The 221,396-nt window shown below is 37.5% G+C and overlaps 13 protein-coding genes and 3 long non-coding RNA genes across 24 annotated transcripts; 10 read left to right on the forward strand and 6 right to left on the reverse strand.

The window, feature by feature from the left end:
- Window positions 1-698: 698 nt before the first annotated feature.
- On the forward strand, window positions 699-24,430 carry LOC106173469 (TNF receptor-associated factor 3-like). Its single transcript, XM_087004907.1, has 11 exons — window positions 699-890; window positions 8,636-8,772; window positions 13,331-13,613; window positions 13,963-14,067; window positions 14,225-14,383; window positions 14,703-14,783; window positions 15,099-15,173; window positions 15,538-15,657; window positions 15,957-16,070; window positions 17,834-18,029; window positions 21,928-24,430. Exons 3-11 carry the CDS (start codon window positions 13,341-13,343, stop codon window positions 22,497-22,499), a joined length of 1,695 nt encoding a protein of 564 aa, XP_086861033.1. The 5' UTR covers window positions 699-890; window positions 8,636-8,772; window positions 13,331-13,340; the 3' UTR covers window positions 22,500-24,430.
- Window positions 24,431-25,589: 1,159 nt separating this feature from the next.
- Window positions 25,590-28,596, forward strand: LOC106153614 (uncharacterized). Its single transcript, XM_013527609.2, has 4 exons — window positions 25,590-26,183; window positions 26,826-26,933; window positions 27,226-27,381; window positions 27,754-28,596. The coding sequence occupies exons 1-4, from the start codon at window positions 25,991-25,993 to the stop codon at window positions 28,014-28,016; spliced, it is 720 nt and encodes a 239-aa protein (XP_013383063.2). The 5' UTR covers window positions 25,590-25,990; the 3' UTR covers window positions 28,017-28,596.
- Window positions 28,597-28,765: 169 nt separating this feature from the next.
- On the forward strand, window positions 28,766-32,682 carry LOC106153615 (uncharacterized). The gene is made up of 4 exons (XM_013527610.3): window positions 28,766-30,312; window positions 31,241-31,342; window positions 31,510-31,665; window positions 32,076-32,682. Exons 1-4 carry the CDS (start codon window positions 30,075-30,077, stop codon window positions 32,351-32,353), a joined length of 774 nt encoding a protein of 257 aa, XP_013383064.1. The 5' UTR covers window positions 28,766-30,074; the 3' UTR covers window positions 32,354-32,682.
- A 4,072-nt stretch (window positions 32,683-36,754) lies between these two features.
- LOC106153619 (A disintegrin and metalloproteinase with thrombospondin motifs 3) lies at window positions 36,755-66,012 on the forward strand. Of its 2 annotated transcripts, XM_013527615.2 has the most exons (33): window positions 36,755-37,287; window positions 38,254-38,290; window positions 40,733-41,130; window positions 43,963-44,089; window positions 44,221-44,375; window positions 45,621-45,704; window positions 46,331-46,478; window positions 46,828-46,933; window positions 47,182-47,319; window positions 47,573-47,705; window positions 47,993-48,106; window positions 48,606-48,769; window positions 48,893-48,956; window positions 49,135-49,237; window positions 49,381-49,511; window positions 49,729-49,849; window positions 50,316-50,396; window positions 50,620-50,786; window positions 51,064-51,223; window positions 51,520-51,652; window positions 52,409-52,616; window positions 53,215-53,347; window positions 55,620-55,775; window positions 56,106-56,238; window positions 56,985-57,242; window positions 57,535-57,735; window positions 58,344-58,544; window positions 60,899-61,102; window positions 61,799-61,990; window positions 62,307-62,540; window positions 62,838-63,045; window positions 64,111-64,249; window positions 65,595-66,012. In XM_013527615.2, the coding sequence occupies exons 1-33, from the start codon at window positions 36,961-36,963 to the stop codon at window positions 65,744-65,746; spliced, it is 5,310 nt and encodes a 1,769-aa protein (XP_013383069.2). In that variant the 5' UTR covers window positions 36,755-36,960; the 3' UTR covers window positions 65,747-66,012. The 2 variants fall into 2 exon arrangements, with proteins under 2 accessions (XP_013383069.2, XP_013383070.2); XM_013527616.2 differs by lacking the exon at window positions 61,799-61,990 and having other exon boundaries at window positions 36,756-37,287.
- A 490-nt stretch (window positions 66,013-66,502) lies between these two features.
- LOC147763511 (uncharacterized) lies at window positions 66,503-70,175 on the reverse strand. Its single transcript, XM_087004898.1, has 2 exons — window positions 69,108-70,175; window positions 66,503-68,932 (listed from the first exon to the last, which is right to left on the reverse strand). The coding sequence occupies exons 1-2, from the start codon at window positions 69,211-69,213 to the stop codon at window positions 68,124-68,126; spliced, it is 915 nt and encodes a 304-aa protein (XP_086861024.1). The 5' UTR covers window positions 69,214-70,175; the 3' UTR covers window positions 66,503-68,123.
- Window positions 70,176-74,123: 3,948 nt separating this feature from the next.
- LOC106179614 (uncharacterized) lies at window positions 74,124-81,412 on the forward strand. The gene is made up of 5 exons (XR_001240058.3): window positions 74,124-74,275; window positions 75,798-75,906; window positions 76,203-76,318; window positions 77,555-77,897; window positions 79,992-81,412. It is a non-coding gene; the product is annotated as an uncharacterized LOC106179614 (long non-coding RNA).
- Window positions 81,413-83,505: 2,093 nt separating this feature from the next.
- On the reverse strand, window positions 83,506-109,311 carry LOC106179594 (uncharacterized). Of its 2 annotated transcripts, none has more exons than XR_015332825.1 (3): window positions 109,173-109,311; window positions 85,628-85,733; window positions 83,506-83,636 (listed from the first exon to the last, which is right to left on the reverse strand). It is a non-coding gene; the product is annotated as an uncharacterized LOC106179594 (long non-coding RNA). The 2 variants fall into 2 exon arrangements; XR_015332824.1 differs by having other exon boundaries at window positions 85,628-85,750; window positions 109,173-109,309.
- LOC147763512 (uncharacterized) lies at window positions 101,958-103,624 on the reverse strand. The gene is made up of 3 exons (XR_015332826.1): window positions 103,418-103,624; window positions 102,944-103,194; window positions 101,958-102,784 (listed from the first exon to the last, which is right to left on the reverse strand). It is a non-coding gene; the product is annotated as an uncharacterized LOC147763512 (long non-coding RNA).
- Window positions 109,312-109,914: 603 nt separating the features above from the next.
- Window positions 109,915-118,962, reverse strand: LOC106179605 (uncharacterized). Its single transcript, XM_013563318.3, has 5 exons — window positions 118,625-118,962; window positions 115,002-115,121; window positions 113,919-114,056; window positions 112,791-112,891; window positions 109,915-111,653 (listed from the first exon to the last, which is right to left on the reverse strand). Exons 1-5 carry the CDS (start codon window positions 118,854-118,856, stop codon window positions 111,363-111,365), a joined length of 882 nt encoding a protein of 293 aa, XP_013418772.1. The 5' UTR covers window positions 118,857-118,962; the 3' UTR covers window positions 109,915-111,362.
- Window positions 118,963-123,491: 4,529 nt separating this feature from the next.
- Window positions 123,492-142,957, forward strand: LOC106179609 (uncharacterized). Of its 4 annotated transcripts, none has more exons than XM_087004838.1 (4): window positions 123,492-124,992; window positions 137,922-139,610; window positions 139,889-141,535; window positions 141,757-142,957. In XM_087004838.1, exons 1-4 carry the CDS (start codon window positions 123,563-123,565, stop codon window positions 142,217-142,219), a joined length of 5,229 nt encoding a protein of 1,742 aa, XP_086860964.1. In that variant the 5' UTR covers window positions 123,492-123,562; the 3' UTR covers window positions 142,220-142,957. The 4 variants fall into 4 exon arrangements, with proteins under 4 accessions (XP_086860964.1, XP_086860963.1, XP_023931323.2 ...); XM_087004837.1 differs by lacking the exon at window positions 123,492-124,992 and adding an exon at window positions 126,362-127,939; XM_024075555.2 differs by lacking the exon at window positions 123,492-124,992 and adding an exon at window positions 129,907-131,534.
- A 218-nt stretch (window positions 142,958-143,175) lies between these two features.
- LOC106179597 (carboxylesterase 1C-like) lies at window positions 143,176-145,414 on the forward strand. Its single transcript, XM_013563311.2, has one exon. It carries the CDS (start codon window positions 144,002-144,004, stop codon window positions 145,412-145,414), a length of 1,413 nt encoding a protein of 470 aa, XP_013418765.2. The 5' UTR covers window positions 143,176-144,001.
- A 3,805-nt stretch (window positions 145,415-149,219) lies between these two features.
- On the forward strand, window positions 149,220-160,543 carry LOC106179598 (uncharacterized). Its single transcript, XM_087005734.1, has 4 exons — window positions 149,220-150,732; window positions 155,043-156,731; window positions 156,969-158,615; window positions 158,852-160,543. Exons 1-4 carry the CDS (start codon window positions 149,309-149,311, stop codon window positions 159,312-159,314), a joined length of 5,223 nt encoding a protein of 1,740 aa, XP_086861860.1. The 5' UTR covers window positions 149,220-149,308; the 3' UTR covers window positions 159,315-160,543.
- Window positions 160,544-161,649: 1,106 nt separating this feature from the next.
- Window positions 161,650-171,767, forward strand: LOC106156391 (voltage-dependent calcium channel gamma-5 subunit-like). Its single transcript, XM_024075557.2, has 4 exons — window positions 161,650-161,973; window positions 165,460-165,573; window positions 168,716-168,850; window positions 169,988-171,767. The coding sequence occupies exons 1-4, from the start codon at window positions 161,745-161,747 to the stop codon at window positions 170,338-170,340; spliced, it is 831 nt and encodes a 276-aa protein (XP_023931325.2). The 5' UTR covers window positions 161,650-161,744; the 3' UTR covers window positions 170,341-171,767.
- A 3,233-nt stretch (window positions 171,768-175,000) lies between these two features.
- On the forward strand, window positions 175,001-191,938 carry LOC106179600 (uncharacterized). 3 transcript variants are annotated; one of them, XM_087003926.1, is made up of 24 exons: window positions 175,004-175,533; window positions 179,639-179,919; window positions 180,563-180,757; window positions 181,056-181,223; window positions 181,539-181,598; window positions 181,948-182,082; window positions 182,384-182,428; window positions 182,662-182,787; window positions 183,090-183,134; window positions 183,992-184,054; window positions 184,242-184,298; window positions 184,704-184,722; window positions 184,960-185,009; window positions 185,216-185,269; window positions 185,602-185,670; window positions 186,028-186,124; window positions 186,463-186,576; window positions 187,164-187,292; window positions 188,028-188,222; window positions 188,518-188,715; window positions 189,048-189,194; window positions 189,584-189,755; window positions 190,625-190,739; window positions 191,130-191,938. In XM_087003926.1, the coding sequence occupies exons 1-24, from the start codon at window positions 175,470-175,472 to the stop codon at window positions 191,385-191,387; spliced, it is 2,856 nt and encodes a 951-aa protein (XP_086860052.1). In that variant the 5' UTR covers window positions 175,004-175,469; the 3' UTR covers window positions 191,388-191,938. The 3 variants fall into 3 exon arrangements, with proteins under 3 accessions (XP_086860053.1, XP_086860052.1, XP_013418768.2); XM_087003927.1 differs by lacking the exon at window positions 181,056-181,223 and having other exon boundaries at window positions 175,001-175,533; XM_013563314.3 differs by lacking the exons at window positions 180,563-180,757; window positions 181,056-181,223 and having other exon boundaries at window positions 175,005-175,533.
- Window positions 191,939-193,406: 1,468 nt separating this feature from the next.
- Window positions 193,407-199,599, reverse strand: LOC106179606 (uncharacterized). Of its 2 annotated transcripts, none has more exons than XM_013563319.3 (3): window positions 199,250-199,599; window positions 195,320-195,542; window positions 193,407-194,969 (listed from the first exon to the last, which is right to left on the reverse strand). In XM_013563319.3, exons 1-3 carry the CDS (start codon window positions 199,329-199,331, stop codon window positions 194,282-194,284), a joined length of 993 nt encoding a protein of 330 aa, XP_013418773.1. In that variant the 5' UTR covers window positions 199,332-199,599; the 3' UTR covers window positions 193,407-194,281. The 2 variants fall into 2 exon arrangements, with proteins under 2 accessions (XP_013418773.1, XP_086860055.1); XM_087003929.1 differs by lacking the exon at window positions 199,250-199,599 and adding an exon at window positions 199,000-199,184.
- A 1,253-nt stretch (window positions 199,600-200,852) lies between these two features.
- LOC106179603 (protein PALS2-like) lies at window positions 200,853-219,944 on the reverse strand. The gene is made up of 15 exons (XM_013563317.3): window positions 219,758-219,944; window positions 218,711-218,772; window positions 216,233-216,363; window positions 214,832-214,978; window positions 212,006-212,167; window positions 211,544-211,619; window positions 210,312-210,460; window positions 209,428-209,559; window positions 208,044-208,149; window positions 206,970-207,035; window positions 206,059-206,220; window positions 205,497-205,699; window positions 204,994-205,119; window positions 203,730-203,786; window positions 200,853-203,189 (listed from the first exon to the last, which is right to left on the reverse strand). Exons 2-15 carry the CDS (start codon window positions 218,745-218,747, stop codon window positions 203,010-203,012), a joined length of 1,734 nt encoding a protein of 577 aa, XP_013418771.1. The 5' UTR covers window positions 218,748-218,772; window positions 219,758-219,944; the 3' UTR covers window positions 200,853-203,009.
- Window positions 219,945-221,396: the final 1,452 nt, after the last annotated feature.

A 221,396-nucleotide genomic window follows, 5' to 3' on the forward strand; every position in this document is an offset into this window, starting at 1 on the left:
TCCGTTTTTCCTTCATGTATCTATCGGTAACGGGAGTATAGGGACGTGTAATATTTTGGGACTAAATTTTATCCGTACGTACCCCCATTGCCTCGCTTTCAAAAGTTAAAACAGGCGCTCCAAAATCGTAAGACGAAGTAAAAAAAATTTATATTGACCGAGTTCGCCCCCCAATAAGAATATCCTTACAGCATTATCTGCAATTAACCTTCTTACGATTTTTAATGTATTTTGCAATATAATTTTCAATCTGCCCGATGAAGAATTTTATTAATCAAGAGTGGGGGAGGGGTGGAAAATCCCCTTGAGGCCACATATAACACTATAAATGCGAAGGGAATCCCCCTTACAATGACGGCAAAATGAATGTTAATCAGGAAAGTCCAATGGATTTGCTTTTCAAAACATAAAATCAACAAAATATTTCTAATATGATTTCTCAAAACAACACCAGAAAGCAAATTAAATCAAATAAACCAGACGGTAAACACCGGCAGGCTTTGTCGATTTCACCATTTGTTTATTTCAAGAAGTTATAACTTCTTGTTTATTTCAAACAGCGTACATTTCGCGCATGCGCAGTAGTTTGAGACCTGTGCTGTTTTAATTGGCGCTTCGCGAAATAGAACAACTAACGCCACCTAGGGACGTCTGCGCTCGCTATGACCTGGACCAAGGAAAATCCCCGCGATATATATATATATATATGAGCAATGGGGAATTTCAAGGGTGTGCCAGAACACTTCGACCGTCCGTGAGAGATGTTCAAGGCGCAGTACTGTACGTACAGTATTTATTGGCCTTACACAAGATTCCCCCCTCCCATAGGTGAAGAGCAGATTCTAAACGAGACCTTAAGTAGAGGCACGCCAGGATATTACTCGTAACAGGTAAGCAAAGTCGATGTGAAATAACACAAACCTCTTATTTTTTACATATACATTTTAAAAGTATAAACAGTATATGAAAGATTTATTTCTTCACATTTTGGTATTAAAGGAAAAGTGAGAATACATATACCTGCATGATAAGAATCATAATGGGCGGAAATTAAACGCCGGTGTGGCGTGATAGACCCCTGCCTTGACGAAACCGTTCTGCACATGCGCATTGAGGGTAGATTGAAAGAAGTAACTTCCGGTATGACGATGTCGTCCTTAGTATAGCCGCTATGTTTGCACTGAACTATGAACTTTAAATTCATAATTCAGTGGTTTTCGTCATGAGAGAGTATGAATTTGATAATTGTACCACCAGCGTTAGCGCTGGCGGTACACATGGTTTCGGTCCCGTCCGGATCGTTCCGCCGGCTCCGCCGGACGGCTACCGTTACCGCTTCTCCTCCTAGACGGTAAGGGCCCCCGTACCCATCTCATGGATTTAGGTCACCTATAATCTCAACTCGTTCCACGTAAAATTTGGGCTTTGTCGGTATTGGGGTCTGGGTGTGGCACTCATTACAATACACCCTTGTCTAAAAATGGCAAAATTAAATGCTAATTATCTACCCTACGGAAGGAGTTATGGGAAAAATTTCTATAGACGGCTTTCCAAAAGTCATATGTGTAGATTTCAAATATACCCTTGGATTTGACCTTTGACCTTTACTTCAAGGTCAAATGGGCCAAAATTTTCAAAAAAATGAAATTTTTTACGAAAAAAATTTTTTTTGCCCTGTTATTCAGACACTACACAGACTTAACCAATAATATTATTGGAAAGTGTTACCCTTCAGGTCATCTTTCATCTCCATGAATTTGGGGTCAATCGGTGCATTTTCACGGGAGTAGCGGCCATAAGATACCGAAACTGAAAACTGTCTCTAATTCGGGAACCGTTAATGCTAGAGACCCATTCTTTTTTGCATTTTGTAGAGCATGTTAAGCCCAACACTGGAGGTGGCCTCGGTTTTTTTGTATTCCATACGGTTTTTGAGTTACGCTGTATCAAAAAGTACATATTGGTGGTAAAAGCAAAATGTGCAGTACGGTAATGGATAATAAATTTTGAACTCTGGAAAAATAAAACATAAGGCTTGGCAAAGCAGACAACTTGTGTTCAAAAATGACATTATTTCATCAAATTTGAACTTTTGAAACTTCAGAGCACCTCCTATTTCAAGAATTTTGACCAAAATGACATTTTCTTTATTTTAATTAATTTTTTCTGTACAAAATTTAAGGCACATTATGGTAACTCCAAAATTATAACATTTAGTCCCTTATATCTCCAAAACTGGCAGTGATAGGTCCATAGTTACTATTGAACTTGAATAGGAAGTCATATACTGGCTATCTTACTGTGACCTTGAAATTGACCTTTGACCTACTTTTCACCATGAACTGAACTTTGCAAATTTTGCTTCCCTTTTATCTCCAAAACTGGCAGAGATAGGTCCATAGTTACTATTGAACGTATAGGAAGTCATATACTGGCAATCTAAATGTGATCTTAAAATTGACCTTTGACCTACTTTTCACCATGAACTGAATTTTGCAAATTTTGCTTTTCTTTTAGCTCCAAAACTGGCTGAGATAGGTCCATAGTTACTCTTGAACTTGAATAGAAAGTCATATACTGGCAATCTAAATGTGACCTAGAAATTGACCTTTGACCTACTTTTCACCATGAATTGAACTTTGCAAATTTTGCTTTCCTTTTATCTCCAAAACTGGCTGAGATAGGTCCGTAGTTACTATTGAACTTGAATAGGAAGTCATATACTGGCAATCTATATGTGACCTTAAAATTGACCTTTGACCTACTTTTCACCATGAATTGAACTTTGCAAATTTTGCTTTCCTTTTATCTCCAAAACTGGCAGAGATAGGTCCATAGTTACTATTGAACTTGAATAGGAAGTCATATACTGGCAATCTAAATGTGATCTTAAAATTGACCTTTGACCTACTTTTCACCATGAACTGAACTTTGCAAATTTTTCTTCCCTTTTATCTCCAAAACTGGCAGAGATAGGTCCATAGTTACTATTGAACTTGAATAGGAAGTCATATACTGGCAATCTAAATGTGACCTTAAAATTGACCTTTGACCTTCTTTACACCATGAACTGAATTTTGCAAATTTTGCTTTTCTTTTATCTCCAAAACTGGCTGAGATAGGTCCGTAGTTACTATTGAACTTGAATAGAAAGTCATATACTGGCAATCTAAATGTGACCTTAAAATTGACCTTTGACCTACTTTTCACCATAAACTGAACTTTGCAAATTTTGCTTCCCTTTTATCTCCAAAACTGGCAGAGATAGGTCCATAGTTACTATTGAACTTGAATAGGATGTCATATACTGGCAATCTAAATGTGACCTTAAAATTGACCTTTGACCTACTTTTCACCATGAACTGAACTTTGCAAATTTTGCTTTCCTTTTGTCTCCAAAACTGGCAGAGATAGGTCCATAGTTACTCTTGAACTTGAATAGGAAGTCATATACTGGCAATTTACTGTGACCTTGAAATTGACCCTTGACCTATCTTACGAAGAACTTAAATTTGATTGTACCATATATATATTTTTTTGCAAAAGTTTAAAAATTCTTGTTGATTGCATTTTTACAGCTTGTCAAGCACAAAACTGGTGGCTGTGTCCCTTATTTTGTGTATGTGGGGGTCTATACGAATGCGCTTGCTCCAGCTGGTGGTACAATATTCGGAGGCGGTATCGCCTCTCTGATCCTCTAGTTTTATTACTACAGTATAAGGGGGAATGTTGGAAGTGAGCTTTTGATCGTGACTGAACTGTTTTGCTCCGTGTGAAAAACGTGGTAGATCTAAGACTCGTAGTATAAATGTTTTCACTCTGCAATGTTCTTTCAATTCAGAGTTCAGTCATTTTCATTAAAAAGAAACTGTGTGTTTGATAATACTACAACTTTCTCTACGGGGAAATGTTGGAATTGCATGTGCAGCTACGTACTGTAAGTCAACAGACTGCTACCCCCGCGTGAATAATCCGTCAGAACGGTTTATTCACGCGGACGGTTTCTTCACGTGACACCGGAATGAAAGTATGGGGAAATCCCTTTTTCAGTGAAAGAATGAGTTATATCTTCTGAATACTGCGTTATATCTTCTAAATACTGCTTAGAAGAAAGCAAGGAGAGTGCTTTATGAAATTAAGAACCACTTATCCAGCAGTGTCCCTGAATTGCGCAAGACAGCGCAATGCACTGGGAAAAAAAAAAAAAACGCCCATGCAGTTGCCAGGAAACAGTCATTGTCAACAAAACAGGGTGTTATAAAAGCAAAATATTTATTATTATTAGGTAATTAATATTGTTGATGTAACTTATTAGGTAATTAAAATTGTTGATGTAACTGAACAAATCGGCAAGACTTGTATATCATCGGGTTGGCAGCCATGTTGGCATGTGGGCTTGGGGTCCGCCATATAGATAAACGTCCCAATATAATATTCATCTTGATAGATACGTCTCTATACATATAAGTCTCAATAGATTTACGTCTCATTAAATTTACGTTCCGATAGATCCACCAACCGATTCCTATAAACCCACATTTCTTTAGATCCAGGTACAGCTAGATCCATCTATCTGACATTGTAATCGGCTAAAAGGCCAATATTCAACTTGAGATACAGGTTTGAGGCTTTCGAGTGATAGTCTGGCTGCGAATACTGATCCACTTAGAGATGTGACTTAATTACAACCTGATATTTATTAATTATTCATTTATTTATGTATTTATATACTCTATTTATTAGGTGTTCAAACAAGACAATACATGTACATTCGCGTCTACACGTCTACCACACTCTAAAGTTCGGGAACGCGACGTAAATTGAAACAGAACACATTTTAAGTGTGCAAATGTTACATTTTGAGAACGCTTTCAACAGTGTTCTGGTGCTAGAACACTGAGTGTTGTGAAATATAGAACACATTTTTATGTTCTTTTTATGTTCTTTCACTGAGTATTGTGTGAAAACGATCTAGTAGAATAATAAATTGCTGAAAGGATTAATATGTGTACTGTCATTTTAAAGAAGTGCATTTTATGTACTGAGTAGTATACCAACCATTTTGAGCAAAAGCATACCTGTAATGGATCTATCGGTATTTGGATCTCAAAATACGTGGATCTATAGGTATGCGAATTTAAAGGGCGTGGGTTTGTGAGGACGTCTTATATTTAGGAACGCAGATATATAGGACAGCAGTAAAAAAACGGATCTATCAGTATTTAAATCTAAAAAGATGTTTTTTCAGTTTTTCCTTTATGTACCTATCGGTAACGGGAGTATAGGGACGTGTAATATTTTGGGACTAAATTTTATCCGAACGTACCCGGCTCTTCTTGGCATCAACAGTGTTAATTACCTTGTAATATATTTCGCTTTTATGATAGATCTATAGTTGAGAGAGATACAATGTCATACAGACTGAGGACAGTGTAGATGAGTCTATGATTCTGAAGAACTAGTAAACACTGTGGACAAGGGTAGCTTTTTTCCAGAGGGAATGTCTCATCTTCTCGATAACGAGTCAGTGCAGTGACACATAGAAAAGTTAATACAACTGAAACCACCTATTAAAATGCTGTTCTTTTATCCATTTGTGCACAATATAAGACTGCGATAGTTTCTTATAAAACATCAGCTGTCAATTCACCATTTTTCATTTAAAATATTAAAAATAAAAGTATTTGTAATAAAAATATTGGAAGAAGAGTTGACATAAATGTGAGTCAAAACCACATGATTGAGGTTCGATTTTGCAAACCTTGATTAAAATCTGGTTTGCTTGTCAAAACTGCAAGGTAACTATCAAGTCAACATAGCATACTGTACGTCCAGTGCATTTGATTTAATAAAAAACCAAATACAACAAACAAACACTTACAAAGAATCATAAATGCAAAAATCCTTTAAAATGTGTGAAAATTGTGCAATGACACCAAACTTGTCTTATTTTTATTTGCCACCATATCTTACAAATTTTGACAAATTAATCACTCAAAAGTACTGCAGAAGTAATAGACTGTTTTTCAGTTAAGCATATCAATCTCACAATTTTCATAAAACCTTGTTAATTTCAAAAAATTTCATTTATTGTTTTAAGATGGTGACTTCATGTGTTTAGGTCAGTTATTTGTGATGGGACATTGCTCATCTCAAATAAATCATGTGGCCTTAACACACATGAAAAATCCAAATTCTAAAAATCCAAAAATCCATTGGCGGTATCTTGTGATCACGGTCTGTGCCCTGAATACCCCGCGGTGTAATTAAGCAAGTTACTTCCAAAGGTGCCTTAGAATTCCAGTACCTTTGTTATCTGATTATCAGCTCTCCCTTGATGAACACCAATGACATTGCTGGAAATCATCAACCATAAGCTATTCTGCTTATACTTCATGGTTTGATGTTGCAAGTTATGCATCTGGAGTGTGCCCCCCCTCCCTCCAGTGCTCACAGTCATAGATGGTTTCCATTACCTTGATATGTTCTTGAGATGTGTCTGTACATATTGCCATCACCTGCGTCTGTAGTCGCCGTCGTCGCCGGCGCCATGCACTTTCCTTGTAAACACGATAATTGGAAGGCAGTTTTACTTTTTTGCTTTATATTTACAGAGCTGATGAATATTCATAAAACGCAGGTCAAGTTCGAAAATCAGCATGATCGGGCCATTATTGTAGAAGTTAAGCTGTTTTTTCACTTTTCAGCATATATGCAACACTGTAAACATATTTCAAGGAAAACCGATAGCCCTGTTGTCATGAAACTCACAGGAGTAATCGAGCTTACTAAAACGCAGGTCAAGTTCGAAAATCGGCATGATCGGGCCACTATTTTAGTAGTTATACTTTCTTTTCACTTTTCAGCATATATGCAACACTGTAAACACAATATAAGAAAAACAAATAGGCCAGTTGTCATTAAATTCACAGGAGTGGTCAATCCTGCTAAAATGCAGGTTGAGTTAAAAAATTTGGGCCATTATTTTAGAAGTTATGCTGTTTTTTCACATTTCCTCAGATTCAATTCTTAGGCATGTTAACAGTTTCATTATTTAATTAATAAGACACGTAAAAGTGTTTGTTTGACATTTCCTGCATCTTTACAACATTGTTAGTTGATTCTGTGAAAATGATGGTAAACTTGTTATCGTGTATTGTGTAATAAAGTTTCAAAAATGGAAATAAACTCATCATTGCAGTTTGTCAGATTCAATCATTCACTATGTTCAGGATCTCAGAATGGAAGAAATTGGACATTTAACACTGCTCTATTGATATTTTTCCCATCTCATCAATTTTCTTAGTTGATCACATAAAAATGGCAGTAAACTGTTAATTTTGTTTTGTGTTAAAAATTGTTAAAAATGAAAAAAAAAAAACATTTCAGAACAGTGCTGTCTTGTTTACATTTTGGCATTTTCAAGTTGTGACTTTGAAGTTCCATGGGCCTGAAGACCTTTGCTAGTCACATTTTCTGAATATCCATGATACTAATATTTTATTATTAAAAATTGATGGTCATTATGCTGTTAACCATTATGTAATATTGCGTCAGAATAGAAGAAAACACAATTTTGGGTGCTGCTGCTATGATGACCATTATGGGAAAACCATGTTACTTATGATTGCCAAACTTTCAAAAAAGAAATACAGGACTAAAATGCAGCCTGAGTTGGAGGAACAGTCTAATTGGCTTCTTTTTCTGGAAGTTATACATTTTCAAAGTGTGAACTTGAACTCCCATGGGCCTGAAGCCTTATGCTTGTTACACAAATTACTTACATTGGTATTACCTGTTGAGCATAATTAAAATTTGATGTTGAATTTGCAGTTTAACATAATGTACTTTTGCATCAGAATTTACAGTAGCCTATTTTGTGCATAGTTATTTCCTGCTTTTTGTCTGTACATTTGACAGCTTTGCTGCCTTGTTTGATAAATACATCAAAATTTGCATCAATGTGACACATTTAGAAACAAAGCAACTGTGATGATTTAGAATACGTTGTTTCATAGATGAAGTACAATATAACATATAGTAGCAATGTTAAGACTGATTTATCCATTCTTGCACTAATTTGTTAGGCCTCATTGGAGGTTAAAATATGGCCGACCCACTTGAATACTTCCCCATGGGATATCTATTCAGTGTCTATTAGCAGATTAGATGGCAAGCTTTGTAGTGGGTTGCCATATTTGACCCTCAGACTTGTTGGTCTCCTATTCTGAATGGAGCCTTAGACTGCATTCACATCGAGTTGAGCCATGGATCTACAAAGTCACGAACTAAATATGGTGGACGCACATGAAAGAAAACCGCCTATTCTTTTTATAGTCTTTCCGCCTCTCTCACGCCTCCCCACGCATCGTCCCTGTGGGGGTACAGTCATTAAATTTCGACTCCATTGGGACGACCCATGGGGAGGCGTGTGAGCGGCGGGGAGACTTAAAAGATAAGGCGGTTTTCCTTTCATGTACATCCGCCATATTTAGATTGTGACTTTGTAGATCCATGGCTCAACTCAATGTGAATGCGGTCTTAGACTCTCTTATTGCCACATGTATATAACTTCAGTTGCACATTACAGCTCATGCTGTTATATTTTACAAGTTTCTTTTGCCTCGCTTTCCAGATCTTATGTGGAAGCTTGACATGTGTTTAGGAGACAAGAAAACAAGTTTTATGTAGATTCTTTCTAACTCCCTCTCCAGTGATCAGAAAAAGACATTTATTTGTTAATTATTAAATATCTTTTTCTGACCGCTAAAGGTAAGTTTGAATAATGTTAAATTGTAATCCTATGAATTTTGACCATTTAGCAGTCTGAATTGAATTGATAATATATTTTCAGTTCTTTGACAAAGGTTTTGATTGTCAGTCTGATTTAATAATGTTAAATTCACTATTTATTTGTAATTGTATGTTTAGGTGCCTGATAATGGGCCATTCCGTGGTGTGTGTGTCCTGGGCATAAAATTTTCAAATGTACAAAAAGCAGTCAAAAGTTGCATTTTCTGAAAGAAGAGACTTCAGGGGATAAGAATTTGTAAAAGATTTATCTGTATTTTTTGAATACATGATTTTATAGTGCGTGAAACTTGAAAAATGTGAAAATTAGCATTACGGACAGAATTTTTATGTACAGACACAGATGTGTCTGTACATGTGGCCGTCACCTGCGTCTGTCGTCGCCGTTGGCGTGCACTTTTACCGTAAACACGATAAGTGGAAAACAGTTTTACCTCTTGGCTTGAAACTTACAGAACTGATGAATATTCATAATACGCAGGTCAAGTTCGAAAATCAGCATGATCGGGCCATTTATATAGAAGTTATGCAGTTTTTTTTCCATTTTTTCAGCATATGTGCAACACCGTAAACACGATCAGTGGAAAACCATTTTTCCTTTTGGCTTGAAACTTACAGAACTGATGAATATTCATAATACGCAGGGCAAGTTTGAAAATCAGCATGATCGGACCATTTTTAGGGAAGTTATGCTGTTTTTTTTCCATTTTTTCAGCATTTATGCAACACCGATAACATGATAAGTGGAAAACCATTTTTCCTTTTGGATTGAAACTTACAGATCTGATGAATATCTATAATACTCAGGTCAAGTTCAAAAATTGCATGATTGGGCCATTTTTGTGGAAGTTATGCTGTTTTTTTTTCACCTTTTTCAGCATGTATACAACACCTATAACACATTTTAAGGAAAATTGATTGGCCAATTGTCTTGAAATTCACAGGAGTGATCAGTGTTACTAAAATACAGATTAAGTTTTGAAAATAAGCTTGATCAGTTAAGTTTTGGTGAAGTTATGCCTTTTTTGTATATAAGTGTTTTTTCTTTAAACTTAATTCTCAGGCATGTAAGTCTCATTTTTTAACTAATTTAGATATGTTAAGTTGTTTTTTTTTACATTTTCTGCATCTTAACAATATTGTTAGTTGATTATATAAAAATAACGGTAAACCTGTTATTGTCTATTGTGTAATAAAGTGTCAAAAATGGAAATAAACTCATTTCTTAACAGTTTGTCAGATTCAATTATATCATTCACTATGTTCAGAATCTCTCAATGGAGCAAATTGGACATTTAAAATTGTTCTATTGATATTTTTCCTATGTCAACAATTTTCCTAGTTGATCATTTAAAAATGAAAATAAATTGATTATTTTGCTTAATGTAAAAAAGGTGTTGTAAATGGAAATAATCCCATTTTAGTAATAGCTATCTCTTGTTTACATTTTGGCATTTTGAAAGTGTGACTCTGAACTTCCATGGTCTAGAAGACCTTCCCATATCACATTTTCTGAATATCCATGATACTTTTATTTTTTTATTAAAAAAATTGATGGTCATTGTGCTGTTAAGCATTATGTAATGTTGCATCTAAATTGAAGACAACCCTATTTTGCGCACTGCCTCCATAGTTACCATTTAAAGAAAAGCATGTCACTTACTCTTCTGAAACTTACAGAAAAGTTGCATAGGGCTAAAATGTAGCTTCAGTTGGAAAACCCGTTTTATCAAATAACCTTTCTGGGAATTATTTAGTTTTTTGTGAGAATTAAATTTTTCACATAATGACATTTTCGGGATGTGACTTTGAACTTCTATTGCCTTGAAGACCTTTGCAAATTATATTTTTTGAATATCCATGATACTGTTACTTAATTATTATAAATTGATGGTCATTATGCTGTTAAGCATTATGTTATATTGCATGAAAGTTGAAAAAAAACCTATTTTGGACACTGCTCCCAGGATAGCGATTAAGGGTAAACCATGTTACTTATGATACTCAAACTTACAAAAAAGTTTTATAGGTCTGAAGTGCAGCTTGTGTTGGAAAATCAGAGTGATTGTTTTCTGTTTTGGAAGCAATGCAGTTCTTTAGAGTACTATGCGGTGCAATAAATGTATATGGATAAAGGTTAGTATGAAATTCTCCCTTGGGTGATCTCTAATTAAATTAAGGTCTATAAAGTAATTTGCTTAATCAATTTTCAATTGGGCATTAAATGAGATTACATAAAACACTCGTTGAGATTTCCCTGTAAAGTCCCATAGGTTTAGCTCTGTTAACTGTGTCACATAATTAGGAGTCAATGATAATTATGCAGGTAAATGTTGTTTTATATTGAAAATAAGTTTACAGAAGAAAATTTTGTGTAAGGCTTACATTAATGCTAAAGATGAATAACAGGGACTTATAACTCCCAAGGGCATGTAACAGTTCACTTTTATTGATACTACCTGTTGTGCAATATTTGCAACTTGACTTTGCAGTTAAAGGGATAATAACTGTTTGTTTTGGCAAAAAAAAATTTTTTTGTTTTTCTAAAAAGTATTTTTTTGTTATAATCTCTTAAGAGATTATTATAGAATATAGTCATCTATGGAGGTCATATGGTCTGATGACAAGTTCAGATATCAGAATAATAGCTATAACGCCCTTTTTGTAGTAAAACAAAATATATTATATTTCTGTGAGTTGTTGACACTGTTTAAACTCAAGTTGGATGATTCATATCAAGGTAATACAGCTAGACTGATTGGCAGCTTTAGTGGAATATTTTTGTAATTTTTCCTTTTTTAATTTTTCATTTTTCAAAGTGGTATTTTATAGATGTGACTTATCACTACCATTTACCAGGAGCCCCGTACTGTTACTTTGTAACATTTTCTGTATTTTTTTAACTTACAAGAATGATTCTTAGGATTGACGTACAGCCCAAATTAAAAAAACAGCTCTATCAAATTATATATATATATATATATATATATATATATATATATATATAATTGTTATCATTATTTTTTATCGAGTTTAAGCAATTTTTTTGTGAAATTTTCACTTATTCTCATTCTGGCTTATCAGCCTGAAGCCTTAGGGACCATTTCCAGACCCTATCACACTAACTGTGGGTCCATCTATCTCCAAGGGAATTATCGCTAAATTGCAATCAATGTAAGTGGCTTAGCTGTCCTACTGAAACTGGCATGCCAGAATCCTAAGCCGCTTAAGCTGAAAGCAATTTAGTGAGAAACCCCTGCGAGTTGGATTGATCCTTGTAGATTGATCTAGGTATGGGAACTCAGTCTAATGCTTGTTACACATTTTACTTTCATCCCAATCAACTGTTGCGCAGAATTAAAATTTGATGTTGGCTATGCAGTTAAGCATAATACATAAGTGCATCAGAATTAACAGTATCCTATTTTCTGCTTTTGTACTTTCTGTTTTTTGTCTGTACATTTGACAGCTTTGCTGCCTTGTTTATTTTTTGCATATAACACTCAGAATAAATTTTAATCAATATCTTTCAATTGAGACATAAATTACAGCAATTCCTTGAGGTAAACACATAAAAAAACAAGTGAAATCTTTAAAAAATAGTTAATTAATCATTAATCCAAAGTCATTTTTTCCGTCCGTAATGATTTGGGCTCTATTTTTTAAGTTTTTTTTTTAAAGACTACTTGGCAAAAAAAAATTTCCTTTCATATTTTCCTCATCCTAGTCCTATGTTTACCAAATATCCAAAATTAAATTTTTTAACATATTTGATAACAAATTAATTTTATAATAAAAAATCATTACCAAGGGAAAATAAGGATTACGGACAGAAAGGCATAGCTACCTGGCTATAACATTTCTACTGAGTGGTTTCATCTGGCATACTCAAGTAATTGATTTATGAATTTTAAAACTAAAGAAGAACTGTTTCCCTTATAAAGATTATTCACAAATGCAGGATTTAAAGTCAAAAAGTGCTTTTTCTTATCTGGCAAGACTTGTCAACATCTGGGCAAATAGTTTTATCAAAACAGATGTTTATTACGATTTAGGCATGTTTTCCTTACTAGTACTTCTAATTCAGGAGATACACTGTAAATCTGCATTTTTAATTGATATAGTGTTGTATATGCTGCTTAAAGGGATAATAACTCTACGTTTTGGCCAAAAAATGAATTTTCCTGGAGTAAACAACAATTTTCCCATACTTACCAATGGTGAATGAATCCATTTTTACATTCAAAGTTAGTCCCTGGTTTTTTTCTAAAAAGTTTGGTTTTTTGTTAAAATCTCTTAAGAGATTATAACAGAGTATAGCCATCAATGGAGGTCACGTGGTCTGAAGACAAGCTGAGATATCAGAATAAGAGCTATAACTCTTGTTTTTGTCGTAAAACAGAATATATTATATTTCTATGAGTTATTCACAATGTTTTTATTGTGAATGTAGACCTCATACGAAGAGATATTATCCCTTAGTTTAATTGTTGATTGCTTCTATATTACAATTCCACAGAGGGCAAAAAATGGCATCTTCAGCCACCCATGAGAGTCTGACAGGAAGTTCATCAGTGGCCAGTATAGGGTCAGCAGAACAACGGCCAAACTTTGTCCACCTTGATGAGCGTTATAAGTGCGCCAAGTGTAAAGATGCCCTGTTAAATCCAATGCAAACTTCATGTGGACATCGCATTTGTGAACTCTGCCTTGATTCACTGTTCGGAGAAAATCAGGTCGAGGTCATGTGTCCAGGTGGTGAAGAAGATTGTGACAAACTGAATAAAAATGATGTCAACTCTGTGAGTATTAATGTCCATTAGCTGTAGAAAAATGTCATTGGTAAAAAATGTCCTCATTGATGATAAACACAAAACTTCTTTTTGAGTTTGGGTTATCTTTACTAATCTGAAAATATAAACTTTTCTTTTCATTTTCATATGTTTATCTGAAAACCTGGTGATTTTCCAAAATATTCTAATGGTATTTTACCATGACTAATTAATGTGAAACTGAGAGCTATTGAACTTTTAGTATCATTTGCAGTCATTCTATTATTATTATGAACCATCATTTACTGGAAGTGCTGCCTGTTTTAAAATCTGTATAAATTTATGTCCCTGTCTTGATAAATACTTTTTTATATACTAGGTTTTCAAGGACAAGAGCGCTCACAGAGAAATGCAAAGACTTGAAGTTTACTGCTCAAATAAAAACTATGGATGCCCTAAAAAGATGAAATGGAAAGAGTTGGATGTAAGTACTAATTAGAAGGTCCACATTATTTTAAACAAAAATTTAATGTAATCTTTCAAATGGCTGAAAATTTAATGAGTTATTGAAGTAAAACTACACTGAATGGCTGACTGTATGTTTTTACACCTAAGTTACATATTTCATGTGTGTATTTTAGAAACATTCAGCAGATTGTGAATATACCCCTGAGTGTTGTGTATTTTGTGGCAACCCTATTCCACGTATACAAACAAACCATCACCAGACTGAAGAATGTTCACAGCGACCAGTAGCATGTCGGTATTGCCTACAACAGGTGCCCTTTTCAGAGTATGAGGTAAGATTAATGTAATATTGTAAAATCATTTTTGATTTTAGCAAAAAATAATAGTGACCTTAACTGGCCAAACATCAAACTATATATTATTGTGTTAATGTTCAATATCTTTAAAGCAGTTGTACTTTTTGGGATGGAAATGATAATTATTAATGCTATTTAAAAAAAATTTTAAGCGATTCTTTTAAATTTGTCCATTGCGACAAAAGCATTTGGAGTTTTTACATTAGATAATTTTGTATTACCACAGAGGTATTAAAACTGTACAGTTTTTTTACATATTGTTTTTACATACTTAATTGTTTTGACTTGGTTGCAGACACACATAGATGAAACATGTCTTGAAGTCCAAGTGGATTGTCCACACAAATGTGGTGCAACTGGAATTAAAAGAGGGGAGGTACAATATCTTTTTACTAGTAGCATTTGTTAGGTCTGCTATCTAATATTTCTTCAAAATTTCTTAGAATTATTTCTCTGAATGACAATCTATAACTTTCTTAATAGACAATCTTAAAAGTTTTACTCAAATCACGCATGTACTCACAGACTATGTTTAGTATTGATTTATGATTTGTACTAGTACTTTACATTTTATATTCTGATATATTTTTATTATACTCTCATTTTAGTATATTGTAAATTTGTGATGCTGTATTTATTTACTTATGGCTTTTGACAAAATATGTTAACTCTGTGTCTTGTGTTTATCAAGCTTGAAGAGCATTTTAGAATATGCCAAGCAAAGCCAGCAGAATGTCCATACAGAGTTTACGGATGTGAATTTCAGGTAAGAATATAAACAGTACATTTTCATAGGAGTAGAGTTGGATTAAAATATGTATATATCAGGGGGAATTATGAAAAATACATAATGAGGTAATGGTTATGTAATTAGAAAAAGATTGTCACTTAAAGTATCAAGGACCCTCCAGTATAAATGTGTCAAAATTAAGCAACATTCACATTATAGTTTGTTCCATCCTTCTATGATCTGTCAGGTTAAACTTGGCTCACAAAATGTATAGCAAATGTAATCCCACTGTCAAGTTATTTTGGAAAAAAGGGGGAAAGTAAATTTTGAAGTTTTTTATATGTGTTTATTCTTTATTGTTTTGCGGACACTTTTATAGATTTGGTGGTTGTATTTTTAGGGAACACAACCAGAGGTTAAGACACATGAAGATGAAGATAAAGTGAACCACATACATTTATTAGCTGTACAGTTAGGTAGACTAGCACTTGACAAGATGGAGGTCACACGAAAAACTGAGGTAAGGAATACGTAGTAACAGCTCCAAACAGTGTTTAAATTTGTTAATAAAGTTTGCATGTGCAAATTGGTTTAAAAGATGTTAAAAGGTCTTGGATAATAGTGGATGAATTCTTTAGGATAAAAAGATGTATTGAACATTCTTCTGATTGATGGCAATTTTTGCAGTTTCATAGTACATATATAGATTAACTATCCTTACTGATGATAGACTTGGTTTTCATTTAAAATCTGATGATTATTGTTGTCTACAGTGATCAGATTGTAATTATTATAACATTATTCCCTGTCTCAATGTAGGAATGCCTAAATCAGTTAGATGCTTTAAAGAACCAGGTCCAAAGTTTCGAAGCAGACAACGAGCAACATAAGCAGACTGCAGAAAACTTTGAAAAGAAAATGAAAAGCTTACAGGTAGGTCTTGTGGCATGGTTTATTTAACCTACTTTCATGAATTCCGATCTGATGCATGCTATCTTTGTTAAATATATTTTGTGCTAAGCAGCTCTGACCTTAAATGGACCCTCCATGTGATAATGAAAGTTTACAAATTTTAAAGTTAAACAAGTATAAACCTGTTTGAATTGAAATTGAAAAATAAATGTTTACTTTCAAAAATGATATAGAAACTTAAGTCTGTGTGTGGTTTGATGACAATACTTGTTTTAGCCAATGCAGACAAAGTAAATTGTAGTATGAATATTCAATGAGGAGAAGTGCACGTCATCATCGTGAACCAAAAACATCCCCACCTTCCTTTATTCTTATTTTTACTGTTGTCAGTTTACTATTTCCAACTAGTTGCAAGGCTTAATTCACACAGTTCTCTTACATTTCCTTGTTCATTCTTCTGAAACTGCCACCTTTGCCTTTGAGAGTTTCTTTTGATTAAGTAGAACATGTTGCTTGAATATTTAAAGATGATGTCATATAAACTGGCATGGTCTCAAAGTCATAATAACTCTTCGTTTTGGCCAAAAATTGGATTTTCCTGGAGTAAACGGCAATTTTCCCGTACTTACCAATGGTCAACTACCCCATTCCTGCATTCAAAGTTAGTCCAGGGTTTTTTTCCTAAACGTTTGGTTTTTTGTTTAAATCTCTTAAGAGATTTTAACTGACAGAGCCCTCTCTGACATTGCATAGTCACGCTATATCGAGCGATAGTTTCTGGTGACCTACTTAAAACCACTATATAACAATAATATAAGATTTATAAGATATATTTGTCTTATTGCTCAAAATGCATTAATATCTACAATGTGTGCAATTCTGGGCTTTTCGTTATCCAACACACTATACAAAAACTCGCAACTTATATCTGAGGATTGCATCAACGCGTTTCCCGCCATGTTATTTTGGTCTCGAATGAATGCGAGAATCCGCGTGACACCTCAACGTCATAAACAAGGGATGCCTTGACGACTGTGAAGAAAGGCATCGAAAGCCCTATTGACAAGCACAGATTTTAGTTTTACTACAATGACAGTCGTTTTAGTGGTAAAATGCAATAGAATATATTTCCATGTGTTGTTTACAATGTATTTCTTGCGGAATTTTGAATCTCAAAGGAAGAGTTATTATTGCTTTAAGGAAACCTGCTAAATGTGTCACATTCCCTTTTATGGAAGCAAGGAGTCTGGATGATGAAAGGAGCAATATGAAATCAACGTGTAATCGACATGGTTAAATTAAATCAAGGTGAAAGTCACAGTGAGAAGTTCCTCATTGATATGGAGATTTGAAAATGTGGTAGCTGGTATTCATCAAGTCTGTTGTGTGTCAGACTACAAACAAAATTTGAAGAGAAACATTCAGGTTATTTATGTTTTGAAATGTGGCTATATTCTTTTTGGAAAGCCTGTGCAAAAAGGTACATTTATGCCTTTAAAAGCTCACAAACATCTTGGATCTTTTAAAAAAGATACTGAAACAAATGCCCCTACTCACAGAGGCATTTAACATTTGAAATAATGACATACTTGTTCAACACACACCTTGTTCAAACATAAGTATTTTACATGGAATGGGATAACAAGGAAAAGGTATAGCCATCCATGCACTTAATTTAATTGATCCCTTTTAAATAGCTTATTTGGATTGTTATTTTGGTATTTGCAAATGCACATGATATAGTATGTGGAGTACTTAGTACCAGGACTATGATTTTTCTTTAGAAAATGATGGCCAGTCATGGCGAAAAAGTCTATAAACTGGAAGACAAGGTCGAGGGAGTTGCAGAGAAAAAAGTTGTCGAAGACCATGGAAGACAAATAACTGCTATGAAAGAAACACAGAAGAATCACGAAGATAGGATCGTCAGAATCGAGCGTGGAGGTGGAGGAGGTACCGGTGGGAACGTGGGTGTCAGTGGTAAGGAAATGTTACAGTGGGGACAATGCCTCGTGAAAGGGAACAACAAAATTTTGATACTTTTATGCCCTGGAGTTAGATGGAGAAACTTGATTTAAAGATACTAATATGCATATTTTGTAAAGGGAGAGATTGCTTTTTACATTCACTGACAGTCTGTGAGAATGAAAGATGGATGGTTTTTCAGTTGGGAACCACAGTTGAAAGACTCAGTAGCTTTAGGGTGGTCATTAAGATTACATTAAATACTGCTTTTGGGTCTGTACTATTATTGTACCACCAGCGTTAGCGCTGGCGGTACACATGGTTTCGGTCCCGTCCGGATCGTTCCGCCGGCTCCGTTGGCTCCGCCGGCTCCGCCGGATGGCTACTGTTACCGCTTCTCCTCCTAGACGGTAAGGGCCCCCGTACCCATCTCATGGATTTAGGTCACCTATAATCTCAACTCGTTCCACGTAAAATTTGGGCTTTGTCGGTATTGGGGTCTGGGTGTGGCACTCATTGCAATGCACCCTTGTCTAAAAATGGCAAAATTAAATGCTAATTATCTACCCTACGGAAGGAGTTATGGGAAAAATTTCTATAGACGGCTTTCCAAAAGTCATATGTGTAGATTTCAAATATACCCTTGGATTTGACCTTTGACCTTTACTTCAAGGTCAAATGGGCCAAAATTTTCAAAAAAATGAAATTTTTTACGAAAAAAAATTTTTTTGCCCTGTTATTCAGACACCACACAGACTTAACCAATAATATTATTGGAAAGTGTTACCCTTCAGGTCATCTTTCATCTCCATGAATTTGGGGTCAATCGGTGCATTTTCACGGGAGTAGCGGCCATAAGATACCGAAACTGAAAACTGTCTCTAATTCGGGAACCGTTAATGCTAGAGACCCATTCTTTTTTGCATTTTGTAGAGCATGTAAAGCCCAACACTGGAGGTGGTCTCGGTTTTTTTGTATTCCATACGGTTTTCGAGTTACGCTGTATCAAAAAGTACATATTGGTGGTGAAAGCAAAATGTGCAGTACGGTAATGGATAATAAATTTTGAACTCTGGAAAAATAAAACATAAGGCTTGGCAAAGCAGACAACTTGTGTTCAAAAATGACATTATTTCATCAAATTTGAACTTCTGAAACTTCAGAGCACCTCCTATTTCAAGAATTTTGACCAAAATGACATTTTCTTTATTTTAATTAATTTTTTCTGTACGAAATTTAAGGCACATTATGGTAACTCCAAAATTATAACATTTAGTCCCTTATATCTCCAAAACTGGCAGAGATAGGTCCATAGTTACTATTGAAGTTGAATAGGAAGTCATATACTGGCAATCTTACTATGACCTTGAAATTGACCTTTGACCTACTTTTCACCATGAACTGAACTTTGCAAATTTTTCTTCCCTTTTATCTCCAAAACTGGCAGAGATAGGTCCATAGTTACTATTGAACTTGAATAGGAAGTCATATACTGGCAATCTAAATGTGACCTTAAAATTGACCTTTGACCTACTTTACACCATGAACTGAATTTTGCAAATTTTGCTTTCCTTTTATCTCCAAAACTGGCAGAGATAGGTCCGTAGTTACTATTGAACTTGAATAGGAAGTCATATACTGGCAATCTATATGTGACATTAAAATTGACCTTTGACCTACTTTTCACCATGAACTGAATTTTGCAAATTTTGCTTTCCTTTTATCTCAAAAACTAGCTGAGATAGGTCCATAGTTACTATTGAACTTGAATAGGAAGTCATATACTGGCAATCTAAATGTGACCTTAAAATTGACCTTTGACTTACTTTTCACCATAAACTGAACTTTGCAAAATTTGCTTCCCTTTTATCTCCAAAACTGGCTGAGATAGGTCCATAGTTACTATTGAACTTGAATAGGAAGTCTTATACTGGCAATCTAAATGTGACATTAAAATTGACCTTTGACCTACTTTTCTCCATGAACTGAACTTTGCAAATTTTTCTTCCCTTTTATCTCCAAAACTGGCAGAGATAGGTCCATAGTTACTATTGAAGTTGAATAGGAAGTCATATACTGGCAATCTAAATGTGACCTTAAAATTGACCTTTGACCTACTTTACACCATGAACTGAATTTTGCAAATTTTGCTTTCCTTTTATCTCCAAAACTGGCTGAGATAGGTCCGTAGTTACTATTGAACTTGAATAGGAAGTCATATACTGGCAATCTAAATGTGACCTTAAAATTGACCTTTGACCTACTTTTCACCATAAACTGAACTTTGCAAATTTTGCTTCCCTTTTATCTCAAAAACTGGCAGAGATAAGTCCATAGTTACTATTGAACTTGAATAGGAAGTCGTATACTGGCAATCTAAATGTGACCTTGAAATTGACCTTTGACCTACTTTTCACCATGAACTGAACTTTGCAAAATTTGCTTCCCTTTTATCTCCAAAACTGGCAGAGATAGGTCCATAGTTACTATTGAAGTTGAATAGGAAGTCATATACTGGCAATCTAAATGTGACCTTAAAATTGACCTTTGACCTACTTTACACCATGAACTGAATTTTGCAAATTTTGCTTTCCTTTTATCTCCAAAACTGGCTGAGATAGGTCCGTAGTTACTATTGAACTTGAATAGGAAGTCATATACTGGCAATCTAAATGTGACCTTAAAATTGACCTTTGACCTACTTTTCACCATAAACTGAAATTTGCAAATTTTGCTTCCCTTTTATCTCAAAAACTGGCAGAGATAGGTCCATAGTTACTATTGAACTTGAATAGGAAGTCATATACTGGCAATCTAAATGTGACCTTAAAATTGACCTTTGACCTACTTTTCACCATGAACTGAACTTTGCAAACTTTTCTTCCCTTTTATCTCCAAAACTGGCAGAGATAGGTCCATAGTTACTATTGAACTTGAAAAGGAAGTCATATACTGGCAATCTAAATGTGACCTTAAAATTGACCTTTGACCTACTTTTCACCATAAAATGAATTTTGCAAATTTTGCTTCCCTTTTATCTCCAAAACTGGCAGAGATAGGTTCATAGTTACTATTGAACTTGAATAGGAAGTCATATACTGGCAATCTAAATGTGACCTTGACATTGACCTTTGACCTACTTTTCACCATGAACTGAACTTTGCAAATTTTGCTTCCCTTTTATCTCCAAAACTGGCAGAGATAGGTCCATAGTTACTATTGAACTTGAATAGGAAGTCATATACTGGCAATCTAAATGTGACCTTGACATTGACCTTTGACCTACTTTTCACCATGAACTGAATTTTGCAAATTTTGCTTCCCTTTTATCTCCAAAACTGGCTGAGATAGGTCCATAGTTACTATTGAAGTTGAATAGGAAGTCCTATATTGGCAATCTAAGTGTGACCTTGAAATTGACCTTTGACCTACTTTTTATCATGAACTGAACTCTGCTAATTTCTTTCTCTTTTAACTTCAAACTTGACAGAGATAGGTCCATAGTTACTCTTGAACTTGAATAGGAAGTCATATACTGGCAATTTACTGTGACCTTGAAATTGACCCTTGACCTACCTTACGAAGAACTTAAATTTGATTGTGCCATATATATTTTTTGCAATAGTTTAAAAATTCTTGTTGATTGCATTTTTACAGCTTGTCAAGCACAAAACTGGTGGCTGTGTCCCTTATTTTGTGTATGTTGGGGTCTATACGAATGCGCTTGCTCCAGCTGGTGGTACAATATTCGGAGGCGGTATCGCCTCTCTGATCCTCTAGTTGGATATTAAATGATATAAATTTGACATGTACGTAATGCATTTCAATCAGTCATGAAAATTTTTTTTTCTAAAAAGGATAATTTAAAATGCCTATTTACCTATATTATACATGTATGATGTCATAATTTCAGAGGCCTTAATGAATCAATTAACTGCTCATGACCGCCAAGTAGGTATCCATGATGTGAGATTGGCAGAGATTGATCTTCGCTTTCAAGTTCTAGAGACTGCTTCCTACGATGGCATCCTCATCTGGAAAATCAGAGATTACACAAGGAGGAAGCATGAGGCCACCACTGGGAAGACATTGTCTTTGTACAGCCAGCCATTTTATACCAGCAGATTTGGATACAAAATGTGTGCCAGGGTGTACCTCAACGGTGACGGAATGGGCAAGGGAACCCACATGTCATTGTTCTTTGTTGTGATGAGAGGTGATTATGATGCCCTGCTTCAATGGCCTTTCAGACAGAAGGTCACTTTGATGCTCCTGGACCAAGACTCCGGTCGCCGCCATCTGTCAGACACCTTCAGGCCTGACCCGACCAGCAGCAGCTTCAAGAAGCCCACCTCCGAGATGAATGTTGCTTCGGGATGCCCTCTTTTTGTGTCCCAATCAGTACTTGAATCAAAAACCTATGTGAAGGACGATACAATTTTCATTAAAGTCATTGTAGATACAGCTGATTTGTATGGACCCTAAGTAACTCATCCCCAGTAAACACACCATGTTGGGCTGTCATGGACATTATTGCAATGTGACTGTGACCCCAACATGGTGTGTTTACTAAGATCATCCTGCCAGTGCCAATGTCTTGTGTGTATGTGTATTTGTAGCATGGGCGGATTTAGGCTGTCTTCTGGGTCTTCTAGAAGACGGTCAGATTTTCAAATTTACATTGACGGGTATCTATTTTTTTCTGTTGGAAGACGGTCAAAAATGTAGGATGGATCAACAAAGATAATTTAGAAGACTGTCGGAAAATATCTCTAGATCCGCACCTGTGTATATATACTGGTAAATACATATTCGTGTACCTATACAGCTGTGCAATCAGTGCATACTTGACATGGGCCCCAGCAGGTGTCTATTATAATAGTTACATAACTCCTTGTATGAAGCGCCTCCCAGAAGTCCAACCCCTCCGTCCAAGTCGTGGGAGGTGGTAAACAAAGTGATTGCGATATACTTGCCTGGGATTGAGGTGCTTGCATGCCTACAATCCTAAATCAAATGGCTAACAGGGGCACTGGCAAACTTTAATATTAGCTTGTATTACAGCCTCAATTTTTTTTTAGAATTGCAGATAGTCATGTATTATACTGCATAGAATGAAAAAGTAAAAAAAAAATTAAAAATTAAAAAAAAAATTTTTAATTAAATGAAGAATATTACAGTGATGTGTATATGCACTGCAATTGATAAATGAGGTAATTATATATATACAAATGGAAATTGGTTTTGTCATATCATTGTTTGAATCAGTAGTTTTTCCAGAAAACTTAGTGTTTTAATTGTGGGATGATGTTATTGCTGTGTTTGCTTACATTTTATATTCTCCGTAGATTCTGCTTATAAATATTTCTGCATACAAGGAGTTATTGTAATTACCTGTATTGCATCAATTACGCTCCTGAACATTATATGCAACCCTGTCAGTAATTAAGTAGCTTGCTAAGTGCATTGAGGAATGATAATGACCTTGAGCTAAGGTCTATATATAGAGCTCTTGTAATCAAGGGGTTGGACTACCAAAAATGAGGTATGTTGAGTACAGCAAAAATTGTGGTATTTTGTCTGTTTTACACACAGTGCACTTAAAATGATATGTGCACAAAGTGGAATTCCCAAGACGGAAGTAGTTTAAGTATATTGATAATTTTGGGATTTTTGTTTCTTTCACACCTAGTCCACTTGAAATAATATGTGCAAGGAGTAACCATACCCCCAGTACATATCATGGCTTTCTTCGTCCCAAATGTGGGCAAGAAATACAGCACAAGTGCCAACCTCATTAACGTCCAGTGTCAAAAAAAGACTGCATTCCCATAAACCCATCGTACTAGCTGGATCAATCTAACTCTGCAGGACTTCTCGCTAAAGAGCTTTCAGTGTAATCAGCTTGTCTGGCACACCCCCTAATTTAAGGTGCTGACGCTGAATGCAATTTAGCAAGAATCCCTGCAGAGTTAGATGGATCCAGCTTGTGCAGTGGGGTTATGGGAATGCCCCCCTTGGGCTCACCAAATTGGGACATAACGTAGGATCAGCACCAGTGCTCTATTCTATAGGCACATTTGGGACGAAGAAAGCCAAGATATGTAGTTACTCGTTGCGCATATTGTTTCAAGTGGACTACGTGTGGAAGACACAAAATGCCAAAATTATCTATATACTGAGAGTACTTCCGTCTTGGGAATTCCACTCCTTCGGTTACTATATACAACAAAATTATAATGAAATACGCGGTACTAAGTGCCTCACTGAGTATGCCCTGTTATTTTATGTACAGTCTTCCTTGAATTTATTCACGAGCAATTGGTGCAATACAGAAATGGGATGAGTGCTTTTGGTCCATGTCAGGAAAAATGACAATTAAAATGAGTTAGACAAATAAATTTTTCGTCAATGAAGAGTTTGTTACTGTTGGTGATATGAGGTGATGAGGCATAGGTGCAATACCCATTAGGATAGATTTAAAGATTTTTATTTGACTTTCAATTTTCCTAGTGGATCAAAGAATTTTGCCTCAGATTTGGCAATAATGATATATGAAAAAGTACAAAGTCTGGAAAATGAAAGAGTTGAGAGCGCAGTTTTTTTTTTTTTTTTTTTTTTTTTGTTTCAAATGGTGAAAGGCGAGACGAGTGTTTAAAGGAAATTCGTCTTACGCTCTCATCATGCACAATGTACCCGGTATAAAAGCTGATTTGGTTTTGTTACATTCTAGGATTTCGTGATCCTTTTTACTCGTCACTTGCAACCTCTTAGTTCACTTTTTATTTGAATGAAAACATAGTGATCATAATTTTTAAAGAGACCACTCATAGTTTACTCGTGCATCTGCTGTCTTCTATCGGTGCACGGCGCTTTTTACAATGGCAGACCCGGGGGTGACAACAGTGGGCCGCGTGCCACCTTGCGTTGGAGGAACCTCTCCCCCTCCCCCCCCCCCCCCCCCCCAATCTACTCTACACATTACACTTAAACTGACCTCGCCTATCATTTCTTTAAATTTCACACTTGTTGCCCATCCCCCTCCCTCTCTTAAGCAAAATCCTGGATCCTGTAGTGTCTAATAAAGACCGTGACAAGGGACAGGTGTGACAGGAATGGTCGTCCGCTAGGAACCGTAATCCGACCCCCATTACTTTGTACAGGTGACATTCGTCCAATATACTAACCCCAGTACTCCAACTAACCCTGTGTGTATCATATGAGGCTCCAGACTCCCGTTCGTAAGACTATCAGTCCTGTCACCACTGTGTCTGTGCATGGAAGTAGATATACTTCCATGATATGTGACAGATATAACTGCAACATTATCCCTGTCGCAACAAGTATTATAACAGGTACCATGCGCGACCACGCCCTCCACTGCTCTAGGTGTTGACATACAGCTAGGATCCAATATAACACTATTATATTGGATCTTAGAAAACGGGTATTTGTATAGGGTTAACACCTAGGGGGTTCGGGCATGGTGGTGACTTGAAAATTAGTGAATCATGGCCTTAAGTACACGCCCTGAAAATTACATGACCACAACAATACCCGGTGGATTGTGTTTGTTCAGCCATCCCGACTCTTAACTAGCCCCGGAATTCGAAATGATGCTAAGTCAACAGTTATGAAAAGATGTGTAATTCTACACCTTTCAGATCCGCACCTTTAAACCAGCGTTAGTCAGAAAAGAGCTAGCAATATTATTATTTGGGTCATTGATGACTACACTGCTTTAAATATCGCGAGAGGCAACATAGGTGGAGAGGTGACAGTCGTTTTTAAATTTTGGTCCCGTTTTTTCTGTTTAATGACCCCAGGCCCCCATGTGTCAAATATACATGTACAAGTATATATAAGCAAGGACGCGTGAAAACACAACACAAATCTTTTAACTACCAGCTTGGTTTAACAAGAGGAGGAGGAATAACTTGATACGACGTGGATCTACTCTGCTGTGAATTGAAAACATGAAGCCTAAACTGTACTCCGTTTCCATAGTGCCATGTATATTCATCGAAGTCGCCTTCATCCTCATCACCATTGGTCTTGGGACGGACAGCTGGTACTGGGTGACCAGTGGTGACCACCCGGTGGCCGAGCGACCGGAGCACAATATGAAGTACGGACTGTGGAGGACTTGCTTTACAGACTGGCCAACAGGTAGTGTACATGATGTATACGCGTCAATTTTATCAAATTAAAATTTTAACTTCCTGGGCGCAAGGAATAAACGGAAAAGATATCCATCTTACACTGAGCATCAAATTTATTGCTAATAAAGGCACATTCTGACACAGAACAACTTTAATACACATGCAATATGCATGCGGATATAAGTTCGTATAAATATGATGTTAGTAATTTAAAGTCATAAGTGAATATGGAGCGGGAAATGTTTTAGAGAGAAACTGAGTAGACTGACATACTCTTATGATGCTTATAAAACTGCGTTCAATGTAAACGAGAGAAGGCCGCTAGAGATTGAATAAGGTAGAGTTAGAAATGGAAAGAAAGCGGCGCTGCAAAGTAGTCAATAAATAATATGAAAGGCATGAAACAGAGTTGTATTTACTACCTCGTGCACGTGCAGCGGCAAAAGAGAAAGACAACAACTTCGTCACAGTAGTAGCTTTATTAATATTTAAAACTGTCTAAAATCATGTTGTAAGTAGGCCTATTCACTTTATTTGTGTACAATAAAACATGATGCAATCCATTGTTAGGCAAAGAAATAAGTAGGCCGTAAATGTGAGAGGAAAACTCAATATGGCACTATTATTCATCTCTTTTTTTTTCATTTAGGTCCCTTTGCAAGGTTGTCGCTCGCACCACCGTATGAAGTGTGCGTGAGCAGCCTGACGAAGAGAACGAACAGCAGTACCGATAGCAGCCTTAAAAACACGTTAGAAGGTGCGACGTGATCGGAATGATGGTTTTTGCTTAATTTACTGGAGTAAATGATCCTTTGCGAACCTGCTTGATAAAGGTTACGTGAGCGTCTCTCTTTAATAAGGTGCCCTACTTCTTCCGAATGCGAAAATAAGGTTAAAGCTATTGGCGAATACAATAGATCGTACTTGAGAGATATAGAGTTGAAAAAGACGTGTAAGAGGTCTAAAGTGAAGAAAAAAAGCCATTATATATACACACATCTTCTCTTTTACATTATTTCTTACACCGTTATCCGATTTTTTTACTTCAGAAATTAACTTATTCGTGTCCATAGCTGTCATTAGCTCTGCCGCCCTCTTGTTGTTAGCGGTTGTTGTATGTAGTATTGGGTTCTGGAAGGAGTTGGTATCAGAAACCAAAACAGTGGTAATAGCTGCTTCCACCGGGGGCCTAGCTGTTTTAGGAGGTAAGTGCCCAGGCCCTCTTATTACAATACTTTCGAATTATAAAAAGTTTAGGAAAAATTGAGTCAATTTGCTGTGGGTCAAAAGATAATAGAATTCCCAAGCAGTTCGTCACACTCCCCGGAGCGACGCAACCTCCCCGCCTTCAGTTTGAGACATAAATCTTGTCAACACTTTTCACTTTTTTTTTTTTTTGGCCTATTTCTAAATGTTTTGTTTATTGTAAACTGGATCGCCCTTTTGATGTTACGGGCAAATAATAATAATAATAATAATAATAATAATAATTGACATTGCTTAAAATGGAACAGTTGATATAAAAATTGATAAATCTCTGACTGAAATTAACGTTTTTTTGTATGAAATCATTTCAGGGTTACTGGAAGCAGCTGCTCTGATCTGTTTCATCGCACTACGCGACCTGGAGCGGCAGAACAGCCTGTTGCCCGCCACTGTGTATAGAGGCTGGGGATGGTCATTCATGGTCAGCTGGGCGGGGGTCGGGATGGCGCTCATTGGGGGATTTGCCTTCTTTTACATGGCATATCTGATGAAGCTTGAACGAAAGTACACCTATGTGTCAAAACAGATCGGGAAAAGTGACGACAAATACGGGCTTGCCATGCAGGGTTACTGATAGAGATTTCATAAGTGGTAAACTTACTATGCTACGGAAGATTCTTTTAAAGTGACTTGGTATGAAATGACTGCCAACGTGAAATTTGGTCTGTAAATGACCAGTTGAAGACGGTTTTAAGAGGAAAACTGAAAACTTTTAAAGGGTGTCAAGTCTAAGAATACATGGTCAGCCTATGAATTCAGTGTTGGGGATCCGAAGGAAATTGCAAGCGGTTACAGAAACGTCAATTATTTGTTTTCAACAGTTTTACCCTTGGTAAATTCTGATTTTATATATTTACTTGTAAATGTAGCTATTTTTATATTAGGTTTTGATAATGCTCTGTGAAATATATTTGGATACATATTTATGCTGGCGATAAGTTTCTCCGTTATTTAAGTATGTGACGTAGGATAATCAAATAGGATAGGTACAAATGACAGAGTGTTCGTGATTCGAATCAGTGATCTTTATATTAATCGCCATCATAGATTTCACCTGTGTATTATATTTCTGTACTCATTCTCAGTTTCATTTTTGATCTCTCATGCATAGCTGATGAGATAGTATCGCATGAATAAATGTCGCTATTATTGAATTGCTATTGCTCACACAATCATAGATATTTAAATTTGTATGCTGATCTGACAAAGTTTATGGTTTTCTGTCATTATTGATCCGTTTTTTTATATTTTAATGTTGCATTTCAACCCCCCCCCCCCCTTACTTTTTATTTTTTAGATAAAATATTTAGAACTATTTGGTTATCAGGCTATATAGTGTGATTTGAATTAAGAATTAATCATTTCTTCGGGTTGAAGCGCCTCTTGCTTGTTTATTTGTGATGACATCAACCAATTTGTAGAATTGGGCGCAATAATTTGGTTTCATATTTACATGGGAGGGGGAGGGATTAAAATTTTCCTTTGGTATTCATTAAATGTTTTTCATGCTGATATGTTGAATGAAACTGGGACGTCTAAACTATATTGTTTCTGAGAGAACAGTTTCATTAGCTCTGTATGTATCAATTCAAATTATTGTTTTTCTTTTTATCAAGAGCTTGTAAGATATGTGTATATGAGTATATTGTTTCTAACAATCCTGAACCCTTTGGTGCATCCCTTGAATACCTATGTATACCCTTTCAACTCTTCATCCGCTTTCGTTATTTCTTTACAAAATTGACATCCTAGCTGTGGACTTGTTTGTCTAAGTTTTAACTGATAAACAAAATGTCCAGTTTGGCTTTTTTTTTCAGCAATGAAAAAGTAATAACTCAAGTTTAAAGCATATCAGGCTAAACATATTTGTAAGCCCTCTTCCTCTCACGACAAGCATGTATATATGCTCTCAGCAACGTATTATACAAAAGCACATCCTCAAGTTCAAGTGTGTTTGAAATGTGAAACTACGAAAGAGTAAGTACAACATTTTTATTCACGCATTATTCAACACGAATTCTAGTTAATCTTAGTGAAAATAACAAAAATATTCCAATAGCAAGATGCGGGACTTCCCTTCTGCGGGATTTTCCAGTCTGTAACCTACATAGAGTCGCCCTCTACGTCATTTTACCTAGTAGGGTAACGCCCATGGTTGTCAATAACTAATACAATTATATTAAACGCTAACAATAACAGGTGCAGTGCATGCTGCGTGAGGCAAAGAATTGCAGGGTGTTAGAATTTGTGATTAACCGGTTTATAATCTGGGTATTACAATCGCCACCCCTGCTACACGTGCCTGGAGACCGGTAAATTGGTAAATTGTACTAGAAACCAAAGAAAAGGACGGAGATATTGCCATGCATATTCACAATGGCCAACAGAAAGCGACTAACGGAAAGCTCGACCCAAAGCTGGATTAACTGAGACCGAGGCCTTCTCGACTGTCACTCTCACCATCGAATACGGCATACCTGTATCAAGCTATATGGCGTGTATTGATCAGAAATAACAGTCCATACCGCGTCACAATAAGAACTCGGCCAGGTTAAAACAACTGAACCCGGGGTCCATCTTCGCCATAACACGGGCGTGGTCGCTGTCAAACTGTGTGGGACATCCCATTAAAATGACCCGGCGGAGCGACTCGGTTCCCGACCCCAAGGCTATGGGGCCCAACCCGGAACATTACCAGGCGGCATTCGCACCGTGTGTATTTGTAGCCGTGGCGTTAATACTGGTCACCATCGGTCTAGGGACGGACGCCTGGTATAGGTATGCCACAGAGGCCAACGCCGTTGACACCGACCCTTTACATAACCGAGAGTTTGGGCTATGGAGGACGTGCTTCTATAACTGGCCTACAGGTGAGTGCTAAGTGCTAAGAAATTGCCGGCCCCAGACACAGACCTACTAATTTCACCGAGGTCTGACTCACTACGTATGCTTCACCTGAGATATTTCACATAAAACTTGTACTAGAATCGGGTGCCGTAGAGGGGTCACCTCAATATTGTTAAGCATGAAAAAAGACTCGTAGCATTAGCTCAGAACACATGAAAAAGAACATGGTTACATGTGACTTTCTTTGTGTCTGGACAAAGAACTGGAACTCGTGATCAATGAGGTTTCGATAATGAGAATTTTCTTTCTCACTTTTTACCGTGGTGTTGCCCGTGAGGTTTGATGCGCCACACGCTAGAATCACGCCAGTATCTACTGCTTACCTACACAAACCATTCGCCTTAATGACATAAAATTCCCAAGGCTGCCGTTAAGTGTCCAATCTCCACACTTCACGAACTTCACCTTTGCACGCTAACATGTATTCAAAGGACAAATACATTCAACCTCTGCATTATCGAGCTATTTTCTTCAAATATTTAATCGTTATATTGCATAGGTAGGTTTTAACAATTGTAAGCGCCCCAGAGATCAGAATTAAAAAACAGGCTTGAAATTAAGGAGTTATATTAAAAACGTAGTATGTACGGGGCGTGGTGTTAACAAGGTAAGTGGTAAGTCTATTCCATCACTACCTTACTGGTATATTCGGAAGATTTAAAAAAAATTACAGGTTTTGCTACTGAGAGGCACCTTGCAAAATTTTCGCTTAGTCATCTCATAATAATATACAAGAAATATCGCTGCTTAACTCGTTTCCTCATTTTGTCCATATCACCCCATTTACTTTATGAAACAGTATTTTCATTGGCTGGGATACACATTCCAAACGTATATTGTTTCGATTGCGATAGTTGTTCGCCGGTAAAATGCGATCCCATTTACTTTCAGGTGCAATGTCCAGAGTCAAGCTTGTTCCACCATACTTAGTGTGTATAGACGAAGTTCCCGAGACTGCCAACAGTTCAAATGTTTTGTATAGCAGAATGAAAGGTAATGCCCTGTTGTAACTCCACTGATTGGTTGGACTTTTTTCTTAAAGATCGAATAAATTCCTGACTACGTTTTTTTATATATTAAGATTATAGATATTAGCATGTGAGATAGCTTCTTAGATTTAAGAAATTAATATATTTATTCTTTTACTTCTTAATTCTCAGGTATGGTTCGTGTAACCATGGCATGCGTGCTGGCATCTGCTGGAGTGCTCCTCTTGACACTTGTGGTCATAACTCTTGGTTACTGGCGACATCTGGTGCCACAGGTCAACGTCAGACAAATAACGTGGGCCGCCGGGGGTTTCTCTTTACTTGGAGGTAAAATTATGCGTTTCATCTTCAGTCTTTAGGCTACAGGCCCGTAGCCAGCAATTGCAGAAGGAAGGGGGGTCTTTTTCCTCAAAGTGTGGGCCTTTTTTCATGGAACCTTAGTTTATCTAGATCAAATTTACCCAGAGTGGACATTTTCCCAGCTAAAAGATGGGTTCGAAAGCACTAATAGGATATATGCAATGTCAGAGGGAAAGTGACAATCACCGAATTATACTGATAATAGGATGCGACACACTTTTTTTTTGTTTTTTGTTTTTCATTAAAATAGTCAGTTGAGCCTGTCATTTTACAATTAATTGTGTTTATTTTAATCACATACGGGGTTTCATTTTAACTAATTTGGTCAATTTTGAAGAGTATGCTGAATAGAAATAAATAGTTTCTATGATTTTCAGGTTGTTTAGAGATGGCTGGTCTGATATCTTTCATAGCATTACGAGACATGGAGCAAGAAGGAAAAGGCCTGGGCAATTCTTACTATACCAGCTACGGATGGTCGTTTATCATAAGTTGGGTTGGAGCAATTTTTGCCGTATTAGCTGGCTTTACATTTTTCTATGTTGCATATTTAATGCTGCTGGATTACAAGTATATCAAATCTATAACTTTCCCCGGTGGATTTACCGAGGAGACTTCTCAAAACGGGAGTAGCCTAGCTGGACCAAGGGTTTGACGGTGGATTTTAATTTTTTTTGTGATACTTACCGTGCTTTCATGTAGATTATGATTCTAATTTAATACACAAGATACCGTGGACAACATTACATTTTAATCATGACGGATGACAGATGGAAATCATGTTTTCTTTAAGACGGGAAACAGCCTCCTTGTACTCAGTGAACGAGGTGAATAAAGACTCGTTTTCTGGAAGGATGGATGAATATTCACATTATCTTTTACATTACAAAATAAGCTTGTCTAAGATCTGTCACACTGTGTCACTGAGCACTGTATACAAATACTGTAATTTGGTGTGAATAGAATAAAACTGCAAAAAAGCTACAGTTTGAGTTTCTACAATCTATCAATTGATGGAAGATTAAATCAACTTACTTAATGAAAAAACACGTAGTCAATTTTATTTTGAAGTCCGTCGACGTCGTCTAACATTAAATTTTTCTTATTTTTATCACACGAGTGCTTAATCTCCTACTCTTTCTTACACGTTTTGCCCGAAATTCGATATATACGTTTAACTATCGGTGATTATCAAACTGCATATCTGCAACGGGGGATCCTTAGCACAGCGTGTGAGTGCTCTGCGTTAGGTTCAGAGGAACCCCCTTCCTAAAATTTTGCAATACTGGCTCTCGGTTCTATGTTCTGGGTGACTGCGGACTTTTCCATTACATTCGAGTGCACCCACCTGGTTCACGACTCCTAATAAAAGCGGGTAAACCTTGAGATGTATCTATTTCAAATAAAAAGCGCTGGATATCAATGCCAATCATTAGTTGCATTAGCTCAATAAACCTGATGCCTGGAAGTGGTATGCTTCGTGTTTGAAGCCTACCTGTACATCGCTTGTTCATTATCATCCCAAGTAAACTTAGTACAGAAATCTTGAGATGATTTCGGATAGGATAGCCCGTTACAGTCACCGTTAAGTACTTTGTTGGACGATTTTCAAACTAAGGGCAGACCGAAAACGGAGATGGCATTGCTGTAATTTGTACCTAGTACCATTTTACCTTCTACTCCGAAAAGAAACGCGGAAGCCACTGCACCTGAATCTGTGATAGCTCCAAGAAAACAATGAAATCTTTACCTCATTTCTGTTTTTGTTTATTTTTAAGTTTGTATTGAACAGGTGTTTTGGGGTTGAGGCATTGTTTTTAAACTGGACATTTATCAAGCCCATCATTATTAAAAGTGCGGATTAATAGTGGTTGCTTTGATGTACAGTTGAATTTAATTGAATAGTATAGAAGTATTTTGGCTGGAAATGTGACGAACAAATAATATTTACCTTGAACGAAAAAAAAGTGTGATTATCTTATTTCCTTTTATGGGATGCAAAAGAACGCACAACATTTGAGGTACACGAAACACTTTCTCTCTTCCGACAAAAAGGGTAACCTCTTTGGTACCTATTCTTTCGCGTACATGCAAATATCTAGTATGATAAATAAAAAAGAAAGGGGCTCCTATATTTGTCAAAATATCTAATGTTTGAGAACAGATGCACTGACGGGGCCAGGCCTAGGGTTATTTGCCAAGAGATGGGGCGGGGCAGTTTGCGAGGCATAGAGAAAATATTAGGCGAGTTTCATACTATAATATGTAGCGTGCATGGAGGGGGGGGGGGGGGGGGGGGGGGGGGGGGCGCTTGGTTTTGTCTCATTTCGAAAAGGAAAAATATTATATTTTAAAATGAAGACCAACATTCCGCCCGAATTTTTGCGGAACTTGCACGAGCTACATTGTGAAATAGGAACAGCGAATAGCTGCAGCTTTGATGCCCATACTACGGCCATCGTTCAATTGTTTAAATATTATTTTATCAAATCGGCTAATCAGTGATTTGATTGTGGACTGCTGAATCTCCTCGGCATTATTGTGGATTTGTGCAAATCGTTCAATCTAAGCTCGTTTTATTGTTTAAAATAACCAGTACACGAACTTAAATGTTCTTTTTTTTTTTGGTGAAGCAACTTAAGACCTCATTTGACCTGTGATAAGAGGTAATTTCCATATAGCTTGATTTATGAGATGAATTATAATTCTTTTAACTGGAAGTTGATCCGTACTTTAATTGGCTTTACTCGCAAATAATTTTCTGTTGGAATTTCCATGAAAGAAAACAGTTCTGTCGCTACTGATTAAGAAATTAATATCCGTATACATATGCCCCGCCCTCTTTTTAACTAATTAAGGTTGCTGATGCAAAAGATACCCCCCTTAGTTTGTGCTAACTGTTTTAATCATTTGCCTAATTAGAGAGCTCTTGAGAGATTTCAAATTTCGGACGTGACGTAGGAATCGTAATACGAGCAGTTTTCTGTATATCAACATTATCTCTTCTGTGTGAGTACTTAATTGGAAACGTTTTGTGGTCATGTTTACACAAAGCACCGCCATAAACATTTCACTTCCCAGTGTAGCCCAAGCCTCAGTCATCCATCTTCTGGTGATTGTCAGCGTTAATGAGCTTACCTGTCGAGTTTACCCGGTAAAAAAGCTGAACAGGTAAGGACACGGTAAGAGCTCTCCCCGACAGGGTATCTGTCTAATTTCCCCTTGAATCAAATTAAACAAGATGCATCCTAACCACTCCTAAGGACAAGAAAGTTGGTGAAGCCATGTTTACGCCTTTAAGTGAAGCTCGTGTGGGACAATTAATCTTAATTTTAGGACATTTTATTCTTCCTTTTTGGACCCCGGCCTCGTTTGACTCAGATTTTTCGCCAGAACATTTTGCACGTCACAAAAGCATGAGCTGAACTCGAGAACAGGGCTGAGTTACGCCTTTTTTTTCATGCCTTGCTCCCAATTATTCAAAGCTTTTAGTATAAAAAGTTGGTAACTTTCCAGTGCACACATGTGGTGGCTATACACGGTCGTTGATGTCGAGACACACGGATTGATCTAAAATGCGTGCCGTTTTTATATCAGATGAATAACAAACACGATTGTAAGAATAAATAACGGCCGGGTGATCCCCGGGAGCCGAGTATGGTTATTGATAGGGGGAATCAAGTGCTTGGGTTAGATCTGAACTGGCAAGGTAGTCTACCATGAAACGTTGGCGCATCTTCGCTTCAGCTGAAATGACGTTTAATTCCTGGAGATTCAGCGGTGTGTGAAGAGCTGGAATGAGTTACAGTTGTGGAACCCCTTTTCCCCGATTCCAGGAGACCGCATTCCGATGCACCAATAGTATGATTAGATCTTTTGTTTTGAATTTAAAAGAACATTAGGAACACAAGGATGGAACAAGGATGGTCTTTGTTCTTCCTTGTTTACCGCAAGGCAGCAGTTGGCCATCTTTTAGATCTACAAAACTAAATAAAATTGCACTAAGCGTAAACTACAAATAATAAAACGCGGGAAAGGCCCTAGGAGGTTTCTGCATTGCGTCAAACTTGTCCTTCCCAAAGTGTTGAATGTAATAGTATTCAGGCAGATCGTCTTGGAGGATAATCATCTTTATACTTCTAATCATGTTTATTATACTTAAAACAATTCAAGTAAGCCACTGATGATGATTACTTAGGATATTAATTACTAAGAAGGGGAAGTCAAACATGGTTTTACGGACATCTGAACGTCGTGCATCTTGAAACTGATACTGTCAGACCCGCGGATAATGTGTTTTTTTACATCACGTTTTGGTGTGATTGCGGTTTGAGTTAAGGACAAGTTTCAGGGTTGAATAAGTGTTCAGTAAAGTGGTGAATATTACTAAATAGATATTTAAAGATAAAATGGCACGATGAATGAAGTTCAACAGTAGCGCACAAAGATCCAATGTTTTTTGCCATATATTTCAATACAAAAGTGAAGTGAAATTTCTCGCATAGGCAGTCCTCTATGCCTTAATGCATATCCATTAAAAGTACAGAGCAAATCTACGTGGATTATGCCTGACAACACCCAAGCATTAAAATAGAAGTGACATGAGACGAGTTTAGCTAATGTTACAGACCTGCGTATTTCCGCTGCTTAACAGTGTGCCATCTTTTGAAGGGACGGCACAATCAAGAAGGAGTAATCATTTTCAGGGGTTTGAAAGGTAGACCCTTAAATACAAATGTGAAAAGAATCGATGGCACACCATAGTCCGCATCGTGGGTAATATAAATGCATTAAAAAGGATTAGTTTAGTCAACAAAATAGTATGTGGTAGTCGCCTCCTATTTGTGTCACGTTGTATTCAACACTTGTTCTTGTGAATGGGAATTGGTTGCGTAAAAGAAAAAAAAACTTCTATGCACATGCTGCTACGGCGTCTGTGTTGTAGTTTTGCAATTTGAAAGTTGATCTGCTGCGCACGCTTCTAAGATTGCGACGGACAACAAAAGTTCACTGGTTGACCTTTGGCGGCTGGAGCTTCCAGTATAAATGACTGCAGTGCTACCACTGGCTTCGCAGACCTGACTGGTGTTTCTGCCGTTCTCACTGTGTGTGCGGGGAGAGAAGAGAGAGAGAGAGAGAGTGACAGGGTACAAACCCAGGGGATTCTAAACCTTTGGGCTCCAACCTGGGTCGGGGATCTTTAGATGACCGCCTATTGTCGTGACAGTGCATCATTTCCCCTCTTTTCGACTGTTCAGAACGATGACGACCAAAAACACTGGGAGTTTTTTTCACGAAACACCAACTCACTTCACGAGAAATGACAGCTGCAAGGCGGATTGTGCAAACTGTTCTAAGCGATACCACAGTGAGAACCGTGCGCTAGGGCGTCAAATGTGTGCACGGGGACATTTGCAGCAGACGACTGTCGATGGGATGTTTGAAACAAGCAAAGCCCCTGGCAGGCCAGCAAAACACTGTACAGACCGCAATAGCTCTGGAAACACGTTCCAGCTGGGACCTTCAAACTTTCGTTTACTGCATCTTTTTGTAGTTACCATCTGCCTCATAGATCAGGGTGTATGTAAGGTAAGTTACCCAATTAGTTGTATGACTCTGAACGCCACGATTTTTTTGTCAGTCAGTTTTTTTTCACTCAGTGAAGGCTTAACTTAAGAAGCTATAGTTTGCATGCTATTGTATTTTGATGCGTTTACCCGACTTGTCAATACAGTCATCAATGTCGAAATTGGAAGCCATAAAAATGCTTCTGCTTCATTCAAACCCCTATAATTAAGAGAACTGCCATCGGTTACGTTAAATTAGCAATCGCAGCCATAGACATTTAACAGGGAAAGCTCTTAGACAAACACTTTCGACTTTGGGAAACCCATACTATTTTGAATTATGTCTATAACCAAACGTCTCGACGTACGTAAAGTAAACACACACCGTCCTGCTGAGTTGTACCTTCAGCGATGAGCGGGGATTATTATTGAAGTAAAACGAGTGAGAAACAAAGGAAAATGAACCTGTGTGTTGACCTCTTCTCACTTATTTCATTGACCAGCCTTTTTAAAGCCTTTCTTATATATCGCTTCCGTGGAAAGGAAATATGCTTTAACCGTTATGCTATAAATTAATTGACGTTTCTCGGCTTAAAAGCTGTATTGGTGGGACTCAGTCGTAAAGAGTTAAACACTCCGCCGCAACTTATAAAACAGCTGTGATTTTTTTGTCAGGGCTTTTATTACTCCAAGAGTTTTTTTTTCGTTAAGTTTTAACACGTAAAACTTCTAACTCGTCTTTACTTTTAGAGAGATATCAATGAGATGAAATACTCGTTTGTTATGTAAACAGTGGGTATGTTGATACAAACTCCTCCTTATCTTCTAGGAGTCGTGGATTTTTGCATGTAGCATATACAAGATAATATTTGTTCTGTCGGCTAGTAAGAGGGAACCCAAACACTATCATTGATGATCGGCTGCTTGTAGAAGTTGTATTTTTATTATTTCCACGTGCTGAATAGCAACTGTTACAATTTCTTTTCAGGTTATCGGCAGTGCGTCAGAGTCAGCAGCAGTAAGAGGTGAGTAGGCCGTTTTGCCACAGGTAGAATCTTTGGCTGAGTCTGATGAATGTATCAAACTGGGTGCTCGAAAGACCTAGAGCTTGGAGGGGGGGGGGGGGGGGGGGAGGATGGGCCGCCCTTATTTTTGTCAAGCACAGCCAAATGGGGTTTTAAAAGCTTCTGCCCCTGTCCACCTACAAACTTCCCTAATTTTTGAATCTGTCCGACAGGCAACTGAAAAGTATACCACATCCAGGGCAAAACGTATTGGCGAACAAAATGTTCTTGCCATCTACGAGAAGAATATATTTCTGATTCCTTAGTTTAAGTGCCATAAGTGGCTTGTCGTGCACCTGCATGGAAATTGCGATGAACAGGACCGCCTTACTTTATGTAGGTAAATTGATGGTATATTTTGTTTAAAGAGTGCATGTTCGAGCGGTCTAGACTACTCTTGCACCTTTGGGGTATTTCCCTTAGCTTAGTCACTCTCCGGAAACAAGGTTTTGCTCCTTAGCACAATTCGCGTGATATTATCCAGTATTTTCGTTCAGTTAACCGACAACCTCATAATTTACGTTTTGCAATGTTTGCAAATCCGATACCAAGGCATATCGTTTAAAACGTGCGTATTTAATATGGTTCTGTAGATCAAAACAATGCTGTCTTCACCAGGGGCGTCTGAAACATGGATAAGAACTGCTGCCTTTCACTTAAACAGAAATCTGTCTGCAACGCACGTGCTTGTCTGGTTTACAATACTAGAAAAAAGTAAGCATTAAAAAATGAAAAAGAAATAATAAGCAACAAATTATTCTAAACAAAGATGCGTTTTTAAGGGAATTCAAAAGCTTTAGATTGCCCAAGTGTTTTCATTAAAAAATCGCCTAAAATGTTGTTGATTTCAATTTTTCACCCTTCAAATTTAGGTCACTCTGTAACCCCCCTCCCTCATTTCGTAACGTGCACTTAATGGAAAAAAGGTTTCCACTGAAATGGAAAAAAGGTTTTCATTGAACAAGTAGATTAACGGTTAACCAGTAAGCATGCATGCGTCTTCGGTTATTTTTTTAAAATTAGAGTACTACTACCATTTAGTTGTCCGTGAGAAAATAAACAAATAGTAATTTTAGTGTATACAACTGGCCAGTCGAAAATGAGTCATTTTATTTTGGGTGGAACTAAAAAGAAATGATGAAAGTTTTTGGAAATTGTATTTCGGTCGCCTGCGAACAATTTTGTTGCGGTAAAGCTTATTATTCCCAGTAACTGTGTCAATGAAAACAAAATTTTGAATGTCGACTCTTTGACCTTGAACGATTATGTATTTCCGGTTTTAACGCGACACCAAATGGGTTTGGCACTTTTTTGTCATAGAAACCCTGGGATTCTGAGTTAATGGGTGCTGTTTATGACGATAACTTCCGTTTTGTTTGCAAGTTGGGCTAAGTATTAAAAAATAAATAAAAAATAAGAGCAACGAAATAAACCCATAAAGTGTTAGGGGGTCAGGGCCGATATCAAGGCGGAAATTGGTTCTGTGGGCAATGGGCAGGGGTCAATAAAACCCAGGTGGTCTGACAGATGCACACATGTTCAGATAGACTCCCTACCACTATGACACCAGTCGGCCATGTAGAGACACAGAATGCCGTCTTTCATCTATGAAAATATATGGAATTGACATTTTATATCAGTGTTCGCAGTGCATGGCAAATTTATTGCCTTGGCCGCTGACCTTTCGATCTTGTTCTCAAGGAATCGAACATAAGATCAAAAAGGTCACACCCGCACCGCTGACGCGTAATTGAATTAGAGTCTTATTATTTTGATACTAATTGAAACATGCAATTGGGCCAAAATGCTATTGCTCGGCACCACATGAGCTAACAATCACAACAGAACGCCGCTACCCTGGGAGGGCCTCGAAAACAATGCTTCAAATCTTTTGCAGGCAAATACAGAAAATCTAATTACAATACAGGGTCAAACAGTGGCTTTGTTTTGCGGAAGGATTCGTAACATAATGCCTAGAAAATCGGCCGATTCCACTTCGTTTACAAAGGAATACCCATTAACCCCATTTAAAGAGCACACGCATCGAGGGAATGTCGAGTTGCATTCAGTTAACCGTTATGATGTTAACAAATTCTTATTGTTCTCTAGGAGTGTTAAATTGAGCTGAGCTCTGAAATAAACACCTCTTTTGGCAATGAACCATACACCGCCGTCTGCCAGATAACAACGAAATTTACTGTTGGGTTTGTTGGACCACGTTTATATCATACAATATTCAATGTGTGGGACAAGGAAAGTGATACAAGTAAATTGTTTTATATTTGTACTGACAACGTAGGCCCTTCCTAACGTAGTAACGCAATACTATTGTTTTATCTTTGTTTTGCATGCATAAGAGTTCTTATGTTGTCACTATTAATTTTGGACATTTTTCATTTCCAGAAGCAGAGAGTCAATACAGAAATATTCTGTCAAGGAAAGAAAACACGACTGACTTTAACATCATTCTTCCATACCTCAGTGACTTACAGGGGAGATTTCTCTCCAGTGATTTGCAAAACATTCCAAATTTGGTAAATCCGAACAAGGAAGGAGGCCATAATACCAAAAGGAAAAGAAGCATCCCTAACGAAGATGTCAATATTGCGTTTAATGTGAGAGGAGAAATAGTATTACTTTCACTCTTCAAAACGGACGATCTCATTGCGCCATCAGCCATATTGGAATCTAAGGAAGGCAATGTCACATTCGGTGGTGTCCTTCAGCAGGACTGTTATTATCAGGGACACGTGGAACACAGCTATGACTCCTATGTGGCTCTAAGTATTTGTGACGGCTTGGTAAGACATACTTTGTACCCGTACACTTGTCGTTTTTGTTTTGCATCCACAGTTGAAAGAAGTTCCTTGTCCCTTTCGGTACTTTCGTGTTAATTCTTTAGAGGGGGGACTCTTGTAGAACTCGGGGGTTGTTATTGTTTTGATCCCTTTTGCTTCGAAGAACTGTCACCGTGAATTATAGGGGGAAATATTGATCTTTTCCGCTCTTGAGGTACTCTACATCTGCTAAAATATATAGTTCCACAGGTGCCTCATGGTGCTCATTCCCGGGGTCACAGTACTAGTTGAGGATTCTTGCTTTGACCCGACAAGGACATAAATAATACGTAAATATACCTCCTACGTTCAACGATCACGATGAAGCACGCTTTAGCTCATGGGGAACCGATTACATGACCGTTAAACGGCCGTTTATTCCTTTGATCAACGTTTAAAATCCGCCCTTATTCCGAAGATTGCTTAGAGAGCGCCAGTTAGGTACAACGAATCCTGTTATGTTACGTCCAAAGTGACACCTGTTTTGACATCATTTAGCCTCTTTTTTGCAAGACCCTGAAACTCTGTTGAGGTCTTGTTTCCTTTCCTTTCAGTTGCCTCGTGAGTCTTAACTAGAGAATTCATGTCGCTGAAGCAAAAGTATATACTGCAAACTCTTCAAACCAACCGTTTTCAAAACGACCACAAAGTACAGGTTTTACCAATTTGCAACTCAATTTGAACGATTGTGTCAATGTCTTTTTTTCCTTCTTGTTTTTCGGACAGTTCTCGACAGGCTAACTGCGAAGCACATGTCAATGATAGATTTTTAACGTTTGCCCTTTTTATGTTTTGTTTTTTGTCTTTAGAAGTAATGTAACAGCGTTAAACAAGGCAGCAAAGCTGTTAAATGTACAGACAAAAAGTAGAAAATAACGATGCATACTGTCAAATCTGATGCACTAATACATGATTAATAGCAAAGTCGACACCAAATATCAATTATGCACAACAGGAAATACCGATGTAAGAAAAATGTGCAACTAACTAGCATAAGGCTTCAACCCCATGAGTGTTCAAGTCCACGCTTTGAAAATGCAGAATGAGAAAAATGAAAAAAATGCATCAATTGAAGAACAATCAAGTTGGTTTTCCAATTTGAGCTGTATGTCAATTCTAAGAATCATTCTTGTTACATTCAAGTTACAAAATAATAAGTAACACAGTTTTCATTTCGTAATGTTTGTGGTGGCAGTGCACAAAGACGTTTTTTCAGTTTTGATGCAGAAGATAATGATTAACAGCATAATCACTGCCAACGTAAGTGAATGCAATGAGACTGGTTTTCCAACTCCAACTCAAGCTGCATTTCAGTCCTTCGATCCTTTCCGTTAATTTTGAGAATCATATGCAACATGGTTATCCTTTAATGGTCATAAGTGCCCAAAATAGTTTCTTTTTCCAATTTTAATGCAATATTACATAATGTTTAACAGCGTAATGACCATCAATTTTTAATAATAAAATATAAGTATCATGGATATTCTGAAAATGTGACTAGCAAAGGTCTTTAAGCACATCTGCAATACATAATCTGTGTCTGTACATAAAAAACTACCGAAAAACCGAGAATTTTGTAAACGACCTTTGTTTCATTTTCATTTTTACACGTATTATGCACTAAAGATCATTGCCTGATTTGGCTTAATGCACAGTTGAATAACGTGCTTTCCAGTGCAACTCCATAGGCGTAACCTTATAGCGACGAAAGGTTTTCGTAGTTTAGATTTTAATCAAATTCTGTGCAGTTGTCGTGAGATATTTGTCGCGACCACCATGCATGCCTGTTGATTGATTGTCTTTGTTAACACCAAATGAAAACTTGGCTTGTTATATAACGAAATCAAATATTCCACATCCAAAAGTACACCAATTCTCATGAACTTGGACACTTTTTAAACAAGGTTTATTTAAAGTAGTAATAGATATCGTTAATTCTTAACACTGGACATCGTAATACGATTTTGGTTGTCAACAGCTGATTGTTTTAAAACGTCTTATAACACCAAAGGATGCAATTTGATCTTAAAGCTTAATCAGACACGAAGAACACGGCAGTGACTGTTCACAAATCGAGCAATTACAATCCAGCTGTAAAGATTAATCCAGTTAGTCTGGTACATTATTAGGGATGCTTATCAGATTTCGGGGTCACAGGAAAGTTGTTGACAATTTAAACAAACTCAAGTAGCTATGGTAAATTTTGTAACAAGGCTTTTGATGAAAAGGATGGACTTTCATTTAATTTTGATGGCAACAGAATCAAAGAAGGCTTAATGAGACTGAAAGGGAAAAAATAAACATCAATATTTTGATAAAATTAAAATATTAAAATAGCATGTCACAACAATGTAATAAACGGACAATCATTTTTACGTACACGTACGGAACCAGAAAATCAAGAAGAAATTGGTTATTGGCAACTCTACCAGAAATTAAAAAAGATAAAATAAGCTTCAAGCTTTCGGTTCCGGGGGGGAAATAGGGAATGGATGTCCCTCATGCCTCCTGGATCCGCCTATATGATATATCATAAGCCCCATTAAAAAATTCTCAGTGTTTTCGACACGTGAGAATTGGAATGGAATCATTGAACTAAAACATAAAACAATACAGTTGCTGTAGTGTTCTGAAAGCAAACCAAGTTAGAAAATTATTGTACTGTTTTTCTCTACAAACTGGATACCTATAAGGCAGTAAAGAACCGCTCGTAGCTTTGGTGTCGGCATTTTCAATAACTTTGTAAGTAGTTTTGTCTTCACAAAAATTGAATAAAGGATTTGCTTTTGATTCCAGCTTGGAATCATTCGGACAGATGAAGAAGAATACCTTGTCCAGCCATTGCCTTCAAGATCTAAAGAGGGGCGACCTCACGTCCTTAAGAAGCTGCCTCACCCAAAAGGCAAGGCCACTGGGCATAAAGGTAGCCATTATACTGGATATTTGACTGCCAAAGGTTAACTTTTAATTCGTTGCGAGTACATGTACATCATAATGTGCTAAGCTTTCTGTTTCTAATTTCCTGTTAGATTTACAAAGACGTTGGTTGTTTAGCTGTTTCAGATGAAGTCAGTGACAAGCACCGAAGAAAGAAGAGAGCATACGGTGACAAATATCTGGGAATTATGCTGGTTGCCGATCAAAGCGTCGTAGACTTCCATGGGAGTAAAAAGAAAGCGAAAACCTACCTACTAACGTTGATGAATATTGTAAGTTATTTGGAAATAATCACTTTCTTTAGACATTTTTAACTGAAAGTAATTGGCAAGGCGTCAGGGTTGTTGTACTGTAAGCAGAACAAGATCGTTTCCGGCGATATCAATATTAAAGTATTATGTTTTAAATAAAGGTTATGGTGTGCTTTTGTAAAAGATTACATTCGCACGTGCACGCACTCACTCATAGGAAGGAAACTCTGTGCTGAATTCTTCCGCTTTTTAGACGTACGATCTACTTTTTATATTGATTAAGTTGCAGTTGAGCGCAGTCAATTGACAGATCTAATATATTATGGAGTGGTGTCCTTTCACCCTGAAATGACAACTCCAATTGTTTCTGATCCATGTAGGGCTTTGATTCCACCCTGGTTAGGGGGTGAGGCTACTCTTACCTAACAGTCCTGCTTTGCACTGGCTGAGTGGTGTAATACAATTGCATACCGTCGGTCAAAACGGTATACTTTTCGTAACACGTCTGCAATCACTGAGCCCCAGTTGGCCTTGTTCACAAACGTTAGTGCATCAACCAGTGCACTGCAAATTATCTTAACAAGAAGCACAAATCTGCACTGAGATGCGTACAGACTTAACATTTATACAATTTACAAGTAATTTGTGAGGAATGCTCCTCATCTTCGTAAATCATATGCTTGTTTGGTTAGTGCAGGCTTCAGGGTAGTTGCCGTTTACTTGATAGATTTTTGGCAAAAGACCGAGACGTTTCTTGGATTTTTAAGTGCTGTTCAGTTTTTTATGTAATTCAAGGTTCCCCCAGAAAACACATTGTGCCTTGTAACTATGCTATATCCAGACGAAAGGCGAATAAGAAACAAAGCGAAGTTATAAGATCATGGAGGCCTTTGTAGGCAATGGCTCAGTTCAGAGAGACCTGAAACACGCCAAAGCCAAATTGTCCATCTCTAAGTTAAAAATCTCTTTTTTCATACTTATAACAGTATTCAAACTTGTAATTTTATATAAATTGTACAGGACCTTTCATTTATAGCTTTAAACCCAAGGTTTGCATTGCCATATGCCTCAGTTATCTTCAAAAGGAAAGTTGCAGTTCTGTATGAAGCATATCAAAATCCCAAACTGCTTTTTACATCCCTTTCTTTATCATATGCTTTTCCAAAGGCTGGCATTACCGATGTTACTCCAGGCATAAACACATTTAAAAGTATAAGTTCATCTCAGTTTAACTTATCTTGTAAACATTGTTTTATCTCTATTTAGATGAACTCGGTTTACCGCCACAATACTTTGGGTGTGCGCATCAACGTCGTGGTGGCCAGGGTAGTGTTTCTGGATTCTTATCAGGTATGTATTAGCATGGTGATCACTCTATCCCTCTGCTCTAGAGCCGTCTACAGAGTAACACAGCGTATAAAAGAATCAAAAGCGCTCTGTTCTTTGGAACAAAAGTCTCTAGTTACGACCCAGACAAAATATACGTGACGCTTGGCGCCTTCTGTAATATTGGTCAATGTGCAGTTTTTTTTGTTCGTTTACTGTTTTAACTGTCAATCGTTAAAGAAATTATGGTTGAAAAGATCATATTTGTGGTTGACCAAGCAAGAGACTTTACGGCTCTTGGTTCTTGCGGTTCTTGCACTTATATGATCTCGAGGCAGATGTTCGGCAAATTTGTTGCAGCCTTAAACCTGGTTACGCTTGTTCCAACCTATTAACTCCACACAGTACATGGAGCAGTGGGTAACTCTATTGTTTTGCATCGCGTTTCATAAAATTTAATAAAAAACTTAATCTTGAGAACACTTCATTTGGTATTCTTTCGTGCCCTGCCATTTAATTTTGTGTTTTCATAATTAAACGGAAAAGCAGTCAACACGAAATAATAACAGCGATTCTTATTACGCTGGTGTGTAAGATCAAACGCTTAAAAGATGAACAGACGTAATAAGTAGTATTCTTTGTAATTCTAGGCTAATGCAATTCTTTACCGTGGTAACGCTAGACATACCCTGGACAGGTTTTGTAAGTGGGTTCAATTAAATCGTCCTCGGAATCCAAATGACCCAACGAACCATGATCACGCCATCTACTTGACAAGGGACAATTTAGGACCAGCCGGTGAGTATAAGTTGACGTTTTTCAAAAAAAAAAAATGGACATCCATCAATCGATTATTGCTTGAAATTGTTACCTTTCTGTAGATAAAGACCAGGGAATGTTTTCTTCACAGAGTTGTGCTTAAACAATGAAAACTCTGCTTTCTGGAAATAGTCCAATGAAGGAATCGTATACTTATTGACACAAACCGATTGTTTTCATGTGAACACACTGAAATTCTACGAATTAATACAATTTGAAACGTTTAAAGGTTTGTTTAAATGTGTTTGCATGAGTTTGAACAGTGTAAGACCACAGGCATAGACTGTATGCATGGTAATTCAAGAGTTCTATTCACTTCCACATCCAGGGTACGCACCAGTAACAGGAATGTGCCAGCCAGACCGCAGTTGCGCAGTCACTAAAGATGATGGTCTGACGTCGGCTTTCGTCATGGCCCACGAGACGGGTCACGTGTGAGTAACCTTGTGCGACAGTGTGTGTCCTGCGATTGTTGCTATTATTGATTAAACTAATGTCGATTTATAATGAGATGGTCAACCGTGTTGTCTGAATTTACCTGGATTATTTTTACTTGTGGCAAAATCAAGCATTATCTATGAGATGTAGGTTTAATCTTCTTCTTCATCTCTTTTTTACTTTTTGCAAATAAGCAAATTGCAGGTTCTCTTACACAAGACCTCACGTTTGTTTTTACTTTTAGGTTTGGAATGCTGCACGATGGACAAGGAAACAACTGTGATGGCAGTGGAGAATCTATCATGGCACCCCTAGTGCAATCGACATTTTCAAGATACTACTGGTCCTCTTGCAGCGCGCACGAACTAAAACTTCGCTTTCAGTAAGTTATGAAACCGGCCTCTGATTCCTTTTTTCAATTTCACCGCTGTCTTCGTATGTTGTAATGAATGGATAAAACAGACTTTGAGGACTAAATGATCAGACCAAAATCAATATGTTTTAAATTTACACACCACAGGTTGCATATAATAGCGCACAATGATATCAACACTATCAGTGGGCCCTATACGTAGATTTTGCGTGTTGCAATCGATATTTCATGATTCCTGACCAGTATCTTTTCTATCCTATAGCGAGTATACCTGCCTTGATGATAACCCGTTTAGGCCCCCGACGGCCAGCGTTGCTGACCCAATGGGCCAGAACTGGGATATGGATGAACAATGCAGGCAGGAGTTTGGAGATGGATACGGCCTTTGCAAAGCAGTAACTACCATATTCTACTAATATATATATACACGTAGTTTCTGAGTAATTGTGGTTTAGAATATTCCAAAGCAACGACTTACAAATATTACTAAAAATTTTTAAAAAATTTACAGGTAATGGTATATCAGTAAACATGAATGCTCATAGATTAGTTGTATCTCTTTGGAAACTTTAAAAGTATTTAATGCCGGCAGTATTAAGATTTCAATAAACAGTAGCATTTTAACAACCTTATTACAGCGTTATATTTTGTGATCTGATTAGGGAATATTTTCCTCTTCCAGTTCCATCACGTCGATCCGTGCCAGTATCTGTGGTGTGCTACACACGACAACCCCTTACTCTGTAAAACCAAGAAAGGACCACCGCTTCCAGGGACCGAATGCAAACCTGGCTACGTGTGTATTGCTGTTTTGATGTTTTTCCATTAATAGTGTGTTAAGCATCAATCTCTGCCACAGAAAATCCTTAGTATTATTATTATTTTTTTTTTTTAGATTCACCCAATCCTATTCACCACGGGTATATACGTGCATATATTTACTACGTGTATTACACGTGTGTATGCGTTTCCAAAATTGGTGGAATTATCGACCCGAAGAATCCTCAAAGCTCAAATTTGTCACCAGAAATGGACTTTTTGACCCATTTTGCCTCAGAACACATTTGTCCCTCTAGAGGTTTCCAAAAAAGTTATTTACCCTGCCCTATTATTACAGAAGTTTTTTAGTCGTTTTAGAAATCTCAGATTAATACAAACATTTCTGAAGCGATCAAACTGGTAAATTTTGTATTTGCTTAATGATAAAGTCACTCAAGAATATAAACATTTTCTCTAGTTTTCTTTCTGAAATTGATATATCTTTTCTCTTTTTTCCCCATTTGCCATCAAAACAGTGGTGCATGAATGAACGTTGCGAGCCAAAAGGCACCAGCACGGTCAGTCGTATTGAGGATGTAGACATCCACGGCGCCTGGACCACGTGGGCGGAGTGGTCGTATTGCACACAGACCTGTGGCGGAGGGATACGTCTGAGGTCACGGTCATGTGACAATCCTGAGTAAGTACTGTTACTTTGACATGGAAATTGCCAAATTTTACTCATTTACTATGCTTCATTCTTTTTAAATTTACGTATTTTGTGAAATTGGATTTTAATTGGTATATCATTTGATTGTTTCAGACCGGACAGAAAGTCAAAGGAATGTGAAGGCTTTGACACAGAGCACGAAATATGCAATCAAAATGTAAGTGTGTCGATATGTTGTTATTAAAGAAACCTGTTTTCAATATAAATCGCACTCGAACCAATTAAAACGGGCTTGGTTCCAAAAAGATCAATTGAATTTATAGGAACAATTACTATATTTGAAACAATCTGGTTTTACTGGCCTTCTACAAATTGTTCTTTTATTTACTCTCCAGGAATGTGAAAAACTGGTAGACGTTCGTTCAGAGTTATGTAAGAAGAAAAGTCCGTGGCACAACAACAAACACCATGCATGGGCGACATTCCAAAGCAAATACAGTACGAATTGCTTTTTACTATACTTAAACAACACCTTTCTAAATGTTATTAAAGTAATACAGAAAGTATGTTATTCCAACGTCGCTAAACTATTTAAACGCGAACGAATAGTTATCATTTCTTTACTTTGTCTGTCATTTCAGAATCTAACCAGTGCAAACTGAATTGTGTATCTGTCGATTCTGGCGAGATCGTCGTCTCCGAAGATGTCCCAGATGGCACCCCATGTACCTATGAAACACCATACCACAGGTGTATTGATGGAGAGTGCAGGGTAGGGCCTTGCTTAACAACCTTTTTATTTAACGGCCTCTCTTCCTTTCAGTTGGCCATTCGTTGAATTTTATTAAAATTATTGACTTTTAAAAATCTCCAACCAACCCCAGAGCCCAAATGCCCTTCAAAAATAAGTATGGGCGCTTTTCCGCGAGTTTGATTGTGAAAAAGAGTTAAAGGCTCTTTTGGATAATTTATTTGTTTAATTTATTCAGGAATTTGGTTGTGACGGAATTCAAGGCTCCAAGAAAAAACCTGATAAGTGCGGTGTCTGCGAGGGTACGGGATCGGACTGCAGAGACGTGAAAGGCAAATACAAGGAAACACCAAAAGATGGTAAGTTGATCTCAGATCCCCAAACACTAGTGAGAAAGGACTAGTTTTTATATTTTTGTATTATTATTATTATTATTACTTTTGTAGCACGTGCAGGCCGTAGGTTGAGAGAAGTGCTTGGTGGGGGCGGGGGAGGGTGGAAGGTTATGTAAGTAGTACCTACATGTACTTGTGCAACCGGTATTACTCATCTGACTGAAGGGGAAGTAAGAGGCTTTTGGTTGACTGGAAGAAAGGAAAAATTTAATACTTTTTAAAGATACCAAAATATTTTCAAAAATCTTGAAACTTTTATGTGTGTGTGTGTGTGTGTGTGTGTGTGTGTGTGTGAGTGTGGGGGGCGGGGCGGGCGGGGGGAGCACTTGTCCTCTACTCCCTCACAGTACATGTATACGGTATGGATACGGTTACGGTATGTATACGGTTCTGAGATGTTTAATTTGAATATCATTTCATTGCCTTACAGGGTACAGGACTGTTGTAAAATTACCTAAAGGATCTAGGAACATCGAGATCAAACGAAGAGTATATTCGGCACACTTTCTTGGTAAGAAGTTAGCAGTCTATTCTTGAAATCGAGTTGCCATGGAGACAAAATAACAATACAAACCAGTGACAATCACACTGATGACATGGCTTCGGTATTATTTCAGTAATATTTGTACAGTCGATTGAAACAGTGCCAAATTGAAATTCTCAACATTGTTTTTTAAATTAACGACATCAGTAACTGAGAAGTTTTATTTAACGGACCATGTTTCTGATTTTAGCTCTAAAAGACGGTAAAACGGGTAAATATTTGCTCAACGGAAAGAAACGGCAGGAGTATTCTACCAAAGATATTATAGCCTATGGCTCTAGGCTTGTTTACACTAACGACGCACGTACCGAGAGCATTAAGGGCACCGGACCGCTTGGAGAAGAATTTTTTGTCATGGTGAGTTTTCTGCTTTGTAAACGTGTTAATTGTTTGAGCTTGATGCACGGATATCGTGCATGAATAATATGCATTTAACTACCAACAAAAGATATTTATTAGTGTTGCAGGAGTTTTTAAAAATAAAATTCTATCAGTTAATTCTACGCGACGTAGTAATGTAAAATGCTGAATGCCGAAAATTAAGTAAGTATTTAGTCGAACGATTGTTATATTTACAAATATAAAATCATGACTCACCTTTAATAAATAATCACAGTATTTAATCTCTAAATAGGTGTATCCTATGCACTCTAATACCCCCACCCCCGTGGACATAGATTATCAGTTTACGGTGTCCAAAGAGGAACAAACAAACAAAATATCGGGGACCGTGTCAAAACGATATCGTTGGAAGTTTGATCATTGGACGGAATGTTCCGAGGAATGCGGAGGAGGTAAGCATGGTGGGTCCCCAGTGGGTGAGATCCATATTGTGACAGTATTACAAGGAATATATTTGAAACGTACGCAGAGACAAGTAGATGAGGTTGCCATGTAATGGTATTCTAACAGAAGTCCTCGGCCCGGTTACAAAAATGCATATAAAGGAATATAACCACTCAGGATTATTTCAATAATTATTTTTATTCTTAAGAGAACCGTAGAAAATAAACACGTATTAAAGGGGTATCGGTGGGGGTCAAGAAGGGAGTGGGCGTGTCGCACCCTTTAAAAAATTACTTTTTTCTAGGGACTACCCACATTGAGTATCAGTGCAGAGACGTCTATGATAATTTGAAAGCCGATGCTGAAAAATGTGCCGGCGTTCAAAAACCTGATGATTACAGAAGGGAATGCAACAAATCGCCATGTGTGGATGCAAGGTGGGCCCCAATATTTTTATACTCTTTTTTTATCTTTTTTTTTATTCGGTAGAAGTATAGCATTTGCCCAGTGGAGGGCACAATAAGCACATTCCCTTTTCCTAGCATCTTAGGCACCACTTTCCCCCTTCTTCCTCTCCCCAAAAGCCGAAAGAGACAAAACCCAGTAATTTATTTACCCTTGTGGCATACGTATTGTAGTCATCGTCTACTGCTTTATATCTGCATAGCATACTTTATCCTTGCGTACTCCTAGCAGAAGCCTAATTCAGCTAGGGTAATAGGTCTTTTTACAGGTTCTTCTGTGCCATTTTGGTACTGATGTTCCGAAAGTGTGTTACTAAATTAGAAGCTTACTAGAATTGCTTTACTTCTACTCATCATTGGCATCGTCAGTCTCGAAAGACTATGGGTTTGCGCTTTGGGATGAATCCTGTGTCCTGATGTTGTACTTAAGCTGAAAAGTCCAGTGGCAGTCTTTGGCACCGTGTGGTCTTTTTAAGTTTGATATTGTACTCATACATTTATACTGTGCTTGGGAATGTAGCCTTCAATGTCAGTTTGCTTTCAAAGGCAGCCAGGTCTTTTGATTCAGATTACTTCCAAGCAGATCTGAAAGCACTGTCCTCCAATGACACCACGAATAATAAATACTTTTTAAAAAAATGGCACACATAAATTTCAGAAAAGCCCAATATGCGGTCGAAATATTTTTCATTGCAATTATACAATGACCTGAATATTGCTTTCTTACAGGTGGGAAGCGTCTCCGTGGGAGGGATGTTCCGCCACATGCGGCAACTCAGGAACGCAAGTCAGAATTGTTAGCTGCACGAAGAACGAAGGAGAAAAAGTAAAAGAAGTCAGCCCACATTTTTGCAAGAAATCGCGCAAACCAGAACGGGAGAAGCCCTGCAACAGGAGGGCTTGCCCAGGAGAATGGTCAACTGAAGAGTGGTCTAAGGTAGGTATGGTACATACACAGTTGGTTCAAGATCTTCTAGGTTGAAACAAACCCCCTCCAATATGTGTTAGAAATAGGGGTTTTGAGTTTAAGTGTAGGCGATGCCATATTTTAGTCACAACTTATAATGGGTGGGAGAACTGAGGAGGCCTGAACTTTAGATGTTGAAACATCTTGAAGGCTGTCAGTAATGATTCCGTGAATTTTACTTTTTCGTACTTCATGCTCATAGTATCGGCACAAACATGTTTCTAGGGATTCATAGCTTCACAATGAATCTTAAAGAAAAGTTGATTAATTGCCCTTCTGTAGACTTACTGCTTTCAGTCTCTCTTTTTTCCCTCTGGCGATACTGCCATTATGAAGAGACAGAGGGTGTTTTACCAACCCAGTGTTTTATCCCTTGGATATGCTTCGCTTGATCCAATGAAAAATGACAAAGGGAAACTTTGTCGGTCTTTACTTCACTCTTCAATGGCGATATTTGCGTTCACTCTCTAATTAAATTGCCGTCTTTTATATGTTGATCGGATTTTTTAGAATTGGGATGTAAATGGCGCATTCTGGTTTATCATTTTTTTTTCAATTAATACTCCAGTGCTCCTCAACCTGTGATACGGGTGTACAAACTCGACGAGTATACTGTGATACTAAAGACTCTAGAGGCGTTGAGAACTGTAACGGTAGGCGACCCCCGGACACCAAAATTTGCCACCGAAAACCATGTCCAGGTAAGCGTCAGGTGTGAGAGAAATCGTCCTGCAATAAAATATTTTTTCTTGAATTGTTCTATAAACATGCTCTGAAATTAATGTTTGGGTGTTAGAAATCACCTAATTACTTCAGATAATTTGAAAGTAACATTTTGTTGAGCTTGTTTTGTTTTGTTGTTTTTTTTTCTTCTTTTTATGGTAATCAGAATTGGTTAAAACAAATATGTAGTCTGTAAACGAGCAAGCGTTATCCACGATCCTCCCTTTCATGGGATATTACGTCACCAGACAGGCACATCTGTCTAATTGCTAGGGTCTTGCCTATTGATATTATGTTATATATGTTATATTTGTGCTTGCAAGGAATAAATATGGATTTACAAGTATATTCTCATGCTATAGTGATAAAACTTGGCGGTGTAAATGGCTTCTATATATTTATCATCTATTGTTTTCTTACATATTTGAATATTTAATAATTCATAACAAGGATTCATTGTGCTGAACATGTGTGGACACATAGGTGTCTTCCTCCGAAACTATAAAAAAGTGCTTTTAGCAAATATTAGACTTAGGCAACATGAAAAACTACCAACATAAATAATGAAACTGCATGTTTAACGAAACCCAATAGAAGCACCTGAGGAGAAAGCACCTGTTCTAAAGTACACATATAGAAGACAATAGATTTTTAACACTTCTCTTTCTCTATAGGCTGCACCGGGGATAAGTCTTCTTTCTGTGCCACAAAGCCCTTTAAAGCACGCTACTGCGCCCTTCCAGGCTTCAAGAGACTCTGCTGTAGAACGTGCAATAACCTGGCGAATGAAACAAGGAACTAATCATAGGAACACTTCTTCTGGGAACTAATCATCTTGTACATGTAGTTTTGCAACAGCTTGTAATGCACTCTACTTCTTCATATATAAATACATATATTTGTATACGTATATACCTTTAAAAATCTGGAACTGTGCCTTACAAACTAGTCTCTTCTCTTTGTGCTTAGCTAACAATGACTGCATAATAAACTGTCATGCACGCCTGGATCTGTGTCAATTGGAATATGCTCGGCGTTTCTCGAAAAAAAGGTCGAGGTGTTCCCATTGAATCTGTGTATTGTTTGTACTTGTATTGTACATGTACATTGTGATGTTATGACGATTGTGACTGAATAACAAGAAGAAACTGCCTTTGTCTTTCACAAAGCATCTGTGATTAGATTGAATGTATTTTTAAGTTGGGTTTGTGATAAATATTTAAAAAGGTGTGGATTTTGCTGGTGGTTTTTTAAAATAACTACTTAAGTTTTAACATGGGCCTGAAATGAAAGCAATGGGAAAGATATGCCCTGTATTAAACAGAACTGAATGAACTGAAATAAAAAAGAGAATTAAAACGGTCAAATAATGCAACGACCTAAATATTGGAGTATTCAATAGGGTCTTTACTCATCATTGGTGGCGGCAGAATACATTTCATTATAGAGATCAGATTCGAAGTTCTTATGCAGTACTCGATAGGCATAATTTAATAATTAGTGTTTTATGCTAGCAGTTATTAAGGAAAGCAGTTTTAAGATGCTAGTTTTCCCCTTCAAGTTAATCGTGCAATGCTGCATTTTTGTACACTTGGTTACTATGTGTATGACAATAACAACATTAGTTTGCTGAGGACTCTGAGGGCCGTGTAGGTATTACGTGAGTAGATGTTTATCTCTATCATATGTGATCTCACCCAAAGTATTGAGAGAAAAAGTGTTGCGTTAAGAAAAAATGCAACAGAATAGCTTACGTTTGTTCACGGTTTCAGGAAACAAATCTGTTTTTGAACTGTTATTTTAGTCAACGTTTTAGACACGTTTGATGTTTACGTTAAAATGTTTTACGTATATTGCCAATCTGTCAATAAATAACAATTTCAATAATTTTTGTGTTATTGCAATTATAACAAGCGACATTTCAGCGTAGGCAGGACAAGATCGGTATGTTTTTGACATTATACACTGGAAAAAATTGGTGGGCGTTAAATTGATTTGAACGACTCGGATGTTTTATCATATTTATCATAAAAATCATTCTGTAGATATTCCTGATGTTGTGGCTTAAGAAACACAAAACCCTTTGTTTTGCTTCCGCTTTGTGTGTGATTTGCTAGAAGCTAAATAAAAAACAATACCACTACTAGGATGTGCAAAGGCAATGAGTCATATTGTAAATTAGTATTCGATAGCATTAGAAACACCGTAAGAAACACAAGTAAGATGTAGTTTTGGACAATTTACATCTAGGCACGCTCATCCCGTCGACGAAGGAAGATAATTTGATTGGTGAGGACCATACGCCTGTCAACTTGCCCGACAGCAATGTCGTCAATAGTGTCCTTAATGACAGGTATACTTGGCGCTTCGACGAGTGGACCGAGTGCACCCGATCGTGTGGAACTGGTACGTGACCCATTGTATCTCTATAGTATCTTCTACAAATTTGCATTACCTTTAACGTGTATGTTGACACTGTTATTGAAATCCTACATGTGTTATCACATTTTTTTTATAATTTCTCAAAAATCATAAGGGATTGCGCTGGATATAAAAATTTATTTTCGTTTGTTAGATTATGATTTTGATGTCTGCTACAGGTGGGGTTTAATTCTGGAAGGCGTTGATTAAACAAATCATAGTGGTGTAATTCGCGGGAAAGGAGAATTGAAGTGGACGAATAGGCAATTCGATTGTATTGTGTTCACGTGCATGCGTTTTGCTTTTCATATTCAGGTACTCAACATATAGTTTACCTGTGTAAAGATAAGTACTACCAAAAGGCTGTGGTTGAATCGCACTGCTCTCATCTAGAAAAACCGGACCCAGATTTGCGGCCTTGCAACCAGTTTGGGTGTCCGGAGACACGGTAGGTACATGTATTCTCGAAAGGTGTAAAAAAATCAAGACGATTGCCTCAGTTACAGAACTGTACATATAAGTTTGCAAGTTTTCAAGTTATACCAGCAGCAGTAGTTGCTCGTCTAGCCAATGACCGCCAGCACTGAGGCAGTGTAATTGTAGGTCGCCTTCCATAGGATGCTTTATGCAATCAACATATACATGTAAGTTTTGTGAGGGACAAATACGGTATCTACTCTAAAATCACCCAAATTACCAGTAGCTGATATAGCTGCTGTCCGATTACCTTTTTTTTTTGAAAGTCAGAAGCAATCAGGGACTACTTACACATGCGAGCCGCACGACACATATAGTTAAATATTTTAAGATTAGTGCGTGGTAGACTAGAAAAATTCACTTACAATGATTATAATCACGTTTTCATGATTAGAAATACGATTAGGAATACGAGTTATTTGTATAAATATTTACATCTCACTTCATATGGGGGATTGATTAAACTGGGACTAGGGGCGCATCACTCCCTTGGATCCTTTAACAGTGAATAAATCTGGGGGAATTGTAAGTGCTCGTACTGCCTCACCTTAGTTTGGTAACCCTGCAATCTTGACAAACTCATATCACACGTATATTGCATATGTAAGTCCTGAGATATACATCGTAACGTTAAAACAGTGATATTTTTCGTTATAATTTTTTTTTTTTTCATATTAATGGCATTTCTTTATTTCTTTTGTTTTCTTTAACCATTAGGTGGATCGCGGGAAACTGGAGCGAGTGTACGAAAACTTGTGGTAGGGGATTGCAATCAAGACCTTTAGCCTGTCTCATCAGTCATGAGGGGGAGGATGTCGCTACCAGTCATGCTATGTGCATTGACATAGAACCGCCGGAGACAATTCGGGAATGCAATCGTGAGATTCCGTGTCCGACCCCGACGACGACCACCACCACCTTACCTCCACCCACCCACCCGCCCATGGTGACCAGCACAGAGTATTTCATCTACAGGTGCAACCTCGTTCCAGCCTCGCCTCGCATTCCTGTCTATAGGCCTATTTTTAATAATGATAATAATAATAATAAACTTTATTTAAAGACGGTAAAACATGTTAAGTGCACACACTTATCTTACACATGGGCCATTGCAAATAACTTCCTGTTTCTGCAACTTTTCTGTTTTTATTACATTTTCGTCAGTTAAAAAACATCATAACGTAAAAAATGAAAGAAAAAATGTTATTATTATTTTATTCGTGTCGATAGATTCTCTATGTAACAAATGCCCTACTTATTGTTTTAGATGGGTCAGTAGAGGCTGGAGCCCATGCAGCACCACGTGCGGAGAGGGCATAGAGACAAAGTTTGTCCTCTGTGTGAAGGTTTCTTCGCAAGAAGAGATAGAGGTTGACAGCGACCTGTGTGAACCAGGCGAAAAGCCGTCCGCGGAGGAGAGGCCATGCTCCATTGCTCCGTGTGTGGAACCAGTGAAGAATATCTATCTGTAAGTGTTGTGGTGACTGACAGATGTTGGTTAACATGGAAAATCAGCGGGCCTTGTTTTTGTCTTTAATGTAAGGGTTCTATTAAGAAGTATGTCTATTACATGTATGTGGAAGTACGTCTGTCAACAGATGGCTGAATTGCAGTGAGTTTTCCAGAACGTAATGTTATGGATCAAGTTGTATAAGGGCAGATATGATAATTATTTAATGAGAAAAACATGTCATATGCACAAGTAATGAAGAGATAAGGGGTGTTTTTTTCTTTTTCAATTATTGAGAGTACAGGTTCAGCACCAGCTTGTTCACCTTTTTGATTTTATGCACAAGCAACAAGTCGTCATGCATCTGTAATTCATACCAATCTTTGATTTGGTAAAAAATGAAATAACAATAAAGGGCACCAAGTAAACAACAAAGTCATAACTCATCATATATACAAATTCATGTACAAAAATATATAGCTTATTGCAGCTTATATACTACATTGCGTATATTTGATTAAAATGATGTTAATTATACAATGTTTAAACAATGGAGTTTAACACTTAATCATATAACAATTTTGGTTTAAGTTAAACGCAGCACGATTTTTTTATTTCATATGCAGTTGGAAGGTAGGGGAATGGGAGGCATGTTCTGTCACCTGCGGAGATGGAGGCGTGCAGGATAGGCAAGTCAACTGCTGGCAGATAGACGGGCGGAGTGGAACTGAGACGCAAACTAACCCCTTTAACTGCGACTCGGATGACGAGCCATCTTCACGCCAAGACTGCCACCTATCGCCTTGTCCGATCAACTACACTTATAGGTTTCTTTTCTTGTTTTTTAACTTGAATGAAACGGTCTCTACTTTAAATATGCTTTAATTAGGGAGGTCAGGTCACACCGCTCACGCGGTCGAAAACGGGAAAAAAATCTAACCTCGCTGTTTGTTTTCCATCATAACTTCCAAGATTTTGGTCCTATGATAAATATGAAAATATATTTTAAAAGTGCATTGAATGGGCTTTCTTACAATATGTGTAACAATGCATTATTTCTCTGTTGTAAGCCCCTAGCCACAAAAATGCTGTGAGGAATCGCTGGTGATTTCACTTCCTCGTTTGGTTCCCACTATTTACGAATTTTGCTCAACATGCGCGTTTCGCGCCATTTTTCTAAAAGCTCCGTACGGCGTCCCGGATGTTTTTTCCTCGTATTTGGACACATATTCATGAGGAGAATGAAACAAGCGTTCGAGTGTGGGGTTACAGAAGTTTACTCAACGGAAAACAGCAACCAAAACTAGCTTGTAAAGTTTTTAATTGTGTTTTAGAGTTAGAATAACGAATTTCTGAAATTTCTGTAACCCCTAGCTACCTAAATTTTTAAACTAATTCTCGGTTCAAATCAGTTTTTTATTTATCATTTTTTGGTAAGATAGAGCCGTAACAGCCGTTTGAAAATCAGTGACTTTGATCTTACCGCAAACAAAATGGCGAACGCACCAAGCTGCTCTGCTTATAAAACAGCAACTTCACTTTCAGTACCGAAAGAAGATCAAGATATTAGAATATCTAATCAGAAAATCTTTGAATTGTTCACGAAACCCAAGGATATTGATAAAACGTGTGCAATTCAAGAATATACAGTTTATTTTATTTTTCAAACAAATTACGTACGATGTTCAGGCCCGTAGCCAGGGGGGGGGGGTTCGAAAGAACTGCCCTTTTTGCTGGGAAAAGGTCCACTCTGGGTACAATTTGATCTATGTACTTGATGATTTTATGGTAAAAGGTCTACTTTTTCAGAAAAGGAACCCCCCTCTTAAATTGCTGGCTACAGGCCTGATGTTGATGGGCCTAATGATTGAACCTTCGGACTATTGCTACGGCCCCATTTCACCTTTGAACTCGTTAGTGATTATAAAAAGGGGAATCTTAATTAAAATCATGGAGATATGAAAAACTCTAGAATGGTAAATGACAGTCAAACAAAGTGAACAAAAGTAGTATCTATTTATTTTTGCTTAACAAAAATAAAAAAGGAAAATTCCTAAAACTGCCATTACGTTATGGCAGTCTGTCCAAATAATCTGGCTGGTTTTTGTATTACCTAGCTGCTATGATGTCGAATATCAATTAAATTTTTTTGGTAAAATGATAACTTTCCAAAATCGGATATTACTTATTTTCATCGTGCATTCTGGCAATTTTCACTAGTTAAACCTTAAAATTGTATATGCAGTTGTCATTGTAATATTGGTTGCCATGGCAACAGTGACATGGTATTTGTTTACTTTTTAACTTAAATTCATAAATTGAGTACAAATAGTGTTTCCCACTTCATAATCAGTTAAAAATTTGATTATAATGTTTAAAAAATAATTCAAACTGTTACCATAGCAACAGCTATCATAATGACTATTTCCATAGCAACAGATACATTACAAGCCATTATTTTTGTTTTTAGTGATGGCACATTTTTTAGAATCATTTTCATCCAAAAGTAGCCTTTGGGCAGTGATGCTGAAGCTTTAAGGTTGAAAAATAAAAAAAATAGTATTGATCGCTATTGATATTTAGCAACGGTTGCCATGGAAATAATGAATAAATTACAGAAAATGATATCTTGTCAGATTCTTCTTGGCAACTTTCCAGAAAATTTCAAATTGGATATTTTACTCCATTCAAAAGTTATGCCAATTTTGTTTAATTGATTAGGCAATTAGGTGACACTTTTGGCTTCTACTGTTACATATGCTTGCATATAAGACTTTTTCAAAATTCTGTGGCCGACTAGCATTCTTGAAAATTTAATAACTTTTGATTGGCTTGCTTGATTTTCAAAAATTAAAATGTTTTGGAAAGCTCATGAATTTCTCTATGAAATAAGATCACTTTGGCTGATATTTATGTTACTATCAAAGTTGACCTGACCTCCCTACTTTAATGAATATTCACTCTCAGATAGATTTAAAAGAAAAAAAGCAGTACTGTTCGAAGTAGTGGGATTTAAGGATTACGTTCTACGTTACCACTTTCCTACTAATTTCACCATTTTGCAAAAATATATAGGCCTACCTACCGGTACATATGCATTTATTCATATTCATTTGCATATACTCGCCTCATCTGAAACTAAACAATTCTTATCATTTCAATTTTTCTCGTTTTCTTGAAGTTGGGACATCGGCGATTGGCAATCTTGCTCCGCCTCGTGTGGAGACGATGGAATTCAAACAAGAAAAATACTCTGCAAACGAAGAGACATGGAAAGTGGCGAAGAAATACATATTGACGATGTGTCACGTTGTTCTGAAACAAGCAAACCAGACCAAGTTCAAGACTGCAATAGAAACCCTTGCCCGGTTAATTATGAATACAGGTGCGCATTACTGCTACTGTACAGTTGTCCATAAAAGCAGGTGTCTACATATTAAACATATATTTGCTGTTTTTCATAATGAACTGTGATCGAATCATTTTGAGATGTGATTTGGTGCAATATTCCAACATTATGTTATCTGCTAATTATGAATTATTGAACCGTATTATCATTAACAGTTAACGTTTTGCTAGAGCTTATTTGCTTAACACATTTAACAATATAGATTAATCAGTGAGCTAGGATTTCAACTTTCAACTCGCTACTGGGACACCATACTCACCTAAGAAATCCATGGAAAGCTGACTTAGTATCATTAAATCAAAGTCGCCTACATTTTATTAGATAAATACAATAGTCAACACTGTTATTATTCAAGAACCATGATAATCTCCGTATTATATTGGGCATTATATTGCATTTAGAAACGGCAATTTCCAACTTATTTACCAACGAACCAGGCCCGTAGCCAGCAAGGGAAGGGGAGTCTTTCTCTAAAAAAAATGGGAACCATGAAGCCTAGATCCAAATTTACACAGAGCAGCCCTTTTTTCTGACAAAAAGGGCGGATCGTTTGAACACCGGAAACCCCACCCCCACCCCCATCCCTCTCCCTGGCTACGCGCCTGCAAACATAGTGTACACAGCACAGCGTGTACCTGGCTCCCTTAATCTCAGCTTGTGCTTGTGCTTCAGTTGGGCCACGGAGTCGTGGTCCAGGTGTTCTCAGTCTTGCGGAGACAGCGGAGTTCAGAATCGCCACATTCATTGTCTACGTTTAAACACTGAAACCGGCCGAGAGTCGATCACAGACAACATATATTGCAATGGTAACGAGAAGCCAGACGCTACGCGAGCTTGTAATCGTAGGCGCTGCCCCTACGCCTTGTACGTCTAGCTTTTTTTTGTATTTTCTATAATATTCTACATGTATATACATTTATATGCTGCGATTAACTTTGTTGAATTTGACCAAAGATACGTTTTAATCGAACAGAATTAGGATTAAATGAATACGAATATCTCATGCAACACTGATAATGATTAAACTGCACTTTAAATGAACTAGAAGAGTGTAATATAAAAACAAAAAATAAGTGAATTAATGATTGATCTGTGATCATTTTATTACAACCTTGGTCCACCCTTTAAAATCATTAATCGATTATTAATTATGTCAATTACTGTGGCGTCACATTTGCAGATGGTCCTACGGAGACTGGTCTCGCTGCTCAGCGTCGTGTGGAGACACGGGCGTTTACGAAAGGCGCGTTTTCTGTGAGAGAGTGGATCCGAGCACTGGGAAACGAACTGAGGTGGACATTACGGACTGTAACGACCAAACCAAACCAGTGGCCAAACAGCCGTGTAATAGAATCAACTGCCCGAGGTCCACCACGCCATTAACCACAACAACAGAAATGCCCATCTCCTATAAGTAAGGTGTTTTGGGGGTTCAAATAACACTACATGTTTACGCTTAGAAGTATAGTTTCTTTAATTGTGTTTTAATCATGATCATGAAATATTGTCAAATATTATGCAGTTTGTCGGTTTTTTTGGCAAAAGTGTGAATGTAGGTTGGTATGGTAAGGAAAAGACGCAGAAAGGGATCAAGTACAGGTAGTAGCCCTCGAACAAGTAGGCCTGTTTAATTTATTTATACATATCAGCAACAGATTTAGATTAGTTATAACGAAATTAATAATAATAATGATAATAATATATCAATTAGATGGAAAACCAAAACCTGGAGTGACTGTTCTGCGACATGTGGCAACAACGGTTTACAAGAGCGTTTCGTGAACTGTGTTCAGGTTTACGGCGGACAGGAAGTCGTCACCAGGGCGGACTCGTGCGTAGCGGAGGAGAAACCTGAAGATAAACAGCCGTGCAACCGTGTGGCATGCCCGGCACCATGGAGAACCACCAAGTGGTCCCAGGTATGCCATTTTTTAACCCAGGGGTACCCGATAACGCTTACTGAAGCCCCCTTTACACTGGACGGCGTCCATTCTGCGTCCGTAGTACGGCTCCGTTTGAGATTTAAAAAATACTCTGTGCTGACAACTGGTCAATCATTTAGCATTCATTCTGCAACCAAAGCAATGCTTATGCCTCCCACCTACGACACAGCGATGCCAGTTTCGTATTTGTACAAAGGACGCAGAAAGGATACCGTCCATTGTAAAGTTTTTATTTATTTATTTATATTTATTTATTTATTTATTTTGTGCACGGACGGATTGCTATTTTGCACTGAATGAAATGTTGGGGAGGGGAGCCATGATATGATTCGGCAAGGTAGTTAGAGAATTTTCCTGTGCACCCTGGATGGACATATAATGTTACATATTACTGGTAGCGTATTAAAACCTGGTTCCACATCAAAACAGCTCGTATTCTGCAAAACATACAGGCAAATTACAGGAAAACCCTGGCAATGAACTCTGGCGACCAGTGTTTCTTAGCCAGGGACCTTGATGCTGTCGAGAAAAATACAGTTAACGACCTTTTCTGACGTATTTGGTTGTTTTCCAGTAATTTTCCAGGAATTTCCAATTTTCAAGTACATGTAGATACCAGATGTTATTGGTGACAAACATATAGCTTTTAACACTACCTATCGTGTTTTTTAAGTGCAATTATTGTCGATACAGTGGCAATAACAATTTTGAAGAAGGTCAATCAAAAAGACATCAAAATTCTTCATTCTCGAGTTTTTTAGACTATGGTATTCGTTGGCTATTGTGCCACAGAATACCATGTAGTAAAAGTACACTCAATGACATGTTTATAAGAGCCAAGCTCCCTGGGAAGCTTGTCTAACATTGATAATCTCATCCCACATAAATTCTTTAATTGTGCCCAATAAATTATATTTATGTATACACGTTTGTGTAAACTTGATGTCTAATTTTCTTTATATACATATAATTACAGTTAACCATTAGTGAAAGCACAGCCCCATATTTCAAATCCAAACTTATTTAATTTCATGCACACAGTGTTCGGTAACTTGTGGTACCGGGAAGCAAACACGAGACGTGTTCTGTAACATCCCTACACCAAATTATGGAATACCGTACTCCTGCTTTGGAAAGAAACCACCTATTTCCAAACAGTGCCAACTGGAGTCGTGTGACGGTGAGTGAAGATTTTGTCAAAATTGTAGTACAAATCACAGATTGTGTTCCAGTAGGCCCTACGTCTCACAAATGCCGATGTTTGTTACAATGTACCAGCAGAGCATACATGCATGTATGTTTATAAGACAAATATCACAGTTTAAAAATAAATAGATTATAAAAGAGTTTTTCTTGACTTGGAGACTTGATAACCGGAGTCATACACAACGTTTTGATACGCCATCTGTGAACGAGCACAGGTGTCAAACATCTGCGCATGAGCGTAAAGCGCGCTCTCTGAAATAAACAATTTAATTTAATTTTGGTTGATTTGATTTAATTTGTTTTCTGGTGTCGTTTGGAAGAGTATATTGGAAATTTTTGTTGAATGTGCCGGTGTAACGAAACTGAGGATCCGTGTAACACGAAATCCGCCCTCCATTTAGTTATAATGGTTAGGGTTAGCCTGACCTAAGTGGGTCAACATCCAGGGCGAGGCTTACCTGTACAAATAAAGAGGAAGCGGATTTTCTGTCATGTTACACCGGTATGAGTTAAAATCTAAATCCACCAGACTTTGTTAAAAATGACCTTTTTTTCTGTATTGTATCGGGATTCCCTTTGTATTTTTAGTGATGAATGTTATCCCACGGGAAATACCCCTTCCCTCACTCTAAATAAAGAAAATATTCTCTGTGCGGGGGTAGGGGGAGGGGTAGGTGATGAAAAATTTATTTCAAAATGCATTTAAATCGTAAGAAGGTTAAAATAAGGGTTATGCAAATGAGAAAACCTTACTGTTTGGGTGAAATTAACCGAAATACATGTAACATGTTGAACTTCCACTTCCTCGTTTTAATTGATAGTTGTAATTACTCGAAAGCGAGGCATAGCTGTCAACAATATGTAACCTCGTAAAAAATGGAATTTTGTTATGAAGCTCATAGCTTGCGGGGATAAAAAAACTCCTCGTTTGTTATTGGAATCTACAATAATAATAAATAAAATAACACACTATAAAAATTCTTCTGTTTGGCCCATTATTTAACTTAACTGATATTTTGTAGAAATTACAGGCTCAAACACGCCATAATCGTCTGCGCGATCTCGTTCACATATCAGCGCACGACATTTGGCTCCTGTGCTACATTCAAGGCCAACCGAGGTTCACAAATGGTGGATCAAAACTATAGACTCTCGTGATCTAGTCCCTAAGGCAAGAATGCATACAGTGTTACTTTTATCATAATATGTAGAGATAATGAGAATCCCTTTTCATATTTGTAGTGGATTAATTTCCCAGCAATAACAGTTTATGAACTGGTAAATTGCGCGATCTTTATACAGTGTTTGCTTTTTTTTAGCTGCTCCAACAACACCGAAGCCACCATGTAACGGGGACAAGTCTAAATTCTTCTGCAAGCTGGTAACGGCAAGAGCAAAGGAGCATTGTAGATTGCAGGCATATTATAATATGTGCTGTGCATCCTGTGACAAATTTGAAAGAACACACTGAATCATATGCCAGTAGCATAAGGCACTGAGCTTAACTAAGCTAATTTATAACACAGCATTGCCAGAAGCTTACGGCGTCAGTTATTTTCTATGTGGTCTTTTACTTTCAAGATATAGATGTTTATTTTTTACCATCGAGTTGGTTCATATATATACATGGTTGAGTAGGAATGATTAGTTGTTTAAAATATGCAAAAGGGAATTGTGTGGAATAAGAATTCCTTTCCGTCTATATGTGCTTTTCACAATAAAGGCATGCTAAAGGTATTTAATTGGTACGTTCAACAATATACTGGCATTCTGCTGTTAATTAAATGGCACATTATGTCCAAAATAGCTGCCATGGAAACCCAAGCCACTGTTTTGTAATGGACAGGGTTATACACATGTAAAAAGCATGCCTCTCAATTCCCTCCCTCGCGTTTGTTTTAATGCTGGAATGTTTAATTGGACATTGTTGCAAACCACAGACACAAAGACGGTATTTTACCAAAGTTTTATTTCTAAAACGAGCACAGATTAACATAAATGAATATTTATACGAAAAGATTTTAAAACTATAATACGGATATGAATAAACAGGTCTTACGTCATGGAGATGAACAAAGATTTGCTGATCATATTTACTTTTGAGACCCCATAAAGAATGGTTCTCTAAATGTACTGTCCTCTGCATTTGTCACTGATAACAGATTTCGAAAGATCTTTTCGGGTATAAAAAAACACGAAGCGATCTCTAATTACGACCTTATGCAAGATTTTACTTAGCGTCGGCTTATAATAGAAAATACAACATATGTTCTAGCGATATCAGATAAACTATGTGTACGCAACATGTAAAATCTAATCATCTGGCATTATCTACTTAGTGCATCTCAAACACTTGTTAAATATGTTGATGATCTACTTGATGGCATCCGTTTTACATGAGATGACAACGCAATTTCATATTACAACAAAGACACTATACTATTTGCCACATTTGTGCATTAAAACCAATTTGATAATTGCTTTAAAATAAGTAGTATGATATGAAAACTTACTATTCTTAGCTGTAAAAGACCGAACGGTTCCTGTTTTACAAAAGACCTATAGCCTGAAAGCATTTGGTCAAAAAGAAAAGGCCCAATTTCCAGAAAAAGAACCCCCTTGGCTACAGGGCTGAACATATTCGGGAGTATGAATTATTGCGCCTGATCTATAACACGAGCGCATTTTCTGGGTATGCCAAATTTTGGGCTATATATATATTTTTTTGTTTGTTTGTGTGTGTGTGTGAAATCGACCATTGGGTACATCGACTTAGTCAAAAGAACGCGTCACAAGAGGCCAGGAGAGAAGAAACAAGATCAGCCAATACAGGAAGTGACAATATAGCACAATTCAAAACCAATGGATAACGAGCTCTGCCTGCAACTAATCTGTTAGCAACAGACACTATTATACAATTTTTGAGCATTTATATCCATGCCAGCTAGTAATTACTCAAAAGGTTGCGACTGCTGCATTAAGATACATGCAATCAGTGCGTCAGCACCAGTACATCCAGAATGATCAATCAATATTTATCTGTTAGAGAGACCCATCCCAACAAATAAACGAGAGCTTGTGTTGCTTAATTTCCTCCATTCCTTACTTTACTCAATTTATGTGATTATTTATTAACCAGTAATGTTTATCTGGATTTGTGGAAAGGTTTTCCTGGACTCGTTTCAATCCTATGAAATGTGGCCGATTTTGTGCTGAAAGCAAACACTATCGTTTAAAAGGTAACAAGTGCATAAATGTATAATATTAAACTATTTGTAATTCTCAATTTATCATACTTCAGGCTTTTTTATTTGCGAAAATGGAATTATGGTCAAGACTATGGCCGGGAGCTTTTAATGCTGACAGGTGGCAAAGAATAAAATCATTCGGGACTATATATAATACGATAATAATGCTTTTAGGTATAGTGTTTTGAATGAAGGAATAGATAAGGAAGTCTATAGATTGGGAAATGTATCTAAAATAAGGCATTGGGTAATGTATCAAGAAGGGAAATGTATCTTAATCACAATTAAATTTTTGGGGAAGTTTGCACCAAAATTTCGGCCCTCATGCTTTATGTCTTTGTTATACTCATATATAAACTACAGGAGAGTGTAAAAATAAACTCCAGTTTAGAATGAGTCCCCTGCAAACCTGGTAAGATAAAAATCTGGATTAGACTTGCAAGATTGTTTTACTTGTTATATGTATCTTCACGTAATAGTTCTAGCCGCAATACTGAATGACCTAGAAAAAACGTTTGGGGTCTATAAAGCGATTATGCCTATTGTGTGTGTGTGTGTGTGTGTGTGTGTGTGTGTGCGCGCGTGTGTGTCCACCGGGTCTTACCACTGGTGACAAGGATAATCTCCCCAGTGATCTAAATCGTCACTGTGAGAACAGTAAACGTCGTACATGATCATGCATCGAGTACACCAGCATCTCTTAGGGCGATAATCCATGCCTACGATTTTACCCCTATCGTCTCTAGGGAGCTTGTCCCAAACCGAGATAATCGCTGGTTCCGGAGTAAGATTACCAACCCCAGAGCCGTTTTCGGCGACCTGCTCATCCAACATTTCTAACATTACCTTGAACTCGGATGACAACTCGCTTATCCGATCTATCTGTGACGTCTTTCGAGTTTTCTTCTCTTGACGTTTTTGTTGAAAGAAAGACGGTGGCAAACTGGTCTTTCGCAAATGCTTTTCAGTTTTCCGTGGAACCCGAACAGGGTAATTAAAAACATAATCAAAGTCCTGCTCCTCTGGGAGGAACGTGTCGGTATTCGAGGGCGGGCATTTCAAGGGTCCGATAATTGGTTGAAATGTTTTTGAAACGCCCTGTGACGGTAGAGAATCGAAGCCTGCGCTCCCTGTTTTTCGGATCCATCCTGGTGTTGTGGAAAGAGCTGAACCCTGAACCGGTGCAGATACCATGGGGTTCTGTTGCTGGTAACTAAGAACGGTGTTCGTCTTCCGTTCTCTCTTCGCCCAGGACGGCAAATCATTGAGACCGAATCGCTGCTGAGGTGTTTTCGTCGTTTCCGGTGATTCTTGTGGGGCGTATTCGTGTTTTTGTCGGATCGGAGGTAGACATACACCACCAAAAGTACTAGGTGTTATTTGACGCCCGCTGCTTTTTCGGCGTTTATCTAGACATTTAAAATGTAAGGAGTGTTTACTCAAACTGGACGTATGCTGTTATTCTAGTCTCTTTTTTCCATGCTTTTAATTTTCATGTACTTAATGTGAGCATGAAATAAAAAACGAAAACATCACGAAAAATACATATAGGCGACTAATAGACTGACTGAGGTTTTTATCTACCTTGTTTCTGCAATGGTGCCGGCAAGCGGTAGAGGTCCCCGGGGCTATTTTGCATTTCACTGCACGCGTGCTTGCTGCCTCGTTGTTGCTTCGGTGTGGGGTTCATGGATATCTCTAGGTAATGAACGATTTGGTTATATGCAGATTAGTTAAAAAAGGCGAAATTCATCTGCAATTGTAATTCCAATCAAGAGGGCAACGGTAGAAATATTAATTACGAAAAGGTTATTATAGAAGAAAAATGATCTTTTGAAGTTAATAACGCGATAGATATGTTATAAATCTATAGTCCCCATAGCATTTTGCTCATAGTCACCAAACACAAAAAGAGCTTCAATATATAACGAGTTCATACATAAGTAATATCCAATCATTAAGCAACGTACAACGTAAAGAAAGCAATTTTCTCAGTTAAACACGAGGCCTCGTTTTTGTTGAGTTATTACTATCATAAAGAAAAGATCTTCATACCTCCACTTTGGTCTGTTTAATCTGTCCTTTTCGCAGTCTGTTCAGATTTTGTTTGTATCTAGAACCGCTGTGACAAGAAAGGATGTAAGATTGCTCTCGCCATTCCCATTTCGAGTGATATGTAAAAATTACAGTGTAAGCTCCAGATGCTATTTTGTAATCCTTCTCGCGAAATAATTAACATATCTTGTTATTTCCTTTCTCGAATATCAAGTAAGAATTATTCCATACGGCTCACAGGAACTCTTTCATAATTCCTCTCGAGCGATAATTGACACAATTTGGTGATACGTTGCCAGACAGCATACACGCACGCACGCATCACAATAAGCACAATAGCAGTGTAATGTTGAAAGCTCATGCTATTCTAAATGCAGTTATTCCCTTAAATATATATATATTATTTATTTATTTATTTATTGGTATCATTTTAATTAAAATGTTACCATCCATGCCAATTTGTGAGTTAATACATAATTTCTGCTTTATACAGCAATTGTGCAACTTATTTAAGGGCAACAGGACATGCCCACTCGTTATCAAGCTAGCGTTCTAATAATATCAGAAGACGAAAACAGACTCACCCTCCCCTTCTCAACAGTCGTTGTCGGCAGTCTCTTAGAAGATAAGGATCCGGATTTGCAAACTATTTTTCGAAATTTTTACACATGTTCACTGTCTTATATTTAAAAGTTATCAAAAACCGAATAAAATCAGTCAAGCTGTTTGGTGCTGATGCGACCATTAAGCTGTGTGTTTTTTATGCAGCACCAAAATAAGCTGTATTACAACCGATTTTTAAAGATTCTCTAGTTCGATAGTTCTTTGACTTAACAAGGAAGGAAAATTAATTTTATATTTCAAGATATCATTTAGATTTTTAAAGCTCCGTCGAGTTGCTGTGTGTAAGAATGGCACTCGTGCACGATTTTGTTTTTGAAAAAAAAAAGTCCGTTAACTTTCTGGCCCAAAATTAAAATTTGCATGTTGCCAATTGTATTAGTTGCACTAATAAGAATCACAACCCGAAACTCAATCTGGACAATCCAATCTATGATTGTGTTAGCTGCGTTAGGCCTAGGGAATCTCACGACCTTCAATCCATGCTACATTAACAGCATTCTTTCGTTTCAAAAAATAACCTAAAATGTGCCTTCCCAAAAAATAGATCATCTCGAAATAAAGGTTCTCTTGATAGAACAGTGTTAAGTGAAGGCTCTCTTCCGGACCACGTCAAGTGCACTGCTAAGGGATAGAGAATCAGCTGCTAAGGCCCCTATTTCACACAGACCACGAATCCCACGAATCGCCAGGAATTGACAAATTTCAGGATTCGCGAGGATTCGTGAGATTTTGCCAATTTTCTAGTCTAATTCGACACACTCACGATTCAGTTACGATACAGGTGCGATAGTGTTACGAATATTCGTGGGATTCGGCTGGAGTCGTGAGATTTTGCCAATTTTCTGGTCTAAATCGACACGCTCTATGATTCAGTTACGATACAGGTGCGATAATGTTACGAATTTTCGCTGGAATCGCACGAATATTGTCCAGAAATTCACCACGATTTTTTGGAATGGGGAGTTCGTGGCCAAGACTTTGAACAGCTCAATTTTTTTTGCCACGAATTCCCGATTGATCAAGAATTGCAAGAACTGACTACGATTATATACGAATCTATTAATAACTTCACGAACTGATATACGATTCAACCACGAATCCTAAAATTTTCAATTCCTGGCGATTCGTGGGATTTGTGGTCTGTGTGAAATAGGGGCATCAAAGTTTTTGCCACCAATTCTTGTTAATCAAGAAGTGCAAGAACTGACTACGAATATATACGAATCTGTTAAGAACTTCGCGAACTGATTACGATTCAACCACGAATCGTAAAATTTGTCAATTCATGGCCATTCGTAAGATTCGTGGTCTGTGTGAAATAGGGGCATAAGATACTGAACTGGGTCTCCTCAGGTATGGTAGTTTAATATAGAAGCCTAGCATTAAGTCCCTGTGTGACCTGTAGGAACTCTTAGGAATGGAAGTCCGGGCTCCCATATGATTAGTACAGGTTAAGGTTAGTTGGAGTATTGGGGTTAGTATATGGGACGAATGTCACCTGTGCAAAGAAATGGGAAGCAGACTACGGTCCCTAGCGGATATCCATTCCTGTTATACCGGCTTGAGACCTTGGAAAAAAAGCAATAATGATTCAACAAGGTTGCGGCCTTTTTCATGGTTCGATTTCTTGTTGAGTGAGAAATTTTAAATCAAAATGCAAATGTGCGAGCCCCAAACATCACACGGTATAACAGTGTCATTTTATTGTAAACGTGCTGACCTGAAGTTTGGTGTGAACGTCTATATGGACTGGATGTCGGTTATAAGGCAGGGACGTAGGAACCACATTTTTAGTGGGGTACAACCATGAAACCAGAAACTGTCATCAATTAATCTGAACTATACTAAGAAAACTGAACAAAATGACGAAGCAAGAAGAAGAATTAGTTGAACAGAAAATCAAGCATGTTAACAATTTCATTCTCAGTTTAAGTAAGGTGTGCTGTACAACTTGACTTCGCCTAAGCGTCCTAGCCTTGGTTTCACCAGTGATGACGGACTATACCTTCAGAGTTTTTAAAAGTGCTTTCGGCTATGAAATATGTGAAAGAGATATATTGTATCTGTAAATCAAATTAGGCAGAAGGCATGTACACAACTTTACCCAGTGTGTGGACAGGTGCATGTCTAATGCAAGCGATATCATTTCAACTACTACATGTGTATCATGTGTACGTGTAGTATCAATTCTTAACGTTTTTAGATGTCTTATTTCAGGAATATCTTAAGAGATTTTTTGAAAAAATAGAATACAAAGATTTCCTGCATTACTGTTCTCGTACCTACCGTATATACAGGTGAAACGGACACGCAGACTGATTTGGTACCTGATAAGGCACAAGATGTTTCAATTTAAATTTCAATTTATTGAAAAAATTCTTAATTCCTACTGCTAATCAGAAAGACGACTAAAAAGAACTTCACAAATATAATAAGAAAAATACTGATAATAACATTATTAATAATAATAAGTTTTTCAATCGACACTAACGTTATTTCAGTGGCATATGTTATGTATTTTCCCAAATTATTCAGTTGCGAGACATTGTTAAATTATAACAGTTTGATGAGTTTAAAGACGCTAGGCTTTTTATAGTAGAATTTTTAACGTATTTTGCCCAAGCGTGCTGTGGAATATACATTTCAGAATAAAGTGAAATTCTTCCTCAATTTTATTTAAATGACATAATGTACAAGTTCTTAATTGTTTATTAGTGTCTGAGTACCTTCCCTTTTCTACAGGTATAGCGATATTACGTGTTGAATACCATACAGTTTAATCAGATCAACTGAAATGACGACCCTTTGCTTTCAGTGTAGTATATTCTAAATTTAGCAATATTTTCATTATATTTCTGTGGAATTAGCTTGTTTAAATAGAAATCAATTGAATGTTAGTACAATAGTCCTTTGCTAGAAGAGGATATTTCCCCGATCAGTTTTTGTCAAAAGTTATCTTTATATAATCATAATCTTTGCTCGGTCAAGGACGACGTCAAATCATTAGTGATTTTCATAAAATAAAAATTACAAGCCAATTCCTTCTTATTCACTCTGTGGACATCTTATTCAATTTTTCTCAAGAAGATCTGAATAGCAGGCTTTAATAATACAATTTTTTAAGGAGCGGATTAAATTTTCAACCAACATTTACAAATTCTTAGCCTGCGGGGAGGACTAGATGACCGCGGATCTGTCTCTACAGTGCACAGGTCGGGCCCTGGGTGTCTGGCCTTGGGTGAACTAAGTTTGTTTTTATTTACTTATAATAATAATGATAAACAGTTCTGGCTACTAAAGACTAATGGCACTTTTCTTACGTTACTAGCGGTTACTAAAAGTGATTAAATGAAACAACGGGCCGAACATTTTCTTTCAGAATTTTCAAAACAAGAGAAACTTGATATAATGCAAATAAAGTCCGATTCTTTAATTTTCTTTGCTCAGTTATTATACGTGTGTTTTATTCGTGCATAAACAGTTAAAATATTAATTCTTTAGGGTTTATTTATGGAAAATTACCTATGGAAGTAACATACAAGACAATTCAATAAACGTGTGAAACTTACACTTTTTCCTTCAAAAGTGTTAATCTATGTTGAGAAGTAGAAAGAAAGAAAGAAAGAAAGAAAGAAAGAAATATCAATAGCCTTCCAGTTACACTGTACCGTAAGATTGAATGTCCTTTCTATCACAATCCCCTCCCCAGTTCGTTCAATCCACATTTGAAAGCTAATTTATATACCCAGTTATGTAGTATCAAGTATGCTGACTTTGAAAATGCGTTTTAATTTTTATTTATTTTTGTTGTGTGTGTGTGTGTGTGTCATTATGATCCTCTTTTCGAGACTTATTGTGCCTTCTCATAAACCAGACAATAAATTCAAACCGAAACGTCCGCAAGGAAAGTAGGTGACCTCTTCTTCATTATGTAAATAAGGTGAGCGTTTTGGTGAGAGGTGCTCAGACAGTACCAAGGTCAGAAGAAGACGGAGAAGGATGTCCCGAGCCCTATTACTGCTACTGCCACATTTTGGTCGAAAAAATGGCACTGAAGCCGGCAGCAGTATCTGGTAAGTTCCTTACAGATGATAGAAAATGTATTCTAGCATTTTTTTTTTTAGTTTTGCATTGACGATATTTTCCCGAAATGGTGCACTCTATAGGCATAATCACCATGGGTACATCTAACTGACGTGAAGGAGACTTTCTCTTAGCTTTCCCTCAGTGCCTTTTGGGAACCCTTTTGTTTCTGATACCATAATAGGATTAAATAAGAATATATATATTTGTGTAATTTTAATGCTTGATTGCGATTTGTTAATTGTAAGGCAAAGGATACTGACACGAATTGCTGTAATGAACATGTAACTGTGCTGCTTTATCAGATCTTTAGACGTTGTTTCATGAATGTGAATCCACTCCTTTAATTCAAGTGACTCTAAGTACCGTTTACGAAGATACCAGAAGCGTCCTACTCGTTTTGTGTTGGACACATACAGCCTCACACCCATGCCAAGAATACCTCCTATGCCGACGTTTGTCTGTTCTTAAATTTGCAGGGACGACATTTAGTATGGAATGCTATGTTTGCTTTTGGTTGTAACATGCTGCTCCAAAACGTATATCAAATTAAAACTCGAATAAAATGAGCTTTTTATTTACGATAGTTCTCATAGAAATCAAATTCATACTAAGCGTCCACCCTGCATGATGCGGGTTTACTTCTTTTGGTAAATTTATGTCACTATGTCGTAGTACAGTGCTGTATCTGATCATGGTGTTATGAGGGTAATTTATACTTTTGGGTCGGGCTTGATACCCGTCCCTTTTCGAACCTAAAACGTTGAAGTTCTTATTTAAAGGAAACAATGTCTGTATAAAAATTATAAAGTGATTGCTTTAAAATTATCATATATTAATTTCCAAATTGAGAAATGTTTTACACGGTAAATATATGTGGGGATATCTACAACTTGACACCTCGTTGTGAAATTGAAGTTGTTCTCTTCAACACCTTGAACCCGGGCAGTGTGGTCCGATCTACCGGTGAATTCTGGATCATTCGGTGCCAAGTCTGGTATTTGGGTAGGCCTGTGAGTGTCACCGAGAACCAGAGTTAATTTTAATTGAATGTGAATATGAAAAGTCACTTCAAGTACACTGAGTTTTGCGTAACCTTTTCAGTTTTGTTTGTATATTATTCTGAATATGGTCAAGACTTTGAAAATCTTGTAAATAGCCCATGATTTTTATGTCGCTCCTGATACCCATGCTTTGCAAATGTAACTTTTCATCCACATTTACCCCAGGGGCGGATACAGGATTATTCGAAGGGGGGGGGGGGGGCAAAGTCGACCTCCCCTCCCCCCGTTGGCGTGGGGTTCCCAATTTTTTGTATTTTAAGGGCGAACGGTACTGTATATGTATGGTTAAATACTATAAATCAGCTAGTCAAAATTCTAATTCCAAGGGAATATTAGTGTGATTTTTTATCAGAAACCGAAGGGGGGGGGGCGTCATGACCTATCTGACTCCCCTCTAAATCCGCCACTGTTAACAAAATTGATTGAAGTACTATTATCTTCCTTTCAGCTCGCTTAAGATTTACTGCATCCCTCCCTTACTGAGGAGAAGAGGAAACACAAATTGAAGAGAGTTGTACAAAGTCCAAATTTCTATTTCATGGATGCAAAATGCCCAGGTACTATAACAATTCCCACTTGCACTCTGTGCACAACTACTGTGTGCTTTTCACACTGACATCAGGGCTCTGCCAATTTGTGTTTTTGGGTTGGGGTCTTTATCAATAATGCCACTTGTGAAATCATGTTTCATGGTAACAGTTGTTTCCTTTAAGGTTGTTAGTGTTTTCTATACAACAATCCACATGCAGCTTCCATAAATTTGTTTCTATTCTTAATAAATTCTAATGAAATTAATGGTGGCTGTTATATATCTCCTGTGTGATATTTATTCAAGATGTAATTGTTCTTCCAGGCTGTTATAAAATCACCACAGTTTTTAGCCATGCTCAGACAGTATAGTAGTGCTTTGTGTTGGGTATTCAACAGTGCTGTGTCAGCCAACTGGAGGAAAGGCCAGGTTAACAGAAGGTAGGCTGCCTTAGGCAAACACAACTTTATATCTTGCTAGGCTTCTGGGCTTTAGTTAAAAAAGTCTTATAAAGTCTTATTAATACTTTGTTCCTTTAATGAATTACCGAATCTGCCTGGGTTCACTGTACTCAGTTTGCTTTAATCAGCTCAGTACACCTGTTTAGTCCTTGGGAGTGTCTGTAATCGTAACCATAGAAAAAACTTAATAATATTGTGTGCATATGGCCATTAGAGTTCCTGGTCTTCCTCAAATTGATATAGAAAAAAAATGGACTGCCACAGCTTGTGTCACAAAGCAATACTTTATAATGAATGTTTAGCAGTTCAATCCCAAATATGTGAACATTTGGAGAAATTGCACTTGTCATACAACAAAATGAAACTGGAAAAGCACTCCGAGAGCGCAGACCTCCGCCAAGGCAGTGATTTTTGATTATTATTGATTATTGATTGATTATTGATCCGGATCACCACCAAAAACTAATCATCTCTTCCTTGGCCCACTTCTGACAGTTCCTGAAAATTTCATCAAAATCGGTCCATATCTTTTTGAGTTATGTTGATGACAGACAAACGAACAAATAAACAGACAAACAGGGATGAAAACATAACCTCCTTGGCGGAGGTAAAGATTAAACTGTCTGACAGCTAAAAGGGGACATTCACCTAAAAATACCTGGCAGGCAGTTACTGAAGTGCTAGATAATAATAATTTATTAAGATTCCAACCCAGTGGGTTGAAGTTGTACATAGAGTGTTAAGAAAATTATAATGAAAATAAAATGAATATATGCTTGAATAAAACTGAGTTAAAAGACTGCTAATTGAACTTTAAAATTATTGTACTTAGGATAAAAGACAACATAATACTATTGGAAATTTAAAATTGCATATGGAATAAAAGAGCATCGGAATCTGTCGGTCTTAAATTTTGGCACTTTGTATCTATTGTTTGATCTTAAAAGACGATTGGATTGCTCAATTAAGATGTGATTCAGTTTGTCAAAGGATTCAGTTATTTTGTAAAAGAAAGTTTTACACCTGTGTCATTTTGAGGAAGATCTTTCTGACCCCATAATGGTTGTTATCAATAAGAATCATTTTGTTTTCATTTTTCTTGTACATAGCTTTTATTAGCCTGCAAGTGTATACCAAATATTATAATAGTAGATTGGAATCAATTTGACTTCTGTTTGTAAATTTAATTAATAAGAAATTGTTTGTCCCTTTCAGGGTGTTCATTTGACAGTCGACTGGTGACAGCTATTTGTACCGATGAAAAGGTCTCAAATTTGATTTTATTTTAAATCTGTAAGACCATTCTTTGAGGATTCCTTCAACAACAACTTCCCAATCTTATCATGCCTGTTGTAATTTGCATGACAATAAGTCGACCAGCGCCACCTATCTTCTTGACTGATCACTTGACAGCTGACCACTGCGGGAGAAGGGCGTGGGACAGATGTGGTGAAGTTGCAGAACTGAACATTTCATTCAACCTTAAAACGTGAGGGCTTGAAAAGGCGGATAAAAAGTGAGAATCAGTTACGTCTGATGGGTATTATGTGATAATGCGGTATGTACGGCGACTGTCAGAGAAATTTTCATGCTTTTTCCTTGTCTGAATTCGAGTTTAAAAAGTGTTTGTTGTAGGCTTGAATTAAAATGCGAAAGGCCGTGGAATGGGTTGAAAAGCTTCTTTGTCGGTTATAATTAAGATGTTCTTTGCATTACTGACAACATTTCTGTTGTATTGACGAGTTAATATTAGCGGGCAATTACAGCCTTATAGTATTTTTGCGTGTTCTGAAATTTCAGTTTTTACTTGGGTAGTTAATTGAAAAGTTGCTCATCTCTATAATCTACACGTTTGCTGTCAATTGATTTATAAATAATTTGACAAAAGTAATATTATATCACTTATTGGTGTCCGGAAACCGTCACTTTAGTACCACTCGCTGTATGCAAATTGGCCTCTTGAACGGTTTTGTTTGAAAATGCTTCTTTCGTATTTGTATTTGATGTATCCTTGTTGGCCGTCCCAGATATCTACATTAGAAACTGGCATGACGATTTATTACGATTTATCTTCAGAAAAAAAAACTGTTTTTCATGTTGGGTAATGAAAGATATAAGTGAGAGAGCACTTTAAAAATGAGAGAAATCATGATGTTAGAAAATATACACGTGATAGCCTATTTTCAGGCATTTAAAGTAACAAGATTGTCTTTTTTTCAAATAGTTGAAACAGGCTGTTGTATAATTTGTCAAATGAAGTTTCCTTTTCATGGAAAAACTGAATTATTGATCCAATTATTAGCCTTCTTAACTTTAAAGATTGGCTTAATTTGTACAGTCATTGCCCATATCTTGGGGGAATTACTCCAACCGTTAAATTCTCTACTTTAAGAACATTTTCCATTAGAGTAGGTCGTTTTAATCTTTGTCTTTGTTCTCAGTGTGCTACAATTAATGAACAACATTCATTTAAAATTTCTTGTGAAACATCAAAGAGTGTTTAGTATTGAGTACTACATGCACATAACCTTTTTAATTCGATATTTTACAATTTCCATTCCCGTTAATTTAATCTTATCTAGCATTTTGTTCCATTGAAATATTGATTAATATCTATTTAATATCGTTGTAGGCTTGAATTAAAATGCGAAAGGCCGTGGAATGGGTTGAAAAGCTTCTTTGTCGGTTATAATTAAGATGTTCTTTGCATTACTGACAACATTTCTGTTGTATTGACGAGTTAATATTAGCGGGCAATTACAGCCTTATAGTATTTTTGCGTGTTCTGAAATTTCAGTTTTTACTTGGGTAGTTAATTGAAAAGTTGCTCATCTCTATAATCTACACGTTTGCTGTCAATTGATTTATAAATAATTTGACAAAAGTAATATTATATCACTTATTGGTGTCCGGAAACCGTCACTTTAGTACCACTCGCTGTATGCAAATTGGCCTCTTGAACGGTTTTGTTTGAAAATGCTTCTTTCGTATTTGTATTTGATGTATCCTTGTTGACCGTCCCAGATATCTACATTAGAAACTGGCATGACGATTTATTACGATTTATCTTCAGAAAAAAAACTGTTTTTCATGTTGGGTAATGAAAGATATAAGTGAGAGAGCACTTTAAAAATGAGAGAAATCATGATGTTAGAAAATATACACGTGATAGCCTATTTTCAGGCATTTAAAGTAACAAGATTGTCTTTTTTTCAAATAGTTGAAACAGGCTGTTGTATAATTTGTCAAATGAAGTTTCCTTTTCATGGAAAAACTGAATTATTGATCCAATTATTAGCCTTCTTAACTTTAAAGATTGGCTTAATTTGTACAGTCATTGCCCATATCTTGGGGGAATTACTCCAACCGTTAAATTCTCTACTTTAAGAACATTTTCCATTAGAGTAGGTCGTTTTAATCTTTGTCTTTGTTCTCAGTGTGCTACAATTAATGAACAACATTCATTTAAAATTTCTTGTGAAACATCAAAGAGTGTTTAGTATTGAGTACTACATGCACATAACCTTTTTAATTCGATATTTTACAATTTCCATTCCCTATAATTTAATCTTATCTAGCATTTTGTTCCATTGGAATATTGATTAATATCTATTTAATATCGTTATTGAAACGAATGTTTTTGACATTTCAGAATTGACTTCCTTGACGAGATCCTGTACTTAATTGCATCTGGAGGAATCTCCCCAAGTCTTCTGGGTGTGCTTCAGGACATGACTTCAGCAGATTTATGCACACGGACACACGCGATCTCTCTCTCTCTCTCTCTCTCTCTCTCTCTCACAAACACACACACACTGCATTTACAATATGGTTAAAAGCGTACGTTTTGTTCCTGTGATTTTCAAACATTTTAGGCCCATGTGTAAGATTTTAACATATAGAAATGCATTAGTAAGAGCCATTGGGTTTCGTTTTCAAATAATACCCAGAAAGCGATCTTTTAAAATTATATAAAGAAAATGATCACATTTGTTTTTAAATCATATCTTGAAATGGATCATATTATAATGTAAATTATATTCAGAAATGGATCTTTATTGTTTTTAAAATTATGCCCAGAAATCGATCTTTTTGTTTTTAAAATTATATCCAGTTATTGATTGCTTTTGCTTTTAAAGTTTACCCAGAAATGGATCAATTGACTTTTTTTAAACCATTTTTAAGTTATGTTTTCTGGCAGGCAATGTTTAAAAAATAAATGCGCTTCTTTTGATAGTTTTCGATTTTATTTAAAAAACACAGAAGTAAAAATAATATTAAAACCCACAGAATTTTCAGAAGCTGTAATCTAGCATTTTGAAGTGTGTATTTGCTTTTAAAATTTTAAGCAATTTCTTTTCACACTTTATATTTTTTCCAAAATTTTCAAAAGTTGCTTTTTAAAATATTTGTAAATTGAAATTAACAAATATAGAAATTGAATTTAGCTGGAAATAAAAATACATATGCATGCTTGTCTCCATGTTGAGATCACGACTAGAAAGATGGCGATGGATTTGCCAAATTTCAAATGTTTAATTTTTGTTCATGTCACCCCTCTGTCCATACTTTATACTGCCCTATATGTATACACTAGGTTTTAAGCTATTGGTTTCTGTAAGTAAAAAGTATGCATAGGAATGAAATTACAGCACAAAGATGTACTAAGTTCCTACGATTTTCACATGTCAAAAAATCCATTCTTTTTCTTTTATTTCTAACTTTTATTTTGCTACGCAAATCCTTCTCTTCCTCAATTTCTTTTACACCAGCTGGCGTCTGGTGCACCAACAATGATTTGTTAATACAATATTGCACTGATATTTAATTATCACTGTACATGTGTTACTACGCTGAATTTCAGACCGAAAACTATGATAAAAGAAAGTGAAATACTTTACAAAACTGTCCTTTATTCCACTGTATGTTTTGAATGTAAAATTTTAAACAATTTCCACATAATTTAAAGCAGAGCACATTTATTTAAATTTTATCATTTTAAATGTATTTTGTAGTAGTTTCAGTGTAATTTTACATTCTTTATTAAATGCAACTTATTTTGGGCAATGCCAATTTATAGTTAGCGTGTGAAAACTTTATTTCTCATACAACTATACCAAGAAAAATGCTATTTTTGTAATATGTACTCAATTATGTTTCCTTATACTACAAATTGACATAAGGTTGATTTTGACAGTCCTGCGTAAAACACGTTCATTACTGTATGTAAAAATTGCTGGATATCATTCACCATAATATTCTGTTGTTAAAGTTGCCATATATATATAAAAAAAATAATAATAAAAAAAAAGAACTCGTTCAAAATATCTACGTTCGTTTGTTTGGAATAAATGATTTTGTTCAGTTTGTTGTGGAACTTTTTCAATTTAAGGGGAGACGTAGAAATGGTTCATTAAGTGGTCACATGTTGGGGGGAGTTCATTCCATTTGAGGGGTGACAGGTGGGGTAAGTCCATTCAATTTAAGGGGTGAAAGGTGGGACGAGTTCATTTCAGTTTGAGGGGTTATAGGTGGGGCGAGTTCATTTCAAATTAAGGGGTAACAGGTGGGGAGAGTCTACTCTATTTTGAGGGGTGACAGGTGGGGCGAGTCCATTCCATTTAAGGGGTGACAGGTGGGGCGAGTCCATTCCAGATTCGAGGGGTGACAGGTGGGGCGAGTCCATTCCAAATTAAGGGGTGACAGGTGGGGCAAGTCCATTCCAGATTCGAGGGGTGACAGGTGGGGAGAGTCTACTCTATTTTGAGGGGTGACAGGTGGGGCGAGTCCATTCCATTTAAGGGGTGACAGGTGGGGCGAGTCCATTCCAGATTCGAGGGGTGACAGGTGGGGCGAGTCCATTCCAAATTAAGGGGTGACAGGTGGGTCAAGTCCATTCCAGATTCGAGGGGTGACAGGTGGGGAGAGTCCATTCCAAATTAAGGGGTGACAGGTGGGGCGAGTCCATTCCATTTAAGGGGTGACAGGTGAGGCGAGTCCATTCCAGATTCGAGGGGTGACAGGTGGGGCGAGTCCATTCCAGATTCGAGGGGTGACAGGTAGGACGAGTCCATTCCAGATTCGAGGGGTGACAGGTGGTGCGAGTTCATTCCATATTCTAGGGGTGACAGGTGGGAAGAGTCCATTCCAGAATCGAGGGTCCACAGGTGAGGCAAGTCCACTCTGTTTTGAGGGGTGACAGGTGCGGCAAGTTTATTATATTTTAGAGGCATATGCAAACAAAATCGTCTCAAATATGCATTTTATGGCAGAGAAATTTGTTACAATATTTTGAAAGAAAGAAATGGAAACAAGCATGCAAACAAAAAATAATGGAATCTGCAATAAAAGTGCAGGATAACACACCAAAGGGAACATGATTAAAATGAAAAACGATAATGTCAGCAAAGTTTTGAATAGAAGGCTGCATTAATTTTGACAGGCAGAGAAAGTGAATAATTGTATCTTAAAATTGGTCACGATTTCAGAAAAGTGGTACATTATTTACTGCACATTTTCAACTGTGTGATATTTCATATTGATCAAAAATTGCATGAAGGAATCCGGCAATGTTTCAAATATAGGCCAGGATTTTTGCAGAGAATAGGAGTAGAAAAATGACCAATCTTTTACGGCGAGGATATTAGGCTTATCGGTTGCCATTTGCTTGGTGAAAGGTTTCGTCAACTTATTTTCAGTTTCTCATTTTTCTTTTAAAATTATTAATTGAAATATTTATATGAAGTAATTTGCGGTAGCAGAAACCAGTACCCGTCAAAAATGGTATGATACCACATTTAATTATATTAAAGAGGACAGAACAAATTTTTTTCTAAAGGGTACAAAATCTCTTGCTATAATTTAAATATAGAATTCTTAAAAATGCTCAAAATGCAAGATTGTTAAAAATTTTAATTCAAATTATAAATGCCAGTTGATGAAAAATCTTATAAATACATATTGTCTTTGAGATTGAATTTTTAAAGTGCCTACAGATATTTAGATTTGAATGGTTTAAAATGTTTTAACTTGCTACACGGATGAGACGATGTTTGCAAACAGAAATGTAGTACATTGAATTTGAAACTGTTATCACATCTATATAATCCTTCTCGCCCACCCCCCTTACCATTACTTCTGTCTTTATCAATGAAAAACAAAACATGAAATGTCAAAAGTATTTATTCAGCTTTCATATAATAGGTGTATAATAATTGGTCGTAGGGTTCCTGGGGTACACCGAAGCCTATGTTGCTTGAAGGGGCATGGTGTGCTGTATCTCGGTGGGGTTAAGCATCTGAAAAGAGAAAATAATGTTTACAGTTTTTGAATAAATGGCAAGTGCATATACATGCTATTTTACAGAGGAAAGGGCACTTATAATTGTAATGTAAAGCGTGTAATGTAAAGCGTGAATGCTTTTTGGCTTGTCCGAAGTTAATACCGAAAAAACACAGGCTGAAAACGAGGCGTTATGATGTGTGATAAGTTTTTTAATAATAAAATTATTTGAATTATCTTGATAATAAAAGAAGTATTAAATACATGACTTCCTTCAATTGCATATATAGGGTTGTAAGCACAGTCGTTAAGATATTCCGTACTATCGAGCGTTATCACTCATTCTCAATATATAGATCCATTAAACTTTTTTTTATTTTATAAAAAGTAAGCAAGCGGTAGAATTGTTTGTTCAAGTGGAACTTAACTTATTTATATATCTCAGTCTATCAACTTAAAAATAATAATTATAATTACTAAATTATCTGTTCTTGATAAAAAAACAAACGGACTAAATTTTTAAACCTTCGTTACTGTCGTGCACTGCACCATCTCGGACTCTCGAATCGATCTAGTTAAGAAAAGCTGCAACTTGTTAGGAAGCTAGTATGATATCTAACGTCTCAGAAAATGTCTAGAAAGCTCATTTTAAATAGCTTAATAAATAGCTTGCGTCTACTTTTGCGGTATGCCAAGTTTTTAAAAATTGAGAAACCGCCGTCTTTTTGGCACAGGTCATCATTTTCGGTTGTTTTGTTTTTGTAAAATTTTAATCAATAATAAAATCTTCAATTCAGTGACATCCATGATTAGCTAGACGTAATGGTGACAGGACACAGTTAAATGTTTCTCACTAAACACGACAACACTGAATTCTCTTAGAAAGTAATCAGGCATTGTGAAAAAATATACTCGAGGTTAAGCACAAATTTGATCAGTAAAGTAAACGTTAATTTCGTAATACCAATTTAGCTCAGTCTAATGTAAGTATTAATAACGTGCAAATATTATCCAAAAGGGTGGTTATTTTAAAAACTTTCGTTGCTAAAACAGTTGAACCTTTCGTTACTAAATACGAAAATTCCCCATACTTGCTAGGCATGAATTAAAAAATTTCCATAATTTACACAAAAAGCTAGATTTATCACTTTCTGTCACCAGAGATTTCGAAAAAATATAATTCGCAAACATACATGTAACTTCATTTTCCACCTTCTGTTTTCTTCAAATGGACCTATATATTGAGAATAAATGTGTAATATCTATAATTGCTTTGAATCACGTATTTTAGGTGCAACCCTTTATTTTACAGCTGCGTATTGTTTGCGTATTGATAATTTTTGTTTTTCTTGGAGAAGTGCATGCGCATAATATCTTATACCCCCCTTTCTGCGACCATGAAATTTGGCATCGCTGTGGTCTTAATAAGGAGGCACAAGCATTGGTTTTGTATCAGAATGAATGCTCAATGATCGCCCAGTTGTCGGCACGTAAAGTATTATAATTTCTTAACTCTCAAATGGGGCCGTGCTGCTGGACGCAGAAAGGACGCCGTCCAGTGTAAAGGGGGGTTTATTAGCAAATTGACTTGGAACAACATATATTACATATGCTTTGGATGTAAGTTAATCAAGTTATCACACAGTGACAGCACAGTGACAAGCATTATCATCTAAATTTACCTGTGTTCTTTGCGGTTATGCTTACATTTACATAAAAAGCATTTTGAATCAAGTCACGAATACTCTCTTACATGACAATAAAAAGGAACCACAAGATTTCAAGCACCGTTTCTCCTGTACCTATAAAGTCCCAAACCGTTGTAAAACTTAATCAAAACCAACATTTTCTAATTCTATGACAGCATGCTACCCTGTAGTAACGATGGGCATGGCAGTGGAAAAAGTTTGACTTATGTGAAAGATGTTTGTCGTAAATTTCTTTTTATTCATCTGTTCCTTTAGTTTTTTTCATGACAGAGATTATCGAAAAAGTAGCGTTACTTACCAAACATGTATTTTGCTTCCATGTCTTATAAAAGCTCGACCTTGCGCCTGCATCACACATACTGTTGCGTCTCCGCTCTACTGTGTCCGCCTGTGGAGTGAGTATCCTGAAAGACAGCTCGCACTTCGGTGAGCAACACATTGTTATGCAAATTACAACAGGTACGGCTCATTTCAGACGAGGGGTTGTAGCTGAACTGTTCACGAATGTTCAGGGTCAAAATATATGAAGATATGACTAATGTCCGCCTCTTGTTGTAATGCAGTGCTTTATACTATCAAAATAACACGACCCTCTTCCATCAGGAAGTTTCATGTCTCCGTAATAGTTCACTTCCACAAAACTCAACACCAGGGTGGGTGTTGACAAATCTCTGTCCCGGGGGTGGGGGGGGGGTTGAAGGGGGATCCGCGGATGCAAAGCCGACCGTACCCCACCCATGCAAAATTTTGGCATTTTAGAGGGCGAACGGTGCCATTTGGTACTGTTTCGAACTTCGATTCAGCTAGTCAAAATTATGATTTCAACAGTACAATTGGCGTGATTTTTTTCCAGAAATCGAAGGGGGGGGGGGGGGGGTCAGGACCCCCTTGACCCTGTAGGTGACCGCCTTTTCTATTTATCAATTACCATAATTTGACAGATGAAAATTTGATTAACAATCTACTAAAGTGGTAATGCACAGGAAGCTTTTGTTTCCCGCATATTTTAAAATACATTAGATTACATTAGTAAAATAAAGCTTCTAACCCTTACACACCCCAAAGTAAAATGGCATTGTGTAGGTCAGTGGCTAACCTTATATGGTCTACTGCATGAGCAGTTTTTGCCAGGTTTGACAAACCAAAACGGTCTATAAATCCATCTGGAGGAGAACAGAAAAGATCTTCTCTGCTGCATTAGGCAGCTAATTAGATTGTTTTACTGTGTGTGTATGTGTATGTGTGTGTGTGTGTGCACGCTTGTGCGTGCTTAATCTTCAGCACCACAGGAATGGCGATAATAATGCAATTCGATCTGGCATATATACAAATTAAGTAAAAGTCATTTACGAGAATAACACCAACAGTACATGTTATCTACAAACTGTACGGGTACAGGTGTACCATGAAAATCCGACTCCCCTAAAATGTAACTGCCCCAGTCAAATTTTCACAATAAAAATGTGATCCCCACCCCCCATGAAATTTTGACACCCCTCATTCCACAAAACTTTATAAATCTTATTTCATTTGAGTAAATTATTTTTATTTTGTAGTATGCATAATGGAGGATACATTGGCATTTTTTGTTAGTTTGCAGGTGAAGAATTTCATGAGAAATAAAAAAATTAAAATGTGTATTTTACCACCCAACGACTCCCCTATGAAAAAGCTATTTATTTGATATTTGGTGATCAGTTCTACATATTTCCCTTTACTATACTTTATGAAGAATATATTGGAAATGTTTGAAAGTTTGATGGTAAAATATTGGGTGAAAAAATGAAAAAAAAACACGATAGAGCAGCTTAGACTGAACTGTGATCAAGCATGATGCTATTAAGCTGAGATGGCTTGTATCATTCACAATGGCGAGGTACCATTTATGAAAATTCACCAAACAAAGGCGAGACACCTTTGCTGGCCGATCCCCTTCTTCCCCCGTTTTTTTAAATTTTTTTCCTTCTGACTTGCAGCTGATGAAGGTCACTTTTTGACCGAAAAGCACTTTCTGCAACCAGTCCACCCTCCCCTTTCCCCCGACAGGCATTGCCACTACATTGCCATGTCTACCACGATCAGAGGCGAGACGCCTCAATCGTATCAATCACGGAATGTCCTTTTAGGAGCACCCTATATATCATTGCAGACATAGATCCCTGTAAATCTCATACTACATAGGCGAGACACCTACTTCTTTATCAAACACTATCTTTTCTCAAATTCATATCTAGGATTACTTTCAAATTACACGACAATTAAAGTCATAAAGAGAACGGGGCGTCGTTTTGGATTGGTATGCCATTGATATTGGGCATGGAGATATCTCCTTATTTACAATTATACGAAAGGTTGGCGGCGGCCAGCGATTATCGCCCGGAAAATTTCAGTGACATTCTGTGCAAAGCAGCACATACCAGGTTTTTTTTGTAGCAAAAAAAGGGTCAACAAGGGCGTCGAGGTATTTTGTGGGCTGAAGGTCGGACAGGCAACCCGACAGTTTGGCTGCTTCGTACGAGTCAAAGTAGACAAAATGGCATCGACCGAAATGTCCTCTAATAGATTTTGGTAATATGCAGCATATCTATTCATGACTTTTTTTTACCTTTCTACGAAGTATTCACAATGCTTGAATATTTTGAGAGCATGGATAAAGACATATTGTTAGTTTGATATGTGTTTCTGTGGTAAATTTGTGTTTCCAGCTGTGTACTGACAGCATTCCTTTACTTGAGCAGTATTATTATTATTTGTTTTTTGGACTGTTTTTTTTTTCGCCCTCTCGCACCGATTTCGGGGTCCCCAGAGGTTGTCATCCATAAAAATAAAAAAGTGTGGCCTAATAAAATAAAAGCGGATGGATATTCAGAAAATGTGACTAGGAAAGGTTTTCAAGCCACTGAAAGTTCAAAGTTCACACCTTGAAAATGCCATTATGTAAAAAAATAAAAAAATTCACAAATAATATATACCTCCAGAAAAATAAGCCAATGAGACTGATTTTCCAACTGAAGCTGTATTTTAGTCCTATGTCTCTTTTCTGTACGTTTGAGAATAGTAAGTGACACGCTTTTCCTTAAATGGTCACTATGGCGGCAGTGCCCAAATAGGGTTTTCTTCAATTTTGATGTAATATTACATAATGCTTAACAGCATAATCATCACCAATCTTAAATTTTACTATTCGGTGTCTGTGTAAGACTTTGTCCAAAACAATTCCAAAGCGAATCGGTCAACAGCTATTGACGTGCTTACTGAGGCATCTTATTACTTCCAAGCAGTAAAATTAATCTTATAGATGAAAATAACAATTAACGACAACATTATCCCCGTAAGCGATCTGGGTAACACCGCAGTTAGACTATGCGTCGTGCAGAGAGAACAAAGCATTATATCTTCGACCTTTCATTTCTTATCGATTCAGTGACGGAAACAACACTAGTACTACAAGATGTAGAGTAAAATGACATAAAAGAAAGACACCTACACAATAATGCTGATAAAGACACAAATAAATGAATCAATATCTAGGATGAAAAAAAGTCAGGTATCATACTGAGCTAATTTTCATTCAGCCTTGACTTTTTTAAAAGTTAAAACTGTTTTCTTATTGCATTTTTATACATACATATCTGTAGTTCGTATTATGTGTAACTGCAATGACAACGAAGTTTAATCAACAAACAGCAGTAGGCCATAGTTACCTGCAACAACAACAACAAAAAAAAAAAAAAAAAAAAAAAGATTTTTCAGTAATTCTGCTGTGAAAAGATATTAAATAGATTAGCACACGTGGGTCCATGGTATTACTTTATCAAGTAGTGCTAGGTTGTTCATGGCCGATGAAAAAGATTCGCTTAGATTTAAATAGAACAGGGTTAAAGATTTAAATATTTTGAATGGTACATCTCGGAGATACTGAAAACTCAAAGATGGCATTCAAGGCGTTACCTTGACAGTTTATTATTTTGTTTCTACTAAAGCTTGAACAATTCCCTACGACAAATTCTCAGATTTGAAAACAACTGTTAACGTTTTACTACACGACTTAACTTTGTCTCATTTAGATTTTGTTTAGAGAGGTTGGTAAAAAGAAAAAAACTCAATCATTTTTGTGTCAACAGATGCTCAGTTTTACCGGGAATAATAACGTGTTCGTGCCGTTGTTTGCCACATGGTGATATCCATGAAGTTTCAAATTCCAGGTAAGGCAGCAAAATGTTATCTACACTGCGTCTTATGCAATTTTTCCAAGTCATGGAAGAGTTCAAAATCAGAATCAATCCCAGCCTTCTAAATTACTATCTGGGCATAAAAGTGGACAAAAACGTGTGGAAAGAGGAGTTCACACAGTGCAGTGGCTGCGTTCGGTCACTGTAATGAATTCCCAAAGCCGAAACAAGCCGGCGAGGCTTTTGCTGTTTCTTCTATTCCTTCGAGGAGCGTTAGGTGCGGAGAAGAAAAGCAATCCACAGGTAGGGTTCAACGCGTCGGTCAACCATACCGTCGCCGATGGTGCCCTCACGCTAAGCTCTGTTTTGGATCGCCGTGATTCAACTGAAGATCCGTTCCATAATGGTGGCAACAGGAATTCAACGCCCCGTTTTCACCCTGCCTTAACAGAAGCCAGTTTCCCAACATCCTCTTCTGATTTAGAAAACAGCGATGGAGAAGACTCGGTAACAGTTGTCATCCGAGGCGAAGCATCAGTTGGCGAGAAGAATTTACCTTGGAACGCAACAACAGTTCCTTTTTCGTTTGACACCAGAAGAGAGGAAGAAGGGGGCACGACACCATCTGATGAATTCACAACGGCCCATTGGGACAACTCGGTCTTTCCTCTGAACTTGCCCCAACAGTTCTGCGTAGCTGGGAAAGTTGTAGAGAGATGGTGCTACTGCGACGCCTTTTGCCTTTTGTTCCAAGACTGTTGTTTTACTGCATCTGAATGCAAGGAGCGTTCACCATCGTCGGCAGTACGCTTGAACCGGAGAAACATTGAGTGCCTCTTACAGTCTGCGAAGCTTATTAAAGGAATTCAGGCCCAACACTTCTGGATGGTGACTTCATGCCCAGATGAATGGCTCCATGATACCGTTCGCACTAAATGTGAAGCTCCCCGAAATGGCAGTGAAGTTGACCTCCTCGTACCCGTGTCCGACTCAGTCACGAAACTGACATTTCGTAACAAACACTGTGCAGCATGCCACGGCATGTCGGGCGTCCAAGTGCAACCATGGGATTTCTACATAACATGTAGCTCAGGTACACCATATGGCATTGATAAGTTCTTCAACATTGCCGATCCAAACGATGCTGTTGACCAAGCTAGATCATCTAAAGGCTGTACCTTGTTCTTTCAACCGCCGACTAGCATCCCCGGCAGGCCTTGCATTCCTTCTCAACAAATGCCGATGATTTTAACATCGAACGGACGGATCAGTACTCGACAGTGTAGCAGAAACGCCGACCCAAAGGACAAAGAACTTTGTTCTTCAGGACCAATATCCATTACATATGTTCAGACTTGGGCATCTAGTTATTATGGAAGAAATATCTTTTGTTGGGTTTGTAGATTACCTAAGGGTTATGTTCCTGCTGTGACCGAATGTTCTAACCAAGGTAAGTGCTAGTTTTTTTTGGTGTTTATTTATTTTTTTCGCATAAGCAAATTGAAAATTAAAGAATGAGATAACGAAAGAACTGAAGAGTAACTAAACAAGGTTAGTAGTATGTTTTAAAAGATGAAAATTGATAATGGTGGACAATTTTCCTAAAAGCTATATATATATATATATATATATATATATATATATATATATAAACTAAATGTATTTGGACACACTGTGTTTAAACTGTCCTGTTATAAACTTATATTAATGTTGTGGGGGATGATGGTCATGTTATAAGGGCATTATTAGGGTCATTAAAATCATTAATCTTAAGTCTTTTCCTCATTACCACAAAAATTACACGCGCAGTTTGGCAATCAAATAATTTACAGCAGATTGTGGCAATGGCGGGTCAAGGAGGTGCAATGTACCACACAATCCTTCCCCTTAGCTTCGGGGGTGTTCTCCTACAAAAGCAAAAGACTAAATGTACAAAATGAGACAAAACATGGCAAATTTTCACTCTGCCTTCATAAAAAAACTCACATGCTGATATTTTCTTTTCTAAACCCTTGCAGTTGTGACTTTTTTTTTACTATTTTACATGAAATTCTATTTGCTCGGCAATTTTAAGCATTGTATCTTCATACCCCTTATACCTGCTTATCCTTATGCCACCTTATCAGAATCTTAGAACACCCAGGGTATCTTTCACCGTTTCAGAAACATCACGATCATTCGATCCACATGGTTATTCTGTCTTGTTGGACACGTCTGGGGTTCAGTACAGTAAGCCGTGTGAACAAAGCGAAAAACAAGTAAGTCGTTTATGTTACAGTGTATATTAACAAATGCAGTATTAATATACAGCTTTGTAGAGATGTAATTTGAAATTTTATTATAATGAAAAATTAAAATAAGAAACAGAGACACATAACAGGCCCAAATAAAACACAATTTGGAATTTGCAGTTTTTTTTTACTTTGAAATCATTGGACCATGTTTTCAGCATGTTAACAGGTCTGAGGCCTGAAATGTCCTTAATACAGCGCACACCTCCCGATTGTGATGTGGCGACTTAGAAATACAAAAATTTCAAGGTCATCCCATCTTTGTTTTACTCTCTGACCAGCAGACACGGGGAAAACATTGTAGATACTGAAGGTCTGGAAATCTGTAGGTTATTCCAAATCTGTGCTGGTTCAAACGAAGTATCTTATTTTTAGTGTATGTTTACATGTGGTTTATCATTTTGTATTGAATTTTCGCAGATATCTTGCCGTACAGAGGACCTGCATTATCAAAAGTCTTGCCTTCCTCTGGCTTTTCAGGCGGTCATGGCCTGTCCGACCGGCAGTTTCTCCATTTCTGGACTAGTTTTATCGTTGAATCATCTCTTGTTCAATTTTGTACATGGCTATACTGGAGGCCCCTGTGATCACAGAGTTATCGTTTTTAATCTTTGAAGGTGGACGTCGTCCCTCTCCTCTTATTTATTTTAATTAAGTGACATTCTCGTTCCAGGTGCTTTGCAATGAAGAAGAAGGTCAATGTTCCACACCGATACAGCACCTGTTCAACGCTTGTAAAGCCTCTCTTCTGGTCCTCAAATCAAGTTCGGTTCCTTGGTTCTAAACTGTTTACCATAGGCTCTGTTCTGGTCCTACACCTGTAAATGTCCATCATGACGTGTTCTAACGTGTTCCCCAAACGTGTCCTTGGCTGACTCTCTTTTGGGCCCCAATATTTGAGGTTTAAAACTTTGAGAGGCTACCAAAAAACGTACGTAAACTGAATGTTGGAAAGAAATGCATTTCAATTATTTAAATTGTATTATATTTGCTATAATATATTCTCAGATTTTTTAAAGAACACAAAAGTTTTGCTGCGTGACTACCTTTAGGATGCTTAATACTACTACAATATTTATGGCGTTCTCTGCTTCTTGTTTTCAAGACAGTTACATTCGTGGGTGATTGTGTGCATGTGGGGGGGTGGGGGGGGGTACTCACTCACTGTCATGATCGTGCGTTCTTTATTCCGTTTCAAGTAAGCATAAGCTCTTATTTTCATATGGACGCGTTTATTCCCGTGAATTTCCTAAATGTCCACTGGACTGTCAAGAACTATAGTGATTCAGAGCTTATATAGGCACAGTATAATGGATTTTTACTGCATACGTATTATAAATCTCTTAATACTGCAATTTATGTAAAGAGCTCCCTATGAAGGATAGTCTAGCTACTTTATTCATTTACGCATTTTGTTTCAGAATTTTTTTTTTCAATTTCAGGATTTAGGGTATATGTATGGTCACTATAAATATACCAAAATGTAGGCGTTTTGTGCAAGTAGTAGAAATGGATTATATTATTTTCGAATCAGCGGATCTAAAATAAACGCGCAATATATTCGTAATTATAACCTGTTTGACTGCATTTAAACTAAGACGCAAGTGAAGATAATGTGTGTTTGATTGACGGGGCTGGTTTAGAGATGAGCTGCATACCTTGTTGGTATTTATACCTAGGCTTTCACAAGCTATATATCCCATATCATTCGGATAATGTTCAAGTGATGTTTTGCTACTGGATGACAACTTACCTGTAGCATCCCAATTGTATTGCTTTAGGAGCGTACAGTGAAGGGAATATCATGAAATCCCAGTGATCTGACCAAAGACATTGTGGCGATTTGAGGGACTTATGGTAGAGGACAGATCCAGTATAACTACGTAGTATAAGTATGCATACCAATGCAATTTACTGTTACACAACGCCGTACTCCCTTGGGCAAAATAAAAGGCTAACATCCCCGTTTCAATTTACCATTTCAAGGGAAAGATTCAGAACAGCGCCAATACTAATTAGAGCTTTTAAGCAGATTGTTGGAAGATTGTGTTAATTCGTTACATCTAAGCTTTGTCAGGGATCTTTCTAGCCAAAATGAGGGTCAGTGACCACGAGTTAGAGATTGAAAGAGGCAGATATACCCACCCCAAAACAAAAATTGAGGACAGAAAGTGTCCTCACTGTAATGCAGTGGAAGATGAAGCTCACTTTTTTCTTGAGTGTACTACTTATAAACTAGACAGAGAAACATTATTTGCTGCCTTACCAGAGGTAAATGTGCAGGGTCTAGCAGACGATACACTATCCGCCCTATTAAATGTGTCAAATGAGAGAGGTGTGTCCGCACTTGTAAAGTTTATACACAGTGCTATGAGAAAACGGAAGCTATCTAAATTGAGATAACACCTGTAACTTTATTATTACTATGTACATGTATTTAAACTTAAGTATATTATAATTAGTAGTGTAGAGAGCCTATAAATGTACACTCATTTCATGTGCTCAATAAATTATTATAAAAATTATTATTATTAATTTTTGGTTGGGGTTATGGTTTATGTTTAGTTTAGTTTAGTTTAGTTTATTTCACTGTAACATATGCATCCACTTTTGTGGATGAAAATAACAATATGAATACAATTTATGTGTCGATTATAATTGGAATGCCTTTGATAATTTTATAACCAAGACTTATGGAATAAAATAATTTGCTAAGTTTTATAATTATGTGTGAGGACGTGGGCGAAAACAGGAGTCACCCTATTGAACGTAGGTTGGGAACTGATGAATGAAATTAAGTAAAATTAGTTAGATTTAATACAGATTAAGAATTTTAGACGCATTTCTGTTGCTGCCAAAGAACGCTTACGAATTATGCATTCTAAACTTGTGTGTTTGTGGGAAACTTTTAGTTCTAAGGTTATAGAGACGAGGCCTAAGAAGCATATACGCGTTAGTTCTCTTATGTAACTAAAATTTTCAAATAACGATTTTAAAATGAAAAAGCTGTTAAAATAAGCTTTTATTAATTAGCAACATGCTTTTTTAGAATATCACGTTCGGTTAAGAAGATACCGGTAGACATACGCCTCCACAGATCTGCTACCCCCCCTCCCTTTCTTAACCTGAAAAAGTGCTGTCCTTGAAAACAAGTCTGATTTTACGGACAAATTCTGAATGATCTTGGGTTATTTCTCCCACACAGAGCGTCAGCTGGTTATTTTGAAAAGGGTACAAAAATATTAATGAATGTGTGATGCAACAATAAATAATTGTGTAAATAATGTAGTCTAGTGAGCCTGCAAATGTATTCATATCATTTAGTGCTCCATAAACTTATTGTTTTTATTGTAAAAAGCTATGGTGCAAATTGCTTTGACGTAAAAGTAAAACTAATCCGAATCTCGTTATCCAGTTTGGATTTAACCAAATCGACATACAAATAGATGCAGTAGCTCTGTCAATTGTAATTTCTTGCACATGGACTGGAAATGGACTGGACATATGTGGCAAAACTCCAACAGTTGTCTGCCCCCCCCCCAACCCCCCCCCCCCCCTCGCTCTGTCTGCTGGCTGGAGTTATGATGCACAGTAGGACCCAATTAAACACTGACCAGACCATATACGATCTGATAGCGATTTGAATTATAACCAACGCAGCAAAAATTCTTCTGACGTGAGCCAGTCTTCAGAAAGAGTAACAGTGCAGGAAACGATAGACGGAGAAAGAGAAAGCTATCTGTTATCATAACGAATTGCATTGTAATTCAGACCTGGGACCAGACCAGTTTTATGTCAAGAATGTATAAGGTGAACATGAATACGCAAGAATATAAGAATTGCTACTAAAACCCCCAGAGTCATCATACACCTGTGCTGTACATGATACATGTATGTAGTACTGTAGGAATATAGAATAAACGATATGCCGCTACGTCTGTTTTCGTCTTATAAGATTTGATGATGTTTTCGTTTCTTCCAAATGTTGTCTTCAACTGAACATTATAATAAATAAATCCCTTCACTTTCCACTTTAGTAATATATTTTTCTACTAGCACTGCTCATCTGAATTAATTTAAAGCACTTTTAATGTTATACAGTAGTAGGTTCTGGAAAAAAGCTTTTTACAGCGCCCCAACCCAATATATCGTTTTCCGCACTGTGGGTTCAACTACAGTAAGTTTTCGCGCGCTTTTTTTCCCGTTTATACTATTTTTGTGTCAAACATAATAATACTAGTTGTCAACGCTGCGGAGTCAGTAAAATGAACATATGCGAGTATGAAACAAAACCATTAGTCAAGAGAAATTGACTAACTTGCTAAATGATGAGTCCCTGGCCTGAATTTTGATCAAACTTACAAACTGACCCCTGGAAACCACAAAATTTTCTTTCATGCCCAAAATCTGTGAATTTAAATACTCGATCCCCACCATTAAAAGTGCCACCGACCCTCACATTGACTGCCTTTCTTGTTATAGAGCACAATTCAAATAAATTTAAAAGAGACAAACCTGGCTGTTATTACAGAATCGGGATTCTTTAACATAGATTTTTTGTCTCGACTCCAGGGACGTCTCAATTTTCTTTTCGCCCTATATATCTTATTCAGTTGAATGGTCTTTATCGCAGCATCTATATTTAAGTTCATTAAAAACCACAAATCAAACGAATTGTGTGTACGCGCCGTAATATACATGATCTTTGGATGATTATTTTAAATAATCCGATGTTGATAATTTCGAATCCTATACATTATAGTAAATCTGCGTACATGGAAAGCATCAAAACAGACTAAAGGCATTTTCGAGTCGATCATTATACGGTTTTATTTGCATCTCATCTGTTTGTTGCCAGATTATGTATGAGAACCACGAAAACGGAGCACTCGCACCAGACACGGGCATTTAATTTTGGTTGGTCCTTACGGGCTTGCATTCGACCGGAGGCAGAGTTGTGAATCAATCTACAGTATATTATTTTCAGTTTATATAAAAGTTACCGAAGTCCCGCATAACGCTATCTAAAAAATTGGTCACTTTATGACCCTTTAAAACACCGCTACAGATGTAGACAATCCAACCCAATTAAGTTCGATGTGAGAAAACTTTCAACAAAAAGTGATAATGTGAGCCACATATATTAAGATAAATATCGGAATAAAAATATGACACGTTCCATTAATTTTCACTGGCTTATGTTATTGTACCCTCTAATAGGGAAAGCCGTCAGCAGTTATTTAAAGTAATGTGAAACATTCATAAAAACATTATGCAAAACGTGAGCGTTTGGGATAAGTTATATGAAAAAAATGAATATTTATTGAAGAATGTTCAGGGTGGGAGGGGGGCATAAGGGCATACATGTAGCAACTAAATTATGTTATGAAATAACGATTTGAAATTTTAAAAAAGTCAAGTTGAACCTTTCTACTGATATACTTTATCATGGTTTGGTTAAGAAGATATATACCCCCCCCCCCCCCCCCCACCTGCCCACACTTATTTCAACCTGTAAGATTGGAAATTCGGTAGTCTGGCTCGGGCAATAAAATCTCCACATCTGGTTTCTATCAAGCGCGTTCAGAGCTTCAGAGCTTAGGACAAACATATTGCTCCTCGGGCCAGGAAATCTGGAGAGGGGGAGTAGAGGAGCATGTCTTCTCAATATGGAAATCTATATATTTTTGGTAATTTCCTTTGTAACATTTACGAACACTGTAAAATACCCTTTCTCAAATTAATACAATGTTCACACATTTCTGTAAATATCCTGAATTGAAATACTAATTTTAAATGTCAGATTTATGACGAGGGAGAGAGAGGTCAAGACATTCTGTAAATGTCCCGAACTAGGGGAGAGTGTTATAAACTAAACACATCTTGGCAATAACCCGTAGCCAGTTAGACTGCTGAATGGTTTACTTATTATGATCAACATAATTGTTTATATTTTTACTAATATCAAACAATTTTACTGTTTGCAGGTATACCTGTTTGGAACCTGTACTCTGCGCCATATACAGGGTTACCACTTAATATGGAATATTATTTTTTGGCGAGTAAATTTCCTACAAAATATTTTATTTCTCTCTAACTGTTTTAAATCTAAAACTGAGGTGTCACTCCATGTGTTGCCAGGTGTATTAGCTAATTACCACACAACTCTCGAAACAATTGATGCATGCAGTTACATGTTCTGTGGTCAGAAATGTGAGGGGTGATCTTTTCGGCAATTTCTGCCCTTGTACAAAAACACATGGGTTTGGTCAATCTTTGGAGTGTGTTTAGAGAAGCAACAAAGGGATCGCTCTGAAACTTGACAGGTACCTTAGTGAAGGTATGGTTCGACATCTACGCAACGCAGCTTACTATTGGATTCTTGCTCTCAGAGAAAATGGCCAGAAACAGACAGCAATTGCCAGGTAATTCAACATTTAACAGGAACCGTTTGTAAAGTCCACCAAAGAAATGCTGCAACAGGGGCACCTACTCCAATACCTCGACCAGGGTGTCCCCGTATCACACTAAGAAGACAGGACCGCCATCTCCTTAGAGGACGCCGTGCTGGTCGTACAAAGACAACCAGTGTCCTCAGAAAGAGAGAGGCAGAATGTTATTTAAACGCCAGTTTCAAGGTACCTCGTGAACAAGAGATTACTGCATGCCAGTTATTTTGCACTAAGGCCAGTAGGGAAACCACAGTTAACAACAGGTCATATACAGCGACGTCTGCAATGGGCTGGGGACCACGTGCGTTTGTAGCCAAAACAATGGAATCGCGTCGTTTTCAGTGATGAGGCCAGATATGAATTTTTTGGGGTTGATGGTCGAATCCGTGTTCACCGACGTGTACGAGGGACATAAAACGATGATTGTGTGCTGTCTAGGGTGCAAGCAGGGGATGGTAACGTCTCTGTTTAGGGAGCATTTCATGTCGGTGCCCAGAGCCAGTTGGTTTCTCTAGGAGGCAACCTCATCCAGGATTCCTACAGAGGCATTCTACAGCAAACAATGCTTCGATAGGTAAGAGTCATCTTCAGGAACAAATTTGTGTACCAAGACGACTGCGCAACCCCACATCGAGCCCGCAGAATCACTGTTTTTCTTCAAAACCAATGGGTTCAACAACTGCCCTGGTCTGCAAACTCTCCAAATTTGAACCCAATTGAAAAACTTTGGGCAAAAGTAACTCACAGAATTAATAGCTATGGTCATCATCCGGTAAAAAGTGATGAATTGCGACAGGCAAATATCACTGCGTGGAATGATATCCCCATCCAAACTCTAAAAAAACGTGTCACAGGATATGCCATGTAGGATGAGGGCGCTGCAAGCGGCTGCTGGAGGTCATACCCGCAATTACTGACTTTTCATGATTTACTGTAGTGAGTTCTTTGACTGTGTAACATATCACTGTCCGGAGGCTATCATTTTCTTTAATACCTTAGCTTAAAGTTAATACTGACATCAAACTGTTGATATGGTTTTCTGGGGGTGTTCCTTTCTTTTGAATGGCATCTTATGTCAGATTTGATATTATTGACCAAAATATCTCACAACAGAAGACTGGATGTTTGTATCACTCAGTGACATACTTTTTTTGATGAATCCAGCCAAAAAAATTAAATCAGCACTCAAAAATAACAATGATAAAAAATATTCCATATTAAATAGCAACCCTGTAATAGCAATGGTGTAAAGTAGTGATATTGTAAAATCCTGCAATAAAATTTTCTTCAACTATTAATTTTTATTAAATGGTTGAATACAACATTAGTAATAGAACAGCAATAGAATTCAGTATAATGATAGTGAATTGTTGTAAAGACATGTAGGAAGCAGGGTGACCATATGTGCTCGGAATTTTGTCGGAGAGGGAAATTTCTCGAGTTTGTTCACTGGCCTGTGAAGCCATATTTTGTAGCCTGAGATGCCGTATCCGTTACTTCGTGACCTGACCTGTCAAAAGCACGTCTGGGCGCTCTTTTCATCTTTCAATTCTTCCACATTAATCAAGATACGGAGTATCAATTACAAGTGCCCGGGGAGGGGGGGGGGGAGAGGGAGCTTGAAGGGAATAAATAATTATAAGTAGTATCCTTGCGACACAAGGTTACTGTGCAATTTATATCTTTCCATTTATGCTGTGAAATAATAGCCAGGTAGTCCGTTGATCTCGCGAATCAACCAAATGACCGTTAGATGAGTTGCTTAACTGCAAGTAATTAATCCCCTCCCCTCCCCCGAACGTCATACTGGCAGGTTTCCAAATGAAGACTATACCGCAGAAAAAGTTTGGGGCCCAAAAGAGATTCAGCCAAGGACACGTTTGGGGAACATGTTAGAACACGTCATGATGGACATTTACAGGTGTAGGACCAGAACAGAGCCTATGGTAAACAGTTTAGAACCAAGGGACCGAACTTGATTTGAGGACCAGAAGAGAGGCTTTACAAACGCTGCATTTTCCCTTCAGATCGGGCTAATTTCGCGCGACAGGCTGAACGCAACTGTGGCCGAAGGCATCTGCCGTGCTAAAGGTTTAGAAGAATTTGACAGCTTGCCTTTTGTGGGGGCTTGGCGCAAACATGGGCCGAAGATGTGCGCTGAGGTAAGTCCGAATGCAACAATCCCATCACTGTCAGCCGTCGTCGTATACAAAGTCGTCTTACTGAAAAAGATACGCGGTTATCGTGAAGGTGTCCAAATGTTTGCTTCATTCCAACGCGAGATGGCCGAGGAGTTGCAGACCAGAAACGCGAGTTTCACCTATAACGGCAACGAATACCGGGCCACCGTGTTGGATGCAGACATGCCACAGTGTCCAATGAACACTGCCAACCGTAAGCCGCCAACAGCCATGCCCGCCGGCGCAAGTGGGCGTCTGCAGGGTTCCTCACTGGAGTTTACAATCTTGTGGGGGGCCTTTGCTTGTCAGATTTTAATAATGGTAAATGCGAAGTGTTGAATTTATATTTTGTCGGTTGGAATCAGTAAGAAGTGCGGGAGGATAAAAATGATGACCCCCCCCCCCCCCCCAACAAAAAGGGAGATAAGACACATTTTCATTCCCTGTTTTATATATAGTAAAATGACCTGTTCAGAGTCTCGTCGGATTTTGTTAATCAATTAAACACTAATCTTCAATGGGGAATACCAGCCCGCTTGGCGCCAGGTGTCGCTAGTGTGAATTCAGTCCTTCCTAGGTCGCCATGTTGGATATTGTATACGTTGGACTGTGGTACTGGCCTTAAAAAACATGCCTCAGTATTGTTGTGTACCTGAATGTCAAAGTCGGCAAGTTGGGCATAATTTTCTTGAGGATTCAGGGCTTCGTTTGAAGTGAAGGGTTGCCCATGTCAACACACCTTCCATGTTAAAGGGTCAGTTACAACTTGACCCAGGAACAGTAATTAGGCCCCTAAAGATAGACGAGTTGCCTCAAAAAGAATACACGTAAAAAGGTTAATTGATCTTGGCAAAACTTAAAAAGTTTTGGAAAGAGAGCTCCATAGCAAGAAAGTGCCCCTAGGAAGTATGATTTATCAAAGTGCGTTTTCTTATGTCCGTAATTTCAGAAGAGTTGTCAGTAAATATATATAAGTCCCGGTAGCCTACTACCAGCATAAGGTTGTGTTATTAAGTAATATCCTTTTTTATTGATGTATTGAGCATGACCGGTAATGTTAATTAAATAATTATTTTTTATTTAAAATCATTATTCAGTACCTCGTAAGAATCATAAAACTAGGTATAGTTAGATAATTTATTTGTTCATGTATAGATGCAATTTCTCAGCCAATGGGATAATGCATGTTTGGAAATCTTTTTGTAACAGTTTAAGAAATAAAATTTAAAGAAAGAAAACATTTTATAAATGAACAGTTTTTGTTCTTTTTTTACAAAATAGCACTTCTGAATTGTTTTACTTGAGTAGAAACACCATATTATTTCATCGCTCTGAAAATTCATTAAAAAGCAGCAAAACCAAATATTTTATTTAAACAAAATAATTATTCAGTCCATAGTAAAAACCATGAAACCATGTAATACTTAGATAATTTATTTGTGCTATAACTTTCCTATATAGCTGCAATTTCTCAGCCAATGGATTACTGTAGGTATGGAAAACTTTTTGTAACAGTTTAAGAAATAAAAAGCAAACATTTTACAAATTAACAGTTTTTTGTTCCTTTTTACAAAATAGTACTTATGAATTATTTTACTTGAATAGAACCACCACATTATGTCATCACTTTGAAAATTCTTTAAAAAGCAGAAAAACCAAATTATTTGCTGTAAATACAACTAGCAATTTATTTCATCCCACTAAAATACTTTACAAAATAGCATCATGGGTTTTTTTTTTCATTACAGTTAAATATTATTAAAAACAGCATAAACACATAAGTACTTTTTGTAAAGAATATAGCACCACCAAATTATTTCATTTTAGTGAAAACATTTTTTAAAATTGCACTTCAAAATTATGATTGCAGCTAAAACCATCTCATACAGGGGTACTTTCTATAAACTGGTTGACACATACTTCCTATAGTGTTTTTCATTAAAAAAAGTTATCCTGGGCAAAATACATGTAGAAAAATATCCAGCGTCAGAATGAATCAACCCCACAAACAGATCTTTGAACGTAAACACAGCAAAATAGCAGAATGGGCGATTTGTAATGAACATCTGGCCTTCTAACTTAGTATAGTATTCGCGGGTTTTCTTTAGGCCCAGATTCGTGCACGAGATACACATTCCAAAAAGGGGAAATCGGGTCCGGGTCCAACTGTCATGTGTCTGCAATGGTTTTGGACACAACAATTATTCATACAGTTTGTTCATATACTTCTTCTCTGTAGCTGACATTATCTCTCCAAATCTGGAAGCAGTGATCCGCCATTGTCTCTCCTTGTGTCAGATTGCACTCTTTCCTTGTTGTAACTTGCTATGCTCAGTGTCCTTCGCTGTTTGTTCCTCAACCTGAAATAGTCATATCCCATTAAAGCATGGTAGATGGTTACAGCATTAAATAGTTAAGATACAATTTTATATTTCTATGATGTCACACATCACCTAGTTTGATAATTCTTTCTATTATTTGGGCCTGATTCTTAATATTAGACCTCTGTTTTCACTTACATCATTCCCTCTATCCATGCATTATTGTTTTCATGGCACTTGGCAATAGTTGTTGTCCATCACAGCCGCCTGTAAGTCAGCTTTAGGGTAGGCATAACTGGTGGCTACATCAATCTTTGCCGCTGATGTGAAGTGACGGGTAAGATTCCTGAAGTAATCATTTTATCCTGCTCTTGAAGTTGGCTGTCCTGGGGTCCTGAAATCGACAGTTTCAGGCTTTGCCCCCAATATATGGGCCTTCTTTGGGTAACCTTATAAAGAAAAAAAATAAGTACATTTACTAAGTATAAAAAATCTTCGTCTTTCGTGCTACTAAAACAAAATATGAGCGTAGGCCTACTCGTACCTACAGTAGTCTACATGTACATAACATGTCAGATTTGACACACACACCTCGACTAATGTTCGATTTTTTTCAAGGAAAATAGTTAGCATTCTTGTTTTTCAAGCACTAAATGAAAAGAAAACACATACCTTTCAGTCAATTCACATTTTCATCCAGATGTTATGGCACCACATTCAAGTAAATTGCGTTTGAGTTGATTCACTGTCAGCGACGCGTGCACACGCTCCATGTTAAACTCTGGTGTAAAGCCGTGAGCGAGATTCTGCGAGATTTAAGAAGGACTGCTTTCACCCCCACGCCATCTAGCGGCAGACCCTTAAAGCGGGTATTCCCCATTTAAATGCACAGTTAGAAGATGCATGCGGTGATTGGTCTAGAGCTAAGCGTATGTTTTACTTATCCTTGATTATAGCGAATTGAAATCCTCTGTAATAATAGCTATTAAGAAAAACAGTTATAATCAGAGGAGAAGAGTAGGAACAACTATAACTTTGAAATAACAACTAAGCTGTTATTTGGATAAACTGGTACTTTGATTGCATAAGCACCTTGTGAAATTATTTAGTGGACGTTTGATCACTTGTTTACAAGGAGCATCTGAATAACAATGCGCTACCCTAAATGACTAAAAGGACAGACATTAGGAAAAGCTATTTGTATGTATATACATTTCCTTAAAATCTGCTAGTAGTTTTAAACTGTATTTTGTTTTAGCCTAGTTAAGCCATCTAGTGAAGCCTACTAGTTAAACCATATAAACAGATTAAATATTAAGTACAAAATTACTATAACAGACTTTCTTTTAAACACTGACTCTTCATATGTGGGTCCATTTGTAGAAAGCAGAAAAATGAAAAATGAAGTTAAAAATATATTCACAAATTCTACTTTGTCTGAAACTCTTGGGGGAAAGTGATAAATTTAGCTTTTAGTGTAATCGTGCAAACATTTCCAATCCATGCCTTGCTAGTATGCACTGATTTCTTAATCACTGAAGAAAGGTTTGAGTAACGAGTTTTAAAATTGAAAACCCTTTTTCGATAATATTTGCACGGTTTCAATGCTAACAAAAATTAGACCGCGCTTGTCGAGATTTTGATTCATTATTGTCCTCAACATCAAGTATATTTTCACGATGCCTGGTGACGAAGGATTTTGCAAATTACTTTCTAAGGGAGTTCATGCTCGTGTGAAACATTTGGCTTCGTGTGAAACATTTGGCTGTTCCCTGCCACCATATCGTTAGGTTATCATGGATGTAACTGAAATGAAACTTGAAACCTGCTGCAAAAGACGTTATGGAAATTTTTTTCAATTTTTTAAAACCGGGCGACACCACGAAAGTAGCCGCAATATATATAGGGCGTTATTTAAAATAAACATTACAAACATTTTCTGAGAAGTTAGACATCATACTCGCTTCCTGACAAGTTGATAATTTTTTGGATAAGTAAAAATTAACGCGCTGGAGAATGTGAGATGGTTCTCCAAGTTCCAGTAACGAACCTTTAAAATTTGGTCCGTTTTTTTCTTTTTCCTTCCTTTTTTTTCTTTTTTTTTTTTTTTGTATAAGAATTAACAGATACATTTAGTTATTTTTTCAGTGAATAAGTAAAGTTCTGTTTAAAGATGGAGAGACAATTCTTTCGCTCGTTTACCTTCAATAAAATGATAAAGCTGTTAAATGGACCTATATATTGAGAATCAGTATAAAACCAAGAAATTTTGTTGGAGAGCACAGAGTATTTGACTCGAGGAATAGTAAGGTGCAATAACTATTCACTTAATTTGGAACTTGAAAAGCGGGTTTATGAATCATTTTCTGTGCGGTATTTGGATAGGATGGGTATTCCAAAATCAATGAAAGAGAGTAACGGTGTGGGGAGTATCGTTACTGTCGCATGCCGGTATTTATCATAAAGTAACGATTTTAAGGAGAAGTAACGATGGAGGAAGTAAAGAGATGACCGTTAGAGTAAACTTCTGCAAGGGAATGGTTATGAACATCCTCACAAATCCATAGAGCTGTGGTCGTGTGTAATTTTATTTTAAAATGTCGTGAGAGCTCCTGTCCTAAACTGAATTATTATACTTCAGGGAGACCATGAACCAAAGCTCTTCCCACCAGGAGACATGTTTTATGATTTATTAACGCAAGGAGAATAAAATTAGAGGTCCTAAAGAATGCCTTGCTTGCATACCAACTGTTTTGGTGCTGGAAATTCTAACAGTTTCCTAAATCGCCGATCCAAAACCGATCACAGAATTACGATCCATAAACCCGTACTAGATGTTTTTTTACCATATATATACATAAATGTACCAGTACAATTTTCTGCTCTATAAAATGCACTGTAGTTTAGGACTTATCAATAAAAGTGTTTTCGTGTGTTTGTTGTATAAATAGCACCATTAAAGAAATGGAAACTACCATGACGCATACGCTGCAGAGAATTGACTCCTATCAATTTTCAATTATTCTCTCTACGCAGTATAGGCCGGTTATTACGGTAGTAATTATGGTTCACATTCAAAATTGTTCTGTTAACAATTGTTTTTCGTATACATTAAACACGTAAAGCCACGTTGTAGTATTTGAATTGGGGATGCTACGATTACACAATCTATCAACAGTATCTGAAGGACTTAGGTGTCATTTTTGATTACTATGGAACTATATATAGACGAGTCTATGAAATCTGTAAATCAGCTCCATATTCACTTAGGCGAATTAGAAAGATTCGCAATATACTGGAGAGAAAAACAACTGATGAATTAATGCATGCTTTCATTATCTCCAGACTTGGTTACTGTAATAGTGGTCTCTACGGTTTATGTCAAAAATTGAACAAACTGAAACTAATCCAAAATTCAGCAACCAGGCTATTTACAAATATGAAAATAAATAGTGGCGAACACATACTTAAGTCTCATATAAAATATATTTGCATTATTGTTATTATTATCATTGTTATTGATATAATTATTAATGTTGTTATTATTATTATGACATTTCATATGTATACTATTGTTGTACCGTATCAATAACAAAAATGTCATGGTTAAGTAAACTATCACTTGTATCTTTATCAAAATCACTTCACTAGCTGCCTGTTAGACAGAGAGTTTTATGTAAAGTATGTGTAATCTATAATTATGAAACAAAAGAGAAGAACCACTATATACAGGTATTATGGTTAATTGTTAATTCTTGGAAAATTCTGCTTCAGAAAAAATATAACAAATTTTATGGTGGTCGCGCTTTATATATATAAATATATATATATATATATATAGACTAAAGCTTAACATTAGCTACCTACTTATACAAGAACCACTGATGACATGGAGCATTAAAAACATCTTTTGGAGACCAACAATTTAAAATCAGTTAATATAGTGATTGATAAAGCAAGTTTTGTTGTTCTAGATATTCTATCTTTTTGTTTTATTTCAATTATCATAAGTAACTCTTAGACTCATTATGTTATAATTTTAATGAGCAATTTGCAATTTTAATAGGTAACTATTTTTTCAGTTTTATCTTAATTCATTGTCACCTTAGTCTTTAATCTGGAGGGCGCATTGAGGTTTTAAATGAAATGCACCATATAAGAATTAATTATTATTATACTTATTATTATTATTACTTTTTTCAATTTCAGTATTTATTTCTTCATACCTGTACCAATACAATCCTCGTATGATAAGTATAAGAGGCATATTGATTGAACTGTGAATTTAACACCTAGCGCCCCTATGAGGCACCTACACTAATATTTTACAGCTGCTATTTTAAGGCCGTTTACCGGTACCTACAAGGCCCCATGTATATTATTATATTTATTATTATTATTACTTTTTTCAATTTCAGTATTTTTTCTTCATACTTGTACCAATACAATCCTCGTATGATTAAGAATATGAGGCATATTGACTGAACTGTGAATTTAACACCTAGCGCCCCTTTGAGACACCAATACTAGTATTTTACAGCTGCTATTTTAAGGCCGTTTACTGGTACCTACAAGGCCTCATGTATATTTTACACTGTAGACCTATCTTACTTATTATGATGTCAGTTCAGTTTCTGTTATATCGGATTATTTTTCTCAATGTAATTTCACCTTATTTGCCCATTGGTGTAATTTGTGTTGTATTTATACACATATGTATGTTAAAATATCTATTTTGTTTTTCCACAATAAATATTGTAAATCTCCGGCCCTCTTCTAGTTTTTTCGCTTTTTATCACCACGCTGACCGAGGAAGTTAGAAAAGTTGGAGAGTTTTTCTGTTGAGTATGGATTAGATGGGAGGGAAATTAGCTTCGAAGTGGTAAACAACAGTCGCGGATTTATGGGGGTGTCAGGGATATCCTGCCCCCCCCTCCCCCCCCCCCCCCCCCCCCCCCGTCGATTTCTGAAAAAAAAAATTAATCCAATGGCCCCCTCTTGAAATTAGAATTTTGGCTAGCTGAATCTTAGTTCTAAACCGCACCAGACACCACCGCATCTGTACATTAATTTCTTGGCAAACTGAGATTTTCCAAACTTTCACAAACCGGGTTTAGCTTGGTAAACAAAAAGTAAAATGCAATTTGGTCGCGCTATCACCACTGTGACAAAACATGGACACGTAATTAATAAATCACTAATACGGATACAAATGAGTAATGGAATATGTTGCTTCTGATGGATGTAAGAAAATTATCTTTTAGATTTGTTCCAAGACACAGATGTACCTGTTATTGTCTTCGAATCATTGGATTAAAAAGAGGGTATATTTCAAAAGTAATTAGTAAATCACTGCTACCTGATTCTAATGCCTAATGGAACATGATGCTTCTGTTGGTAGTTAGAAGATTATCTTTCAGATTTATTTCAAGACACAGATGCAGCAGTAATTAACCTTGGATTAAAGCGAGAGTAATGAGGGTAATGAGGGTATGCCATGACAAGTAATTACTAAATCCATGTTACCAGATACAAACGAATGATGAAGTATGACTGTGTATTATTAATCTAATCCACTTGTCTAGATTTCATGTTCTGTGGTTTTCTAGACAACGCAATAACTGTGTCAAAACTTTGGAACAAAGATTCTCGCAATTTTTTTCTTCCAAAATCGCTTAATATTCAAAATTTATCACAACTCGGGACTAACTGATTACGATTGACAGTAACCGCTAACCCTTCCCAAATTTGAAAAGGGACAAATTATACTCTCTGGCCATAAGGTGAACTAGCAGTCTGTTCCAAAAATGTTGAAAGCGAGCGTGATTTTGTATAGTATTTTAGTGAACATCAGAGGGCACCACATGAGCTAGTAGGACTTCGAGTGGGGCACAAGTAGAATCAGCACCTCAACTTGACAGTGGCGGATTTAGAGGGGGGTCGTCAGGGGGGTCTTGACCCCCTCTTCGGTTTCTTAAAAAAATCGCAGTAATATTCCTCTCTTGGAATTAGTATTTTGACAAGCTGATTTATAGTACTAAACCGTACTAACTGGCACCGTTCGCTCTCTGAAATACTAAAAAATTTTAGGGGCCCTTAAGCGAGCCTCGAACCCCACGCCATCGAAAGGGGGGTTCCACGGATGTTAAGCCGCCCCCCCCCCTTTCAAATAATCCTGGATCCGCCCCTGGCTTGACACCTGTCATGTGATTTATCAGGTATGAACAATCATGTTTTGCACCAAGATGTAAACACAAATTCGCGTAAATATATTTGTTTTTAGCAGAATTTACAATCCGCCCTGAATAAATCAACAACATAGCATAAGATTCTTCATTTTAGATGTAAGATGAATAAGTGAACACGGTAACTACATAAAAATCAAAGAAAGCAACACCACATATGGACGAAAGAAAGGTATTCTTACCCTAACAAACGAGACCCGTTCTATTTCCACGTGTGCCTGGCGTCTTCGAACTCCGGTATGCTCAGCAGACTGTCAGCGTCCCTGGATTCTACTTGTAAATACGATGTGAGACCGCCAGCTGTACATACAAATGAATTTTTCTAAGTTTTTAACACCTTAATGACTGTTATGCCTCCTAAATTCGTCCTCCCCCCCCCCTTCCCGACCCTCCCGCCCCCCGCCCCTGTTGCATGCGCCTTTGACCGGCAAGGTTGAAGATAAGGGAGAGAGGGGGAAGGGGCACAACCCACCAACCTCATACACCTATGCATAACGGTGCATTTTGGTATTGTCCGGAATACCTGATGACCAAAGGTCGAGTCTTTTTATAGCCAAGTGAAGAATATTTGTCTCAAGAACCACGGGGCCAAATAATCGGACGCATGCACTCCCATCTAATCTGATCAGTATTTGCTGTTGCATTGACCTATGGAATGCGTACTCGAAAGAGGGACACAGCCTTGAATACCCATATGGATTTTTGTTTAGAATATCATTCTCTACGGATGGAACAAATCAGTTCATGATAAACCCATAGTGAGGTATTAGTTCACTTTATTAGCGATCTTGTCATAAAATTGGTGCAATGTGATTTTTATTCGGTTGGGCTTCTACTGTTTTATCTCGGGATAAACTTAGTTTAATATTTGGCCTAAATAAAAGGTAAAGGTTTCAGCTCAAACAGACCATACAAACACACACATAACATGTTATACTTTATTTTCCTGTTTTTTTTTCTAAATAGTGTTACAGAAGAATATTGTCTCTACAAATTCATGGTACTATGAAAAATTCACGTGAAAAATTGTGCTACAACCTTTCTAGTATTTACATCTTGTTTACATGTCATAAGATACGAAAATAGCATCCATTCAAAGTAATAAATTGGTGGTTGGCCAACGACATATTCCATGTGTTTTACAAGTTTTTCATAGAACACATATTTAAAATCGATAGGAAAATAACTGTACATGCATCGTTTAATACCTGAAATGTTTATCCAGTTGTTTCGTCTTTATCTATTTTTAATTTTCTATCATAAAGTTAATGGCTAGAGTTCATGCTCGTGAACGTGCGAAAAAGAGAGCTACAGCGTGCTTTAACAGACATATTTCTCTAATAAATGCACTTTAATTGTGCCTAATACGCTGTCTTAACAGCTTTTAACAACTACTGAGCTTTAACTAACGGAAATCAAAAGAGCAGATCTAAAACTTGTAAAAATTCTTGGTACTGTATGCACCCCTGATTGAGTAAGAAAAACAAATACAATTACGTTAATTGGATATATACAAATATAAGTTAGTCTGCGATATATAGTCCTTTGAAACATTCATCGGCGTTTAATATTTAGTGGATGTACCCATAGATACGATTACAAATTGAAAATGAATTTGAATTTGAAGAAAAAAATCAAAATTCACAAATATCTTTTGTCGCTAAAGAAGTAACAAGTTGACTTGAAGTACATGCAGCTCCCTATATTTTTTCTGGTGAACATTTTATGGTAATTAATCTGATATAAGAATTTATAAAACTGTCTACGTGAATTACACGGTTTGATAGAGTAGATAAAAAGTAAGGCAAATCGTGTCGAATGCCCAATGTATCAGTCCTTGCGCACAAAGGTTGCATATTTTCCCAAAATGAATAATATTTTTCATTTAGGCTACACGAATGAGATGTATCTATTGTTTGTTATCAAAATTTAAGTGCCCTCTCAGAAAAAAATACAGGGAGGGGCATTATTGCAGCCTCTTATTAATACATATCAAATATTGCTTGGAACAGTTGACCTTTGCATGGCAACTGTTATTTTTCTCATCAAGGTCTTTAGTATCCTCCCTTCTACACAAACATTTACGCAAATTAGACATGAACAATTATAAAAAAAGAAATACATCGCTTGAGCGACAAACACATGGAAACTTCGCAAAATATGAAAAAAAAATTAAAAATCTGCCAGAATAGTGAAAACGCATGGATTTTTCCATCTTATCCTCAAACATTTTCTTTTCGACCAAAAAAATATCTTTTGGAAGCATTAAAAGAGAATGCAGTTTCCAAAGTTCATATCCTGCATCCATTACAATCTTGAAAATCTGCAATATCAAATACTCTCCAGTCGAATAGAAGTACGAGGTTGGTCAATCAATATCTTGTCCATCCCCACGTTCCTGGGTCACCACCTTTGGAGTAAGGATCTTCGTATCCGTAGGGTGGACGACCCGGGCCGTTGGCGTACGGATCCATGTAGTCATAAGCTCGATTGCGGCTCCTCATGCTGTATGTATCCAATGGGATCTTTTCATCTTTCAACTTCTGCTTGATCAACCAACTGGCGATGAGGTACAAGATGGCCGAAATAGCGCCTATTGCCATGCCAACCCAGCCCAAGATGTAAGACCAGCCGTAGCTGCGGACTGTATTTGTAAACAAATCCTGAAAGGGAAGGATGAGAGACAGCTGTGATATAAGACGTCATTTTTACCTCTTTTGAATCCCTTTCATGGGATTCCTATTACATAATGATGAGAATACCAATAACGAAATAAACTGTAAGACGTCATTTGTAACTCTTTTGTACCCTTTTAATAGGATTCCCATTTTTCATTAGTTTATGATAAGAATGACCATAATGAAATGTTGTAGCCACACCATTTCCTTGGTAAAAATTGTTTTATTATAGTATTAAGACCTGCGAGAGCATGTCACCGACCAGTGCTAGATCTTTCAGATACAGGATGGTTGCATGCATGCACAAAGGTCGTTTGTCATTTTGTGAATTTTCATGTTACCATAAACTACATTAAAACTATTTTGGATATTTTGCAATGACATAAGCATCGAAATAAACACTGGTGAAAATGTAAAGGCAATTACGTCCAAGAAAATTATAGTTCAGTTGTAAATCTTATTAAAATGACTTGAGTGTTATCAGCCAGATGTATCGCGTTTGTATTAACATATTCAGGTTTTTACGAGACGGGGCCATAAACAAATTTGACACACAGTAGGAACCAAAACTAGACCGGGATATGAGACAGGCCACCGTTATCAGCCTTTTCGATTATCTTTACACTTTCTCAGTTATGGAATGATACATAGTCTTAGATGCGGTCTACCCACATCTAGAAGTTCCTGTGTAATTATTTTGTATGCAACGTGACATAGATACCGTGGCGGTTTTCATGCATCGGTCCTTGTCCAAAATGTGATTTTTATCATTAAGGTCGTACATACATGCAACGAAAATTATATTTCCCGTGTGTGTGTGTGTGTGTGTGTGTGAGAGAGAGAGAGAGAGAGAGAGAGAAAGAGAGAGAGAGAGAGTTTGAAACTACGAAAAAAATTGACTGAATCGCTCTTTCATACATAGAGGTATATCAAAATTAAATTATTGGTTAAACTCCAACAATTGTGCCTCTATATGAGCAAAAACAACGATGAATCATTAGATCCCAGTCAAAATAGAATATCTTATTGTTCAAGAAGTCCCGTTAATTGTCTACCGACACGAAAAACAAGGAGCAATGGAATACCATCATGCGTCTGATAAGTGTCACAAATCGTACTTACCGAATGCCAATTCAGCGGGAAGGTGTTGTCTTCGCGGACCTTGTTCCTCTCGATGTATTCGGCACCATGGAAGAAAGCCATGCCAGCCGCGGTAAAGAAAGCTGCGATAAGAATGAAACACTTATATGTGTGCATGTTGTCAAATTTTTAAAGAGAATATAGTGGGTTGATATTTTTTAACAGACTGGATATTGATTTCATGTTTAATATTTGAATCCCTCAGCTTTATTTAAAACTAGTGAAATATAAATTATTAAAGTTAGGTAAGTTGATTAAAAGCAAACAGACGGTTCGTCTCTAATGCAGAGTCCCAGAAAAGGAACTACATTCAAAATAGGTCACATCCTGTTTTTAATAGGAATTTCGTGATAACAAAACCAGTCATCTTTGAATATCTCTTGATGCTGAAAATTAAAATTTTGTAAACTGTTGGCATCAAATTTTTTTCCTGCAATTAACACGTGTCCCCCAACTAAAAAACACAGAAGAGGTCTTTGTAAATCATTCTCAAATATCGTCAGTGTAATTCCATGACAGTGATAAATTAATAACATAATGGCGGCGAGAAAGGCTTAATTGAGTTTGGAAGATTAATTTCATAAAAGCTCTCGAATAAGTTACATTATCAAACGGATGCAGGAACAGTAATTTATCACGTATTGCTCAACATCGGAGAACGGAGCGCAGTTCCAGATTTAAAAACGCGCAAGATGATGAGGTTAAGTTAGTATAAATAGCGTCTCCAGTTCATGCTATTTTTTTTCTTTTCTTTTCTTTTTTTCTTTTTTTGTTTTTTTTTTTTTTTGGGGGGGGGGGGGGTTCACATTGTATACGATTTAAAATTGGTATATTATGTAAACATCACACCTGACAACCCCACCAAACCACTTCAGTTCAACGTAAACGAAAAGTAAATCAAAGAAAACAAAATATCAGGTAAAGAATTTTACCCATAAATTACCCCAAACCCATTAACTACGTCTTAGGAAATCTGGCAACTCATGGCAGTCTTAGTAGGGGCCATTAGGATCACAAAGGGTGCACCAGCTGCGAGAATGTAAGATGTAAGTGCAAGACACGAAAGAGAAAACAATGGCAATATATTTAGTGCCATGTCGCATATCGTACCTCCGATGAACACGACAACTGCGGCATATCTGGACGTCGTTGCTTTAGCTTTCCAGCAGCCGAAGGCTCCAACCACGCAGCCAATCAGGAGGAAGAAGAGGGCCGTGATAAGGAAACCCACATGACATCTCATTAAATCTGAAACAAAGCATAGAGTACATATAATATAATACAGGTGACTGGTCTGATTCTCCGCGAAAGGAGTTATCTGTTAAGATCACAATCTAAAATCGTGTTCTACATACCTATTGTTTTATATGGAAATAGCCACTGCACGTCCAGGCATGACAGCAACGATACTTACAGGTGGCTATTTTGTCCTCGAAACAACCTCATCAAAATGATTCAGACAAAAATAAACGTGAGACAGAAATGTGCATATATTTATTTCATGAGTCTTGTTTTTTTAAAAAATACTTTATTATTTAAAATAATTTAATCCATCTTTCGATGTTGCTGAACCAAACACTCACTGCATGAGACAACGAAACCAGGACGTTCTTTTCAAGTGACAAGGCAAATGCACAGACGGGTGACTAGCAAACATCGCTAAGCTCTAGTTTCCATATAAAGATTAAGCCCCACATTCACAATGTTGACAAGACATATACTCCTCCCTTTTCCTATCTAGGGCCACAGGTACACCACACGTATGTCGTTATATTACCGATGCAGGTAACAATAGCGCTGTACACACAAACAAGAGGGTCACGTCCCGACAGTGAAAAAAGAGATCGTGTCAGCTTCGGTTATCTCATTGTTGGCAGTTGAAAATATGCGGAATTTTGTTTATATCAATGAAAAAGGCCACCTCAGGAAACGAAACACCTGTAGCTAAGAATATTAAACGATAGCGACCTTTGTTGTAATTGTTAAGACCTATGATTAATTTTGCTTCATGTCATAGCTATAGAAACTTTCTGGTGTTCCTGACTTTCACTTCTTGTGTCTTCTTTGAAGTACGGAAATTTAAGCATAAAAATAAAAAGTTCTGTTGGTAAATGACCAAGGATCCCAAGAGGTTAAGATGAACAAGGCTGACATGTTAAAAATATATAATACAAGACACATGTATATACTTACGTATCCTCAGTCTGTAGTCGCTGGATTTTAAGTTAAAATTATCAGGCTCTGGGATATCATAATTCAGATAGAGACAGTTGCGGTCTATTCTCTGACTGTTATATGGCTCTGTCTCCAAAACTGTAAAAGAAAAATAATATAAGAATGAAATTACGCCTATTGCTTAAAAAGATTCGGGTAAATAATTTGATTATTCTTCAATGATCCTTCACATCATACATGTAATATTCACACATTCATATTTTTGGTGATTTCTATATTGAATTTAAGACCTAAGATTGGGTTTTACTTCAGAACACCCCACCCTTTACGATTGGGGGGGGGGGGGACTTGTTTTTAACAAACGAGGACACAAAAATATTGCATTTCATTAAACAATCCCCCCCCCCCCCCAGGATATACAGATTATGGTCTACCATTCATATAGACAACGATACGAGGAAATTATGCACTCAGTCTGTGTAAGATACCGCCGAAGAAGATAATATCTCAAATTTCCATTTCTTTTCCTCCAAATCAACACACTTTGCAGGTAGACAAAAGACATTCTCACCTCGTGCGAGCACTCAGCGTGACTCCCAGGTCAAAGAAGCGTTATTAACCTCTCTCTTGCTCTCTTTAATTTCGTATTATCTTTAAAGATCATCAAGGGGACGGTTAATGAAATCGACAATCTTTTCCTGAGCACAATTTAATCACCATGCAACTCTTATGCCGAAGCACTGACTACACACACGTGTCATTTTTACGGATAAGTAATTTTATAACCGATATTATCAGATAACGTATATATATATATATATATATATATATATATATATATATATATATATATATATATATATATATATATATATATATATATTTCTATGAAAATAAAACACACTCCATCGCAAATTTCGCTTCAAATTAAAGTTAATAAACCCTTTTCTTAACTTCTCAAACTATATATTCAAGAAAGGGCTAGACAGTTTTAGTGATGGTTCTGTTATAAGGCTTGTATAAGGATTCAAAATATATTGCTTTATTTTCATTTATTCTTTTTTCTCAAGTCTACGGGTGTCTACCAAAGGCATGCAATTCACCGTTAATTTGTATTCTTTGTTTTTATTTCGGTTATTAACGCCAAGTCATGCTGTACATAGGTCAACAAACACACACACACACACACACACACACACACAGATATAAACATTCCAGACAAGTGGCAAAGATTGGTTGGATTCATTAATATATGTTTACATTCATGAGTTTGTAAGTACCAGTAAAAGAAACATTAAATAGAAATCACGTTTGCTTTCATCCAATTTGATTCTGGTCGAAAACGCGAAAATTATAAATTTAGAACGCGTTCAAAACAGTTATCAATAAAAACAACATTACAATATACAGAAACAACTCTAAATGTAATTATGAGATGGGTGTGGCCGAAAGCAGGGGGAGGGGGTGATTCACCCGCATCATAAATGCGTGCTGACACAGTCGACATATTCTCCATTCCATCCATTGTGTTCCCTTGGTGAAAAATAATAGGATGTCCAACCCGAGTCAAAAGATAATCAGAGCGTTGCACAAGGGACGCGGATTACTGCAAAATGATACGGTTCTTAGACACCCAAAGTGGTCAGGAATCCATTCACTGCTGTTGGGGAACCCAAACCTGTCCGCTACTGTCATAACAGATCACTGGTAATAAAGAGACCCAAAATTGTTAAGTGGACACTCCTGGGTTACTCCCTAATACCCCGACATGTACACCTGACATTGTTAATACAAAGTACTCTGTACCGTTAAAGGGGTTTCTCAAGGTTATTGTTAGTCAAATGTTAAGGAATGTGCCTGTCATTTGATATGTCGCCTCGAGATGGGAGTTTGAGAGCCGCAAAACAATAGTTGCAAGCAGGTAATTTTTTTTTACAAAAAAAGTAAAATTTTATTTCATACCAATACTACAGCTACATCGTCAGTCAAAAAAACATTTCCATTACAAAACGTATTACAAAAATAAGTTGTGATGTATTCTAAAGGCTTAAATAGAACCGTTTCCTACCTTCAACTAAATGTTTTAATACTAAAGGATATTTCTTTTCCAAAGCATTATGTATGAAATTAATGCCGTCACGCAAAAATATTATAAAAGTGTAATTTACGTTTTGAAAATTTCTCATAAATTTCAAAGCTTTGAATTCCTTTGCTAGGTCAGGTTGTAAATAAACGGTCCTTCCTCACCTCAACCCCTATAATACAACTTGACAAACTATCCGTAACTAAAACTTTACATCAAAATGCAAATTCTCCATTCGCCGTCTTTAAAACGAAGAAGAAAATAATTACCAAAATAAAGTCTTATTTCGAACATTCAGAAACGGTTTACAAAAGATGGCTTACCCCCCCCCCCCCCCCTCCCACTAAATGTCACGGGGCTTATGCTGTACACGTTATCCATTATATTATGAGCCCCACAACCCATACATTATATTCCACAGTGTTTTATATATTCAAAATCTCAGCCTGCTTGCAGTGGTAATTCGCCAAATCATCCCCGTTTCGTGACGAGGCCACTTTACTGCTAGGTAATAACAGAGGCCTGTGCTCCGTGCCTAGCTCATGCCTGCCTATCAGCATTACCATATGCTGAAGATAAACTCAGAAGCGACCTGTTGTGAGCTGGTTTTCAACAAATATACCATACACATATAGATACAGTATATTCAACTGTATGTAAAATAGCATCTTGTCACACTGTTAGACTTCAACGTGCCAAATGTGAAAATCCCAATGTCGGTTAAAAAAAATCAATTATTGAAGTAGCGCGTAAGAGTTCAAATACTTGCGTAAGGTTTACTAACATACAACAGGTGCTTATCGTTGATCTTTCCATCCTTTAAACCTTCAATTAAGAAACTACTGACGTGACGTGCTGGTCAATATCATATTTATTTAACTTATATAGGACACCTACGTGACTGGACAGCAGTGTATAAGTTCTAAATGACGCATGACTCACGAAATAACTTGGGTGTGTCCATAAACTTATAATGAAGGCGTTCATAGTTTGTTATTGATGTTTTTTAAACTGAGGACAGATCTGCATTAGGTTAGTTTTGTCAATAAAGATTAACAAAAATGTGGAAAGAAAATTTCTCCCTCTTCTTTACTATACATAAACATTACTTAATCAATGTATAATACAAGAGATTTTAAGTACAACGATTCATATTTTAATATCTATTTGCACACCTTATTTCGCAATAATGCAGACAGGGAGAGAGAATTCAGTTTTCACTAGGATATATAATTATTACTTTTGTTAATTTCCGCGTATCCTCAATTGAACAAAAATAACGACAAGTTAATTTTATTTGCTTTTGATCGAGTAAACATCGATAACAATACATATAAGGACTCCATACCTACATGTATATACATGACCACTATGTTGCTACTGTTGCGTATTTCTACGCATGGGCGCGGTCAAGCCGGAAGTTGTAGGGTGGGGAAAAGAAGTGTGCAAAAAGTAGTGTTACTTTTCAATGACAAAAATAACTTTTATCAAGCACAACCTGTTTTATGTATAACATGTATCCTAAATCTCTCGACTTGCTTCTACTTTGAACACTTACACGTTGTTTCGTTCCCTTCGTAGCAGGTCCTGAAGAGCCCCCTGTGCCGACTGTGATACCATGGCAGTCTGTTTTTCTCACTGATAACTTGACTCGACGTAGATTGAGCTAAAGCAGATCTATCCACTGTATATTGCAACCAATTGTCCGTTGAAAACGATAAAGCCACAAAAAATAAAGAAACAACCGTGAAAAAGATGGCAAATGCTAAAAACGCTGTGGACGACGCCATGATCCCTCACACTATAACATTCCAGTCTCGTCCCCACTCACTTCACATATTGTATTGATTCATTGTGTTAAAGTGCGCCCCAGTGCGCACAAATGAAAGGATAGATTTACCTGCCTAGTGCCCGGATGCACCTAGATAGGTCTCGACCGACTGATAACTCATAGGCCCCCCAGGTAATTACTTTTCATACACGTACCGCACTGAGTGGTCCTGATATGAATCTCTTTATAACAATGGCGCTGTTCTTCTTAATGAATCAGTTGTAGAAGGCACACGTGGCCATTTTTCGTGCATCTGCCGAATGTGACTTGCTTATTATCTCTTTTCTTACGCAGTATTTTCGGTGCAAGTTGTACCTCTATTGGTCCTTACGCTAAACATTAGATAGAAAAGAGATGATGTAGTTAAAGTACCATGAAAAAATACACGTGTTGTAGTGTAAATACAAAAATTTCATTGGGAAAACTAGCTAATAATTAAACATTTGAGCTGGTTCACGAATAGCTTTGGACCTGGCCAGGTGAGAAAGGCGTTGTCCACAGACAAAGGCCTATGGGGCAAGGTGCCGCCTTAACTGGGGAACACTGGCTATTGTATTATAAATAGCTCGGTAGTATGAATCACAAATCTAGCAAGCTGAGAAGGCACAGCCACATTGTTCATTGACTGAGACCACGCCTACTTAACTACACACCGCCTGAATAAGGGGCGAGGGTTTAAAATTCCTCCTAAGTCATGTGAGTGTTCTCACCTTTGCATGACTGTCACATCTTGCATATTGAAAACAACTCGAATTCGAGATTATAACGCGTGTTATAATTAAGGCACGCAATAACTACCATTTCTTTGTAAGAAAACTCCCTTAATAGACCCCTCTCTTTAAATTCGATATATTTCATCATGAAAGATACATACCTACGGTGTACTAGTAGAGATGTTACATGTATGTGACCGCGGCGATATACGCTTTATTTGGATTTAGGGATGTTTTTCAGTGAAATAAGAGTACTTTTTCTCGGTATGCAAGTTAAAAATATTCGCTGATATCATCTCGCAGTAAATGCCTTGAACACCTCTCGAGATGTTCTGGCATATATCGCTCAGGTGACGGTGTATTATCTCACACATATCCATTTATTACTGCTACAATGAACTAACAATACTGCTACCCTTTTTTAACATCTTAATTTACTGTGCGAATTTCGTGTTCTCTTAAGACAGAAATATATGTGACCCAGAAATACCTGAAAAATATTGTATATTTTTTTGCCAAGTGGCATTCCCTTATAAAATACCATATTACAAGTACGTATTGTAAGCTGTTTTTTATTTGAAAATCAATTAGTTAACAAAAAATAAAAAGATTCCTCTGATTTGGGGTCGGTATGAGATTAAACAAAGTAGAATGAATTTAACAGCGTGCATTGTTGAAATTAGCTTGATAAAATCACAGGCGCGCCCATAATAGAACTGGAGAGGTCGAAGAAATGGGTTTTTTAACAATGCTTTGCTCAGCAAGTCTGCAAAGTAAAGCATGGTATTTATGGAATCAAATTATTGTTATGTCTTCTAGAAATTCCCATGTTGCTATGCATAATAATCATTTTATACATGTTAGCGACACGGCGATGGTTTTCATATTCTTGAAATGGTCACAATAATACCAGTATGAACTTGAATGAAAGGAGCACGTAAAGATGTTTTTGCAACCAGATGTGTTTTCTCTTATCAGGGATCTTCTATACTTTACCCTGCCGTTTGGTAGCCGCTCAGTCGAATTCGAATTACTCACAGTCAAAAAATTAAAACCACACGCGTAAAAATAGGAGAAAATATCGCTTATGTCCCTGCTGCACATGTATGTCTAACAATAGTGGGGCATGCATCAGGAATTTGTTATTTTTAGTGCATGCATTTTCTTTCTTTTGTCAACTTGTCCCTTTTAAGCGAATGAAAATTTAAAAAAACGCCAAGCTGTAAAGACTTTATTGTATAAACATGGCTGGTCTTTTTAACTTACAGTTGGCTTCAAGCGAAAAAATAAGACAAGATGAATTGAAATCATGTAATATGAAGACATCCGGTTCAAGGTCTTACAACCTTGAGGTAATTTTACACGCATACAGTGCGTTGTCTCTCCAAACTACAGCTATCAAAATGTGTCGGGAGGACTAGAGAGGAGCAACAATCGCAATTTGAATGCAGCTGGACGACTAAAAGCGAAACACACTCTAATAAAAACAGGAAATTAAATAGGATGACAGAAATGATTTTTATGGAAGCGCACTTAACTACTTTAAATTTAGAATGCTGTGGTCTCAAAGTAGCAGATCAGAAGTGTCCCTTTTTTCTACGTGTGATTCAATCATTAAACTATGAAATAATGAAAATGAAAGGCAAAAAGGGGTTCGGCTTTTCGGACACGAGATGGAGCACCCAGGAGAAGAGGGTAGTGGTCAGGCTCTGGAAATAACTACTATTCCCTTAATAGTTCGTCCAGATAGCAGATTCCTTGCATTCTCATACCTATGGGGATTATGTCTTAGTTATCCAAACATAAGTACGCATACAGGGGCGAAACCAAGATAATATAAGAAGGGTTTGGGGAACGAAAATCTCGGACCCAAGGACTAATTAGCCGGACGAAAACTATTGTTTCTTCAAAGTAACATCTCTGAACAAGAAAATGTATTCAACTGATAGTATTAGTGGATGCTTATAAATAAACCCGACAGTAATGGACTGGTTTTGGAACAAAGCTTGCCGACGCATTGCACATGTTCTTTTTTCACCGCTAGATGGTGCCCCAAGTTTGATATGTACACACTGAAAATTAGTTGTTTTTTTCAAGATATCCTGGGCCTGGTCTCAAGCAGAGGCTGCTTTGCATTAGTGAATTGCAACTCCGGATCCGTTCTTTTTAAGTCAGTCAATCTGCAAATTCACGTATGTTAATATTTGCTTATATTACTTATTGCACGTATATCTTACGATAAGAATACTGCTGACCTCATAATACTCTTGATAAATAAGTCATATTTATCGCTGCAAAGAAACTGAAGGTCTGTATAACAAAGGACCCTCCCTCCCTTACATTTCAGCAGGTTAGGTTAGCATCACTACTTTGGTTGAAATCTAAGAGGGAGCTTACGTGTACAAATTAAGGGGAACCCGACCCTCCATTACGGGGTGGGGATGGGGGTGGGGTGGGGTGGGGCTCTCTGGGACGTGCCGCCGCCTCGGTCTTAAACCTCTCCCCGATTTACACACTCGCATTGCAACGTCTCCACTGAATAGATTTATATAAGATTAACACTGTTGACATTTCCCAAGGTGATCAACTGTAGCTATCATTCATAATCTCCAAAGATGGTAAATAGTGTGCACAAAACAAAGATCCGAGGTCAGATCAATTAAATTGAACTTAATTTGAACCAGGAGAGGCAATGTTGCACGTGACTCATAGTTGTAAACAGATTGAGACAATTCACTCATCTGATCATGGCAAGCGCAGCAGGAAAACATTCGCCCTTTTACAAACATGGATGTGTTTAATAATGTCGCAATTAATTTTAGCCCTAATGTAAAAAGGCAGTTTGTTAAATAAAAACTTTGGGGCATAAACAGCAAAAGCCCTGTCTCCATAAAAAAAATAAAATTGTTGATGTTTCAAAGTCTCAAAAGAAAGAATAGTTTTTCTGAGGGTTGCTCGTGGCTTGGTTTGAATAAGTTAAGTATATGAATATACACGTACCAAAACCCTTGTCATCCCACCTGCACTTGGAGACGTCAACCATTACATTGGGTTCAGGTAGTAAGACAATCTTAATTAGACGGATTGCCCAGACGGGTCTTAAGGTTTGGAAGTGGGGGCTTCAAGTGTGAAGGGGATCAGTTGTGTGTGTGATTTTGTGATTGGTTAATCATTAACCATTTGTCTAAGTGCGACAGCTAACATTTAAACACACGGTACCCCACGCTTTTGGTAGAATTTGAGCATACCGTCAACATTTTTTTCTCTAAAAGGCAGAAAAGGAGATTTATGTTCCCCGCTTTCTATCACTACCTGTAGGTTTGTTACATATTGACAGGGAAGCGTCCATATAATAGGATATAACGGATAAAGTCGTTCCGACCCCTTGACACCCCCCTCACGATTTTATATCAACAGCAATGATGATCATTAATATTTCACTAATGTTACATGCGTTAAGCCGTTTTGTAAAAAATGAGCCACAAGCTATAAAGATTATTATTATTGTAAAATTAATGTGGTCCCGATGTCTCCTACGAATATATCTTTCCAAAATTAGCATTCGCCAGCTTAATCTATTCCCCAGTTCATAACCGTGCCTGGCAAGTGCGACTGAAGGCATATATGGCAAGAACCCTAATTCAGTGCAGGCGTTCTCCCAGCCCAATACCTACTATCTTCAATGCAAAAATGACAGAATTAAAAGAAAGAGAGAATATCAAGCCAAAACACTTATTTCTTCTTGATTTTTAGACGACAATTATTAATCCAATCTTGCTATGTTGTGACACTTGTAGATAACAAACGTGCCCGGGTCAAAATATAAGTGTATTTACACCGGCCGTGTGTGTTTGCTGTGATAGCTTTGTTAAAAAGACATTAATTGTGTAAGGGTTTGACGTATTCTTGAAGGCGTCGGGGAAGAGAAGCATATCCCTGGTTTCCAGTCAAAATGTCACTGTTTTATGCCTGTTTGCTGTACTTTGTGCTCCTTCATGCTGAACCCACCTTGGCTCAGACAACTGTAACTGTAAAGCAAGGGGATATCAATGGGAAAATATCAATTCTTGGACCCAACGTGACCTCGTACCTTGGGATACCCTACGCTGAACCGCCTTCGGGTAATCTACGGTTCAAGAAACCAGTACCTAAAGCTGCGTGGAGTTCTCCACTGAATGCCACTGAGTATGGACCAATATGCCTGCAAAGGAACGCCACGTTTCCTAGCTCTGAGGACTGTCTGACACTTAATGTTCATGTACCTCAGAATAATAACACCGGCCCTAAAGCGGTCATGGTTTGGGTTCATGGCGGAGGGTTTGTCGTGGGCAGTGCCAGGGTACTGGATCCTGTAGTTCTAGCCCTTGAAGACGTTATTGTAGTCAGTATCAACTATCGATTAGGTATATTCGGTTTTCTCGCTGTTGGGGATGTCGCAAAAGGTAATTACGGACTTTGGGACCAACATCTCGCTTTTCGATGGATAAAAGAAAACATTGCCGCCTTTGAAGGAGACCCTAACAGAATCACGATATTCGGAGAATCTGCAGGCAGTATGAGCGTGTCTTTCCATGCTATGTCTCCAATGAGTGACGAACTGTTCCATCGTGTCATAAGTCAAAGTGGGGTGGGTTCCCAAGATTTTGTCCTTCTGCAGAGTTCCAAAAACATCGCCTTACTGAGTGAAACTTCAAAATGTAACAGCACCGATTCAGTGTCTCTGGTATCGTGCCTGAAAAATAAAAGCGAACAAGATCTTCTTGAGGCCTCTAATATTCTTGCTGAGACGTTATTTTGGATACCTAATATGGACAACGAGCTCATAACCGGATACGTAGAAAGTTCGATAAACTTTCTGCCAGACCAATACGGTAAACTCGACTTCTTGATGGGAAGCAACAGCCTTGATGGTAACTTTGACACCCAGGCACTCGCCAAGGCAGAGGACGGTTTCATTGAATCAGATTTCAGCAAAGCTGTGGACAACTTATTTCACGCATTTGTTAGACTAGACAGAGAGGTGATAAAGGCTGCTCTGTTACAAGAGTATACAGCAGGTGTGTTGAATCCAGACAACAGAACAAGAGTGAAACAATTAATAGAAATGGAAGGGGACCTTTTTTTCACGGTCCCAACCCATTTGAACGCCCTCAAACATGACACAGCCAATGGTACTGGTTCCACATTTGTATATTACTTCTCCATAAACACGTGCTTCAAAGTTTTACCCACTGCATCTTGGCTGGATGGAGCTGGGCATGTCGACGAGTTAATCTACATTAGTGGTATGATTAGTAATGTGTGCAACGGTAGCGCCACGCCTGCTGACCTAGCCCTTCAGACTGCTATGATAACTTACTGGACCAACTTTGCTAAATCTGGGTAAGTCCTTGATTCAAAATCGGTGTATTTGCTCAGTAGTTGCGCCCTATTAGTACGTAATTTAAGTGGCAGTGACACTGTGTGAACTGTAAACAGTGTAAAACCCTACTCCCAGATATATGGCCATTTTTCTGAAAACTGATTTTTCCCTTGCGTAGCTACGGTTATTCGTTACTCTTGGCAGTAGAGGCAGTAGAAGGTTGTGCGGGCGGGCTGCCGCGTTTTATGTCGTTTTTTTTTACTTATGTGTTTCATAGTGAGAGCTGAATTTTTATATATTACTTCAGCACACCAAATTAAAAAAAAAACCTCCACTGGGTAAGAAAATAGGAAATCAAGGATTTAGAAATAAGAGAATAATAGGAATTTCAAAGCTTAAGAGAGCAAAATATTTTAATTAAAATAATTTAATAACAAACATAGCTTCTCTACAAACCAAAACTACTTTTTACGCGCCGCTGTTTTTCTATTTCTATCTCTACTTCATGCAGTCTCCAGCGGCCCTCTCTCGTTTTCATTACACGCAGTTTTTTAAGTATCATAAGAGTATGTCAATCAACTCAGTTCCTCTACAAAACACTAACCGCTCCTTGTTCACGCATGACTGTCAATTACTTATATTACATCTTTTTTTATTCCAATAGCAAGCTTAAAATTTAGATAGTAAGTTCAGGCCGCAGCTTACACCCAAGTATTTAGAAGCTATAGCACGTGTAAGCAGATATGGACAAAAATATCCGCAACCAAACGAAATGATATATTATTCATTGAAGTTTTAACTTTAAAAAGCTCATAAAAAAGGGGAGAGGCAACAGCTCTGTATGACTGTTAAAAAATGATAAATGAAAAAGTGTAAGGACTTTTTAAATTGTTGGGATTACTTTTCATTGCGAAGACAGAGTGGAGTGACATATCGTTTATCTATTTTCTGGTTAAATACTGTTTCAGTTTATTTAAGTAAAATTGATTTATCTAAATTGTTTATATCCAAAAATATTGGTAACATACACAAGTTTCACGTAGCATATTTATTTCACTGTCATATCTACCTAATCGGGAAAGTCAACGTTATGCTACAGTTTACACTATACCTGGTGATCTTGGCCCAAAGAAATGTAACAAAGTTATCTGTGGTCAGCTGCAGGCGTAACTTTATACAGATTTCTAATTGACAGGTCAAAATGGATGCCTGAAATCATCTTAGTTAAAGAGGCTTATCTTACAAAGATAACATTGTTTTACATGTGCGTCACCTCATTAAAGGCACTTCTACGATGGTCACATTTACTCGCTGATTTATCTTATCGGGCACTACAAGTAATAGTATTACTTAATTCAAACAAGGTGTACGGTCACTCTGTTAGCTGCACTTCTTAATGTCAAAGGCTGAATTGGCCCACAAGTGAATGTTAAACAGATACATAAGGGTGTGTCTGGGCAGTGTCCATACAAAACGGCCATAGGGTTACATTGTATTTCATTTACCTGGAGGCGACGTCGAAATGATGTGCCTTCCTGTCGAAATGAAATTGTTCAGTGCCTGTGCACTGTTCTTTGTGTTCCTTCATGCTGAACCCACCTTGGCTCAGACAACTATAACTGTACAGCAAGGAGATATCAATGGGAAAATATCAATTCTTGGATCGGACGTGATGTCGTACCTTGGGATACCCTACGCCGAGCCGCCTTTGGGTGATCTGCGTTTCAAGAAACCAGTACCTAAAGCTGCGTGGAGTTCTCCACTGAATGCCACTGAGTATGGACCGATATGCCTGCAAATGAATGCCCGATTTCCCAGTTCCGAGGATTGTCTCACACTTAATGTCCATGTTCCACAGAATAACACCAATACCCCTAAAGCAGTCATGGTTTGGGTTCATGGCGGAGGATTCGTCGTAGGAAGTGCTAGGGAATTGGATCCTGTAGGTCTAGCCATGGCAGACGTCATCACAGTTAGTATCAACTACCGTTTGGGCATGTTTGGCTTTCTTACTATTGCAGACGACGTAAAAGGTAATTTCGGACTTTGGGACCAACACCTCGCTTTCAGATGGATAAAAGATAACATTGCTGCCTTCGGAGGGGACCCCAACAGAATCACGATATTCGGAGAATCTGCAGGTGGTATGAGCGTGTCTTTCCATGCTATGTCTCCAATGAGTGACGGACTGTTCCATCGTGTCATAAGCCAAAGCGGGATTGGCACTCAATATTTTGTCCTTCGACCGAGTCCCACAATTATCACTTCTCTGAGCAAAACTTCAAATTGTAACACCACCGATTCGGCGGCTTTGCTATCTTGTCTCAAAGGTAAGAGTGCCCAAGATCTTCTTGCTGCCTCTAATACCCTTGGACAGTTGCTTATTTGGATGCCGAACATGGACAATGAGTTTGTAACTGGAAACGTTGAAAGCTCATCAAATCTTCTACCAGAACAATATGGAAATCTTGATTTTTTGATGGGAAGTAATAGTCGTGACGGTTCTATCGAAATAGCGGTGCCTTCCGAAGCTGAAAATGGTTATACAGAGTCAACTTTCCGCAAATATGTCGACCGTATGTTATTTGGGAGATTGGACAAAGATATTATTGAAACGGCGTTGATACAAGAGTACACAGAAGGTGTGTATAACCAAGATAACAGAACACGTGTACAGCAATTAATAGAAATCGCATCGGACCTCTTTTTCACAGTCCCTACCCAGTTGAACGCCCTCAAACATGACAGAACCAACGGTACTGGTTCCACGTTCGCATATTTTCTCTCTATAAATACATGCCGCAAACTACTGCCCACGGTGTCTTGGCTGGATGGAGCTGGACATGCCGACGATCTAATCTACATTAATGGTCTGGTCAGTGTTTTGTGCAACGGTAGCGCCACACCTGCTGATCTAGTCTTACAGACAACCATGATTACCTATTGGACGAACTTTGCTAAATCTGGGTAAGTGATTTATACTTGAATTAAATACGTGACATACTAATCATTAAACACGATGGTTGGAAATCTGGTTCTGTTAAGACGTGCTTATAGGTTGCGTTGATTTTCATGCAAAAACGCAGACTGCATTAGTTATATGTATATTTCTTGAATTCGCATTTTTCATATTCAGCAAGCTTTAAGAACTATTAGAATTATTAGAACATATACACCGGTGCACTTTGAGAGGTCCTAACTGTAATTATGACACGGGGGTTTTATTCGCTTTCACAAACTGCCAGCGAGTTGCTTCAAGTTGGTAACTAGGTGAGAGTTCATTGGTAGGTTGGGTCGAGCTTGGATGATCTGCTTGGGTGACCCTCGCTCACCTACTGGGTGATATAGCTAATATGCTAAGTGCATTGGTACAAACTGCATCGCTGTGGACAGGGCCCCAGTTTCACCATGCAAGACCGTAGCCAGCAAATTCAAAAGGGGGTTCTTTTTCTGAAAAAGTGGACCTTTTACAATGAAACTTATGTTTACCTAGATAAAATTTTATCCAAAATGGACCTTTTCCTGACAAAAGGGGCGGTTCTTTCGAACCTCCCGACCCCCCCCCCCCCCCCCCCCCCCCGGCTACGGGCCTGCAATGTCTCTGTTTTTCATTTTTGTCAAAACAAAAGGCATGCTAGGCAGTATATAGATTAATGGGAACTTCCAATTAATAATTAGTATACATGTAGAACACGTTTTAATTCATTATTGTTGGTTATAAATAAAAAGCGCAATGGCAGAATTGACAAAAAGGGTAAATTTTACGACTGTTTTCAAGCATGAAACTTCATGCTGATTCAAAACAAAAAATCATTATTTTTAAAAACCAAACATCAAATTGAATAAACAAGCCCTTTCCGTACATACGGTAGGTATTCGACTGCCACGCTGTCCGTCTGCAGATATGGTATTTAAATAGGGGAGACAGGGGTTAGTTGGACCCCGGGGTAAGTACCCCCCCCCCCCCCCCCCCATCAATTTATGACAAAGTAACTATGGGGCAAAGGAATTGATCACAGCTTTTTTTGTGAAGTGACCGTATCCAACAGTGCTAAGAAAGCGTCGGCAGTGAGTCCAAATGAAATAATTTAGCATCTTGAAGTAACTTTATTAAAGAGACTTAATGGGGGACCAACTTACCCCGGGGTACAACTAGCCCCGGACTCCCCTACCGCAGTTTAAGGAGGTGGAAACCATGTGTGCACAATTTAATCCGATCTTAAATTCCGTCGAATTGGCCAACGCGTCTAGGTGAATAAGGTTTGTTTACCCACTGTGTATACACCCTGTGTACACTGCCACACATTCATCAAACATTCGGTGTGATCATTTGTGCTGGTCAATTCTTTGCTGTGGTTATTAGTATGGTCAGTTGGAGAGGGACACGTTTATTTAGAACTTTCCGACCAAAACTCCACAGAATAACCTCTTTAACCACAGTCAATTATATCTACGTACACCATACACAGTAGTAAAACGAAGCATTCAAATATACATTTATAACTGTTATATGATGAAACAGTGTGGTAACTGTAGTCAACTAACCCGGTGGTTTATATTGAAGTTGTCAAAGCACTTTTAACTACTTTTTAACGCAAAGTCCCTGACTAAAAAAAAAATAAAACTTTCAACTGAACCACCAGTTGGACCATAGTTCGTGCGGGTCTTACATGGTATGTCCCTTAGGTAAACTATCCACAAGACTAATGATATCACAGGGGCGGATTTAGGCCGTCTTCTGGGTCTTCCGGAAGACGGTCAAATTTTAAAGTTTACATTGACGGGTATCTAATATTTTCTGTCGGAAGACGGTCAAAAATGGAGGATGGATTAACAAAAATAATTTGGAAGACTGTCAGAAAATATCTCTGGATCCGCCCCTGATATCGGACCCGCAGGGTCAAGTACAATACCGGGTATTTTGCTTTATTTATTAACGTGATCAAACAATGGCCAGCTTTACCCGCGAAGAAGCTGGATTGTGTAATACTGACTTGTCATTCACTACGGTTCTCTCGTACCTTCATGTAAACAGAGGTGTGTTGACACTGCACTCTACCAGGCACGACGGGTTTTCTATACATTTAGATAAAGAACAGCAGTGGAGTGCAGTCGCACAACCCTGGCTTTTGTACAAAATGATACCGTTCAGTGCATGTGTGTTGTTCTGTGTAATCCTCCATGCTGACACCTCCTTTGCTCAGAGAAGAGTCACTGTACAGCAAGGAGATATCAATGGGAAAATATCAATTCTTGGATCGGACGTGATCTCCTATCTTGGGATACCCTACGCTGAACCTCCTTTGGGTGATCTACGATTCAAGAGACCAGTACCTAAGGCTGCTTGGAGTTCTCCACTGAATGCCACTGAGTATGGACCGATATGCCTGCAAATGAATGCCCGATTTCCCAGTTCCGAGGATTGTCTCACACTTAATGTTCATGTACCGCAGAATAATAACACCGCCCCTAAAGCAGTCATGGTTTGGGTTCCTGGCGGAGGGTTTGTCTCGGGCAGCGCCAGAGCAATGGATCCTGTAGGTCTAGCCATGGCAGACGTCATCACAGTTAGTATCAACTACCGTTTGGGCATGTTTGGCTTTCTTACTATTGCGGACGATGTAAAAGGTAATTTCGGACTTTGGGACCAACACCTCGCTTTCAGATGGATAAAAGACAACATTGCTGCCTTTGGAGGGGACCCCAATAGAATCACGATATTCGGAGGATCTGCAGGCAGTATGAGCGTGTCGTTCCACGCTATGTCTCCAATGAGTAACGGACTGTTCCATCGTGTCATAAGCCAAAGTGGGATTGGCACTCAATATTCTGTCCTTCGACCTAATCCCACAATTGTCACTTCTGTGAGCAAAACTTCAAATTGTAACACCACCGATTCGGCGGCTTTGCTATCTTGTCTTAAAGGTAAAAGTGCACAAGATCTTCTTGCTGCCTCTAATACCCTTGGACAGTTGCTTATTTGGAGGCCGTATGTGGATAACGAATTTATAACTGGAAACGTTGAAAGCTCATCAAATCTTCTACCAGAACAATATGGAAACCTTGATTATTTGATGGGAAGTAATAGTCGTGATGGTACTGTCGGAATCTTTGTGCCTTCCGAAGCCGAAAATGGTTATACAGAGTCAACTTTCCGCAAACATGTCGACCGTATGTTAACTGGGAGATTGGACAAAGATATCATTGAAACGGCGTTGATACAAGAGTACACTGCAGATGTCTTTAATCCAGATAACAGAACGCGCGTACAGCAAAAAATAGAAATCTCTACAGACCTCTTTTTCACAGTCCCTACCGAGTTGAACGCCATCAAACATGACAGAACCAATGGTACTGGTTCCACGTTCGTATATTTTCTCTCCATAAACACGTGCAACAAAATTCTGCCCACGGTGTCTTGGCTGGATGGAGCTGGACATGTCGACGAACTAATCTACATCAATGGTCTGGTCAGTGTTTTGTGCAACGGTAGCGCCACACCTGCTGACCTAGCCCTACAGACTGCCATGATTACCTATTGGACCAACTTTGCTAAATCTGGGTAAGTGATAAATACTTGTTCTAAATACATGGCATACGACAGGGGCGGATTTTGGCCGTGTTCTGGGAGACGACCAGATTTTCAAGTTTACATTGACGGGTATGTAATTTTTTCTGACGAAATACGGTCAAAATGGTGGATGGATCAACAAAATTAATTTGGAAGACTGTCAGAAAATATCTCTGGATCCAGCCCTGTACTAATAATTAAACACTATAGGTTTGTAATCTGCTTCTATTAAGACGTGCTTATAGGTTGAGTTGATTGTCATGCAAATGCAGACTGCATGAATAAGGCGGCGACCTACCGGTATTGGTAATATGTGCTTCATTAAATGGAACGCATTTTATTATTATTATTGTTATTATTATTATTATCAATAATGATGTTCTGATATCTCTTACTGTCAACGAGTTCGCTTCATGAAGCTTACTAGGTGAGAGTTCATTGTTAGGTCGGGTCGAGATTGGATTATCCGCTTGGGTGACTCTCTCTCACCTACTGGGTAATATAAGGTGAATCTCTCACCTATTAGTTAATATGGCCTATATGGAAAGTTGTCAGTCTCTCAAGGTGCAGCGGTTCAAACTGCATCGCCGTGAAAAAGGCCCCAGTTTCACCAAATCTCTGTTTTTCATTTTTGTCAAAATAAAAGGCATGCTAGGCAGTATATAGATTAATGGGAACTTTCAATTAATATTTAGTATACATGTAGAACATGTTTTATTTCATTATTGTTGGTTATAAATAAAAAGCGCAATGGCAGACTTGACAAAAAGGTAAACTTCACGACTGTTTTCACGCATTAAACTTCATGCTGAATCAAAACTAAATATCATTGGCCGCATTCACATCGAGTTGAGCCATGGCTCCACAAAGCCACGACCTAATTATGGCGGAAGTACATGAAAGGAAAACCGCCTAATCTTTCAATAGTCTCTCCGCCTCTCACCCGCCTCCCCATGTGTTGTCCCAATGGAGCCGAGATTTACTGGCTGTACCCCCGCAGGGACGACGCATGGGGAGGCGAGCGAGAGGCGGATAGACTATTAAAAGATTAGGCGGTTTTCCTTTCATGTACGTCCGCCATATTTAGGTCGTGGCTTTGTAGAGCCATGGTTCAACTCGATGTGAATGCGGCCATTCTCTTTAAAAACCAAACATCAAATCGAATAAATAATCCCTTTCCGTACATACAGTAGGTATTCGACTGCCATGCTGTCCGTCTGCAGATATAGTATTTAAATAGGGGAGACCGGGGCTAGTTGGACCCCGGGGTAAGTTGCCCCCCCCCCCCCCACCCCCGTCAATTTATGACAAAGTAACTATAGGGTAAAAGAATTGATCACATCATTTTGTAAAGTGACCGTATCCAGTAGTGCTAAGAAAGCGTCGGCAGTGAGTCCAAATGAAATAATTTAGCATCTTAAAGTAACTTTATTAAAGAGACTTGACAGGGGACCAACTAACCCCGGGATACAACTAGCCCCGGTCTCCCTTACCGCAGTTTAAGGAGGTGGAAACATGTGTGCACAATTTAATCCGATTTTAAATTCCGTCGAATTGGCCAACGCGTCTAGTTGAATAAGGTGTGTTTACCCACAACCGTTTGTATACACCCTGTGTACACTGCCACATATTCATCAAACATACGGTGTGATCATTTGTGCTGGTCCATTCTTTGCTGTGGTTATTAATATGGTCAGTTGGAGAGGGACACGTTTATTTAAAACTTTCCGACCAAAACTCCACAGAATAACCTTTTTAACCACAATCAGTTATATCTACGTACACCATACACAACTTATTTTAACGAAACATTCAAATATACATTTATAACTGTTCTTTGATGAAACAGTGTGTTAACTGTAGTCAACTTACCCGGTGGTTTATATTGAAGTTGACAAAGCACTTTCAACTACTTTTAACACAAAGTTCCTGACTGAAAAAAAAATAAAACTTTCAACTGAACCACCAGTTGGACCATAGTTTGTGCGGTTCTTACATGGTATGTCCCTTAGGTAAACTATCCACAAAACTAATGATATCGGATCCCCAAGGTCAAGTACAATACCAGTTTTTTTGCTTTATTTATTGACGTGAATCAAACAATGGCCAGCTTTACCCGCGAAGAAGCTGGATTGTGCAATACTGACTTGTCATTCACTACGGTTCTCTCGTACCTTCATGTAAACAGAGAGGTGTGTTGACACTGCACTCTACCAGGCGCGACGTGTTTTCTTTTTATTTGGATATAAAGAACAGCAGTGGCGTGCAGTCGCACAACCCTGACTTTTGTACAAAATGATACCGTTCAGTGCATGTGTGTTGTTCTGTGTAATCCTCCATGCTGACACCTCCTTTGCTCAGAGAAGAGTCACTGTACAGCAAGGAGATATCAATGGGAAAACATCAATTCTTGGATTGGACGTGATCTCCTATCTTGGGATACCCTACGCTGAACCTCCTCTGGGTGATCTACGATTCAAGAGACCAGTACCTAAAGCTGCTTGGAGTTCCCCACTGAATGCCACTGAGTATGGACCGATATGCCTGCAAATGAATGCCCGATTTCCCAGTTCCGAAGATTGTCTGACACTTAATGTTCATGTACCGCAGAATAATAACACCGCCCCTAAAGCAGTCATGGTTTGGGTTCATGGCGGAGGGTTTGTCTTGGGAAGTGGCAGAGAAGTGGACCCTATAGGTCTAGCCCTGGCAGACGTCATCACAGTCAGTATCAACTACCGTTTGGGCATGTTTGGCTTTCTTACTATTGGGGACGATGTAAAAGGCAATTTTGGACTTTGGGACCAACACCTCGCTTTCAGATGGATAAAAGAAAACATTGATGCCTTCGGAGGGGACCCCAACAGAATCACGATATTCGGAGAATCTGCAGGCGGTATGAGCGTGTCTTTCCATGCTATGTCTCCAATGAGTAACGGACTGTTCCATCGTGTTATAAGCCAAAGCGGGGTCGGTAGTCAACAATTAACGTTACAAAAAAGTACGAAAAACGTCGTCTCATTGAGTGAAAATTCAAAATGTAATACAACCGATTCAGTGTCTTTGTTAGTTTGTCTTAAAGGTAAGAGTGGACAAGATCTTCTTGCTATCTCTAATATGCTTATAGAGTTGTTTATGTGGGTTCCGAATATGGACAACGAGCTTATTACTGGCAACGTGGAAAGTTCGGCAAATCTTTTACCAGATCAATATGGGAATCTTGACTATTTGATGGGAAGCAATAGTCTTGACGGGAACGCACTGATCAGGGTACCGGCCGAGGCCGAGAATGGTTTTACAGAACAAGCTTTCCGTCAACGTGTCGACCAAATGTTAACTGGGAGATTGGACAAAGATATCGTTCAAACGGCGTTGATACAAGAGTACACTGCAGATGTCTTTTATCCAGATAACAAAACACGTGTAAAACAGTTCGTAGAAATGGGAGGTGATCTAACATTAACAATTCCTACCCATATGAACGCCCTCAAACATGACGAAACCAATGGTACTGGATCCACGTTCGTATATTTTCTCTCCATAAACACTTGTCACAAACTACTGCCCACGGTGTCTTGGCTGGATGGAGCTGGACATGCCGACGACCTAATCTACGTTAATGGTCTAGTTAGTGTTTTGTGCAACGGTAGCGCCACACCTGCTGATTTTGCCCTACAGAATGCTATGATAACTTATTGGACCAACTTTGCTAAATCTGGGTAAGTTACTCGGATAAGAATATAAGATTATTACTAGGGTACTAAAACAGCTGGCAAGGGACACCTTGTATGGCAAAAGTAACAAGGATATGTTAAAAGGTAAATTTCCTGCCTCCATTGATAGCTAATTACGTTTTTAAAATGAATAAAAAAAATTCGAAACAATTGCAGTCAATCGTATAAAAACTACGGCGGGTTATCGCATTAATGCATTTTTTATACTAATCTATGGTTCGTTTACTCCGGTGATCTGTACGTCGTGATCACATTTTACTATCTGATATTTTCTGCAGGCTTGAAAGAATTCTTAATTTTGTCTCGTTTTGCTCGCTATGTTCTCATTTGGTGGCTGTGGCGGTGTGTGAGGGGGAGGGGGGTTGTGAGTCAGTAGCTACGAGCTAAGAGGAACGTGGCTGCTGTTAACTTTCCAATTTCCCCAGCTGATCACTGTTCTTCTTTGAAATGGTGGACTAGTTACAAGACATATTGTATATTACATATTGTAGGAAGAATGTTGCGATATTTTATATCTTCTTACCAGTATAACTCGCATGAGAGTTAGGAACAACTACTGGCATTAATGCATGATGAATCTGTTGTGACAGTACAAGATGATAACTATACATTTATAACACTGGCTGGGAACATAATAATATATGCTGATACAAATACGCGTGAAAATGACGAAAAATACTTTACATAACTTCTTTCACCATTATATTCCCGAATCAGAATGTGTCATACAAATAAGCAGGGGACTTTGCATTATAACTGTTGAAAACTAATCAATTTTCTATTTTGCATACCGTGCGATAACATACCTTTAGCATCTACATTTGTTATGATTTTGCAAATACTTTTACATTTGTTTATATAAATAAAGCACCCGCACTTTCTGTACAGATTTACATTTGCAGCACTTTTTTTGTTAAAATAACACTATGTCATTCTTATAATTAGCTTCTGCTCTAAAAATGTAAGGTATAAAACAATAGACGCATTAACATATCCCCGTCCTAGGCTAAATATCATGATCTGTCATTTTTCTTAGCAACCAAATGTTGTTGTGTCTTATAATGATCTTATTTTATCAAACTTTATTTTATTTTATTTTATGAAATAGTTCCGATTAAGAAGTCAAAAACAAACTACGGGTAAAAGAAGGTACCAGTACAATGAAGTAAATTAGCGCTTCTTCATTGTAAGGAGTTTATACCACCAAATATGTATGTGTAAACAGACCACGCCCGACCCTTGTCACCTTCTGACCCCTGAATAATTATTAGCAGTCATTTTATAACGTTCAAAATCTTCGTGTGGGCTTACAGTGCCGAGTTCCCATTAATGACCCACACAGGTAACCTCCGTCCTAGATTTTCACCCTCTTTCGTCTTGCTACCTGTAACCCTAAACTATGTGAATGTTATGGTTGGCATAGTCTCTGTAACATTAGCCCTTGCTTTCTTATCACCGAGTATGATTTTTAAAAATAGATTGTACAGCAAGAAGGTTGGCAATGACGTGAACTTTTTATTGGAAGAAGGCCCGCCTCGTGCATACTATATAACAAAGGGCTGTTAACAATAGACTGTAAAAAGATCCACACAATGTGAGACAGGTGCGGTGAGACAACTGCACGTCTCCACGTGAGGCAAGTAAAATATATAGGACACAGGCTTGAAAGAATTCTTATTTCTTAATTTTGCCTCGTATTGCTCGTTATGTTCTCATTTGGTGGCTGTGGCGGTGAGGGGGGGGGGGGGGGGTAAGTGAGTCAGTAGCTACGAGAGAGGAACGTGCCTGCTGTAACTTTCCGATTTCCCCAGGTGATCACTATTCTTCTTTAAAATGGAGGACTAATTACAAGACATATTATATATTAAAAATTTTAGGAAAAAATGTTGCGATATTTAGATAATATCCAACAAAAACCTTTTATTTCTACTTACCAGTATAACTTGCATGGGGAGTTAGGAACAACTACTGGCATTAATGCACTGACGAATCTGTTGTGATAGCACAAGAACTTGATTATAACTATACATTAATAATACTGGCTGGGAACATAATAATATATGCTGATACAAATACGCGTGAAAATGTTGATTGTATTTACGGTTAAAGTCCACCATTATATTCCCAAACCAGAATGGATTTTTACAAATAAGCAAGGGATTTTGCCTTATAACTGTTGAAAAACTAATCCAATTTTCTATTATGCATACCGTGCAGTAATTGATAACATACCTTCAGCATCTACATGTACTTAATTTTTTATGATTTTGCAAATAGATGTTCTCTTTTACATTTGTGTATATAAATAAAGCACCGGCACTTTGTGTACTGATTTAAATTTGCAGCACTTTTTCGTCATAATAATACTATGTTATTCTTTTCATTAGCTACTGCTCTCACTGTTCTTCTAAAATATATCTTAGCGTTTCGTCGGTGACAACCTCATATAACAAGAAGACTAAAATTGGCTGTATAAATATTCTGCTGTTGTAAAGTGTGACAAAATATTATATTCCTAAGGATGTTGTGGTGCATTTTCGTGTCTGATAAGATCTCTGTATGTACATTACCTTATATTTATGTTATATATGTTTATTTGACACTCTGAAAAAGTTACCCAGTTAATTTATTTGACTTTTTCCAGGAACCCAAACCTGCCTGCCCCTGTTCTAACACAGTGGCCCAAGTACGACCATGTTCAGCGCGAATACCTCGACCTCAATGAGAACATCACTGCCAAATCCAATCTCAAAGCACGTCGAGTTGCCTTCATGACCGACGTGCTTCAAAAGCTGGTGGAACTTCCATCGGAGGGAGTTTGTACAGAAACGGGCGATGCCATGGATGACTTGGTTGTGAATACTTTTTACGGCAAAATCAGAGGGAAGCGTGAGGTCGTAAAAGAATGGTACTGGGAAATGTTTCTTGGCGTTCCCTATGCAGCTCCCCCCATAGGAGAACACCGATTTCTCCCACCAATACCTCCAAAAATGTGGAGCGGCATCCGAAATGCAACGGAATTAGGATATTCCTGTCATGGAGGAGCGGTTTTTCCCTCACCCTCTCCTTTAACGTTCCACGAAGATTGTCTCACACTTAATATATATGTGCCTGCAGGAGTGCGAATGTGGAAAGACGAAAAACTTGCTGTAATGTTATTTATACACGGAGGTGCCTATGTGGTTGGATCAAGTTCAGAGTACGACGGAAGAGCACTTAGCTGGTACGGACGCGTCATTGTTGTCACCATAAATTATCGCCTCGGAATCTTCGGTTTCGCAAGCACTGGGGACCAGAATGCTCCCGGAAACGTTGGTCTGATGGATCAGAGTCTTGCAATGCGGTGGGTAAAACAAAACATAGCCTCCTTTGGTGGTGACCCCGAAAGAATAACTATATTTGGAGAATCGGCAGGTGCTGGAAGTGTCATATACCAAATGCTTTCACCTATGAGTAAAGGGTTGTTCAAGCGAGCCATAGCAGAAAGCACATGGCTGGGAGCTTGGGACTTACATTTCATCGACCCAGCAAAAAAGAATAACATAGATTTGATACGCGAGTATGGCATTCATTTCAACTGCAGTTCTTCACCAGTAGACATGATAAGGTGCCTTCGTGATATCAATGCTTCAGATATAGCTCAATATGCCTCTGCAAACATGTTTTCTCTGCCATTAAAACTATTCACTCCAACTGTTGATCGTGAATTCATGCCCTATTCGCCATCCGAAACGTTCGATTTGCTTTTAAAATACAAAGACATGATTAAAGAAGATGACATGGTTGACCTACTTATTGGCACAAACAGTGGAGAAGGTTTGTCAGAGTCTTTTGGCGCAATATTAACGACGTTTCCCAATGGCTCTCAGACGACCAATGGATTAACAGAGAAAGAGTTCGACCAAATCATGAAAGCATATGTTACGCCAAGCGTAGGCAATAATCTTGAAATAATTCTACCCATGATCCAGAACGCTTATACCAACTGGGAGTCGCCAGACAATCCAATGAGACGACTTCGTGCTTTTCAAGACGTTATAAGAGATATCACATATGTGGCCGGGTCAGATTTGGCAGCACAGGTGCATTCTACCTTAGGAGGCAACACGTACGTGTATAGGTTTGCACACGAACCCAGTTTTGGCCATTTATTCCTCGGGACATATGGGCTGCCTACTGAACCAATCTATGGTTTAGCTGACCATGGGGAAGAACTTACCTACGTGTTTGGTCAGCCTTTATTCACTGATGTTGTCCCTATGAATGTTTCCTCAAGAGACGTTGAAGTGTCAAGACAAATGATAGCTTACTGGTCAAACTTTGCCAGATATGGGTAAGGCCTTACAATACCGGAAGAATAGATGATACCGAAATCGTAGTGGTATTTTAATTAATTAAAATAAAATTTCTATTAATATTTAACTGTGAAGATCCTAAATAAACCTTTGAGACAAATAGGCAGAAATAATAATTTCAAGTCGAGATATAGAAAAATATTTCAGAAGTTTTTGATGTGACAATGATTTGCTGCCATAGGCCTACTGCCATTAGTAAAACAGATTTCTTTAAATTTCTGTAGTCCATTGAAATTATTACCTTGTGTATTTTCAGTTCTCCCAATGGTCCTACAGTTCCAGTCCATTGGCCTCAGTACGAAACATCCATGACGTCATACATGTACATCGGAAACGAGACCGAAGTAAAACAAAATCTGGGTGGTTCCCGAGTCCAGCTATTGAAAAACGTAGTGAGACGCCTCGCTGACTCTGGCAATTGTCCTGCAACGTCAAAAACTATGTACACACCAGCTCCCTCTAACGGTTCGTGGATAATGCAGTATATCATGCCGGATCAGCCTGAGGTCAATACCCGTGTTGGGCGTGTGAGAGGACTTGCTCTGCGGGCCAGCGCTTTTACTGGTGGAAAAGATTTAGACCTTTTCCTAGGTATTCCCTACGCTAAGCCACCAACAGGTGATCGCAGATTCAAAAAGCCAGAACCATCAACTGCTTGGACTGAAACCCTCAATGCAACAATGAGCGCACCACCTTGCCTTCAACTCCCGTCAGATTTTATGATGGTGCTTGGTTTGAATCACACCAGTGAAGATTGTTTATATGTGTCGGTCGTCGTGCCTCGAGGAACCGTAGTAAATGATAAGAAGCCTGTTGTTGCCTTAATTCATGGTGGCTTCTTTATAAACGGCAGTCCAGATGAACATTCACTGGGAATTTTCTCTTCTTTGGGCGATGTCATTACTGTAAGCATTAATTATAGACTCGGTATGCTTGGATTTATGTCGACTGGAGATGACACTTTGAAAGGGAACCTCGGACTCTATGACATGGTGGCTGCAACAAAATGGATAAAAGAGAACATTGCTTCTTTCGGTGGCAATCCAGACAAAATAACCCTTTTTGGTACTGGATCTGCAGGACTGGCAGTACTTAATATGATGGTCTCCCCTATGGCAAAAGATTATTTCCATCAGGCTGTCATCACGGGCCCTACCACGCCTTACGCTGCACAAACGCCGGCTGCATTAGCGGAAATAAGCAGGAATTTTTCTGCTGGTATTGGATGCCGACAGGAATCGAGCTCAGAGCTTATAGAATGTCTGAGAAGTAAACCAGCCGATGCATTCATTTACAAGGGAAATCCTTACCTGGCAAACCACGTATTCCTTGTCACTGATGGAGAACTAATAAAAAGTGATCTTGTAACAGCGTATACTACCAGTACTCAACTGAAGCCTCTTGTGATTGGAAGTACGTCAGACTATGCTGGTATCTTCCTTCAACAATATCTTGGTTACAGAGATTCTATGACCCAGCAAGAAGTCGACGCTTCTATTGATATGACAATTGAAGCAGTTTTTCCCAAATCAGGAATGAAGGACCTTTTGAAAGCCATGATTAAACAGCAGTTTTTTTCATCAGAAATCAAAAATGATAAAGATAGACTGATGGCTCTCTTACACTTCTATAACAGCATGCACAAGTACGGCTGGTTGTATATGCTTGGTGTAGGGCACGCATCCCATGGTGGAGACGTGTATATGTACGAATTTAATCATCGTCCACAGTGGTCATGGTACCCCGAATGGATTGGCGCCACCTTCCGAGACGACATCGGGTTTTTAGAAGGCTTACCGTTCGACAAACCACTTCTGGCTGAATTATCATTGTCAGTCACAGACCGAGAAGAAATGATCAGTGGGGCTCTCATGTCGTATATCGGAAACTTTGTTGGAACAAGGTAGGCTGGCTAGGCATCATCAATAGTTTCTTGACTGATACATCTAGATTCGAGTTAAGATGTTAGCAGCAGATAAAAACCTGTATACTGAGCTAAAGAATTTTGGTCGTGTTTTGCGTATTTCAAATTTCCCATTATTGCAAACAAACATCGAATTTAACTTGATTATTATACTTATTTACCGAAAGTATTTTATCAAAAATCCCTTCTTCTTTTTGTAGTAATCCAAACCAAGGCAATTTCCCAGTGTCCGTGGAATGGCCAAAGTTTGGTGAAGATGATCCAAACTACCTCTTGGCAGGTCTACGATTCATGGCAGCAGACATGAGGGACATGATGGGCCAAGAACAAATACGTTTCTGGCATGGTGAAGGAAAAAATAATTCCATACTGGACCAAGTTGCTACTATGAAGATGGACGCCCAAACAATGAGTACTTCAGCACCTACTATGCCCCCTGCTGCAACATGCCCACCCGCGTTGGGGAGCTCTGATTTCCTGAATTCAATGAATCTTGGTGTCAAAGGAGTAGAGGATCTTGTCTTGGCGCTCATTGTTATAGCTTCTGCGTTGGGTCTTTTCCTCATAATTGCAGTAGGGTATGTGTGCGTACTGAACGGCAGGGTTGGGAAACTTAAACAAGCTGCTTTCTCTACATCAAAGACTGAGCTATCCAAGATGTGAAGTGGAAATTTGCAAAATTTATATTTAATCAATCATTCAATGAGGAAATGAAAATAGTATTTGAGAAATGAAACAAAGAAAGACATGTTTCGGTGTACAAACAAATTTTTAAGAAAACGCTTAAAGAAACAAAAAAAGAGTAGGAGTATTTTGTTAATACTGAAATACATTCTACCTCGTTATTCTTTTGTTTTATATATTCATCAACTATGTTTAGATATAAGATGGGAAATTTATTGTTCAATGAAAGTTTTTGATTCCATTATAAGGTTATTTGAAGTTAGATATGATTTCCATACTTTGTTAAGAAAGTACTTATTCGAATTACCCTATTATACAATATGTATTAACGGTTTTGTTATTTAAAAGGACGACGGATCTATAATATAGAATGATTACATTGTGGATTAAGGAAATGCTTTAGTTGAGAATTTAAAATAAGAGAAAATATGCATATTACTCTGGAATTCCGTCGTGTATCCATACTTTATTTGGAACACTAAACGACGATCGACTTTCTTCTCAGTAGGTCGTTTCATTGCGTTAAGGTCCTAACAGGGTGATAGCTACAGTACAGGACATACTTTACCCATTTACAACAACTGGGCAATAAGTAAAAGGTGCGGCCCTTTTCGTAATTAGGTTATACCATTTTCACCCATTTGTGTCAAAGCTTGACTAAAGTTTTATAATTATTTCTGTGATTAATTCTATAGTAAATAAACGGATTGAACAGATCATTAATCTGCATGGTTATTTTTAGTCAATAGGTTTCCAATTTTAATCAACATCATAGAGATACTATGTAAAAGACAAATTTTGGGCACACGTTGAGCAATGCCTGCAGCTGCCTTTCAGAATGTTTTTTTTTTTTTTTTTTTTTTTTTTTTTTTGCCAAATCGGTTTATTAAACTTATTGATCAGTAAGACTATAGATATAATATAATATAATATAATATAATATAATATAATATAATATAATATAATATAATATATATGGCTCAGACTTGAGTGTTATTGTCCAAGGGGTCCATTTCACGCATTTGCCTCTCACCTTCTGCCACCTGTTCACATTACATCATATATCATATATCATAAACTAAATATTGTGAGGGAGAAGAATGATAGATCTGAAAACTGTTTGAAAGATATTTGTTATTTTATGAGATGTATTTTTAATTCAATTCTCTTGAGTGTCGTTAAGGTAATGCACAAAAGCTCAGTTTAAGGTCCTCTTCACGGATATGTTTTTTTTTTCTGAGAAAAAGGGCAATTATTGCCTAACCACGAATCATTGCCTGATCCGTCCATGCACTTGGATTCGAAATCTTACTCCATTTTTAATTTGACAATTGAGTTCTAGATGACTGACCAGTTATTAAGAGCGACATCTGTCTCAACGTGCATTACCTCGTTTTCACACAAGAAAATGGCGCGGTGTTTTGTATCTCATACAGCCGTTGCGAGTTGTCAATGACTGCCCGAGAATTCCAAGTAAATAATGCCGACACTAGGTTCCCTTCAGAAAAGAATTTAAAGGGTAATATCGCCCTCAAGGTCCAAATGGGGATATCTTGACATGACACAAATATGCCCGTGGCGGATTACTTAACTGCGTAGACATCCTTTAAAGCAAATATTTACCACTAATATGTTACTGTTTGACAATAAGATTAAGAGATAGTTGTATTGAGGGTCAATTGTATAAGAAGACACAAAGTAGTTCTTCCGACATTTTGGTAAAGCTATCCCTAACGTTACCCAAACGGGTGTACCAGAAATATGTTCAATACTATAATCCCTGTGGTCTTCCTCTTTCAAGTTGCCTATTCACAGAGTGTTGTTCAAGTTCAGCAGGGCGATGTAATCGGCACAACAAAAACGATTGGTAACACGACGGTGCATGCATACCTTGGGATACCCTATGCCGAGCCACCCCTAGGTGACCTACGGTTCAAGAAACCAGTACCTAAGGCTGCTTGGAGTTCCCCACTGAATGCCACCGAGTATGGACCGATATGCTTTCAAATGAACGCCATGTTTCCTAGCTCTGAGGACTGTCTGACACTTAATGTTCACGTACCACAGGATAATAACACCGCCCCTAAAGCGGTCATGGTTTGGGTTCATGGCGGAGGGTTTGTCGTGGGCAGTGCCAGAGCAATGGATCCTGTAGGTCTAGCCCTGGCAGACGTTATCACAGTTAGTGTCAACTACCGTTTGGGCATGTTTGGCTTTCTTACTATCGTGGACGAGGTAAAAGGTAATTTCGGACTTTGGGACCAACACCTCGCTTTCAGATGGATAAATAATAACATTGCTGCCTTCGGAGGGGACCCCAACAGAATCACGATATTCGGAGAATCTGCAGGCGGTATGAGCGTGTCTTTCCATGCTATGTCTCCAATGAGTAACGGACTGTTCCATCGTGTCATAAGCCAAAGCGGGGTTGGCAGTCAATATTTTGTCCTTCGACCGAGTCCCACAATTATCACTTCTCTGAGCAAAACTTCGAATTGTAACACCACCGATTCGGCGGCTTTGCTATCTTGTCTTAAAGGTAAAAGTGCCCAAGATCTTCTTGCTGTCTCTAATACCTTTGAACAGTATTGGAGGCCAAACATGGATAACGAGTTTATAACTGGAAACGTTGAAAGCTCATCAAACCTTCTGCCAGAACAATATGGAAACCTTGATTTTTTGATGGGAAGTAATAGTCGTGATGGTACTGTCGGAATCGCGGTGCCTTCCGAAGCTGAAAATGGTTATACAGAGTCAACTTTCCGCAGATATGTCGACCGTATGTTAACTGGGAGATTGGACAAAGATATCATTGAAAGGGCGTTGATACAAGAGTACACTGCAGATGTCTGTAATCCAGATAACAGAACGCGCGTACAGCAAAAAATAGAAATCTCTACGGACCTCTTTTTTACAGTCCCTACCGAGTTGAACGCTCTCAAACATGACAGAACCAACGGTACTGGTTCCACGTTCGTATATTTTCTCTCCATAAACACGTGCCACAAACTACCGCCCACGGTGTCTTGGCTTGATGGAGCTGGACATGCCGACGACCTAATCTACATTAATGGTCTGGTTAGTGTTTTGTGCAACGGTAGCGCAACACCTGCTGATTTTGCCCTACAGACTGCTATGATAACTTATTGGACCAACTTTGCTAAATCTGGGTAAGTTATTCAGTTAAGAATACGAGATTTTTACTGTGGTTTGAAGCAGGCTATTGACATCTGACATGGCAAAGGTAACACAGATATGTTAACAGGGGAATTTCATGCTTTGAGAGATAAATCATAGTTCCCTTTATAGCAAGTTAAGTTTCCATAAATGAATAAAGTTTTTCTAATCAATAGCGTTGAACACCCAAACCCAATATAGAGGTGCATTTCACAAGTTCAAGCCTCAAAAAATGAAATTGAATGAATTCGATGTATTATCCAATTTTTTAAAACTTGCATGTGTATAGAACAAAAATCTACAAATGTCCCAATTTTACGACCACGCGTTTCTGTTTTGTAAGCAAATAAATTGATAACCGTTTGAAGTAAAAAAGCATAAGAAAGAACATACGTTAACACTAAATCGCCTGATACAAACACGATCATTAGTTGAGCGCTGTGGAAATTTGTGCAAGCTAAACACTATCAGAACCCTAAGAGTCATTAATAATGGAAAAGTGATAGGAAAATACATTTAAATTGACCAGATCTAGGAAAATTACTTTCAAACTAAAGATCATTTTTCTTTACAATGTCCACGTTGATGACTCTTTCAATAGCAGTAATTGTCAATTGTATAGAGAAATGAAAACTTTGTTACCTAAAAGTTATCTACCACTGGTCATATTCGTCGTGAATTTAAAACTCATTGACAGTTTCAAATTTTGGGTTTATTAGTTACAATACCAACTACGCCTCGCATCCTTCGCATTCCGTAATGTAACGTACGTTCCACAGCCATAGAAAAGATACGGGACACGAGTTCAATAAATATTGATAAGATATTTTTTTCGCTTTTTTTCGTAAAAAGACATCAAAAGTGATAACCTTGGGGGCTTCGTATCTCGAAAGGTTCGCTATGTTGCGCACGTGCGCAAGTGTCTCGATTCCATGGTCCCGTATGTCGAAATAGAATCGGTTATGGAATTGAGACGCTTTCGCACGTGCGCAACACAGCGAACCTTTCGAGATACGGAGCCCAGGATTTTGTTAGGAAGGATGAGAAGCAAAATGATTTTAACGACGGAGGGCATTTTACTAAAACACAATGGACACAGGCATAAAAGAATTCTTAGTTTTGCCTTGTTTTGCTCGTCATGTTTTCATTTGGAACATTATTTTAAAAAATATTTACCGAACAAGCTGAAGTGTAGCCTCAATTACTAAAAATATTTATTTGATATGGAAAATTTGCTTGAACCAGTCTTATTTTATTAACACTGTGAATGACACATTCTCCATCGTCATCGTTGAATTACCATTATTATTACATCCCTAATCTTATTTAACAATCTTATTGTTTAGGCCTGGTTTAAGTTTGTTTAAGTAATGATAGCCATCCCCGGCAGGCAAAGTCGCGTTGGATCAACGTTGCAAACAGGTTGATACGTTGAATTGCCGTTGTTCTACCTAAATTCAACCTAAAATCAACGTTGATCCAGCCACGTCGAAACACCGTCATAATGTGACGTTGACGCAACGTTGTAGTTTGGTCATGGACACAACCTTGCAGACATGAATTGTAATTTAAAATATTAATTGTTGAAAACGTGATACTTTGTTTATCAATACTGTAACTAACTTTATCATAATTCTGACCATTGCTGATCTCCTCCGGTACCCTTTATTGACCGTACTTTATATAGTGTGATCACACTGTCAGTCTTCCTCATGTTGCACGCTGCAGTTAAATTGTCCTTGCGCCACTGCTAAATATTTTCTTCTATTCTGTTGTTTATATAAACCTTCTCATTTATTTTTGAATATTATAATCTCATTACCCATTGTGCGCTCTTAGAAACGGGGGATTTAGCAATATGCCTCATAACTATTACAGGACGCCCTTTTTTCTTATTGTTGTTAAAAAATGGACGTTAGTTTGTCGAGGTTTATTGCTTAGCTCTTAACGCGTTATATTTATGTGCATCTAAACGATATGTCAGTTTTTACTTGACTGATATTTCCCCTTGTCGCAAGTATGCTTTCTTACTACATGCGATCTAAAACAGGTCGTTTGTGTATCTAAAATCTGGCCGACAGGACGTATCTCCACAGCAGCCGGACACACAGTAACTGTGAAGTCATGGTTTTAAAGCTTGTTTGAGAATGATAACAACCGCGTTTAACAATACATTGCGAGCTATAGTACCCCCTCCTCTTTAAGCGTCGTACTATAATGTAAAGGCGACAAGTTATCAGATTGTCAGGCTTTTTCCCTGTCGCACATTGGTCTTCAATTATCATGTCCCCATTCTACCACATTAGTCTTACATGTAGTGTGTTATGAGAAGCGGAGGATTTCTAACACAGCAAAAGAAATGGGGGTGCGGGGGGGGGGGGGTACAACATCAAAAGGATTTTTAAAGGAATTGCCTAATAGGTTGATGTGTTATTTGAACCAAAACGATTTCCTGAAGATCAAATTAAAAATTAATATCTATTCCAAAAAAGGTGTATATTAAAATATCAATGAGTTTGCATTTAATGTTATCCCTCCTTAAGGGGCCATGTGCTGATTATAATGGCACACCTTGATGCTAAACAGTCTATCGTTTCTTCCACCTTGGGTCCCTTATATTCAAGTACCATATTGTATTACTCATATTCAGGCCTACCCACATACCAGACTCGGCACATAAGGATCCTGACTTACCCGGTATATCGGACCACACTACCCGTTTTCAAGGTGTGTGTCAGATCGCATTTCGGAATATCATATCCCGAACAAAGTTTGTAGGACGACCGCAAGCTCATCCTGTCGGTGTTCTGACTGATACTCCGAAATGCGATCTGACATAAACCTTAAAAACGGGTAGTCCTAAATTGCTATCAGCCGAGCTCGCACAGAAGTTAATTATCCCTTTACAGCTTTTAGTAGGCGGGACAGACATTTAAACAGCTAAGCTGACAGCAATCTAGTGAGACTCCCAACAGGGATAGATCGAATCATTACCTGACCCGTCCGTGCACTTGGATTCGACGTCTTACTCCATTTTTAATTTAACATTTATTGATGACTGACCAGCCATAAAGAGCGGCGTGTGAGAAAATGGTGCGGTGTTTTGTATCGCAACTCTGCACCGTGTATCATGCAGCCGTTGCAAGTTGTCAATGACTGGCCGAGAATTACCCCAAGATAATGCCGACACAAAGTTCGCTTCAGAAAAGAATTTTAAGGGTATTATCGCCTTAAAGGTCCAAATGGGGATATCTTAACATGATACAAATATGCCCGTGGCGGATTATTTAACAGCGTAGACATCCTTTAAAACAAATATTTACTACTGATATGTTAATGTTTGACAATAAGATTAAGAAATAGTTGTATTGAGGGTCAATTGTATAAGAAGACACAAAGTAGTTCTCCCGACATTTTGGTAAAGTTATCCCTACCGTTACCCAAACGGGTATACCAGAAATATGTTCAATACTATTATAATCTCCAGGGGCGGATTTAGGCCGTCTTCTGGGTCTTCCGGAAGACGGTCAAATTTTAAAGTTTACACTGACGGGTATCTAATATTTTCTGTCGGAAGACGGTCAAAAATGGAGGATGGATGAACAAAAATAATTTGGAAGACTGTCAGAAAATATATTATCGGACCCGCAGGGTCAAGTACAATACCGGGTATTTTGCTTTATTTATTAACGTGATCAAACAATGGCCAGCTTTACCCGCGAAGAAGCTGGATTGTGCAATACTGACTTGTCATTCACTACGGTTCTCTCGTACCTTCATGTAAACAGAGGTGTGTTGACACTGCACTCTACCAGGCACGACGGGTTTTCTATACATTTAGATAAAGAACAGCAGTGGAGTGCAGTCGCACAACCCTGGCTTTTGTACAAAATGATACCGTTCAGTGCATGTGTGTTGTTCTGTGTAATCCTCCATGCTGACACCTCCTTTGCTCAGAGAAGAGTCACTGTACAGCAAGGAGATATCAATGGGAAAACATCAATTCTTGGATCGGACGTGATCTCCTATCTTGGGATACCCTACGCTGAACCTCCTTTGGGTGATCTACGATTCAAGAGACCAGTACCTAAGGCTGCTTGGAGTTCTCCACTGAATGCCACTGAGTATGGACCGATATGCCTGCAAATGAATGCCCGATTTCCCAGTTCCGAGGATTGTCTCACACTTAATGTTCATGTACCGCAGAATAATAACACCACCCCTAAAGCAGTCATGGTTTGGGTTCCTGGCGGAGGGTTTGTCTCGGGCAGCGCCAGAGCAATGGATCCTGTAGGTCTAGCCATGGCAGACGTCATCACAGTTAGTATCAACTACCGTTTGGGCATGTTTGGCTTTCTTACTATTGCGGACGATGTAAAAGGTAATTTCGGACTTTGGGACCAACACCTCGCTTTCAGATGGATAAAAGACAACATTGCTGCCTTTGGAGGGGACCCCAATAGAATCACGATATTCGGAGGATCTGCAGGCAGTATGAGCGTGTCGTTCCACGCTATGTCTCCAATGAGTAACGGACTGTTCCATCGTGTCATAAGCCAAAGTGGGATTGGCACTCAATATTCTGTCCTTCGACCTAATCCCACAATTGTCACTTCTGTGAGCAAAACTTCAAATTGTAACACCACCGATTCGGCGGCTTTGCTATCTTGTCTTAAAGGTAAAAGTGCACAAGATCTTCTTGCTGCCTCTAATACCCTTGGACAGTTGCTTATTTGGAGGCCGTATGTGGATAACGAATTTATAACTGGAAACGTTGAAAGCTCATCAAATCTTCTACCAGAACAATATGGAAACCTTGATTATTTGATGGGAAGTAATAGTCGTGATGGTACTGTCGGAATCTTTGTGCCTTCCGAAGCCGAAAATGGTTATACAGAGTCAACTTTCCGCAAACATGTCGACCGTATGTTAACTGGGAGATTGGACAAAGATATCATTGAAACGGCGTTGATACAAGAGTACACTGCAGATGTCTTTAATCCAGATAACAGAACGCGCGTACAGCAAAAAATAGAAATCTCTACGGACCTCTTTTTCACAGTCCCTACCGAGTTGAACGCCATCAAACATGACAGAACCAATGGTACTGGTTCTACGTTCGTATATTTTCTCTCCATAAACACGTGCAACAAAATTCTGCCCACGGTGTCTTGGCTGGATGGAGCTGGACATGTCGACGAACTAATTTACATCAATGGTCTGGTCAGTGTTTTGTGCAACGGTAGCGCCACACCTGCTGACCTAGCCCTACAGACTGCCATGATTACCTATTGGACCAACTTTGCTAAATCTGGGTAAGTGATAAATACTTGTTCTAAATACATGGCATACGACAGGGGCGGATTTTGGCCGTGTTCTGGGAGACGACCAGATTTTCAAGTTTACATTGACGGGTATGTAATTTTTTCTGACGAAATACGGTGAAAATGGTGGATGGATCAACAAAATTAATTTGGAAGACTGTCAGAAAATATCTCTGGATCCAGCCCTGATCTCTGTGGTCTTCCTCTTTCAAGTTGCCTATTCACAGAGTGTTGTTCGAGTTCAGCAGGGCGATGTGATCGGCACAACAAAAACGATTGGTAACACGACGGTGCATGCATACCTTGGGATACCCTTTGCCGAGCCACCCCTAGGTGACCTACGGTTCAAGAAACCAGTACCTAAGGCTGCTTGGAGTTCCCCACTGAATGCAACCGAGTATGGACCGATATGCCTGCAAATGAACGCCATGTTTCCTAGCTCTGAGGACTGTCTGACACTTAATGTTCATGTACCGCAGAATAATATCACCGCCCTTAAAGCAGTCATGGTTTGGGTTCATGGCGGAGGGTTTGTCGTGAGCAGTAGTAGAGAAGAGGACCCTATAGGTCTAGTCCTGGAAGACGTCATCAAAGTTAGTGTCAACTACCGTTTGGGCATGTTTGGCTTTCTTACTATTGGGGACGATGTAAAAGGTAATTTCGGACTTTGGGACCAACACCTCGCTTTCAGATGGATAAAAGATAACATTGCTGCCTTCGGAGGGGACCCCAACAGAATCACGATATTCGGAGAATCTGCAGGCGGTATGAGCGTGTCTTTCCATGCTATGTCTCCAATGAGTGACGGACTGTTCCATCGTGTCATAAGCCAAAGCGGGGTTGGCAGTCAATATTTTGTCCTTCGACTAAGTCCCACAATTATCACTTCTCTGAGCAAAACTTCAAATTGTAACACCACCGATTCGGCGGCTTTGCTATCTTGTCTTAAAGGTAAAAGGGCCCAAGATCTTCTTGCTGCCTCTAATACCTTTGAACGGTTTTGGAGACCAAACATGGATAACGAGTTTATAACTGGAAACGTTGAAAGCTCATCAAACCTTCTGCCAGAACAATATGGAAACCTTGATTTTTTGATGGGAAGTAATAGTCGTGATGGTACTGTCGGAATCGCGGTGCCTTCCGAAGCTGAAAATGGTTATACAGAGTCAACTTTCCGGAAATATGTCGACCGTATGTTAACTGGGAGATTGGACAAAGATATCATTGAAAAGGCGTTGATACAAGAGTACACTGCAGATGTCTTTAATCCAGATAACAGAACGCGCGTACAGCAAAAAATAGAAATCTCTACGGACCTCTTTTTTACAGTCCCTACCGAGTTGAACGCTCTCAAACATGACAGAACCAATGGTACTGGTTCTACGTTCGTATATTTTCTCTCCATAAACACTTGTCACAAACTACCGCCCACGGTGTCTTGGCTTGATGGAGCTGGACATGCCGACGACCTAATCTACATTAATGGTCTGGTTAGTGTTTTGTGCAACGGTAGCGCCACACCTGCTGATTTTGCCCTACAGAATGCTATGATAACTTATTGGACGAACTTTGCTAAATCTGGGTAAGTTATTCAGTTAAGAAAACGAGATTTTTACTGGGGTTTGCAGCAGGCTATGGGCATCTGACATGGAAAAAGTAACACTGATATGTTAACAGGTAAATTTCATGCTTTGAGAGATAAATCATAGTTCCCTTTATAGCAAGTTACGTTTCTTTAAATGAATAAAGTTATTCTAATCAATAGCGTTAAATCGTATAAAAGTACGGCTGGCTATCACATAAATGTATTTTTATACTTACTGTTATATTTACTCAGGTGATCTGTACATGATCACATTTTATTACCTTATATTCTCTGCTTTTCACGAGAAACAGAATAAGCAATAAGTAATAGTGCTTTGTGTTTTATAATAATCATTACGACCTTAAATGTATTAAATACCTGTAATTTTAGTTTCTCAAACCTCACCCATCGATATTTTCATTATAATACTTACATATTTAAGGCCCGTAGTCATTTGCGATATTGTGATAATGTGTATAGAGCACTACCAGGTTTTAAAATTACAACTGTTTTGTACGGGGAAATAATCATTAAACACGATACCCACTTTCGCAATAAAAATTCGCCAATACTGTAGCGTCTGATTTTTCAAATTTTTTCGCTCACCATACGTTCATCCATGTATTTCTCCGTGTACATGTATCACCCATTCACTTCAAAGTAAACAGTGTATCATAGCGCAAATAAGGAAACGTATATGTATTTTCATGGGTATGGGCATCGTTAACTACAATGTAACCGTAAAAGAGAATGTAATATAGAATAAAAGATTCAAAACAGTTTTCATATGTCAGAAAGTAACGGGTCAAAGACTGGGGTTAAAAGCCAGTTTTAATCACTTATTATACACTTGGTTATAACCAAGGGAGCAATTCAATAGGTTTATATAAAAGCGCTATACTAGAGAATCAAAAACAAACTGACGGACAAAAGTAGGTGCCTGTACAATTAAGCAAATGATGGTTTCTGCATTGTTAGAAGTTTACACCCCCAACATGTACGCCCAGCTCTTGACCCCATCTGATCTTTTTGTTATATAATAATTATTAGCAGTCATTTTATCAGGTTCAAAAATATTGAGTAGACTTACAGTGTCGAGTTCCGATTATTAATCTGCACAGGTAACCTCCGTCCTAGATTTTCACCCTCTTTCGTCCCGCTACCTGTAACCCTAATCTATGTGAATATTATGGTTGGCATAGTCTAAGTGACATTGGCCTTTGCTTTCTTAACACCGAGCATAATTTTAAAAATAAATTGTAGAGCTAGGTTCGACGACGGCATGAACGAGGGCATTAACCGCGCAAACATAAAACAAATTCTAAAATAATGTTACATTAGCATTTAACCAATATATCCCTTATCCTATATTTTCCCAAAATGTATTATAAATGTATTACAAAAAAGAGCCATTTTATCAATGTTCCATGCTGTCAGAGGTTATGATGTACACTAAGTACAAACATACAAGCAAACCATGCATACAAACTGGCAGCTCACCTGTAAATTACTTGGGCAATTTACATGCTCATTATGTTATTTACAATGCAAAGACACAAATGGGATGTGGCCTGGACCATGTCCTGATTGGGATGTGGTCTGGACCACTTAGGAAGTGGACTAAATTGGGATCTGGCCTGTGATATACACGTTAGACAAGTGTTGTTTGTAGAGTTGAATGATGTACTGAGACAGAATTTCTGAACACTGGCGATCCAGGATTTTGTTCAGAAGGATGAGAAGCAAAATGATTTTAAAAAATTAAACGACGGAGGGCATTTTACTAAAACACAAAGGACACAGGCATGAAAGAATTCTTAGTTTTGCCTTGTTTTGCTCGTTATGTTTTCATTTGGTGTTGGGGGTGGGGGGTAGGTGCGTCAGTGGCTTCGATATACATTATAAATAATACGAAATATGTTTTGATAGTCAAATAATATCCAACAAAACATTTTATATGTTCATACCAGTATTTCTCGTAGGAACAACCACTGACATTAATGCATAAGGAATCTGTTGTGATACTACAAGAACATGATGATAACTATATATGTATAATACTGGTTGAGAACTTCATAATATATTCTTATACCAATAAACTTGAAAATGGCGAAAAATTTAAGTTGCTTGTATTAACAATTTAACTCAGTTATTCATTACTTCTTTAACCATTATATCCCCGAACCAGAATGCGATTTTTGTCAGGGCAATTTGTCTTATAAGTGTTGAAAAAAATCAATTTCCCTACTATGCATACCATGCAATGATTGATAACATACCTTTAGCATCTACATGTATTTTATTTCTTATGATTTCGCAAATAGATGTTCTCTTTTACATTCGTTTATCTAAATGAAGCACTGGCACTTTGTGTACTGATTAACACTTTCAGCACTTACAGCAAAATAATACTACATCTTTCTTATCGTTTGCTACTGTTTTTTCTGCACTTCTAGAAATATATTGTCGTTTTGTCAATGAAAAACTCAATAGATCAAATTTGCAGTGGTAAATACTTTTACTGTGGTGATATTTCCCCACAAAAACGCCCAAAATTTGAGAGAAAATTGCTTATGTTTCTAAGGATGTTTTAGTGCATTTTTGCGTCTGATAAGATGTCTGTAAGTACCAACATAATAACCATATATTTATTAAATGGATGTTTATTTGACACTTCGAAAAAGTTACTCAGTGTATGTATTTGACTTTTTTCCAGGAATCCAAACCAGCCTGCCCTCGTGGCAACACAGTGGCCCAAGTACGACCATGTTCAGCGCAAATACCTCGACCTCAATGAGAACATCACTGCCAAATCCAATCTCAAAGCACGTCGAGTTGCCTTCATGACCGATGTGCTTCAAAAGCTGGTGGAGCTTCCATCTGAGGAAGTGTGTACAGAAACGGGCGATGTCATGGATGACTTGGTTGTGGATACTTTCTACGGCAAAATCAGAGGGAAGCGTGAGGTCGTAAAAGAATGGTACTGGGAAATGTTTCTTGGCGTTCCCTATGCAGCTCCCCCCATAGGAGAACACCGTTTTCTCCCACCAATACCTCCAAAAATGTGGAAAGGCATCCGAAATGTAACGGAGTTAGGATATTCCTGTCATGGAAGAGCGAATTTCACCTCACCCTCTCCTTTTAAGTTCCACGAAGATTGTCTCACACTTAATATTTATGTGCCTGCAGGAGTGCGAATGTGGAAAGACGAAAAACTTGCTGTAATGTTATTTATACACGGAGGTGGCTATGTGGCTGGATCAAGTTCAGAGTACGACGGCAGAGCACTAAGCTGGTATGGACGAGTTATTGTTGTCACCATAAACTATCGCCTCGGAATCTTTGGTTTCGCAAGCACTGGGGACCAGAATGCTCCTGGTAACGTTGGTCTGATGGATCAGAGTCTTGCAATGCGGTGGGTAAAACAAAACATAGCCTCTTTTGGTGGTGACCCCGAAAGAATAACTATATTTGGAGAATCGGCGGGTGCTGGAAGTGTCATATACCAAATGCTTTCACCTATGAGTAAAGGGTTGTTCAAGCGAGCCATAGCGGAAAGTACATGGATGGGAGCTTGGGATTTACATTTCATCGACCCAGCAAAAAAGAATAACATAGATATGATACGGAAGTATGGCATTCATTTCAACTGCAGCTCTTCACCAGTAGACATAATAAGGTGCCTTCGTGACATCGATGCTTCAGATATAGCTCAATATGCCTCTAAAGACTTGTTTTCTTGGCCACTCAGATTATTCACTCCAACTGTTGATCGTGAATTCATGCCCTATTCACCATCCCAAATGTTCGATTTGCTTTTAAATAACAAAAACTTGGTTGAAGATGATGACATGGTTGACTTACTCATTGGTACAAACAGTGGAGAAGGATTGAGTCAGTCTTTTGACTTGATATCAAAGATGTTTCCCAATGGTTCTCAACTGACCAATGGATTAACAGAGAAAGAGTTTGGCCAAATCATGGAAGCATATGTTACCGAAAGCGTAGGCGACAATCTTAAAATAATTCTACCCATGATCCAGAACGCTTATACCAACTGGGAATCACCAGACAATCCAATGAGTCGTGTTCGCACTCTTCAAGACTTAATAGGAGATATCTCATTTGTCGCCGGGTCAGATTTGGCTGCACATGTGCATTCTACTCTAGGTGGCAACACGTACATGTATAGCTTTGCACACGAACCTAGTTTTGGCCATCCCTCCCTCAGGCTGCTTGGGCTGTCTACTGAACCAATTTATGGTTTGGCTGGCCACGGTGATGAACTTACCTTTGTGTTTGGTAAGCCTTTATTCACTGATGTTGTTCCTAGGAATTTTTCCTCAAGAGACGTTGAAGTGTCAAGACAAATGATAGCTTACTGGTCAAACTTTGCCAGATATGGGTAAGCGCTTACAATACCGGAAGAGTAGATTATACCTAAATAGTAGTGGTATTAATGAATTTTTTATGTTTAATTGTGAAGACCTTAAATATACCTTCGAAACAAGTATGCAGAAATAATAATATAAAAAAATATTTTGTAAAGCTCTCAAATTATATATATGATGTGACTTTGATTTGCTGCTATAATGTCATCAGTAAAACGGATTTTAAAAATATTTATGTACTTCATTTTCAGTTCTCCCAATGGCCCTACAGTTCCAGTCTTTTGGCCTCAGTACGAAACATCCATGACGTCATACATGTACATCGGAAACGAGACTGAAGTAAAACAAAATCTGGGTGGTTCCCGAGTCCAACTATTGAAAAACGTAGTGAGACGCCTCGCTGACTCTGGCAATTGTCCTGCAATGTCAAAAACAATGTACACACCAGCTCCCTCTAACGGTTCGTGGATAATGCAGTATATCATGCCGGATCAGCCTGAGGTCAACACCCGTGTTGGGCGTGTGAGAGGACTTGCTCTACGGGCCAGCGCTTTTACTAGTGGAAAAGATTTAAACCTTTTCCTAGGTATTCCCTACGCTAAGCCACCAACAGGTGATCGCAGATTCAAAAAGCCAGAACCAACAACTGCTTGGACTGAAACCCTCAATGCAACAATGAGCGCACCGCCTTGCCTTCAACTCCCGTCAGATTTCATGATGGTGCTTGGTTTGAATCGCACCAGTGAAGATTGTTTATATGTGTCCGTAGTCGTGCCTCGAGGAACCGTAGTAAATGATAAGAAGCCTGTTGTTGCCTTAATTCATGGTGGCTTCTTTATAAACGGCAGTCCAGATGAACATTCACTGGGAATTTTCTCTTCTTTGGGCGATGTCATTACTGTAAGCATTAATTATAGACTCGGTATGCTTGGATTTATGTCGACTGGAGATGACACTTTGAAAGGGAACCTCGGACTCTATGACATGGTGGCTGCAACAAAATGGATAAAAGAGAACATTGCTTCTTTCGGTGGCAATCCAGACAAAATAACCCTTTTTGGTACTGGATCTGCAGGACTGGCAGTACTTAATATGATGGTCTCCCCTATGGCAAAAGATTATTTCCATCAGGCTGTCATCACGGGCCCTACCACGCCTTACGCTGCACAAACGCCGGCTGCATTAGCGGAAATAAGCAGGAATTTTTCTGCTGGTATTGGATGCCGACAGGAATCAAGCTCAGAGCTTATAGAATGTCTGAGAAGTAAACCAGCCGATGCATTCATATACAAGGGAAATCCTTACCTGGCAAACCACGTATTCCTTGTCACTGATGGAGAACTAATAAAAAGTGATCTTGTAACAGCGTATACTACCAGTACTCAACTGAAGCCTCTTGTGATTGGAAGTACGTCAGACTATGCTGGTATTTTCCTTCAACAATATCTTGGTTACAGAGATTCTATGACCCAGCAAGAAGTCGACGCTTCTATTGATATGACAATTGAAGCAGTTTTTCCCAAATCAGGAATGAAGGACCTTTTGAAAGCCATGATTAAACAGCAGTTTTTTTCATCAGAAATCAAAAATGATAAAGATAGACTGATGGCTCTCTTACACTTCTATAACAGCATGCACAAGTATGGCTGGTTGTATATGCTTGGTGTAGGGCACGCATCCCATGGTGGAGACGTGTATATGTACGAATTTAATCATCGTCCACAGTGGTCATGGTACCCCGAATGGATTGGCGCCACCTTCCGAGACGACATCGGGTTTTTGGAAGGCTTACCGTTCGACAAACCACTTCTGGCTGAATTATCGTTGTCAGTCACAGACCGAGACGAAATGATCAGTGGGGCACTCATGTCGTATATCGGAAACTTTGTTGGAACAAGGTAGGTTGACTGGGCTCCATAGTCACAAAATCAATAGTTTCTTGTATGATACATGTAGTTGGATTCGATTTTAGATGATAGCAGTAGATCAAAACCTGTATACTGAGTTAAAGAATTTTGGTCGTATTGTGCGTTTTTCAAATTTCCCTTTATTACAAACAAACATCGAATTTAACTTGATCATCATTGTAATTTACGGATAGTATTTTATCAACAATCCTTACTCCCTTTTGTAGTAATCCAAACCAAGGCAATTTCCCAGTGTCCGTGGAATGGCCAAAGTTTGAGGAAGATGTTCCTAACTACCTCATGGCAGGTCTACGATTCATGGCAGCAGACATGAGAGACATGATGGGCCAAGAACAAATACGTTTCTGGCATGGTGAAGGAAAAAATAATTCCATACTGGATCAAGTTGCTACTATGAAGATGGATGCCCAAACAATGAGTACTCCGGCACCCACTACGCCCCCTGCAGCAACATGCCCACCCGCGTTGGGGAGCTCTGATTTCCTGAATTCAATGAACCTTGATGTCAAAGGAGTAGACGATCTTGTCTTGGCACTCATTGTTATAGCTTCTGCGTTGGGTCTTTTCCTCATAATTGCAGTAGGGTATGTGTGCGTACTAAACGGCAGGATTGGGAAGCTTAAACAAGCTGCTTTATCCACTTCAAGGATTGAGCTAACTAAGATGTGAAATGAAAATTGAAAAATTGTGCCTTTTTGGTCAGCTAAACATGTGTCCATTGCACATATTGAAATAACTTCTTGCCAGTATACGTCAAATATGATAATGTCATCTTATATATCTTATTCGGATTGAGAAATAATTGCACACTGATGATTAATATCCAGATGAAAAAATGAAATAATTCAGGTTCTAAATCCTTTTACATGATCTTCTTAAAGTTTACATGTTTTACTTTAGCTTCTTTTTGATTATTAAACCTTAAATAAATCTGTTTCACGAATCTGTAAAACGGAGATGAGCCTCGTGGAGTTAGGTCGAAAATTGAAAAAAAAGCTTGGTTATTAATTTTAAGGTTTATGGGCCATGGTTTGCAATTTTAACGTTTTAACAAATATTATATTGACAGTCTAATTATGGCAACACGGTCTAAGGGTAAAAGGGTTAATTTAAAGGGACAGGGTACTCAGATATATAAAGGTATATCTATTTTTGTACTCCTGTCTGTAACAGTTCTAAGTTATAGATAAAACAACTTATTTAAGGCAGACTGAAAAAGACACGTGACCGCTTTGAATCCCTAGATACGCTTTGAGCAGATCAATATCGATTTCAAATTAAATATGAGCCGATTTCAAAATTAACGTTAAAAAAGTAATGACGACACTGATAATAATAATAATAATAATAATAATAATAATAATAATCTCTCTCGGTAGGCCCGGTTGAGGGTAGTAGAAATTGCCGTTATGAATTACATGTACACTCGACTAACAGATTTAATAAAGGATACTGAGGTACTTTACCTCTCTGTGCTGCCTGTGTTAGATAATAGTGCGAAATGTAAATGCTCCCAATTTGTTTAAAACATGATGAAAAAGAACTTAATGTAGTATTTTCTTAATGTATCATTTTCCTTATCATTATATAAAAGATGATCAACTCATTCTTATAACCAAGAAATAAGAAACAGCACATTTATATTCGTAGTGTAATATTTATACGACTTTTTTACCTTGGAGTAATCATATAAGTGGCAATATATCCCTCTTGTGATCACTATTTAGGTAGTGTACAAGGACATCTATACATATAATCAACTTTTTGTGTCAGGAGAACGGGGTGAACCATATGAATGTGCATTCAACACAATAATAATATCTGTCCATCTCTGCATTTTGAAATTAAAGGCTCAGAAATATTGATTGATATTAGGAAATAAAGTGATCAAACTTGCATTTTTGCATAGATTTGAATTTAGTGATGCGCCTAAGTGAGTGAGCGTTTGTGTGCGTCTGAGGGGGGATCGGGAAGTTTATTGTTTGACTTGTCAGTGTGCTTTAAGGATCATATTTCACAAAACCAGATATAAGTGACTATAAAAAGCCGATTGATTTGATGTGATCAAAGATCAACGCGCTAGAATCCAATTGAATGCAATTCGCACCTCGGTTCATTGCTCTAATGTCAGCTGGATTGTCGTCATTGTCGTTTATATTTGAAGCAAACGATTAAACGTAATTGATATAAATTCCCCAGAAAGAAGATTTGTTCTTTTTGACACAGACAATTACAACAATTATGAATTATATAACATGAAATCATATGAATAAATATAATATTTTATATATTACCCCTTTAGATTCTACTGATATTGATATTAATATTTAGTACTAAGTAGATTAATACTAAGTAGATTTGTACATATGTTATTATTCAATTTTTGATCTTGAAAGTATTTTGATCTTTTACCAGCTTGCTTAATCAATTTCCAAACTTTATACATGTATTTATCCCGAACTATGTCCCTAAGTAGCTATTTAGGTCTAATGATGATTTACGGAAATTGTTTTGTGTATAAACTACGAAACGAGAACAGAATTTAAAAAAAACATGCCCTTTCCATCCACTTAAACAAAAAAAGGCGAGCAATAGGCTAAGCTACTAAAAAGTAACCTTTTAAACAAATTAAAAACTGGCTGCAAACACCTGATGATCACCCTTTATTGTATTATCCTTCTTTGGTTGCATTAACCATTACACTTGAGAGAGGGTTCTTTTTGCGTCCACCGCTCTCAAATTACCTTCAATGTGATGCCTTGATGTTGTGCACTACGGCAGCCAGCAGACGGACGTTCAAAACCGAACCGTTGTGAATATCCAGACTGAAGATACGACGCATAATCACGGAACATTACAGCACCTTTTGTTACATAAACAAGCTCGCTCAGAATCCATCGCGTTTTGCCACATCTATCCAATCTTGATAGATTCGCTTTCAATTCACAGCAGAGGCAGATAAATCTATTTTAATATCTCTCTGGGACCTCCGTAAGCTTTTCTATTGATTCAGTCGGGGCGCCGTGCTCACTGAAAGCCGTTGCAGTTCATTTACTCGCAGTCGTTGACGGATTGCACCAGTATCCCTCCCCGTTAACCATGAAGTGCAACGAGAGAGCTATGACGTTACTGGCACTGGTCTTCGGGACCGTAGCCACCACTGGACTTTTCCTGGCTCTTACCACCACATACTGGCTCTACACGACAGAGAGACCGGAACAACTTTCATCGTCGGCGGCCAAGGAGAAGAAGAACACCACAAGGGAAGAGGGGAATGTCACGTATGCCCATCTTGGTCTGTGGAGAGTGTGTTTATATTCCAAACAAGGTAATGAAGAGATGTAATTGTTATAAATGCAGTGGGAAAAGAGTTAGTACTCTCATAGTTGGATTAATAGAGTCTGCGTTAACTTGATCTAGCGGGCACTACATGTTTGATGTTACGGATCAACATGCAATGTTGACACAATTTATTTCCAAGGTTTTAATCAAAACCTTAACTTCAATAAGGATCCATTAACCCTGTTACAATTTTAGGTGTTGTTATTGCTAATGTTATGATATAATACAATAAAAACCTTGCCATGACCCTTTCGCCTCTGTTGCTGCTAATGACTGTGTAGAGATAGACCCTGACATATTAATTACACAAAGTGCATCAATGGTTGAGTCTTTAAACTTCCCCCGGATGGGATCACACCTACAGTGCAGCTAATGAATTGCCTAGATGATCCTAGTTTCAAAGTATGCGGTTTTGTTTTTTATGATGTATATTTATCCCAAACCCTACCTTTATGCTAGTTTAATGACTGAAAAAATTAAAGATATGTATACAGCGATAAGACGCAGGCGTCATCATTTTGCTTCAAGCGTAATGTTATTGGCTAATAGGGGATAAAATACATTTATTACAAAATAGGCACATTTTTTATCAGTGTATTGAAAACTTGACCCCCTCTTCCATTGCATTTTATCAGTATCTGATAAAATGAAAGCTGTCACTTAATCATACGCATCTTGCTGTATTCAGATGATTTGAGCAAAAAACGTAGCTTAAGGGGACTTGCTAAGAATTTTCAGATATTTTCGTATGACATTTCATGAACTGCCGGTGGTCAGATTCCTGTTCAAAATATGTAACTCCTTTTGCAAATGGGGAAAGATGTTATGGTTCAAACAGAAAACTGCTTAATATTCCTAGACTATGCTATTCAAAAACACCCCTTTGGATAAATGCACAACACTTAAACTGCCCTAAACGTGACAGAAAATGCTATTTCCGTAGTTACTCGATTAATTATGCATCATCGAAAATATCGCTCTTTTCACCGAATTTCGTCTGGTAAAAAAAAAGAAATGGGTTTGCTTGTAGTTAAGAATCTCATTAAATTTGTTGGATAATAATTAATTGCAGAAAAATGGAAAAAACAATATTAAGATATCCGTCTTATTTAAATGAGTCAGTAGCATGCATGTTGACAAATTTTAAGGGTAGGTTACCATTCAGAAAAGAAGCGACGGAGGTTGGAATGTCCATTAACTTCTGCTATCTGCCCTTGTGAGTAACGTGGTTGAAAAAAAAAAGAATATTTCTCTCAGCTCACCGAACGCCTTTGGTGTGAAATAAAAGCCACATAAATATAAGTTTTAAAAGTACTTCCAATCAAACAATGCCTTAAGACCCAAAAGATACGGTGTCGCTTCAATGTAATTGTCAATAAAACCCTCCCATTTGGTCAGTAAAATTCAGTAAAATTAATTCGTGCTAAACTTAGATTCCCAGAGAATTTGAATCGACCGTGTCTAGGTAAATAACTATTTCAACACAATACGACGTGCACTTTAGACAAGCATTATGAAGAAATGCCAAAGATGATGTGCTGAAAATACATTTACAACGACGTCTATTTCTGAGTCAAAAAAGTACATGTACTTTAAAGAATTGATAAGATAACAGCAACGTAAAATGCAGTCTATATCTAGTAGATGCCAGTAAATCGCATAAGTGCGATAGATCCCCAGGGTCAATCCCGGCAATTTCCATCGATAAATCGCCTTTGGAGGAAAGGACTTGGCGACGACGATTGAAACTGTTTCTCATGATTGTTTGGAATCGAAAACATTGCCCTTCTAATGTCGCTGTCAATTATGGGTGTAGACTGAAGGGATAGAAGAAGCACTACATTGAGCTGTAACCGATTTATTCCCAGCGACTGGAATTCATTCATACCTAATTTACACTGTAAAGTGAACCCTGGCCGTAAAAATACAGTAGATGAAACCAGAGTGACGATCCTGTACGGGTGTGTTAGTATTCGTCCCTTGGTATATCTACTTACAAGAGCAAATAAATTTAAAATTTAAAATTTTAAATTTTTCTATCGATTCCCACGTTTTTAATTTAGCTTTTAGTTGCTGAGTATATTAAAACACAGCCAATGTTATGGCTATCATTGATTGTGACAGTAATGCACGTGTTATCACCAAGCCCGCTTCGACTACCACAAATATGTACATGGAATGGCCATATTTCTGTGAGGCAATACCATAAAAGTGACATTATATTTAAATGGGTCAGATGATGGGCAGTCGTGATCGCCGATGTTCGATAAAATATTTATCTGTTGAACGATTTCACATTATTTTCTAATAAAGAGTGCACTGCTGTTTAAATTTTCATTACAGGATTTATAAAGGCGGCCTTTCGAATTTAAGAATGCGTATATACTTCGCAGAGAATCTACCGTTTCGGCTTTCCTAACACGTGCTTTCAAGATAAATTTGCGACAACAGGGGCATCTCACAACAGGAACCTTATATTCAGCTATGTGCAGTGTCTTGAGTAGCTATGAAACATACATCCCCTAAAGGCCAAGTGAAAGTCAACAAATTCCGTTTATAGACGTCAAATGTTTCGACTTGATTTGACATAAGCCCGTCGAGTGAAACCCGACTGTGCATTCTATTGGAATTCAACTGTGGTAAAAAGGGTGACAAAAAATTGACCTACATGTACCAGCTCCCCTTCAGCCGTAGGTTTTAGTGAAAGTAGTACAATTTTTTGCATTTTGGTGCTTCTGAAGATATCAGATTGTGCCCCCTCCCCCAATTATCTAGTGGGATTATGATAGAAAGCGGAAAACCATTGTACGTATATCTCTCTGCTGTGGCATGATATGCTCCATTTACGGTTTACTTACCCAGTGTAACAACGATATAATGTATTTAAATTATACACGATTGAAAACGCGATCTCATGGTAAAAGTAACGGGAAAATGTGTAGCCTTAGCATTGTACATTGAAAAAGCCTAATATACATGTATCAGTCAGGTTAGAACCACACTGAAAACAAAGAGTTCGATGTTCAGTTATGGCCTACAGTATATTGCAAAATAATTAAATTTACCGGCGTGGTTAGGACAGCTATTATTTCAATTTTTGCTCGGAACAAATTAAACACTTTTAAGTATACTTTTTTTTTTCGTTGTGGTGTTAATTGCTTAATGCAGAGATAAAGAGCAAAGCAATAGCACCTGCCAAACTGTTTTGTTTTTGTTTTTCAGCGGGTATCTCAAGAGGTCAGAAAAAAGTGCTATGTTCTGTTTGCGACATATGTTACGTATTTGAACGTCCATGGTGCTTTTTTTAACCAAGTTATCTATCGGCAGAATTGATCTTTCCTGAAACATCTGCCAATATGTGCTCATTAATTCTTACTTAGCAGCAATGTGCGCCGTTTAATGCAATTAGTAGGGCTCTCCTACGGTGTTCCTATTCAAAACAACGCTAAAATTTTCGACCATTTCTTTACAGACCCGGATAGACCCTCAGAATGTGCCAGCATCGACTACTTAAGTAAGGATCCGCCACAACTTCTGGGGCCCGAGAGGAAAAAACTGCCGTCAGAAATAACCCTCGCTCTTGCCAGTAAGTGTGAATGTTAATAACCAGATGGACCCAACAGAGATAGAGCTACAAGTACTGCTAGGGACACGCATATCAGATGCAGTGTAAATCATAAAATAGACGGTTGAAAACCCGTCAAGATACTGCACCGTATTTAAGCTATTTATTCATGTTGTATTGATTTAATAATCATTACCGTTCTATAATGAAGAAAAAGAATTATTTCAATGAATATATCATTACTAACTGTACAACGATCACATTTCGTGAGCCGTTCCGACAGCCTTTGCAGATTTTCTCACAATAAACAGTTTGAAGAAAAAAAAGACAATTTTCCAGTATTCTTTGTCATTTCCCCAGGCAAGGGGTAATTCCTAATTTTTTTTAAATTTTGAGTGAAATATCTTGACAAACCCTAAGCTCGAATCACAATTTTACAATTTACAATTCATTCAACATTCGTCAGGCTACAAAAGCAACAGAATAAAAGGTGCATCCAATGCACTACGAACAATATATGCTCTCTGGGCTTGAAGAACTCTCTGTCTACTCCAAGGGCAGAATTTCATGTGTCAAAACCCAGGGGAAAAGACAACATGGCCGCAGCTGCTAGTTGCTTGCTGAATATCATACTTTCGTAATAATGGGTACTTTATGGTGAGTCAGAGTTTCACTTTGTGGTTTTATTTAGCCTTGGTCCCTGCCCTCGTGTACTGTTGGCGACAAATATAGACTTTTTTGTGCGTAAGCCTACTTTAGCAGTTAAATCTCCTGAGTCTTCGTAGGCAGACATTGCGCATGCAATGCATAATGCATCCACACATTTACGTTTCACGTGGCAGTGGTTTCTAAGCTTCGAACTATTTCAAGCGGCCATTTGAATTGCATGGATAATCATTTTTTTTTATCAAAAATGCAAATTTAGGTCAAGGGACTATTAGTGTTTGCCTAGACACAGACGTGCACACACATTTCGACGGACACCCATCAACGTGAATCCCATGGGGCATTCAAATACGGATAAAAATTATATAATGACACACAGGGAAGAGAACGGAGCAGTGTTTCAGAAAACAAACTAAAAAATTCAGATATAAACCAAACTTTATGCTCTTTAAGGTCGTGTTTCCATGTTTATGTAACCAGTAAAATGTTTTCAACTTGTTAACTGACTATTTCAAATAAGGAATGCACGCTCTTATATTTCAGTGCGCTATTGATTGACCAGGAAGCTTGCTTGAACGTTTGTTTTGTCAACTTCTGATGAAAATGCAAATGTTTCAGTCCTCGCTCTGGACTAAAGAGCAAATGCGAATAGGAAGTGCTTTGCACTAAGACGTTTAATACGACATATCTGAAAGCCGCATCTCTCTAAATAGCATATATTATATTTGTAGGGATTTTGGGTACGAAAGAAACCACATATCATAAAGATTTACTTAATTTTAGTTAGAATATACGTTTCCCTTGCCAAAGAATTAATTTTCATTCGATTTAAAATGCAACTTAGTACAGTGCTTCGTTCAGTTGGCTTAAGCTAAACTAGAACATTTTGTTCTGAAAGCGTATATATATACTGACAGAGCATGTAGGTGTCAAACTTGACAGAATAATGTCTGATAAGCACTACAAAATAATCAAAAAAAGTCAGGAAAGGTAGTTTTTGTGGTTTGTCCCGCCACAAGCGTGTGCAAATCATTTTTAAAACTTAGTGTCCCTAAACGCTACCTCTCTTTTCATCCAGGCACTGAGCATTCCATTGCCCTTTCCATTCCATCTTAATCAACCTGCTTTTAGGCAAATTTGGTCCATTAATAACTTAAAAGTGTGTCGACGTTGCTGCAATTTCTCCGAAGAGATTCTCTTTGAATATACAACAGATGTTGCCAATGGCTTCAAGACTCCACTATAGGAGGGTTTCTTCGAGGGGGGGGGGGGGGGTGGCCGTTAGGGTCAGTGTGCTCAATTTTGACGACTTAAAAGACTCAAAGAAATACGTAATTAAGGAGTACAGGCCAAATAATATAGGAATGCTGTCGTTATCCAATGGTTTTGATATTATTTGATAAAGTGGCATAATCATGATTTGAAAAAAATTAATTTCGAGCAACATGTCTGCCTGACACGCAACCAAATCGAAATTTCCGGCGAAAGTATGATGGATTAGAAATAATCACCCACGAGCGTGCACTCATGCTCAGCAGTATTGCTTTCATTCCTTGGTGGACCGTGTAAGCGTACTGATATATCTATTTATTAGATATAATACATCCATTTGGAATTGAAGCTTTTTTTTGACAAATGCATTACTTGCCTAATGCAGCTGTAAGCATCGAAGCCCAACATTTCAGGTTTTAGATTTGACCATTCAAATTTTAACAATGGCCTTCGTTTTCAGATCGCGGAAGTCACTATATGGTATGATAAAGCAAGTACAACAGAGTGCCATTCATATTAACGATTGTTTGATTCAATATTGTTAGATTAAATGTTGATGATGTGGGTATACAGTATAAATTCCCAAGAAAACTATATTTTAATAGCTAAATTACACCGACTTTGATCCATTTAGCAATTATGTTATATCATATTAATATTAGAATCATGCACATGAACCACTGTACATATGTAGGTACATGTATAAACGCGTTAATTTCCAGATAATGCTCTGGAAATTTTAACATAATAATGGATTGTATCTTAGAGAGCTTCAACCCCGCAGTATGTACACGATGTGCAATTAACGTCAAGGGCAGATCGATAACTAGGGTTGCGAAAAGGCTTATCAATCTAAATTATCAATGTTTCAAATAACCAGAATTCGCGATTGAAACTGGAAAGTCTGACAGGCGAGCTAAAAGGGGGGACACGGGAGAAATCCTTCGTTTTTAATTGTACTTTATGCGCTGTATATGTTGTTAGTAATACATTAACAGGCGTTTAACCATAAACACTGATACGGTCTGGCTCCATGTTAGCAATAACGCATAGCCCTGTGGGAATTTTAATGGCAGGCATGCCGTCACAAGTAGGACATGCACTAAGGCAGCATCCAGACGAGTACAATATCTCTGAAACATAATGAGATTACTTACATATACAACACAATAGCGCAGATATGATGGCCATTAACTCGAACCAAAATACTTGTATTGTCTTTCAGAGGGCACAGGCATCGCCGCCCCCCTATGCACTAGTGGATTGGTCCTCCTTTTGATTGGGATAGTGATTTCTGCCATAGGCATCGTGAAACGTGATTTCAAAATCCTGATCGGCTCAGTGTTTCACATACTAGCTGGTAAGCACTTGAAGTCATACCATTGACATTACTAGCAAAGATACCACAGGGGTTATTCAGAATTGAAGACCCGAGTATCAACTGGTCCAAGGCTCAAATATGGCGGACCCTACATGAAAGGAAGACCGCTTAATCCTGTAATTGGCTCTCCGCCTCTCATGCACGTCTGGTCGAATGGAGCCGAGATTTAATTACTATTCAGAGACGACGCGTGGGGAGGCGTGTGAGAGGCGGAGAGACCATTACAGGATTAAGCAGTCTTCCTTTCATGTAGGGTCCGCCATATTTGAGCCTTGGACCAGTTGATACTCGGATCTTCTATTCTGAGATTGACATGCAACAGTACGAGGAGACATCAGATTGATAGCAAGTCAATAGCATACAATTGATTATTCACTTCAGCGACTTCGTAATCAAGATGTCACCTTGAATAATACTTCATGCAACACTGTTAGTAGAATTCTATAATTCTTTTGTCAATAGCTTTGGAATAAAGATTCCGTTTGCTTACTTAAAGTAAAGTATATGTTTACTGCACTAGCTATTGAAGAGACTTGTACAATTCTTTTTAAATCACATAGTAAAACTTTTCAACAATATTGTTTGAACTGTACTTCATTCTACATATTTTAAAATTCCATATATTTTAAATCATGATATATCGAATTTTACTTTTCAAGGGGCAAAAGCTTTTTATAAAACAACCTGTATATAACGTATGTGAGTTTTGCCCAAACGATTATTCCTTGTCAATTAGTAAATTTTCTAGATACTTCAACATCTGCATTTATGAGATGGGTATCAGTACTATTGGGAAATAATGTACCATTGACAAGCAAACTTATTTTATTGTTTGGTTGATTTTAGATGTCGCATGACCATACTAGGTCACGTCGAATTTGACCATTTTCTTTAAAATTCCTGCTACTGTGCAAGCTGAAGTAAAAAAGATTGAAGTATATGTTAACTGGTACCGGTTTGAAGTGTATGTAAAGATCCATAGAGGGACGCGAGTATAGCATGTCTGACGTCACATGCCAAAATGACACCCAACTCACAAACGCAATCAACGACGTTAAAAGATATTGCTATAATGCCACAGAGTTTCTGCAAACTTGCTTTACGTTTCATTCACAGGTTTGTGTCTCGCAAGTGCCGTTATTATCTATATATCCGCCATCAACGACGAAGTAGCCCACAGACCTCAGCCACAACCTGACGAAAACCCCGAAAACTTCCAATTCATATACACATACGGCTGGTCGTTCTACTTTGCCGGGTTTTCCTTCATATTCACGGAGCTGGATGCCATAATATCCATCTTATTATATCTCAAACGGTACAAACATCTCGACGACAAGATTCAGATGGTGCCTGGGTTGTACAGAAAGATTGAAAAGCACAATAAGGGGGGTCACACCAACCAAAGCTGTGATACGAGCGTAGAAGCCAACACCAGTACGCGGGGTTCACCGACGCTTATTCTGTAGCACGACAGGACGGAATCACACTTCGGATTCTGTAAGAAGAGAAAGATTATTGTGGAATATGCCTACTAATAAAGGGAAGTAATGAGGTAAAAAGTGTAGACTTCTTTTCACTACGAATACAAGACATTGCTCGTTAAGTTGCATCGTTTGGGCTCCGAGCCGTCATCAAAACTTCTTCCTAGGCAGTCAGCCTTTATTTAGTTAATCGTTCATAATAGACTGCTCTTAGATGATCCCAGCTTCGGAGTTTCCATTTTGATTGTGGTCCTTACTATATCCAGGTGTGACAGGAATGGTAGTCCGATAGGAACCGCAGTCCGTTTCCCATGACTACGTACAGGTGACAGTCGTCCCATATAGGCCTACTAACCCTTACCGGTACATGTACCAATCATATTATATAGGACCTCGGCCTTCCATTCTTGGGACTACCATTCCAGTAAACTCCGGTATGGATCGAAACCACGATCACACCCCACTCAATTGATAACAACTGAAAGAAAATTCGGAGACTTTCGAAGCAATTCAATACCTGTATGTTACATATCTGTACATAGGGGGTAGTTATTCTAAAATGTTAAAATATCATCGAAATAATATCAGAACTATTAAATTGTAACTGTATTATTCGGGTTTTACCAATGATGTCAAAGGTCTTTCTACTTCAATATACCGGTCGATTTATGAAAAAGACGGGTAAGTCGTTTTGCACTTTATTACCGGTACATGTATATATTTAATCGGTCTGTATATACACTTTTTATATTTGATTTCAGATTATTTAATTATAAGTTTTACTGTATTATGAAAAATGTGATAAGATATGTACTTAATTAAGGGCATTTGATTGTGAGAACTTAATTGTAAATAATGCCTGCAGTATGAAAATGATTTCAGCATTAGTTTAACACGTGCACATTTGTTGTATTACATGTATACCAATGTGCTGCATGCATTGTAACATAGGCATACATAGACGCACTATACTATGAAAAATATCTAAAATCAAATGTACTTTTTTATGTTTATCTCCAAGAATAGCAGAAGTACAAGAGTCCAAGTATAGCAGAGATACAGCAGAGATAGTAAAATAGAATAAGTCTTTACTTAGAGAACAAATAACACCTGTCACAAACGAATGATATTTTATCTCTAAATAGTCTAAACAATATTTACATGTATATAACATTCGGCTCTTACAATGCAGGCGATTAAGACGCATAATATTACTTACTGTAGAAAGCATGGCATGTAGTGCGCTTACGCATATCAATAAAACAACTTTTCATTGCGTTTAGGTTTGTATTGGTTGGGTTTGGTCTAAAATGACCTAGCAACTGTATGTAACAATAATAATAATAATAATAAAAATAATAAGTCAGACTTGTAAAACAGTCGATTATAAATCAAAGCGTCACAAAATAAAAAAAAAATATTAAATAAAGACAAACCTGTGTTATACGGTTTACTTGGTATTTATGAAGCCTCCGAGTCACATTTTCAAGGGAAAAGATAAGGCATATAGAAAAATCCCTACCCCTGAGAGTGAAGCAAAGAATTGGAGAATATTATACCATTCCATTCTAATCATTTGAGACTCAGTTGGGAGTTCGTGTCATTTACCGCTATGAATAGTGGACCCGCATATTCTGACAGATGTTGGATTGACGAACACTCAGATAGTAGGATTACTTTAACGCAATTACAGCATTCAATTGTGTCGAACATAAATTGAATCGATCCAATGCTATAAATGATACGCAATCCAATAAACCAGACAACCGTAGCAATTGAAAAGAATGTGCCAGGCGCAACTGATGCAATGCAGCACCAGACGGGCCTGACATCCATCCATTTCGATAGAGCTCAGGAAGCGATAAATAGGCACCAAGATATAGTCAAGTGGCATGAATATAAGTTCGGGCAAACTATAGTGAGTTCAGTAACTGATTAATATTAGATGGCCTGAATATGTCATGTTGAGGATATTGCAACAGGATAAGCTGTAAAAAATACCAACTAGACAGAAGATAGCACAAGTGCATATAGGGTTTTAATGGCGAGAGATAACAGAAAAAAAGTTTGTAGGATATGGATTTGTTGACATTGAATTACTCTCGTGGGAAAACGTATTAATGAGCGATGGAAATCCATCATAGAAGAGAAATATTCCCTAAATGCTGCCGTTTGTCAGTCTAAAAATTCACGTTTCATTGAGAACTTTGGGTACAAAATATCGAATTCAGGTGCACTGGTCGAGCAGTGATCTACATTAGGAGAAAATGGCTATTTTTCTCGAGGAAAATTAGACTTGCCACGAAAAATCAGTGAAGAATAGCTTTAAACGTAGATATAGGCGTCCCAGGGGAACTTTCTGTCGTTTAAGAGTTTTTATAAGTCCTCTAGTGCGATTTTTTATTCAGTGTATTCTCAACAATCCCATGCACTGCGTTATTTTGTTTGAATGTTTTCAACATAGCATATTTGAGCGCTGTGGTATGAATCCATTGCAAATACATGCTTCATTCTAACACTATGGAAACACTTGTTTTAAATTTGGATTGAAGACGTTTAACGTAGTGACTACAAAATCAATTTAAGTCATAGGATTGGAATACTAGGAAGAATGAAATTTCAATAAGCCCTGTTTATAAAATTTTAATTTAAAAATGATTGCGTTCGCGTATTTCACCTGGTTATGTGAGAAAAGGGAATCACTGAGTTTCTTAAATAAACTGGATCACAATATTTGAAGATTTGGTCATTAAATTTCTGTTCAAGTAAAAAAAATACTCGTGGACAATAGGCATTACTCGGAGCGCTAAAAGATGGTGTAAATTTTGGCGCCTTGAACAAATTGAATGCGCAAATGAATTTTAATATTAAAATATTATGCTGTGTTTTGCTGCTAATTTTCCAGTTATTTTCAGCTAAGTTATTAGATCTTCATTTTATAATTATTTGCTTCCTAAACACGACTTTTCCAAACTCCGTTGTACCTTTTAGCAAAAACATTTATCACGCAGATGAAAAACTTCAACTTTTCAACATTTGTATACTGTTGGCCAACTATATTGATATTGTGCGGTCCACAAATGCACACTGCCATGTGTTTTTCTGGGTGCTCATACATGTACCACGGGGCCGATGTAAACAAACCAGAAAAGTCTGTGCAATCTTTAAATCTCATTTGGCCACTATCCTAACATTCTGTTGACCAAGGAGCAAGCTTTTATTGACACGCCTTCAGCTGTTGACTCGGTTAGATAACGATTCATTCGCATTCGACCAAATATGATTATTGCGTAATTTTTATGACAGTGTGTCTATTTGCATGGAGACTATAAGAGTGAATATGCCCATCATATAGCAAACTGAAGATGAAATAATTCATGATGGTTAAAACAGCGTTCGGGGCGTGGCCCAGTGTAGCTGTGTCACACAATCCCATGGGTATAAGGAAGCAAATGTTTAGCCATACGATTGAGCTGAAATGGTGTCCTTTCTCTATGATTGCGTCAAAGAGAATACCGCCTAAAAGGCACCATGAATTATTCAATTAGTCAAATAACTAGCAAGCATTCTAGCCCAAAATAAAAGTGAAATCAGAGCTCGTTTTGATACCAGTCTACATACGGCATTTCATTTACCATACGTAACACCGCACGACAAGTGTTTCTGCGTTATTTCCGTCTTCGAAAACCCCATAATGCTCTTCATGATATTACATGAATGAAAGAATTTTGCTTTATTCCATCATCAGACCGTTGGCCTCCTTTCATAAGCATGGCCACGAACTTGACAGTACATATCGAGGCACAAATGGGCGCTAATGAAAATTCAATTAGAACCTGATAAGCGTAATAAAAACTGTCAAGTAGGGCCTATATTTAAGTGATAAAGTTGTACATCAGCGACTATTTATTCTTGGACACAAAAGTTGTCTGATTTTCCCATGTATTTTTTTTAATTTTTTCACATGATTGGTGAATCACTATAAACATAGATGCATATGGAAAATAAATAACCTTGTTCTTGCTGTTTCTGTACCAGATGCGAAGGAATAAGTCTAAATAAGGAATAAAAAAGTATAACTCGTGTGACATTAGGAATATGTTAGACTATGTGATGTATCAAGTATACTGACTGAATAAAAATTAGGAAATAGAAAATCAAAATTCACTGAATTTCTTTTCGTATAAGCTTGTCCATGTCGTTCCGCAAGAGCGAAATGCTATCCATTTACAACATTTTACCTCCAAGTGACTATACACAAAATCACTTATCAGTATATATTATTATGTAAATAAATTAATGATCACGTGCCATTAAAAAGGGGTAGAGAGATAAACTTATTTCATCTTTTTTCATCACAAAAATCCATTTTAAATATGAAGCTGTTGTTTAGGGAAAAAAATCGAGAAACATCGCACTGTTAACAGCTTGATCCTACAGAGTTGACGCTTGTTATCTACATACGCCGTTTCCTTTGAGCCTACATTTAAACCGACCAGAATAATTAGTGCTGAACACCTCCAAGTCATGTAGATACCACGCATTTCTGAGATTTTCTTTCATCTTTTCCATTTTTTTTCGCCCAGTACGAGTCTGTTTGTTAAGGATTACCAGGCTGACAAGCACCGGTCCCGTGTTTTTACTTGTTTTACATTGAGTATTGAAATGCGTCGGCGTTGACGTATACGTAGCATTATGACAATCCCATTGGTTCTTTTACTTCGATTCTCTCAGACCACTTGACCACGACCTAAGGGTGACCTATCCCTTCTTGGTGTGGGCTTCGGATGAAAGGTTAGATTGTACAATTATTTACAGTTCAGCTCAACAAGGTTTGTCTTCTTTTCTTTGTGCTTTTCAAACTCCGTGGCAGGTGGAAATTTAGAACGCTTCCAGGCACGCAGCGCTTAAAGGCCGAGGCGGAGAATCGGGTGTCTGTCGGCATTAGTCGGTGATCTGTCCCCTTATCTGAGCGTGATTGCAGACAGCCATACCTGGCGGACCCGGCGTAAGGACAACACACGAGGGAAGAGAACGCACGTGAAAAGTGGGATGTTTTAAAGAAGGCAGACCCAGAAATGTAATACCTTTATTTCAAAATCAACGCCAACAACATGAGACGTGTGTTGATTTGGATCTGTGTTGCCTTTGTGATAGCGCTGCTGATAACAGAATTAGGTAAGTATTTTTGTTGAACTAAAAAAAATGATTAATTGGTTTTGTATTTATATCACACCTTTGCTATTGGCAGTTCGGGGATGTTGGAGGTAAATATCAGAAAGGCGCTGTGTATGTATGTGGCGGCATTATGTCACCGATTTTCTTCATCAAGTGCGGTTACTTCATAACGTGCATTATTTCCTAACCTTAACGTGGTTGTTATTTGTCCTGTTTAACGCAGAATACCGAGTGTTCCACGCGACTGGCCAATATTCAGCACAATTAGCCCTCGATAAAAGACTTCACGGGTTCTTGCTAGAGATTTTATGCATTCATCTGCTCGATTTGGCGGTCGTGATCTAACCGTCTGGCGGTCATGTTTTTTTTCTGTTTGGTGCCACAAGGTGAGCAAAAGCTGTTTATGTGGTGCAATTGCTCGTAGCCGGTTGTGTAATATTCAAAATATTAATTGTGCGTTACCTTTTTAAGAGTAAGGGCACGCACTGGCCGACAGCACTCTCTGCATTTTAAGAGAGAGAAAATGAACGGTCAGTGTAATTGGGAAACCAGTCTTGACGGTATATACTGATATATTACAAAAAAATACAATGTATTTTAGAAACCCTGTCTACGCGCAGTAGGCATTTGGGCAAATTGATTATTAATTAATGAATTAATGAATTAATTAATTGTATTTAAAGTAGAAAAAATGTATATTTCATTTTTTGACAGCCCGGCAAGTATGCATTGCTATCTTGAAATTGAATTACACTTTTCATTCTAAATTACTTCAGCAGTGTCGAGATAATTTTATATCGGTACATGATGCTTTCCCTCCTTTACCAAACACGAGACAAAAGTTTAGCTTCCCTTACTCTACCCATTTCTAGTTTTGGACTTGCACATATCAAACCAAAACCCAACAAACGTGCGCCCGAGCGCTCCATTGAGAAAATTATGTATTTCTGTTGCGCGTCAAACAAGAATGTACATATACACCCATTAAGTCCTGTTAGCTTTGCCATACAAAGGCGCGAAATGTTGTAGTTTGTCTTAAGACGTTAGGACAAGGTCCGCCTAACTCAAACACAATGTGATAAGGCGCTATCTGCTAAGCTCCACATCCACACAGTTATTTCTGCCAAATATTGCAGAGAACCTCGAGGTGCTCCCTAATTTATTGCCACACTGCTGTTTGGTGTGTGTCAAACAAGATTAGATGTGTACATTCGGTCAGTGAGAGCAGCCCACCATACTAACTGGTCAATCCAACTCTCGGGGGTGGGCGTGGGGTGGTGTGTGTGTGTGTGTGTGTGTGTGCGCGCGCGCGGAGGGGATCTGTTTGGGATTAAATCATGCCGACTTTTGTATCTATTGATTTATAGGCATCTTAATTCTTACTTTTCTTTAGCTGAATCTATTTAAGTGCTCGCAGAGTCGATGGGGTCCGACAATCATATTAAACAAATGATATAAAACATTTTTTAAAAAGATGAATGTTTCATATGTCAAGGGACAGTGTGGTTATAATTATGCATAGTTTTGTGGGGAAAATATTGCTGCAATTCAGTTTAATGTTTCTCCTTCATAAAACTTTTTTCAGAAGAAAACATGCATAAACGTGTTGAAGTTAACGAATTGCTGACAGAATACAATTTAAAAAAAGATGTGAACTGTGAATAAGTAATCAATGAAGTAAAAAGAATTTGCGATGGTCATACAAATCATCACCCCCCCCCCCCATCCCCATTCCTCGATCTATAGGACACAGTATTTAACCACAAAGGTAGCTTACAAAAGTCCATTTCCTGTGTGTAAGCTCACTTTTGACCATAATAAGAAGTATGTGAAGAGCCCCACTATGACAACATCAAAGTGTGAGTACAACTAGTCTGTTGACATTTATATTAAAAATAAGTATAAAGAAAACATTCCGACTGGTTCTGATCCGTCTCCAAACACTCTCATCTATATAGTTAAATTTAGAATACACACTGGCCGATTTATAATATTTGTGTCAAGACTCTAAAGCTCGGATATGCAGTCAGGTGGGGGGCCTTGCCGGTAGACATACCGACTTAACGACACAATTTGATGTTTGTCTAAATTAAGAATAATGGTCAGTTTTTTTCACATAATTGTTCTACACTATATGGTACACATGATATGTAATATATCTGGCAAAGTAGACCAATGATAAAAACTTGCGTAGGCTCAAACAAATATGTATATCTGTAACCTCATTCCCTACAGACACTTAAACAAATTTACTATGTTCGTGATAAGCGAAAAATGATAAAGCACAACTTGTAAGTACCCCAAGTACTTTCAGAGACGGAATTATTGACGGTTTTAAGCACAACCCAAAACATTGACACTGCGGCATCGTAAAGCATATGTTTATTTTAAACATCATATTTCGCGTGGCCGGATATGTTTTTCTTGCCTTCTCTTACACCAGCAGTATAAAAATTATTCTGACGTGAATCAAATTTTAAGATTTACAAAAGGAATCTAACATCACAGGACGGGCTGTTAGTTTTAATATGGTTCAAAAAGAACTTGTTTTACGCTCTTGATTTCACAAAAGTTTAGTACTACGCTTGGTCGTTGCCTGCTTTCGTGGCCTTTTCGCGTTTAAACCAAAAAACTATTTCCCTGACGTCAAACCTGGTAAAAAAAAAAAAACCTTTTAAAGATTCTTATAGAATCATTTGTAAAATCCTTTTTTTTTTTGGGATAAGAAGAAAGCACATCTTTTCTTTCCGTTTATGCAAAGTACCCTGGAATTCAAAGTACTGACGGCGATTCTCATCAACCTACATGTACAAAATTCTTTTTCGTCCTGGCACGCATGTACCCCCACCGGTTACATGGAAGAGTGTCCTATAAACTGTCAAACTTGGATTGGTATTGAGCTACAATATCATAGAAGCAGTCATTAACAAATTACAAAACAGAATTGATATTGGCAATGTGCCGATACAAACAAAAATAAACATCAGCATCATCACCATCATCATTCTCAAAATTTAACATGATCACAGTTATGACCTCTTTGACTAATAACTTGATCTTATTCTAGTATTACACATATCATCACAATAATTATAATCATCTCTCTTCCTCCATCCATCTCTCTCTCTCTCTCTCTCTCTCTCTCTCTCTCTCTCTCTCTCTCTCTGGCAGCTCAACTCTTATCAGCGTTATCAAAAAGGGCGCTTAACGCCTGTACACAAATTAAGCAGACGACCATGTTAAACCCTACTTCACATTAGGTCAGCAAAGAATTAGACTCGGTATTAAGTACAAGAATAATCCAGGTGTTTGAAATCACCTCCGATGTCTGCTTTGGACAAAACACAATATTAAAGATAGTTGCAAACGTTTTAGTTAGTATGAATAATTCATGAAATGATGTTGCGGTGTGGATGGCGGCCAATTTCCCCAGCAGCTGCGTAGGGCAGCGCTCGCTTGAATTATAGATCAAACGACAAAACTGACAGTACTTAACCTTGTTATTGAGTTAGTATTGAAGCATCATAACCTTGAGATGGGACCTTGGTGTATATGGATGATGACAAAGCATCCAGTTCATCTATAAAATGTGTCCCTTTCTTTGCTCTCCGACCTAACACACGACCTTAGTTTGTTCCAAAGAGAGAAGTCTTTTTAATTTATTACGGCAACAATTGCTATAGCTACACCCACTATGACAGCTGGCAATTCGAAATAACTTGAGACTCTTTGGTGTCTTATAAGGTGAAGTCGCAAACATGGTCTTCTGGATTTCGCTATCGCTATGCTGACCTAACACAAGAAAAATTCTACAGTGTATGCCACACTTTCTTCCTGGTATCTCCTTTATGACTCAAATTGACATTTAATCAAGCAGAAAATGTTTCACCTCTTATTCCATCCCCGAAAATAAATAATTAAAGACCAGCTGTGTCATTTTCGTTATATAGTATGATTTTACATTGAAAGAGAGGTGACTGATTTTCTTACGTGGTTGAAGGACAGAAAAAAACTAAACGCTAAAGTGTATCACCTTTTTGGCAGATTTAACTTTTAAATGAATACATGCTTCCTTTGTCATAGTTAATTCCAATTTATATTTCAGATGCAAGGAAAAACAAAACCCGGGGCCGTGGTAGAAAGCACAGAAGGAAGAACAGAAAAAGAGCAAACAAAACTGATCTGTCTGAATTACATAATTCCGGGGTTGAACTATTTACTCTCCCTCTAAATTCAACAGAAATAAATGAAAGTGAAAAGCCTAAAAGTCGCAGAAAAAAGAAGAAGAAGAAGAAGAAAGAGGACGAGGATTTGCCACAGGGTGATGACCCAAGAAGGGGAGACATACCAATAGCTCTTGCATACTGGAACACCTCAACTTCTCCGGTAGGTGGCGCTGCTAGGATAGCGTCTTAATGTAGTGTTAATCAAGTTGGTGTTTATTTTATTCACATTACTCCAGAACAGTAGCACAGTTTTTCAATACTAGACTTAACATTTGTGGTCTGGCTTCTACTAGTTTAGTTGCTATCGAGGTGTGTCTTGCTACCAACCCAAGTAGACTAGCCTGTATTTAACATGGCATCGTCGTGTGTTTAGAAACATTTTAGAAGATAATAAATGCTTCCTCAAAGTTCAATGTTAATGTTGACGTGTTTTAAGTGACCCAAACACTATACAAGGCTTACAGACAATGCAAGCGAAATTAGCTTGAAGTCTGACGTCACGCCCTAGTTTTTTTAAATTGTTTTTATGGATATAATGATTGTTTACGGAAAATTTACAAAACAAAATAGCAAACAAACAATTAGAATAACAAATTTCATTGAAAACAAAGTAGACTTGGGACGCATTCGGTGGGAATATTGGTTGTCACTTGGATATCTAAGCAGTTGTGTTAAGGTTAACCAAAAAGGATACCTTAATAAGAAAACTTCCATATCCCTTGGACGTGCTTTTCACAAATATTTTAAAACCAAATCCAATAAGCAAAAAAATAACGCAATGCCTTATGCATGTCTGTTTCTAGGCTCCTTCAAATGTGGTGGACGGTGCGTTGGTAGGTAAAGATTTAGAGCTACCTCAAAGCGACGATAGTAATAGAGGTCAAAATGATGGAGGGTGGTGGGACCTTTTTGGAGGGAATGAAGACCCAACTGACGCACCTAAGAATGCAACTCGTCCTACTTCTAGTTCACAGAAACCCACCCCGCCATCCACTAAGGTAAACTTACTCAGCAAAAACAGTAATTGTATAAAAAATCTTAAGAAGTCTCCAAACAGAGACCTGTTAAAGTGTTTGTTCCGAACATACTCGAATCACAAATATGCATAAGATTTATGTTAAACGGTGATTAGCGTGGAGTTCACTTTAAAGAGCGCAAAGTTAACTTTCTGAAAAACAAAATAAATAAACTGATGTGCAATCACTCGTGACGGAAACGTCCGATAATTGACGGCTTATATTAACCAATCACATTGTGTGTGACTTCTGAAAGTAACACAGGATTATTGAATTTCAGCCATTTTACAAAACAACCACCACCACTACTACACCTACCACTACTACTAGAACTAGTACTACTACTACCACTACTACTACCACTCGCAGAGACGATCGCTTTTCCATAGACCCCGCTTCTGTAGTATTCGGTAGAGGGGACTTAACCCCTTTCTCAAATGTTGTAGACGTAAGTCATTAGACGATAACATTTTAATGTTAAAAGAGTTTATTATCATTTTTTATTGTTTCATTTATTTATTTATTTATTTATTATTATTTTTTTTCTATAGTTGATTGCATATCAGGCTATTAATATAAATGAAATAACTTTGATATATTATAATAAAAATCTTTGTGTGAACACTCAGATAATTAACGTCACTAATTAGTAAAAGAGTCACTGACACTGAACATTACTGATCGGATAACATATATATTATTATCTATTAACCATAAATATTCATTTAATTTAAATATATGTGGTCATGTGCATCTTTTTCAGTACGAAGGACAGTGTGACCGTCGCACAGCCTGTCAGTGCTACACACAACAAGGAAGGCCGGTAAGGTTCACTGGCAGAGAATATTAAAAGAACACACGATCCTAGCACGTTGCGTAAAACGAATATTTTTTATTTTATTTATTTTACTATTTTAATAAGATAATTGACTGTCTTAAGTTACAGACCAAAAAATTCGGTCTAACCAGTTAAAGATAAATCCATATTACTCCACATCAGGCCTGTTGTCAGAAAATTCAAATGGAGGGAGGGGGGTCTCCTGGAAAAGTAGACTTTTTTATTCCTACTTACTAAATACCTCATTTTTTCATTTAGAAACTGTATGTGTACTCTTGTAGCCTGTGATGTCTATGTTTACAAGATTGTAATATGATGAATTTTTTTACCGCAGGGAATCCAGGGAGAGAAAGGTGATAGAGGGGACAGAGGTTTGCCGGGTATCCAAGGGGAAGACGGCACAGTCGGCCCCCTTGGACCCAGAGGCCTCGACGGTGAAAAGGGCGACGCTGGTGGGAAGGGAGAAAGGGTAAGAAAATTGACTACTGCAAATATTAAAAATCATGGAGAGAAATGTAGAAAAGCTTTTATTGCACGCAGAAGAAATTATTATTCATAAAGGTGTAAGGTGATCTTTTTGTAAAATATCACTGGTATTTTTTGTTCCAGAACGCAATTAAAGTTCGTATAACAGAGTAGTATTTTGCCTTTTAATCTTTTAGTTTGCATGAACGAATGGTCGTGCTTTTAACATGATATTAAAATAAAATAGAATTAATTTCATTAAACAATTAAGCACAAGGACTAATTGGTTTTCCCTTATACCGCAGGGCTCACAAGGCGTGCCTGGTACACCCGGTTTACCCGGACCACCGGTAGGTGTCGTTATCTTTGGAAACAAGCCTCGTCAAAGTGATTATGATCTTAAAAATAAACGAGTAACACACACAAACAAAAAACGAAAGCAATTATAAAAATAGATACTTAAGTGAATACGTTTTGCACACGGGGAAGTATAGTGCATGTAACCTCCATGGCTTTGTTACCAAAGCAAGGTGAAATTATTCAGAAATTTAAAAAAAAGGTTGTCATTTGTTATTTCTGACAGGGCCTGGAAGGACAGCAGGGCCGGCAGGGATTCCCGGGCATCGCTGGACTGGAGGGACAAGAGGGTCCCAAGGGATCCAAGGGAGACCCAGGGAGAAACGGTTACGATGGCCTACCTGGGCCACCGGTAACAGATTATTGCCTATTTTTCATTCGTTCTTTATTTATTTCACGTATTTGTGAAATACAGAATACAGAGACAGTATGAATATACTTGACAAGAATGTATAATAATAATAATAATAATAATAATAATAATAATAAGCTTTAGAGTGAATTAGAGTAAATGTGCTCAGATGCGCTACGAATGAGAATTACATGTATAACGAATATCAATTCTGAAAAAAATCTGACCAAGGTGTTTTTTGCGTCTTGAATATCTTTACATAAAGTATTTCAAGTTAGTTCAATTTCTGTTCTGACTTCTAGGGACCAAAAGGAGACCGGGGATTTGATGGGCGCGATGGATTTAAAGTAAGGAAATAACATAAACATCATATAATAAGCAACTGTAAAAGCTTGAATCTGTCTGGAGCATTGAATCATATGGCACTCAAACTTTATAAAAAATTTATACTTTTTAAACTATAAAATATTTAAGGATTGTTTTATTTCATGTGGTCTGTTAAGGGTTTAGTTTTCCAAATCCCTTGCACCAGAGTCTTTGGCTGATGTGGCTCTGTAGGTTATGCAGGGGACAATGGGGTCCGTGTCTTTTCGTGATCTCTGAATTTTTATAGATGTTTACCGTCACCCTTCAAGTGCTTTGCTCCAGCATTATAAACTTTGCTTACTTAACTCTCAGGATATGCAGGTATTTGCAGACTTCTTCAGTCCGATCCTTTATCAAGACAAAAACACACGGCAGACCATTGTAGTGGTACATCTGTAGACTATATGTGCGCTAAATAAATTCTAATCTTTATGTTCGAAAGAACGAATATATATTACTGCCCTTGCGGTGCCTTTCGCTCCGCACCTCCCTTTTGACAGTGCGCTTTGCATTACTCATAACTAATTATCAGGTCAAAAGTCACGTATGAAGAAATAAATATTTTGAAATCCATGTGGAAGCAGATAACTGCGATATCGGTCACTCACTATCAGACCTGCCTTGCCTCTGTCAGTGATACGGCCAGTCCCGTTTCGTCTCTCCATATAATAAAACTTCATGTTATCTTTTTGTAAAATATATAGTGGCAATATACCAAATAGATGATATTTGATTTCGAACCAAAGTGTTTATTCATGTGAAATTTGTCCTTATAGCATCAGTCGATTGGTCGAACTATATCAAGTAAAATAATGGATCGGCTGTTTCTGAATTTCAGGGCTCTAAAGGTGAATTAGGAGACCCGGGTTTGCGAGGACTTCCGGGATGTGACGGATTCAATGTAAGTTGTATCATATAATAATAATAATAATAATAATAATAATAATAATGGTTAGGGTTAGCCTGACCTAAGTGGGTCAAAATCTAGGGCGAGGCTCACCTGTACAAATAAATGTGAAGCGGGCTCTCTATCATGGCGGACTCTCTGTCACGTTACATCGGTCAAGTTGTCATCTTTACGATTGCAGGGTACCAAAGGCGACAGAGGCGACATTGGTCCTCCCGGTCCTTATGGTGGTCCACGGGTAAGCCGAAAATAAATAACCCATCTGCATTACTTCTTGTCTCCAAGTATCTCGTTATTTTTCTCGAATTGTTGATAATTTGCTGTAATAGAAACCAGAAGCCAAATGTTGGGGCAATACTCTAAAATAGCGGTTTTTTTATATTCATTATCATTATATTTAACTTTATCATTTAGATAGATGACAATTTTCATATTATCTCCTGTGTTTGATTTTATCTGTTCGAGTAAAAAAAGAGGATCGGTCTTTGGGCATTTGAGGCACATAAATCTTACTTACGCCATTAATTTTTGTAGTTGTAATTTGCTCAAATTAAAAAAAATGTATTTGTGGTGAGAAAACGTTAGAATGTTGTTAGAATCGCAAACACTGCTCGATACAATACGTTTCCTTCCTAATTTCCAGGGGGATCCAGGACAAAAGGGTAAAGTTCTTATTACATTAACTAAAAAACACAGAACGTCAATAGTATGTGTTTCTCTTTTAAAGCTTTTATTAAATTTTCAATAAATAAATAAATAAATTACCATTCATTTTGAACGCGTCATCTTTAGTATCATAATTGTGTTTTGATATTTGACATTATATTATCCTGTAGGTTAACCCGACAGTAAAATCAAAATGTATTGGTATATATATATATATTGTTTTTTTATTTTAGGAGAGGAAGGGGTGCCTGGTCGTAGTATTGTTGGACCACGAGGACAAAAGGTACACTGTACTCTAATTTGTTACAAGAAAACTAATGCTGTACTAGCTTCATAACGTAAATCGACGTATAATTTAGAGTATATGATCAACAGTTTTGTTTCACATATTTGAGTAAATCTCAATTATCGATATGGTCAGTAGAACAGAGTAATTAAGTATAGATTTTCTCATCATAGTTATTCATCATTTACCGTTTTTATCATCAGGGAGACCGTGGCGTGCCAGGCTTACATGGATTTAACGGAGAGAAAGGCCAAAGAGTAAAAATAACTATTTACTGGCGTGAAGCTCTTTAGTACAGACAAAAAAATTTATCCGTAAAAATTACCAAACTTGAAAATAAGTGTTTAGTTTTATTATGATATTTCTTCTTTTCACGCCAAAAACTATATAATTCTATTATAAGGCTGTCCAAGTGCTGTTCTTTAAAACATTTTAATAGTACAAATAGGCCTCTAATGGAGACATTATTTAAAATGGTCTCATGCTTTAATCAGTATTTTCAGTAATGGACATAACCACTATAATGCTCTTGAATGTAAGAAATAAAGAGTCGTAGTCCAAATCATTACGTTTTTTATCTGTGTTTTAGGGTGACACGGGCCTTACAGGAGACATGGGACCTCCTGGATTTGGATATAAAGGAAGTATAGGCGACAAGGTACAGAAATAATTGCCAATTTCATCGCCGCTTAACATTTATATTGAACATGTGTATATATCAGTCTCTTATCTATAAGGGCTTTGTAAAAATAAAAAAAGTTAGTTAAGAAACGCGTTAAGATGTTTAAATGGGCATTTTACTGACAAAGGTTAAGTAAACCATTCAGCTTGGTTGTCTCATATTTAAGTAAGTTTAAAAACCATTGAAAATCATAAAACACTCTACCATATAAGGAGAGCATTGGATAGTTCATCAATATCATAGTTCGTTTTGCAAAATACAGACTATTATTCTTATCGATATATTGTTATATATTATATGATATATTAAAAATATAAATATATGTATCATCAGGGAGACAAAGGGGACAGGGGAGATACAGGTTTCCCAGGTCCGAGTGGCTATACAGGACCCACAGGGGAAAAGGGGGACCGAGGGGCTGGGTATCCAGGTAGGGGGCGCAATTTACTTATCCGTCTTTTTAACTGATATTCAGGCTAAGTTTATTTTTCATATGCTGCAGACTGATTAAAGATACCATTAATATAGGTAAAAATGTTTTTTATTCAGATGTGGGTTAATACACTTTACCTTTGTATATTCCAGTTTAATGCTTTTTAAAACTGAACGTCAAACGATGAGAGTCCGTAGTTGAAAGCAAACGCATGCGGTTTAATACAATTTTATATTAAATCACATTAAAAGAAACGACGTATTATTAACCTGTATAGGTGGATTCTTATAATCTCATAAATATATAATCTCATATAATCTAACATGGTCTTGTAGGCGTAAAAGGAGACATAGGTCCACCAGGTCTGATGGGTTTCCCAGGTCCGGAAGGTCCTGCTGGTCCGCCTGGCCGGGACGGCATCGGGAGACCAGGACAGAAGGGCGAAGAAGGTAGGTAGTGCCTTGAAACGTATCATTATTGGAGCTGGTGACACTATTCAAGCTTTCCTTAAGCCCTCTTTACACTGTCTTTTCTGCGTCCCGTAGTACGGCCCCGTTTGAGAATAAAAAAATATACTTTACGTGCCAACAACTGGCTAGTCATTGAGCATTCATTCTTCAACCAAAGCGATGCTTGTGCCTCCTTTCTACGACCACAGGGATGCCAGTTTCATGGTCGCACTAAGGATGCAGGAAGGACACCGTCCAGTGTAAAGGGGGTTTAAGTAGAAACATGTATTATTATTGGAGCTGTTGACACTATTTGAGCTTTCCTCACAGACTGTACGTTTTTCGATAATTCCTCTTTTCATCTGAACATTAGCATTACACTGGTAGCAATAGAAATTCAGTTTCTTTGGTGGATCCTAGAAGTAGAGGTATGGTACACGTATAGAGAGAGATCCACCTGTTATATACATGAGATAATGATAATAATTCAAACGAGACCACATTCCTTTAATATAGGTATGCACTTTTGATTATGTTATAATACAATATATAATGATCTGTACATCTGCCGTGCATTTGCTTTTTAGGTCGCCAAGGTTACAGTATCACCGGACCCCCGGGACCACAGGGAGTTAAAGGGGAACAAGGTGACCAGGGTTTCGTTGGACCCCCTGGTTTCGAGGGCAGAAAAGGGGAGAGAGGTTTCGGGGATAAAGGTTAATATATACGTTTAAGTGTTTTTCTCTGTAGAGTTTACATAGAAAAGTATATTTCCTTTTCTAATATAACTCCCATTTTGGGAAAAAATCATTTGCTATGTTTAATAATTATATGTTTTGGTGAGTAATATGTATATCTCTGATACTGGAACTTACATTAGCAACTGGCCGACGTTGCCGCATGTCAACAAATTAAGTGACCAGTCCATCCAGGGTTGAGATCGCAACATCGACCAGTTGCTAATGTAAGCTCCAGTATCAGAGCTACATACATTTCTTATTCTAATTCTACTGGATGACTAAATACATTCACTCAGTTTTAAATGTTGTGGCGTAAACAGGAGTCGCCCAGCGAAAGATTTCAGGTTAAGCTTAGGAGGAAAGACTGTGATCACCACTCGTATATTTGACGGTGTTGACTTAACATATTAATTAAAGGTGTCGCGAAAATATCTTTGTATTTTTAAAATAAACATGTGCAATATGGCATCCAAAAGTGTGTGTGTGTGTGTGTGTGTGTGTGTGTGTGTGTGTGTGCATGCGTGGATGAGAAAACTGGCGAGAAAGCTCTTGTGTAAAAATACTTGAAGACAACCTATGTAAAATGACATAGTATACTCAAGACGAAGCTAGAAACTCTGCCTTAACAGGCAACATTTAAAATCTTAAAGCACAACGTTAGAGTCGTCAAAAAAAGTAATCTACTTCTTTGTTACACTTATATTAACTTAGGCGAAAAGGGTGAGGTGGGTCCTCGTGGAGACTACGGCCCCCCTGGTCCAATTACACCAGGTCCGAAAGGTGAACGGGGCGAACCTGGTGAGATTGGATTTCCCGGACCGCCTGGCCCTGAAGGTATAAGAGGATTTGAAGGTGGTCTGGGGTTCCCAGGTCCAGCGGGTCCAGTCGGTGCCAAGGGAGAAAAAGGTTAGTAAAAATATACATATATTTGACGCAAAGGGTTATAGAAAGTCTGGTTTCAAATAATGAAAATATACTTCTTTTCATTAATTTTAATTTAAAAATTTAATTTAAAATTAAATTTAATTTAAAAAATTAAATTTAATTTAAAAAAATTAAATTTAATTTAAAAATCAAAATTGCGCAAAATGCAAATGATAAATACTAACATTGTGAATGTAAAATCTTGGCCTTAAGAACAAAGAGGAGATGTCATTTACGACTATGTAAAACGTTAATTCCTGACATTTTCATCTCCCAGGTGAAGCAGTTCCTCTTTTCGGTCCGAAAGGAAAGAAAGGAGAACCGGGCTACGGCAACCCTGGTCCTATGGGCCCAGGGGGTAACAGAGGGGTCCCTGGACCCCCGGGCCCTATTGGACCACCAGGGTCCATTGGATTCCCTGGAAATCGAGGATTGGATGGACCACCAGGACGCACGGGTCGCATCGGAGCTCCAGGTAAACGACAGTACTAGATGAAAGATTTTAGAATGAGTAAGAGGTATTATATATGGCACAAAAATTATTTATAATACACTCTCAAGAAAAATCTTACTTTTACAGTGACGCGTAGATAAACGTGAATCTTAAAGTGTATTTTTCAAAATGTCATACAAATCTTTCTCGTATTATGACAGAATTGAAAATAGTAAAAAAATACAAATAATTCCTTGTAATATATATGTTACCTATACACATGCACCATTCTTTGCTTTGTACACTTATTGCTACACGTACATTTATCAAGTACACAATAATTATATATGAGTCTCTCGGTTGTGTAATCCTAGGTTCCCCAGGCAACTCTGCCTTCATCTATGCGCGCCATAGCCAGAAACGCGATCGCATCGTCTGCGCTCAAGGACACAGATTACTCTGGGAAGGCTATAGCTTACTACACACTGAAGACGACGGAAGATCCCACGTGCAGGATCTAGGTATTTTGTTAAGTCGCAGTATTTTCACAACATTTATATATGGTGGCAATTTTGCCAAGCGCAAAAGCTCATATTTTGGAAATCAAAGCTCCCAAAACATGAGACAGATTCGGTGAAATAGTTTTTTCATTGTCTCTTGTGCAATGATGATAAATGAGTAAAAACGCGTTTTCCCCTTTAAGTTATACATGAACCTAAAAGTGCTACCTTTCAACAACAACATCTGTCTTGAAGTTTCATCTCAAAGTTAATTTGACTTGTACTTAAGCCAACTTCTCTTTCGGTCAAAAGGGATCCTTTGTACCATTTTTCTATGAAAATTATTACATGAAATTCTCAAGAGGGGTTAAGACGGAGAATCAAATAAAAACCGTGTTAAAATATTTCAGGGCAAGCTGGGTCATGCATGCGGAAATTCAGCCCAATGCCTTTCATGTTCTGTAATATCAAGAACCAGTGCAACTACGGCAAGAGGACGGCCACGAGTTATTGGCTGTCCACAGACATGCCCATGCCCATGGTGCCAGTGACGATGGGAGATGCCGAGCCGTATATAGGACGGTAAGCACGTGAAACCCATGTGGAGACTGTCAAAAGTTTGATACAGTAGGCCTATTATGTGAGAGTTGACATAGGGTGCATTCCCAGAGATTTCGATCGATCCAGATATTTAGATCGACCTAACTCCTTGGGGGTTCACTCTAACACCCCATTCTCATAGATTAGATCGACCTACATTGGATCGACCTAACTCCCTGGGGGTTCACGCTAAATAGCTGTCAGCCGGGCGGACACGAAAGTTAATTACCCCTTAAAGCTTGTAGTAGGCGGGGACGGACACTTAAGGGGGATTATCTGACAGTAATCTAGTGAGACTCCCCGCGGTGATAGATCGATCTAAAAGTTGTGAGAACAGAGCCTAAATTGCAGTCAGCCGAGCGCGCACCATAGTTAATTACCCCCTTACAGCTTTTAGTAGGCGGGGCAGACGCTTAAGCCGGCTAAGCTGACAGTAATCTAGTGAGACTCCACACAGGGAAAGATCGATCTAAAATCTATGGGAATGGGGTCATAGTGTCCGATTGATCAAAGTCCAGTACATCATCCCAAGGAAATTGTATTCTGGAAAGATATGATCTCATTCTATGACATGTATAAATGTCCGTCTGTCAGATTCAAACAGAAGTGGTGACAAAAACCAAACTTCCCCGCTTAAAACATGTCGTGATAAGAGAAGGTGGCATTTTATCACAATATTTTGGGGAAATATACCTAACTGAACGTTTTTAGGAGGATATTAGAGGTCAGTCTTGGGAGTTTGGCTAATGTGTACTCAAATCGACCACCTTTTGAATTGAAAGAATGCGAAATGCAGAAAGAAGGAATTACACATTTTTATAGATATGACACCCCACGTATTATATTTCCAGATGTGGAGTCTGCCAAGCTCCGGGTCCGGTTATAGCTCTTCACAGTCAAGACTCCGTCATTCCCACCTGCCCTGATGGGTGGAACGAGTTGTGGATGGGATATAGTTTCGTAATGGTATGTCTTGTGCGATTTTTAAACCTACGGTCATAACTTAGGTTTAATGAAATGCACGATGAGAAATTTATTGCGGTTACTTTGCAGAACGCAGTCGTTTCAGAAATCGCGACAATTTCATTGTTAGAATTTGATTTGGTTTGGACCATTTTTCTTAATGCAAATCAATGTCATATTTGATACAGTTGTTTCAGGAGATTGTCCGAAGTCAGTGTATTTTGTTGTACCCTCTACCAGGGTTACAGATTGATTTTCAATAAATATATATAGATATGTGTCTGGCTAGTTCTTAAAACTTTTCTCTACTGTCCAGTTTTAGCATGGAATTTTAATTTTGAAAATTCATCACTCAGCTGCTCTCTAATATATAGAGCACTTTTATTGCTTTAGCACGCCGTGGGTGCCATGGGAGGCGGCCAGCAATTGGCCAGTCCAGGTAGCTGTATGGAGCACTTCCGGATCAACCCATACATCGAATGTAACAGCCGCGGAGAATGCCACTTCTTCAGTGACAAGTACAGCTTTTGGTTGGTGTCAGTAAACGAAGATGAAGTCAGGCGTACTTTTGACAATATGAAAGGGAAAATATTAAAAGCTGGCTCATGGATGACAAAAGTCAGCAGGTGCATAGTATGCGCAGTTGGCTAATGTCTGAGATTAGTATATCCATCACTTAAAAGTAATGAATTGAGGAAAAACACAAGTAGCGTTTGAAATTCAGACTTTAAAAAATTTACCCATAAAACTCTTTATGAAACATTATATATAAATATATATGGGAGATGCCGATATAGTATTAATCATGATCTTGAAGGTTACATTTGATTCTTAAATTGTAAGTAACCAACTGATTTTTTTATTGAGTTATTGAATGAATTTGCATTGATTTATGAATATCAACTTATGTGTGATATGTGCCGTGCATCATCAATGCTCCAGACACTGCCATTACTTATTATTTAGGCGTTAAGAGCTGATCCACTTTCATTTGTTGATAGTGAATAATCTGTAGTTATCTGTGAAAGCATATTTGTTTTTCTCATGTTATCCTTAGTATCTACATGTATGTTATCTTTTTGTACCAGCGATTCGAACGGTAAATGTATTTTTATGACAGCCTTACTGCAGTTGGCGAATATTTTTTAAAGGTGATTGTCTTGAGGTTGATTTAATATTTACTGTGAAATATAACAAAAATAATTGCAATGCAGGAAGGGAAATTATTATTATTATATAAAGTATTATGGCATTTAGAAGTAGCAGTATTCTACAAGTGAAAAATCTTGATGTAACAACTGTGAGATCGCGGTGACGAGCGTGGGAGTAACCTTGAAAAAATTGCGCAAAACCCCGTTTGGGCGGAACGGATGTGATGGATTGTAAATGCAACTGTACATACCAGACTACATGTCATCGAAGGTGGCATGAGGAACACCGCTAACATTGGCCTGTCCATATTCAAGTATAGGGAAAGGAGGTGGCGAGTTCAAATTACCAATATTCCTTACCTTGTGCTAGTTTTCTTAGGCTTCTTCCAAACTGGGGTAGACAGGCCTCCCTGGTGTAACGTGACAGAGAGTCCCCCATATAGTAAGAGACTCTGCTTCCTATTCATTTGTACAGGTAATCCTCGCCCTAGATTATGGCCTACTTAGGTCAGGTTAGCTCTAACCATTATAATTATAATTAATGGGCGGACTTTCTATTACACGACCCCTCAGTTACACCGGTTATGAGCACTACCACTGTTTCCACACGAATTAGGCGAATTCACCTCGTGAGCTTGCTTGGTGGTCACGATAACCTAACAACCTAAGAGTTGACTAAAGAGTTGACGAGGGATTTGAGAAAAGTACTCTTCTTAGCGTTTCCACACCCACCTTGCCTGGCGACAACCACTGACTATTCACTCTTGAAAGAGAGTCTCCAAATTAGATAAAGAGACGACGAGTATCAGTTGCTTCAGTTTTACTTATTCATATATGCCCACTTGTCTTTTTTAAGTGAAATAAAATTTCCGTGGAAACTGGACATAAAGTAATTTCATCGTTACTCCCCCCGTATCGTTACTTCCCTGCATCGTTAACCCTCCACCCCCTATAGTATAATCATGGTATTACCAGCATATATAAGCCCCCACCTCCCCCGAAATGATATGGGTAATGATGCTAGGAGAAAAACGTTGTACAACACTCTGTAATACTCTATACTGTCTGTTTCTGTTTTGTGCTCATTATTTTCATCTTTATGCTATTCAGGCTGCAGTAGTTTGTTGTTCAATTAAAAAATTTCAATCGGCTATCCTTGGTGTAAAATCTGGGCGTTAACCATTATCATTTATCTTGTATTTAGCGTCATGATACAGTTTTTGTATGGTTCATAGGGCTATGCATATTAAATGCCGGAATTTAAGTGGAACGTCTATTTATTTGAAGCTGTGCAGATACCCTGATACCGGGTATAATGTTACACGCATCGCTGGGTTTTGAAAAATAATTTGAAATTTGTATAAGGTTAAGTAACGAAGAACACTCTTTAAATTTTGGGGGTCTGTCCCTCTCTCTCGCACGCGTTCTGAACACACATAATTATTCAGTTGTGGAAAAAGAACACACCTGACAACCACGTACAAAATCGAAATAAAAACTCTCTGAGATTCGGATAAGATAGATGTTTAGATGATATTTTACAAATGTATCAAATGTACAAATTCTCATAGCTCACATCTTTTAAGATGCACAGTTAAAACCGTGCATTCACAGCGTACCAAATTGTCTTTGTGCAAAAAGCTTGAGTGATATACTAAACTACTCTTTCTTTCGATCCACAATTGTGCTTGCTGTCCCGAAAATACAGTCACAACAAGTGCAACTAAAGGCACATCTACGTCGCAACAGTACAATTCACTGTAAAATGACCAGGGGGACCAATAAATACATAAACCCACCCTGAATTGAAAATTTAAAAAATAAACAAACGAAGACAGTAAAGGCGATGTCGTGTCTTCAAGACACGATATGATACACCAAACAATGAGTGAAATACGCTTTGAAAAATAATGAAAATATTAATTAAAAATCTCTTTTGGAATGAAGACAAGTTTCATGGTTACGTTGACAGGTCTATAAATGTTGGATATAAACGAGCATCCGTAACAGATGGAAAACACTTTGATATGACCTCCGTACTCAGTCTTACTTAGGTAGCTGATGTGGAACCATGTGAAACTGAATAACCCATCTCATCATCTTCAGTCATACAGCATAATACTGATTCTTCTGGGAATTCCTAGTGTGACCCTTATGAAAATGCAAAAATGAGACGTTTCCGTTACCCTTGCGAGAGTGCACTGGGCAGTTACCCTCATAAACCGCGCCCTCGGTGAACCACGCTGACCATAAAGATTATACTCCAGATATACCCAAATACATCCGTTAAGACTTTGACAATGGTCTGTTACCATCAGTTATAACATAGTTTGCGGTGGACTTGACTGGACTTGGGAGTTTTGTATTGAAGTTTGGTCTCTAAAACGGTGTTATTTAAAGCACACCTAGTATCGGAGAAGACGGCTGGTTCTCACGGTGTTGTGGCGCATGCTGGTTGCCTACTTGTTCGTACGGTGGAGGCCCCTCATCGTTTGGTGCAATTTCTTGGTTCATGCTTTCAACATTGGGAGGTTGATCCCTTTGTGACCCCCGATCCCCCTGAGGCGCCCTGCCTCTTGGAACCACGCCAGAATGGTCTGGTTCATCATTACGTCCGTCATGGGTGTCGTCTGGCAGTTCTGTGAGACGTATCGTGTCGTCAGGCTCTTTAGTTTTCTTAATACGTGGTTTATGTTTCTCTTTTTCTACTTCGTTGTGTTCATTATCAATAGTCTCGCTGTAGGGAGAAACATCCGTGAGTGGAAACAGAGGAACCGTTTCCTGGAAATTTGTGCTGTGATTATAACACTGTTCGGAGTTAGGGTTGGCCTCTACATCCGGGTGCATTGCAGGGAGTGCATATCTAGGCATCGTCACGTCTGGTCCTGGGGGGCGCTCGTATCGCAGCTCCCTTAACTTTCTGCGCCTCTTGTGCACCGGAGGAGGACGTTGCATACGTCTCTCTTTGAGTCCTTTTCCTTTAAAGCACAGACAACTTTCGTAAAATGACGCAAAAAGAAAACAGCCGACTACCATCGCTAGGGCTCCTATTAGACAGGCCACGATGAGTCCAACTGGAAGGCTGGAAAAGAAACGTATGCCAAATTGGTAATATTCCAAAATAAAATGTATTCTTTTTTATATGATGTAAATTAAATCATGGATGACAAAATATCTTTATGCAAAGTTAACTTAATTAAAAAAATGTACATTTAATAGTATTATTTCAAAATTTCATTTCTTTAAACACCAACGATCGAAAGTAAATTATGAGAAAGAAACAAAAATGTTTTGAATTACAAATATGAAAATGATTTTTTTCTTTTTAGGTAACTTAGAATATTCAAACTAAACAAAGTAAATGTCGGTCTCAAAACACTCAACATACAACCTCATGTGCCACTTGTAGCGAAATAAACAAACTATACTCACTAATTAGACTTTGGATTAAGGTGGTTTTTGCAGCTATCTTGGTCTACTTGTTTGCTGAATTCTTTACAGCAGTATCTTCTAAAGCAGCCACCACAACAGACCTCGATGTCAAAACTCTTTTTCGTTTCATTGTAGTACGAAGGGCAGTCAATTCTCGGCACGACGTTCTCGTCATGGTCATAGTATTGTAGACATAGGGTGGAGCTTTGAGTGCACAACACACCTGTAAAAATAATAAAATAAACACATGAAAATTTTTGACTTGTAAACAGAAGCCAGTTTCAGTTTGCACTTGCAAAGGACCTTGCTTAGGGTCTACGCAACCATAAAAGATACAAATATGGCTAGCAAAAGCTACCGGGAGTTTGATACAATAAACCTAACCCTACAACATAATGAACGCCTTTTCGAGAATATTTCGAAATATAATAAATGGATAACATAATGAAGAGGTGATAATCGCTAATTACAGATACCACTTACACCCAACGCCTCGTTTTAACAATTTATATTGAAAATATAAAGTTAATTTTTAATCAAGATCAGTTATTAAAGCGGTGCTCTTTATGTGGTTTCGACGTCCATAACATAACCCCATAATTAAGAATGGAGGTAGAAAAAGTAAATGCTTAAATTGTGTTCTAAAATACTATTTCACCCGATGTTATGTTTTTGACTTTAAATATTAGCACAGCGCCAAAGGCATATATGAATAGGGCCATTATCAAAATGGCGTCATTTATTGCAATTTGTTATCCAACAACAAATAAATGAGAAATTTAACTTAATTGAAATGAATAGGGGATGACATAAAACTATATGATAGTTCAAATGTAAGGCGCTAGTATACCTGCTGTCATTAATTATCTGATCGCCTAAGTAAACACTTACCAAACAAATTATTTGGTGTTTAAAATGTAATCATGAAGCTGTCAAACAGATGGCAAACAAAATTCGGTCCCAGAAGAGGGAGTATATCACATTCACCTCATAGCAGAAAAGAAATATGTTTGGTAAATGTGAACAATCCTTTCGGTTCGTAGCTCTATCACCAAAGATTGTTATGACAAGGAAAAAATGGAATGATGTTTTAGCAAAATGACTTCCTGATAACATATAGTCCAGCAGGCCTCATGTGGCACTGCGTTGTTTACTGTCATTTGGGCTATATCGCGTTTCAACCGCACCGTCTACCGTATGCAGACGGCCTTGTTGGGGTTTCCTTTGTCACCATGAACTCTTTGAACATTGAAGCATTCAATTAAGGGGTGAGTCATTCAGTTCATATTGACTTACACCTTAATTCCGAGCTGGTTTTTGGAAACAAGCGGACAATCCCGTCAGTTTATATCGGGGTATGTTTTATGGGGGATAGATTAGGTATGCCAGCGATCAATTACAATAATAATTAGCTCAGCTAAGAAGACACCGACGGCAATTAACGTCCTTTTAGGAGTCCGTGGTTAATAATGTCCACGGTGGCTCAGGTGCAAATTGCCACGAGACGTGGATAATACAGGAATTGTGTTTGCTTCTTTGTGTTTTATATGAAGTCAGTCTTTGGTTCAAAAACTGTTAATCTGCTTCATACTCGTGGGTCCTTTCATTACTACATTTATTCTTGTTTGATAGCTGGTGACAAAGTTAAATGTTTCCCCTGACCCCATTTAAACAGTTCAACCCATTTTTGGATAAAAACTTCGTGCATAACTCCAATCTTTTGGGTGAAAGAAGCAACAATTAAGGACACGTTTGTAGAACTCTGGGGCATGTTTTATATTAAAATGCGCTAGTATTATGCCAAGTTGTTCCAACTATTTTTACCACTAGTCCGCTTTTCATAATACAAAAATTGGCATGGAAGTACCGATTAAACAAGAAAAATATTAATCTGACCAGACACGCTACGAAGCACCTTCATATGAACATGCAAATAGAATTCTTAGGCACAGGATCGTGTATGCACATACAGCACGGAAATCAGTGCAATATCTAAATAACTCAAGGTCAATGTCATGACACTCGAAGCACCAACAGTGTGTAAATTTCCATGGAAAAACCCTCGACGCTTAAACTTGAACCCTCACTACAATATAAATTGGAGATACTTGCATTGTGTCTCCGGTGAGCGTTATTTTTAGGTAATACAATTGAGCATGCACGTCACATACAGGGCTCCGATTTTTAAATTCAAGGTCAATAACATAATTTTCGTAAAATTCGGATATTTAAAATGTATGTAATTATATGGCATGAAAATCTTGCACTTTTAAAACGACATATAATAATGAAAAACACAGGAGTGATTGCAAAGGTACAGAAAAAAATTGAAACACGTGCCCCAACAGGTTTTCGTTAAATACTGGCTTGATTTCAATTTTTTTTTTTTGGTTCATCATGACATTGATTTACATCGAGTTCCTATATGCTATAAAGCAGAACCTCAACGTGCCTATATAATAATGATATGGCGCTATGCAAAAATGCCAGTAAAATCGGTTGACCCTGGAGTTATGATATTCACAATAATTGTAACAATCCAATGTATTATACAATGAAAGAAGAGCCGGGATATAACTGAAAGCAAACTTCAAGTTTTACGTAATGATCTTGGGTTCATTAGGTTTCCAATTATTAAGGTTAATAAGAGTCATATTGATAAACGTTGCGACTGGAATCGGCGGACATTATTTAGACTGTATAACGATTATGGGAACGGTAAAGGCAACAAAGGCAATAGTCTTCTATGTGAATTACATACATGTAGGCCTATACGGTAAATTAGTACAAGGAATTTAGTCGAGACATAAACATCGAATAGACGAGACAATGTACTCATAATGCATCTATTTCAATTACCAACTGATCAAGTTATTTCTATCTATTACCAACTGATCGCATTAATGTGCTATGATTAAGATATGCATATGCCATTTGAGCACGATTGCAGTTGTCAGTATAATTGCTACATGTGGAGGTTTAATTTTCGATATATACAGCACTTTATACTATATGGTGATAATTGGTCTCAGAAAACCATCGTTCTATGATTGAATAACTGAGGGATAATTTTGTATTTAATCAATGCGTCAACATTATATACGACTTCGTTATGGTGTTGGGTTCTTGTTCGTACGAGGGTAGGTAGTCTGTACCCCCTACCAGGGCGACAGATCGATTTTTCACAAGATATTCACAGATATGTCTTTAGATAAATAGACAGTTACTGCAGTATGTCATTCTCTGTATATTTCAAAATTTCCCTATAATATCTGCCAGCCTGGTAGAGGGAAGGTAATCCGTGCTAAGTCCAAAATGTATCCAGTCAAAGCCGAGGGGCCCAGTTTTTAATTGTTTGTACACAAATGAAGGTGACCCCCTTTGCTTCAATATCAGGTAGTCTTGTGATAAGGTATCTAGATGCACCTAAGCAGTTGATATGAGCTTCGCGAATGACCCACTTTGCATCAAGGTGGTGGTGTTCTATTTGGTGACTCGGGGGACTCGGGACACACACACACACACACACACACACACAGAGAGAGAGAGAGAGAGAGAGAGAGGGGGGTGTTATTTTGTCTATCCCACATATAAACAAACACACCTCGCTTTCATACGCAAAACACATGCACGCACGAACACACACACACACACACATATAAACAAACGCATGACCATACCTGGTAGTAAAATCATTGGGCCCTATGCATATTAAAACATACGCACACTTGAGATCAACTCCATTTTCTCTTCCCCATTCGTAGTCTCTTATGTAGGTGACTGGAACAATACTGTTTCATTGTCGCGAGTGGAAAAATTCCCATGGCCTACTTTAACACTTGTCCAACAAGAATTTCACACTCTTTTGGGAAGTTTATGGAAAAGGTAACTGAAAAATCCGGGCCATAACCAGTGATTTCGTGTACCTACCTGAAATATATGATATGAAGACAATCCACGAAAGCAATGTGACTGGAAGACTTCTCAAGACCTGACCTATTGATACGTCCATCTTTCTATTGTTGATGAAGTGCACCTCAAATACGTGCTAGTATATATATACTGTACACATATAAAAAGTCAAACAAAATTTGTTTAGATCAAGTCCTCATTCCGCTGCGTAGGACCACCTGTAGTAATTTTCAAAATGTTGACGGCAATCTTGATCCTAATATCCAGGCTGAAATGGAAACGATTTGGTAGTTATCAGTATAAACCTCCACCAAGTGCACCCTCCGTGGTCGACCGTTGAGTGCTTAATGTTAGAGTTAACTTAATGGTCGAATCCAGGTGAGTAGCGCCGTGACGTCATACAGGTGTGATGATTAATACGGCCTGGTATTCCCACAGGTAGTCACAATAAGTGGACTGCAGTCCGGGGAGTGACCGGAAACGATATTTGTCACTATAGGAAATGAGAAACAATGCGATCATCTTTTATGCTAGGTTTTTAATTGTTTGCTCTAAGTCACCTTGATGAGCAGGTGATGAACGTTCTTTCGAATTTTAAAGTGAAACTGGATCAGAATAGTCTATATACAATTACACCAAAACATGGCCACCTCGGTCTTGTTTGAGTAAGCAATTTTATTTGCTTGGCTTTGAGCTCTCACTTTAACGATTTGCATAGGTGTACAATGAAATATATTAGGCTTTTCCTGCCACGAGTGAGGTGACTTTCAGGTGAATTATGTTGTTGTTCTATGCAAATCTTTCGAAAAACAGTTCTGCATATTAATTAAGGTACATCTGCTAAACTACGGTAAAACAGATTATTTTTATTGTTCATTTATTGCACTATTCAGAATTTTTTTCACAAATCGAAGAAGGAAAAGATTGAATTAAAAGTACTTTGTGGTTAAATGTGGCCACACTTTTTAACTAAGCTCTCTGGACGTACGGATATCTATCTCCTTCCCATTTACATAAGACTTAGGTAGGTCTAGACTGAACTACGTGACCTGTGAAAAATCGGTCAACAGGGCGACACTTGTTTGTCGGGCACGGGTTTGATGCTTTTTCTTGTGCCATTTAGTGATCACATTGTAATTAAAAAATCGAGGATTTTAAACGTGCTTTAGTTACATCCAATCAAAATTTAGAAGTTGGTTTGAAAAGTAAAACGCGGCACAATGCTTGTTGAATTGAAAAATAAAAACAAGAAAGAAAGAAATAAGTATATACGTGTATTAAATTACTACCACATTAAGTCTGTCGAACTTTTTGAACGGCTAGCTAACAGTACGTGTATCATTTCCTTGCTGTTGTCAACGCTGATTGGACCAATACCCTTATACAGTGTATATGGTCTGCAACTTTTGACGCCAGCACGCGCGCAAAACCGAGTTGCACAAAACCCAACTCATCGCATTATCCATTTCCATGGTCGAAACAGATGGGCCACTTATTGGAGAGATGACATAATAGTCTTTGAATGCTTCAGCACCTCTCATGGTTGTTACATAGCTAAAGAACCTTATCTTTCACACAAGGTACAAAAAATAGCGCTTTCGAAGGATGACAACACAATGAGTATGAAATTCACTTTTATTAAGACAGCGCAACGTGTGCAACGTACGTGACTTACTACTGCATTAGCAGCTTATAAAAAGCAGCGGTGTAGAAGTGACTTGTACACCATACAACCCACTTTACTCGCTGGGTAATTACAATACAGGAATGGGGAGTGATTTATATACGCAACGGTGAAAACTCATCCAAAATCATTCAAATATTTTTCATAAAATATAGTTCTCATCTCTTTGTCACAACACATCGTGTGTTCTCTTGAAGAAACAAAAATTCACAGATTAATCCATATTTATATTTCATAAACCAAGCAAATCACACATTTCTTTTTCTTTTCTAAGAATATTATGTCATTACATGATCTAAAGAAGATTATTCATTTAATTTCATTAATCAAAATTAAGTTATTTAACAAAAGGACCACCACTTAACTGACATGCACTTACACAATATAGCAAGTATATATTTGAAAAAAAAATCATATTTACACACAAGTTATGCACTTATGTCTACAACAAATTACTGTACAAAGCAAATGTATAGCTACTTGTATATCATATTCTACTTTACAAAACATATTTCCCCACCCATAAGTCTCCAATTAGCACATCTAACAAGCTTGATGGGATTTAATGGCATGCAACAGCAAAAACAATTTCTTACATATAACTAGCTCACCATTGATAGATCCAACATCATTCTACGCATTGTTATAAATATATATCATTTTCTGGATGTGGAATCCTTAATCTATTTAACGGGTACAAATGTACCTACACTATAACTTAAAGACCTACTCAGTCGCTTGTAAAAAAGTTATTTGGTCCCTTCATTGGAAGGTCATTAGAAGGCACTTTCAGAACCACACCAACCAGAACGAGAAATATTTGAAACAAAATTAGCCCATAGGACTCCAAAGCTATCCCATCATGCCTTGGGAATTTTAATTTCTATTTCAAGTTGGTAATTTGTCTGCTGGCATCAACACTACTATTTCTGGTTGTAGGCAAGTACAGTTCTGATTGCCCCTTCATCACCACCAGGAATATCACTGCAACCATTTCAAATATTACTGGTATGTAAAGACACGGTCTGTTACGTGCATAGATTTACCATACCTCACTTCATATTAACAAACTCGATACAAATCATGAAACAGATTTTATGGCAAAAATGTTAGAAATAGTGTAATGATGATTATCTCATTTTATGATATTATGTCAACACATTGTATAGTGATGAATTTCTCATTTTATGATACTATGTCAACACTTTTTAGGTACAACCAACACTTCCTTTGTCTTCAAACTGGTCCCGTAGACACCAAGTTAATAGTCTTTTGTCTTATGATTAGTTTCATATGTTTCTGAACAAATTTTTTTTGGGAAGATTCATTTTCTTTTGGGTTTCTTGTCAGATTCACAAATTGACAAAGCAGAAAAAAATCTGCTCATTAAATGAGGTTACTTCCTCTACACAGATGGCATGCTTTATTCAGGAACTTGAGTCTTTTGGATTGGAGAACTACACAGCATTTTAAAATGATATTTCTTGTGCAGATTCAAGTTCAAGACAATTGAAATCAAGACATATCCGTGTCTGGGGTAATGCCTGAAATTTAGGTAATATGAAAAGAAAACGCCTTAATTTTGCATACTCATAGGTTCATGTAAAGTAACAAAAGTTCATGTAAGAGATGGTGTTTGAAAATCTAACATTGATAGTTCTGAATCTTTTGACTGTGCCATATCCAACCTAATTTGCATATTGGCAATACAGATTTTTGAAGAAAAAAAGTAATGGCACTGTTCAAAAATTAAAAGCTTATGAAGAACAGGTTTTATTTAATAAGCAAAAACATAACCTTTTCAAAATACCTGGTTCAACCTAGCCATAACCCCTATATTACCACAGGTTTTAAAAAGATGACATCAACTCCCGCGTTAAGTAACCAAATTCTTCATAAAATAGTATTGCAGTTTGTAAAAACGAGTCAATCCAATCATAATATCCAGAGTGAAAAAAGCATCATAATGAAACTCCTTTCAAAATAAGGCATTTTACTTTTTTTCTATAATTATCATAAAAAAAGTTAAGGTATTCTTGTGAGATCTCTTCTCTGCCGTCAGCACTGCCAGCAGGGTCTTGTTACGGGAGTTGTTTAGTTGTACACCCAGGAGACGGGTACCCACTGCGGCTTACTGGTCAGGTCATCGATTGCTTCCAGGAGTTCCTCGTATGCTTTGTCCATGTTGTCATTGATGATGAAGTGGTCAAACAGGTGCCTGTAGCTGCGCTCGATGCGGATGCTTTCGTCTACGGTTCTCTTGAAGTCGGCCTCCTACAAGAGAAGATTTAGAAATTTGCAATCAATGCCGTGTCATTGGACATATACGAAAGAGAAGAGTTCTCATTTCCTTTTTCCCCTTATCTGAAAACCAGGATCACATCAATCCTTATCAAATATAAAAAAAATGAATGATCATTATTTTGTTGTTTTTTTCTGCTTTAAATGTAAATGAAAAGCAATGATCAAAATTTTGAGCTGATCAAGAAGCAGACATGTATGCCTATGCAACTGAAGACCAACAAATATATCTCTTATAGCCTGGACCCATTCTTGCACACAATCTAAAGAACTGGAATACAGTTATAACATTAATAAAAATAGTATTAACATTAATGAAAATTTAAATTAAAGTGAACATGCTCTTAAAAAATGTGAACATTTACAAAATAAAAACAAAAAATACACAAGATACATAGAATGTATCTACTGAAAAGCACAGGCCACCAGCATAAAAACCAAAATTTTGATACATCTTCAGAAGCATATTACAATTTGCTTAAACATATTTTCCCCCAGGATGCAAATACTTACCGAGTGGAAATCCAGAGTAGTCACACTAGGAGCACCCCTATTTCTGGCACGATCAAACTGAAATGTTGGGGATATCATGCTAAATGCTCATGCAATGTGACATGATCATGCAGTGAACATAATGAGAAGACTTTGGGAGCATTCACATCGAGAAGAGCTGAGGTCTAGCAAAGCCGAGACCTAAATATGGCGGACCTACATGAAAGGATGACCGCGTAACCCTTTAATGGTCTCTCTTCTTGATGTGAATGCTCTCTTTGCACATATCAAGCATGTTGACACAATGCATATTACAATATAGATGCAGTCAGACACACACCAGACATGGACTGGGTTTTGGTCTAAATGGCAACACCACTAAATTACTGTGGGCAATTCTGACCTCATCCAGCCCAAGTCGTTGTCAGAGTGCAGCTTAATATGACAATAGAGACAAGCAATATAAATCCATATATCTGGTCAAAGTATACAATACACAAACAATTAAGCTGGCATTAAAACTTGATGTATACGTTTACAAATCCATTATAAATAACAAGCATTCAAAGTGCTAAATTAATAATTCTTTATAAATGGGATAACCTCAACATTTTTTAACAGGTGAGGAAGGATCTTTTTAATGGCAGTGGTGAGGGGCAAATGAAGTTAAAATTGAGACAAAAAATGACCATGTTCTTGATTGAGGTTTTCAGCCATGTAGTAGTACCTAAAATGGAGATCCAGGATTGTCATTACGTACCAAAATATGTGGGCAATACTCTTGTGATCTTTACATGATGAATATCAGGCCCGTAGCCAAGCAAGGGGGAGAGTTTTTTTAAGGAGGAGGGGGGGCAAAGGAACCCCCTTTTTGTTGGGAAAAGGTCCACTTTGGGTAAATTTGATCCTGGTAAACTAAGGTATCAATACAAAAGGTCCACATTTTCAGAAAAAGAACCCCCCATTTTGCAACTGCTAGCCACGGGCCTGAATATATTACAACTATGCCTTTTCTACAAGTATCTAATAAGATGTGCAGTGTGGTATCAAACCATTGCAATATACTCTGTACAGTCATGACTGGACCAGCTTTAGCCTTGTACATCTCTATATTTGCTCACTAGTGGTGTGAGTAGTGGTGGGGTGGGGGTGGGGGTAGTGGTTGGTGGGTGGTGGTGGTGGTGAGGGTGGGGGTGGGGGTAGTGGTTGGTGGGTTGTGGTGGGGAAGGAAAAGGAAAATATGCTTATTATTATTATGTCCTTTTTTGATGTAATTCATACTCACTGTCATATCTCTCCCCATTCTTTCCATCTTGGACTTCTCTAGCATATTACGCAACACTGCCACTGAGGGGGCAGCAATGAAAACCACGAATGGCATGAATTCTTGTGTTCTTATTAACTTCACAGCCTGAAATGATGAAAATTTCAATAAATCAGAGATTGATTGACTGATGTTGAAAGAAAAACTTGCCAAACATTGATGCAAAATGTTTTTCTACTGTAACAATGTTGGATAATGTTAAAAATGGCAGCTATAAGAGATTGTCCTAGATACTACATGTGATTTTAATATTGAAAATATTCCACTCTCTCACACACAAACATGCGTGTACACACACACACACACACACACACACACACACACACACACACACACACACACACACACACACACACACACACACACACACACACACACACACACACACACAGTATGGTGTCATTCAAATGACTGTATTTAAATCTCAATAATTCAACACATCTTGAAAAAGGAAAAATACCCACATTTGGAGCAATGTCTAATATGCACATCTTGCCCTGTCTAAGTACTGTGCGAATGGACTCCAGCTTGGTCCCATAGAGGTTGCCGCCATAGTCACCATGTTCTAGATATTTTCCCTGCTGTATGTCTAGTTCCATGGCCTCTCGTGTCACAAAGTAGTAATTGCGGCCATTTTCTTCTCCATCTCTTGGAGGTCTGGAGGTGTCTGTTAAAACAATTTTTTAAAATACAGTTGCAAAATATTATAAGAAGTTAGTTTATTCAAAGAAATGCATGCGGCACAATGTCCCTAACACGGAGTTGACAAATTTATTTTGATATTTAGTGCAACAGACAGAAAAGCTCCATACTCTTCCACTTATCAGCACACTGCAGTGAATGATAAAAGATCCATGCATGTCCTTCCATAAAGTGAGAATAAAATAATTATACAGGAACGAATCTTATTTAAAAAGAATAATCCTTACCATGTCACATATTTTTCTTTCTTAACTTGTTTAATTCATAGCATCTAAATAAATAAATTATGCAGTACGGAAAATGGTACGAGTACATAAGACTTACGTGGAATAGTGGAGCCAAATCTATTTGGATCTGTATTCATCAGTCTGTTTTTTAATGTTCTTCTTCCCACTCCCTGGGCTCCCACCAAGATCAGGCACTTACGTGGGAAGGGAGGCATCCTCACGATCTCTTCATATATAGGAATGTCTGCAGTGTCCAGCTCTACAACAGGAATTTGACTTTATGAAATCTAATGAACAGTAATTAAACACAGATCTAGTTTCACTGATGCAATCTGTAAAATGCATGAAAATTGGATACATTTTGTTATACCACAATAGCATCTAGATTAAGTACAACAAAATGCAAATCAAAAGTGTCATACTAAAATCATAGTAATCCGTCAAATTATTAAAAATTAACTTAGATATTGATAATAAAACTAAAACAAAACTGCATTCCCCCCCCCCCCCCTTTTTCCCTGTTTTTGACACAATCATACATTTAAAAGAGAGTACAAAGTGCTGGCTGATTGTGCTTGCTGTGACTATGAAGGTGACAAAACAATGTGGTGCAACATTGGTGCAAGAGGCACAAGCATTGTATCAATATATCGCTAGGTAAACAAATACAAACAGTGAATAGTCCTTCATCATGAAAACCCTAACCCTCACAGAAATTAACCATTGCTCCTTTTTAAAACATCTATAAATTTCCACCAATTTTGTAAAATTCCTCTACATGGAGGAAATTTTAAATTCTCAAATAATGTCACAAAGCACTTACTAGTAAATCATTTTCACACATTATTAAAACAACATAGAAAACACATTAGACATAGTGTATGCCAAAGGCATGTTTAAAAAAAATGACAAAATGCATTTTGAATGAACTTTAAAAAAAAAAAACACTACATATAACCAAAAGAATACAGTTACTAATTAAAAAGAGATAGTTTCATGATTACATACCACTTGCTTGTGAAGACTGGTACAACACCTTTTTCTTTTTGGTGGTGAAGGTGAGTCCACAAAGCCCTAGAAATCAGCAAGCAATCTAAAGAATGCTAACACTAAACGTGACAACATTTAATACCTTTAATCAAGAAGCATGCCCACTGAAGGGAAAGACCACAGAATGCTTTGCAGGAAGGCAGACACTGAGTGAAAATGCAGCTCATTTTTATGAAATTTGAAAACCTGATCATGATAAATCTGAACTAAATTAGTGCTCAGTTTCTGAGACATTTCACATAAAATGCATCTTCTTAAAGAAGCCACATCAAGAAAGATGTGCATTTTTATTGGTTTCAATGCCCCGTTGCGTGTATATAATCCTCATAATTAAAGTGATAATTGTTAGGGAAACAGTGAGATGCATTCTTCACATGCAAGGTGCCTTCATGCAACCTACATATTACATATCAACATACCACATAGTGAGTGATCACTGTACACATTGATTTTGCTCAATATACTGTTTGCATTCAGTAGTGCACAGCTGGGGCCCAGTGTATAGCAATCAATGAGATCTCACATTCGTTTTTTCCCCCACAATGAAAGCACAACACATACAACATGAGGGTATTTTGTGATATATATGCCTGCCAGGAAGGCAGAACATGCACCCAACTTACCACTACTGTGTTTCTGATCATACATTATTTTTCTCTTATTCTTTGTTTTGGCTAAACCACATAGCCCTTTACAGGTGGCAGGAAATACAGAAAACTGATATCAACTAACTTTTCACTGTGGCTAAAATGTCATGCAAAGATTTAAGCTTCTTTGACTCCAAAAATTAAAAGCAAAATATCAATGTGAAATTCAAGGCATAGATGTTTGGTGAAAAAACAATTATTATGCTTATGGTTTCATAATTTCATTATTAGCAACAAAACTGATACAACCAAATACTCATTTTATCAAATAAAAAATAATGTCATATAATGTAATTTTTTTGCATTGGGATATATTTTGGGGGCTTAAAAACTGAAAACTACAATAATAAATTCTTCCTTAAGATATGAACGAGGTGCAACTCACAAGACTTGTGTGTATAATCGTGGTCAGGACGAACAAAAGCTTTCCTTTTCTCTTCCAGTGATGTGGAGGGAACCAAACCTGTGGCTTCTTCATCCAATTTCTTAGCCTGAAAAAAAAAAGTTAAAAACATAAATTTGCTACTTTTACTTTTGCCAAACACTTATGAAAACTCATTCTTTTGACATGAAAATACAATTTTTTGAAAGCCTATGATTACCTTCAACTGTTTCCTTAATTCATCATTATATTGTCTTGAAACCTGAATATTCATAATCTTATAATTAACTGAAACTGTTTTCACAATTAATAATTCTTTTAACATGAATGTATTGTGACATAAGTTACATATGAAGCCAAATCTTTGCAAATAAACCCAACCAAATGCCGCTACATTTTTCAAATAACACAACTTCAGGGAAAACCAAAGGGTAATGTTTCATATTTCCCGAAAAGTGATATTTAGCCAAAGGCAAATGTTTCATATTTCCCAAAAAGTGATATTTAGCCAAAGGCAAATGTTTCATATTTCCCAAAAAGTGATATTTAGCCAAAGGCAAATGTTGCATATTTCCCAAAAAGTGATATTTAGCCAAAGGTAAATGTTTCATATTTCCCAAAAAGTGATATTTGAGCAAAGTTTTTAAGATTCTCTCTGTGCTATATACAGTCCATGACATTAATACAATATAAATTGGACCAGGTCGGTGAAAATTCTGAAAAGCAGTCAGTCACAGGCCCGACTGGGCCAGTGGATTTTTTCAGCTGTAACATGTTCTCCAATTTATTTTGTTCAGACTAAATATTGAAGTCTTTTTTTAAATTATCTTTTGAAAATCCAAATTTTGGTTGTTACATGTATTTATAATAGAAAGCCTGTTTAATCTCAGTGTTAATTGAAAAAAAAAATTAATTAACATTTTAATATTGCTGTATTTTAATGTTGGTATTGCTGTTGCTGTATTGATATTGTTGCATTACAATCAATTCAATCAGACTGGGTCTGAGAATTCTGGTTCTGGCCAGTTACTCTCAGACCCTAGCGGCCAGGATGGCCTAGAAAATAAAAATTATTTGGCACAGACTGTATATGTAACACGAGTAGCAGTAATGGGTCGTACATTTCTACTTCATTTTACGGACTTTTACGACTAAAAGGAAATTTAAAGAAGCTGTAGTTTTAAAGCCATTTTTTGGCTTACTCAGGGATTAATTTGGTTCATCCCTAAGAATATCCACTTCAATTGAATCATATGAGAAACAAATAGAAGTGGTTTGTATGCCTTACAGAAAATCCATTATTTTTGCTCTATACGTAACTTTACACAAAACCTGCTCCATTTAGCCCATTCACTCACTGAAGGTAATTTATAAGTAAATAGTTTACCTGCCACCAGTTGTCATCATCTGTACTCAGAACCTGGAGAATGTCCCCAAACCTGAACTGCAGGCCAGCGTCTTTGGTGGGGATGAGATTATCTTTAGCTGGATTCCAGGAGAACAGGGCTTTCATATATACCTGGAACATAATTTTTGGACGAATAATAGTGGAACAGATGTCTAACAGGGTCGAAGGAATAGGTATTCCACAAAGTAGACTTTGTCATCATTAAGGTTATCATAATATTCTAAAATATATGAGAATAGGTATCTTTATTATATATGGTATGGAAATAAATCCAATATATGATCTAAGTAAACCTGAAATTAGTCAAAAATAACTTTTTTTTTTGAAAAAAAAATCAAATCAGGTTTAAAAGAATTTTTCAAACAATTAGCCTATTAGTAAGTAAGATTCAGTGTTCAAACAACATCATGTAATACTTATCAAATGTTTATTGATACTTAAAATTCTCTCTTTATTTAGGTTTCTCACAAGTTAGAAATAAGATTAAATCAAAGATAATAACAAATCTCAAAATGACCCTGCAAGTTAAAGCAAAACTAAAGGCACTGTCAAACAATCAGCCATGGAATTTTCCTTTATGATTTCCTTCCTAACAACGTTACGATATGTCGTAGCGGATGGCTAAAACAATCCACTTCTTATCAAAAGATTTTATTGCTGTATTTTAATCAATTTGAACATGGCGATGTTTCTTTGAAATTAATTCATCAATTAATCAGAGATTAATTGATGAATTAATTTTTAACAAAGGTTTTTATTGTTGTATTTCAATGAATTCTATCATAGCGATGCTTCTTTGAAATCAATAATAAAATTTGTTCGAAGAGTTTGTCACACTACCACACCCTTGGACATGTACTAACCTGGTGTACTGGAGCATTTTCTAGGTAACTTGGCAGAACCTTGAAGGTGACACTGCCCAGGGTGTTCCTCATGATGTGTGCCAGCTGTTCAGGAGACTCCACAACCACTCCATTCACTTCCTTGATCACATCACCAACATGGAGCAAGCCTGGGAATGATGTAAAATGTGTAATAATTGATGTGTTTTTTATAAGGTTTTAGTGGACTTTTATTATGTTATTAGGGAACAGATGACTTAAATTCTACATAAAACAAATCATTTTTTTTAAATAAATTTTCTTGAGTTTTACATTGTTAAGTGTATACAAATTAGAATTTTAGACATTAAATATCATTATCTTTATTGTTATTTTTGAGAGCAGTGCACTGAAATGTGTAACATGTGAGGGCAAGGTTTAGTGCTTTCAGTTTTGCCAGAGTATAAAAAAACTGAGGTCACTGCTTACATTGGAGACATTGATAACTGACTTTAATAACTAAATTTAATTTCCATTCCATACAAATTATATGCATGACATAAACAAGCATTATCAAAACACGCACATATTGTAGATCTAGATCACAGCAAGAATTCCTAAAGTACAAATCTCTACCAACTTGCAGGAAAAAAGGCAATAAAACCCTTTCAAAATAATACGATTCCTGGATACAGTTGGCACTGCAATCAATTCATTCCCTCTTAAATAACTGTTTATCCTAATATATCTATAAAAATATAATTCTATAAAAAATTTGTAAATAACTTCTCCCGATGTACTTTGTCCATAAAGGAGCCAGTGCCCATGAAAACACAATCCCCTCCACTGGCAGAGAGAAAGAAAGCACATTCAGAACAGAGCACATTCAGATCAAATATGGTGACCTGTTTAAAAGCTTGCCACTCAATTCCTGATTAGACACTGAATAGATTCCCAGCAGGGATTATGCAACAAGCATTCAAGTGGGTCGGCCATAATTGATCCACAGATCTGTTACACCCCATTTCCATAGATTAGATCGACCTAACTCCCTGGGGGTTCACGCTAAATAGCTGTCAGCCGGGCGGACACGAAAGTTAATTACCCTCTTACAGCTTGTAGTAGGCGGGACGAACATTTAAGTCGGATTATCTGAAAGTAATCTAGTGAGACTCCCCGTGGGGATAGATCGATCTAAAATCTATGGGAATAGAGCCTTAGTCGGCTGTTCTGAATGTGGTCATACACGCACTGACAATCATAGCACTCATTACCTTGTTTATCAATGATGCTTCCAGCTAATATTCTTGCAATCACGAGGTCATTTTCTTCCCTGACCACTGTTATTCCCTAGTTAAAAAGAAAACAGATCCCTTTCAATTAAATTCAGCATCAATTACATTTCAAGTAATGGCCCCAAGCCAATCATGCTGCATGGGTTTTTCATTATAAAAGCTTAGCTTTATAATCAAATGAGAAAATCAGACTATGTATGATGAAATGACATAGCACGGATAGGTGTTTTGACTTAACAATTTCTATCAGTTGAATATTATGATAGCAAAAAGCTTAATTTTGAATTTAATATGCTATATTTGCAAAGCCCAGCAATATGAACATTCAAGAGGAAATCTAATCACTTCACAGCATCCTTCTATTTATAATCTTACGATTACATCAAATCAAGTTAAACAAGACATATTTCATACCACATCCACATTTTGTATCAGACTTACCAATGGTTCATCATCTGTTTTCCGTATACCCACAACTCTGATGGCAGAATCTCCAGAAATTTCACCAGCATCATAATTTGAAGCAGATTCTTCATCGCTGTAGTAAACATCTGGCTCCTCGTAGTTCTTGTTGGCAACATCATCATGAGCAACAACCAGTGCCTACAGAAATATACATAAAGTTAAATAACATGTGTGTAAGTGTAAGAGAGAGAGAGAGAGAGAGAGAGAGAGAGAGAGAGAGAGAGATATGGATGGAGGAATAGAGATGATTATAATTATTGTGATAACATGTATAATACTAGAATTAAATCAAGCTGTAAGTCAAAGTGGTCATAACTGTGATCATGTTAAATTTTGAGAATTTACTCAGTCTTATGATATTAAATGTAGTGAAATGGTCAAATACAATCTTGCATAGCACACTATTTTTCCCCTAAGATTCATGCTGATCAATACATAGTTACATAAACCAGAAGGCTTCAGAAGTTATGGATATTGTTTCTCAGAGGCAAATCCTGGATTTTAATATTAAGGTGGGGGGGTGGGGGGGTGGGGGTGGGGGGGGGGAGGGGGGGGGTGTCTAGAGGCGCTACCAAAGGGAAACTATGTGTTAGTTTTCAGATATCATTATCAAAATGTGCGATGATGAACGATAAAAAGTCTACTTGAAGTATGCCAACTTTCACACTCATGCAGACCAGAAAAAGCTTTTTTTTGTCCAAAACGAATACTTGTGATATTATGTCTCTCTCTGACACTTCCCTTGTTTGGAAGATCGTACTTCAGCTAGCAGCAATCAATATGTTAGACATGTCATTCATGACACCAGCCTGGGGTTGTTGCTGCTCTTAATGCACGAAAAGGATTACTCTGAAAGGTTACCCTGATTAACTGTATACTAAAACACATTACTTAAACAACAACCTTCAGAATTCTTTCCTTTTTTATAAAGAAGTCTTATCAAGTTTCAGAACTATAAATCAAAACTTCAATTTTAAAGATACACTTCACCCAAAGGAAATAAATATATTGGTGCTTTTTATCAAATGTCAAATGTCTTTTTCTTAAGACCACATTTCTCATTACTAGAACTGCTTTGTTTTTCAGCAACCATATCTCTTTACTTTTTCACACTTATAAAGACCTTACCAAATGCAATTTTAATGCAGTTGAAGGTTTTCATAACATATTGAATGCAAAATGTAAAGGTTACAACAACATGTGGGCAAAACATTAAAAAATATTTTTCCTTGCATGGTGAATTTTTGAACAGATTACAGCAAGGCAAAATACTGGATCATTTTTATTAATCTTTGAGTCTGACTCCAACTGAAAAGCTCACTGCATCTTTTCACATAAATTCACATACAACAATTTTGAAGGCTTGAGCAAGAATTGATTTCACACCCAGACAGAAGAGCAGGCAATACAAATGAAATTAAGATCTATCTAACCTTTCGAGAAAATGGGAAAACTGATCTAGCCAGATGCTCCTCAGGATGCACAATAAAGAAGATAGATCAAGTCATCAAGATATTGATACCTGGTCACAATGACAGGGAAGACTTGTTCAAGCATCATGATACTCTTGTTGACATTGTATCATACTGTGGGAATACAATCTGGATCAGTATTTACAGTCATGAGATCATTCGTGAACCGGGTAATTCTGGAGAGACAGGAGATGAGATGCAATTTGTTCTCCACTGTAACCTTTAAAAATCAGCCAGGGGGGATCTCATTTTTCATTTTCATTTTTAACTTATGATTTTTTTTTGATTTACTAGTACTTGACAATTATTTTTTGCTTACTACTTTAAATAAATAAAAAAAAAACAATTACTAGTAGGGCTCTGGGTAGAAATATGAAAATGCTCACAAGCAAAGAAAAAAAAAACAGATGTATAATCAATAGCAGATTTATTTGATATTATTTATTCATTTTGTAAACAGTACTGTAGGCTTCACTTAGTGCATGTGCTAAACTAAGCATATCATTATATACAGCCTATATTGGCTTGTTCATTTCAACTGGGAAAATTATTAATTATTTAGATACATAATTTTGGAATCATTAAAAATACATTTTAGTGCTTTTACTGACTAAAATACATTTATTAGGTAGTCTATTTTCCAATTGTGTTGCTAACACTCAATAGGGATGTTCTAATTTCAAGAATTTTTTACTTAAAAATTGAGTATCTGTAAAATTCACAATTTTCCTGGTTGAAATGGTCAACCCATTACTGTTAAATAAAATTCTATGCTATTCCATTCATATTTATAGGAGGATGACATTTTCACATTCAGATATTTTGCTTTGTCAAAACATGCACAATATGAGTTTTCACTTCATGTTGTTTGCATTGAAGCTTCACTTTAAACTTGTTCTATGTCAGAGAATTTACTTTAAGACAGTATCTATATTGTATATGCCAACAGATCTGCAATTAGCCTAAAGGTTTACAAGCATTTTTTAAACAGTGATATGAAATAAGTTATCCCACTTAAAGATATACCAATATGTCTTAAATGTGAAAATCTGGCATTATACCAGCTTTTTGGGTTTAGTATAAACATAATGTTTCAATGCAATAACTGACCTAAGTGTTTCTGGGATGAGGCAAAAAGAAAAATAATCATAATAAATAAATAAACTTCAACTTAACGTGTACAACTCACCATTTTAATAATAGTCACACAATATACTGCAGTCACATAAATGAGCATATTGACAATTAACTTGAAAACTGTGGACAAAACTATGGGAAAAAATTACTGGCCTTATGTCACATAGACAACTATACTACTACATATACTCACTCTGACATGTGGTTTGGACAAGATGGCCTGTAACTCCTCCGCGTCTCGGGACGTTCCTTCTGTTAACTCTTCGTTCACCCCCTTCACCAAAGCTATAGTGTCGTGGTGGGCTGGAATGGGTTGCTCATACTCCAAAGAATCTTGGACCTAAATGGTGTATTTCAGTTAAAACAAATCAAATATATCAAAATGATTTGAACATGGCATAAAATGTTCTATGTGCAACACCAATAAAAAGAGCCCAGTCCTCCAACAAGACAGCTCAATTTTCATTTTCTATAATTAATTATCACAGGCCTAACCAAGTAATCAATCAATTATTAAATCTTGCAGGCTTTAACTTCAAGAAAAAATAAAAGATTAAAAAACATGTCTCCATGTATTTAAAATAGAGTTCTCTACAAAACAAAACAAAACAAAACAAAACAAAACAAAACAAAACAAAAAAACCTTTGAGAAAATATTCCAATCGAACACATTTTTGAGCTTGACTGGTATTTTTGTTAGACATCAGGGCTACATCATGACAAGTGAATTTCACTTTAAAGGTCAGAAAGTATTAAACTAATTTGAAAAAATAAAGCCAAAATGCATTAAGATCACAGGCAAGAAAACTCTAACAACACCTCAGTTATAGTGACCTTAGAAGTTTATCAGATAAAATGTTATTTGTAGGTTAATGCACAAAAGAGATCCAGAGGAGAAAAATATCCTACTGAAATGTCAGTTGGCAAAAAACATATACCACGTAATTACAGTTTATTTATCTCTCACAACCTGGAAAGAGTATATCACCAGTGGCAGTTAATTTACATTACAAGATATTTATGCCCTAATGTCTGGGGGGGACCATAGACACATGTTCTAAAGACCAAATAGAATTGTTTTGATGATGACTGAAAATGTACCTTGCATTTACAAACAATGCAGTTTTATTGTCTTCTATAGTTTATTTCTATGAGGGGGGGCAGGGTAAGTTAAGTTACAACTAACAAGGTTCAGGGTTAAATAAGGTGAATGTAGAGGTTTGCTTTGTTGTTCTGGTGAGTAATAAGTAGAATATGGAGGCCAACGGTAAACCTCATCCATCTATTACACTGACAGTGCTGACCACAAGTACCTGAAAATGATTTTTTGCTTACTATTTTTAAATGGCAAAAAAACAAAAAAATAAAAAAATAAAAAATAAATAAATAAATAAATAAATAAATAAATAAATAAATAAATAAATAAAAAATGTAGGACTCTACGTAGAATTATTAAAAAGCATACCAGTAAAGAAAAGACCAGATGTATAATCAATAGCTAATTTATTTAGTATTTATACATCACAGACAAAAAACCTGTTCAACTTCTTAAGAAAAGAATTGTGTGCTTGCTCTGTCAACTGCCTTTCCATACCTTGACCAAGGAATTAATGACATTGTTGTCCAAAAGTTCCTTCAGGAAAGCCACATCCACATCAGAAGCTCCAGCTTTCTCAAATCTGTTGCCATTTTTTTCAATTTCATTCTTTACTGTCTCAAAAGCAGCTGAAACAAGAAACAGACTACTCATAAAAGAAAATTTTAAAAAGACAGAAAGGTTCAACCTTAAAAACCCCCCAAAAATTGAATTGTAAGTCCCAATGAATCAATTTAAGCTAGATTCTCAAATAGATCACATTCAAAACAGTGGACTAACTAGTCCGAGGGTCAAATATGGCGACCCAATAACAATGAATAACACTGAATGGATTCCCAGTAGGGAAGTATTCAAGTGGGTTGGCCATATTTGACCCTTGGACTAGTTAGTCCACTGTTCTGAATGTGGCCTTAGTCTACCTAGTATGCATCAGTGACTGGGGTAGCGTAAGCAATTTTTTCATTTATCCAATATCACCACTTTTTTGTCAATTTGTTATCCAAATGGTTATAATTTGACTAAAACAAGTCAAATCAAGCCATTTTTGTTTAGCCAATTTAAGTCAAATTCAGCATTTGGCAAAAGTGGCGAGTGTTAGCACTACCCCAGAGTGAGTCTAAGTAACCTTTCTCCTATGCAAATCATGACAGCTAATTAGGCAATATTTAATACCACTACACATTTCATATGGCTTTTATCGCAAGGGTTGATATTAATTAAATAAATGGCCAAGGTATGGTTCAAATCAAGCAGTAACTTTATTAGCTAGTATCAAATACAGTCTATGTGGGCATGAAATTACTAGTTATCCAACTGCACAACAAAGCTTGCAATTTGTACTGTCTAGTTTTTATTTAACAAAAGTAATGCATGTTGACAGACATTTTGAATAAATTCGCCCATGCTGTTGACTTACATTCATGGAGTACTTCCCTTAAAACTACAATTACCAGCGACTATAATAGCTTCAGTTGTTTCTTTTTAGGGAAAAAATATTAGGTTTCATCCATTTAAAATTACATTTCACTTAATATGGGAAAAAGTTAGTAATGAAGTAATCCTTGTATACACTGTGTACATGAAAACCTCATAATAATGTGCAGCCAGAGAAAAGTTCAATCTCTTAATGCTGATTTAGAACTAGGTTCTTTTGAATGAGCTCATTACTAGTACTTTCATTTGCCTTATTCACTTCAAAGAGAAAGGTATGAGTGGTTTTTATTCTATTATGATGCATTTTTGTACCATGTATGCAAAATACTTGTACTCATGATACTTCAATTTGTTTTTAATAATTCAATATGTTGACTTTAATTGAACCATAATGATATTATCAATCATTCTATCATTTCAATGTCTCTCTATTATTATTCAGTGCCCAAGCTCTAATTTCCTTGGTTTATATTTTTGTAACCTTAGCAAAGACAAGTGAATCTTCATATAAAACATCTGGGTATTGCTTGTTGAGAAAATGTCTCTTGTACAAAAAAGAGAATCAACTGACGACTTGACATAAAAGAGCAATCAGCAACACAAAGTTTTCTCATAGTCTGAGTTGTTAAAGCCTTAGTCACCACAGATATCCTAACACTATAAAAGTATGTGAAAACCATGCAGGCATTTTCAGTATGCAATTCTAATACAGCTTGCAAGGTTGCAACTATCACAGTTATGAACAACATTTACAACAAATACAGAGACAAGGAACTATTTTTGCCTGAACAACAGTAGAAAAATACAGTCATAAATTCAAAACATCCTGACCTCGAGTCAAGAGACATAGGCCAAGACTATGACTCATCTTAAAATCAACAAAGTACTGTATATATGCATTTTCCATATACTTTGTTTTATTTTCAATTGTCACAGTGATCATATAAAATAAACTGTTCTCTTAAAGCTTAAAATCAGAGCGAATGTCATCCAAATGCTGATAGGCCTTAAAAAGAGAAGTCATGCAACTACAGTATGCAGTTGATGGGTTCAAATATTCCACTCTTATCAAAGGAATATAAATATCTAAATTAACATATTTATCACCACCACAGATTCTTGATGCAACTATATTAAAAAAGAATTCCAGAATAAAATGGAATCATTTTATCATTTAAGAAATAATTTGTCTAACAGTTATTTATACTCATTTTCCAATTAGCTACTGTACAGTATATACTTGTGTATCTTCACAGATCTTTTTAGGTGTTTTGTCATTTTTAAATTATTATCCTTTGCTTATTTCAATGATTTTAACAACAATGTCCCCAAAACCTTTCTAAATGCATGGGTTTTGTTCTTTCAGCTCTCTCTTAATTCCTCACAATGCCTCTCTCTATCATTCGTTCCCAACCAAACTAAATTACCAGGCAATGGTGTAATCTAAAATCTGACCATTTAACATACTTAGCAAAATGCTGGACCTGCAAGATAAACCATATTATAAACAAATAAAACATAATATATTTATAATTCACCTACCTTCAGCTTCTCCCAACTGTGCGGTAGCACCCGGCATCTTTCTGCATCTAAACACCTTCAATCTGAAAAAGAAAGCCTTTTATGACCAGAGAATGCTTAGTTACATGTTATTGCAGTGTGATCCATCAGAACTCACAGTGTAGTTGATTCAGAAGAAATGACACTGTTAAATATTAGAGGATTATACTTTGAGTGTTAATGACTATTTGGTGGGAATTGAAACTATCGTAAGAAAATTTTAACATTTCAGGTTACTATAGAACACTTCCAAAAATGTATTTGTCAGATCAATGCATACAATTTCTTCATGCTGACAACACAACCGTATATTGATATATGCATACAATTCATGTATCACATTATAACATTTTGTCATTCTAATACTACTTCTTAGTTGTGAGCATATTTTGTGTACTACAACATGTTGATTATAAACTTTAGACCAAATATCTGCTCTCAATTACAAGTCACATTTTGACAATTAAAATGAAGCATGTAACCCCTATACAAAATTGAGCACTAAATCCCTAACTTTGCATTATTCTTTTTACAACTTTTACACACTAAAATACCACTGCGTTGCTTAACATAACTTTTAAAAAAAGTACTGTGCATACTAATAAACTGTAATAACCCACAAAGACATCAAGAAACCCCAGGGGTGTGTCACAAAAATGCATTAGTAGATTTCAATTAAGTAGCGTTTGAAAAAGAACTCTACTACTGTACTATATATTCGATATTAAAATGCAATAATATTTATGGACAAATCCGATCGAAGCTTTTTAAAAGGCAGTGAAGACGCGCTTGTTTATATACTAAGCCACAGGCAATAATGTTCACTTGGTGGTACAGGGCTATATATTAAGTGTCCACCTTCCTGAATATGAATGATGGTGACAACAACCCCCGTCAACATGTTGGTGAAATGCAAACTTGAAAACTTTTACTGCCGATCTAAGACCGAAACAACGCCACGGTTAATATAATTTCAGCTAACCATAATTTACACGGTTTATTCGATGCTTAACAAACAATTTAGCTCACCTTGCAGTTGATTTACACACCTTCCACAAGCGCACCTGCCAATAATCAATTTCAAACTCTTTTGTAAGGGCCCCTCTGATTGGTCGATATTCACTTCCGCCAGTTTGCAGTATTTTTTAAGTTATCGTAATACGAAGAGGCACCGATCAGATTAAAATAGTGTGCCGGTTATTATTATATGTAAACTGAAATGTTACATCTGTGGATCGCAGGCACTATTTGGTAAAGTCGGATTTATATGTCGCAAATTTTAGTTGGCGTCCACCTACGCACGCCACCTTTTGGCAAGAATGTAAAGTATTTTCCTAACATTACCATAGCTAACATCAACCAATGGCCTGCTGATCTATTCAACTCGACGAAAAACTAAGTGTTTTAGAAGACAATGGAGACATGGAGTCCCAACTATCAGTTTTGGTCTTTTGATCTCAAAAGCAAAATACATATTTTTAAATGAAAAAATCTGCCATTCACGGTTGATACCTTAAAATGAATAATTAAAATAAAAAAGTTATTGAAAATCACTTGTTTATAATCTCTACTTCTTAATTTACTAAATGATTGTTTTTATTCCTTTGAAAAGGCAAAAATGCATTCACAAAGGCAGTATCTTGTCTCCCTTACCTTAATGGTCAAGCTACACACACACATACAAAAATAAATCAATAATAATAATAAATTATGATTAAAATAAAACTAAACTTCTAGATAACTGTAAATGTTCACTCAATATAAACTCAAAGTGCTCACTCAATATACACTCAAAGAGAGGGAAACAAAAGTTTAAAGATAGAATTATACATTTTATTTCAACATGTTAATATGTCTTTGACTTCTATATCAACAAGTAACATAGTCAACAGATCAATTTTAGTATGCATTAGAAATAAATATTCTAAAACAAACTACAGATCAAATATTTAGGAGAGTCTTATTAACTTATGTTAATTAATAAAGAATCAGTCATTTTTGTCATCAGATCTACAAATTTATTGTATCCACTATAACTGTTAACCACACCCATCCCTGACATTTTTATGTATGGCAGATGATTTTCAAGAACAAAATGAACAGAAAAGAAAAAAAAAATCAGTTTCAGACATCTGTTCAGTTTCCTCCTAGATATATGGATAATAATTTTCAAGGCTTTACAGTCAGTCCTTAAAATATTTCAGAATGCAGCTCACTGACCATAACATGTACTTTAGAATTATTAAATAGACAATTGGAGTAATACCAATTTAGTTACAATAAAATATCACATTACTTGGCCATAAGTACTGGTTTATCTATAAATATAAATTAAATTTAATTATACATACTAATAACTAAGACTGATCTACTGTTGCGTTTCAATATAAATACAGACCTGCAGCCAGTATGGGAGTAGCATCTTTTTTTTCCCCGAAAAAAGTAGACCTTACGCCCCCCAGACCCCCAATTGACCAAACTTGACAAATAGCAGAGAAATTATAAGAATAGCCTTTTCTGAGGAAAAATGAAGTTCTTTCAAATCCTCTAACCCCCTGTCTACAGACCTGAAGTATGTGAGCCAGTGCAGATGTACAGTGTAGATGTTTGATGTTGGTTTGGTTCAGCAGTCTGGCTTTTATTCGTAAATCATATAATAAGTGTTAAA

Source organism: Lingula anatina, chromosome 2, assembly GCF_051362555.1.
Source record: "Lingula anatina isolate TDL-2025a chromosome 2, LinAna3.0, whole genome shotgun sequence".
In the NCBI taxonomy this organism is placed as follows: Eukaryota; Metazoa; Brachiopoda; class Lingulata; order Lingulida; family Lingulidae; genus Lingula; species Lingula anatina.

Excerpts from the sequence above, each read along its gene's own strand:
- LOC106173469 (XM_087004907.1), top strand. The coding sequence starts at position 13,341 with ATGGCATCTTCAGCCACCCATGAGAGTCTGACAGGAAGTTCATCAGTG. Across the intron at positions 13,614-13,962 it reads ATAAAAATGATGTCAACTCT|GTTTTCAAGGACAAGAGCGC; the intron begins GTGAGTATTAAT and ends TTTATATACTAG. Across the intron at positions 15,174-15,537 it reads TTTACGGATGTGAATTTCAG|GGAACACAACCAGAGGTTAA; the intron begins GTAAGAATATAA and ends TTGTATTTTTAG.
- LOC106153614 (XM_013527609.2), top strand. The coding sequence starts at position 25,991 with ATGAAGCCTAAACTGTACTCCGTTTCCATAGTGCCATGTATATTCATC. Across the intron at positions 26,934-27,225 it reads CCTTAAAAACACGTTAGAAG|AAATTAACTTATTCGTGTCC; the intron begins GTGCGACGTGAT and ends TTTTTACTTCAG. Across the intron at positions 27,382-27,753 it reads GGGCCTAGCTGTTTTAGGAG|GGTTACTGGAAGCAGCTGCT; the intron begins GTAAGTGCCCAG and ends AAATCATTTCAG.
- LOC106153615 (XM_013527610.3), top strand. The coding sequence starts at position 30,075 with ATGACCCGGCGGAGCGACTCGGTTCCCGACCCCAAGGCTATGGGGCCC. Across the intron at positions 31,343-31,509 it reads TTTGTATAGCAGAATGAAAG|GTATGGTTCGTGTAACCATG; the intron begins GTAATGCCCTGT and ends CTTAATTCTCAG. Across the intron at positions 31,666-32,075 it reads GGGTTTCTCTTTACTTGGAG|GTTGTTTAGAGATGGCTGGT; the intron begins GTAAAATTATGC and ends TATGATTTTCAG.
- LOC106153619 (XM_013527615.2), top strand. The coding sequence starts at position 36,961 with ATGACGACCAAAAACACTGGGAGTTTTTTTCACGAAACACCAACTCAC. Across the intron at positions 47,706-47,992 it reads GATACGGCCTTTGCAAAGCA|TTCCATCACGTCGATCCGTG; the intron begins GTAACTACCATA and ends TTCCTCTTCCAG. Across the intron at positions 61,991-62,306 it reads AGGCGCTGCCCCTACGCCTT|ATGGTCCTACGGAGACTGGT; the intron begins GTACGTCTAGCT and ends TCACATTTGCAG.
- LOC147763511 (XM_087004898.1), bottom strand. The coding sequence starts at position 69,213 with ATGAACCCCACACCGAAGCAACAACGAGGCAGCAAGCACGCGTGCAGT. Across the intron at positions 68,933-69,107 it reads GGCACCATTGCAGAAACAAG|ATAAACGCCGAAAAAGCAGC; the intron begins GTAGATAAAAAC and ends TTAAATGTCTAG.
- LOC106179605 (XM_013563318.3), bottom strand. The coding sequence starts at position 118,856 with ATGGCGTCGTCCACAGCGTTTTTAGCATTTGCCATCTTTTTCACGGTT. Across the intron at positions 115,122-118,624 it reads CGAAGGGAACGAAACAACGT|TTTTGGAGACAGAGCCATAT; the intron begins GTAAGTGTTCAA and ends TTTCTTTTACAG. Across the intron at positions 111,654-112,790 it reads TCCCGCTGAATTGGCATTCG|GATTTGTTTACAAATACAGT; the intron begins GTAAGTACGATT and ends CTTCCCTTTCAG.
- LOC106179609 (XM_024075555.2), top strand. The coding sequence starts at position 129,922 with ATGGCCAGCTTTACCCGCGAAGAAGCTGGATTGTGTAATACTGACTTG. Across the intron at positions 131,535-137,921 it reads ACCAACTTTGCTAAATCTGG|GAACCCAAACCTGCCTGCCC; the intron begins GTAAGTGATAAA and ends GACTTTTTCCAG. Across the intron at positions 139,611-139,888 it reads TCAAACTTTGCCAGATATGG|TTCTCCCAATGGTCCTACAG; the intron begins GTAAGGCCTTAC and ends GTGTATTTTCAG.
- LOC106179597 (XM_013563311.2), top strand. The coding sequence starts at position 144,002 with ATGTTCAATACTATAATCCCTGTGGTCTTCCTCTTTCAAGTTGCCTAT.
- LOC106179598 (XM_087005734.1), top strand. The coding sequence starts at position 149,309 with ATGATACCGTTCAGTGCATGTGTGTTGTTCTGTGTAATCCTCCATGCT. Across the intron at positions 156,732-156,968 it reads TCAAACTTTGCCAGATATGG|TTCTCCCAATGGCCCTACAG; the intron begins GTAAGCGCTTAC and ends CTTCATTTTCAG. Across the intron at positions 158,616-158,851 it reads GGAAACTTTGTTGGAACAAG|TAATCCAAACCAAGGCAATT; the intron begins GTAGGTTGACTG and ends TCCCTTTTGTAG.
- LOC106156391 (XM_024075557.2), top strand. The coding sequence starts at position 161,745 with ATGAAGTGCAACGAGAGAGCTATGACGTTACTGGCACTGGTCTTCGGG. Across the intron at positions 161,974-165,459 it reads GTGTTTATATTCCAAACAAG|ACCCGGATAGACCCTCAGAA; the intron begins GTAATGAAGAGA and ends ATTTCTTTACAG. Across the intron at positions 165,574-168,715 it reads AATAACCCTCGCTCTTGCCA|AGGGCACAGGCATCGCCGCC; the intron begins GTAAGTGTGAAT and ends ATTGTCTTTCAG.
- LOC106179600 (XM_087003926.1), top strand. The coding sequence starts at position 175,470 with ATGAGACGTGTGTTGATTTGGATCTGTGTTGCCTTTGTGATAGCGCTG. Across the intron at positions 186,577-187,163 it reads AGGACAGAAGGGCGAAGAAG|GTCGCCAAGGTTACAGTATC; the intron begins GTAGGTAGTGCC and ends TTTGCTTTTTAG. Across the intron at positions 187,293-188,027 it reads GAGAGGTTTCGGGGATAAAG|GCGAAAAGGGTGAGGTGGGT; the intron begins GTTAATATATAC and ends ATATTAACTTAG.
- LOC106179606 (XM_013563319.3), bottom strand. The coding sequence starts at position 199,331 with ATGGACGTATCAATAGGTCAGGTCTTGAGAAGTCTTCCAGTCACATTG. Across the intron at positions 195,543-199,249 it reads CTTCATATCATATATTTCAG|GTGTGTTGTGCACTCAAAGC; the intron begins GTAGGTACACGA and ends TTATTTTTACAG. Across the intron at positions 194,970-195,319 it reads CTTAATCCAAAGTCTAATTA|CCTTCCAGTTGGACTCATCG; the intron begins GTGAGTATAGTT and ends TTTCTTTTCCAG.
- LOC106179603 (XM_013563317.3), bottom strand. The coding sequence starts at position 218,747 with ATGCCGGGTGCTACCGCACAGTTGGGAGAAGCTGAAG. Across the intron at positions 214,979-216,232 it reads TCATTAATTCCTTGGTCAAG|GTCCAAGATTCTTTGGAGTA; the intron begins GTATGGAAAGGC and ends TACACCATTTAG. Across the intron at positions 209,560-210,311 it reads AAAATGCTCCAGTACACCAG|GTATATATGAAAGCCCTGTT; the intron begins GTTAGTACATGT and ends ATTATGTTCCAG.